General features: G+C 40.1%; 5 protein-coding genes across 14 annotated transcripts; 2 read left to right on the forward strand and 3 right to left on the reverse strand.

The window, feature by feature from the left end:
• The first annotated feature begins 23,988 nt into the window (after positions 1 to 23,988).
• LTK (leukocyte receptor tyrosine kinase) lies at positions 23,989 to 114,015 on the forward strand. Its single transcript, XM_021533465.3, has 29 exons — positions 23,989 to 24,161; positions 62,786 to 62,899; positions 66,658 to 66,813; positions 67,422 to 67,644; positions 74,432 to 74,571; positions 76,326 to 76,463; positions 77,322 to 77,474; positions 78,333 to 78,433; positions 80,021 to 80,187; positions 85,133 to 85,227; positions 89,937 to 90,038; positions 91,609 to 91,786; positions 92,304 to 92,454; positions 94,611 to 94,742; positions 95,278 to 95,434; positions 96,289 to 96,471; positions 96,990 to 97,088; positions 97,587 to 97,739; positions 98,479 to 98,589; positions 99,240 to 99,426; positions 100,100 to 100,190; positions 101,429 to 101,493; positions 103,453 to 103,582; positions 104,791 to 104,888; positions 107,212 to 107,304; positions 107,916 to 108,017; positions 109,954 to 110,088; positions 110,437 to 110,527; positions 111,161 to 114,015. Exons 1-29 carry the CDS (start codon positions 24,119 to 24,121, stop codon positions 111,932 to 111,934), a joined length of 4,362 nt encoding a protein of 1,453 aa, XP_021389140.3. The 5' UTR covers positions 23,989 to 24,118; the 3' UTR covers positions 111,935 to 114,015.
• Positions 114,016 to 117,624: 3,609 nt separating this feature from the next.
• On the reverse strand, positions 117,625 to 157,027 carry ITPKA (inositol-trisphosphate 3-kinase A). 2 transcript variants are annotated; one of them, XM_021533470.2, is made up of 8 exons: positions 156,359 to 157,024; positions 155,985 to 156,035; positions 133,059 to 133,155; positions 130,733 to 130,946; positions 128,957 to 129,161; positions 123,820 to 123,921; positions 122,683 to 122,754; positions 117,625 to 121,805 (listed from the first exon to the last, which is right to left on the reverse strand). In XM_021533470.2, exons 1-8 carry the CDS (start codon positions 156,860 to 156,862, stop codon positions 121,602 to 121,604), a joined length of 1,449 nt encoding a protein of 482 aa, XP_021389145.1. In that variant the 5' UTR covers positions 156,863 to 157,024; the 3' UTR covers positions 117,625 to 121,601. The 2 variants fall into 2 exon arrangements, with proteins under 2 accessions (XP_021389145.1, XP_021389146.1); XM_021533471.2 differs by lacking the exon at positions 155,985 to 156,035 and having other exon boundaries at positions 156,359 to 157,027.
• Positions 157,028 to 172,400: 15,373 nt separating this feature from the next.
• Positions 172,401 to 184,357, reverse strand: LOC110472101 (carbohydrate sulfotransferase 9). Of its 8 annotated transcripts, none has more exons than XM_021533461.2 (5): positions 184,129 to 184,357; positions 183,969 to 184,013; positions 176,433 to 176,543; positions 174,084 to 174,231; positions 172,401 to 173,648 (listed from the first exon to the last, which is right to left on the reverse strand). In XM_021533461.2, the coding sequence occupies exons 4-5, from the start codon at positions 174,175 to 174,177 to the stop codon at positions 172,798 to 172,800; spliced, it is 945 nt and encodes a 314-aa protein (XP_021389136.1). In that variant the 5' UTR covers positions 174,178 to 174,231; positions 176,433 to 176,543; positions 183,969 to 184,013; positions 184,129 to 184,357; the 3' UTR covers positions 172,401 to 172,797. The 8 variants fall into 8 exon arrangements, 7 of the variants coding, with proteins under 7 accessions (XP_021389136.1, XP_021389135.1, XP_021389139.1 ...); XM_021533460.3 differs by lacking the exons at positions 183,969 to 184,013; positions 184,129 to 184,357 and adding exons at positions 174,393 to 174,515; positions 182,811 to 183,103; XM_021533464.2 differs by lacking the exon at positions 176,433 to 176,543.
• A 34,791-nt stretch (positions 184,358 to 219,148) lies between these two features.
• Positions 219,149 to 246,065, reverse strand: RTF1 (RTF1 homolog, Paf1/RNA polymerase II complex component). Its single transcript, XM_021533458.3, is given in 19 exon segments — positions 219,149 to 219,373; positions 220,953 to 221,064; positions 221,350 to 221,445; positions 222,515 to 222,592; positions 223,176 to 223,233; positions 223,604 to 223,725; positions 224,990 to 225,067; positions 225,612 to 225,719; positions 225,804 to 225,891; positions 226,230 to 226,312; positions 227,205 to 227,382; positions 227,925 to 228,060; positions 228,898 to 229,009; positions 230,598 to 230,712; positions 232,789 to 232,993; positions 234,473 to 234,620; positions 243,119 to 243,229; positions 245,861 to 245,968; positions 245,970 to 246,065. Coding segments are annotated over 19 exon segments (2,139 nt in total). The 3' UTR covers positions 219,149 to 219,266.
• A 73-nt stretch (positions 246,066 to 246,138) lies between these two features.
• On the forward strand, positions 246,139 to 253,569 carry NDUFAF1 (NADH:ubiquinone oxidoreductase complex assembly factor 1). 2 transcript variants are annotated; one of them, XM_021533456.3, is made up of 5 exons: positions 246,139 to 246,337; positions 247,613 to 248,228; positions 250,017 to 250,202; positions 251,417 to 251,491; positions 253,142 to 253,569. In XM_021533456.3, the coding sequence occupies exons 2-5, from the start codon at positions 247,725 to 247,727 to the stop codon at positions 253,280 to 253,282; spliced, it is 906 nt and encodes a 301-aa protein (XP_021389131.1). In that variant the 5' UTR covers positions 246,139 to 246,337; positions 247,613 to 247,724; the 3' UTR covers positions 253,283 to 253,569. The 2 variants fall into 2 exon arrangements, with proteins under 2 accessions (XP_021389131.1, XP_021389130.1); XM_021533455.3 differs by having other exon boundaries at positions 247,717 to 248,228.
• Positions 253,570 to 255,182: the final 1,613 nt, after the last annotated feature.

A 255,182-nucleotide genomic window follows, 5' to 3' on the forward strand; every position in this document is an offset into this window, starting at 1 on the left:
AATTATTAGAACATGAATAAAATACATTAAACACATATGTGTTTCTTTGGTGTGGGGTGGGAATGATGTGAACTAATAACTACATACATACAAAGCCCGAATTCTTGAACTTCCAGATCCCTTAAGCTTGAAGAAGCTAGGATAGATATAATTTTGGAGGAACATATAAGAGAGCATTCACCAAGGACAATTTGTACAAAAAATTCAAAGGAGACAGGTTGCTAGTTCCCCTTTGAGTAGGAGGGGGTGGGGATGGGGAGAAAAGTTGAGAGTAGAGAACCGCATGAGAATAAGGTGAAAGAGGGCAATTCAGCAGTCAGCACTTTCCCATCTCCGGAGGCTTGCATTTAAGCACATCCATCCAGTGCAGCTGCAGCTTCATTTTAGGAATCAGGAAATAAGCTGAGTGGCAAAGAAAGATAGGAATTGACAGCTCTCACTGTTCAGGCTCTCCCCTTCGCACTGGGAGAGCAAGCAGAGAAGAGCTTTTCTCCTGCGGAAGCGTGTACCATTCAGCAGCGGGATCATTGCTTAGTGGAGAAAATGGGATAGAGAGAGAAGGACTTGGGAAGTGTATGGTCCCAGCTGCCTGGGTGAATTAAGTCCGGTGCCTGTGTGAGTTTTGCTGACACTGTGCCTCCATGGGATCGGGATGGGGAGACATGGGATGGGAGAGCAAATGACAGGTGTGAATCTGCTGACATTTTGTTTCCAGTGGCTTTGCCATTAACAGCTAAGCTCATGCTCTCTGCTTTAACAAAACCCTTTTAGAGCCCCATTAGTGCTATCTTTGGTTCTTCTAGCCTGTTTCATATGTAATTTTATCTTGTTTATGGAAAATCCTGAGGTGAAGTGGAAGCAATTTCTCTCCATTCCAGGTGGCAGCAGAGTGGAAACCAAATCCTGCTGATGCCAAAGACCAGTGCATTCCTGAGCCTTAATGCTTCTTCCCCTTTTTTCCCCTCTCATTATATTTTTTGCCAGGACAAAAAAAACCCACCAGCTTGGTGGGCTGTTTTTCTTAGAATTACTGAAGATGGCCTACAGGCTCTTCCACACCATTTCAAATTTCACTGCCCTTTGTGGAGCCTGGGGTGAGAGGGGACACCTGTATGCAGGCAGATTGTGTCCTTCACTGTGCCACAGCAGGGTGCTTCCATCACATCTCTGCTCTTATGGTAGTACTTTTGGCAACTGTACATACCAATGACAGAGCATCTCTCCCAGCAGCTTCTGGTGATTGTCTGTCAGATGTTTTTAAAAAGAAAAGTATAATGAGGCTTCACAGTATAATGCTTCTCCTATCAGAAACCAAGACTGATTATGAATTATGTCCCCAGTGGGTAGCAAGTAGAAGTTAGCAGTCAGTGGTATCTGCTTCTTGGCAACTTAGAGTGTAGATGTGGTGGGTAGCACTAACTACCCATCCAGCTGTCAACTAGTCCATAAATAATATACATCTGTGGGGCACTGAATGAAACACTAAATATGCAAGCTGACTGAAGTGTAAACCCTGCTCTAAAAATGCTTGGTTACAGCAGTAGCAGAAGAAATACTCAATCTGCTTAGTTTGCTTAAAACATCTATTTTTTTCCTTGTGATACTTTTGGTCACTTGGTTGGCTTCTTTTTAGGGGTGCCTGCATAACTTGTGAGTTACAAGGATCACAAGAGGCCAAAGTAGTGCCGCCTGCTCATAATTTCTGTGGTGCTTTAACAATAAACCTATACGAACTTGTAGTTTCTAAGAAGGTGTGTATAGAAATTGGCCTATTGATTTACACTTTTTCCAAATCCTATGTCTCATTAAGCAAAACACAAGATTCAAGTGACTTTTATTTTCAGTTCTTCCTGTCCCCCCAAACTAGAACTAGAAATATTTTCATTTGCCTTCAGTTTAATGTTTCATTTAGAATGAAGTATTTTTATTTCCAGATGATTATAGTAAAAGCTAGTGGAAAGTAAACTTAATATGTCAAAGAGTTGCCTGATACCCAATTATTTAATTGGTATCTGAATTGCTCAGGTATTTACCCAGAATATGAGAAAAAGAGAGAAATTCAGTTTGCTCTTCTGGATCAAGACCTGGACTCTAAATTACATTCTCTCTCAATCATCACTGCTGTGTTTTGAAGTTTGCTTGAATTATTATTGCTGTATTTTGTTTGTCTCATCTTCATCCAAATGTGTTTTTTTCTGCGAAGAAGCTTGCTGAGCCCATCCTAGTGGCTGGTTAAAGCCACAGTACTCTACCCTGCTTTTGTGCTGCTGTTCTTTCTTATAGATTAGTTAATCAGGACCATTTTCCCTCATGACTTCAGTGAAGGTAAAATTAGAGGAATGGTAATGGAAAGTGATTGAGGAAGAATGATGGAATATGCCGCAGTTGTTAATCTACTTTAAAAAACATATAGTCCTTCCATACAGCCTCACTGCAGCTACACCAACATCTACTTGGCACCATTTCTCTGCAGTTCCTTTAGTCATGTTTGTTTCTTATTTTCTTAGACTTTAGGTGCTCCTAAAATCAAACAAAATACCCTGGAAGGTGCACCTTCTTTTCTTCGCATCATTTATCCACACCTTGCCACCTCCTGTTGATGCTTGACTTAGTCCCTTCCCAGTAGATCGGGGGGGCAGCTTACCCTGAAAGATGGCCTGATAGCAAATATCAGGTTGTTAAAACTACTTGAATGAGAAATCAGTAACCTTTCCTGCCTTTGAAGGAGAGTTCTGCGAGTGCTTCAAAGCATGGACAGAATAACAATTTCCAGAGAGAAACCATGTGTAGAGACTTAAATATTTAGACATATTATGTAGACTGCAATTCATAAAAAATTGTACATTGGATGCATAAACACATATGTAAGTATATGTAATTGCAGAGTATTTGAATGAGAAAAGAAATAACTTCCTTAGGCCTGGTGAAGTGCTGCTGTGTGGGCAAGAGATTCCCATGTTCCTCACCTGAGACAGTAGCAGAAGAAAGCTGTCATGTAATGATTTAAAATTTCTTTCTGTGGGAAAACTGTCTAAATTATTGATGTTTCACCTTGTCACCAGCAGCTTGTATTATGGAGATGTAATAACAGCTTCGGCTGTAGGTCACAGAGATCAAGTAACTTCATCCTCGAGAGATGACTTTACTGGTTCTTTCTTTTCCAGGTTATGTATAGATTGCTCAGTTAGTGTGGATGGCTGTTGTGTCCTTATGATTCTGTGTCTGATTTTTGAGGGCTATCTTTACCTTAATTTTTTTTGTTTCTTTTTTTTTTTTTTTTCTTTTTTTGTTGTTTGTTTGTTTCTTTTTGGGTTTTTTTAATGTTTCTTTTTTTTTTTTTTTTTGCAAGACATACAAGAATGTATGAATGAGAGTTGTGGCTTTGCAATTGTGGATTTTCCTGGGTAGGCTTTCCAGTGCATATATGTGCCTCTTTGTATAGCTTACAACTACACAGCTGTTTGGCTTGAAAATTTCTTTTACTGAGCTTTTCTTCAGTTTTACATTTTTCATGTAACTTCTGGAGTAGTCCTTTCCTTGACTGCTCATCCCACTTTGTATTCTTCTATGCTTATGTCTGCTTTGCACAGTCTCCCATCAGTTTAATCCCCCATCACAGATTCCCCTGCTCTTGAAAGATATAATTTCTGCTCACATGTTTGCTCTTGTCCACTGATTTTAACTTAAAGTTACTCTTCCCCCCTCTGCCAATAATTTTTGTCTTAATTTCTTGCTTTGTATTTTTTATTGCTTAACTTTGGATTTATGTTGTGCTTGCTTGGAGTGTTTATTTTCAGTCTGTAACTATATTCAAGGCAGAAAATATGTCTGCATTTAAACCCGATGTGTAAATCCATGGTGCGATGTATATCTGACCTTAAAAGTTACACAAAATAATCCATAGATTCAATAAAAGAAGGCAGCACAACCAGTGGGGTAAAGGTTGCAAAAGAAGTATTCTGCTTCCAAGGCATATGGGCCTAGGAAAGGGACAAAACTCAATACCTCTATGCTTCTCTCTAATTTTCATTTATGTTCCTTAAAAGTTTTTCAGATTCATGGTACAGCAGGGTAAGGGAAGGATTCAGATATTAATATTATTGGTAGAAAAGCAAAAGGTGGTTCTTGGAGACTTCTTTTGCTGTCTTCTTATCTTTACTAATTCATCATGTAGCATCCTGCAGAAACGGCAGCTAACACCCTACACATCTACCCTGTGCATTGGATAAACCTAGAGACAGATCTGTGCCTTGTCAGGGAGCAGAAATTTCTTCCTATCCAAGTTGAAGGGTACTGAGGACAGCATGTGCAAGGGACAAATCAGACACCATCACAGGACCAGACCACTTGGTCTCATTTGGTGATTGATACTCCTGTAATTGTAGTCCCTAGACTTGCTAAGAATCTCCTACAACTGGCAGTAAACAACTCATGACACAAATTTTCATAGCTGAAAGTCTGGCGTGTGAACTGGCTTATTTCAGATTTAGATTCTACTGTAGTTCCCATTTAAAGTGTCTTTTTTGTGTTGTGGCTTTTTGTACTTTGGGTAACTCATCAGCACTGTTTCCCCAAGGCCAGATAGAAAGGGCTTTCAATTGTCATTAACCTATCCTAGATGTCAACTCAAAATGAAAAGTGAAAGCCTGATAGCCTGTTAATTGTCCCCTGGGATGTCCATTTATTCCATGTGTCATTTTTTAGTCTTTAAACACTTGGAGTATCATAGAACAAGTCTTGAATGTGTCACTGGCACCACTCAGAGAGGACGCAGCAAGAGATGATTCTGACAAGCACTGTGGCATTTGCAGCCCTGCTATTGTGACCTAATCATGTGATTTTAATGGAGATGCCATCTGCAATTTGAGTCTTCATAATCCAGTCTGACCCATCATTACATCCACCAAATACAGCAACATAACTCAATGATGCTGTTCAATTTATACCAACAAAAAATGCAAGACATTAATCCCGCAGAATATACAGTTACAGCCAGAAGTGTTTAATTAAGACCTGGTATGAAAGACTTGAAAACTAACACACCTTGTTGAGATCAGCTTGGAATGAATTAAAACTTCTGTCCTTGCATGCACCTTTTCTGCTTTATATTCCTTATCACAAATAAATCTCTGGTTCTCTTAAATATGTGGTAAGGAATGTCAGGAAAATATTTTCATGGCACTAAAATAAAAAAGGAAGGCTTTTTCTAAAGCCTGTTTTCCTTTAGGGCAGGCATGCATAAAGTCTTAAAGTTACTTTATTATTACCATTAGCTGTTTTTTCTGTATGTTTAGCACAGGATAGCCTAAAAGTTGTCTATTCAAATGCAAAGCATGTGGCTTTTTGTTGAGGTACTTTGCCTATGCTAGTTTTTGTTAATAATGGAATTCATGTTTCTTCCCTTTATCTTGGAATAAAATTCCCTCATTAATTCCAACAGCCTAAAAGAGCATACCAGCATGGATGCTGTGGACTGGCACTCGTATTGGGTGAAACACATCTTTAGGCTGAGACGGAGCTGATGTAGGTCCCTCAGATGTTATTTTGGCCACTCTAACTTAATGTTAACTTGTATCCCAACTGTAAACAAAATGTTCTGTATCCTGAAGCAAAATCCTCTTCAGGATTCTAAAAACAGCTTGAAATTTAGAGACATTCTATTCTTTAAATCAGGTTATCCTTATTTTGTGTCCTCAACTTCACATTTAGATAAAGGCTTTGAATGCTAAAAATGAAGGAATATAAGAAAGTAGTCTCACACTGTTCTTACCAGTGAATGGGCCAATCATCCTGAAACATGGATATGAAAGATCTGTTTCTTAGAATGCAGAAGAGAGGGCTTTTAGCACTCACACATGTGCACACACAGGGAAGAAAGAATGATAAATAGAGTGGAAGCAGCAGAAATGTGAGACAGAAAGTGAGAAAGTCAAGCTGGCTGTTCTGTGTACTCCTTATGGCTCTTCTTGCCTGTGGATAGGCAAGTGAGAATGAAACAAGTGGTGCATCTGAAGTCTTGGGGGAATTGCCTGACCATTGCAACGTGCAGTGCTTTGTAGGATTTACCTCTCCTTGTTTGTGCATCCTTATCTGTCCATGCAGGACACTATTTTGAGCTGTGGAGTCCTTTGGAGTAGTAGTGTGTTGAAAATGTCCCAGTTGCTAAATGTCATCTCTAAAGCAGGGAAGATGGTTGATTTTACCCAAACTCCTTTACCTGTGTGTTACTTATTGGTGAATGTTTTCATGGAAATGTTAAGGATAAATAAGGACCTTGAAATATGCTATTGAATTTTTAGATGACCTCTCTTGATAAAAAGAGAGGCCCCTCTCTGTGGAGTAAGAGGATGAAAGGTCACAGAGTTTTCATCAGTCTTGGTTTCTTTCTGTGATAACAGGATAAAATTCTGATGCTAGTAAGGACAGAAACCTTTAACTGACAATGAGGTTTATATTTACTGATAGTCTTCCTCAGGTTCCTAAGGTATCTATCCTGAAGGCTAGATGCTTGGCATATCTATTCCTGAGTGCAGGAAAATATGCAGCCACGATTTCAGATTTCACTGGAAAATGACAGATCAGTTTTAGCACCATAAAATTAAGGAAGAGAAAAAAAAAAAGCTATCAATATTTTTAGTTGTACCACTATCATCGTCCAGAAGGTGGCAAAAAGGTAATTTGGTTCAGCCCCTGCAGGAGCTGGCATCTGTATTTAAGCATTTCTACACTTCTGTCTTTTGATACACAACTAGGCCTTGAGCTGCTTCTGTACAAACAGCATCATAAATTCAGCTCTAACAGTCTAATTCAGCTGGTGTAAACTAACAGACTGTGAGGCTGTGCCAACTATGGCTCAGGTATTGCCGGCATAGAAGTAGCTGTGTGGATTGGTAGAATTTCAGGCTGATGGGCAAACTGCACGCCTGAGCATTTCTGTACTTCCTAGACACAAGAAGACCATCCAGGTTATCAGAGTCCATCAATTCACAGGCTTTTTGGTCCTGCCTAGCCATATTTCTATTGTGGTGTGTTCAGGACATGCGTATTTTCTCCCCATAGGGTGCCATGTGGACAATTCTTTACAAAAAGTCCAGCAATAAATGGGGTCTAACTTCCATTGATGCTGATAACAAAAGCTGATCAGGCAAGATTAGAGTCACTATAATTATATGAGGTAGTGTGGGACCATCCACTTCAGTTTAGGCTGAGAAGCTGTCTTTCATTAAATTCAAAGGCAAACTTTCTCACAGATGTTTTCACTTGCATGGTAGAGAAAACAAGACAAAACAGGATGGTATTCTGCAAAAAAAAAACATCAGGAAGAGTAGGTCCCTATTATCTTTGCTAATTTATGTTCATCAACATCCAGTTTGGGCTAACTTTTGAAAGCAAGACAGTGAGAAATAGCAACAAGTGGAAGGCACAGATCTTCACCTCAACTGCTGGTTCCAGCTTCTCTGTCAGCTCTTGTTATAATTTGGGTTAGGTGCTAAAGGTTTACCTTCACAGCCTGTCTATTCTTTTTCATCCACTGAGACTCTTGCTCTTAAGAATGAGCAGCAAGTGATGCTTGTGGTGCTTGTGTGATTCAAGGCAGTAAAAGAGTTGCTCTTTACAAGACATGATTCCAACAACACAAGAACTACACAAGTAGTGGAAGTGAGAGTGGCAACCATTATCTCTTATATTTCCTGGATACATTAATCTCAGGTAAAGGAATCAAGAGAATAGCTGCATCTATATCTGTAGAGAAAATGGTCCACTGATTGCAGTGATGTGCTTTCAGCTGTCTGCTTCCTGCCTTGGACCTCTTGTGTCACTGGAGTGGTTGTGTTCTCTGCACTCCCTCTTCAGCTCACAGACAGAGAGGAATCTGCTTTTGCTGGCACTGAGGCCATATTTGGGTTGAGAAATTTGCACCTCCTATACCAGGAGCATGTTCTGCCTTGTCTAATGCACTGTTGCTTAAAATTTCTTGCCACTGGTTGTCATGCTTAACTTTGTAACTGGTAGCATTGGATGGATATTTGGAAAGCATTCCTGCCTTAATTACTTTGCGTGCAATTGGACAATTGCATCAAACACTAATCTTCTTAAACTTATATATATGCTAAAAGCTAAAGTCTGTAAAAGATACAAACATTGACTTTTAGCATAAACATCACTGTAATGTGATCATCAGAAATATTACATGGCAAAAAAGAGCTCTCACAAAGTTTCATAGAGGTCACATCAGTTTTAATTTTTGTTTAATTTGATTTTTTGAAGGTCTTTAGATGCCCTGATTTCCTTCTAATTCACTAAGGTCCACTGTGATTCTTTGTGTGATTTCAAGACTAATTTTAGCTTAATTGCTTCTAGCAAGGTGTCTATATGGACAGAAAGAGGGTCAATATGTAGTTGAGCTGAGCTTGCTTCAGTTTTTACATTTTCCATATTTCAGTTTCCTAATATTGTTCAGTTGCCAAGAAAACAAAGGAAAGTGGGTTGTACCTGAATGAAAAAAAAATTTAGTAATTGATGTGTAGTTTGGGCTCTAATTTAATGGGTTAAAGATCTCCATGAAGGATTTAATAATTGATACAGCCAGTATTAAATAAACCCTATGTTTGAAGAAAGCTCCATTACTTATAATGGAATAAAAGCAATGAGAAATGTCACTGCTCACTTCTATTTGTCATGAAGATGCCTCGAGGGATTTGGACAAATAGCAGAAATGTCTTCTAAAGGACGAAGTCATACACAGGCCAATGAGAATGTGCCTCTCTGAAGGCAATTTTAACTACAATATGTAGTAACTGGTTAATTTTAAACCTTGCTAAAGAGTAACTTTGAAATGAGTATATAAAAGAAATAATATTTTGATATTTGTTAGAGAGAGTTGACATTTCAAACCCACAAGAGGCATTCTTTTATGATTAAGAGCTAAAGTAACAGCACGCATAGCCTTTCAGGTAACAAGGTAATTGAGCACAGCATCAACTTAGATATACATTATTTTAGGGATAACCCTATTTCAAAGAGAACTATTTTAGGGAGTCTTTCATAATAGCTTTGTCTTTTTTTGTGTGTGCGGCTCCACTGTCAAACCATGCGTGATACTCAGTGTACAAGATAATGTACTGGCTTTAGCCTGTACTGCAGCAGAAACACACAGAGCTTACTGTTTTAGTCTCAAAATGGTAAACAAATCAGAGATAGAAAAATTCTCCTTCACTGAATATGGGGGTGGGAGAATTTTGCTTCCTGGAAGTGCATTTGAGATATGCACTCCTCATGGCAAATCTCTGCTATATATAACAAATATTTTTATCAGAGTTTTTTTTTGTTTTCCAAAGATCCACAAAACTACCCTGTGCTTAAACTGTGCAAAAGGTGCAATAGTCAGCATGACAAGAAGATTAGAAGTTTAAAAAGTAGCTGTCTGGAAAATCCATGCTTTAGATGAGCAGATGAGGATCCTGTGATTGATTGTAAGATTATGGACATCCAAGGGTAAATATCAACAGGTTAGACTGTGCAGCAGCTTAGAAAAGATGGAAGAGCTAATTTATTTGTGTTCTGGACACCAATTTTCCATGTGCCTTTGGGACAAATGTCAAACTGTGTTGCCTGAACGTGTCCATTGCTTAAGTCAAACTTCACTTTGTGCCGGCTAAAGCATTTCCAATTCAGAAACTGATATTACTGAGCACAGGGGAAATATCAGAGTTGAAGTGTAACTTCCTGCAGGCAGTTTTCCATTGCTGGAACACCCTTAAGAAGTTTGGGTTTTTTGAGGACTGGTTATTGTATTTGTTCAATTTGTGTGGTCTGCTTTATTTGATGTCTGCAAGCTATTGAGCTGTCTGGAGTTTCAGCCTCTTCTACACACACACCTGCTAGTGGAAAATAATTTAGTGGAACTGCCTCTTCTGTTGTATGTATTTTGAACTATGACTGGTTTCTGGGATTGGAATAGCAGCACTGTGCTCACCACCCTGTTGTGTATCAGAGAATTGTTTTTTCAAAACTGCTTTAACTATAGTTGGCACTGGAAGTTGGTAACTTGTGGAAATCCTTTGATTTTGTATATTATATATAGATGTTTCTTTGTTTATTTATTTTACTTGAGTGATAGGAGCTTTTGTTTTTGATGCATCTTTTTAAAAAGGTTGATACCGACATAATGTTCAAAATTAATTAGACCTGGTCACAAGTGTTTACTAAGAAAACAGAAACAATGCCACAATTTCAAAATTGGATGGCCTTTGCTGTTGTGTTATTGTTGTAAAGAAAGAAGGACAGTTTTTATCTCACTTTGATTAACTGTGGTTAACTGGATTTTTAAATGTTAGCAGTAAGGTTGTATTGATTTTTGAGCTCCACCAAGTGAACATGTTGGTCAGTATTAACAGTTGTCCTGAAGATAACAATGGATTTTAAATTAAAGAGATTTTTAAGTTGCAATTTCCTACAGTTGTTTCAATGAAAGCATGTGATTTCATTAGGACTCTTCTGTCAGCGGGGATTTACAACTGTGTCTAAGATACCTGTGGCTGAAAAATGTGTCCTCAGGTAGAAACATTGTTTTCAGCTCACAAACTTAGTTTGCAGCTTGGTTTGGTGTTGAACATATATAGTCTCTGAATCCTCTGAAAAACTGCATGTCTCTGGAGCACAAACTTTCTGCAAAGTTTTCCCCTGAGAGATTTGTTGTGCAAATGTGTTAATAACTTAAATGAATAATGGATGAAGTTTTTGGAACTACCACTTAATGCAGACTGATACTAGGGTGAAAAAGGAGAATTTATTTACTTGAGAAACCATGTCAGTATGTTGTTAAAGCTCCATTAAGTTTTTTTCAGAACAATGACATAACTTTGCAATTTTTACAGACTGAAAAAAAAAAAACAACCCTGTAAAAACTTGTAAAGTTTGATGATGAAAATCATTCTCTAATGTTTTGGATAATCTGGACATACCTTATATGAGGACATGTATTTTTGAGAGCTATGTTTTCATGTAATTGTCACAAAGTTAAGTAGGTGATTTCATTTGTCCCTTCTGAGCTCATAATTGCACATTTCACATGCAAATATTACCCTACAGCAGAAGTCACTGGAAAAGGTATGCATTAAAAGAAAAAGCTTAGAAGATTGTTTAGAATAATCTATTAATTTTTTTTTGTTAGCTCCTGTTTATTATGAATGATAATGCTTGTCCTATGCTTTTTATCCACAGGTGTCTTCACCTCTGTAAAGCCCATTTAAAGGGAAGAGATACCTAAAGTTGCAGGCACAATAAAGTCAAATATTCAAACCTGGACCCCAAAGGTTGATTCAAGTGCCTAAACTTTATAGTTCTCTTGTATACATGACCTTAAAATTGATTTTGTAGTCAGTGAGGACTCTGGTGGCTACTTCTCTCAAAATGGTGCTATTTTATCTTTTTTTTTTTTTTCTCCAAACCTGGCACTAGCTCTGCACATGCACTTGGCAGAGGGAGGTCTGTCTAGAGGTGAACGAGGTACCTGGTAACTCCACCTGTTCCCAGAGGCTTACATTGCCTCTTGTAAGGTCCATAGCAGTCTTACAGCCTTTTGACCCCAGCAGTTTTCCCTCCTGCCACCCCTAGAACTCTGCCACTTAGGGCTGCTGCAGCCCTGTTTGTCAGCACTGCCAGCAGTGCACACAGTACTCATGGCTGTGATTTCTGTCCCTCAGGGGTGATGAATGTAGTGCTGCCATCACCTCAATCTCCTTCCTTGGGTGGCTGATTTCAGCCATGTTCACGTGCAGCCTGCACTGCTCTGCTGGGTTTCATGACAGGCTGCTGGGGAGCCTGGGCTTTCAGTGGCCACAAGTCCATTCCATCTTTCTCAGTTTCTCAGGCAAATCAACAAGGTCTGACTTGGGAAACATTACAGCTTCCAGCACATGTGACCCATGAATATTTGCATGCTGTTGGTTTCTGGGCCTCTTCCCATGAATTAGGGATCTTCCTTTTTGGACATGGTTATGTGAGCCCAAACACAACGTTTTTGGGAATTCTGTTCTAACTGCAGGTCCGAGGGCCATAACTGAGGTCTTGGCTTCAAATGTGGTTTGAAATGAAGAAAGATAATTAGAAAACAGCTATAGGGTTGATAATGTTTTTCACATCTATAATATGATACATTTTAAGTCCACAAAGATGGAAAACTGTTTTATGTTTCTAGTATATTTTTCAGTGCCTATTGGTGCTAAAGTGATTTGTGAAATCCTTTATCACCTGTACTAACCACAGCCCCTTTTTCAGATTTGTCTTTGAGATTGTTATAGGTAATTTCAGGGTAGTGTTAGATGGTTCTAGTGGCTCACCTCATGTTTGCTACAGAACTTCATCAAAATAAATGGTCCTAAACATGATTTTATGTTTTGGGGATTGCACTGTGGGTGTCAGGAAAAGCTACATGTTCCTGTGCCTGTGTATCATGGCGTTAAATCTGTTAGTGTAGCTCTCTTTGCAAACAGGTGTGGTTTTTTAAATTGGCTATGGTTAATTTTCTCTCTTTTCATTAGCTAGAGTGATTTTATTTTCAGCAAGTATTTTGTTCAACTGGGAATAGATCTTATATTTCCATAAATAGCAGTTTAGCTCCCTAATTATCTTTAGTCTATAAAGAGAGATTAAAAAACAAAGGTTGGACCAGTCACAAAAAATTAAGTCAGGCAGTCTGGAGGAAGAAATAGGTGCTAGAAGTGGTAGTATTGCCTCACCCATTTGGGACATTGGAGACCCAAGTCCAAAACCTGTATTTGCCTTTGAAAGTAGGACTTTGTTTCCCACAGGGTTGTTTTGACAAACACAGACTAAAAAATATTTGGCTTTGTTTCTCTCATTGTTTCTCTGATACTGCTGGTATCTAGAGGAGGGCAGAAGCTGTTTCCTCCTCAGAGACTCTGTGGCTATTATGGAAGATAACACAAAGTACACACAGACTTAAGAGAGACCTAAAATCAGAGCAAAATGGTTTTGGAGCTATTTGTAAAAAATGTTTTACTCTTCATAAAACAAAAATGCTTAAATTCACTGCTCTCCAGTACTGATGTTTTCTTTGATGGTGAGAAGTGGGGGGGATATTCTTTCAAACAAAGGTTATTCAATATGGCCCACTCTTAGAAACCATTTTGGATACCATCCCATATATTTCTATATTACTGCAGCCCACTAACTTCTAGAACCATGGTAGTGCTCTGGTTTGTCCCTCAGTGATATCTGGAGAAGCTTGGCATTAGACTAGAACCTCAGAGCTGCAGTCCTTCCCTCTGGATGATTAGCCCTAGGCACCAAACCCAGATATTTCTGCTGTCTGGGAAAATGCAGATAGCTGCATCTGAATGCTGTAGCAATGAAAAGAGCACTGGTATGCCAGAAGGGTGCATTTGTGGACTTGTTACACCTGAGGATCCAGTTACAAGAGACACAATATTTGCCAAGAAAGTTGTCTCACATGGTACTGGCCTGCTCCTACCCAGTGGTATTGGAAGCAAATCTGTCACAGGTGAACCTCTTTGATGTGAAGTCAACAGACCTGATCCTAAGACCAGGTTTGCCAGGAAACTAGCCACTACTTGATGCAGGAAAAGTCACAAGTCAAACATTTCTGACAGAATTTTGGCATTTTTCTATTCTTAATGCTAAAGTATGTAGAAATAAAATTAGCTTATTTGTGGAGATTAATGGAATTCATCAAAATTGCTACAAAAGGTTTATCTAGGATTTGAGCAAATAAACAGCCTAAGTTCCTACTACTGCTAAGCATTCCTTAAACAGTGAGCTTAATGATTTGGGCAAGTTATTATAGTCTTCTTGTTCAACAATGAGAAATTAAGAGAAAGCTGGGGACAATGGAGAAGAAAAAGCCCCACCAGTATTATTTTCTTAGTCATTGGATAATACTTAGATGGGTCCAGCAAAAGTAGAACCTTCTGTCAAATGTTAAACATTCAGAACATGAGTTTGTAATTTTGAGCATTAAGTAGAAAAGGACCAAGAAATAAATGACCAGATCACCTTTCGCACCTAAAAACTATGCTTATAAACTTTGCATTCCTAATATAAATCTCAACCCCCAAAATATTTTCTTAAGCAAGAATTTTACTCCCTATTAGAAAATTATGACAGACTGAAAATATGACAGGAGTTCTCCCATCTTCCCTGTTATCGCTGGTTTTCCATGGGGTCCCTGTCAGTAATAATGGGCTGAAGCCCTCTGCCTAAACCAAATTAGAGATAGATTTAAGAAGTCTGTATTCCTTATTCTCTTCACAGTCCTTTTGTCACCTGTTATTTAAGCTGGGAAAAGCTTCTTAAAATCTCTGTGTGGGTTTGTTTCTGCCTATATAAGTGTGTTAAAACTGTGTATCCACCTACTTTTTCTAATAGTGCAAAGCTTCCGTGAAATGTGAAGTTTAATAATTTCTGTGCATTGTAATTGCATGAGTCATTTGGTGTACTCCTGGAAGAGAACTTTTCCCCTTCTACCTCTCCTATGTCAAAGACAACTCACAGTTGCTTTCCTTTACTTGCCACAAAGCCCACTCACAAGAGGAAGAAGAAAGCAGCTCTGATACAGCTCTGGTGGGAGTTTTTTTTCCGCTGCAAAGAAATTGAAGCAGAAAGAAATCTGGTCTTAGGAAACTCAGGAGCATGATGAGTAAAAGCTATCATATAAGTTTGTATAAACTTGTGGTATAACCTTTTTTTGCCTTCTCTTATATATTTACTTGCAGAGGGAGACACATGAAACATTGACCATCAGTCTGCAACTAAAGTGGGTATCAGGATTTCAAAGTTCTGGAGCTTCATTCTGAGTGGTAAGTGAGATTTGAATGTGTTACTGAAAGGGCCGTTGCAAAAGATGTGAAAAAAGAAAAGCTACAGATGTAGAAACTGTAGGAATTGGGTTGAAAACATGGGCAGCTGTTGAAGTAAAATTTTTAGGACCATGCAATAATTAGGTTTATAGAGACAGAAGCCTTACACCAACTTTAGTTGCTATTCAGTTTAAGAATAGAGGTCTTTGATATGAATAAATGTATGCAGTAAGAGTAGTCCATAAAAATGTAGATGCAATTCAGCCAAACCATGCATTTAAACACCTTGCTAAAATGAACTGTTTGTCTTCAACAACAAGGAAACTTGGGTTTTGCATGATGAATCAGATAATTAACTTTTGCAGCTCTGTTACCCACTGTGGTATCCTTCCATAACAAATTTTAAGGGATTGCAGAAATATCTGTTGTCTTACATAGTGAAGCATTAAACCTACAGAGAGGCTGATGAGAAGGTTCACTCTTGGTTCAGTTAGTCCTGGATTAGGTAACACCAGAAAAGTTCAGCTCAGCTATCTCATTTCAAGCAGCTGTTAGCAAAGGATACTTTGCTGTATCAAGACCCTGGGAGTTTCTGCACTATTTTCTGATCTTCAGGCCTTTGTTACCTGACCAAGCAAATATCATTGTAGAATGTTCCTGCAGCTTTCTTCCTCAGAGATGCCTTGGGAAATATTCTTCAATGGCTTATGTCCACAAGAAGTAACTGATGTGACCCCTCAGTCTGTTGTAGCTTTAACTTGAATCTGGGCATACAAGAGACCATTTGACATTGCTTGAGAGGTGTGGATTTGCTACTTACTCGAGTGCCATGGCCAGAGATGTCTCTTCTGTACAAAACACTTTTTCCATTGCTGTCTCTCTTCCTTGTCTGCTGCATTCAATGTGCAGCAGTGTCTTCTGGGCAAACTAAAGCTTAGGGGGGTTTGGCCTTCATAACATTTCCTAAATGGGGTTGAATTATTTTCTCAAGTAGCCTGAAATATGGTGCACTCTACTTTGGTACCTACATGGTATCCAAACCACTGCCATCTGCACATGACAAGGTCATCAAGAAGTTACAGGGTTTGAGTGCATAGTCTTTTGGATTGAAATAGTGAAGAAAATACCATCACAAGTGTTTAAGGGAACACTTTACCCAGGGTATTATAGCACTCAGGGCAAATATAATTTAAGCAGATAGAGTTTGTGAAGACATTTTGCAACCACAACTGCTTTTCCTAGCATTTGAGGATGTAGAAGACAGTACTGTACTTGCTTATTAATGCACACCTGGTTACCTACATCAGATAATTATTTGAGGTACAGTTATTGTTTGTGGTTCCTCTGCATGAATTGATGGTTTGTTGCTTCCTGCTAATCAGATGGTCGCCTTAACAACTATTATCAGTGTGCACCTAAATTCAGTGTAACCACACTTGTAATATCCAAACCCTGTAATGGCTGTGAGTATGCAGAAACTTGCCTTTAAAAAATTGGAGTTGGAGCAGACTTTGCCTTCTGAGAGAATTCCAAGGAGGCAGTGGTGTGGTGGTATACAGTCCTCAAAAGAGAACACACAGTAACCCTACTATAAAATCAGGGTTATGCAAATTTGAAAAATAATTTTTGTTTGCTATAGCCAGAAACTGTGCCAAAGCATTTCTTATGCAAGGCATCTTGCTCTTTGAGGAGAAAGACCTGTTGAGTATTTGACGCTTGGCCAAATGATTTCTTGCTTTATATTCACAGCTTTTGGGAAAGACTCTGGCTGATTATTCTGTGTAAAGTACAAACCAGTCTTAGCACTCATTTTCTACAATGTATCTGAAAATGAAGAAAATCATGAAAAAACAGACGTTATAACAGAAGTTGGCCTTATGGCCAGCTACATTTTCTTTTTGACACTTAAGTCTTTTCCTGGTGTGATAGAAAATTCTGGAATTTATTTAATGAGCTTGAGAATCTCATTTTGGTAAAATAAGCATGTAGAATACAAATGTATGTCATTATGTTCACCAAGCTTCTGAAATCTAGGAGTAATTACTGGTGTCTATTGTAATTCAGGAGGGATGACAGGTTGCTGTAATGGCTTACCTTAAGAATATGTTACAATAATCTACACTAATAGCTGATTTTCCATGCATTGCCTGATTTCTCCTCAGGTTTAGGAGAGCTATACAGACAATGTCATTACAATGTTTCTGAAAACTGGAGGCCTACAATGGAGGACAACACAGTCAGTGTTTGCAGCCCACTTAGAGGATGGTGGTAATTAGCTTTTGACAACCTGGAGACTTGCTGCAGAACAGAGTAATCATGGAGAAGAGATTAGGTCCCTGACACTTCCCACTGTATGATTTGTGACAGATACATCAGCTGTCAGTTGTTTATATTGCATTTCAATATCTATTTTTGTTTTCAAGAACCTCTATATTGTGCTATGCACACTTGAACTCAAGAATTGGAATCCACAGGGAATGTATGCTCACATAAGGTCGTTTCTTCCGATCACAATAATAGGGCCATGAGGAGATCTCTAACAGAGCATGAAGCTTTGGGAGAGCTTTGGCAGTGCTGAAGTAAGGATCAACTGAGAAAAGATGTAGAACTTCAGTTTTGAAATAGAATATCTTGCTCTTTCTTGACAGCATGGATTCATGTGATACAGTCCGTAGTTTACCAGCTGTGTATCCATAGAGTACTGCTATAAAGTTGTTCCTCATCAAAGGAAAAAAATAGTGTTCTCAGTAGCTATGAAAACATCTATTGTACATCAGACTGAATTTCTGCATGGTTCAGTGTAACATTAATAAACTCTGTAACAACAAAACAGCAGAAATGTGGTGCCATAAATGACAAACTCTGGTGTATCCTTCAGGCCTTTGTTTATGTAGTCTAGACTTTTTTTGCCCCTTTCTTCCCTATCCCTCCACCTGTAATGCATAATTTGGTGGGCTTTTCAGTAGAAGCTGAATCTTGTATGTGTTGTTAGACTTAAAGGAATATATTGACATTAAATCCATGGGCTTTAATAAGACATCAAAGTGGCCTGGACGGCTGCACATTGAATACTGTGCTCAGTTTTGGTCCCTGCCATGCAAAAAAGATGTGGACAGGCTGGAGAGGGTCCAGAGAATGTCCAGAAAGATTATCAGAGGGCTGAGAAGCCTGCTGTGTGAGGAAAAGCTAAGAAAGATGTGTTTGTTCAACCTTGAAAAAAGAAGGCTTAAGGGAGACCTTATTACCATATTCTGGTATATAAAGGGTGGCTAAAAGAAGGCTCTCTCTTTTCAAGATAGACTCTCTTTTACAAGTCAGCACACAGAGAAGATGAGGGGTAATTGGTACAAGATACTCCAAGGATGAGTCTTATTAGACACTAAAAGGAAAATTTTTCTAAAGGGTAATCAATCATTGGAATAATCTCCCTAGGAAAGTGGTGTATTCCCCAACATTGGACAATTTTAGATTTGTCTGGACAGGGTATTGGTCCATCTGGTCTACAGTGCATTTGCCAATAAAGTTTGGGCCAGGTGATCCTTAGGGTCCCTTCCATTTGGTATTCCATGATTCACTTACCTGCATAAGTAGTAACATATGGAATCAACTCAAGAGTATCCAAAACTGAAACAATAGAAAAGCATGCTGGAATGTCAGAAATATGCATGAAACATTAATAAATTATTAATTTAGGAGGGTGATGGCACAACATCATCTGAAACTCTCAAAAATGCATTACTTGAACAGTAATATGGCTGATTATAGAAATGACTGACTCTGTATTTGAATAAAATTTTGTGGCTATATTATAGAAAATGCAACACACATTCTCTTTGAACTCATTTAACCTGCCTAATCCACACTATCAATCAACAAGACCACTTGAATAATGTTTCTATTAAAATGCCAGTGTTGTTTATAGTCACTATCTTCTTATTTAAAAGTTTGTTACAGCACGTCTTGACAGTTTCTTTAAAATAACCTAAGGCAGGTAGTGAAAACATCAGGTGAAGTGGTCTCTTGGTTTAAGAAAAGGTTGCATATTGATTCCCATGCCACTCTTTGAATCCCATTACAAATCAGTGAAGAGTTGCTCTTTGGCTGGGCTGTAGTACTTTACTGAGAGCCAGCTATCCCTCATATCGGGTTTCTGTACTAGACAACATCAGGCCTTTATAGGAAACACTTAGTGCCTTCTGGGATGTTGCTGTAAGATCAGCCATTGCTGATCAGCTATTTGTGAGGATGGCTTGTGATATAAACTCAGGATCGCAGTAAGAAATTGTGAGTCATCCAGGCATCTATGGGCTTAATGTGCCAGTGAAAGAAGAATGCTTTTGCATCCATAGGTTCTTAGGAAGTTCTGGCCATATATGTTGCCATATGGCATCAGTAATTCTAAATGTATGTAGAAGGCTCTTCAGAAAACGCAATTTCCTCAGAATGTTACACAGCAACTAGTTCACAGGGTGGCCTTCCTTGTGTGATACACTCCTGTGACTTTTGAACTGTCTTGGCATCCATTCTGTTGTTCTGCCTTCACAGGTGTGAATTTTCTGTTGGGCAAATGGTATGAGCTCTAGTTACTTTAAGTCATTTTTTGGATTGCTGTTTTTCCTCATCTGTCTCCTTAGATAGCTACAAATCCCCAAGGGCTCTTGACACCCATTCCTATTAGCACAGGCACTCTTGTTTTCAATTTTCCATTGAATGAAATGTCAGCAAATGATAAGACATGCTTTGCAGGTGCCATGCTCTGATTTAACAGGGCTGAATATGGCCTCCATAATCTTTGATTAGTAGGTGCTTTATTATTTTGACACTGTTTTCTACTGACCTGTTGTGATGGGAATAATGGGCACTTATAGAGACATACCTCATATGTACTTCACTGCAAACTGCTAAATCTTATATTCATTAAAGGTGTCTTGTTGTCAGACAATACTAGCACAGGTACTGTAAAATGCAGCAAGGGTTGTACTGTCATGGACAAATGATTTCTTAGCTTTTCTTCTACATAGGAATGAATTTGATAGTCTAGGACACAAATAACTTTGTTTTCTCCCTTCAGCAGCAAAAAAAATCTATGCTGCCTTTGCTCTAGAGCATCAGGATATTTTCCCCTTCTATAACCTACATCTTTACTTTTCTGTAAGTACAACAGACTCTTTCTGTCCAGTGCAACAAACAAAACAACCATTTCCTCAAATTTGCTGTTCATCTGAGGCTGGTGTAAAATATCATTGGTCCTATTTTTAGATTTTTAAATCTTTAAATGGTTCTGTGCATGTTCTTTTTAAAAGTTTTTTTTTTTTTGTCTGATGTCTGAGGATTTAATTTACATTGAAACAAAGTCACACTTAACAGTTAAATTTAATCCTTCTTAACCTATTATAATTTTAAGGGGTAAAGCCTGAGTTTTAGCTGTTTTGCACCACTTGGACCAACATGGTGTTATCTGTGGCACTGTCCACAATCACTTTTTGTAGGAGTATGCCCCCAGCAATGTCTGTAGCAATCAAAGTTCACATTTTGTCTAACCACAGAGAGATATTTTTCCTTAAGAGTTTGTGTGTGCAACAGATAGAAAATCTGGTTCTGGATATATTTTCTTCATAGTTCCTTTGTAAAATACTCCAGAGATCATGTGTTTAACCATCATCAGATCTTGCTTACTTTTTATGGAACATTGAAATCATATATTTGAAACCAAAATACTTTTGTAGCTTTTTTGCTTGTGGGAAAGGTTAGGCTGAGAATCTCCAGGTCCCTCAGGCTGTAAAGAATTTTACGATCAGTTTCAGTTCACAAAGTTCTTCTATGCATGAAGATGTGAAGCTTTAATGGCTATGGAGTAAAGCCAAATCTTCTTTCTTTATTTGTAGTTCTTTACACTAACACCAAGTTTATTTTATGGATAAGTGACTGGTCTCAAAGTCTGACTATACAACTTAAAAAAATTATTAATATTCTCAGTAGAAGAATACAAGGACAAGTTAGTTTTGTGCTTAAATACTATTTCTGTCACTGAGACATCTTTGGTTGATATCTTCAGTTTTCCAGATGTTTTTGTAGTGGTCAAATCCCATGTCTGTTAAAGAGTTTTGTGGACCAGTACTCAGGATGCTAAGGCAGGCTGACTGAGCACAAATTTCTTTATGTACTTTGTGTTTGTTTAGAACAATTCTATACTCCTTGATCTTAGTGTACCCAGTCTGTACCATCTTACACCATTCACCTTGCTCTGCCGGATATGATTTCCATCATAAGGAATATTTTTTAGCTTTTGCCCTGCAGCTTGTTTCTCATACAAGGTTTATGAAATCTGACTGCATTTTTTCTCATATTTTTTTTTAGATGAAAATATCATGATACAGACTTTTGTACTGGATATGCTATCAAAAATGTGCTGTATATTTCTATGCACCATGGAGCCCAAGAGGGAACAGTATCTCTTATAGACAGTGTTGGAGCTACATGAACATTTGCCTTACTTGGTGTCCCATATAGAAATGCATTTTGGAGCAATCACCAATGTTTTTTTTCTTTTATGTGGGAAATACTTCCCATTGTTTTTAATTTTTGTCCCCTGAGTGTACATGTAAGTGAAAATTCCTCTTTTATGGCCCTGACCAGACCTTTATTGCTGAAGTTCTTCTTGTTTAGCAGCTAAGTGCCTCATCTCCCTTCAGTTCTGAGGCATTCTCTCAGTAGCATGGTGGGAACTTGCCTTGCAACCCTGCTCCAAATATTCTTGAGATGGGTTAGATTTCTGTGTTGTGTTTGCAATAGTGGATGCCCTCAGATAAAAGTAAGAATAGCATAAGCACATCTTCTTCCCTCTCCTGGGCTCCAGTAGGTTGTTCCTGTGTTGCTGAGCCAAAGATGGTATCATTATTTAAGATCAGTGGGTTTTTCAGTTGCTAGTGTCCAAAATCTGGCAGTGCTCTAGTGCATAAGTGCCCAATTTAAAAGCTTGTAATTGTCCCAGTTGCTTCCAGATTGGCAGTTCATCCCTCTGATGATGCAGCATTGTCCACTGCTCCTAATTCCTTCTACAGAGGTTTCCTGTGCATTAGTGGTGTTGCTGCCATTCTTTTGTTGCTGTTGTTGAGCTTTTCCCTTTTCTATGCATGCTCTTTTATCACTTGCACACTGTTGGTGAGTTGTAGTTGCTTTTAGTTCCTATCCCACTTCCAAATTCTGGGCATTGTTCTGACTCCTATTGTTTTCATACTCTGTATATCTTGTTGTGCTTTTCATTATGAAACATCTCTTTTTCTGTGTCCTGTCCTTTATCTTTAAAATCTTTGGTTCCCTAAAATAACAGTTTTTGTCTGGTCTGGGTGAATCCTTTGCTTGACAGATATGGGTTATCTTGTTGAGGATTAATTATGGACCTTCCAGTAGAACAAGGTCTACTTTGCTTAGCCAGGACTCAACCTCTCAAAAGTGTCTAATGAGGCAGTTGATCAGAGATAGTCACCTTATCTTCTACCTTTGCCCTCTGCTTAAAAGCATCATGTGCATCTATCTATTTTTTTATAGAATATCTCACATTTCTGTAATGAGCCTCAGAATTTGTTTGTCTTTGCCAAACTAAATGAAAACCAGCTCTATAACCATGGAAAATACAAATTTCCTTAAAACAGTATTAACAGAAACAGTGTCTGCTGCTGCTACAGTTCCTTGAAGATACAGATTGTTTACATTCCTATTCATGGGAGGGTTTAGGTAAGTATGGAAATTTCCTGAGGTGCCTCTACTTTTTACCAATTGAGAGTAAAAAATTACCTGCTTTGTAATCACAGAGCATTAGCCAAGATATTTATTTATGAAGAGATGGAAAGCTGGCAGCTTTTTTTCTCTCTCTATTTTTTTTTTAATGTTCTTTTTATTTCTGGTCTTGGTCTATTACTTTGCTTAGGAGACAGTTTATATAAATTTAACTAGTAAGCAACTAATACAACTAATAATGTCTGTCCTTCTTGCTGACATACTTTTGTAATTGATATGGCCATAGAGGAAAGCCTCAGAATGATGTTTGCTTCCAAATCATCCAGGTTGTAGATAAAAAATACGCTTCTGTAAATCTGCTGAAAGTAACAATATGTTGCTGAACAAAAATCAGATAAATTATTAAGATACAAAAATAAAATCTACCCTTGAGTGCTGCATAGGTATCAGTAGGAAGACTCAGACATGGTTAAGTAAATTAATTAAATTTTAAATTTATTCTAAGAACCACAATTAAACATGGAATGCAGGCTTCTGCCTTGAAAATGCCAGGCCCACCAGACATATAAGGGCTTTAATTCAGGTCAGCTCCAAATCTCTCCAGTTCATACATTTTGAATAGTATTTTACTCAAGACTCAAGTACTACCTGTTAAATTCACAACAACCACAAAAAATTATGCTAATTTAGACTAAAGCACCCCTAATTCAGAGTAAGAGTATCACCTAGAGAATTTGTCATAAAGAATGCATTCTGATTATAAAGAAACAATAAATTTTAGAATAAACTCCCCATGAAGGAAAGACACACCTGCAAAGAGATTGAAGGTGGAGTGAACTAGTGCAATTGAAATGCCAGTGGTCCAGAAGAAAACGGAGTTTGAAGTGAAGTGTTTAAAGAGCAAATGCCCAAGCTCACAGAGGGAGAACCCACACTTTGCTGCGCTGCAGGTCCTCACTGTGTCTCCAACAGAGGCTGCCTTGCTTGGGTGCTAGGTGGTGATAAGTGACACTAAGGGAAGAAAGGTGGGAATCTAACTTGTGTACATAGGTCCAGTTTCTCTTTCAAGGCAGTCGGTAAACACACTTCCAGGCCACAGGAATCCTCTCTATCATCTCAAATATGAGCTGAGCTTAGTCCAGGGGGTGCATGAGTCTTGTGTGTGTTATTGGGCCAGCTGCAAAGGAAGACTGAGAGAGGGGAACGATCCAGTTACATTATTAATTCATCTTGTCCTGGTGAATACTAATGCCTGAGAATTTATAGATGAATGTGTTCGTGTCTGAAGCAACTGCTTTCTGAATTTGCTGATCGTGCAGGAGCGGTATGCAAAACGAGAGGAGGAGGAGGCAAGGAAAGGAGGGTGGCTCTAGGACCCATGCGAGCCTTTCCGAGCAGGAGGTGGGAATTTTCCTCCAAGGCAGCAGGAGCCCGAGTCCGGTCTCAGAGCTCCGGCGGAGCCCGCAGGAAGAGCCTGGCACGTCCCCTCCGTAGCCGCGCACCCGGGCGGGACCAGCCCACACCCCGCTCCCCGCAGAGCCATGAACCGGCTACCACAGCTGCTGCTGTGGGTCACCACAGTGGGTAAGGAACTTATTTTTCTTCCCTCTCATCTCTCCTTATTTTGCAAAGTCCCTCTTCTACCCAGAGGCTCAGACTTATTTAATTGCCCTTTCTCTTTTATCTTTAAAACTAGAAAAGCATTATTTTCAGAGCAGTAGGGGACAAGGGGAGATGGGGATTGAAGGTACTGGCATAAAGCATATGTAAAGTAGGTGACATGCAGGAAAATGAATCTTGATTGTAAGTAAATTCTGTTCACTGAAATGAATAGGAGATCTGTAGTTTTAGAAAAACTGCTGCTGCCGAGGCTCTGAAGCTGGAAGCAGGCAGTCGCTGTACAGGGGTTTGGCATGAAACTAACAGCTATACCCTAGGACCATTTTGCTTCTCTGGCTGCTAGATTGTTTTCTTTGGGGCTGTTTTGGAGAGGGTGATAAGAGTAATGCTCCAGGAGTAGTGGAGGTTGCTTACAGGGAAAGGTGTAGTTCGGAAAGGATGCTCTGTCTAAGCAGAGAGTTGAGAGACACGGATAAAAAGAGGAGTAAGTACTGGGACTAAGAAAGATGGACTTAAGAGCTCCCACCTAGAGAGGGTTCTCAGGCTAAGTTTTGAAAGGAATCTCTGTACTGCTCTGTTTGTCACTGTTAGCTTTGGTTCTGAAGTACAGCAAAAGAAAGGAAGTGACAGTAGGAGAGACGAAGAGAGATATTAGGAGGGAAGCTGCAGGAATAGGAGAGAAGTTGGGAGTTGGCAGCATGCATGCAACCAATGATGGAGAAAAAGGTAGGAGTGGGACAAATTTATTACATGTGCACAGTGGCAAGCAAATTAGTTATGAATATTAGGAAAGAAAAGCATCTATCAGGACATGTTGAACTTTTCAGAGAGAAACAAATACAATAGTAACAGTGTAGATACAGTGACTACAACCCGGCTCTTAGACAGGATCAGGAGACACTTTGTATTTCTCAGTGTAACAGATCGTGTTCCTTTCCAGGCAGGAAAGGAGAAAAGGCAAACAGGTTGCTGGGTGCTGCAGCTAGCTCTTGCTAGAGCACTGCACTCCCTCTCTCTGGCTAAATGATGAACTTGTATATATTTACTTTTATATGCAAACACACTGGGATGTCAGTTTCTAAGCAGGTTTTATAATTTAATTCTATTTATAATTGTATGCCAAGGCATAGTACAGAGTTTTTTATTTCAGGCCTTTTCTGGCCTCCTATTTCTATTGGGAGGCAGGAGGCTGTTTTACTATTGAAGGGTCCCAGGACAAGTGTACCTCATGCAAGCAGAGCTGGATGTTCCTAAAGCCTCAGCTTTCATGGCATGTGGTCTCATCAAGAACTGCTAAGTATCTTTCCAGTGTTTTTGGCGGAGGGGTTTTCAACATGCAAGTAATGTTAATGTAAGGAATAATAATTCTATTTACTGTATATCCAAGTCTGTGATATGAAGCATTAGGAAAGAAATTTTTAAAAGGGTGTGTTACAGAGAGAATAAGTAAAGAGCTAAATGAAAATAAATGTACATTTTACAATTTCTGTCCAATCTTCTGCCAAAAATAATCTCAATCACTGGAGGAGACTTCAATGCACAAGCATTTAACTATGTAGCTGCTGTCATAATCTTCACATGGGGGTTGCTTGCCTCACTATGGGGTCTATTGTGGTCAGCTCACAGAGTGTATAGTCAATTAGTTTAAAAACTACTTGTATTACCACTGTACAATTTTTACTGGAGCATATTCTTGGAGTGAATTTACATTTCCTTCTTTATTTGGAAACCCCAAGATCTAAGTGATGAAGGGATTTGCAGGTCTTCTTCTCACTCTCTTATTTTCCTGGCCAGCATACATTTTCTAATGTGCTATATAATAAAATAATTATTTCAAGAGTTCCCATCCACTGACAGCTTTTGGCACACAGAAACACTGGAGGATGTTGCAAGTCCTCTTGGTGCAAAAATTAAGACACTATGAGAAAATTCAGAAAGTTGTAGAGAACAATAGCAGGAAAAAACCCTCAGAAAAGAGAACCACCAAACTGAAGGTAACAAAAACAGGAAAGGACTTAGTCCACAGGTATACATTGTTCAGTATCAAAGCAACTTCACAGTCTTTTAGAGGCTGAGGTTGTACACTAGCCTCAGGTCTCAGGAGGTGGTTAGGAAGAAAGTGAAAAAAGCCACTAGACAAATGTCTGGGAAAATTTTCTTTTTATTTTAAGCACCAATATTACTTTGAGCCTTCAAATGGGATTATTTTCTTTTGATTACTTGAGCTTGGTAAGGGGTGGTTAGGTCAGTCCTTTTCTGTTCTGTGAGAAACTAGGCTGTGCTTGGCTAGATGTCGTACTCTGGCCTTTGAATGTGGAGAGCCAACTATCTGCAAAATTACAGCACAGCATACATCCTGAGCAAAGCTCAAACACCTTTCCAAATGTGTCATGTTTATGTCATTGCTCAGAGTTTAGCTACTGAGCATAACCACAGTCCATGAGATAATATTAGTAGAGGCACTTTGTCAGTATTTCTTTACAGTCCCTTCCAACACTTGCAGTGCAGCCATCACAGAATAGGATAACTTAGGTTTAATTTCAGCCTGGTGAATTGTTATGGTTTTGGGTTTTGTTCAATCCTTTCTTAAGGCAGAGAAGCATAGGAAGGTTGATGGCAGGTTTAGGAGTAAGATAGCCAGCTTTTTGTTTGTTTGTGGAATGGTATATCAGCACGACAATGATGAATGCCCCATTCCTGGGTGCTTGCATTTGTCTAACTAACAGTTTTCAGAAGCCCCAAATTTTTCTCTCCCTGGATTTATATACCTCTCAGGACTACGTTGGCCTGTTTTGTAGGAGTATAAACTGGCTTAAGTTTAGTCAGTCCAAATGTGCAGGAAGATACAGGAATACCTTATTTTGTTGTAAGCCAATTTAAAATAAATGAGTACATCTCTTTCACTTAGACAAATGTTTAGTGTTTCGCATATCCCTGAAGAAGCATGCCAAGTGTGGAAGGGATGGGACCCTGTGTTCTCTTTTATCCTTAATTGAAAAAATTTTATCTTATTTTCTTCTTCTTGTGCCTATCACTGCTCAGTTAAAGTAGCACATAGGTACAGTACTGATTTCACTTAAATGGTTCCAACTAGAAGAACATTAAATGATCCTTGACATTCGTCATAAGAGTTGTATCCACAGCCCTTTATTGTGCACATGACAGCATGTCTCCATATACAGTGTCTAGTCTGTATATCCAATTCAAGGCACTATGGCTGTCACTGAAAGTCAAATATGGGGTGGATGCCTTGAAAGGAAAACAAGACAGTTCTTTTTAAGCTATAGACATTACAAAGTAGAGGACTTTTTGAAACACAATGGAAAAGAATATGATAAATTTATGGGAATCCCACAGTAAGGGAGCACATGCAGAGAAACATCAGGGATTTCTAAACTGCCTCAGGAGGAAGGACTAAGTTGGAGGAGATTGACTTCAGCTCTAAAGTAACAGAAGTGGCTCACTACCTGATTTCTATGTCTTATGAGCAGCCATAGAAGAAATACATCTTTCTATCCATGCTACATACTGCACGGTTTCTAATTAGTCCATAAGATCAAAGTTGGAGTAAAGGATGCCTTACTCCAATGAAGTTTCAAAAGCATTCCTCTCCTACTCCCTGGAGTCCCAATTGGATCCACAGGATTGTCTCTGTCTTCAGTCTGCCTGTATATGTGAAGGAGATCATGCTGGCTCTGCTGGTGTGTAGAAGTGCATCTGTGATGTCTGTGACAAGAGTGGAGAGAAATTTTTATCTTTAATTAATTTTAGTGAAAATTGCTGATGTGTGAGACTAAGATGCTTCATAAAGCGGTCTAGGCTTTGAGCTGTTACATTTGTTCCTTTGTTTTGTGTGTACACCTGTTAGTACATACTGACACATTCAAATAAATCTACATGTTTGTTTTTTAGGTTTATTTTTTTCACACTTTGGGTCAGAAAAGCCTTGCACTCAGAAATCTGAAATATTTATTTTAAAAGCATAAAACATGACTTCATGTTAAAACTAAACATCTGATATTAACTGTTCTAGTCCAGCACACCCTGAAACATGTTTGTCTTTGCAATTTTATAGAACTTTTGATCCTGAAGATTTTTAGGTTGATCTGTGACAGTTTTTTTGTTTGGTTTGGTTTTTTAAAATTTCTTTGGGCATGCCAATGAATTAAAAATCCTGTATTAAAACTTCACAGTTGTTTTATAATACCACATTCCAGTTTGTACTTAGATTTGTGCATGCAGATAGTTGTCCTTAGGCTGAAGCTCATTACTCTACATGCAGACAGTGACTGGTACAGTTTGTATCTTGATATTGGATCAAATTCCTCAGAAATAAAAGAAACAAAAATAACTTTTTGCAAACCTTTAGTAAAAGCAGAAACACAAAGCAGGTACTGAGAGGAGAGGCAGGTGAGCTCCTCCCAGAAATAAATGGAGAGGAAGGAGCCCACAGGGTTCATAGATAACTTAAATGATGGATGTCTATGGGAATACAGTTACAGCCATGCAACATCTTGTCTTCTGTATCTGGAGACTTTTATCTGAGACTCCTAAGAGTAAGCATGATTCCTGTATTGAATCCTTAAATCAGAAGAGGAAAATTATGACATTAATTATGTTAATTAATTGGATCAGGCTTATAGTCTTTTCCTGCCTCTCAGCATCAGTCCTTCCTCTTACAATTCCTCTTCCTTCCATTCCATTATAATTGCTCTTCTGCTTCTCTCCTCTACCGGCATGTAACAAACCCAGTGCTTTCATGTAGCCTGCTAACAGCATGCACAAAGATGAAACCCATGGCAGGTAGGAGAGCAGGCCAGCTTGGAAAAGGGGTGAATTGTAGTGTAGGTGAGAGGTGACTTGTAGCTGACAGGTGTGCTCTGAGGGCGTAGGCAGAGCAGCTCCCTTACGAGAGTGCTGACCGATCACGCTGCTGGGCTGTGTGTTGCAGGAGGAACACACAGAGTTTTGTTTCAGATTGTGACTCGTTCAGCACCACTAGGTTATGGAGGGCCTGGCCTGGGGAATGTCAGGGTCCTGTCTTTTTGTGCTGCATGCACAAGAGGGAAGTCAAGGTGTAGAACCTTTACAATTCAGCAAATGCCATGTGAAGTCCTCTCCGGACCTCTGCAGTGCTTAAAGGATTACAGCTCCCAGAGAAGTGGCAGGGTGTCACTGAAGCACTCTGCTTCCCTCAGATGTGCTGTTCCTAAGAGATTTCCTCAAGGTGCTGGACCTCCATACTGTGCCTTCTCCAGTTGTGTCATACCAACACAATGGACCCATGGGGAGAAGTGGAAACAGAGGGACATGACATGAAAGGGAACAGAGCTGACATTCCAGTCTTCCTCACTTAGAAAAGGCAACCCTACCATATGTACTGAGTAAATAGAGAGCTCAGAATTTCAGTGAGATGTTCAGACGCAAGTCAAATGTTACCTTTTTAGAAGTTCAGGTTGGTTTTCTATATGTTCTCCTTAACACAAAGCTGTCTGTAAAAACATGGAACTATACACAATTTTCCACTTGTTGGTGAAAAACTTCTTAAGATTTCCAGCTGGATTTATATTTACTTTAAGCATTTTGACTGTATGATTGTTGTAGATCTCTGCCAACTGATCTATTCTATTCTCTGTGAAGGTATAAATGTTCCTGACATCAGCACTGATTGAATTTAAAAACCTATTGTACAGCAGCCTGATCAGACTTAGTGAAGATGAGAGTGAAATATAGAATTATAGAATTAAATGCTGAAGCCTTTTCAAAAAGCACAGATTTATCCTTGCAATTCAGATGAACTTTTGCCCTGTCTAATGGGAGAACCGTGTCTTTTAATAAGGCATTACAGATTTTCAGCTAATTGGTATCTGTAATCCCATAAGCTTTGGCTTATCAGCCAAGAATGATGCATTTATTCATGTATTTCAGTTGCTCAGTTAGGGTTTTTTTTTCCCCAGTTTGTAGCACAGCATGTGTTTGAGGGCATAAACAGCCAAACTTTCTGGAGTTAGAGCATCCACACCTCTCCTCTGTGTCTATGTTTGTGGTGATACATATCTATATATTAAAAATATAGGAGGGATAAAGTAACTGAGCGTGACAGTAATAAATGACATGGAAGGATGTGATGGTGTTCTGTTGTACAGAATTCAGTACAGGAGGTGAGAAGTATCAATTCCTATATTGCTCCTGTGAAGAGTTTTGTGCTATTCAGAAGCCAGTAGAAAACCCAAACTAAAAGTTTTTCCCTGCCTTGAAGCAGAACTGACCATCACATTGGAACTTCAATGAGAATGGGACCAGACAGGTTACTGGTTCTGAGTCACAGTTTTCTGGAATCACAATTTTCACATCAGAGGTGCTGTGGAAGCACCTGCTTCCCTGCAGTGATGCGGGGCTGTTTTGAGTGGCTCTGCAGCTGTGACCAAGACCTTTATCTATATTCTGAGGGTGAAGTCTGCTCATGTGCTTTCCCTTGTAGCTCTGCCTTACAATATCTGCTCTGCTCTCCTGGCCTTAGGAAGGCAGGAGGAAACTGTGGGGACCCACAGAGAGGACAGGAGGTGGCCAAGGCTGGATGGTAAAGCAGGATGGAGGAATTCTGTTCCAATGGAGAAAAGGAGTGCATCCAGTGTGGTTTTGGATTACCAAAGGAAGGTTTAGCAGCTGTCAGCCTGAACTCGAGCAACCTCAGGCAAAGCTGAATTCAATCTGGAACAGAACTGAAAAATGGCTTTTCTTCTGTGGATAATTAATTTGGTGGTTTTGCAGACCCATGTGCCTTGACTAATATTTTAGACAATGTAAGGAGCATGGATGATTATGCTTAGACGCTAATAATACCTTGGATATCTTGATTTTTTTTTAATTTTCTGTTGTTATATTTAACTACAGTTTAAATTTTCCAAGTATTTTCTGTTTATATTTTTTTCCTACCAAGCTCTGAGTGATTAAAGACCTATTTATTACTTTGACTTCAGCAAACAGACTCACAGAAAAGCATGACTGCTTAAAATTTCCATGGTTTTTAGCATGTTTTTAGAGTTTTCTCTGTGACATTTTGATGTGTACTGTGCCGAGTTCAGATCTCTTTACACGAGTAACACTTTTAAAGTATGTAGTTCACAACAGGAGTATTTTCCATGTTTATAGTCACTGCAGGAACCCAAATAGTATTTAAAACCTCAGAAGGAAGCTTTCTTTAACCCCATGCAGGCAAACAGTTCAGCCTAGAGCTTAGTGAGACACTTGACTTTATGAATATTTTAAACCCTGATAGCACAGTCATTGCTATCACTAATTTTTTCACCTTTCCTGAAGTCCCACATACCTCCTGGGCCTCCAAGATCTATCAGGCTCTTAGAAGAGTGTAAACTTTCCCAGAGTTTGATATTGTGTTTGTCAGTCTGTTGCAGACCTAGAGACAGAAGTCAGTAAAATTTGCAAAAATAAACTTTTGAATTAATTATAAGAAAAACAAGGTGAGTAAACTAAGCTGGGTTTTATTTAGCTGTGTTAAAATGCCTCGTGTTCCAGCTATTCAGAGGGACAGAAAACTGGGAGATGTATGCAGATCTAGCTCTTTTCACTTCCTTTAGTGCTGTGCTAGGTTAGTCTGATGAGATTCAAGAATTTAGCTTCCCTTGCAAAAGCTATTTTCACTTTTTTATTTGCTAAATTTTGGACAGGGCATAGGTTTTTTATTTCTTACCTTCATATTTTGATTCCCACACAATATTTTCTCCTCTCTTGTGTGCCTTCCTGCATAAATATATATGTGTGTGTGTGTGTGTATGTGTTAAAATTAATGAAAGGAAAAATATATGGAAAACACCTTTGCTTTAAACATGTTGTCTTCCCTCAGTGGATGCAGTTATCCAAAACTGTACACTGCTCAGGGGTTGCTTGCGATTTTGTGTGTTCATATTTTAATTACCGATTTTTTATGGAGATTACCATTTTTCAGGGATTTGTGCTGCATATGAATACATGGGTTATCAGCTTTGGTAAATCTAGCCAATAGTTATTTTTCCATTAAGTTTCAGAAGAAATTTAATCACTTTTGTACTAAGGTATATGTAGAGTAAGCTGGAGAAGTTATTTTATTACTGGTAGGAATTGTTTTGTGGCTGCAAAAAGAAAAAGGATTATGAGAAGCAACATCCCAATTAATACTGTTATTGATATTTTTCCACTGAGAAAGTGAGGGGTAACTTATATAAAGTTGTTGTTGTTTAATTCCACCCAGCAAAAAGCTCCATGCAGCCATTCACTCACTCTCACACCAGTCAGAGTGAGGGAACAATCAGAAGGGTGAAAGTCAGAAAACTCATGGGTTGGAATAAAGACAGATTGACAAGAAAAGCAAAAAGCCGTGCACACAAAACAGAAGAAGGAATTTGTGCACTGCTTCCGATAGGCAGACAGGTGCTCACCTATCTCCAGGAGAGCAGGGCCCCATCACATATAAGGCTTACTTGGGAAGACAAATATCATCACTCCAAACATCTCCCACTTTTTCTTCCTCCCACTTTATATGCTGATCATGATGCCATATGGTCTGGAATATCCCTTTGGTCCTTTGGGATCACCTGTACTGTGTCTCCTCTCAATTTCCCATGCACCTCCAGTTCCCTCACCATAGTGGCAGCATGGAAAGCAGAAAAGGCCTCTATTCTGTAAGGCCTGCTCAGCAAAAATCAAAATCATCTGTATATTATCAACCCTATGTTCAGTGCTGATCCAAAATGCCTGTACCAGCCCTGTACCAGCTGCTGTAACTCTGCCCCAGCCAAAACCAGCATACAAGTCAATGCAGAATTTCAGAGATAGAAGCGCTGAATCTTCTGCTTGTTTCTTAGGGCTCTTGAGACTGAGTGAACATGGAAGTCAGCATCTGTGTGATGCTGAACTCTGTTCAGTTTGTCTCCAGCTTGCATGCCCCTCTCAAACTCTCTAGGCAACCATCAAGTGCCACGGTCTCATCTCAGCTATGTCAGCCATACTGCAGGGATGCTTTGGAATGATCTAGAATAAAAGCTAGCTTTCTTGGTTTGTACATAATTTTAATGTTTCAGTTATAGTGTGACCCTTTACAGATTGTGTTGGGTACAGCTGAGGGATGTGGTGATTGCTGCACATGGACAAGAAGGGATCAGTCTCAGAGTGGGGTCAAAAGAAAGGCCAACTGGGGCAGAAGGAATTGTTCTGGGAAACTCTTAGTCTGCTGGGTTTTTTTCTAAATCTCTCCCAACAGTCACTGAAAAAATTATCTTGTGAAACCAGCCTGTAGGATTAGACACCTGAATTCAGACTATGTGAATACACTCTGATCTAGCTTAGGGATGCCTGCTTTCCAATCTCTGCAAGGGAGCAAGGGCTCAATGCCAGGCTTGTCAGCTCAGTGTCAGTGAGCTGGCAACTGCCTTACGAATTTGTACTACTGTGAAAACACCTACAATCCCATTGTACTAACTAAAAAATATTTGGTGTTGCTGTCATTTAGTACTGGTTTTGCCAGTTTCTTATTTTTGGAACGTGTTAGTGTTTTTGCATATAGTTAACAGAACTTATAACAGTTTATGAGGACAAATTTGGGCTGATAGTCTGAATCCTATCATTGATGCTACAGTGCTGAGGAATGAGAGATACATCATGATGTTTTGTGGTGTTCATGTCTCCCCTTTAGCCCTTTAGACAAAATAGTCTGTTTTCAACTTTGACCTGTACCATTTACAGAGTGTTGTTAAGAGAAGGTGCTCTTAAACATTTATGGGATAGGACTGAATCTGTTCTGAAGGTGGAGAGTGGGGTTTACATTTAACATCTTAAAGGAAGACAGTAAAAAAATTTTGAACACAGGCTTAAGTTTTATGCACAAAATGTTTCATACTCTCTAGTATACATGGAAGTGCTCCCATGAGCTTTTAAAGAAACATCAGCTACATATAAGAATGTTCTTGAGCATGTCTTTTCATTCTTTGTGACACAAATACACAAAGGGGCAAGAAATAGAGCTGGCCAAAGTACCTTTGCATAGTGTTTCTGAGATTTTAAAAGGAAAAAGTATAGCAAGCACTGTTTTCCTGGTTTTTAAATTCTCCAAGCTCAGGTTTCACAGATAGGGTTAAAAATCATCAAATTAAACATATTTATGAGCCATCTGGTTTCTGAGTCTTTCCAGTTTGTGTTTGCTATCCTGGGTAACTATTAAGTCATTTTTGTTGCTGTAATTTTCATGTCATTACATGGCTCCAGAAACTGCATGTTTAAGAAAAACACTGTAGAGAACTGAATTCAGAGTAGAAGTATAAGCACTGGCAGCACTGGAGACATTTGTCATTCTTTCAGTCAACCTAACATACTACAAAAAGTAAATGTGCAAAATAAATAAATTTTTTCTTTTAACATGTATCTAAGTTAGGCAATGCAATCTTTCAGCTCTCTTTGCCTACCTTTTTACAATATGGTAAGGACAGTCATAGTTTTTGGGCCACTTTTCAGCCATAAATTTTCCCTATGATTTGAGGAAGATTCCTGAGCCTTGGTGCTGTAACCCTGTCCTAACTTACCTATTTTATCTCCCTTATTCAGATGTGGTGAGATATAAAGCAGTATATGTTCTAGTTCTTTCAATTAGATCTAGTGCACAGAACTACAGATTTTTTTTCCTTTTTATAGTAAAATATAATTAAGGAGAATCTATAACTCCATTTTGGTGGAAATTTGAAAAATAATTACTTTTTCTTGGAAAAAAATTACTCTTTCACATTGAATGTTGGGTTACTGATTAAGTTTTCTAACAGCATTGACTTTTCCATTGGTAAAGGGCACAGAAGTGTTTTCCTTAAAGATGTAAATTGGTATTACTCTTCCATAAAGTATCCTTATTTGCTGCTGAGAAGGCACAGCACTGATGCATAGATGCAAAATGCCCTTTTTTTCCTCTGGTGACTTGATTGATATTCTTCATGCCAACTTGGTCATTTGTGACACTGAGTCAATTGTTAGAGTGTAGTTTCACCTCAAGAATAAAGAAAAGAGAGGAGATGCCTGTAATTGCTGGTGTTTGTTTTCTAGGAGCAACACAGAAATGCTTGTGCTATTTGAAGGAAATTTTGTAAATGCTACTAAAATACACTAACCAGTTTCTTTTTCTCACTCTGCCTTATCATTTTGACAGAGCTGTGTTCTGTTATCAGTTTTCCAAAGTCAAATTAAGTTTTATGGGTTTTGGAACATTTTTGGCTATTTTGTGTGCTGTGCAAAGCCATTCCCAATTCCCTGTACTTTGCTATCTCTGCTGCCCATCTTGCTCTTTTGCATGTGTCTTGGTAACTCTTGCACACAGTGGATAGCAGTACCTGGCATGCTGAGTTCAGTGAAGGGTGCACTGGCATCTTTAGGTCTTGTAAGAAGTACACAGCTTATTTATCTCCTTTTCTTACTTGCACCTGGCATGAGCTTTAAAAAAATGCAAAACAATCCTTTCATGACTCTATGCTTTTACTTTCAAAGCCCAGATTCCCAGATGCATAAAGAGAAAGGATTAAGTGTATGCAAAAAATAAAGCACACATTAATCTGGCTATGCGTGCTTTGGAGCCGGGAGTTAGTTACAGGAGTAGAACATGCCACGATGAAGGGAAGACATTTGAAATCTTGGCTGACAAACTGTTTAATACACTGCTTAAACTTGTGCTCAGTTTCACATTCCACCTTCTTAGCCTCCTCTGGTGTTTGTTTGACTGCTTTCCTCTTCTGGAGTCCAGCTGGCGTTGAAAGGCTCAGGTGTTAGGAAGCACATTTGGGAGTCTCAGCTGGCACTGGCAGACTCCACATGCTGCTGGAGTACTTGCTGGCAAAGCTGTGGTCCCTGCCTTGGAAGCTGGCAACAATTTCTAGCCGAATAATTGTTAAGTCAGTTAATGATTAAGTGCTGCTAAACCTTTGTGCATCCTTATCTTCCATGCTTATATCCTTTGATTCTGATTTGATTTTCCTTTTTTTGTTTAAATCATTTGGTAAATAACACAGTGAAACTTGGAACTGAACTGTTAAAAGTTATGAATTCATATAAAAACTTGCTTTTTGCCAAAACATTTAATTCTGATTCTTTAAACAGCACAAAACACTTATTTACAACAGAAGACAATGCAAATAGATTAATAGAATTATTTAGGTTTGAAAATACCTTTGAATCCAGTTGTTAATCTGACACTGCTAATTACACCAGTAAACGATGTCCATGAGTGCCAAATCAACACATCTTTTGAACACTTTCTGGAATGGTGATTCCACCATTTCCTGGGCAGTCTGTCCAGTTCTTGACCACCCTTTCAGTGAAGAAACTTTTCCTAATGTCCAATTTAAACTTCTCCTGGCACAACTTGAGGGCATTTTTTCTTGTCCTGTCACTTCTTATCTGTCAGAAGAGGTCAACCCCCAACTGACTAGAATATCTTTTCAGGTAGTTGTAGACAGAGATAAGGTCTCCCCTCCTCCAGGCTAAAACCCCAGCTCCCTCAGTCTCTCCTTGTAAGACTTTTGCTTCAGAGCCTTCACCAGCTCCACTACTCTTCTCTGGACATGCTCCAGCACCTCAATGTCTTTCTTGTAGTGAGATGCTTCAACATGTGCTTCCAAAAGAATATATTATCTACTACTGATTCTGCAGTTCCCTCTGAGTGCATATGTTGTGCTCTGTCACACCTTCTCATTACTGTAAATAAAGTGAGTTTCATACTCTGCAAAGAAGCAGTAGCTTTTATTGCAATACTAGGTTGTTGTGGTAGTAGGGAAGTTCTTGGGACACTTCTGGTATTTACATTGCCATTTCCCGACACAGAGACATTGAGGAGACCCAGAGATGTTTTTCAGGAGAAGCTGGTACAGAAAGGATGTTTTTATATGTGTGGTTCTGTGAAAAATCTGGAAGAATTTCTGTTGACCACTCTCTCCTCTGTTGGGATGATATCTAGTTGAGTACCAAGTAGGCAATGAGAACACCTGACAAACACATACAGAAAAAAAACAGTACTACTCAAATATGTATTTGGTCTTTTCCTACGGATGATAATCTGCCAATTACAGCTACAATTTCAGGTTGTTTAGAACAGAAAAGGTAAAATTATATGCTGGATGAGTAGTCCACACATGGTTTACATGTACAGAAAGTGACAGATGTGCTGCATGTGGTGGCATGACAAGTCAAGAAACCCATCCTTGGTCTGGTAGTGCCTTTCTGGATATCAGAAGAGTGTGCAGTGCAAATGTAGGAATTGTGTGGAATTAAAGAGCCTTTGAGGCATTGTCTGTGTTAACTGTCATAAACTACGTGCTGCTGTGAGTAAAGGACTTAGGTGTTTAATTAAGGACTTCATTGGAGGCAGAGAAGCTTTAGGACTTGTGATTCAGGCTTTTAATGAGGATGAACAGAGAAGAAAACTGCACAAACTCTTGACCTCATGTTGCTTGTTTTCCTCGTGCTGGCTGGTGTCCTGGAAGCAAAGAATGAAGGCTGTCTGCTGTTCTTATGTTGTTCATTTGAGGTCTGAAGAATAGAAATCTCATTTTTCTCCTTTGCGTGGTCAGGTCTGGACTGACCATTTGGCAGTGAAGAAACTATAGCCCCAGGCCAGCAGAAGTCAGACATTGATCTTGAGGGACACTCTACTGGAATATGTAATATCCTTCATAATTCTCTGATAAAAGCCTGGATAAAACAGAAGGGAGCTGATTATCTCCTACCATTTCCTCTCCCATCACCTCCAGAGACTGAGTGCTCTTCTTGTGATTCCAAAAGAATTTAGTACATCACAAGATAAATGGTGGTGAAAGAGGTCTGGCCTCCAGCAGCCACAGTGTTTCATGGATTCACTCTAATAGAATATAGTTTTATTTTCTCTTGCACAAACCTAAGAGCTTAATATGAGATATCCAAAGAATTGAATATTTATGTGTTCTGTTTGTATCTAGTGTGTATTTTATGTACATAAAATACATATATATTTCCATATATACATAATATATATATATGTATGTATATAATATGTATATATATAATATACATATATATTTCCAGATATATCCAGAAATGCATCCAATTATGTTTCCTTACTGCCTGTAAATTAAATAGCTCAGGACTGTCCCAGATCAGTTTCTTTCAGGCACTACTTTTTTTCATTAGTGTTTAATCAAATTACCTGTGGTCTGAAAGGAAGTTAGAAATTTTTCCAATAATCTTCATTTCTTTGCAGACACCCATTCTGGTTTCTCTTGTTTTGCTCTTCCTGCACTGATTGCTCACTGGGGTGGTGGGGTTTTTTTGTGACATTCTCATCTCCATCATGAAGCTTGAGATAGACTGAAACTTCTTTGAAAAGAATGAATGACAGAGACCCCTTTGTCTTAAAACAGATCAGATCGGTGCTGGTGTAGATTATGACCTATCAGCCATTTGGATTTTCTACTCATTCCCTTCCATGAAGCCATCTGAGTGTAAGAACTGGAGGATATTTTCAAAGCAGTTCATGGGTGTTAAAAGTATCAGAATAGCCACAATATTGTTGGCTGTACCACCCTATTGAGTAATTAATAAAGTTGTCAAACCCTTAAACTCACCCTTGTAGTAATGAGGGACAGTAATCTGAGGCCCTCTTTGTCCGCAGGATATTAATTCCCAACTTCACTGTTTCTGTTTTGGGACTGATTCTGAAGGGGTCATTTAAAGGAAAGGAGGAACTCATTATATTTAAGGACTTTGTGTCAGAATTAACATAAAAGCTTTTATAGGAAATATCCCCACTTAGCTGCATTCCAGCCAGAAGTGTGATATTGTAGCCCAAATATTTCATCTCTAAATCACCCTTCACTCTCTAAACCACACCTCTTGGAGGCCTAAAATAAAATTAATGTAAAGATAAGGATCCTTTAAGTCCTTGTCATTCTTTAGAAAACAACTGTCTGTCTTCTGTTTTATATGCTCTGAGAGCAATGGAAACATCTGACTTATCATGGCCACTGCCTTCTACATTTCCTTACTAGGGGAAAACAAATTATAAAACTGAAATACAGGTGATTGCTTTTCTGTTTGCAAAGTCTGTTTTCTACCAAAAAACAGAGTGGTGCAATCCATGCATCTTGGCTATTTTGTTTTAGGCCACAAGAAAAAGCTGTCTTATTTTTTCAACACGAGGGTGATTTTTTTGGATCAAAAAATAAAGTTCAGGTCTTGGCACAAATTACAGAAGTGTGTTTAAAAGTAAGGAAACAGTTTGCCAAAAAACAATAAGGTACTAATCTCTGACTTTTAGTCCTTAGACTTTTAGACCAGGTCTGTCCCACCCACTTGAATTCTGTTACACAAAGTTCATTGCTCACAGCAGTTATTACAATTTCAGTTTGAAAAAAGATTCTGCACCTCTTTCGTTGTACTGGCTGTGAGTGAAGATAGTCATACTGGAGAATCATCTTTCTGATGATAAGTGCTTTGAATGGTGTGAATGAGCTTAGTCCTAATATTTTCCATAAGAGAACTGTACAGATCTTAGGAGGCTGCCCAGACTCACCTTCCTCAGGCTTGGCTCCCATGCTACTCTGAAGCAGTGGACAATGAAACCATCACTCTTTTTTATGTTCAGTATGCCATCAGGACTCCATGCTTATTAAACTGTCTCACTATTAAGAAGACTGTTTATATTGGTGCTGAGACTCATGTTAACACCCCAGCCCTGTCTGCACAGATTGATTTTCTGATGACTACTCCAAATCCTACCTTTTTTTCTCCAGGTCTCTGGTAGTTCAGTTTTTATTTCCAACAGAGGTTTCACCAACCTCATATATACTACACCCTAAAAAGTGGCTTTCTAGCCATGCCACTGTGGCCTGCCAGGCCTCCCATTGACAAAGGACATCTAATCCATTTCTTTACTTCTTGTCCTGTTGCTGTTGAGGAGGGCCTTCTTGGTCTCAGATGTCCTTCTTGACATATCCATCCTTCCTTTTCTTTACCTTTTTAGCTTTTTGACCTCCTTGGACTGGAACTGGTGTCTTCCTGCCCCAGCATGTCATTGTCCTCTGCTTTTCCTGCACTGCTGAGTCCGAGGTTACGTGTAACTTGGTGTTCCTGTAGTTGCTGCCCTTTGCCTTTTGCTGATTTCTGTAGTTGTGCATGAGCCTTCTCCTCTGCATTCAGTGCACTTGTTTCCAAGGCCACAGCAGTGTGACCTCAGGCAGCTTGTGTACCCTGGCACTTCCTTTGTTACACTTTGCTCACTTATCTTTTTCCCCTCTGTAGCACACCATGACCATGTGTAGCTGTCTAAATACTTTGGGTGCACCCATTTCTGCTCTCTACTTCTGGAAGCGTATATTATGATGATACAAAACCGCCAGCGAGTATTTAATCCTCAGATCTATTTTTGCCTTACAGTCATTGCTTTCTGGTGTTTTTAGTTATTTGTTGCCTTTCAAGTATCTTTTTCTAGTTCTCCTTTGCAGTTAAATCTGTGGCACTTAAGACTAATGTGACATGGTCTATAATTTATCTATGGCACTTTTTTAATTAGTTAAACTAGACTGTGCAAAATATTCCTCAAATTTCTTAATTATAATTCATGCAAACATGTCCACTTCTAGAGAATGACTGAACTAGCGGGCTATGGTGCTAAGATAATTTCTGTCATTAAAAGTAAAAAATATCCATTTTTACTTTGCCAAGCACTGGGTTTGGATGTAAAAAATTGTGAACTGTTCCCTTGTTTGACAGGTATATTATTTACATGTCTTACATAGTTTCATTTGCACCTCTAAATAAATATAAGACTTTATGTACAAATAAAATTGGAAAATTAATGATTCTTATTGAACTACTCCTCTCACTTGAGGAAACATCTCCTCTCACTCTTATTTCATCATATCTTTAAACCCTTCTTCTGAATTCACATATTCTGGTTTAGTCATAGTCTACCCTGCAGTGTTCCTTCAGAAATCAATAGATGTCTGATGCATGGAATCTTTATTCTGATTTTCAGCTTATGCACATGTGCTTAACATTTGCTTCTTTATGTCTTTGTTATTGTCATAACTGGGTCTCATGATACAAGTTTGTCTCCTCCTTTGCATGATTTCTGTCCATTCATCTCCATTCAATAAGCAGGAATGTCCTCAGCATTAGGTGGTTAAAGGTCAGTGCAGATTAAGTGGAAACACTTTTCACTGCAGTTACCCTAGTCACAGTTGAGTGGACATTATGAGAGCTCTTTTTCTTCCACATTTGCTAATTCCTTTGCTGGGGACTGTGCCAGTGCTGATAAAAAACTGCATTTCCCTGGACTGCATGTAGAAATCTTTTTTTAACTTCAAATTACTCCCTAGAGATCCATTTCTTTGTAAACCATTCATTTTACACTATGTGACTGCTGGACATGGTCTGTATCTTTTATCTTCAGGATTATTCTTCAAAGTTACTAGTTGATGCCAAAGATCTTCACAGTATAATATAAACATCCTCTCCCTTTTCAATGTCCTGACTTTTTGTGGGCGAGGAGAATGCAAGGAGTAAAAGAATAGGATGTGACCCTGAAGAATTTAAATGAGACATCAAAGTATGAGCAGGATTAAAAGTTCTTTTGCCCTCTTCTTACAGATGGTAGTCTGGGCACTAACATAAAAAACCCAGGTAACAATGAGTGTTGGGGAATTTAATCTGGGGTCTTGATCATGAAGAACGCAAGGGATATTGACAGAAGATTCAGCTTTTAGCCTTGTACTTTCCTTCAACCTAGTTTAGCCACTGAGAGGCTGTTTCAGGCATCAGTCTTTTTACTGTCATGTGAGAGGTTCTTAACATATGTTAAGAGGTACGCAGTGAATGCGTGACAAATCCATTCACTGCATGGCACTGACAGTAGAGGTCCTTTGGGCCAACTTGAGCCATTCAGAAGTGAATAGTTTAAGCTAGTCTTCTCTGTGAGCTAGCTTAGTGTTAACAGCCAAGTACTAGATGCCTGAAGTTATAAATCCCACTCTCATATATTAGCTAGACAATTTATGGTAAGACTTAGTTTAATCTCTTACCAGTATTCTTGTGCATCCTACTTCTTAACAACTTATGCCCATGAAAACTAAGTTTTGGCATGGAGCAGTTGGAGCCTCTCCTTCTGGAAAGGAATTTGGCAGATACTGAGAGGAGGCTTGTGGCAGTGCTTCCATATTTTCCTGGCAGTATTGCAGAGAAATTACAGAGGATGGAATCTTCCGTGCTGCTCCACATAGCTGCTGCCAGGGTGCTGGTGGTAGGCATACTGGTAGATGAAGTTTAGCAAAAAGATCCTGTATTCATAGTTTCATATAAAAATATAATTTGAGAAATATGGTACTTTCTGATGAAGGAAAACCACAAGACTACAAGCTCTTATACAGCTGCATAAATCAGATATGTTAACTGCTAAGTTAAGCTGAAAGTTGAAATACTTGTGTTGTAAGGGAAAAGTAGAATGAAGCAAGTTCCTGGGGAAAATATATTGGGCACCGGTAGGAAATCAGTTGTTTGTAAGGTTATATGAGCAGCATTTCCCTGGTATTAGAATCAATTGCACACCTTTTAGGAACCTGTGTCTGGCACAGGTGGTAAACACTAGTACATAAATGTCAGTGATCAGATTTAATTGTTTCTAATATGATGACAAAGAATTCCCTTATAAAAATAGGAAACAGAAAATGCAAAATCTGTATGCTTCTGAAACCCACTGTCCACGAACAGAGCTTGAAGATCCCTATCAAAGGACATCAGTTTATTTGTTTCTATTACATGAAAAGCTTCTGAATATCATTGTGAAAGACAGAAGCTTGCTACCTTAACACTTCCTGGTCTATTCCTTGGAGACCTTACAGTGGATCATAAAGAATACAATACCAACAAGTGAACTAATAAATGCTGTTAAAAAGAAAAATAACGAAGTAATCAAGTATGTGTTTTCATATAGGTTTAGCAAAAAAAAAAATCTCAGAAGTAATTTCTTCACCTTATTTTGAAAAGCTGGTAGAGTATGTCCCTAAAATCACCAACTGCATGTGTAGTTTTAAATTGGTGGGTTTGTTACAAACTTAGAGAATAGGAAGACCACAAAGAGTTTAGGATCTGTAGGAAGTGTTCATGTGGACAACACCATTTTTGTCTCCAAAGATTAATGTGGGTTTAAAACAAATTTTTATTCCATTAAACATTGTGGTTTTATATGTATTTCTATTGTTAATCAGTCAAACACAATACAGTATTCCAATTATTTTCTTCAAGTTTGTGATCAGGGTCTGGCATATCATTTGGCTCCCCTTTTACCCTTTTTTAAATGTCAAGCAAATGTTCCCTTTCTTTGCATATTGAGATACTTTCAGGATTTTGAGACTTTTTAAAATGAGTGTTATGGCAGAAGCACCACCAGCCAGTTAAGAACTTCTGAGTTCAAGCTCTGGATTTTTAAGCTGTTTATGCCTAAGGAAGTAGTGCTCTTACATTCTTATATGGAATTTATGCACTGTGAGTTTTTTTATCCCCTTGTAAATACAGAATCTCCTGTTAATAGAACAATTTGCCTTTTCAGTATGATTATTGAAAATTTTATGATTTCTGTATGGTAAATATTCATGCCTTTACTTCCTCTTGTGCTCTGTGCTACCAATACTAAGCCAAGTGCATTCAAATCTCCCAGATCTGAGGTACCAGTGATGTTACATAGCATGCCACTGATTCATCTTTTCTCTAATATAACCTTTCATTCCTATGCAGGTTTATAATCTCACAGCAGCTTCCCTAATATTTCAAGGGTTCTGGAAAGATGTGTACCCAGGAGCTAATTACAGAGACAGATACACCAGTTGCTGGTTCACTGGATATCTCTTAATAATTTGATACTTCTAACCTTGTTGAATGACCTCATATTCTCTTTCTCCTCTGCATTAGAGAACATGTATTCACTTCTTTTATTTCTGTACTGTGGTTATTTTATTGCTCATCTATATCCTTGTGGTTATCTGATATATATCACTGTCATATGAGCATAAAAGCATCAACCATGACTTCTTAAAATCAGTCAAGGAAGTTTTGTGCATGCATCAGCAAAGAAAAGGGAATAGAAAAAAATGTTAGTAGATTTGTCAGATAGTACTTACAGCTGTTATATATGTGTTCACACAGATATTGAAGTTGTGTTAGTCACTAAGGTGCATAAAACATCAGGTCTCTGATCACTACAAACTGTGCAACACAGAAATGAATGTTAATTTTTGACTGGGAAGAATGATAGGAAATGGATGAATGTTGACTTCTGTGCTGCAACATGCCACCAAAAAAGCTTGAAAGTGACCAGAAATGGTTAGACAGCATCTGCTAGACTTTGTGGCAGAAATGTTGCAAAAATACACAGTTTACGTGGAAGTAGGTGAATCAGCAGTAACACCTTAAATGGAAAAGACAACAATACAGAACATGTTAACATCTAAGCATATTCATTTTTAGGTTACCATAATCAAAATTATATAAAAAGAAGTGCTGGTAGTGCAATAAGGCTTTGATGTGCCTGATGAAAGAATAAAGTAAGCAAGGTTTTAAATTATTTTTCACAAAACCAGTGGAATTGGGGTAATTTTGTAATTAATGGAAAGCACGGAGTGGAGCATAGAGTGCTAACTGCTGATTTCATGAGGATAGATTCATTTACATTGAGGATAGCAAAATAGAATTGTGACCAGACTGAGAAAAGAAAAGCTTAGAGACTAAGTGATATGTGTTTGTTTATGGGTAGAAATCACTGAATACTTAAAGCCTGTGTTACAGATACTGTAACAGCATCTATGTTTCAGGAAACAAACATAATGTTGCAAAAATACTTGCTGAGAATAGAGATCACAGGCTGTCTTAGAAGCGTGCTTGGAAACAGACAAGCTGTTACATAATGCAAGGGTTAACATGAATTTAAAGTTTGAGTTTGATTAGGCTGATGTCTAGTTCCAGGAACATCAGGTAATGAGGAGTGCCCCATCCTGTCCTTCTCAACCCTTAGGCCTGCCTCTCCCTCCCAAAATAAATCTGTGTCTGAATGATGGGAACAAGTTTAAATAGAAGACTTGGAAAGAAGACTATTTCCAGCAGTACTAATTTCTGGAGAAAATGGCAGCATTAGGAAAAGCAAATGATCTAATATATACATTTAAAAGAGTATTTTATGCAACTGGCCATATTTCCAAGCATAAAAATGTACAGTATAAATTTGCTGAATATTTAATGACAGTATACAAATGATTATATGAAAACATAATATAGCATACAATCAAAGATTTAATATCTTAGCTTCAGCATGCAAGTTATGCAAGTTACTACTGAGAAAAAGACAGAAACTTCTAAATTTCATCAGTGTCAGTTCTGTTGATGTTACAAGTAAGTATCAAGGTTAAGAAATATGTAGCCAATTCAGGAAGCTACATTAAATTCCTAGCAGTGTTAATCCATGGTTTGTGTTAGTCTACTCAAAAGAAACAGGAAAGGTTTCCTTTTATTAGCTGTTACTCTAGTTTATTTGCAACTGAGTTGGAATAATTCGTATCCAAATGCATATGGATAAACTTTAATTTACATAAATTAAATGACATACTTAAAAAGTTGAGAACAAAATTTATTCTCTCTTAATCCAGATGAGGCTATCTCTACTTCCTAATTTTCTCAGGTGCAGTAATAGGGTGGTGGTGAAGAGGTGTGTGAACATGCATATGAGATTTTGGGAAGGTTGTTCTATTTATTTTCAGAGCTGTTAGTAGGCTGTATGAATTTGGGTGAGGAATGAAAAGCAATGGTTCAGCTGTGAGTTATAGCTATGAACATTCTGGTATCCTTTTAAATCAAGTTCATGCTGTCTGTACTGTCCAACTGTTACTCCAAAGAAAGAAGAAAAGGACCATCCTTTACATTGTTTTCTGTTCACCCCAGCTGAATAACGCTTTTGTCACATTCATGGCACTGTGGGCTCTTTTGACAGTGTCATTGGGGTTCTCTAGGGAGAGACAGGCCAAGATTTGACAGGCAAGTGCCAAGGCACCATGGGTTTTTTTGTTTTCGATGGGTTTTAAAACTGGCTAATGTAGCCAAAAGCAGTCACCTTACAAGAGAATTAGATGACATCAGCTATTTCTAGCACGCAGCAGTCACTTAGCTGTCCCTGGATTTGATATAACAAGGTCCCTAAAAACGTTAGCAAGTGGAAGCCCATCCCAGTACTGATAATTTTTATTTATTTTTATTCTTCAAAGAAAACTATGCTTATTGGGGAGAGCGGCTCTTTCTCATGATTCAGAACTTGAATCAGCAGAAAAATATCTCCAGTTCACTTTTGGCTGGGAAGTTAAGACGCTTGTCCTTGGCTATATCAGTGAAACATTTCAGTCCTGAAATGCTGAGATTCATCCCACCTAGCTTGTCCAGAGAGGATTCAATTGTGTCACTAACCCACAGCTGGCAGACATGCAATGAACGGCTTTTTACAGGGACTGTTCCCTGCCTAATGTGTGTACAGGAAGCCTCTAGACAAACCAGGGGATTTGGACATTTCTCTGTCTACAGAAAAGAAATCCCATTTTGCTTCTATTTTTTTTTTTTTTTTCATCACAAGCTGCCATACGGTTTGGTACCAGTAACTGCATCAAAGCTTTCTAGATGGCAAAGAAAAACCCTTCAAACCTATGTTTCATTCTCCCTTTCTTTAACCTTGAAGGATAGAAACTTCCTTGTTCCTTACCCTAGAGAAGTAATGTGGAGAGAGTCAGGATGCTTGAAGTGGTGGGAAACAATGCTGTTAATAGTTCCCTGCATGTAAATGAGAACTAGATAGGACTTTTGGAAACCCATGAGGAGGTGAAAAACTGAGAACTAAGGCCTGTCTCAATAATGACTTCCATCAAATGTTCAGGGTTTTGTATGCAACAGCAGAAATAAGACTAGAGGAGTAAGAGTCTGTGTAACAACAATGTGATATAAGAAAGAAGCTTGCTGCTCTCTCTTAAAAATTGTTTAACAGTTTAAATACATCCTGGAATGTTGTGTTCCACAGCAGCTGCACCATGACCACTATGCTAGAACACAACCAAGGTACAGCTTCAGATCAAAGGAAAACAGCCATCGCTTTCAATCTCCTGGTGGAGGATTGATGAAAAGCAATTCTGTGTGTGTTAACTTTGTGATTTGATTTGATTTGTTGATGCATTCATTCGGTGATTTCATAATTGGATTATCTAAGACCACCATTAACCTATGTGATTTATTGATCCATATTCTTTGTGACCTGGCTATAGTTAGATTTTAATTTAGAAAATTTAAATTAGTTTTGGCCTAGTAATATCTTGGTTTGTTCTTAATATTTCCTTACTAATTTTTAGAGAGAAAAATCTCTGCAGAGTGCATAGATCTATGTTTTGTGTATTATTTGTTCTTTAAAACCCAGAAGCCTTCAGGGAAAAAATGTAATTTAGTTCTGGTGTTTGAAAGATATGGCTCTCTTTAAATTAAATCCTTTGTTCCCAGATACTGCACAATATTTCAAGCAGCAGGGAAGTAATACCCTGTAAGTTGCAGTTTGCTCATTATAAAATCCAAAATTAACTAATAGCAGGTCATTATCCACAATTAATATTCACAACTGTCAGTCACTCATTTCAGTAAATCTCTTAAATACATCAGCTCATATGCATAAACCCCCATCCTTACTGTACTGTGAACTGAGTTAGCAGAAATATAATTAGCTAAAGAAAATAGCATCTAAAATCCCAGCATTTAGTTCCACTGAAATATCATAATGATGCTCAAAATGAATCATCAAATTCACTTATTTGGAGACCTGGTTGGAGGTCAAAAGTTTTTGTATTTAACAGGCTTCTTCAGTGACAGTCAATTAATCCTGAGATGGTTGTGAGTGAATGCAGTGTGCAAAGGAGCCAGAACAGAGAAAGAAAGCTACAAAAATGTCATCCGTGGGTGGGAATTGAGACTGGATTTCAGTGGAGAGGTGAAAGACTCCCACAGATGAGGGCTGGCTCTGTAGGAAGTGGTAATATGTTCTATGTCTAGGAGGGCACCTTGACTGTCTATTGCTTGAGAATATGCAGAACGTCGCAAAGTGTTGCTGTGTCACTAATGCTGAGGCGACCTTACAGCCTGCCTTCTTCATAGCTTTGTCTGGCTTGGTGTTCACACCAGACTACATGGACTTATGTAATGGTGGTGTAGCCTGCCAAGGCAAGGAGTCCTCAAGTGTGTGACTTTCTGCCAGCAGATTTACTTGAGCAGCCAAGCCTGCTGCAAAAAAAAAAAAGCCCAGAGGACTACAGGACCCACTGAGTCCCTTGGGTTACGGAGTACAAAGTGCCACAGATCCAGGCAGCCCTGTCATGAGAATTTAAATAAGAAAGGACTACAAAACATTCAACCTATGCCAGGAGTGCTGGAAATACAAAAAAAAAAGGGCAAAGCTGGCTGAGACGCTAAACTCTCAAATCTGAGGCAATGGAGCGAAGATGTCTGATGGGTTTTCTGACTCAGGCCAAGTGTCAGAGATTTTAATTTTCATGTGCCAATTGCAGCCTTCCACCTGGAAAAGATAGTTGTTTCATTAAATAGTGATTTGAATTGTGTCACAAAGACCGCTGCAGTATTGCAGCAGTGTCAAATTGGGTAACAGGACATGCTCTGATTGTGGGAGTAACAAAATGTAATTATAATAGTATGAGTTCCTTTCACTAGCTTGATTTTTCTAGGCATCTGAAAACAATTCTGGACAGCTTAAGTGAGAGTATCCCACAAGCTAAGATTCTTCCTGTTAAATGGAATATGCTGAAAGGCAATTACTTTAATTTCTAAAATGCTGGTTTAAAACTTCTCCAAAAAATTGATCTATATACCAGTTCTACCAGGAAGGAAACAAAGTACTAACTGTGCAGCATGCCTGCTGCCCTGGTTTTTAAGATAATAAAGAAATTAGAGTCATACTTCTTTGTTCCTCTGTAACTCAGTTATTAGACTGATGTCTAAAAAAAGAGCAGGCTTAAGATCTAATACCAATACTTTCCATGAATGTCTCTGCTAATGGCATAATACAATGAAAAATATGTGCTTTTTTTGCTGATCCTTATCTTATGAGCTGCAAGTTCAATTGGATGTTCACTGATCCGCCTCTTTCCTTCCCAGTGTCAAATAGCCATATTACAGGAAATGGCAGAAGCAGCATGGGCAGAAGAACCTTTATTCAGTCTTGGTTTATGTGTTGAATGCAAAAACCATCAAGAAAGGTTAGAGAAAATTGATCACACGAATAAAATTAACCTCTGCCTAACAACATATTTCCATTATTTTCTCTTCTGCAAAAAGCAAAAGTGATAGGATCTCTGTCACTAGTAAATGCAGACACACACAGGCATATTTACATGTGTGCTCAATGATACCTCTAGGTGAAGGCTAGGTAATTTGTGAACTGCAAGTAACCATACATATTCAGATACTGCCTTATTGTGTGGAAGCCCATCATTATTACAGTGTGTTGTATTTTTCCCTTATCAGTAGGTTTAATAAAGAGTGGTGGGTGGAGCTTCTGAGCAAAAGAATTCTGAGGAAGTCAGTACAACAAAAGGCAGATGCTGCTGTTCTGAAAAAGCAGAGGTCTTGGACTCCTTTATGTGGTTCCCAAGGTCTAGCAGCTACAGCCTTTGGCTGCCTGAAAATGAGAACCTGATGAGTGGCTGCTTGTGAATGAGAATGCAGCCTTGCTACCATATAGCAATCAGTTTTATTAAGTACTCGTTGCCACTAACACTCCTGGTACATTCTGTAATTTCCAGCAGGTACCATATCTTCTTCTCAGTAAAATAGGGTGGCACAGCTTCTGACAGCTGGAGACTATTCACTTAGTTCACTATTCACTCCAGTGATGTATTATTAAAACAATGGGCATTACCTGAGGCACATTTCTCCAGGTTCTCAAAATCAAAACAAAACAACCCCAAACAAACACAACCCACAAAAATACCAAGAAACCAAAAAACCCCAAAAAGAAACCAAAAAAACCCAAAAAAACCAAAAAACCAAAGCAAAACCAACCCAACCCCCCACCAAAAACCAAATGACAAACAGAATTTTTTTACATTTGAATGCAATTTAGTTGCGTATGCCTCTTTTCTAATATGAGTTTATTCTTCTCTCCATGCAACTTTATTTGCAGTGCTATTTCTTTATTCTTACTTTTCTGAGAATATGAGTTGTGAGCTGGGAGGTTGTGAGCTTCCTCTACATTAGACAGAACCTGATTCTAATTATCTGTCTCATCTCTGTGGAATGTATTATTGATCAGAGCTTCTACCTATGCCTAGACTGTTAATAATCCATGGAAGAGCTGCGAATGGGACCCAGTTCTTCGGGTCTTAAGGGTTTGTCTTCCCCTCCTGAATTTCATAACAGATGTTTCCTACAGCTCTAAGAAACCACAGTCTCATATAGCTTAAAAAGAAGTGGCCAGCAGCCAACTTTCAAATAAACAACCTCTGCTCTTTCATTAAAGAAAACATTATCATAATATTAAATTACATGTCAAATGGTGAAGGTATCTTTCCTTGTGTACAAGATATTATCCTTTGAAGTCACAGAGCCCAGAGTGATTTTCACATGAGGGTGACCAAATAGCAAAGAGGGAAAAAGTAAATAAAACAGTAACACTGATTGCTTTTCACATTCCTCCCCTGGTTATAGAAACACACGTGTTTGGATAACAAGGTTCTTGTTACCCACATCTTCCTCTTCCCCTGAACTTCAGTGCCCTATATTCTTTATTTGTTAACTAGTATTTGTTACCTTTCTGGTATGCTTCTCCATATTGACAAAAAAGGTTAACATTGCAGCTGTACCTTGGTGAAATATTTTGAAGTCAGGTATTCTGTCCAAACTCTAGTAGATGCTGTTGTGGGAACAAGTAGGAAACTTGCCAATGAATCTAGCTGAGATAAAGGAGAAATTCTGTGAAAGAGTTGATGAAAGGCCAATCTTTATCCTGGTGCTAGGTAGAAAGCTTTTAGATGAAAGAGATGACTAGCAACTAATCCTACTGACTATTGATATTTTCCTTTATTACCAAACAATGTAAACAAAACTTCTCACTCATAACACACCAGTACTTTACAGAATACAGCAAAGTCAGAAAAGTGACCTGGCAAAGCAATGTCAGAGTTTGCTACATTCTCCATATGCACCAATAACTTATTTGAACTTTGGTTTCACACAGTTTCTTGTCCCCTGACCCTTTCCAGCACTGTTGGGGGTTATTTCTGGGGCTGACAAGTGTTTTTGTTGGCAGCTACTGATTGACAGTCTGGATCACCAAGTATTACAATGTATTTAGCATTCTAGATGCTACAAGAAAAATTAATCTGGTTGTCCTTGAGTTTATTTTGTCTTTTTTGGTGCCAAACAATCTCTTAGAAATTCTGAACTAATTCTTTTAATCTGAATTGTACAGTTGCTACGCTTTATAGTTTGCTATTGACTGTGTCTTGAGAATTCTGATATTCACTGCTAACTGGGGAACTAAGTGACATTCTTAGTGAAGTCTTGCTATTATGGTTTCCCAGCATGTTAATATTTTAACTACCTCCCAGTTCATTTTTCTTCAGGGGTAAAGACATGAAGTACAGGCAGTAACAACTGCATTCTCCTTTCTTTTGTGACTCTCAATTGGCAAGTCATGAATGATACATTGCAGTAACCATCATGTCAAAATACTTGTTATTTGTTCAACTAACCTCGGTACATTTGAAATTCTTGTTCAAATTAATTAACCAAAATGAGACTGTACATATAACTGTAGAAATCAAAATGCAGTTTACAGTGTTTTGCTCTCTTAATAATGTGAAAGTTCACTACTAAAAAAAAATTAATAGGACTAGCTCAGTAATAATAGGTACCATTTCTAAACAGATCTCTAGTTGAATCAGACCAAAGACAACCAATAATGTCATGGTTCTAGCATGTCTCTCATTCTACATCCCATGTAGTCTGTACCTACTGCTGATTCCTCCTGTGGATGTTTTTTTAATCAAGAGTATTTGTGCCATGTTATGATAAGTGTTTTGAACCTCATTCTTACACTTTCATGCTCAGATCAGTACTTCAAGTCAAGCATCGTGCTTCTGATATCAGACTGTATTTCAGTACTGTCAGGAGGATTGTAGCTGGAAGCTTTTCCTGTTGCAGGGTTTTCTACCTCCTTTACAGAAGTTCTTCATGTACCAGCACAACATCAGGTGTAATTATATAAGTGGCCTTATAAAATTGATAGTTTAACAGCATTTTGCACAGTCTCCTAGGGAAAAAAAAATCAAATATCTGGTACCTCTGTATCTCCTCCCTATTTATTAACCATTCTGTTCAAGTTGTATGTGGGTGGGTGGGTTGTTGGCTTCTTTTTGTTTTGAAGATGCTTTTGGGGAGGGAGGGAGTGTCTTGGGTTTGATTAATTAATTTATTTAATGATGAATTGCAATACCTATGAGTTATTCTTTTGCTAGGTTTATTTAGATCCTTCCTAATCACTTGCCCCTCCTTGGATTCAGATGAACATCAACTCTGGGGCAGCCTCTGGAGTGATTAAATAAAGAAGAGTAGAAGCAACTAATTAGCAGGCTCATTCAATCTTTGGTCTTTCTGTAGGGGTGGTATAACTCCTCTTCTTCCCTCTTTGTTTCTCATTAAAAGAAGCTGAGAGGAGGGACATTTTAAAAATAATAGGTAAAGGCAATGATAACCTAGTCTTCTTAATAAAGCAGTCAATCATTAGTAAGGATGCTGAAAGAAAAGATCTAGAGAAAGTTAAGTGTTATATGATTACTACTGATTCCATAAGGAGGATTTTGTCATTTAAAAGAGAAAATACAGTATGCCAAATAGCTGGAAAGTACCAAACAATATTCTGAAAGATTGCTATGGTCAAATAAAATGCATACTTAGTATTTACAAATGGCATAATATGTATTAATCTGACTTCTTTTGTTTTTGCTTAAAAATGCCTTTTTTCAGCTTAAAACATGTTATTTGATACTTTCCCAAAGGGGCTGCATTTGTCACTACCACATTTTGGAAACAACTGTGTATGTTGAGCTTGTTGGTTTATGTATCCTGTATTTAATTTAATATCTCAGTGTATTCTCACTGTTAAACAGAGTTGTAGTGAATAATTTTTCTTGTTTCACTGCTGGGCAGACTTATCCAAATGAATTTGTGCATATGAATATTACATTTGTGTGTGAAGGCAGAGTGCACATCTGTGCATGACTTCTTCAAGGTAAAACAATAGAGAAACACTTGGCATGCAGTTTCTGCATGGGGCCTTGAGCATTAACATGGGAACCAGCCAGGAGCATGCATGTTCTTAGGCATCCCTATTCTGTTACCAGTACCCTCTCAGTATTTTCAGAATTCACTGGTAGCCATGTGCTCTTCAGCAGTGAGTGGATTTTATTAAGTTTTAATGAAACTAGGAGATGATGTTGTTTCTGATATAAAATGGATGGAGTTATCCATTATGTACAAATTAGTTTCTGATCCTTCAATAATCTCCAAACAGATTCATCAGAAATTGAATGTTGGAGAAAAGCTTGTAGGTTTTATTGACCAAAATACCTGGAGAAGGAAATTAGTGTTGGCTTGTGCTAGTTCTTCCTTGTCTGGGTGAACCAGGAGAACTGATAATACAACAGTGACCAAGTCTTTGCATCACCCTTTTCCTTTGTTTTCCTAAAAGCACCTTCCCCAAGAGCTTGATCCCATCATCTGTATTATTTCACACAGTGGCTCAGAACATTAATAACAGGATGGGAATGGGGACCCTTCTCTTGAGTAGTGTCTGATCGACAGTGCTGCACCTTGAGAGCCTCTGTTCCTCTCTGGGAAGAGTTACCAGACAAATGAGTGTATTAAAAAAATCTGCTTTTAATGACATATGGGCATCCTTGTAGCTGTCCTGCACTGCTGTGTAAGGGTTAAGTACTCAAAGGGGAATCCTTAGATGATGAAGAGCTGTTGACAGTCATCCTGGTGTCAAAAGTAGATCAAAGAAAACGAAGTGTAGGAAATGTGGCTTTGTGCTTGGATAGCTACTTTGTGAGCAAAACCGCCCCTGAGGGATTCTTAAAGCAGTGCATACATTTCAAGCATTCCTAAGGTTCTTGCTAGTAAAACAAAGATAGAAAGGGACATTAAGTAACTTTGAAGATCAATGGAGCTCAAGGACAGATTAAAGTCACTTTTGTCTTCTCCACTTATGTTATGTGAAATCAAGTAATTGAAAAATAATTTTATTTTTTCTAAACTTAATTCTGCAGGATCAATTTAATATTCATTGTAATAATTTAATCAGGACCTGGATCTGCAAATTGCATTTCTTTCACTTACTTGCTAGCACACAATTCCTCTTTTTCTGTGAAATGTTGCAGTGTTGTTACATGGAAGTTGAAGTGTGGGGAAACAGATCTCCTGCCACAGGCTATTAAGTGCAGAGGCATCCTGAAGCTGACAGCTGAGCATCTCCTGAAGGATAGATGTCTACCAATTAGGTATCCCATTTCTCCCTCACCTAATTTTGTTGATCTGGGCAACTTGTAGAGATATATATATATATATATATATATATTTTTTTTTTTTTTGCATCTTAGCATACAAGGTAGTTAAAAAGTAGATATTCTCTTTCACAGGAAACTGATTTTAGAATTAGTTTTTAATTTCTAATGATGATGAAGACTAAAATAATCTTAACATTTTTCACAAAACAAATTGTTCCAAATCGATGCTTTGACTTTATCAAAAGTAGTAATTCAGTATGGCAAACACTCTGTTTTGAGAACATTATTTTCCTTTAGCTAGGTATTACATAATTTCACTCTATTAGTGTTAGCTCTAAACTCAGAGCAGATTACAGAGTGAAGATGACAAGTTTCAACCTTAACAAAATTATGTAATATTTTCCACTTGATTATTTGGAAAATAGTAGTATTTCCTATTAAGTAATGGAACTGGCATTTCCATACAAAAACATACCATGAGAAAATGGTCACAGCATTTTACTGTCATCAGCAGGGAGTGAGGCTTCAGGTAACCTTTTGAGGGATCACATCGCTTCTACTTTTGTCTCTGCATCCACAGGCTTCATATATCTTCCTTCACGTTCCCTTGTGACTATGCCTGTCACCCCTGCATGTGTGAATTCACATACTTCCATTTAAGCTGCAATTTAAAAACCCTAAAAGTGCTGTTCTAGAGGAATAAACCAATTCTATTTTTCCCTCTACATTTATGTGCAAGAGCACATCAGTTTAGGAGTGCTGTTCCCTTGGAAGGCGAAATGTATTTGAATCATGAATTCTTGGCTCTTTGTAGCTGCTTGAAATGCTTCATTAAGAACTAGGCACATTCCCCTAAATTTTATTAATTTCTGAGTAATACATCTAATGTAAGTCAGTCATCTAAGTTGCATTCCCTCTGGGAGGATGGGTCTTTGGCAATTTGCTGTAGAACAGGTGTCTTAGGGTGCAATTTCTTATCTCTTTTCTCAAATGACAAAGCCAGATTGAAAGGCTTGAGTCCTTCCTCTCTCCCCATCTTGTCATCCTTCTGATTTTGGCAACAGCCAGTGTGGCCTGATGTGAGCAAGACTGAAAACATTGAAAGTTAATCTAAAACATTTAACCAATGAGAAAGGAAAATTTTCCTTAAGAATGGGTAGTATTTTTATTGCAGAAAAATGAAAAAGTATTTTGACGTCTGAAAAGGAAAGTTCTTGAAGAATCAAAGAATTTCACTTTTTTTGTTTCATTTAACACTTCTGATTTTTTTTCTTTTTACTTTTCTTCTTTTTCCCACTTCTGTTTTTGGTCAGTTTTCAAGAACCCAAGATAATCCATATTCCTTGCAGGGAAAACACTGTTATGCATCTCTTAATTTAATTTTTTTCCTCTATTAATGTGAATGGAGAGAGAAGGGAGGGAAAGGTACCAGATTAAGAGTTCAGGATGTGGAATTCTGCTGTCTCTGACACAGGTGTACCTTTTACATGATGTCATCCCAGCAATGTCCAATTCAGGTGCAAGTCTGTAATCAGGCCAATGGAATCCTACCAAGAAGAACAAGGGCTGATTGCCAATGAAACTGTAGGTCATATAGACAAATCCCTCTTTTTCATAACTGACATTGATACAACCTGTGATAGCTGTCAGGATCAAGTCTGTACACAGGTAACAGGAGGGCAGTAGGTGCCTCTTCTACCACTCACCCAAGCCTGAACAGAGGACAGGAAATAATGAGTGGAGCAGAATGGAGTTCTTCCAAACACTGCATGTCAAATGTTCTTGGAAAGCCTTTGTGCTGTTGTGCAGCATATGATTGTGTAGCCTAAAAAGAGGTGAGACAGTGCAAAATCCAGCCCTCATTACCTGTGAATAATGAACAGTTAGTGTTATAAAAATAGCCATATGAATATTGAGCAGCTTAGCTATAAAAAGAGAAGTCTTTCCAAGTTAATGTGGCAATATGTGCACACCTAAGTATATGCATGTGTACAACACACAACTGGCAGGATGAAGTAGATGCCGTATTTTTGGATTTCAAGAATTGGTTTCGGCATCCTATTTCTCAATAAAAATTAAAACAGTAATTCAGATCTATTTCAGTAGGTGTACAGTGAAAACTGAGTAAGAAATCATAAGTATCAAGTTCCTATTCAAAGGCAATATACCAAGATAGGGAAGTAGTATAAAGAGGAGGACCCAGAAATGTCACCTTGTGTCCTATTCAATAGACGAGGTTTGTGAGAAAAATACAGATGGCATGGACAAAATCTTTTCTGGGTGAGTTCTGTCTAGTAGCTGTAGCACAGGGGTGGAAAACTGCAATGTATGGTGCTTAGTGCCAGAGCTTCTCAAGTCTGCTATTGAAGGGAGATGCAGTGATTTTGTTAGAAACAAGTGTTTGATGCATGAAGGGATGAGGATGCACTCTACAAAGCATTGGGGAGAATAAAGAGTGGTTGCACAAAATGATTCAGGAAGCACCACTATCCAGGGAAGGAACTGGCCACTGAGTGACCGAATAAAGAAAGCGAGGAAATGTGAGACAAAGCACCATTTTGTATTTCTAGGGGCAGCCAGGAAGCAGCTTGCTGTGAGCAGCAGGAGAGGGGACTGTAGGAATTTTGTACAACTGTAAATGTCTAGTCATTCAGTAAGTCATGGAAACTGCAGATGATCTTTGGCAATCCAAGTGAAAATTATAACAGGGACTTACTGTTTGTGAAAATCCCTTTGGATTTATACACTTGCCACCCCTCAAGGAAGATTCTTGTCAGCGGGTGTGCAAGGAGGTGGCATTCTGTCTCTTGGGATTGCAACATCTGAGAAGGTTCTCAGAAGTAAATATCTACCAAGACAGCTTCCAAGTATAGTCCATAGCATAAATTACTGGGTTTAGTTTTGCAGAATATAACCAACTTTTAGAAATGTTGTAATGGTGCCAAAGAAGGATGAGCAAGGTATGTTCTTGGATACCATTCATGTTCTGCATATAAAGCAGGAAAGAAGTTTAAACCCAAACAAACAAATAAAAGTTTTTAAGTATTCTTCTGTCAGATAAGTTGAATAAGACTCAGGTCAATGAAATGCATGTCTGTATTCTCCAGTGAGAAGAGACTGCAGTTTGACTGGCCTCCAGCTCACTGGAGAGGAAGCAAACTTCCAGACTTGTTAGGACAGACTTTTTCACATGGTGTTAAATTAGCAGCCAAGGGAAATGATAGAAAAGCAAGAAATAAAAACACTCGCTTAGCAGAGAGGCAAGATATTGAGAATAAAATTAAACAAGACCCCAAGGGCTAAAAGAGGAGTTCTCCAACTGCTTGTGACTGCTTGATGAGGCTGGCTAGTAAGCAAGTGGCAGTGAAATGCAATTGATAACTTCTAAACATATAGTGCTGATAAACTGGAATTTCTCAGACTAGGAGGAAGAATTCCTGTTATTCAAAGAACAGAAGTAACTTCGGAACAGCATTGTATGGCTAAAATGACATTGCTTCTTTCCCCAGCCATTGAACAAAATGATCTTGAATGTCAAATAATGTGTAAAATAATTATCAGTGGGATTGATGATGATTGCTATACACTGTCAAACCCAACTAAAGATCTGGATGATATAATGACGGTTGTGTGTAAGGGGAGGGAAAAAAGGCTTTTTTTTTTTTCCTTGTGTGTGTATGTGTATGTGAAGCTGTCAGCAAAAGTGGCATATTGGTGGTTTCATTCTGCTAGCATGGGAGCAGATGTGCAGATCTTCAATAGATGACAGTATCAGAATAAAAATTCCCCTGTCACTTGTTAGGATAATATCTTGCATCCATTCTCAGCAGATAAAGAATTGAGATAAGAATTGAGTTCAGAACTAAACTCAGATGTTCAACAAGTGGAAGTGGTTGTGGCTTGAGTACACCTTTCTTGGAAATAGAATAAAAAATTTAAGTGGTCTGATATGTACTTCAGCTGAGATTTTAAAATAAATGGGCTTTTGTGCCTAAATAACATCTGAAAGTGGTATATTTTGGTAGTTCCAGAAGAGGTAAATATCTCAGAATTTAAAACAGTGCCAAAGGAGCTTGGTTGAAAGAAAGTTCATGGACAGAAAGATTCAGATAATAATTGAGTTGCTTGTTTAAACAGCTAGAAAACTACAAGCCTATGGCTGACAGGGAAGGCTATGCTGTTATAAAAAATAAGGAAGATACTACATTGATTTCACTAAAAGGAAGTTGAAAAGTTGAAAATTTAGCTATAGATGAAAAAAAAAGAAATTAAGAAGAAATCAGCAGTAAGTCTAAGGAAAATTTCCAAGTGCATTAGTAACAAAAATATTTTAGCAATGATATGAATCTGTCATAAATGTGTGTGGTGGGTTTGTCAATAATAAAGACAAAAAGAAAAATTATTCAGTAAATATTAGTATTCTAGGAAAAAATAAAATAATTGATTTTTCACTGTCATATAAATTATGCAATGAAAGAATTGTGAAAAAACTGTTATTAAAATGCCTACTTTGAAAAATAACTAGCTGAGACAGCTTGTGTTCAAGAATGAAATTAGTTAAGGAACTTTGAAACACATCCATGTGTTGATATTTTCAGTAAATGTGTCAGGATACTGATGAAATTCTGCAGAACTGGAAGAAAGTTAATGCTGCATTAGTATTTTAAAAGTGGAGATGGAGTAAGCTGGGTGACAATACTTAATTACATCTGCTCTAGTCCTGCAAAGTAGGACTGCTTGGTAATATGAAGATTGCTGCCTTAACATCAGTCTGAGTAAAAATACTAGAATATTTTGTATACGATAATATTATGTAAAGAGCTAGAAAGGGTTTATAATTACTTGTCAATCTAAAGGGTTTGTTTGAAAAAACATCTTGTTGCAGTGTCAGTTTGTCAAATGAGTTTACCAGTGTGACAAAAGTCCTGTAGGACATTCTGCCTTCAGTCACGTTCTTAAATTGGTAACTCCACATGTGTACTTAAGTGAGTGCCTGGAGCAAATTGCTGTGTCATGTTTTGGTTTAAAACACAAGTACAAACCAGAATCATTGTCAATTAATTCCACCAATAAGTTTTCTGTAAATGCAAGCTCTGGGTTATGTTCTATTTAGAAGTTTAGGAGTAAGTCAGAAGACAACATTAAAACTGATGATTTGCCAATAATTTACAGATTAAGGTAGGGAAAAAAAGACAGAATTCAACTCACCAGTGGAATTAAGTATCTTAAAGAGAACTAATACAGTGGAGGGTGGGAATACATGTCCCGGAAGGAAATATGTCACAGAGACACTTAATGTCATGGTAGACAATTGAATAAAATAATTTATTTTGGCCAAAATGTGTGATGAGATAGGTTCATGGATTAACAAGGAGATCTCAGGAGAGAGAGAACAGCTATTCTGTATAGCATAACATTAGTGTACACTGATGTCTGCCTTTCTGCCTTTATCCCTGAGAAACTGGAGCGGGCTCTAGAAGACCCTGAACTAGCATCTTGTAAGCCTTGGAAAAACTGTATTTTATTGTGTTGTTCCCTTTTGACCATTACCTGCAATCTGTCTAGACAGAGTGCAACAAGAGTGATGAAGTAAGCAAGGGACTTGGGGCTGAACCAACTAGTGAGCAAAGAATAAGAGAGTTTAATAGCAAGTAGCAGGAGATCTCAGTGACATTTCGAAGAGCAAGGTTAATAACTTAAGGTTGTAAATACTCGTGAACAAGAGAGACTGTTTATTATGGGTGGAAGCTTTAGGATCATTGAAAAATACTTGAATAGATAGCAAATAAAGAGTCTTTCAGGCTTGGAGTGACTTCCTAACAGCTATTAGTCTGCATATTAGTTTATCTTCTCAGAGAAATAGTGAGAAATAGAGTTGCTATTTTGATATTAGATGGAGAATACAACTAGAAAGTGCTCTAAAGGAAATTCCTGTTTTATCAGAAAGATGTCTTGCTGATCTAGAATTGATTTCCCATCAGGACTTCTGTAAGTATTTTCTGTAATTTTCTTCTCTTCTGCAAGGTAACAGCAAGATGCAAGAGAAAAATCACCCCTGCAGGGATCTTATTGGTTTTTTTTTTCTCAGTGGTGGAGGTTTCGTATTTCACTGAAAAAGAGATGGATTTGTGCTGTGCTGTTAAAAGATCCCATCTTTTGCCTGTGACAGTTCAATATCACACTGTTTCTTCCTGATCACTTTATGTTCCTTGATTAGAGACTTAACTTAAAATCACAAATCTCCTTCCTCTCCATCTTATATTTCTTTTCACTTAAACAATTTACTTTTGCTGATCAAGATAGAGAAATCATGGACGTGAAAAGTAATTGTCATTATTTTTTTTCCTGCTGAAATTTATGTCATACAAAAATTACATGCAAATATGTGTGAGAGGACACAATGTGGGATTATCAGAAGCATCTTAGTGACTATGTATGCTAGATTTTTCAATTTAATTGAAGAAGTTGAAAAAATTAATTGCTTGCTAATGAAAAACAAGAGGAACATCCCAAAGGTGTTTGTAGGGGAGGGGGGTGGGGTGTGACTGCGCCAAATATTTTGTTTTAGTTGTATCAGGAAAAATGTCTCTAGCAGAACTTCTGCTATGACTGTACTATGTTTGTAGGTCCCATGATACTCAGGCTATTTCCAAAAAATACAAGCAGCTTGGAGTGTGTGAGGAGATGAGTGGGTGGAACAGACTTTACAGAAAACCCTAAGGGAAGTAAATACTGAAGCTACAGCAGTGCTGAGCGAAGATCGGGAGATAGAGAACTGAGCAATATCTCAAAAGACACAACATAAATTGGGAGGAGCAGACTTCAGTTGTCAAAATCCCTTTACATAGCAGAATTTCTTTTAATATGCAATGTATGATTGTTTATTAGCATGGATTTTTCATAAGACAACACTTTCATATGGCTGGCTAAACTCTGGTGACATAATTCCCATTTTCATCCTGTTGTTGAAGATACCTTGCTTATCAGGGCAGTACCTGTGTCTTATATGCAGTGCAAAATCAACTTTTTCAATATTAATGTCCCTAAATATTTGGAAACAGAGGCAGGAAAAAAATATAGTGTTTGACAATTGATCTCTGGAGACACCAAATCTGTCATCAGTACAGCATGTGTCTCCTGCAGCATAATGCTCTTCTGCTCTAAAATTACTCTTTCTTGGAACTCCTTAAATTGCTGTCTTTAGTAACATAGTAAAAGATGGAAGGATGCAGAATTTTCATGCTATGGAACATTTCACAGCATTTTAATTACTGTGTGGTGCATTGTCATATACACTAACATTAAAATTGTTACAGCAATTCAAAATCAGACCAGGTATTGCTGAAAAATTATATGCAATCGTGAGTATACATGAAGATATGTTCAAGTTTTAGGATTTTTCTTTTTATAGATAGTGATGCAAGTTTTCATAGTATTATTGTTCAAATAACCTCTGCTGAAAATACCTTAGAAGTTTTCAATGGCATGTCTGTACATCCTTCTCTCAATTGCAATTCATGTTAATAAGATTCCTGTCCCCTCTGACACAATTTGATATTTTTATATTGCTGAACCCATAACCCAAATGGCTGAGGTTTGAAAGCAATTAATTTTGCATCTTGCTGCCTGTGAAAACCTTTTGACAACAAATATGTTTGGTTTTGCCAACTTGTTTATGACTTCTAGAAAAGACCAGGTATAATATTAGATACAAAGTACTGCTTAGTTCAGGACTTGTGTATTTTCACATGCACAGGTTAAATAAATAAAATATCTGTTGTTGGTATGAATTGTGCTGGAGACATCAGGATGGTACTGCACCAAATCATTGCAACAAAGGTAAGAGTGATGCAGGAGGGCTTTGTTATATATATGCGCATGCTTTATGATATGGGAGCAGAGTTTTGTAAAGCAACATCAAGCACATGCCTTCCTCTTTTTATTTTGTTATAGCTGTTGTCTTCTGCTCTGGATTGCATGAAGAAAACTCTTCTTCACCAAATCCAACTCAGAAGATCTCCCTGATAAAAAATAGGATGGTTTCATTGCATCAGCCTTCTACACCAGGTACCACAAGTCCTCTTCCTTACATCCTCCTAATTTCTCCTTCAGAATCTAGGTGTGAGAGGTGCTGGCAGTTACAAGCACTTCTTACCAGAAAGTTATGGCACTGTATTTCTAACTGCAAGTAGAGCAATGACTTAGAAAGGCCAGTGTAAACTGAGGGGAATTCCTTATTTCTGTATTAAACAAAATTTTAAAAAAATCCCAAACCCAAAACATAGCAAGCAAACCAAACCACAAATAACCCCAAGCAACCCTTCACAGAAGAAACTTACTGCCTCCATGCTCAATAAACCAAAAAAAAAAAAAAAAAAAAATCCTCAACATGGAAGAGGGAAAAGAAAGAAAAAGGAAGGAAAAATAAAATAATTTCCATCAGCACACTGAAATCCACAAGATTTGGGATTGGGAGTTCTTGAAATAAAAGTTAATTAACGAAGATGCTTTCACACTACTATAGAACAAACAATCTATTTGGATACCGAATGAAGCTTTTTTCCAAATGGACTTTTATTTTTAAGGCATTGTGAAAACCAAATGAGCTATGAGGTTTACTAACTTGTGTTCCCTGCCTCTTGTCCTGTCAGTGGACACTACTGAGAATGCCTAGCTTCCACTTCGTTCCCTGCCATCAAAGTGTTCATACACATTGGTGAAATCCCCCTGACTATACTCAGACTGAACAACCCCAGCTGTGCCAACTTCTCCTCTTATGCAAGATGCTCCAGCCCCTCAGTCAGGACCTGTGCTGGATTGTTCTTGTAGGTCAGTATGTCTCTTGCATTAAGGAGACCAGAGCTGAGCACAGCACTCTAGCTGTGGTCTCACCTCTCTTGATCTACTGGCAATGCTCTTCCTAATGCTGCCCAGAAGCCTGTTGGCTGCCTTTGTTGCAAGGGTGCATTGCTTGCTCACAAAGAGCTTGTTGTTCACCACACTCCCAAAGCCCCTCTCTTTGGTTGCTTTTCAGCCAGTCAGCCCCCAGCACGTGCTGGTACATGGGGTTATACCCCCGAGGTGCAGGACTTGGCTTTTTCTTCAAGGGGTTCCTATCTCCCTCCAGCCTGTTGAGACTGCTCTGTGTGGTGACCCAGCCCTGTGGTGTGTCACCTGCTTCTCTCTTTTGTAACCTCTGTGAACTTGCTGAGGGTGCACTGTATCTCCTTGTCCAGGTTATTAATGAAGATGCTAAACAACAGCAAAAGGCCTCTAGGTGTTAGAAAAGCCACACATTCCTCCCAGGGGGTGGCAAGGTGACCTAGCCTTGACAGAGGAGTGTTCCTTACAGTAACATCTTCCAGAGGGTATCTAATTCACTAAAGTCCTTTCTGATGTACCCTGGACTGTCCATGGAGCATTTTTGTAATATCTTAAAATATGTTCTTTGCTGATTGTAGTAATACAGATGTATTTCTCTATTGTACATTTTTCTTTTGTCATGTTCTTTCTTTTTGCTGACTTGTACTTGAGATTTTCCAAGTTCATAAGCAAAGCTGGATATGAAACACCTGTAAGGTGGTACATAGTGGTGTTAGAGGTCTCAGTTTTCATTGTTCTCTTTCACTGTAACCACAAGTGCACCCAGTTCTCTTATTCTGTGATTTATTGTTGACCCAGCACAATGCAATGCATATAATCTCTTCCCAGAGAAAACCGTTTTTTCTACTGGATGTCAGAAACTTTCCTGATCAGTTTCAGACTCTTGCAGGTATTCAGATTTCTTTGGCCTCAGGTTGTGGCAGACAGGCATTATAAAGCTCAGAGAGTTGGGAATTAGGTGCTTTTCAAGGGAAAAGTTGTGTTCACCTATATCAGCTGTGAACCACCTTGCCACGTGAGACACACTCAAAGGACTAAGTCTGCATTGGTACAGTCCTTGCCACTGCAAGCTGAAGTATTGCTAAGGTTTGATGAAATGATTTTGTCATGAACAATAGCTTCAAGTAACTTTCTACTTGAAAAAGGAAAATTTTCTTTCCTGAGTTTTCACTTTGGTCTCTTTCACTGTTATGCTCTTGTGAGAGAAATTGCTTTCTGGGTTTTACTACAAACTGAAAAAAATTATCTGATAAAAATATTATTTCTACTAACAATAAGTGTGTAGGTGCTAAGTTAACCTGTCAAACCTCAATCAATTTGAAACAGCACAGCAGGTTTGTGTCAGGACTCTGCTTTGTCTCACACATCTATGGAATTTCTGAGCTATTGAGATCCCTAACTTTTTTTATTGGATCATCAAACCATAGCCCGGAGCTGTGCATAGACATTTTCCCCTAGATCCAAAAGAGCCAGGAGAGTGGCTGGAGTCCTCATTCCTGTGTGCTGCTGGTATCTGGCCTAGCATACACACACATATACACAATTTGCCAGTTCATCTACTTGTGGCTTCCATGTAAAAATGATGGGCTGAACACTGCCCAGGCCTTTCCTAAGCTGTATGCATTTGGGATGGTTGGCCCAGGTGTCAGTTTGAGCGAGGCAGCAAACCCAATATGAGCAGGCCAGAAAGAGTTGGGGAGTGTCCAAAGCAAGGGAGGAGAAGTGTTTGGGTGGGAGACCACAGTCTATGCCAACCCAAAGTTATGTGCAGCTCTGTAACATCTGTGTTTATTTTTCCCCTGCTCACTGGATGTTGCTTTATAAAAATGAAGTTAGAATTAACTTCAATAATTAGGAGAAAGTTAGTCTGCTTTTGCTGTCACATTCAAAAGATGCTTCCTTTTCTCCTTTGTCTGAAAGTTTAGTTGAAATATAGGCAATCTTCTGGAGGCTCTTATGTTTTTATTTTTGCCATACCTGTGCAGCCACACTTCCTTGTTATATCCCTGACCTTAATTCTGTCCTTCCCACCTGCCTGTTCTCCTCCACAGGAATAGGACTACAAAAGGGCTAACTTTGTGTCATTCATGTTCACAAGGTTTGAATACCCTCTGAACATCAGGATCCTAAATACGAATGTTTAGTCTCTTAATATTTCTTACTTGGCCTGGGGACACTCCAGTTATTACTGTAATATTATTATTACTACTGAAAATAAAATATCATGCAAATTAATATCAGCTCTATTCAGCTCCACTCTATGTGGGAGAGCTTTGTGCAGCTAACATCCCTTCAGGGAGTTTATATTAGATTGATGAGAGAACAGTGAATTACTTCTTGTCTGGTTTATAATATGCTGATTATGAAAAATTCTGGCCAAGATGATCTAGTATTTTTAGTACTGCGAGCAAACTGGAGTTTGTTAAGAAGGAATTCTTATCTATCCTGCTAGAGGAAAGTAAAACTGTTACAAAAGATAAAAATAAAAAATTTTGTAAAGCTTGCATTGTTCATTTATTTTGCTTGAGACCCTGTCAAGCTCTTTCTCTTGTTAGGAGAGAGTTGCCCTTAAAGTATCAGTTCTTTCTTTCTGCCAAAATGCTAAATCCATATAGCTTCAATATCCTTGTTGATATTATTGGTATTATTCTCACTTGGGACTTTGAGTACTTGTGGTCTAGACCTTCCAATATAAATTCATTGTTGATACCAGTGGGAGGATACATTCTGCCAAGAATTTGTGGGTTATTTTTTAATTCTTCCATGTTCCTTGCCCTGCTCCGGGAGAGATTCTGTTGCTATAGTCCAGACAAAATGTCCTTTTTCCTCTTCAATCCTTCTATTTCTTGGGAGATATAGCCCCCATACACTGTACATTTGGTCACTCATGTGCCCCTTGAGCTGGGATTGGCCTCACTGAAATCTTTGGTTTCTCACAACAGAAATCTCTTGTAACATTGGCTCAAGCTGTTCATGGGTGACGTCCACAGACAGTTTTGGAAAACCAGACTGGGTGTTATCTTCCATTGGTGTCCTGGAATCCCAGGAGAGGCAGCAGATGCTTCTGGAAAACAGCTCCTCCAATGGAGATGTTGAAGGTAGGCAGAGCTACATTTCCCCTTGAATAGACGCCTGCTTTCACCCAGCTCTGGCTGCAGCTGGCTGAGGCCTCAGGCCCATGTCACTGTAAGTGCCACCATGTGCTGGTTCTGGTGCAGGCTCCCAAAGGCACAGTCAAGTGCTCAAGAGTCAATAAGAAATGACCATGTAATGCATGTGTGCTGCCTTGGTTGTGTATGGATGTACCCTCTAAACAGCCAGCCCCTTTATATACTCATTTTCTATCTCCCCATTTTGGGATAAGCTGCCTTTACTTGCAGGCACTGCATCTTTCTTTGGAAATTCAATCCTATACAAGCCAGAGTTGGCTCCACCTGTCTTTTGTCTGACTGGCAAAGTCTTTGGCTTCTGTTCTGTTGGACATGTCTTCATGCTTTTTTTGGTTTTGGTTTCTTCTCATTTCTTCTATAGTTTCTTTATTTAAACCCTTAATTTTTACTTTATCCTTGCTCTTTTTTTTTTTTTTTTTTGGTGCATAGTTCTTTCTCTGTTCTCATGGCTCTTTTCTTCATACTCCTTCATTTTCCTCTTATTATCTCTCTTCCATCCATGCTGCATGTCTGTTGTTTTTTTTTTCTCTTCACAGGGTACATTTTCCTCCTGAACACCAGTAGACTCCCAGATAGATGTGAGTTCAGCCTGCAAAGCCCTATCCTGCCTGGGAGCTTGGATTCTTGCATGCTGGAGCTGGCCATATGTTCACAGGACACTGTTCCTCTTCTCCAGAGATTCACAGTTGAAATCAGATATGTGGAGACAAACAAAAATACAGTAACTTCTCTGAGAGCTGGCCGGGAAGAGAATACTGGGTAAGACAATCAATTTTCAACTGTTGAGCCTTTGAATTGCAAGGTAGAGTGGAGTTCCTTCAGGCTGCTGTTTATCGCTGTCTTTTGTTTTCTTGAGATCATTGCTGATATTACAGCAGAAAATAAAGGTATGACATTCAGGACTGAAGCACATAGCCTCCTGACAGGATGCCTGTAATAGACACAGGTTTTGTGTGTCCCCTTTGCAAAGAACACACTAGCTTAGATCTTACTCTTCTTCCCTCACACTTAGAAGGGTGAAGAATGATTAATTTTTCCACTGATTCTAGGACTGCAGCTGTAAAATGCATCCAGTCCAAAAACTGCCTTGGTAACATGACTGATATCTCTATGGATTCAGTGGGTCCTATCAATCCTACAAGGGTCCCAGTTCTCATTTTGAGGTGGGGTTAATTTTACTTCTTTAATAATTTCTTCCCTTCTAGTAGTTTCAGGAGTATCCACTTCTGCTCCATTTGTAGAGTTCAGGGAGGGAAAAATCTGAGGTAAGAAGAGGTGAAGGAAAACAAAAGAAGGTATAACAACCCCAGATCTTGTCCTGTATTCCCTTTGATCCTGCCAACGTTTTACTTCTTTATTCCTGTGTGTAGCAGAATGCAGTAAGGAAGAGAAATGGGTAAAGGGAACAAATCACAACAGGAAAAGAAAGAGAGAAGTCCACGTGTCGTCTAATTTTTCCATTTTCCATGTGCTTGTTTTTCCTTTGCTGCAGTCCAACTTGTAAGAACCTGGGTCAGACACATAACAGAGTTTTTTATTTCCATCACCTGACTGACTCCCAGGGAGAACTTAAGCAATAGATCCCAGTTCTTGTTTTCTTTGAATTCTTTGGCACTCCTCAGGCTGCCATGGAGATCTGTAGTGGAGAGTCTCCGTCAGCCAAAGATAGCAGAGTTTGACTAAAAACCTTTTTTTTTTTTTTTTTCAGATCTCTCTCTCTCTTTCTCTTTCTCTCTTATTTTCAGCTGTTGCTCAGCTCCTTCCTGGCTGTTCCTTCCCTATCTTCTTGCCAATTTCACTGGGAGTCTGTTGCATTTTCTAGGATTAATTTCTAATATCTGTTTTTTACCTACCCAGAGCTGCCCTTGCTGCTTTTTGAATACTTGACAGGCCTCTGCAGCTCCAGCTCCATTCCACAATATAAACTCCTAAAATACCCTTTTACTACACCTTACTGGTCAGACCAGGCTTTGCTGGTAATCACTGCATCATCTTTGGAACAAATCATAGATGTTGTTTAGCAGCTTATTTGAGCACTGCAAAATAATATGTGAAGTCAAGATTATCATCTCTCTAAAAGTGATGGCATTTAGATTTATTAGAATGAAGTTAGCTTTATTGGAAGTTGGCACAGACACCAGTGTTACTTTTTCTTACTGAATGAAATGAAGCACTGGTAAGCTCAGAGAATTTACTCTCAAGATTTTAAACAGGAGGAGACCAAGTCCTGTTTGAAATCAAGATAGAAAGGAGGATAGAAAAGAGATAAAAAAAAGTTAGGAAGTATCAAATAGCTTTCCTTTCCTCCCTTATTACAGGGGAACTTTAAAATCTTGATACAATTTAAAAAACCTGACCATGCAGGCAGGACAGAATTTATTTCTAACACAGTGATTGACTTGCTTCTTGTTAGGCAGGTAGCCTGAAATGAGCATTCTCTCCATGATTAAGATTTTTAACAACATGGGTTGTTAAGGGCAGACTACCCTGAAGTGTTCCCACTTTACAGGGACTTTCCATAAGTAGTAGGAGTTCTACAAGTTTTTCTGTCTTAACTAAACATTGCTGCATGATTTAGAGCAGACCACAGGGGACAAGGAGCAGATGACCATGACATAGATGCCTATGTGTAGTACTTAGTGTAACCACTGAAAATTACTACCAAGGGATTGTATTCAGATCAAAGTAAAAACCTGGACATAGAAAAAAGGCTAGGTGGCACTTTTTTCAGATAATCAGGCAGTCCAGGAAATCCTGCTTGGGTCCCTTTGTCACCTTTCAATTCCATGACCAAGCTATACTTCATCATAAACTCCAGCTGCACCAGACTGCTTCACTGAACTCTCCTCTTTCTGGACCTAGAAATATTCTCCTGATGGTGTTTTCTCCCTCAGGATCCATCAGCTGCACAATTCTGAAAAGTTTAGATATATGTCACATGGAGAAAGTTTCTCTCCTGCTCACCTCACCAACTAGTAGGACTTATCATTAAACTGGTAGTATTGAAGCTGCCACTACTTTTTCATATAAAATCCTTAATGAAAGAAAAAGAAACAGATGGACTTTTGGTACCATGTCCTCTGGACAAGTAGGTCAAAGTCACAAAGTCACGATATTTATTTTTAAATACCATACCTATAGATCATGGGTGTTCTGAGATTTTACCATTAGAAGGAGAACTGCTGAGGGAGTGAGGTGTTTGAGATTCTATGTATTTACAAAACATATATAAAATTTCATTTCTCTTTATGTCTGTAAAGCTCAAACATCAGGAGCCTGTACAAGGCCAAAGCCTTCTTTATCTGGCACTTAACTCAGAAAACCATTTTCATATCCTCAGAATTATGGTTATGGTGTTTATTCAGGTCACATCTAATATATATTTTTAATTTTTGTTTTAAAAACATTTTTTCTACTATTTTGCTTATCCCATCTTTTCATCTTTACCACACAGATGCAGAATCTGCCATATTTGAAAATTCTTGAGTCCTGTGTGGTTTTGAGTGTTTTCACATGCTTGTGTTTGTTGTGGACCACAATTATTTCTGTGTTCCTAGCCAAAACTGTTTCAGTAAGAAGCTAGTTTCTTTCAACTCTGAGTACTCACACTTCATTGAAAATAAAAAAGCACCATTTGGGGCAATGTGGGATAATATTTTCACTTTCTGTAGTAAATAAGCCTAGTTGATTTTGTTCTGTTTTCATTCTGGAAAGGACATGGTACTCTCAGTATATCAGAAAACAAAAAGTTCATAGTCACATGCACATATGGGTTCTCAGATAGCCAGCCTCACAAAACTGGTTATTGCTTAGGATTTTGTGTCTTCCCCCTTTTCTTTGGAGGGGTGATGGTGATATAATGCTCCACCATCTTCTGAGACACTTGAAAAACTTACTGTCTTTGACACTTCTACTAATGCAGCTGTTTTCATCCTCAAAAGTTATTTAACTTCTACTGTACAAGGGAGTAGCCTGGTAAGTGTTCTCAGATAATGTCTAAATGCATGCTGACAACAATGAGCAGAGCCATTTTGATTAAAAAAATGTATTTAGAAAGGGTGAGGCTGTCCAGCTGCTATATAAGACTATGAATTTTGAACACTAAGCTGAGAGTATGTTTCATTTAGTACCTCTTGTACCTCTCTTGAACTTGCATCCAAAATTATACTATGTCAAAGAAAAACCCGCTAAGAGTTTGGTGAAGGCTGGAGTGGTAGACGTGTTTTGTGTTCTCTATTTCCTTTTAAGTCCAGTGGTTAGCACTGGATGCATGTGAGGACTTGCAGACAACATCTTCCTGTGTGTATAAAAGTAAAGTAAAACTTCTAATCTTTATGTTCACTGATTGAGTCTAGAAGCATCTAGCATATACAGCTTTGTGCAAAAACCCATGCAGTGGGATCCCTTAATTTAGAAAATATTTCAGCTTCCATGTTCTGCTTTATTGCATTTTTCAATCCTAATGAAGAAATAGTTATTCTTTACATAAAATATTTCCTAAAATTAATCATCAGTTACCTTTGTTGGATATGAAAATCACATCATAGAAAGGATTGGTAAGAAGAGGGTGGAAAGCATCTGTTCAGCAGAGAAGATTGAACAAAGTGAACCCTACAAAAGAAGATTTGGAATTAAAAGTTTTCAGGGTGAATCTTGAATTTTCTTGCCTTAAGCATTAGATAGCTTGCAGCACCAAACTTTCTATCCATGCACATTTCTCAAAATTATTTCAGACCCTGATAATTCTTCCATGCAGATGAATTTTAACATCTCTTTTTAGAAGAGTAATATTGCCTCAATACTTAAGATCTGGTTTGACATAAAATCAATAGTAAAGTTATTGCCAAGCTTGGTTTATCTGGAAGCCTGCTGCAGTGATCCATCTTCTGCTGGATCAACACTGTGCTTCATTCCTGATTCCATTAAGAAAATTACATTGGCTCTGACTAGCTTCCGTTTCAATGGTGGGACCAAGCAAAGGAGGTGTAATTATTTACAGCATTAGAATTCTTCCTGCAGTTGGCTCGAGGGGGTGATGCTTTCTCTGAAGGGAAATACCTTGATGATGAAGAGACTTCATACACAAAAGCACTCTATGTGATGCAAAGCCATTTGTCATTTTTGCAGCCTTTGGATGTTAGACAGCTTTTTCTGCCATGTTATAAATGGAGAAAATTTCAGTAGCCAAGATATTTCAGTACAGAACTGGGATGTTTTGTGGGACCTTAGTGCTCTGGCTCAGAAGAGCTACCAATTCACAGAAGTAGGGGCTTAAGATGATGGTCTTGTTCTTCCACCAGATATCACAGCTCTCCCAGCAGACATGGCAGAATAGACAGTCTTGTCTTCCTAAGTCATGGCATTTCAGAGCTTGGTTTATTGACTTAGATGACTAGTAGTTTTATTTTGATGTACCAGTCTATAAACAGCAAGTTCCAAAGTGTCTGGCTCATAAAGCATATAGGATTAAGGTGCAGCAGCTGAACTAGTCATTGTTTTCAGCTGTGGGGCTCTTCAGTTGCTACTGCTAAATGTACCAGCTGTGAATCAAAGGCTGTGTGCCCCAGGTTCCTGCACTCAGTGTTGTGTTAACACTGGTAATACTGTGATGTCTCAGCTGGAGTGTGGGTTGTAACTTGGTGGTGGTACTAGAACTATGCCTAATAGCTAAATTAGAAACATTTAAAGATTGCTCTTGCCCTTATTGGCTCATTGAACCAACTTGACTATGGCTCATTCATTCTTGTGGTCAACAGGATGCAATGGAGTGATGAACAAAGCTGTGTCATGTAGCAGAAGTGACTCAGTTATGGGTCAGTGCTGGATGATCTTGGATGTTGTCCCACAGTGTGGTGAGGGGATATATTTATAAGAATATCTATGAGATATATTTATAGGTGCTGGATTGCACTGCAATACAAATTGAAAGCAAGGCAATCAAAGTTGGGAAGTAGAGATGGTGCTGCTGTTCAGGGCTGTACCTTTCTGAAGATGAATTAAATTATAATGAACTATTGAATATATTATGATGGGACAGGAAATAGAGGAAATAGGGTCATCTTTGTAAGAAGACCTCTGTTTCATATGAGTTCAGGATATCTGTGGGTATTTCTGTGTATGTAGAATTGTGAAAGGGAAAGGTGTGTGGATGCCATAGAAGGGATAGTAAAAAAATTATACAAAGTTATATAATTGGTTTGTGGAGGGAAGAATGCAAGAGAGGGTGATAAAAAAAATTACAGTTGCTTTGGATTTTTTGCAAGTTGTAAATACAATTCTGTGATTTTTATACTGAGTCCAGAAGAGATGTGTTTGTAATCTGGGTGTTGCCTTCTAAGGTGTTTCTGGTGTAGAACAAAGGCTACATGACTACTTCATTGCAGCTGAAGGCATTTCCTAAATAAAAAAGTAATACTAGGAGCAGAGCTGATCAACATGTCTTAACATTGTGGCCTGGCCTTCTTATTACTCCATTGGCAGCCACTTAGGTCACTTGTCCAGAGTGGCCCCAATAATGTCAGCAGTGTGTAGAATGTGGGCAAAGTTAACTCTGTCTGATACTGTTTTCAGAAAAGAGCTTAGAGCAAGGATTCGTTTCTCACTAGACTTGCTCCAATCCATTTACAAAATAATAGCACATATTTAACTGTATTTTGCTGTCTTGTTAACTTAAGATATAAGAACAGTTTTTGGAAACAAAAATAAAGTAAAAATATTTTAAGGACTTTTGCTGTAGTTTTCAAATGATACCTGGATACCTTGACTTCCATTAGACTTAATTTGAGTGAGGTACTTCAAAAATCCCTTTTGGTATCTTTCTCTAGCTTTTGATGTCTGACAACCATCTTTAAAATTAGGGTGCAGGGGACCATTTGTCTTTCTCCAACTGCCACAAGTGCTGCACAATTGAGAAACCTTTGCAGTCTAGACTTGTAGGTTATGGCATTTGCTCTGTAGTGAAATGTAAATTGCACAAGTAATCTGCATTTCCTGGAACAGCACTTCTCTTCTATCCATTGCTTTGTGGGTGTACTGTGGTTTGCTAAGATGGAAAATCAGATAGCACACAGATAAAGGTTTTTATTCTTGACACAACCAAGAAACATTCAGAGTCAGATGTTTACTTCCAGAACAGACAATGTCAGTGTTGGCTTGAGGAGATCCAGAGTCTCATGCAGCTGCTTGGTTGATCTGTACTTTCAATAGCAAACAGAACACAATTATGTATGTGGAAAGCACATATTGGGGTAGTGTGTCCAAAACTGGTGATAATTAAGACCCATTTAAGAATCATTGGGAATAGCTGGATCTCTTTGTCATTAGCAATACGCTCTGCAGCAAAGATAACCTTAAATGAGTTTGCTAGGCTGAGCATCACTTGTTTTATATTAACACCCATTTGTTATCTTGCTATTTGCATTCATTGATCCATTTCCCACACTAATACTATTACTTCTCTTTGGTACAGTGCAGAATCTTTATGCTAGAGATTCCATGGAATCCAATGTGCTGTGTGTATGTCTGATAACATTCTGTTGTCCTCTAGGATGAAATGGAAACACCTGGTGGCCCAGATTGGACGAATAGAAAGACCTTTCAAAATCACCCTGGTGTATTCAAACTGTGGAGCACAGGAGGTTGGAGTACTGGCAGTGGGCTCCTTGCAACTCAGGAACTGCTTTCATGGTATGCTGCAAACACAGACAGGTTTGGAATAACCAAATGCATCCTCACCAAAATGGATGAGGGTGATGAGAGATAGGATAGGACTTAGAAGAAAGATGAGTAATTCAGAATTATAGAACTAATTCTAGTGATCCTCTCTACTTTTGAGGTTTACTTTGTTTGATCTTTATATGGGAAAAAAAACCAAAAACAAAAACCAACTGGACTTATGCTGAATCCAACAAGGATGGAAAAAGTCTTTACCTAGATTATTTTAGCATTTAGTATTTTTCTCAAATAATCAAGAACAACAGTCTACCCAAAGCCTTTTCCATACCTGGACTTCATCTAACAAATCTATGAAGAAAAGAAACATTTATCTGCCCCTGATGGGGTCTGTTTGCTACTGCTAGGCTGAAAATTTCTATCTAAAATGAAAATAATCACAATGTAATTATTTTCTCTAAAGTACTGAGTGGTTAGCTGAGACCTCAGTTTTACCTGGAGTGTACAGTTTTGTTCTGAATGTCATGCAAATGATCCTCAGAGGCAGTGCAGAACCATGATAATATCATCTAGGCTTCTTGGAATTGCAGAAGTCTGTCAGCACAGGCAGTCTTCAGGTTGGGGACATAATCATCTTTAGTTCCTGAATTTCATGACTTAATATAATGTTATTGCTTCCATTTTGCAGACTCTGTAGAAATAGCCTAGAATGTAATGTAAAAAGAAAACACTATTTGTGAGCATGCTTTTGATCATATTAGAGATTTAATTCTAGTCATTATTCTTCTAATTTAATATGCTATATTTTTAATGTAATTTTTTTTGACAGCCCTAGAATTTTGAGGGGATGCATACAGCCTGAAACACTATGCTGTCAGTCTCTAAAACCTGTTGTATGTATCTGGCACAAAACAGCATCATGAAAAAATATTATTTTAGAGTGTGTACCTAGATTGCTGCCAAGGTGTACTTTTCTCTTTTTCCTGTAATTGGTTCCCTAACTTTTGCATTTTTTTCAGAGTAGTAGTGGCCCAATGTAACTTCTGTGCAGAGCTCTGCTAAAGGGCAGCAGGTCCACAATAGGCCTGGGCACATAAGCATCCACAGGACAGACTGAGTGCATTGAGAGCTATGCTTTTGAGAAATACCAGACTTAAAAATCATGTTCAGTCTGGCTGATGGGTACCTGTGAAGTCAGTCAAATACTCCCAGACTAGAGCTGACTAGACTAGTTAGGGTGCATGAATAAAATTTGTATATAGAAAGCCAGCTTGCTGTGGAAGCAGCTACCTCATGGGCTGGATGCCACAGCTGGAAGCTGGCACAGAAATGAGTCAGCAGCCCAAGTGCTGGTTAAACTTGAGCCTCAATAGGGCATAGCAATGTGTCTGTCAGGGCTGGAGATAAGTGGGTGTTCCTGCCTCCAGCAGCAGGGTGCCATGCAGCATGTCACAGCTGCTTGGCAGGTGCACAGTCATGTCTGCAGAAATGAGGAACACATCACAGTAGGAAACTGCAAGGCCCTTCATTAAAAGAAAAATCAAAAATTATCTAAAGATAGAACAAACACAGCAAAAGCAGTACATCAGAAAGAGAAGGGCAAGAAATTTGGTCCAAGAATCTCATGCTGGATAGAAATCTACATGAAAAAAGCAGAAATTTATCATACAAAGGACAAGGTTGTACATGTGAAAATTGATACACATGAAGGGTCATACACATTCTGTAAACTCATCTCTGGATTTAGTTATCTTTTTTTTTCCCGTTAGATAAAGAAAATCAAGACCTTTTTGTATATGACAAAGGCTCAACATTCCCCTGCTTCCATGGAGGCTGTGTCAGCCACCTACAAATCTGTGAGTTCAGCAGTGATTGCCCTATCAAAGAAGAGGAAGGAGTGAGGTGTGGTGAGTATGTGGCATGTGGCATGACACTTCATGGGAACCTTCATTCTATTAGAAGAAATAATTTAGAATACAAAGTAAGTTAAATTTATTCCATCTTTAGATTAATTCAGTATTTCACCTCCTGAATTAATTTGTTATGTTTACATTAATAGGATGCCAAGATTCTCTTTGAAAATTCAGCCTGTGTAGAATAAAATGGATTTTTTAAAATTGTTTTGGTTTCCTAAGTATTGAAGTAAGAAGCTAAATGACCTTCCCTTCACAGTTATTGCTACTTCAGAGAAAGGCAAAATCTTATTTACATGTGTGCAGCTGGGTGACAATTTCCTGTTGGACCCAAGATCTAAACCTTCCCTTCAGGGAAAGGTATTAATCATCACGAGTCCTTCCAAGATCCCAGTTCAGGAGTTCTTGCACATCAGGACAGAAAATCCCAAAACAGTATATGTGGTGCTGAGAAGCAATTTTAGCTTTGTTCCAAGTACAGTGGTGATTTAAAATAATCTATTGATTTACCTTCCTTAAGTGGACATGAAACTTTGTGATGCCTGCAATTTCATATGCAGCCAGATATTTGCAAATATGTGGCAGTGATTTGCCATGCCTGAGATTATGGGGGATGCAGTTTTGCCCAGTATTTAGAGTAGGACAGCACAAAAAAAGTCTCAAATGTTTCCAGAAGCAAAGTGTTGGCTTTCTAATGGTGACTCTGGAAATAAACAAATGAGACCTATTTTGATAGTGTAGCATAGTCTGGATAACTTGGACAACCAAAATGGATTTTCACTTGTTATTGTTCGTGCTCTTCCATAATAAAGTTGCTCCTATTTTCCTACTTTTTCATGTTCTGGATTGTAGACAGTCTCCCAGAGGGTTCACACTGCTCCTTTGAAGAAGGTCTGTGTGGCTGGACACTGAATGAAACTGCACCATCTTCTTGGTCTATTCGGGGCTTTTCTGAAATGATTCAAGAGGACTCATTTGTAGGGTCTACTTTGCAAGCCACTGGTGGTAGGTTCTTCATTGTTCTCTCTCCCACTCTCTGTGCATGCATGTACACAATAGCCTTGAACTTAAGTTTATTTAAATTGATTTAAAAATTTTGTCATCATTGCCAAATGAACTTCAGCATCAGTATCACCCATAATAATTTCAAATGTAACAACTTCAAATTAACTTTTGAACATGACTCAAAACTTTATATTAAACAAGTTCTGCAGAAAAGTTAACACAAAACTCTCAGATACAAGGATTCTCCTTCACCTTTAAAAAATTGTGTAATGAATACTGTACAGTTGCAGAGTACTTCAGCAGCAACATGATAACTGCTGCATCACAAGGTAAAAATTGCCTAACAGAACTGCAGAACTGTTAACTTGCTAAATAAGAAAGGGGAGGCAAGACCCTCACCTGTTCAGGCTGAAAGTCAAAAGTGTTAGCACACATGAGTCTTGCCTCACAGCTCTCTGCCAAAATGAAGGGTTTCTATACAAGAGTCCTGTTTGTCTCCTGAGAGCTTGTGTAAGCTCTCCCTGGAAACAAAGACTGCAAATAAATTCTTCCAGCCCAATGTTTTACTCAGCAAGAGTCATTGATGCTAATGGTGTAGGAATTAGGAGTGTAGATGGGTGTGCACCTCTCTGTAGGAAGATACGGAGTGGTATCTGAGATTTATCCACTCACATTCCAATAAGGGATGTTGGCTTTTGTGTTGCTGAAATCTACCAGTGTTTATTATAACCTTACCAACAGACTTGCTCTCAAGCCCTGCTTACATACCTGCACTAACATTAATGATGTTAAATTGTTTCAAGTGATTACACAAAACAGCAAGAGATTATTTTGTCTTTTTCACTTTTGTGTTCACAGGACACTTCCTCTACATGCGAGCAGACAGCACTCAGACAAGTGGAATGGCTAGGGCTTACAGTACCATCTTGCCAGCCAGTCTTGCCACTGAGGACTACCAGGTGTGCCACTGTGTCTTAGCACTTTGTGGAGTAAATCATCAGGCTGTAGGTACAATTTGCACAATTAGCCTGTTCTCCTGTCTCTCTGCACACTCTACACAACACTGGAAAGCAGAAGAGCTGGCTATAGTGCCTAGCTGGCCACTTGTTCAGAACTGGAAAGGAGATGTGAGGTTCATTCCTAGTAAGTGCAAGCAGAGCCCCAAATCAGTTACTCATTGCAGAAAACTCCCCAGCCTAACTGTACTAGTTAGGAAGAGTTACTGAGAGGTAACTGAGAGGTGCCAACAGCTAAATTGTATGGAGCAGCCAGTGTTTGTAGAAAAGAGAGCTGGCTGGCTGGGCCATTGAGTCTTTTAGTATATCTGCTGCTGAGATTTTTCTTCATAAATTCTGCAGTACTTGGGCAGGAGTTAATAAACTTGATAGTTTCACTGAGAACAGGACTGTGAAGTTAGAATGCATCAGATTTTCCAGAAATAGATGACTATAATAAACTTCTGATGACATCCTTCAGGAATTTCATAAGGTTAATGCAACCTGGCCTTGATAAAATCACACAACTTGCCTTGCAGCTCTGAGATGCTGGAATTAAAAATATTAAATAATATTATAGTCATAACACTTAGGAAGATTAAGCTGAAAGTTTGAGCTGGAGTCCAGTCTTGCTAGGGGAAGAAGAGAAAGCTTTGATGCCTCCTAATTAGAGCTGGAAAAATAAATACAGTGCAGATGCCGGAAATGTAACTTTGGTATTTATATTTATTTATAAATCCAGGTAAAATATGCTGGGTAAACATAACAAAATAAAATGTGGTCAGAGATAGGTTTACAAAACCAGGAGAGGAGAAGCAGTAACTGTTGGTTATTGTGTAGAGGCCACAGGAGATCTGGATCCATTCTCGCCTCCCCTGGCAAGGATTTGAGGCCACATGGCAGGACCAAGAAACTTCTGCTGTTGCTCTTTGCAGAACACGTGTGCTCCCTTTCCTGCCAGTACTGGAGCTCTCCGTAACATTAAAGACAGCTGAGTATTTGCAGCAGTGGCAGAAATGACAACTTTCTCTTGCTCTGTAGCAAACTGGAAGTGGTTGCTGCAAAGAAAGAGGAGCAAGTCCTGCTTCAAGGCATTATTTGGCCTGTTGATTTTGTTGTTCACTTGTCTTAGGGGTGCTACAATTTAGGTGGTGCCTAGGAGTTGGAGCAGGTAGATGGACTGAGGTTTCTTGTCTCTAGACCTAGTCCTTGTTTCAAAAGTATTCGGGGCAGGATAACTCTCTCTTCAGAAAAGGCAATAACAAGAAAACCAGTCCTCTCACCCAGATGGTGTCAGAAGCTGTGGAATTGTCATCAGTGGTTGAAGAACAGCTGCCCAACAGGAGTGCCAGTTCAGGTCTTCCCTGAGAAAATTCTGTGCTAGTAATGGTGCTGAGTCAAATACAATCAGTGAGTGGGGCTTAGTGATTTCTGTCATTAAAGAGTTTGACCCTGACTTGGAGGTTTGGTGTCCCAAATTCCCAGGGAGGGTAGAAGCAACTACCTTTCCCTTTTGTCACATATCACCATTCTTTTCCTCTTCTGTTACAGATTCAATTTTCGGTGCATGTTTATGGTAGCTACAATGGTACAGTCTCCTTCTCTCTCAGGGAAGAGATAAATGGAGCTCAAATCACCTTGCCAATGTGGGAAAGGGCAGGGAGCTGGGGTGACCACTGGTTTCTCATCACCTTACCAATGCCAGTGCTTCAGAACCGGTAAGAGCTCCACTGTCAGCAGTGGGTTATCCCTATAGATTTAGTAAATTGTTACTATCTTTATTGTGAAGTGTCACTTTCATTCCTGCCTTTTTTCAAGGCTGTTTTTAAGTGACTCTGCTTGCTCAGGAAGTATTCTGCCATAAGTGCATATCTTTGTGCCCATGCACAGCTCAGCTCAACACAAGCCCACACCATGTGACTGCACTTCTGTGCAGCCTCAAACAGTACTTATGTTTTGGGAACAGCAAGCATCTGTACTAAAATCCTTTTAGCAATCTGAGCAAGCCAGTGTACTCACAGGAGTAAAGTGCTCCCAGCAGGGAAACAGCTGCATTAGCATAGTGGCACTTCGTACTCCCACAGTAAAAAACACTCATGTAAATCAAAGGGATGGTAATCCCACAGTTTAGCCAATAGAGCTGTCCAGTTTAGGATCTGTATCAGTGCAGCCTGGGCAGCTGGAGGTCCTTCATTCCCACATTACTGCCACAATGATTTCAGAAAAAGACTGTTGCCCAAATCAGCTTTACACAAAAGTTTTCATGGGTTTAGATGTAGAAATACAGTGCAATATTGGTTTTCAAATTAAGTGAAATATTGATGATTTAAAAAATTTTAATGCAATCAAATTTTATTCAGGCATTTTTTTGCATATTCCTGAGGAAGACCTGTTTCACATGAAGTTTAAGGAAGAAACCCCCCCCCCCCCCCAAGTATATACAGTGAATATTATAATTATTGCTCTACTCTCTTTCTAGTTTTATTTCCTGATTACATTTGGTGTCAGTATTATCATGTGTTCACCATACACACCTTTGCCATGAATGATTCCTTTAGGGTATTATTGGCCTGCCTGCTAGCACTGTGTTTAATAATTTTGTCTGACACCATCTGAAGCCCTATGGATTAGTATATGTTTAGTTATGAATATGTAAAATTTGGCCAGTGAATTAGTGCTCTTTCTCTGGGCACTCTACTGTGGCCCTGTCTGCAGCAGAGACCAAGGTGTTCTTCAGACATATTTAAGACTTTCTGCCTCCTCTGATATACAGTCCCTTATGCTTGTTCCCTGAAGCCTCTAATTTCTGTATTGGCCCTTAATTCTGAAGCAAAATGGATCTTACATGGCAGAAGGGAATGGACAGCAAGATACTTTTTTTTGAACACTAGCCAGAATGGCATCAAAAACCAATTGATATTCAAATGTTCAAATACTGTAATGTTGGAAAAAGTTGAGCACTTAGGCAAAATGAAAGATGTAGTTAGGTCATGCATGCATTAATTATTACAGTCTGTTTCAGGTAGTTTTATGTTGTTTTACTTCATGTAACCTTTCTGTATGACATTTTCAAATTTAAAACTGAGTGGCACTACAGTGATGATCACTGTGAGTAAGGATGGAACTGTTCAGTCTAGAAGGCAAATCTGTACCACCTGTGACAGCCAGGTGACTGACAGAAGTAATAAGTTGTCATTTGGTACACTGATCTATAGCAGACACAGAATAAGCACGCACACTGCTAGAAGGTGCTGAAGCTATTTCCCCAAGGGAGGAAACCCTAGTCTTTGTGCTCCCAGGACACAAGCTCCATCTCAGTCTTCTTGTTTCCATGTTCTACTCCTTCTGTCCTGTCTTATCTACTACTGTGGGCACTCGGTGCCTTTCTTCCTTGTTTTCATTTACTTGGTCTTTCTTTTGCTTCAGCCTCCTATTTGGGAAACCATTTTATCTATCTCATACCTCTGACTGTAATTTCCTTTCTGAATTCCTCTTGCTTCTTGTTTCCATCTCTCTTCTAGCAGCTGTTGTCTCTGTGTGTTGTTTAGTTTTGTTTTTTTTATTATGAAGTCCGAATCCCTTCCTTGCACTTCCCTTCTCCTCCTAGCTATCTCTTGCATGCTTTCATTTCAGTGACCCCAGACCTACTGTAAAGGTTTATTCCCAGTACTCCTGTTTGACTGCCTATTTAATTCTCTCTGTAGATCTTGGGCCCAAATCCCCTGCACACCAAGTCCAAGCCCCTCTGCTGTAAAATTCCCAATGACCTCCCAGCCTCTCTCCAGGATAACACTTTGTTAACTCTGGATTCAGTTCAGGCACCTTTTTTTTTTTTTTTTTTTTTTTTCTCTCCTATTTGGCCAGAATCAGCAACAGAAAGAAAGGCTGGGGAAGAAAATGTTTATCCATTGCTTTGGAAGGATAATTCACACCTCATGCAGCTGAAGCAGGACCTGACATGGTTCATAATAACACTGCTTGGAAAGTACCGTTTTGCCTAAGACTTTCAAATATTCAGGGAAGAGGAAACTACAGGATTTAAAAAAATACCAGGCATGGAAATGTCAGGGATTTAAAAATCTCAAATATGTTTTCTTAGAATTTTAATCGGTTTTCATTCACGTGAAAAAAAACCACCTCATGTCTGCCATGTGACTCTCTTCCTCCCAGATTTCAGATCCCACTTCCAATACCTAATAGCACAGAGTGCTTAAAAAGTTACCAGCAATTTTGACCATGGTCAGAATCATGAATTCCTGCATTGCCTCATCCTCAGCACTCACAAAATGTTTTGACTACTAGAAAAGCCATACCAAATCACCCAAAATAGAAAAGTTCAGCCTAAATAATTTTAATGTTAGTGCTAAATTGAAAGCAATTGTAAACAGAGGTGTGTGACATTGCTGGACAATTTTACTGCTGTTTGGTATAAAACTTCCTGAATGACTATTCTGTGTATTTATGGGTGTTGTTAGCTTTCCTTGGTAAGCTCTAGCAATGCTAGGTTAATTTTTAGTGCAGATTTTGAGCTGGCATGCTGTTTTTCTGTATCCCAAATCTTCAGGATACTCCTGTCTTTCTCTTGCTACAGGAAAGTGCTGTACTTTCCCCTTGTTCCTTAATGGGATGGTAGACAGTAGACCAGACAGGGAGAAGAGTAGACATGAATTTAAACATAACAAGTTGCAGGCCATGAACTGCTTTATGGGACCAGAAGTAGAGAAACCTTAGCAAAAGGAACAAGGAGGACATGAAGGTTCTATTGAGGTAGTTTTTAGCAACCCCTTCATCCAATGAATTTATTTCTTAGGAGAGAAGGAAGACACAATTTGCTTATCAGCCTCCCAGCTGGGCATCTAGCTACTTTGAAAAACTGCCTCTGGTGAATGGCTGGCAAGTTCACTTACTTGGTTCACACACACAAGGAAAATGAATGATATCAGGAGAAAACCAAATAAGCAGAAGACCAGGCAACAGAGAGCTGGAGAACATAATTTGCTGGAGTCAGCAAAATGAGATCAAGGAACAGGAACACTGGAAACCCCTCTGGCTAAGACAGCACTGAGTTCAAAAGACAAATTCCTCCCCTTTTTCTGAAGCTAAGAGGAAGGGGAGGCATACAGAGCCTAGAGGTTATGAAATGTCATTTCTCACACACTGGGAATGGGGGGTGTCATTCCTCAAGGAATTCCTCAAGGTCCTCCCTTGTACTCCTGGAGCAGAAACCTTCCTTGCAGTGCAGGGCCAGGGACCCTTGTCTGCTCTGTGTCCATGGACCAGACACAGCAGATTGACCTGACCACAGGTATAATGCCATGTGAGTGCCTTAAGTGAGGGGTAGGATGTGGTGCTGTGCCTATGCCTGTGGGTCCTATAGTGCCCTGGTTCTGGGCTCAGGGTGCTCTGACTCTCTTCCATCAGATAGATGGGGTAATTATTGTCTTTTGTCAGTGGACTCATATACGAGGTTTGCAGATGCTCTCGCTAAGCCTGCTATTGGAGAGGAGGGTTTCTGTAGGAAGAGGATCAAGGAAAAATTCCCCCACTAACACCACAGCTAAGAGATCATTCAAGGGACCCCTGATTTTGCATTTGCTTCACGCACTTCCAGAGTGCTCAGATCCTGAAAGTGTGAATGCTTTCATTTAAGTACAAGGGGTCATTCTTGAGTTGGAGTAAAATAAGTTTATCCCTAAAGATTTTTAGGTAGCCATGCAACTGACTGTGGATCTCAACCAACATTTGGTTGGTGGGTGGAATGCACGCACATATTTTATTGCCGCTAATTTGGGACAAGTGTGTTTCTAGGCTGAATGATTAATGTGTTAGGCAGACCAGTGCTTGATCTCTCATAAATCATCATTGAGCTTTACCAGAGACAGCAATAGAGGTCCTGCCCATATGCATTTAATAAGCTCTAAATGGACTGGACATTAGACATCTGTTTATTTCTGAAATGTAATGAAGAAAATTCAGTCCTATCCATTAGAAGGAGATCCTTCAGCTTATTTTCTTTCTTCCTTGTGAATTCAGAAGGTAACACTACACATGGATGTGACAGAGCTCCTAGATAAGGAACATCTGCTCATGGTGGAAAAAGATGAGACAGCCCAGGGAGCTAACTCTTCAAGGAATTATGACTGAGACTGATGATGTCCTACCCTTCTGAAATAAACTCATGTCACCTTCTGAGTTACACTGGCTGAGGATCAGGCCCAAGACATTTGGATATTCTGCTCAGTTTTTACTCTATCTCTTTGGGGGTGAAAAGAAGGAGATTTTTTTCTCCCAGTCTAATTCCCTGAGTGTTCTGGTAATTGAATATGGATGGTTGCTTGTGTATAAAAATTAGTGGGGGACAGTTGCTTGTGTGTATGTGCAGATAGCAGGGGAAGGGGGCTCTCATTCTTGTTCCCCATGAAATGTGAAATTGTATGAATGTTGTGGCACTTACTAGGGATTGATATGTGTCTAAGACTTAGAGCAAGCCCTTTTGGCTGCTCAGCTGGACTTGTCTGGAGGAAAAATTCTAAATAGTGATGATGTTTTTTCCATGATAAGGGAACATTGTATTTTTAGGGAGGTTGTTTGTTTGTTTGTTTTGTTTTTCCTTCTCCTCAGTCCTTTGTCAGTCTGCTCTAAAACATCTGTTTTATTGCAAAGGTTTCAACTGGAACTCCTGGCAACCTGGGGCTGGAATTCCCAAGCTGACATTGCTATCGACAACATCACATTTGGCCTGGACTGCTTCACAGACGGTGAGCCACAAATACTGCAGAATCCCCTAAAAATTTAGGTAGTGTAATCAATATCTCAGCGGCCCAGGACACACAATCTGTTCTCCCCATAGAGTATGCATGGGTAATTTATGTCAACTTTTTCAAAACAATGCCATTTTATCTCAGACCTACTGAAGATTGCAAATGATGCAATTTTACTCTGTCAGAGTTTCCTAGTGTTCTTTTTTTATTCCTCTAAGCTGGGATATTCTATATCACATAGTTTAGACCTGTCTGTGTGTCTTGGCAAGAAACACTAAACTTATTCCTTAACCCTAAATGGAAAGATTACATCACACTATTTTTCCACAGTCCCTGCTGATCTATGCACCCTGGTAATTGATACCTGAAATAAATTTGTTGAAGTCAAAGGCAAAAGTCGCCATATTTTTGTGGAGAAAATGAAGGAGTAAATTAACTCTCTGACAATAAAATTTAGATTACTCCAACAAGTGTTTTAGAATGTAAGGAGGTACATTAGTTATCACTGCCAGATATATAACAGCTCTCCTTTGTTTCATTACTGTGAATGTGACTGACAGCTATTCCAGAGAAAAATGGAGCCAGTGCTACCCTTTGAAACATGTTAGCAGGAGTCGTAGTGGATATTCCCAGCAGACAAGGGGAAAGAATTTAGGTACTTGAACTACTCGCAAATATTAGAAACTGCCTTCTATTGTCCCTGGGAAAAAAAAAAAAAAAAAAGCTCAGTTGCAAAGGAACTGGAAGATATGCAACACTTGAATGGTAAATTCTGTTGCAGACAAAATGTGGGTTGGTGATACTGTGCCACTCTATGTGTCAGCACACTCAACATGTCAGCATTTTAGGGTCCCTGCAGTGGCTAGCTGTAGCCTAACATGACATATGGGAAGGCTTATGTCAAAATAGATGTGGTAAAAGCTCATCAATAGAAGCCACTATTCCTTCGCATCCTTTTCTGGTTCAGTGTCCTGTTCACTGTCCCTTTGTTCTGTGGGCACTGAAACCACTCTTCTATAAAATGCTGAATACACACAGTTTCACTTGAAATTAAGAGGAAAAGCTGATCCTTTACAGTGATTTCATTTTTTCACTCTATCTCCTTTACAGTCCTCTCTCCCAGCCTCCATGCTAGCAGTTTGTTTTGGAATTTTGAGGAAGCTGAAGGGAGTGATTCCAGATGCACTTGGGCCAGGTGATGTGCATCCAGTTGCTGAAGTTTACTGCTCTCAGATAGATCCTCCAGTTTACCCACAGACATTTTGCTGGGAGTGGTGTAGGTACACATCCTTTGGCAAACAGGTGGGGTGTAAATGACCCTGGAGCAATGTTATCAGAGCTTGTCCATTAGACCACCCAGGCTACTCCTTATTTTCAATTGGGATGAATTGCACTGATGCTCAGGAGCAACTGGACTTACCCCATATGAAGGCACGACCCAGAGATGTGTGAGTCATGCAGAAGAAACATATCACAAAGGAAACATTTCTCGGAAGCCTTGCACTTGCCACTGTTCTTTGAATCTTCTTTGCAAATTGGCGATTTCTCGCCTCTGAGAGCAGCCCGCTTGTATTTGTCTTCTCATGACTTTAATTCAGTTAGGTTACAGAGAAGCCCAGCAGCTCTGCTGTGTTTTTAGTAATGAAATTACTTATCCCTGGCAAGAACAGGTTTCAGATGTCAGAGACAGCCAATTAAAATCCAAGCACTGAATTCTTTTCATGAGGGCAGCAGGAAGGATGTATGGCAGGAAGAAAAGATTTGCTGCTTTCTAGGATGTAAATATTATTTTCTCTATCTATTTCAATCTTCTAGTTCAACTCTCTACAAAATGCAGTGCTGAATGAAAACACTGTTTTTGTATGCAAGATGGGAAAGAAGGTGAGGTTTTCCACAGACCTTAGAATTGAGAAGAAGGTTCAGTAAGATTTAAGTGATCAACTGAGTAGTGAGGGCAGCTCAAGAGACATCAATAAGGACAAAACCCAAACAAACCATTCTTTGGATGGCAGCTCCTGGGCATTGACAGATGTTCTTCCCTGTGAAAAGGGTGAGGTGAAACCACATTTTGGCTTATACAATCAACTTGTGTAAGACAGTGTCACAGACTGAATGGCATGTCTGGTTCATTGTGTGAACTTCAGGCAGACAGGCATAAAGGTACTTCATAGTTTCAGTGAAATAGTGTTTATATAGGAAGAGGTCTGAATTTTGAGTGTTTTAACCTGAAAATCTGGATTAGCACAGTAAATAGAATGCTGATACTTGAGTTGCCCTTCTCACTGCCTTTACTATTATTTTTTGGTGCTCTAAGCATTGTATTGTTCCAGTTAAGATCACAGTTCTGTGGTCTATCAAACTCTACTGCCCTGGCCTAGAAATTTCAGTCTGTGCATAATTTTCAATTTCCCAGAAGATTGCTTTATAAATGGCAAGACTGTCCAAAGAGACCTTTTGCATAGATTACCTCCACTTCTTGATTTTAGAGTCCCTGACCCAGCAAAGTCTGATTTTTCAGGAGTACCGGAATCAGCATTAGTGAGGTGTGATCTCTGAGGACACCATTCACACCTTGAGGATCTTCCGAAGCATCTTACTCTGATTAATCTCAGCCACCAGATCTCTATCTCCATTTTCACTACAGTCACAGAGATATTGAAGCAGTGAATGAGCTCTCTGCTTGCAGAAGATGCCACCTCTTTCTCCTTTACGCTTCCCTCTGTCTCATTTCAGTGGGGGAATCAGTGTTAGCTAAAACATGGAGAAAGGAAATCTGCTCTTTGCATTTTTTTTTAATATAGATACACCTTAATACAAATTAATTCTTGTTCCCTTCCATTCACTCTACAGTCAACATGTTGGCTGTTAGAAGAGGAAGTGGAAATTAAAACGGACTGAAGGACCAGCCCCTGGGTCCCAGGGCTACACTAGGTTTGTAGAAAATGCCCCCTTACAAGTTTGTGTCTGACAGTGCATAAAACATTAAAGTGTTAACAGCTTATGTGGACAGGGTGATGCTCAGCCTGTGGTGCAGCTGATCTGCTTCTTAGTACAGAGGAGACAGAAAGTTTCTTCTGGAGAGCAAGGGTTTGAGACTGTTTGGAGAAGGAGGAAAGACTGTTTGTTTGGAAAAGAGGCATTGCCTTAGGATACTCATTGGGATGCCACAAAAAAATTCATGCAGACACAAAGATCAGCTCTCTGTTTCAGAGAGTGATTTACATTCCTTTGCTTTGGCAAACATATCCAGACTTCTGGTGCATCCCTAAGTATCTGAAACTTTTGTGACCTTTGGAATTTGTAATTCAGTGCAGGCCTTGGGGAGCATATTTTCTGGCCATGCATTGTGTTTTTCATTCTGTTTTCCTCCTTGCATTTAATTAACTGCATTTGTTTTGAGTTAATTTCATTTTTCACCATCTTGACAACTTCATCCGTTGAAGTTCTCCATCTCAGGATGAGCAGAGTGTGTCAGTACAAAGCTTTCTTTTATTTGCATGCATCAATGAGTTTTCAGCCAGACCTGGAGGGAATATTCTCAGGAGTAAAAGCTCAGCAAGGTCTCCATGCTTCAGTTAGTTATTTGGCCTTTCTGACACAGCTAACAAGGGTGTTAATTATTGCTATTTAGAGCAGTGGCTTTGTGGCAGAGATAATTGTCCATCTGGAACTAAGTGAGTCTCTTTTCAGTAGAGCATCAGACAGCTGTTATATTCTCACAACTGGAACAAATTGAAATATTTGTAATGTTTTTCCACTGATGAAAAATGCTCAGGATTAAATTAACTGCAGTCTCACAAAATGGAAAGAAGCATGTCCTTTTTCTTAGAGATTTTCTAATCAAAAATCTGCATGAAAATGAGTAATTTAAATGTTGAAACAGGATGCTTGCATATTATGAGGCAAGGGTTCATTATTACTTTTTCCTGTTGTAAGGCAGCATTGGTGTTGTAGTGTTCTCAATGCATTCAGACAATTTGGATCAACAATTGATTTGAAATTCCTCCTCTCTGAGAAAGGGCTTGTTTTCAAAGGTCTATCTCAGCAGTCAGAAATGTATGGTTTTGCTCTGTGATTTTCAAAAAAGTTTGTCCAAAGATTTACAGCTTATGTCAAGGGTATGTTTCTGTTACTTAACTGTGTTAGTGAGGCATGTAATTTTATTTAGTTATTTATTCTCTAAGTGAGCTCTCAGGTACTAAAAGTTGGTTGCTGAGGTGGAAGTGATCTGTTAAGCTGCCTTACTTGACATGACACTACTCAGAACCAAAGGCAATGATTTTTATCACCATTCTCCTTTACACCTCCAGTCATTTGTCCAGAATTGTTACCTGCCTGTTTGACCAGCAGAACATCAATACCTGGTATCTGTTCTCCCACACTACATTTTTCCTAAAATCTCCTGTAATCACAGCTAGAGGAAGTTGCAGACCAAGGAGCTTATCCTGTATGGGATAACACGGAGGGTTTGTGCTCCTGTGAAGACCCACTGCCTTCAGCACAGATACAAGTAGTTTACCTAAGACACAGGCTCAAAAGAGTAATACAAAATTATGATTGTTCAATACACATTTTCTACTCAAGGTAATATTTACTTATCTTAACCATATGGTTGTATTTAATTAATTGATGTTATCTTTAAATTTTCCATCACTCTTTTTCTACCGTCTTCCGACCTCTTTCCTGTATTCTACAAATTATTACAGGAAGACAACGGAATCATTTTGGTGGGAAACACCACTACCCACGTGAGATTAGTATCCTGGATGAACATCTTCTGAACCCCCTGGAAGAGCCCTCCCTCCCAGGTACATGATTCAGTAGTGAAAACCTGGCTCTTGGCTATAAAAGGTGGCTCCCCTCATGTCTCCTGTGTATCTGCCTGCCTACAGCAGTGAAGCAACTATAGATAACCCAAAAATGTGGAGACTGTGTCAGGTAGTCTCTCCAGGTTTGGCAAGTAGTTTGCTGGAGCCCAGCTCACCAGCCCTGAGATGGCAGGTGCTCTTTAAAGAAAAACAGAATCTCTTCAAGTGAAAACAGAAGCTGCATGACTGAGATTCAGAGTTCATGGAAAGGCAGCTTAGGAACAAAAGGTAGAGACTGGTACAGAAAGTTAGGAATAGAAAGAATGCTGAACGATGAAGCTGAATAAAATGAGTGTAGAATAGTGGTGTAAAAATGAAAATCCAGGGAGAAGTAAGTAAGGATGAGGAGCTCCACTGAAGGGAAAAATTGGATGAAAAAGTAAGAGAACAAGGGAACATTGGGGACTAATTTACTGGTAGTGGTAGAGATTGCCACTCTGGAGGACAGATAAGAATTGTGTGGGTAAGAAGAGCTGTCTAAAGGAGAAGGTGAGGAGGAGAGGTTTTCTTGAGGCCGTTTTGTAGCCAACAAATACCAGTGTGTGTGACTATCCCAGCTCCTGAAGGCTGTGACACCTGGAATGTGACAATCTGTAGTGTCATCTGTTCCCATTAGCTATGGGGAATGCTGTAATGCAGCTGAAACTCATACTGCATTGATTCATCTGCATGTTCACAGGATGATGTCTGTTGGGGATAGTTTTGCTTGCCTTTTCCTTTAAGCAAGATTGGAATTTTTCTTTTAAAAGTCTGTAATTTTTACCTCTATTTTAATCATTCAGCTCTTAAACAGTTCTACTTTTGACCCTGGCTTTTGTGCACAAACTGCATCACACAATTTTTAGATACATTATGGAAAAAATTTATTCTTAGGCCTTATCTAATTCAGTGGAGAAGATGGATTTGTTTGGGTCTTAGAAAATGGTTGTGAAATAGAAAGCATCCTTATATGCTGAACTGTTGTAGAAACAAAAGATAATACTGAATAAGAACCAGGAAAAAAATTTCTTGGGGAAGAAGAGTCCCTACAGATGGTAGCAAGAGGCTGTTCCCTGGCAGTTTCTGCTGCCACAGACTTGTGCAAGCCTGAGACAAGTCCCTTCAAACTTTCACTGTGTTTCATAAATGGTCACTAGCTGTAATGACAGATGTTTTCAACCCTTGTCTCTGTGTACATTGTTTAGTTCTCATTTGAAAAGTTGAACATCATCTTGCTCCAGACTGGCACTGAGAAGAGGAATTTGATCATATTTGTGAGACACTTGGATAAACCCCTTAGAAGTTCAGTCCCTCTTCCCTTTTCCTTTCCCCTCTCACACCCAATTGATAAACTTTATATTCAGACCATGATTTATCAAATAGTGTGCAAGAAATAAGGGGAGAAAGGAGAAAAGCAAACAGTGACCATAACAAAGTAGTAGTTGTGCTATGACTAGCAGAAAGTGGGTATGAGTACTGAGAAATGCAGGGAAGCTGACATCTGACTCAACTCTTGCTGTTTTGGTCCCAGGGGACACAACTGTAGTTCTGTGGTGGTTCTCAACGTGTGGTGCCAGTGGTCCCCATGGGCCAACTCAAGCTCAGTGTGACAGTGCCTACAAGAACAGCAATGTGTCAGTGACTGTGGAGAAAGAGGGCAGGCTCCGGGGAGTGCAAGTCTGGAGAGTGCCAGCCACAAACAGATACAGGTGAGGATCAGTGTGTGCTGGGGGGCAGCCACCTCTAACTGCTTTTTGTTTGTGGGGATTCAACAAGCACAAGTGTGAGAGCACTTGTACTGAGTGGGTAGAGGAGACAGTGAAGAACTAGGAGCAGTAGTTATTAGGATACATATCTGAGCTACTGTGAAGCATGGAAGAGTGAGCAGAGATGTATAAGGGATCAGAAGAGGAGTGAGAGTGAGCATGCAGTCAAGGAGTGCTGCCATCATCTCAGTCCTGTAGTTTTAGACTTCTGAAGTGGCTATACCAGCTCATGCTATTTGCTCCTGCAGTTTCTGTTTCCAGTACTTGGGTGAGGGTTGGTTTTGTGCAACCTACCTATATGGGTGTCAGACAAAGAATAGTCACAAGCTGCTACAGCAGGGGAGCCTGCTCTGGAGAAATGTCTGTTTGGAAGTGAAGGCTGGGAGTCCTTGCAGATGGATTTACTTTGGGGATGAGAAATGTGAAAGCTGTTTCTTCATTTATTTGCTTTGTCTTGCAGGATTTCTGCCTATGGAGCAGCTGGGGGGAAGGGAGCCAAAAACCACAATAAGAGGTCCCATGGGGTCTTCATCTCAGCCACCTTCCACCTGGAGAAAGATGAGCTGCTGTACATCTTAGTGGGGCAGCAGGGGGAGGACGCATGCCCTGGGGTGAGGGCCATGAAGCACATGTGGGCCGAGACCTTGCAGATACTATTCAGTGGGTGGCTTGGGCTTTGGTGACAAAATATAGAAATCCCAGAATCCAGACAGGAGACAGGAAAGACTCAATAAAAGAAGTTAGAAAAAATCTCAAAACAGATAAAAAGAACACTGAAAAGAAAAATAATCCCAAAATGCACAAACAAATATGAAGCCCACAGAAACTTTGCTTTAAGCTCCTGGTGTTTGAAGTAAGTTCTTCATCAGCTCTCTTGTGCTTATTTTAAGCAGGAAGCCCATAAGCAATTGATGTGCTCCCTCTCTTGTTTTTCCACAGTCCAGAGATTTTGCTGTCTGCCAGGATTTCAGAAAATTTACTATTATTTGTGGAAGCATCCAGCAGTTTTGTGGCTGCACGGTATTACATACTCTCTAGGCTTAGAGAGTGAAGTCTGAATCCAAAGCCTACCAAAACCAGTGAGAATCTTCCCACTAACTCCAATGGCCCCTGGACTAGCTTTTCGTGATGACAAAAAAATAACCTCAATAGAAATGGAAATTGGTGACATGATTGCTTATGTGTGTATCCTCTAAATACTATACCAAATTACCTGAAATTCCTTTTGTCATTTAAGCTCAAAAACTACCTCTTTTCAGCATCAGTTTTTGATACTGCTTTGATCCAGAGATGCTGTTAACCTCTGGTCAGGAACAAAGCTGTTTTTCCCTCACAGACTGGTGGGTTTGAGGATGCATAAACTATTCCTGTAGGCATTTGAAGTTACGGATGATGATGAAGTTACAGGAGATGATGTCTTACCCAGATGCTGTAATTGCTAAACCCACCTTTTCTTCACTTGATATAGTACAAGAATTGTATCTATTTAAATGAAAGATACATTTGTGTATCTGCAGTTCCCTTTTCAGTGCACTCTCTAGTCTTAGGTCATAATCTGAAAAGTTGTCCATTAATCCCTTGCATTTCATCATTTGTCCTCCAAATTGCAAATTACAACCCAGCACTGTCTCCCTTTGACAGGTGCTACTGGAAAAAGTTGTAGTTAATATTTCCCACTTCCAAAGCCCAACTTGCTTTGGCTTTGAAAATCATGATGAATCTGTATGTTGGGTGTGTGTGCTATGTTTGTTTTTCTTTCTCTGGAGAGGTTCTGCAGCTCCAAACCTTGACTAGCTTTCCTCAGATTTACCACAGTTGTTTTTCCCTGGTCTTCATCTATCTTGCCATCTTTTGTTCTCCTGTTTAAATTAACCAGACAATTAATTGCTCCACCAACTAAGAAAGGCCATGCACCATCACTAACAGAATTGAGAAAGAGCTCTCCCTCTGTCAATTTTCAATCAATCTCAGTCTCAGTCTTGGGATGAGATGCAATGGGCAGAAAATGGAACATGTTCCACCTGAATGTGATTAAGAACTTCTTTGCTGTGAGGGTGACTGAGAACTGGAACAGATTTCCCAGAGGGATTGTAGAGTCTCCTTCTCTGGAGATAGTAAAAAACAATCTCGGCACAATCCTGAATTACGTGCCCCAGAGAAGTCTGCTTGAGTAGAGAGGTTGGACTGACTAGATAACCTCCAGTGGTCACTTCCAGCCTTCCCCATTCTGTGATTCTTCATGAATGAGAGGACACAGGCAGTAAGACTGGTGTGGGAATAGGAAATTGGGTCTCCAAATTACTATTCTAAGATGTATCAATAGACTATTCTCAATTATGTGTGGATCACCTTTCCTTTATACACTTATCTCCTTGAGAAATAAACAGTAAATGTGTCAGTGAGAAAGTTCTCAGAATTAATCCATAATCCAAAATACTTAAATGTTTTTGGTTATAAGAAGTTCTAAATGTGAAAAATATTAATTATGTGAAATTAACAATGAGTTACTACATTTTTTCCTGTATGCATCTCTATTTTCATTTGCATGTGTAATGTGAGTTTGCAAATCAGAAGTTACAGACAGATCTATCCCTCAGCTGTCAGTCCTAGTAGAAAAGGTCACTTTCTACGAATATAGTCTATATACTGATTTATAAATGTCTATTATGCATGACAAGCATTCTCATATTATTATACTAAAATACACAGACAAGTCTCAAGAGTTGGACTTTGCTGATATCTGACACCATTTCTTGTCTCCTTTCAGGGAAATCCTGAAACCCAGAAGATCTGCTTAGGGGAGTCATCTCTCATTGAAGAAGATTACAAAAAAAAAAGGGACCTGAAGGAATGGGCTGGAGGAGGTGGGGGTGGAGGAGGAGCAACCTACATCTTTAGAGTAAGTATTTCCTCTTTGCATCCGGCCTGAGCAGTGTCCAGCAGAGCAATTAGTACTCACTGTCAGTCATGGCAAATGATAAACAGTTATTTTTAAAAAGATTATGGAAAATTAATCTTCCTCTTCTGCCTCTTTCTCCCTCTCCTCTTTCTATATCCCTGGTTTTTGTCTTTTTAGTTGTTTATTTCTCTTTATAGCCTTATTTGTATTTATCACCATCATTAGGCTAGCTGAACTGGTTCTTCAGTCCTTAACAGCTCAGATGTGGGAATTACACCAGGATCTCACTTTAACACTGGCAGCATTCCTTAAAAAATGAATCACAAAACCTTGATGTTCAGTTAAACAGTTACTTTTGTACTCAGGAATATGATGTGAAATATTTTTGTAATGATTCTTTGAGACAAGCAGTAGCATTGCCCTAGCCTTAGGCCATTCTTCTTTGGAATACTTTCATCATCTTTGATAAGTTTGTGTGAGTTGGCATCTCCAAGGGATGTGAAGTTTTTCTGATGTTTGATGGGGGGTTTTCCAGCAGAAAGATGGGATTTTCGAACCTTTGCTCATCGCAGCAGGAGGAGGAGGAAAAGCCTACCTGAAGGCTCAGGACAACTCTCTGGATGATGTACCCCTGGAGCAATTTGAGAACAGCACTGCAGTACCTGGAGTCAGTGGGAGGACTGGGGCAGCAGGTGAGGCACTAAAAGCACACAAGGTCTGAGTCAGGTGGCTGAATGCACTCATTGTCCTGTAGGCATGAAGTCAAGGGCTTCTTTTTCAGTCTTTTGGAATTTTTCTTGGCAGTAATTTTAAGAAATACACTGGTAGTATGTAAGGGGTATCTTCTTATACATTGTGTCACCAGGTAAAAAGAGAATGCACAGAACAGGTGATGAGTGCTCCAGCAGAGGCAATTCCATAGCATGACTCCTCTCTTCTATGAGCTGAACCAGGGAAAATGATGTTTGGTGGATGGAGCCTGCTCCTTCACACTGTAACAATGGCCTATGAAGAGAAGACATTTTCCCCTTACTCCCCTAAAACCCTAACAACAACATTCTATTATGGGAATTATACCAGAAATGGAAGCTTATTTATAATCTTGTGATGGCTATGCCAAGAATCCATTCCTAAGAGATAAAAAAAAATCCTGGTGGTCGTCCATCTCCTGCTATAGAAGACTTACAGAGAGGCCACTAAAGTGAGATGTAGAAATCCTATTTATTTTCATTTCCCTGAGGAACTCAGCATATTACATGGCTGACGGCCCTATCCAGTTATCCTGAAGGGGAGGGATAGGCCCCTTATTTTCTTAACACCCCAAGAAATTAGTGCTGAGTTGTTGGTTATGCTGGACATTAGATTTTCTGTTTATTATTGCCCATGGCAGCAAGGAGCTTGTCTGTATATTCTTTTAAAATTAAAGAAAGGTTTACCTTGAACTAGGAACTTAAAGAAATTAATAAGGACTCATCTCTGTCTCTCTACAAAGCATCTCTGCCTCTGCTTTTCTCACTTGTTTTCTTTTCTCACTCTCTGACTGAAGGTGGAGGTGGTGGCTGGCAAGATGACAGTCTGCTTCCTCAGGCTGGGAAGTCCCTTCTGGAAGGTGGAGAAGGAGGTCAAGCTTGTCCCCAAGCACTAGCCAAGCTCCAGTGGACCACCTCTGGTGGTTTTGGTGGAGGAGGAGGAGCTTGTACTTCTGGGGGAGGAGGTGGAGGGTACAGAGGTAAGCCTGCTGGGGCAATAGTCATGGTGACTAATTTTGTGCCCTTCAGAGCACCTGCAGGTCAGGGAGATTGCTCTTAGTGCAGAGGTGCATGACTGCAGGAGTGCGGCACAGATACTTCAAGCTGAACAATATGAGACCCACCCTGCTCTTCACCATCTCTCTATAACTGGGGAAATCAAGGTTATAAAAGTGTTCCTATGTGATTTAATATTTGGAAGGCGATGTAATATTTGAACTTCACCCATCCCCAAGTTAACAATGGAAAATATTCCATTTATTTTTTCTGCTTGAAACAAATACATTTTTACTTTGCTGAACTGAGAAACCTGCATTTGATAAAGTCACTTCGCTAACCTTGGTACTGGCTGGGTCAAGTGAGGGTTTGACATTATACTATCCAGTGTCACTGGAAGGTTGCAGTGTCACCCCAGGTTATAATGGGAATGAATGCAACCCGTCAGAGACATCATATTTTTTGCAGTACTGATCAGCTAGCCATACTCTTCTTTCTGCAGGAGGACATGCCTCTGATAGTGATGATATCACAGCTGGTGGGCAGGATGGCATCTCTTTTGTGAACCCCATAGGAGAGATCTTCTTGCATCCCTTGGCAGGTACAATATGGTTCTTACTCTCATTTCTTTTCTTCCTCCTTTTTCCTTCTTCCTCTCTATTTCCTCTTTCCTCATCCCTCTTCTCCTGTCTTGTTTTCTATTCTTTTCATTAAAGCTTAATTCATGCTGCAGGTCAGATCTTTAGCTGTGGTCATTTCTTCAACTATTTCCGTAGTGCTCTGGGACCTTTTTTCTCTGAATTTTAAACCAGGAGAGACACCAGTCATCAGGTTCCACTGCACATCCTCAGTCCCTGACTTTTCCAGGTCAATTCACTTCAAGGCCTCACTCTTTGCTTAAGGAACCAAATACCTTCTTCCCTACTGATCCCCATCAGGCTTCTGACATGTCCACACTGTGTTGGACTATCTGCTCTCCTGCAGAGAAGGAGAGAAGTTGTAGGTACCTGCTGGGTTTTGTTCTGTTGGCTTTTTTACCTTACTGGAACAAGATAGGAAAAACTGAACTAAGCCCAACTGTTGTCTATTCCTTGTTCAGCCATGGAGAGTCATGGTGAGGTGGAGGTTCAGATCTATCTTAACTGCAGCCACTGCCACTCAGACAACTGCAAGCGGGACCCTGACACCAACCTGCCAGTGTGCCAGTGTGAGATGGGGGCTGTGCTGGCCAACGACAATGTCACCTGCACTGGTAAGTTAAGAAGCTTTAGCCTCATTGGATAGCATCTCTATTCTTTATATCATATCTCCTTCTGGCTTTTCTGATGTTCAATTCCCATGTTACAGCTAGTGGATCCAGTGGACAAGGTGTTGTGAGAAATGTCAAACATAGGATTGAAAATTCCTGCTGACCTTTGCTTACATGTTGAGCTGCATCTCTGCCACTATCTCAAACAGTCACATTTGGATTAGGAAGGAGGTAAAAGATCTGTAAAGAGATGTGGTGTGAATTTCCTGAATGGGCTCAGTGTATCAGATATTTAAGCATAAATACCTCTCCAGGATAACGTACCACCTACTGCTGACTTATTTAAGCCACAAATTGCTTCCTTCCACAGCAGTTTCCCACTGTGCTGTCAGCTGATGCCTTGTTTCACAATTACTTCCTTTCACAGTCTTGGAGCTCCAAAACATCAAGATTGTAGACATTTTCAACTTATGAGTAGTGATGTTACCCATGTATAGAAAACTGAAGAATAAATAAGAAATCTGTGTTTTATCAGTTTGTATTCTATCTTCATAATGATTTTAAAATTATTTAGGTACCTTTTCAACTTTCAGGACTATAGAGGTATTTGCTGTAATTTTTATAAGATGCTCTGACCATGATCTCCGTACTGTTTTCTGGAATATAAGCAACAGTCAGAGGGATGCTTTACAATAGCTCTTGTTCTTTTCTGATTAATGCAGCTCTGTTTTTATTCTTCCAGTGCCCCAGGGTCCTATACCAGAGGGACAGCTGCCTCTCCCTCTCCTCTTAGCTGTGGTGTCTGTGATTGTGGTGCTTGGAATGATCCTCACCTGTGGCAGCCTATCCATCAGTAAGATACACTTACTTCTTATCACGCTTTGACCTGGCTTTTTCCAGCTAAATTAGACAAAAAGGAGACCACCTGGCCATGTGCCACTGCTTTCAATATTTGAAGATGAAGTGTTGTGGTCTCCCAAGTGGATTGGAGGAACAGGGAAAAAGAAGTGATAGGAAATATCACCACCCACAGTTAGGCACAAGCAAAGGGCAAGGACTGCTCTTCCCCAGTATTTGCCACAGAACATAAGAGCTAGGGAAGCCTTCTTAGCAGGTGTTTCTGTAGCAGCCACTGCAATTCCAGATGAAATCATAATCTGTAATTAAATGTAATTAAATTCATTCAGGGAGATTATTTGCTTTTGGGGCTAGACGTCAGCAAGATACCTCATGGAGCACTCTTCCTCAGCCAATGCACAAAGCAGCATAGGAAACCTAAGTTGTTCCCAGGTGATTAGGTGCCTGGAGGAATAAGACTGTTTGCATATCCAGTACTGAATCACTGAAGACTGTGAAGAAGAGCACAGTGCGGCAATCCAGAGATGTTTCTGGGCCATTTATAATTATGGAATTGGTGTCATTCTGTTCTGTGTGGCCAGAATGATCTGTTCTGTCCAGTTGTGGATCTGGTTTTTGCATTTTTATCCATCTCTCCACCTGCAGTTTATCACCTGAAGAAGCAGCAGCTGGAAGGATCCAGAGCACGACTGCAGAGCCCAGAATATAAACTGAGCAAAATCCGCACATCTGTCATCATGACCGATTACAACCCCAACTACTGCTTTGCTGGGAAGGCCGCCACTCTGAGTGAGCTGAAGGAGATCCCACGGAAGAACATCTCCCTGCTGCGGTGAGAAAACAAGCTCCACCTCTCTGGCTAACTGCAAAGCACCCAGTCCAAGTCAGCCAATATACAACAAATGTGATACTTGTTATGTTCTCTAAGATAATTTGATTCCATAAAGTTCTCAAGCAGAAGTGTAAGATCATGAGTCTCCTGTTCCATCTTCCCACACTAGGTATTTCACTTCTACTGTGATTGTGTTTTTATTGCACTTGCCTCCTGGCAGTACCTCCCTTCAAAATCTATAGCAGTATGTCTATTTCAGCATTTCCTACCACAAGGAAATTTCCTGTCATTAAGAGATACCTGCTAAGCTGCTCTTCATCATCCAGATTATACTGATCAAACTTTAGATCTTTAGAAGGAACAATTTCATCATTCTTATGTCGTATACAATCTCCTGAAGACATCAGTCTGCAGACACCTTATTCCATTGTTCCCTATTTTTCATGTCTTTCTTTTGCTGTACTTGGTGATAGAACCCTAGGATTGAGCAGGCCTATTTTTTGTTCAGAACCATCAAGAATCCAACCTCCCTTTTGTAGTGATAGTGACAGAAAATACTGATAAGTTATTTTCAGAAATTTTGAGTTGAAATCAAAACTCTGATTTGTAAGAGCTTGGCCAGCTCTGGATCCAAGGGCATATAGCATCTGTTCCCCCTCTTCTCTTCTTGCAGGGCACTAGGACATGGTGCATTTGGTGAGGTTTATGAGGGAACTGTGGTAGGCATTGCAGGGGACCCCAACCCTCTACAAGTGGCTATCAAGGTCAGTACCCACAAATTTCCTCTATAGCAATAATTACCCATAAGAGTCATGTTATTTTATCCCTATTCCAGCTGGAAATGCATGTGTATCACATGCATATACATATATGTGATGCAGGCTTGGACACATTGCTGCATCCAGGCATTATCAGCTTTGATTTGAGTGCTTTCTCACAAGTTTTTCCACATGATGTATTTAAAAATGTGTTGTTTCTCAGTTACTTCCCTTTATACTGAGAGTAGTGCTTTTCTACTGTATGTGAAATTTTCAGGTAGTCTTTTGATATTGCACAGTGTAAAGGATGCTGTTGTGAATATATATTGCAATTTCACACTAATTTCTCTATCATTAGTGGCAAGAGACAATAGGCTGATTTTCTCTGAAATTATTGCTGTTGCATCAGGATTTGTCAATTACCCAGCCCTGAAGTTAAGGATGCTCATAAACTGCTTCTGGTTTTTTATAAGCTTGTGACTCAGAGAACCAAATCTACTTCTATGAGTTCAGCTCAAGAATATAGTCTTCATTAATTAAAAAAAAATTCTACTGTTATTCATCCTGTCTTTCATGTCATGAACATTGTGCCACTGTACAAATGTGGGCGAAAACCCAGGACACTAATAAGCAGTTGGAACTGTCCAACTCAGTTTCATTATCCAGACTGGAAGAAGCACCAGAGCACAGTGGCAAACAGAAGGATATCAGCATGTCATTCATTTCTGGTAACCCAGTTCATCTGTATCAGCAGAAAATGTTGTCCAAATCTGCTGGTGGGAAAGGAAGCTACAGGGCCATGTGACACTACTATTTAAATCAAGTGGCTGTGTGTGTCATATGACATGCAAGCATGTGCTGCAGTGTAGACACAAAGAAAGGGGAGAATAAATAACTGTCATCTTAAAAACCTTCCTAGGTCTGTAAGTCCCCATCAAATATTTTCTTGATGTGTACCTGAAGATATTTTTGTTCCAGAATTGTGCATAGAGTTCAATTCACACAAGAAAAAAACCTTCAAGTACATCCTGTATCCTATCCTGACTTTAACTAACAAATGGGTCACATGCAGTGCAATAAACTGGGCACTGAAAGGATGAGCCCCTGCTCTTGGGTTCCTGAGGTGATTTACATGTTATGTGCTCATTCATTTATTTTCTTTTTTTTTCCTTTATCTCTGGTGGTCACACAAATATTCTCAATTCTTTGGTGTGATGGCCCTCACTGCCTTTACCTCTCAACAGACCCTGCCAGAAGTCTGCTCTGAGCAGGATGAGATGGATTTCCTGATGGAAGCATTGATTATCAGGTATAGTTAAAGGGCTTTTTTACTGATAGTGGTCGGGGGGGAAAGAGTAATGCAGGTAATGATAGAATCCTTTATTCCCTTGCTGGTGCTCAGAAAATAAGTTCAGTCTTATTTTTCACCAGATGGCATTTTAGTAGCATATAAGGTACTACTTTTTTATCTCAAACATGATAAAGGTTCTCTTCTTTTGCTGTCTCTGGTGCTTTAACGCCAGTAGGCAACTTGGCTGCACACATCAGAGGGATGGAGAAGAGAATCAGAAGGACAAGAAGGCTCTCAAGTGGTTGAGATAAAAGCAGTTTAATAGGTAAAGCAAAAGCTGTGTGAGCAAGCCAAGCAGCGTTGAAGAATTCATTCCCTACTTCCTGTGAGCAGGCATGTGTTCAGCCATTCCAGAAAAGCAGGACTCCATCATGCACAGCAGCTACTTAGGAAGACAGATGCCAAACTCTGATTGACCCTTTCCCCTCCTCCTCCTTTCCCTAGCTTTTATAGCTGAGCATGACACCATACAGAATGGGATATCCCTTTGGTCAGTTGGAGCCAGCTGTCTGGGCTGTGTCCTCTCACAACCTCTTGTCCTCACAGCCTTCTTGCTGCGGGGGAGGTGTGCGTGTGTGAAAAACCTTAATGCTGGGTAAGCACTGCTCAGCAGTAGCTAAAATATCAATCTGTTATCAGCACTGTTTTGATCACAAATACAAAATATAGCACCATATGAACTACTGTGAGGAAAATTAACTCTATTCCACCCAAAAATCATTACAATTTAACAAAAAATTTAGTTGATTGGTTCTACTAATCCTGTTCAAATGAGTAAGAAGGTACAACATTTTGTACAAACATGTTGTGCATTTGATTTGATATCTTTGCAAGCTTGGCAGAACTTTTATAATGTCCTATGTGTATGGCCCTCTGACAATGAATTATAAAATCTATAAAATCTTCTTGGAAAAGATAACAGACAGCCACTCCTATTACCACCTGTACTTTAGGTATTCCAGCCTTAGAATTTACTTTGTTAACAGAAATCCATAATCTGAAAACAATAGTAGGATCAAGGATGACTTTAAAATAGTAGCATAGTCAAGGTTAATTGTAAGTATTTGGAATTTATATCTTTTGAATTTGTGCAATGTGAAATTTTTCTTCTCATTGTCTGGCCCAGCTCGTACTTAGATGCTGATTCTCTGCTATTAAAGCATGAATCTCATGACATAGTGCCACTCCCTACAGTCTGCAAGAAATTTGATAACTGAACAGGAGGTAACTGATGCATGAAAGAGCAATTTTAATCAATTAAGGAGTACCTTGATTCACTTAGTAGCACGACTCTTTCTCTTCCCCAACTTCCTTTCTATTTTTAGTTCCTTTATTATCCAGGTAATCATTATCTGGATGCTGCTGTCTAATGACTGAGTCTTACTGTGCTTCGTGACAACTTCAGCTTCCTTTTATAAAAAGCAGAATCGCATAAACAGCTGCTGCTGTAGGTATTAGCTGAGTCCCTCTGGCAGACTAAACACTGAACTGAGTCCCCCAAACTAGACAGCACTATGTCTAAAATAACCAATGCTGAATTAAAATTCCTACCATCCAGGACTTTGTATCACAAATTCCAATGAAATTTTCAGGCTTAACTTTCTTATTCCTCTCATGTCACTCTCATCTTTCAGTCAGTGTGCCCATTAAATTCTGTCTTCACAGATAGAAGACTCTGCTTTGCTTTCAGCTTTTCATATCTTATGTTGAAGGCTTTTGATGGGCAAAGTCAGGCACAACCCTGTTCTTGGGGATTTCATAACCAGAGAAGCATTTTGATATGGCTGAATACTTTTTGGTAACTGCATCAAGATTTGCTTCAGTCCAGATTGTCAAATCTCAAGGCACAATGATAATGGATGGATGTTGGCCAGGTACTAATGCTGTGTTTCTCTTCCATGTGCTGTGGCCTTTCAGTAAGTTCAATCACCAAAATATCGTGCAGTGCATCGGTGTCAGCCTACAGACACTGCCTCGCTTCATTCTGCTGGAGCTCATGGCTGGAGGAGACATGAAGAGCTTCCTTCGGCAGAACCGACCCAGGATGGTGAGAGAACTTCCCTGCAAGGCTTGTGGTTGATTTTTGTATGACTGCTTTTATGTTTTTGTCAACTGGATAAAGGCACTGCTAAGGCCAAGCTAGGCTTGGCTTGGTGTCTCCCAGCTCCCACAGACTTCTGGATACCCATGTCTGTTTGCTTGAAGTAAGCAGGTGTCAGTGAGACAAAATAAAAGCAGGGCAAGAAACTCTAGTAACTGAGGAGGTAAAATCCTGTCCTGCTATTGTAGACTTCTGTCAGTTAGGCTATAAATAATTGGTCTTTCTTTTTTCAATACCTACTTTGTTTTCTGTGTACTGTGATGGCACATGAGGAGCTAAAATTATAATCAAATTCATAGCACTAAGTCCTCTGCAGGTGTGCATTGGCACCATATGGAGAAATACAAATTTATGCCAGTTGAAGATCTGAGCCTAATTTGTTTGATATATCTCAGACTTTGATTAGCAGGGTTGTAATTTCTCTTCACCCTTCCTGAAAGCAATAAGGGAGTTCCTAGAGAAAAACTGACAAAAATTTCCCTATGGAGAACTGTATAAAGGGGGTGAAAATAAACAGGGCTCCTGGAAAAAGTTTTCTTTATTGTTCTTAGGGAAGTGCAGATGGTGAAGGGTTAGTACCAGTCCTGGAGTCTGTAGTAAAGCATCCCTTTTTTGCGTACTGCTCCTGAGGGTAATCACTGTTCTAGCAGGACAGATAAACTGATGAATGCTGATGTTGGTGTAAATGTGCACTTGTGCATTTTTACTCTCTCTCTTTCTCTTGTTCATACACTAATTTCTGTTGATAATTTATTGACTCACTCTTTAAAAGTGAGTGCTTTTTTATTCTCTTCTATCTCACCTTTTAAACCTATTTGTCTTTTGATTTCATACAACACAGTGGAGAATAGCTCTCTCCCACCCCCTTTAACAGGCTATTCACACCAGGCCATAAATCTCTTGCCAGATTGCACTCATGTACAGTGCTCAAGAGAGGTGAAATCTCCTGAAAGTTTTTGGGATTAAACACGAGTTTAGTAATTTTCTAATTCTTTGCTTTGATCTACTTTATGTTCCTCTTTGCTCCTGACTCATGTAACCCTTCCACCATCCTGTATGTAGGTCTCTCCCTTTCCTTTCTTCTGTCCTTCTCTGCCTGAATTATATAATTCTACTTCACTATCCTTCCCTTACTATTTAATGTCCTTTTTCAGAATCAACCATCCACACTAACAATGCAGGACCTGCTGAATATAGCTAGGGATATTGCCTGCGGCTGTAAATATCTGGAAGAGAATCATTTCATCCACAGGTGAGGAGAAACAGTCTCTTCTGATGTGTCTCAGGGTGCATGAGGCTCATTCACTTTCTATTTGCAGAGGATTAGACAGGACTAATCTCCACAGAGGAGACAGATTATTTCCTCTACCAATGCAGGCTTGTGCTTAGATGACCAAGTGGATCTCCCTGTTTTTTTTTAGGAGTTAGGTTCTGCACTGTTCTTTGCAGTCCTGGAGGAGCAATGTTCTGTTCCAAGTGACAGAGCTTAAGTACTAATTTTCGGGTGCCTGCAATGTAAAGACAGTTGAGATTAGCCCTGTAGTCCACTAGATGGTAGTGTCACTCTGTGTTGGCTGGTAAGACAGCAAGGTATTTATTTCCTTTTTTAACTCCGCATCTTGACTTAAGTGCTTTCCCTATCCCACCAGCACAGGACAATCCATAATATTTCAGCCAAAGAGTAGAGAAGGGTAGAGCAAGTACGACAGGAAATAAAAACACATCTCAGGCTTCCTTCCCAGCTCAGTGTCTGACCTGCTTACACAGTCTTAGGAAGCCCATATTTGTTTCTTCAAATTCATTTTTGCTCATTTGTTGAGCAAAAAATGTTGCTATAGCATGCTTCAAATAAGACCAAATGATTATAGAAGGGATAAAGGTTGTAGTTATCCTTTTAAAAATTTTGGTTAGGTATTGAAATTCTTCATTTTTGATTTAGAATTGCTTCAGCTCATAAAGTTCATAGGCATAGTGGGCATCTGGATTCCTTATTGTGAAATGCATGCTGTGTCCAGTGCTTGTGTGTAAAGGAGAGGAGAGCCCTTGCACACCAGAGGGTCACACAGGCTCTAACCAAACCAAGCTGCAGCCTGGAGATGTGCAGGCAGGCAATTGACTCACCCACACGTGCAGCACGTGTACCTACGTATGGGGCTGCACAGCACAGAGATGGGAAACAACGCCCAGGGACTGGAGAAATCCAGGGAAACAAAGGCAAGCAGCCGTTGGAGAAAAAAGCCAGGAAGTTAAGATATGGGAATATATTATATGGCTTTATGATTAGAACATCTGAAACAGATTTCTACTGCTTATATTGCAACAATAAGGAAGTTCTGGTGGAAAAGGGTTAGAAATTTCTGTCATTAAAAAAGAGCAGTAAGGACGTGCAACAGGTTGTGGCTCTTGGATCTCTTAATAACTATGTGAGAGGATCAGTATTCTAACTGGAAACTTCTGAGTTAATCACTACAGCATTGTATTTTAGAATCCTCACTGTAATAGTAACAGAAGCATATGACTTGGAAAAAACCGTCTGGGTCAATCTTTGCACTGTTAGATCTCTAATATAAGCAACCTGTGAATGGATTCATTTTGTCTTAGCCAACAATTCAATAAATCTGAACACAAGGAATTTCCCTCAGGTTTTGTATTAGTATTTGTTAGTAACGTCAGCATTGCTTAGAGTGGGTTGGGAAAAGAAGAAGGCTTTCATTGTGGATAATAGGAATCCTAGGGGTAAAAGGTAATGTAGTGGGGTTGTAGAGATGCTTCTACAGGGCAGGAATTGTCATCTAGGAGTCACAGGTGATAACAGAAGAGAAAGTTGAACCTGACTTCCAAATTCTCAGCGACTTTTCAAGGTTAGCAGTGGAAAGAAACATACAAGTTTTTCAAGGAGCTTATTTGTTTTGGCAGTCAACAGGACCCCCACAGTGCTGTGATTTTAATGACTTTCTTTTCAGAATGCATATTTTAAATGAACAGCAATATTTTAGCCTTGGCCATGAAGGCACACTTCCATTTCTCACAAGCTAAACTTGCACCCAGCTAACAGCTGCTTCCATATGGAGCTTTGACTGATTCCATGGGAGATATCCAGAAGTAACAAAGCAACACATTACCAAACCGTGTTGTACATAACTTTTCAAGCAGTTTTCTAAGACTTTCCAACAGCATCACATCTGTAACAGATGAGGACACTGCTGAGATGTCCCTATTAAAAAAAAAAATAGAATAAGAAAGAAATCTGTCATCATGTGGTTGAAGCAAAAGAGGTTGGGTCTGTTCCTCTTCTGATACAGATGCTGTTTTCTGCCCTAGTGAAAAAAGGTGTGAATTGGGAAAGCTTGGCAGATGCTGGGTAGAAGATATAATTCAAATACACTTTAAGAATTGTAGTTAACAAAAATGATAATGTAACTGGAATTCTTTCTAATTTTAACAGGGCTCTTCACATTTGTTTAAAGATTATTCAAGTAAGATTTGCAGGACTGGGTCTAATACTTTTTCTTTATTCCTTTAACTACTTAAGAGTTTAGAATTAGAATTAGAATTAATTTTAATTTTTTTTTAAGAGACATAGCTGCAAGGAATTGCCTTTTGACCTGTACTGGAGCAGGACGAATAGCCAAAATTGGTGACTTTGGAATGGCCAGGGATATTTACAGGTAGGTGAAGGGCAATTTCAGTTCTGTAAGTAACTCAGTAATCTGTATAAGTTTGACAGGTTTGAACTGTTTCATGATATGTGAAGCAGTGGATTAATCCATCAGGGGTCTGAATTTGAGGAGCAGTCAACTAACTTGTGGTAACAGACTGTAAATTGACAGATCTATGCTTACGAACGAATCCACTTCAACTGTGCTCCCAGGAAACTACAAACACTTGTGGACACTAAATCAAGCATAAGCAAATTTATTAGCTATTTTGTTATAAATAATCTTAAATTGAAATTAAAATTAAAAACCCCCAGGAACCATAATTATCACTTCACAATGTGAAGAAGAAGACTTTCTGCATCAACACCCTGTGCAAAGCATTGGCAAGTTTGATATCTTTAGCTGTGCACAAGAACATCCTTGGTTTCCATCTCAGTTGCAAAGAGGATATAAAATCCTGCTTCAATGCACTATTTGTGTTGATAACTTTTCCTTTTTCTTACTTGGCCCCCCACTGTTACTTGCAATTCCCAGCTGCTCTTACTGTGGTGATAAGATCTTTTCTGTATTGAAGCCCTTTCAGGCTGTGTGACGTTCTTTGTGTATTTCATCTTTCCCAGAGCAAGTTACTACCGCAAGGGAGGAAGAGCCATGCTTCCTGTCAAGTGGATGCCACCAGAAGCTTTTCTAGAGGGCATTTTCACCTCCAAGACTGATACCTGGTAATAAATGTCTTTTAATTAATTCTGCTCCTCACTGAAAAGCATCAAGAAATGTACTGCTCAAAAAAAAAAGAAAAAAAAAGTATGTTCAGCAGTAACCTAAAAAAAAGTCAGAATTTCCCAGAAAAACATGAGAAGTCTTCCCACTGCATTGAGTAGAAGTATGGCTAAAGAATCCAGAATAACAGTTTAAATGTCAAATGTAAATAGAGGTAATAAAAATTTGCTATTCATAAAAGCAGAGTATCACAAAAAGCCAATCAAGAAGTAAAAGGCAAAAGCAGATTAGATTCTCAGGAAATCTCAGTTTAAAATCCAGACAACTATCATCAAATACTTCCCTCAGCCTTCAGAAACTTTGTTTCCATCAGTGACAGGGCTACTTATATCCCTTGTAAATTACTCCCTCTGTACGACCCAGGATTACTCTTTTGTATATTTTTTCTTGTTGCATATAAAATGACAGCAGATTTAATCAGAAGTCCTTGCTGGTTGCTGAGGAAACAATATTTATATACTGATTTCTCATACAACTTGAGCTTTCTTTAAAATAAGCACCCCCTCAACAGTAGCACATTCATGCACAGGTGCTGGGGTATGGAAGCTTTCCAATTGCTTAAGAACACTTCTTTCTCTGTACAGCAGATCCTTCAATATGCTGTACTGAGGCATTCCCTCAAATGCCACACTGACCCAGTTTCCTGAAGTTGCTAGCGATGCCGGAAGACAAGGATTACTTATCAGTGCCTAACTGTGAGCAGCCAGCACTAAATATTTTGAAGGAAAGTGCCACAGTTCCTGTGATAGGCTATTATAAGTAACATGCATATACTAGAAATTACTTTGACCTTTGCAGGCAAAAAGTGACTGAAAATTCTGACCCTGCTGACGTCCTGGCAGAATTCTCTTGACTTCTTTGTTTCTAAATCATACATAATTCCTAGTGGCATTGACTATCTGACCTGCAGATGTAAAAAAAGTACAACCATATGAGAAATGCTGCTGGCTTTCAGTTTCACTGGATGTCTCTTCCTTGATTTTATACTTGAACATCTTGTTCTGAAACACTGATTCAAATATTAAGGAAACATTTGAAGGTCCCTGTCTGACCATCTAGGAGCCACTGCTAGAAGTCACACCTGCCCCACTTGAGCTGGGTAGAAGCCCCTTCACAACTACACCCCTCACACTCACAGTCAGACTAGGTTTCCTCACCAACTTGGCCCCAGGTTTCCCATAGCAGGACCTCAGAGGTCTGGATACTTAAAATAAGTTAACCAAGATCCAATAAAAAATAACAACTTGAGTTCCTTCCTCTGAAGTGGGGCCCCAAACAAAGGAAGCCCTGGGCTTATATACCCTCACAGTCTAAATGTGCCAAAGTCTGGAGTCATTGGCTCCTGCTGTGTCTCTGATTGTCCGGTCACCTGGCAATGCCACAGGTCCTCATTGCTTGTTTTGCAGAGGGTTGGTGCCAGGTCACAGCCTCTTGTCTTGGGCTTCTGCCACCCAGAGCTCAACCTGCAGCCAAATTACCAGCACCTAATGTATTCCTCAACACAAACATCTTAAGTTTTCCCAACTAAGGCAAAAAAAATTCCATGCCAGATCTAACAGTTTTTTTTAGTTGGACCATACACAGCCAAGGGTGTTTCAGCATTTCTTGCTCTACTAATAATGAATGCAACCACCTTCAGAGGTACTAAATATTTTGAAACCTCTGCAAAACTTGTTTTGGAGCTTGAGCAAAGGTTTTGATTGATTGGGGTGTCTTCTTATGTAAACATTGACTCATAATCACAACTAATTGCATATTACTGTCATTGGACTGCAGCTTTGAAAGGTCATTGCTGTGGTATTGCCTACACCGCTACAAGGTAGGTTTGCGGAGCACAAATGAAACCTGATTGGTATTGTTGGCTGGTTTCTGACACAGGTCCTTTGGAGTGCTGCTTTGGGAGATTTTCTCTCTAGGCTACATGCCCTACCCTTGCAAAACCAATCAGGAAGTGCTGGAATTTGTCACCAGTGGAGGAAGAATGGATCCACCAAAAAACTGTCCGGGGCCAGTGTAAGTATTTCTTTACTCTCACAGGCCAAGGTGCAGTATGTGTCAAAGATGTGGACAAAGACACTTCTACTCAGGGAATGGTGATTGCCCTCTGTGTTAGGTGGGTATTGCTAAATATGTCTTGAGCTACTGCCTCTTGTATACAGCTTAGGGCACTACAGGATTTGCTTTAAATAGCAGCTCCACAATCAGACAGGATCCAGGGATATAGGAAAGATAGATCCACTTTTGCATTCCTCCTTTGAGCCATGTACCAAGTGTGGTCCCTTTGACCCCTGATCACTTCATACTGAAACACTTTCTTACAAAATAATCTTGATCAATTTTTTTTGTTTTTTTAACTTTAAGGTACCGGATCATGACACAATGCTGGCAGCACAGTCCAGAGTATCGGCCAAACTTCTCTACCATTCTGGAAAGGATCAAGTATTGCACCCAGGTACTGGTCTTTGGTATCCAGGTGGATGATAATCCATTAAATGGATTATTAACTATCCAAAGACATTAGGTTTAGTCCCTAAAGCAAGTGAAGGATCCTGGCAGACTGATATAATTAGTTACTATTGTGGTGGTGCTGTTGGCTCTTTTACAGTGTCCATCCTCACTCTCCCATCTTTCACCAGCCATAATGAGCATACACTGTGCAAATGGATGCTTTTAGCTCTTAGCTTGTTCAACTTCAAAATGTCCTTCATTTTGTGATGGAAAGGTATTTAGAGCTCTCTCAAGGTCCGTATTCTGACCTTGTCTAATGTTGCTCAAAAGCCACAGCTGAATAGTTATGGAGTGGAGAGGGGGAATGAAATGGCACAGTGAGTTCACCATCCAGTAGCATTTAACAGCTACAAGTCTGGATCCAACCTCTCAAAAGAGAAATTTTTTACTACAGACCCCCAGCTTAGTCACTGATTTCAATGAAGCAGTCTCTTCTCAAAGGAAGAATGTAAGTCTCAACAGCATGTGATGTCCACATGGAATGCAGCACCTTGTGTTATATGCAGGAGTAGGAGTATTGCCCAAACCTGTGACAGTCACCCTGAAGGTGTAATAGATCCTTGTCTCTCTTTTTTAGGATCCTGATGTGATCAACACTGAGCTGCCCGTGGAGTGTAGCCCTGCTCCAGAGGATGAAGGGAGTATGGTCATGCGCCCAAACATTTCCAGTGGGATAGTGCCGCTGCTGGTAAGCCCTTCTCTCACCCCTCAGACAACACCTAAGACACTAGAATCCCACCATGCTGGGCACAAACTTGTACAATGTCCACAAGAGCTACTGGTGGAGAACCTGAGCAACCGGACTGCCCGAGGACCCAGCCTGCCATGCCTCAGTGATTTCAACAGTGGGTCATGGTTCCAGCAGACCCCAAACCAGAAGCTGGAGCTCAGCAACCCATCCACCCACAGACTTAAAAACAAAACAAAAAATCTTTGGAACCCAACATATGGATCGTGGGTGCTAGAGAATATCTGTCACTTTAGCCCCAGCTCCAAGCTCAAAGCAAATCCAGAGCAGGAAGATTCAGGCTTTGATGGGAATTGCAGTTCTCCCAGCTCTCGGGCATCTCCAGCATCTCCAAGTCAAAGTAACTGCCCTCACCTGGATATCAGTGGGATTGAACTGGTGAAACTCCAGACGTTCCCCTGTGGCAATGTAAATTATGCTTATGATGACCTGTGCTACAGTGCTGAGCACCAGCCACCAGCCTTGGCAGAGGTCAGAGCAGCTGTGCTAAGGAGCTCCAGTCTGCACAGAGATGAAAAGCCTTTTTGTAAAAAAGAGAAAACATCAAGAGAGAGAGACTCTGGTCTGTCTTTGTCAGATGACCTGAGTGTTACTCCAGTATAGTAGAAATGGTTCTTCCAAAGATCAGGGAATGTGTGTGTCTGGAAGGACTGCTTCCTGTTTCACTAACTTCCTCCACTTTAGTTCCATCAGATGGGTGAAGTTTCAACATCAGCAATGTTCTGCTTCCTCTGTCTACCTGCTAGATCCCAGATTGTTAAAGACACTTGCATTTCTATCTCTGTCCTTCAAATGTGTTCCATTGAACCAGTTTAGAAGTGGGGAACAACGGCATTGTTTGTCTGGTTCAGAATGCAGTTCCTAAGGAAAGAACTCCTTTTCAATCTGCTCAGGTGAAAATAAGTGGTCCTACCATCCAGCTGCAGTATTTGGATGGAAATAATGACCAACACAGGTTGGGTTTCTTTCTGAACCAAGAATCCAAAAATGTATGCTGTGCCAGCAGCAACCAACTTGCAAAGGCTGCTACATTCCTGAGAGCTTTTTACAGCCCTGGTAAATTACTAATGCTTATACACTATAAGGGAAGTAAAAAAATAGCAGCCACATTTGCATCTGTTTTATTAGTAGACCTTGTGGAAGCTATTGCTCAAATTGGAAGCAGTAGGAAGAATGAAAAAAAAAAATCAGGCTCCTCTGAGCATGTGCTTTGTAAACAAGCAATGAAGAGGAAAGCATTTACCATTAAAAAAGTAGTAGCTGGTGGAGCTGATAATATTCCTTTGAGTAGTGAAGGAAATGTGCTACTTGCCTCATGGTGCTGCTTTCCTCACAGCTCCTGGCAGGTGTTTTTTCAAGGAAGGGTGAGCTGTATGATGAGATATGGACTGTCTCTCTTTAAATGGATTTTACTTAAAAGGAACTTCATTTTTGTAAGTACTTTGATATTCAGCGTTAATTCTCTGTGCTGTGTTGGTAAGAACTTAGCTGAGGTTTCTGGGTAACAATCTAGCATTTGGTACGCTGGAGTTCTTGGTTTTAATATTCTGAGTTAGAAAGTAATGCAAAGGAGAGGAATAGTGAAGGGAAATCTAATGCAAACCCCACTTAGGGCGTTCTTTTTACAGGAAAGTAGAATAGCTCAACCATTTGAGAAAGCTAAAGCCATGACTCGGCTTCACACAGCTGAGCAGGTAGTAATTGTTCCTTGCCTTGCAAGTGCAGACTTGCTTACAAAGGTAGTCATTTGTTTCCAAGACAGCTCATTTCTAAGGCTTTCTTCAGTTGTTTAGGATCTAAATTCATGTTTACAGATTAAAACTGCAAAATAAGGAGACTGAAAAGGCAAATAATCTGGATTAAGTCTGAACAGTGTTGGAAGCACTCTGTTCTGTTCTTGTACCACTCCTGAATGTCACACCTACAGTGTGACCTACAGGGGCGAATTACATGCTGTCGTGTGTATTCAAGTTGTGTAGTGATATGCCAGTTGTAGACTTCTCCAGTTCCTTTTGAGGCAAGAGGTTCACTGGTATATGCTTTATGCTTAGTGATCAGCTGCATGTACAGTCTGAAGGTGTGGTCTAGCAGGTGAGGGCTTGCTTTGACCACACAGACTTATTGTCCTTTACATCAGTCAGGGTGGACACTACTGAGCTGTGGCAAAGAAAATCACAGCATGAAGAGTCTGAATCCATCCTCAGTGAAAGGCATCTTCAGCACAGGTTTACGCTTTATTGGTCTTTTTATCTGTTCCACACTTTGTATAGTTTTAGGCCTTTAACTTTAGAATGGACAGTTTTACAATGCCAATTCAGAGCAGACGTCAAGAGGATCGGAGCAGACTCATTTCAGTGGTACCCAGCAACAGGACAAGGGACAACAGGCACAAACTGAAACATAGGACATTCTACCTGAGTATGAGAAAAAAAACTTGTTTACTTTGAGGGTGATAGAGCACTGAAACAGGTAGCCCAGAGAGGCTGTGTAGTCTCCTGCTCCAGAGACACTCAAAACCCACCCAGACACGATCCTGTGCAACCTGCTGTAGGTAAACCTACTTGAGCAGGGAGGTTGGACTAGATAATCTTTGGAGGTCCCTTTCACACCAATCCTTCTATGATTTCCAGACGTAAAGGGTGATGATGATCACCTATCAGCAAAGACCCATATGGTGTGGAAATGATTCTAACTCTATGGTGTATGAGAAAAAAAACTTGTTTACTTTGAGGGTGATAGAGCACTGAAACAGGTAGCCCAGAGAGGCTGTGTAGTCTCCTGCTCCAGAGACACTCAAAACCCACCCAGACATGATCCTGTGCAACCTGCTGTAGGTAAACCTACTTGAGCAGGGAGGTTGGACTAGATAATCTTTGGAGGTCCCTTTCACACCAATCCTTCTATGATTTCCAGACGTAAAGGGTGATGATGGTCACCTATCAGCAAAGACCCATATGGTGTGGAAATGATTCTAACTCTATGGTGTTGTAAAATGACAGATGGTCAGAAGAGAGGGGTCACTCTGTGTGGGCCAAATTTCAGTAGAAGTGTGGGGACTGATGGGCTTAGTGACCAAGGGAGATGAATAACCTTGCCTCATGCCCTTCCCATTTCATCTTTGCTTTAGCTCTCTAGCTTCCCTCACATTTAGCTCATTGCCTGTCCTGTGTTATATCCAGGAGTTGCTACAGCCCAGTTAAATGAGGCAGAAGAGCCCATTTAGTAGGAAATTTTTGCATTCTTTCCTCTTGCAAAGGCTAACATTTTTGGTCATATTTCAGACTGGCCACCTCTCGACCATGCTAGTCAAAAATAAATGCATTTACTTTTAACTAATTGGAATTTCATCAGTTTGTCCTTACCTTTCAGACTGTATTACTTTTATGGTTCATACATTAGTAGATTTTTTAACCCCAGAAGATGACCTCTCAAACTTTCCAGCAGCTGTGACTTCATGCCAGCAACTTGGTCCCTTCCTCCCTGAATATGACAAGGCCACAGCAGAGTGCAGTGATCCTGGTCCAGCTGCAGTGATGTGATGCCAGCTCACTCTTCAGCCCTTGCCTGTCCTGAGCAGAGCACTGATGGTCAAGGCCATGCTTTTGCAGGCCCATTATCACGCTGCTTTCAGTTCTCCTTAGCCATTAGCAGGGGCTGGAAACTGGTGGAAATAGGAATGAAATACTGGCTTGTTCAGAAGGCATGGGAAGTTAACTATACTACCTTCTCTTCCCAGAGATTTTAATGAAGTGGCAGACAGACAGTTCTTCATTTTTTAAATTATTATAAATACCCCAAGACTGCAATGAGAAGCAGGCATGATCTCTACTGTCCACATAGTTACCCAGCCTGAGCTACCACTGCTTCCCCCTGAAGCACTTGCCTCAACATAACTCACAAATTTAGAAAGGCCAGTAGTGCTAAAACCAGGGAAGCTATTGAAAAGTGAAGTGAGAGGAGAGCACAGGTCTATTACCAGTGCCATGGGCAGTCTTGGCTACAGCTATGCCTTCACTTTAGAAATAGTGCATGTCCAGCAGATTGGACAAATACCGTTTTTATTGAAAAGCTGCATCAAGGTACTCATTTACAGGAATTACATAGACAAAGCTGCACTGAGACTGAGCAGACTTCTATCCTGACCAGGATCTTATCCCTAAGAGTGATCAAGAGTGGGGTGTTGAACAGCCACTGTAAGATTATGTCAGAGGGATGTCCTGGACTCCAACAAGATTTGAGTTAAGCATATATTGATTATTTATTTCCAAGACAGACTCTGATGGCTTACAACATTATTTATCTCAGGGCTGCACTGAGCCAGATGCAGTCTCTTCTAAAAAGACAGGACATAGAGATGCAGGTACCAAATGGGCACTAAAGAAAGAGGTAGGTATTTTTAAATAATCTGCATTAGCAACCTCAATCGTCTTAACTCTCCCAAATGGAATGATCTTCTGTTAGCATATTGCCGTGAATCTCTTACTTGTAACAATGTTTTTTTAGATGCTCTTTAAAAACCCTCACAGATAATGAATTTTTAATTAGTATCTTGGAGGAAATAATGCTAATATTGGTCCTGTTGTGAAGTTGAATGTTACATACTGTAGAAACCATTTTATCTCAAAAGAAAAAATAACAATTGCAGTGATACACACTACAATCTTCAGTCCTTCAACTCTGAGACTGAAACTTATTGTTTGAACAATCAGAGATTTCATAGTGCTCAACTGCTAGCATTGCAAAACATAATTTGCGTGAAACTACTTTGTATTAAGAAGACATTTTTAGTGCAGCACAAATGAGTTAAACCCATAGTGTCAAAATTAGATTAATTTGGAAACTGGAAGCCAAAACCCAATTTTGTTTCCTAGAGGAATGACATGAGTTGGAGATCTGGGATTAATTCAGTTCCATAATCCATGAGAAGTCTTCCACTCACTACTTCCCTACTGCAGAATCAGCCATTTATAAGGTTGTTATAAATTGTTCTTCCTGATAGTTGTCTGTCTTTTAACATTACCAAATTGGTTTTGTAATTGTATGTATATAGTTGGTTTTGACTGTGTTTAGCATTAATACTTTATGTTGCTTCACACAAACTCATAGTTACATTTTAAAGAAGGGACTGATTAACAGAAGATGAAACAATAATGGAAATTTCAATTTGTCTTTCTCTGCTTTTTCACATTTGTCGATAGTCCTGCCTCTCATTTCTTTGTAATCCTTGCTCTCCTCAATATAAATGCTTTGCACCTTCATTTTTTAAACAAACACATTTTTTAATTGCACAGATTTAAGGTGACGCCCCTCATATCAAGCCTTTTCCTGAGCTAAGTTATCAGTTAATTTGCCTATGGGCTGGTGTGCACCAAGAAACCTTTCCAAGGGTAATAAAATAGTTACAGGCTTTTGCAAATTTAACTTCACCTTCAAAACTCTCTCCCTACTTTCCTGAAAAAGAAGAAAACGCTGCTGCTAGGAATACGTTTTCCCCCACTGTATTTGCATCTCCACAGCTGTGTCAGAAAGGGACCAGATTTCCTTAGAGCCTTGAGCTATGTGAGACAGTTTCTCCTGTAGGCATGGCTGCGCTCTCTCCTCCTGGCTGTCCACCCTTCTCAATCCCATGCAGAGACCTTAGTGATACCATGCCTAACATCTTCCCATCACGGCACACAAATGCAAAATCACGTGAAAAGGTTGTGATTTGTCATTACTCCTGACCAAGGCAGTACTTCTTCCAACTTACCTTTCTGGTGACTACTGTACATAAGTAGATAGAACACCTGCTTCTATGCAATTTAAAGCTAGTCAAGTGCATATTTCTATATTTGCAACACAAAATAAAGAGACGCTAATGGTGGATATTTGTTTTCCTCTTTTATAAGTACTCTTTGCACTCTCTCTGTGGTAAGAGTACACTCTCTCCTGCTGAGAAGTGCTGCCAGTCCTAGAGAGTTGAGTGCTTCTTCTCCATGTCCACAAAAAACTGCCCAGGGGAACAGTTTAGTGCTCTGAGTCTGACAAGTGCCTCGTGCACTTTTTTTAAAATACGCTGTAAGCTATTCACTGAGATTTCTGAGACAGAGCTTACCTTGAAGGAAGCTGACAAGCTTTGTGTGAATCAGGTTCTAAAGGTAGCAATAGGTTTTAGAACCAAGCTCCACCAGTAGGCTTCTGGTTTTGCTTTAGCAAGTAGCAGATGGTAAAGGCTAAAAGCAGTGAAACATACCATTTTTCTCGCTTCCCTAAGGAAATTCTTGAAGAAAATATATTATTCTCACATGACCAAATCACAGTAGATGTTTTTTTCCTTCAATCTGATTTATTTAGTAGCATACACACTTCAGAGTAACAAACACTCATCCAATACAGTCAATGTCAGCATTGCATTGTAGTGTTCAGAACGGATGCATGTGGATGATACATGCCATTTGATCTCAGTACCTTAAGAATAACAAATAATAACAACAGCAATAAAAAAAGTAGCAAAAGCCCTCTGAGATACATTGAAATCTTTCCCTTCAACAGGAACTGGACCAGACATTAAGTTAATACCTCCCTGTACAAAGTTTAGAGGGATTTAAGTTTTACCAGTTTGATTAAATTTCAGCCAAATTTACATCTCTGTGGGGCCTCAACATCCATAATTTTTAAACTTATCCAATCTATCTCTGTGAATTTTTTCTATATTGCACCTTCCTCCAAAGAATCTCACAGCAGCTTGCAGGCAATAATAAAGGACACCCTCGCACCATTCCCACGAGGTAAGTAGGTCTATTCCCATCTGCAAACTAGAACAAAACAATGCCTAGGCGATGCCTTTTCCAAGGCTAAAAAAAAACCAAGTCAATGATGAAGCTGAGGGAGAGAAGTCCTAGTCCTACCTCTTGATTCACACAGGAATGCAGCAGCTACAGCACTGCTGCATCTAACTAACGAGTTTAAGGATCTTGGAGCCTAAGTCAGAGGTCATCTGTTCAGCACCAAAGTGCATCTAGGCCAGCATCTCTGACCCTGCTGTGGAATCACACATTCCCAGTGTCTCCAGAGTGAGGCACTATCTCAGCAGAGGCATAAATGAACAACATTCTGGACTTGCATGTGAACAAATCCCTTGGTTACCATGCATCAGCTCCCCCTGTGTTACATGCCTGTGCATGTGCACCATGTTGACCCTCTGGTAAATATAAGCTTATTCAACACAACTTACCCCATAAGTGAAAGAAGGCCATGCTGCTTCCTCACACTAGAAAGTGTGTGTCCATAGATAGGTGTTCTGGGCCACCTGATGGAAAACAAGGAATCTAAAACCTACCCTGGGGTAGTTTGCTCCTGAGCTCACAGCCTCAGCTCCTTAGAGCTCCAGTGCTCAGCTAAAGTCCTACACTTGCAGTTTGCTATGAAAAGCTGCCTCCTTCTCTCCTTCCCCATAACAGAAACAGATGATTGTGATTTCTTTCTTTCTAATCTCTTAGCAAGACAAAGAGCCATTTCAAAACTAAATTCCTAGAATTTATACCATCTAGAATGAGTTTCCAGATCAGTGTCTGCTGTAGCAGAGATTTTACTTTTTCCCTGACATTTCCAGCTACTTCAGTGGAATGAACCTTCTCCATGTTTTCTCCCAGGACCATGTACTGCACAGCCAGCCAGGTGCTACCAGGAGTTGCTTTCTTTGAAGCTATGGATAACACATTGTTCCAGTTCTCCTTTAGAAATGGACAGTCATTCTAAAAGTTTGTCTTAAACTTTCAACTGACTGTTGAGGACCAGTCTCCACTGTTTAGATCTTCCCTCCAGGAAATAGGTTACATTGGTGCAAAAGATCCACATATGTTGTAACAGAAGAAAGAAATTTACCTCTGAAGATTAATTAGGCAAACCAATGATTGAATTCTGTCTTTATCTTATTTCCAACTTTTATAATTCTTTTTAGTTATGGTAGGACAGCTTGCAATTGCAGTCTCATAAAACAGGCAATGTCATTGAAGTCCTGCCTGTGAGACCTATTTACATGGCATTGTCCTTAGGCATTGCTATTCACCTTAGGCACTGCTATCCATGGCTTACCTGCTGGCTGCAGAAAACTAGAAATACTTTTTTTTTTAACTATGGAATTCACTACAGATTCATTTGTCATCTCACAGCAGTTCAAAAGTTAGAAGGCATCTGTAATGATATAATCTGTGCAGTCACTTCAAAAAAACCTAATGTAAACACTCTGAAACTTCTAAGTGAAAATTCACTAACATGCTACCATAAATATAAAACAGAGAAACTCTGGAAGGCCACAGAAGTTGTCTGAATTTGCAGTGACCTGCAGAAATAATTACCAGTTTCAGACAACTTCTGGTTTAAGAGTAAATATTTCCACATGTCATTACTTCCTACAGAATACCTACTCTACATCATCTAACTTTTACATCACAACCAAGCTTCAATTTCAATACTCCTGTTTTCTTTAGAGTTTATGAAAAAGTAATTAAATCAGACTGATCTTATAGTACGCAAGACACTTTAGTGTGTTACCCAAAGTAACTCCTTTTAGAAATAACTTAAGCTAATTACAAATATTGCAGATTTCATTCCAGATCTGGACTCTAAAACTCTAGGTTTTTTTTTTTTTTTTTGGCTTATGACAGCAACTGTTATTGAAACAGCCATTTCCCAAAAGTGGAGTCACCTTCATATATCCAAAGTTCTCAGACTCTTTACTGAGAACAGGACACCAGCAAAAGACGGGAATTTCTGATCAATGTGCATTACTACCTCTAGATATGAAAAGGGCTTTAACCATCAACTGGTAATGTAACTCTTACCTGCATTGTGAAAACAACATCTCCACATGATTGACATTAAAACCTGGCAGGTGAGTCAACATGTGACTAATGATAATATTTATACTGCCAGTATGTAAAAAATTGTTCCAGTGACTACAGACAACCAGTGGAGAAGGTATGTGAAGCCATTGCAAGAAAACAATTCAATCTTTCTTGACTTTAACCTAGAAACCGAATTTGCTGTGGCTGTGCCTGGGTTACAGCAAAACAATGAAGCACTGATCATCCTGTGATTCCAGATGGGGACTATAGGATGCAATATATTGGCATTCCTTCACCCAAACTGCCTGGAGTTAACAGTTGATACCTTGGAGGAATGATGCCTGGGAATTATCTCATCATTGTGTAATGCCGTGAATGCATAAACACAACCTCCCTGATTGCTGTGCCACTTTATATGTGTAAGTGGCAGCATCCTATTTGAGAACAGGGACATGGCCAAGAAGTCAAGTGCATTTACAGACAGTCAAATCATGATCTTAAGAGATCACACTGGCTGCTGACTACTAGTGTGAGCATGTAGATAGGGATTTTATCTTCAAAAATAAACAAGCCTTGGAAAAAAAAAACTTAGTTCCCTGACTAGTTTGTGAAAGATCATTAGTGATTTTCAGAGCTGCAGTTCAGTTGCAAGAAGCCTAACTCTCCAACTTAGTAACATATCCAACAGCTCACTCAGTTGGAAAGTCAATGTTTTTGGAGATAATAGGCTGCTATTCTCTCCCTAGCCACTAATCTCCTGAGTGGCTACAGAAAAAGCCAAGGCCTTTCTTGAGATAGAGGCAAGGCTAGGGTCAGGCAAGGGAGAAATGGCTAACAGCAGTTAGCCACATCAAGCCACTACAAACTGCTGTCTCTCTTTGCTCCCAGTTTCTCATGATTATCACCCATTTACACCTTGCTCACTCTGTAACATAATGCAGCAGAAGTTGTTGGTCCTACCTATAGTGTACACAGGAGCAAGAGCACTTGGAATTAGAGAGGAAAAAAACACAATCTGGTTTCAAAACTATGCAGTTCCCTGAAAAATCATTTTTCCTGCCCTGAGTTCCCAAGTATTTGCCCTGTTTCTCTAAGAAGTAATCAGGAGTCCCATTTTGCCAGAAATCATAATCATTCTGGCTTACCACACAGACCTCTTGACTCATGCTGATGTGATTCCCGAGTATGGAGATCTTCATTCTCTGAGGATCAGTCTCAAGTTAATCTGGTGCAATACAAACCAATCTGGAGTGATTCATTTAGGTTCATAGAGGGCAGATGCAAAGTAACTTTGATCACTGACTGCTGGGTTCTGGATGCAGCTCCCTCTGCACTGACAACCTCAGGAGTTTGGAGTTAAAGGTTTCCTTCTAACTGAGTTTCCTTCTACTTCAGTAAAGCAGAAAGTTACAGAGAAGCCCTGCAAGTTTTGTGCCTTTCTCAACTCATCTTTCAGTGATGCTTTCCAAGATGCCAATCAAATTGTCCAATCCCAACAAGTACCCATCCTCCCTGTTGCCTTCTTGCCAGGGGATCCTGTGATCCAGTGTCTGCCCATCAGGAAGAAGGGTGGTCTTTCCAAAATCGATCAGCCACACATTGGCATTCCCACTGCCATCATGTACAAAAAGTAGTGAACTTCCTACGACCTGGAAGACAAATCGAGAAAATGTAGTTAAAAATACATCTTCAGCCTTCTCCCACCAATTAACACTTCCTGCTAAGAAGATAATGTCCTCATCTCGTCTGTGACCCAATAGACTTTTGGGCTGAACTTAGAAATTGATGACTTAGATGCTCCATTTGCATAACTGTATCAATCAGTAAGGTACAAATGGGAGGGTAGATAAGAAATGGGACTCAGTAGAAAAAAGGAAGAAAATCAATTCATCTTACTTAGCATCAGGTCTCAATTTGAGCAATTCAGCAAAGGCCAATAACTCTTTTCAAAGACAGATCATGACTCATGATTAACAAAAATATCTCTACTGATAAGAGAGCATCAACAAGGTAAAATAAAACATCTAATCTCAAAATCTTGAGCAGTTTAATAAGCACACACAACAATGCTAATTATGCCTTTTGCAAAGCAAAGCACACAGAGAACAGAAAACAGAAAAGCAGACAGCAGAATTAAATGGTATTTCAACATCAACCCATTATAAGTAATACAGCCTTCATTGTCAAACTGCAATTGAATGCTCCTGTACCAAATGCAAACTTCCATGATGCCATTCCCCTGTAAATTCCCACTGGAGCACATCCAAGTTAGAGAAACCATATGAAACTGGTACTAACAAACTATTTCATGCAGTGGCCCAGAGCTGTAAGTGCTGGGATGTCATAAAGACAAGAGGATTTATTATTCCTCAACTAGTTTAATCTCCTGTATCATCATGGTGGAGGCTTTGTGGTATCTGTGTTGTCAACATGTATTAGCTTTCTTCTACAAAACCCCATCTACTCATACAGCAGGCTGTTCTGAATTACACCTGAATGAAGAATCAATGCACCTCCACAGCTCACCTCATGCCGCTTGAAGAAGTCTGAGGATTCCAGAATGACATTAATTTCCTGTAGACGTTTGAGGTATTTTTTCTGGAGGGAGAAAAAAAACCCAAAACAACCCATAAACATTTCATTGAAAACTGAATAATCTGTTTACAAGAGTCAATATAATTAAGAGATCATATTCATTTTAGGCTAGAGGTCCTTCAAAACAACAGGTTCATAATTTAAAGTCAATCTGTAAATACATTTCAAGCTTTCATAGTGAATTAACAGACCGGAGTTCATCTGCTGCATGCATTATACCAAGCATATTTATCTGTCTTGATTTGGATGTCATAAGGTTTTCTGCAACTGTTTTTTTTCTCTATTTAATAAAGAGAAAAAGTTTTCAATTAATTAAAAATCTTCCACTTCCCCAAAGTGAAAAGAAAGAAATTGTGTTAGTGAAACAAGGAGCTTCAACCATGGTGGGGGCAGAGGGGGGATAAAAAGAATCAAGGCCTAATGTACAAAGCTCTAGAGCAGATTTTGAAGGCTGCCCTGAGCTACCAACCACGCTTCTCCTGAAGGGCTAATCTGCCTTCATAATGGCTTCCACACTGCAGCAAAACATTACAGCATCCTTTGATGTTCCAAAGACAAGAGACATGTTATGCCATCTACCACATGCCTGTTGTGCTACCCATGAATTAGCACACAGGAATTCCTCTTTGAGATGAGTTTCACACATGGGAACACAGCTAGTCACCAATCTCACTTCCTGCCTCCACACTCTGGTTTTATCTTCTCCAGACTGAATTCCCAAATCACAAGTTTTCCTGCCAACACAATCCATACTTAGATATCACCTATCTAATGCATCTAACACCCATGACTGAAGCTGATGGCAAGCCATAAGTTAGATAGTTTGAATGACATTTTGATAGCATGAGGCGTTTGGGGTCAACTCATGGCAAGAGCTGATAAAACTGGTCTCAGTCAACTTCTCACCCCACCAAATCCCCATGTCCACCCCATCTCCTGAGAGCTACTGGAAGTCAAAACCACTCACCCCCTTGGTATTCTAATTCCTATTTCCTGTACCAAAGAAAGCATGGCCCTGAAGCAAGAGCATTGGTCCAAGATCAGTGCACCTGAAGAGTTCAGACTCACCAGAATAGTTGTGTTGCCCTCAATGAATTCTGCAAAAACCTGTAGAACTTGCTCCTGTGTCTTTGTTGTTTTGAAGTTTGTGTTACATGTTCCATCCGCCTTCTGCACAGAACCGCACACAGAGAGAGATTATTTATATTGCACTCATATCATTCCCCTCATCACTCAGTCCTCTTGAACCAGCAACAGCTCAGCCCTTGCTAACCAGATGAAAGTAAGTAGCTGAACAGGAAGAGAAACCAAGCAAGAAGAGAAGAGACACAAAAGCTGATTGGATAGCTTTAAATGGCACTGGCAGTTCATTTCCTGTTGCGTACAAGGAAAAAAAAAAAACAAAGAAAAAAAAACAAACCAAAAAAACCAATTCATGATACTACCAGCTTGCAGGAGGGTTTTCTCACATCAGTGCTAGCAGTGCAAAGTTCAGTGGGGCAAACCACAGAGACCTCTTTGGGTGTACTCTTGTCTGGCTCATGAAACCCTGGCTGAGGGTGTGAGGGAACATTTTCAAAACCAATTTTACTAGTCCTTTTAGTTTGGGGGTTTCTTTTGGGTTTTGGTGTGGATTTTTTGTTGTTATTTGGGTTTTCTGTTGTTGGTGGTAGTGGTTTTTGTTGTTGTTTCTGTTTTTCAATGGGAAATCAAAGAATCACAGTTAGGATTCAGTTCCAAATATACCTTTGAACATAAAATATGACCCAGAAGCCACAGAACAGAAATCTGTTGCAGACAGGAACAACTTGGGATTTGCAATGCTAGCAGTGACAAAGCAGGTGAGTGAATTTTGGCAAAGGACAGTGCAGGCATGCTTGTTCCAAGTGTGTCCTGGAGAAATACAGAGTATTTTTGTGCCAGAAATAAGATTCAGTACAGAAGCATTGTGCTACTGAAAGAAACCAAGTATTTTTATATTCTTCTGGAGCTACAAGCAAATAAGAGCAGTGCATTAATTGGAGGTATTTGTAAACACAGAATATATGAATATGCATGTCTCCAAGAGCATCCCTGTTGCTTCAAGAGACACAAATAGGAGATTTTAGGATTTGCGTGTAAAATACAGCAATTATTACAACTGGTAACAAAAATCCACTAAAAGCCTGCAAATTGTTTTCCTCTCCATTGTTTAAGTCCTATCCTTCATTTTCATTGTGAGTAAATCAGCAGGTCAATAGAATGCAGGTCAATAAAATATGTAATCTCCTACATGTTAAGTCACTGTACCAAAATGACAAATTCAAGTCCAGTCTCAGCAGGTGAAACACTATTTATTCCACAGCTGAACTTGGTTTCTAATGTATACATGAAAAAAAATTCAATAATGCTAAAACTCGAGATCTCGCATGCAAGAGAATTTTATTTCAAGGCTGTTGGACAGATACAAGTGCCGCATGTCAGCCTGCCTCTGAGATGTGCAAGTTATGCCAGAGCAGTTCAGCAGGTAGGCAGTGAAAGTTAGAAGCCATCTGATCTGATGTGTGATAATACTCAACAGTACACAGGAATTTGAAACTTCATTTCATACCTCTTCACTGGAGCAAGGTTGTTATAAAAATAATTTCTCCCTATGCTGCAGATTGTAGAGCAATGTCTAGAATAGCTGCTTGGTGTTTGTTTCCTTTCTAACTTTTCATGTTGGGACAAACTAATTACTTGCTTCCCTTTTTAACACTTTTATGATTCTTCTCTTTTCCAGTGGTTGGCAGGAAACACAGTTACTGTCTGTCTTTACTTGCTGTAAACAATATCCAGAGTTTGAATAGCACCACCCCAGTATTATGTACTGATCCTCGAGAGGCACTTGCCTGACTCACTCCTTGACGTCTTACCTTTGCTAAGGACTCCACATACAGTTCTGCACAGCAGAGTAGTCTGTCACACAGTGCAGCTCGTGAGCCAGTTGCAACACTTCTTTTTAGATGTGACAGTGACGTGACTCACCAGGGTGGGTGTCACAGCTCCATAAAATAGTGCTATCCATCTTAAACCATTGGGTCTTGCTCAGAGCCCTCTGCAGACTTCCCATAAAGGGCTCTGGGTTAACTTAATGGATTCACAAAGACTTATGAAGCAAATCTGATATCCTCCTGGGAAATGGCTATTCCTGATCTACAGCTAAAGGAATGGTACCAAAGGAAAAGGTAACTTTTCAAACTGCACAGATATTCGCTGACAGAATGGGAAGACAGAAATCCCAACTCTCAGCCCCAGGCATTAGCTTCGTATTATAGAGAAAATGTTTGCAATGCCTGGCCTTCAGGCATCCTCTGCCAGAGAGGAAATGTGCATTTGGAATCAGGAAGGCACAAGCTACTGAGCAACAGGTTCCAACTGTAGGGAAACCAAATGGTTCAGAATATTTTTGATAGGAGGAAATGTGACAAATCCCATAAATAAAATTTACTTGATTTCAGAGATCCAGAAGTAGGGCAAGGATAAGAAATGCATCAACCTAAAGATAAAAGATACCCTACTACTGCAGGAGTGCATATGGTGAATCAGATCTCATTTATCAGCAGCCAGTTCACAGAAGGGCTTATGATTTCATTTTCTTTGCTTTCAATTCTTATTCAGGCAGCCAGGGGGTAGGAATGACTAAACCCAACATACCTCATCAACTAACTCCAGGAGTTATCAGTTCAGTCAGGGAGAACCTCCCCTTGTTCCCATCAACCACTAGCTGGTACCACTGACTCTTGCAGGCTTTCTTACCAAAATTGGGATCCCTGCAGAATGGCTTTGCTTTTCTGCAAAAATATAGAACTGGATGTACAGTTCAGCTTCAGTGGAACAGTGTAGGGAATACTGACTACCTGTATTGCCTGAACAATTCAGTTGCTGCCACATTTTCTCCATCGAAAAAAAAAATCTTAAAATGATACCTACATTCCTTATAACAGCACAGGGAGATAGAGAGAAAGGGAATGTGCTCCAAAGTACTTCCTGTACTTAGTCAAGGATTAAGTATTCATTCTGTGCAGTTACAGATGTGTCTCCACAGAGGGAAACTCTACACAGCCTGTGTATCATACTGCTCCTACCTCTGACATCCAACAAACCCACAAAGAATAAGTCAGAAGGTTTTTCTGAAGCTCCCATGTTCTCCCTTATCTCAGTCACTCTCTGAGACTGGACATCTTCATTCACCAACTGTCTTTCCAAGAACACCATGAAAGGCCTCAAGATCATATGGGTTTCCGATTCCATTACACAGAGGAACATAAAAAGATATAAGTTGTACAGGAATAAAACAGGTATCTTGATAACATCATTAGCTGGCTAAAGGGCAAGACAGGATCCTGTGTTTTGGCTGGACTGGAGCCAGATCATCTACTCATCTAGCACTCAGACAGCTCCTGCATGAGGATGCCTGTGTCTAACAGCCAGGAGTGGGTGGCACAGCACACAAGGGGCCAGGACCACATGAGCTTGGAGCCCCAGTTCCAATATCACAGCAGGAGAATCTGTGAATAAGGAAGGGAGAAGACACAAAGTGAAGGAGATAAGAAAGAAGTGTTTAAAGAGCCTCTGTTCATCAGCACCACAATCTTTTATACCTTATTTCTATGTGCTTGAATTGTGATATGGAAAGAAAACTAATCCAGGTTCTGGAGTGGTGCAGTTGACACACATGAAGGATGGGATGCCATCCAGAGGCACACAGGCAGGCTCAAAGGTGGGCCCATGGGAACCCCATGCAGTTCAAGCACAAGGTGCTGCACTTGGGTCAGGGCAGCCCCCAGTATCTATCCAAGCTGGGGGATGAGCAGATCAAGAGCAGCCCTGCTGTGAATAGGAGGCTGGATGTGACCCAGCAATGTGTGCCCACAGCCCAGAGAGCCAGCTGTGTCCTGGGCTGTACCCAGAGCAGCATGGCCAGCAGGGCAAGGGAGGGGATTCTACCCATCTCTTCCTCTCTCATGGGACCCCACCAGCAGTGCTGCATTCAGCTCTGGGGTCCCCAGCTCAGGGCAGACATGGAGCAAGTCCACAAGCAAGGACCTGTTGCATCAAGTCCAGAAGAGGCCACGAAATTGATTAAATGGATGGGAAACCTCTTCTATGAGGAAAGACTGAGCAAACTGGTTTTTTTTCAGCCTGGAAAAGCCTTTGAGGTGATCTAACTGTGGTTTTCCAGTACCTGAAGTGAGCCTACAAGAAAAAGGGAGAGGGTTTTTTTTACAAGAACAGGCAGTAACAGGACAAAGGATCCTTTAAAAGTGGGAGTAGGTTTAAAAAAGGTATTAGAAAAAGATTCTTCACTGCAAGTGGGGTGAGGCACTGGAACAGGTTGCCCACAGAAGTCATGGAAGCCCCATCCCTGGAATTGTTCAAGACCAAGTTGGGTGGAGCTCTGAGCAACCTGGTCTAGGTGGAAGGTGTCCCTACCCAAAGCATGGGGGTTGAAACTACATGATCTTTAAGGTACATTCCAACCCAGGCCATTCTATGATTCTATAAAAGATAAGTAAGTAACAGGTAGGAAAGAAAATTGCCAAGGTTCTACTGTGGCTATAAGGTAGTATCCTAGGAATGATACAAGGACACAAACTTATCCATCAAGAACAGCATATAGACTTGGCTGATGGAGAAATTTCATTTTGGATTGTTCTGGCTTTATTCCAGCTCCATCTATATTGGATCGCAATGTATTTAAAAGGAACAGTGGTTTCCTTGATCCCAAGAGTATCTAAGCAAATGCTTTTAACATGCCTTGCCAATAAACATAACTGTAACAAAACCACTTTACTGTGATTCACTTGGAATAAATATGTATAGTTCCTGGGTAAAAAAAGTAATTGCATGCAGAGAGGGAGTTAATACTTCTGTTCTGAATTCCTCCTTACAACAGTCTTATTTTCATTCTATCTGCACTGCGTACCTCCTTGAGTCCTTCCTGTAAGGTCTCTGTAGTTGACTCAAATATGGCTGATGTGTATTTGAAGCTTAAATTCATTGACACTCTCTGTTACAGTTAGATTGAATGCATTAGAACTGCAATAGAGTGAACTCTGTGGTTTCAATTAGTGCATTTTCACATAATCCTTTGGAAAAGCTGCCTACTGATGTGCACAAGCTTTTTGATTAATCAACACATCAAAGTTCATTCAGCAGGAGAAGGCAGAGGTGAAACAATTACCTTAATTCCTTCAATCCTGAAGCCCAGGTTGGCACTAGAGCTGATGGTTTCTCTCCACTGCATGTACCGGGGTTTGGTGACAGCATGCTGGGCATTCTCTTCAGCCGTGGGAGCAAGAGGATCCACTTCAATCATTTTCTTGTACATGTCCTTACGCAGCTTTGGTTTCTCTCGTGCCTTAGTCAACTCTTCCTCCAGGTACGTCCTGAAAATATCACATTCCCACACACATCCTTAAGGACTTCCTTAACATTTCTTTTTACAGCTCACAAACTGTCCTTAAGAAACAACAACCAGGAAAATAAGCCTTATCATTGCCCCAGTTTTGCATACAGGGAAACCAAAGTACACAGAGCAATGACTGTGCAGGCATATTTAGTGAAACAGCCCCAGGAATCACAAATTCTAATTCACTTCTTGTTCTAACTATACGTTTACTTACAAGTTATGATTATTTCCTGGTTACAGAATAGGAGGAAGCTGAATTCCCACTGTGCCATAAAATAGAACTGCATTTTCAAAGGACAGGTAAAGAGATCACTTATAATGAAATAAAAAAACAAATAGGGCTATTGAAGACTTACTACATTCTCTCTCCTCAAAAAACTTTAGAACAGTCATGAACAATTTTTTTAGGCCTCTGAAAGATTAAGTTTTACTTAATGCATCTCAGTGAAAGACAGAATAACTCTTCATATAGAAAAAATTAGAGTAAAGCAGATTATCGGAGTAGTTCCAAACCATAGGAGGTAACTAAGAACAGGAGGGTGAAGGGACACAAAACTTCCACATTTTGCTCTTATCACTCAATCTGTTAATCCAGTAGCCATTAGAAAGGCACTATTCATGTTTTCTACATTCCACTGGGTTCCTGAAGCTTGCACTTTGTCAAGTGCTTGAAGTTTACTTTCTTCATCACAGAGTAACAAACCAGGATGGCACTTAGGAGATGATGTCACTCACTGCCAGAATGACACCTACTTTCAACAAAATGTGTACCGTTGCAAATCCTTCTCCTCTTTCTTCTGAACATACTAGTGCTATATCTTTCTAATGAATTTAAAATTTTGCATCTATTTGAAAAGGCGTATCTGTACTCCTGTAAGTAGAGTAACTAATTTATGACAATAACTCTTGAGCAGCTGAGCTGACACCTGAAAGATTACTATGACAGCTCATACTTCTCTGTACTGTTACCTTACTCCAGGATCTCAACGAATCTCTATCTCTTTGTTATGCTTAGATAGTATTTTTGATGTTTTCGTCTTAATCACAGACAACGAATGGAAAAGAAAGTTGAGAACCTGGAGAACAAGAGATGGCAACACCTCAAGATGTCAGAGTAGGGAAAAACACAGGCCAGTCCTGTGCAAATGGTTGACTCTTTAAAGAAAATAGCAATACCAGCAAAGACTCATTCAATAATTGGAAATGGGCTTTCACACAGTTATTCAGTCATTTGCATTAGGAAATGGAAACTTTACTTTGTGAGGCTTTCTGAATCACTGTGTATGCAAGGATTCAATGAAATGGCAGTGAATAAATCCTGTCATTTTTTCCCATGATTTATCAGGCCACTGCAGAGAAACTTTGTCTTAAATCACCCCTGAACATTTCTTGATGTGGATGGTTTTTGAGGCTATAGATCAGTTAGTTTTCAGAATCCATGTACAAAGTGGCAATAATGGGGCCATATTGTACAAGGTGACTGTGAGCATGACCACACCTCCCCCTTCCTTCAAATGCAACAAAAGCACATTCTTTCATTCATCCCACCTGATCCCCATCTTGCAGTCCATCACACTTGGCCCTTCAAAATCAGTAAGCAAGTCATCCAGCTGGATGTAGCTCTCGCCATCTCTCTCCACCACACCATGGAAGCAAGGGACGCAGGAGCGTAGTGGATCTTTCATCAGTCGCTCAAAACACTCCTTTTCATTCTCTGAGAAGCGTTTGAGAATCTTCCCACTATCAGCTGCCTTGAAATTCCCTAAAAAAAGAAAATCAAACACTTGCTGACAAGATTGACAAGCAAAAAAGAAAAACCCCTTCCCCCACCATTCCAGTTTCATCTATCAGTCTCATGGCAGCAGTTAAAAGATTTCCCCTGAACAGATAAGATGCTTTCCATAAAAAATAAAACACATAGGACAAACAGTTGTTAGCAGTGAAAGTCCGTTTGGATACATTCCCATGTCAGAATTTATGGCTTTAAGGAGTGCAGTTACTTCAGGCCATTGGGCTGTTTGGATTTTTTTCCATGCTAGTCTTTTAAACAGTACTATACTCACTAAAATGCACAGGAAGAAGCCATGTGCCAGAATTCATTAATCCTCTGACAGTCTATTTTAAAGCTGCATAACACTGCCAGCACTGGCTTTGTCCTTAATCCTCACACAGGGTATACACACCTGCTGAGCACGGCCCCACAGAGGCAGCACAGTCAATAAGTGATAGTTAAACAGTCAGAAACAGCCAGAAGCCAAGCACTGCCCTTTTTACACAAACACACACACACACAGTGACTGCGCCTTTGTCTGCCTGCAGGTATTGCCTCTCCTCTGGAAACCTGCTTATCTGCTAATGCCCTGCAGGTACAGTCTGGAGGGTGACAGTGCTTTTTACAGCCCTGTGTCTGAATGGTATCCAGGACAAATGACATCTGCAGAGGCCACAATTAGCAGTAACCAGCCTCCACCTGTCCGGAGTTTCCACTCTCCTATCCTTGCAACCTGCCAACAGCATCTGGGGAAAGAGGCACCCTTTAATTTAGACAAAACAAATTTGTCACCAAATTAGGAGCTTCATTAACCCTGGGGATAACATTCAACCTTTACCACAGCAGGATCCTTCAGCCATTGCAAACCAGTTCTTCTCTGACAAATCCTAGAACAGGCACTGCCTCGGCAAAAGGGCAAGGCTGGTAACAGCCCAGGTTCTAGTTCGGAAAAAAACCTCATATCAGAGAAGAACAGCTGCAGAAAGGATGGAGTAAACCCAACCACAGAACACTGCTAAAAGGAAACTGGAACAGTATCTCTCCTGATCAGCTTCTATTAAACTCTTAACTCTTCTCTTCCACCCTACTATATCAGTCTCCAGAAGGGTTATGATTACATGACCAGTGCCTCACTCCACACAGATGAAGCCAACTCCACACATCTGTGACAAAAACTGCATTAAGACTGGGTCATCTTGGCACTTTGTGTGATACAAATCAGACCCAACAACAACACTGTGCAAAATGCAGCTACTCAATTTCTGGGGCTCAGTAAATTTCCCAGCACAGCTTTGAAGTGCACCATATTAGGGCATCAGCATACACAGAGGTGGTTCACGTACTGCATTACAGCACGATGCAGCGTGGGTGCCTGCCCACATGTGTACTAATAAACCCCCACTAGCACTGCGCAGGAATTATATGAAGCATCAGAGACACAAACCTGATGACTTCTCTTTGTTGTTTTTTTGCCTTACAAATGAAACTAAGCCTACATCAGGAGCACACCTACCAATTTCTACAGACACAAAACTAGAACCAACCGAGCTGCTCCTTGCACTCATAGAGTGAACAATGGCAGACTCACAATGCAAACACATGGGCAGCAAGGCAATTTTCCTATTTGTTTTTCATCCAAGGACCTACATTCAGATGAGGGGTTTGGAGTGTATTAGAACTATTGTCCTTTCCAGGGCTGAAGAACATACAGGCATGAACAGTAATCCTTCCCTCTAAGGAACTAACTACTGGCTACTCAGTCAGGAAAAATGATCCCATACTGCAACCAACAGCACCAGACAGATTAGGGCTTTAGCTCCTCAGCCTCTTGTTTCCCTCTAACAAGTATTTTACACAGATCACCTAACAAGCCTGGCCCTTCTCCAGAGTATGACCATTGCTTCCCTGCTTATCTCAATATTCAGGTATATCACTCCCACTTCCCTACCACACCACAACTGAAATATGTTTTAGGTCACAGATTTGTGTGATATTGCCTGCTTCATTTTTACCTGAAGTAAGGAAGGAAACAGAGAAAGACTGTTCTCTATGTTGAAGTCATCCTCACTCCAGAGACAAACACTCTGAAGATACCCCTCTCACCTGTATGCCCAGCCAGCTGCACCCATGAGTAGCGTTTCTTGAAGGGGCTGATTACTGGTAAGTTAACCATGGTTTTAATTGTATGCCATGCCTTTTTCTGGAAAAGAAAAGAAATCTTAAGTTGGGCAAAAGCTGAAATCCTGACATGCCACAAATGTATTACACAGCTTCATGCACATGGAATGGTTCCTCACTAATGTGTAAGTGCTCAAAGGTGGAACCACAAAACAAACACTATCGTCATTGTTGGAAAAATATGCACACAAACCCAAGAATGGACAAATAAAGATAACGCCCTGCCTGTAAGGAGGAAAAAAAAAAAGTCATACTGCACGTCACAGGCCTGTTCTTAGCCACACCTCGCCCTCTGTGTGTGAGTCACACAGTATGTGGACAGCAGATGCTGAATGAACACACACATGCACACATACGCACATTGAAGTTTCCATGAGACATGCACATAAGCTGCTTGTCGCTGTCAGCAACACTTCCTTTCCCAGAGAACTTCAGCATCACCTCATGATTAGCAGCTTTCCCCGAGTCAGCAGGTAAATCCTACTGTGACACCTGCATAGAAAGTGCATCTCTAGTTGGACACGGAGCTCACACAGGTCCCTCAGCACCCACTGACAGCATTCTGTAGAACCTACTCCAGGTCATGAATTTTCCTACTCCCTCCTCTCTTTCCCAATCCTGTTACTTTTTAACAAAGCTGGGCATTGCTCTGGCAACCTTTGGCTGCAGCTGTCTGGGTACCACTGCAGGCAGACAGGGAAACAGAACAGCTGTTCACAAAGAGCAGCTGAGTGCTCTGTCACAAAGGCAGGGGGAAAAAAAGTAGAAAGTGAAAAAGTCTCATGCTCTGGAACTGAAACCCAGATGGGAGAGAACTACAGCCCACCAACGTTCATGTTACACTTGGAGGGATCCCAAAGTGCTTTGCAAACAAGGAGAGCAGGCTCAGTTCTTCTATCACTAGAACACAACATCCTGCTAGAGAAGAAAAATGGAGCCGCTTTATACTTATGGCATGATAATTTAGTACTGAGAGGGTTTTTTTGAGATCAGGTGTAGCTGGGGATTAGGCTGCATTTACAGAAGTGTTTATCAATGGCCCAACTGGAAATCACCAAAATTAATGGGAGGTATTAATGTCACTGAAAACAAGTGTAAATCTTGCTCATCAACTGGAAAATACACGTTCAAAACAACTGTGTCTTCTCTAGCATGGATATTGGATTTGAAGATTTAGGTGCTTAGGATACCTAATTTTTATTGTCCTCTATGCTCTAAGTGAAAAACAGAAAGTGTGACATTTCAAGCAATGATACACAGGCAAAATGTTGCTCTCCAGATCACTCTCTGACCTGGCCACACTTCCCCAAACTTACTAATTTACACAACATTTGTTATAAAGTACCCTCCAACAACACTGGTCACTATGCGAGGGCAAAAACCTGCAGCTATCTTAGAATGTATCAAGAATGTACATGAACCCACAGACACAAGTGATTTTTTTTAAGGATTTGCCTTCACAAGAAAGTTTTAAGTAATGATTCGCATTAAACTGACATAACAACAAAATTGCTATATGAGCATACTTACTCTGAAATGAGGTTGCTTCTACCTATTAAATTTGAATTTTAATGGATTTGAGTTGAAATTAAGTCACTCTTAGTCAGATATGTGCCCCATGCAGCAATGATACTTTCAAAAACATACTAAGCTAGCGAGAAGAAGCATCCAGAGAAAATCCTGGATGTTTGAGAATTATGAAGACTCAGTTGCACTTACTAGAACTCCACAGAGGTTTAGCTCTAGCTAAACTCCAACTTCATAACTAACTTCTGCAGGTTTATATGCTATGTTATTTGGATTTCATATTTCTTAAGATTTGCCTTAAGTTGCTCCAAACTGCAGCCTTGCAGTGTTGAACGGTGACTTGTGTCTATTGCAGGCACAGCTGCTGATCTGTAAGGATGAAAGAGATGCTTGTACACCACTTAAACATGTCCATAGCTTCCTTCAGGAAGAAAGTGCAATGTAAATACTGTTTTTCAAGTAGCAAAGAAATTATTTTTGTGAGATTTCACTGATAGCAGAAGCTCTTCAGTCTACTGTGTTCTTTCTACTTCAGAAGGACAGAGCTCCAAGTTATTTAAACAATAGTTGAAAAAAAACCCACATTGTTATGAAGTAAAATGACCTCTTTGAATGTAGCTCCTGCCAAAGATTTAGCTTTTTAAGATTTCATACCAGTTTTCAGGGCAACACTGGTTTTTCCCCATCCCTTAATCAGAAGTCAACATTGCTCTATAACTCTGCCATAAAGACCCCATACACATCACAATGTTCCACTCCTAACAAATTGCATCCTGTCTCCCAGTGACTTGTCATACTGCTACACGCATCAGTAACGAGAAGCACAAATTTTCAACGAATGCACATCAACTGTCAATGCAACATCACACTCCAGTGGCTCTCCTGCCTCCTCCCTCCCACCAAATGCTAAGAAGCTGAAGCTTTTATTTGTACTGTGGGTGTGAAGGAGAGACAATGGGCCAAATTCAGCCCTAGCTCAAGTGGACTTTGGCTGCTTAGGTTACGGCTGCCTTGGATGAGGATGTTTAAGCTACTCATCCAATAAATAAACACTGACAATTTTTATTTACCTTTTTTAATTTTAAATAATCTCTTCACAAACCTCTCCTCCACCTCAAGTTAGGGAAAGCAGAAGGCTCAAGCTAGGAGGGAAAGGATTGCCTTCAGACCCATCCTGTGGGGAGTGTTGCCATCAGTAGGGGTTCAGTAGTTTCACTTTCCTCAACCTCAATTTCTAGTCTCACTCAACCCAGGGTACAAATTGCCAGGATGCAAGCAGGGCTGCATGCTGGTAGAGCAGTGGTGTGAGTGGGAAGATGAAAACTTCGTGTGCTTGCTGTAGGAGGAATCATTCTCACTTCTATTTCTAAAGCAAGATCTCTTCTTTGTTAGCAATGGCATTATGTGCTTTTCAAATCACTGCTTTATGCTGCAATGGCAAAGAGGGCTTCTACCACTGCCCACTACCACTGTCTCTATTTGCAGCCTTATGGCCCTCTGTCCCTGTTTCTTCTAGATTCCTGCTCAGTCTTCCTTGACTTTTTGCTCTGCCTGGGTTTCTCCAAGACCTTACTTCTTCTATATTCCCAGGAGAAACTCAGGTATCTCTGTATTGTATCTGCATTCAGAATTGTCTGAATTGACATCACTGATGCTGCTTTATATGCCTCAATATGCTCAAGAGTTTTCTAACAGTAAGAAGAAAGGCATTCCAAAAGAGTCAAGAAGCAAATCTGAAAAATATTAACATTCTTAGACTCGCCATGTAAGTTACTCAATGTGAACTTTAACTGACACATGATATAAACCCCCTTGAGCAATAAAAGATGCGGGGCACTAAAGAGGGAAGAGCAAGTTTTCTGCCAATGGGACAGACCATGTGACAGTCTGTGCCATGGCAAGTGTGCCCCTGGCAGTAAATGGACAAAATTTCAGGGAAGAGAATGGGAGAAGCAATTCATGCAATGCAGCCACAGTGCATGCAAAGGAACTGTGGTTTGGTATCCGATCTACTCCCTGGATTACTCTCTTGACTCACTTTCCTAAATTTGAAGCACAGCTCTGAAGAGAAGCACACATCCATGCAGCAGATGTGGAGACCTGCTCAGTGCATGATTCTGGCAGACAAGAAGATGCTGGCTAGGTGAGGTATTCCCAACCTAATCTACCCTGGATAAAGCTGGCTGCTGCCATGGTGTCTATCCATTAAGGAAGAGCAAAGAGCAGCAGTAAGCGAGCAGCACTGGTTTGTGTGAGCACACCTTTCTGCAAGCCTTTTCTCAGGATAAGCAGGCAACTTTGCACATGACCAGTGTGCAGAGGCACAGCCATGATGAGCCTGCACAAGTACACCAGAGGACTTGCCTGATGAAGATCCACTGAACTCTCTGGGAGGTATTTCATCCATTTGAAGGCATTTGATCCTCAGTCCCCAAGAATAAATCTCCAGGAGCTACCAGGCTTTCCTGAAACCCTCCCATCAGTGCTGGGCAAGAGCTGTAACATCCTAACAAGCAAGCTCACTGAAGAGATTAGTGTAAACTCCCTGAATTGGATGGGGCTTTTTTAGTTGCAATTGTTGTTTTACAGGCAGTGCAGAACAACTAGCATCTCTCTGAGCATATGCTGAATTCCTCAGGAACAGGAAGAGCCACTCTACTTCCTAAAGACAACAGTGGATAGGGACTTGAATGCTCCTCTGCTGTTCTATGGAAAAATAAATAAAATCTCTCACTTATTTAAGGGTAAAAAAAAAATAATAATATCTCAGTTCTGTTAATGTCTGAAACACATGTAACTACCCTCAGGCAAAAAATGACAAACAGGTTACATACATAAGAATTTGTTTCACTTAGGACTTTTCAGCAATTACAATAACTAAAAACATCAGTCACATCTAAATTAGGAAGCGTTGGGGGAATAAGAAAAACCTTTTCTTCAGAAAAATGAAGTCATTCAGCTTTCATAATTCTTGCATATTACTTGAAACTGCAACGAGTTAAAGAACAAAAGAACACTAAAATTCAATAGAAATCAACAGGGTCTTTAAAAATATCCATGATTCCATCAGCAGCATAGTGGAGGTACAGTTTTGCCTGAGCTGGTAAATCATCATGGAAATTCTGCTAGGCTATTGTAAACAATGACCATTGAATCATTTTACCAGGTAAATTTCAGCCATTTCTTTACCCAAAATCCTGTAGTCTTTTTTTTTTCTTTTTGTTTTTGTGCACTAGTACAAAGCCTAGGTAAGAAAGCTATTATGACAGCAAGAAACAAAAAGATAATGAGAATTTTTTTTGGTAATCCTTTTTTTTTTCTAGAAGGCTTTAAGAAAGAGTACTTAATTGTCAGTCATCATTACCTGCTGTTCTCTTAAAGTCTTTACATCATTTAGGCTAAATTCTGCCACTCTGGGACATGGGGGCTGAAATCTAATCTGTACTGCTGGTTGCCACTGCCTACTCAGTGTCTCACCAACTCCTAGAAGGAACAAAGTTCCTCCACAGGGACTTGTAAGGAGCACAGAAAACTATAATTATCAAGAAGTTATTATGTGCTTTTCAGAACAATCCTGTAAGAGCCATGTGCCCAAAATGCAGGAGCACTGAGCAACCCCTTGCCCAGGGATCTTGGCCAACACAGTGAGCAGCAGGCACATGAGGAAGTGATGAGTGTTGGCCTCTTGGGGCACAGTAACCTCAGCAATAGTGTCTGGAAAAGTAAAAAGCGTCTGGGAAACTCATCAGACCAGTCAATGGCTGGAACTGTCTTATATGAGCAGGCCCAAAAATAACACTTAAGAATTACTAAACTAGGTATCAGTTATGACTTATCTTGGCACAGTATTAGTCATTCTCCAGTAGCTCACCTTTCTGCTGAGATGGCTTTTTCGCCCTATATTACTCTTCCTTCCTGGTCACACACTAGCATCCATATTACTCTAAGTGACACAACAAATCCTCAGGAGGTCCCCACTATTACTCACACAGGTGTCTTAAGTATCAGCGTAAGCAGCTGATCACTTTCTGTTCATAACCATTTCTTTAAAACTCTGTATCTTTTACAGTTTTATTATTGCTTCACAGAATGGGTCAGGTTGAAAGGGACCATCCTGGGCTATTTGGTCCAACCTCTCTGCTCAAGCAGGGTCATTCTGGAGTATGTGGCACAGGATTGCATCCAGATGGTTCTGGACTATCTCCAGGGAAGGAGACTTCACAACCTTTCTGAGCAACCTGTTCCAGTGCCTGATCACCTGCAAAAGTTCTACTTCCTATTCAGGTGGAACTTCCTGTGCTTCAGTTTCTGCTCACTGCATCTTGTCCTACTGCTTGGCACCACTGAGGAGAGCCTGGCTCCATCCTCTGACACCCTCCCTTCAGATAATGATAGACATTGATAAGGTCCCCTCGCATGTTTCCCTTTTTGAGGCTGAATAGGCCCAGCTTCCTCAGCCTTTCCTCATAAGAGTTGCTTCAGTTTCCTAATCCTCTTCAAAGCCCTTCTCTGGACCTGCTCTAGGACCTCCATGTCTCCCTTGTACTGAGGAGCACAGATGCAGCCTCACAAGGGCTAAGTAGAAGGGTGGAATCACTTCCCTAGACCTGCTGGCAATGCTCTTCCTAATGCATTCCAGGATACCACTGGCCTTCCTGGCCTCTAGTTTTACTTTTTATAGTATATACACTTACTTAAAATGTTTTCTAAAACCTCTGAGTTAATTTTATTTACAAAACCCTTGACCGCTTTATTTACCATAGTTTATTAAAACTGAAATCAGTTTGAAATCTAATTTGTTTTCCTAATTATTGATGCTATTTTATTCAATTATTTAAATAATTTATAAAATTAAAATAATCTATTTGTTTGTTCTCTGCTTTCACTGATTGCCACTTTATTTTAACTGGCTTTGATCTGATATATTGGACCTACACAGGTAAAGAACTTAAATGTAGGTCTAAAGCTATTAACCATATTATTTTAATGGACTACACCTAGCCGAAACAAAACTTTATTTTCATCTGTTTCAACACAGTCAATACCTGCCACTACTATAAAAAACTTCCATGAGAAATAACGTTGGGCAAATCGCAACCAAGAAAATTACTGTCCTAATTGAATTACTCTTTAATTAGATCTGCTTCTTTCTCTGTGTGAATGTAGTCAATAACAGTGCTATAATTACAATCTACTAAAAAAATAACCACTTAATAAATAACACTTAAGCAAAGTATCTACTGCTTTGTCAAAATCACAATACTCTACCAAGAAAAGTTGTTATTGGCACAATTTCCCCCAAACCAAAGACTGTTCCATGTTTGCAGCTTCCCAGCAGCCAGCTTCAATGGTTATTAGGGATTTCATTTTCTCAAGGAGTACAGCTCTGGGACAGTTCACCATATGGTTTCATGTCATGGAGAGAACTGAGGATCTGAGTGATGTTATATAAGAAAAAAAAATTAAAAAGATAGTGAGAGTTGCTGAGCAACACAGTATCTTTCCGGTTACAGTCACAAAATTTGCCTATCAAGGGATTCTGGTTTTGAGTTCTTTCAGTTTGAGGCTTAGTGTAGTTGTCTTTGCAGATATGAAACAGGCAGGCAGTCATCTTGCTCAGATCCAGATCCTGAACTAGCTGACATTTTTATGCCAAATGTAAGCAAAACATAATTATCCTTGGTGTTTCTTCTAGTGATATAAGCATACACATTCATACATGCTTTTAAAATACCTAAAGCAGATAGTAAAAGCCTTTGATTGCAGATGATCAAAATTCCATTACTTTTTTTTATAATTATCCAAACTATAACAAGTCCAAGGCTTGGGATCCTCTGATATTTGAAGAAACTTAGAACACCTTACAAGACATGGAGTAAATGAGGTATACATGACATTTTTACCATATTTGCTGGAAGAAATATAGCTGAAATACCCACAAAGGTTCTGCGTAGGGAAGCAAGGTGCAAGATTTTCCCGTAGCTAAAACAAAAATGCCCTAAACAACAATGACAGCAAATCCCTGAATTTATCATAAGAAGGCACTTTATACTTTCAGCAGCCAGTTTCTGTGCTCTTGCCCCTTATCAAAGGATCCTGGAATCCTCAAGCTCAGGAGATTCTTCCAAGTCTACTACCCACTTGGCTGAATCAGACATGAATCACAAATCGAGACAAAGATCTCAATGGGTGGGAGGTGAAAGAGCAAGTTAAGAAGGCGAACGTGTGTGAGTGAACCCTCACACAAACCTTTATCACTGCGCTTCTGAGTGCAACACTTACTTCAGCTCCCATGGTAGGGTAAGGCTCCTACAGCAACTCAGCCCCTTTATTACCACATTTCACCTTCTCTCGGTCCTGGCAGGAAACAGGTTCCTGAACCACCAAACACTAATCCACAGAGGAGTCAGTGTGTTTGTCAGAGATTAGACAAAAAGCTGTTTGGGGCCAGAATGTTGCATTACAATAACTGATGTCTGGACAGCCTGGTCCAGAGTCTGGAGCTGCGAGCATCGGCTTTAGAAAGTCTGTGCCCTGACAAGCAACAGCATCATTCTTCACACTGAGATCTATGCCAATCAATGCCAACTGATAATTTGGCCAAATCACAGCAAATGGCCTTCTGCCAGGGAAGCTGTGTTACTTTAAATGCTGTCAGCTGTTGCTCAAGGAATACGGCGTAACCACATTCCTGGTCAAGGAGACCCCCGAGCCGTCTCCACCTACTGGATGCCTTGGCAGCCCTGACCATCCCTGCATCTAAGTTCCCAAGGGAATTTAACACTCCCTGCTTTGTCACACAGTTGATCTTCCCGTGATGTAGGAGTGCCAGCTGGAGCTGTAAGACTGATAATCAACAGCAAGGGAGAACATGCACTCCTAAAGAGCAGCAGTTTGCATGCTACACAAGCAGCCTCCTGATCAGCACCTCTCATCAGACTGCCAGGCAAACTGTGAACACACCTTCAACTCTCCCTCCCTCTCTTTCACCCTCCAGCCTCCAACCTTAGAGAAGAAACACTGCTTAGCCTGTTCTTAGGCCTTGATGCTTCTGGGCTTTGCACCCAGCCATGGGTGAGGGCCACAGCTGCTCAACCAGCATTTGGCAGGTGGATCCTCTGACTGCAGGGTTTCCATTTCCTGTTTGTGCTGCACTCAGAATGGGCTGGGCTAAATCTTCGGAGTCATGAGAAACACTTAATGCAATAAGCAGAAACAACACTGCAAGTCAGAAGCCCCAGGTTCCTGTGTTTTCTCCCCTGTGGTGCCTCACCATGCAGAGAGATGCACACATAATTTGGTTTGGTACTCTTTAGGATACGTGGTAAGCCTGCTGGGTGCTCATTATGTCTGGACTAAAGGAAGAAATGACAGTAAAAGAAATAGATGGTCAGTATCAGACTCAATTACTAGGAGCACAAAATCCCATGTCCCACTCCATAGCTGGAATCTACTTGTACAGACCAGGAGCAGTTCCCCTCTAAATCAGAGGAAAATGAACTACCAAGAAGCAAAAGCCTTGCTTGCCCTCCTGCAAAAAGCACCAAGAGCCACAATCTGCTGACAATTCTTCAGGAATCTATGCCAGCATTTTGTTTCTGGTTATGACCAGTTGAAATATCTGCAACCTCTACATTATTCCTAGGCCAAAATGCAAAATAATAAAGTTAGATGGCTTCAAAGGTGCATTGTCACAAGGGTTTCCTTTATTTATCTCACAGATATGTTGCAAAAGCTCATACTGGTGATTTAATTCAAGAAGAATCAATGTTTTCTGTTCTAAGGGATACTATACTATCTGCCTTTCATAGCAGGCATAAAATATGGCCATTATCCCTACTCTCACAGCTTGTGGTCTGCTCTGAAAGACATTGGTTCTCTAACAGGATGGAGCTCTGCCACTTGTCTCTACTGAGCACAGGAAAGCTGAATCAACAACATGTTGCCCCTACCAGGGTTCTGCCAGAACATCAGTCTTGCTGGAAACTGAAATGTTACTATCCAAAAAGTAAATGGAAAGTTCCTCACTATAGGAAAGTTAACTCAGAGCCCAAACATTCATGATTTATTCAGGCTGTCCATCACCCAGAAAAGATATGTGGTAAATCAAACATCACTTTAGCAGATGGCGTGGCAGAAGGAAAGAAATCATTCTTAACCTCCAAAACAACTGCAGTTTAAATATTCAGAAACAGTCTAGCAATTTGACAGTTCTCTGCCTGTCTTCCACATCTTATGGGTCATTAACTGACATCTCCAGACATGAGAAAGGGATATCTAGTAAGACAACACTTTTTACATGATAAAATAAGCCCAACACCCTATCAGGTAGGACACAGAATTATCAAACAGGATGACTATTTGGAAATACTTAAAATCCAAACAGATCCACATTTCTCTGTGCATAGACCAATAAATAGGTTTAGCCTAAAACACAGTCACAACTTGTTAAGGTGCAAACTTGTCATTTGTGAACTGTGACAACCTGAAACCCAAATGTACTACAAGTGCCAATTGGTTTAAATCAGGTGCAGTTTCTGTGTAACATCAAGGGAGACTGTGTTCTGGCAAGAAGCCAGGAAATAACTTCAATAAGCTAATCTCCCCTGAGTGAACTTGGGAAGGAAGCTGAGCATGTGCTGCATCTCATTTGCAATGGCAGCGCAGTCTGTTACCTGGAGACACAGCTCTATCCTGCCTGCCCAGCAGCTCAGGGCTAGGCACACCACCACTTTCACATCCCAGGAACTCAGAGGCCACAGCAGAATCTCCAGTCTGAACACACAAAGAAATAAAGAACATTTTAATGCTTATCCTTTCTTACAGTTTCCTATTTGCCAGAAACCACTACCATCCAACAGGAATTGCAAAACTGTTTTCTACTAGCTGGTCAAAGATCCCTCTACTCCTACCCCCAGTAGTTTGGGTTAGTGAACACATGTTGAAAGCTGACCCTGCATTCAGCACATCCTCATGTAACAGCCCCAGAAACTGCATCCCACACAATTTTGAGATTCTGCCTGAAAGAAATGTAACAGTGGAAGACTACTGTACTGTAATTAATTTTTTTTCTACAGGAAAGGATAGGAAGCACAAGGACAGAACTAGGGTTCCTGCATGTCTACCTACATACATATAAAAAGGTTACTGACAGATATTGATTTTTAAAACATTTTTACTTAACTTTTCTTTCCTACCAAGATAATTCCTAAACTGTCAGACACTCACTTGCAAAAGATCTGAGCAAATGTCACTGCTTCAGTATGGAATCTAGGTGCCCTTTCTCTGCTCCAGCTCCCACAGCTGCAGCTTATAACAACTCTACTTAAGAATACTGTTGAAAAATTTAAGTAATTAGTGCTTGTAAACTAAATTAGAGGCACTCAAATAAGACAGTCAAGTACTCAAATAAGCAGTAATTCAATGTTAAGTGAAAACTATTATGAGAATGTAAAAATATGTCATGTAAAAAACAGGCCACACGTACACTAGTAGCAGTTTGCCAACTACTCTTCCACCTATCACCAGACAAATCCAGTAGTCCACCTCTCCTGCTTTGTCTCCTCTGAACTGCCTCTTCCATTATCCTCTAAGGAAGCATAAGGAGTTACTGCTTCACCTGTGGTGCACTGCACTGTTCAAACAGGGCCCACCCCTGGCAATGGAATGCAAGTGTCAACATGCAACGGGCACTGCTACTGAGCAGGGTGTGGTGTTTACCTAGGGGAAAACCACATCCGTCAACCACTTTAATAACTCCAGGCTTCAACACAGAGTAACTCTGAGATTATTCCAAACCACTCAGTTGAAAGGATTTTGAAACAAACAACAACAACAAAAAAGAACAACCTCAACCAAACAAAAACCCACACTCCTATTAATAGAATGGGGCAATGATTAAGAAACCTGTAGTTCTTTGGAAATGAGGACTCTTCACCTTATCCCATGGGAGCGAGAGGCTTACAAGATAGTTGTTTGTTTTTTGACGCAAACCTAAGATTAGAGAAACTCTTCCTTCCCCAAGTCAGCCCTAAGAACTATGTAAGGGATACAGAGAAAAGATGATTTCTCCCTTGAGCAAAACTACAGGATCAAAATATAATTTCTGTTAACAGAACAATGTAAGAGAAGCGAGTTGAATTCCTCTTCTGTATCAGTAGCAGCTAGCCCCAGAGACAAGAGGTTATTTAAGATTTTAATTTCCATAATGTAGCCTTAAGGAAGAGAATCAAATTCAATCCTTATATAAGCACGAGTGACTCAACTAAAGACTGAAACTGAAACAAGGCATCTGTCTTCCTGAAGAGTTGTGGGTGTTTGAACAATAGCAAATGTGTTTTACAGAGCATGCTTCCTCTGCCCGGAAGGTAAACGTGTGTTCACCATCAGGATGATGGAGAACCCACCTTTGTAGAAGCATAAACATCAATTGCCAATTATTAAGATGCAAACTCACCTAAAAATAAAGTAAAATAACCAGAGTGTAGTTTATAAGGACAATTTATCTACCAAAATCATTATCTCACGGTAAAAGAGATTTAAAAACCCCCATAAAACTTCAAAGAACTTCATACTGTTGGTTCCTAGCAACAGAACTGCAAGCCACACTCCCGTATCTTGCACAACCACCTACACCAGCCTCCTGATATATGGAGCAAGCAGCAGCTTCTGTGCCACATTGGACATGAGTAGCAAAACCCAAGAGTGACCAATATCAATTTACCAGGGCTCAACAAAGAGAAGACAGACATTTGAAATGTCATCTGCAGATGGGTGATGACCTACACTGGACGCAGGGGAACAGGCCACGCAGAGAAGTAGCTTCACAAGCCAAGACTGATTTTGCTGCCCATGTACTCTTTTTCTTGAAGAATGCAATGTAAAAAGAGTATTGGTGATTTGACTACATTCATCCTATAGTCCCAGACAGGACTGTTTCCTGTAAAATCAGAGGTCTGAAAAGGCAGACGAGGATCAAGACACAGAACTACAGCAATGGAAGAGGACATACTTCTAGAGATGGTGCAGAAAATCCCAATGGATAAACAGGGACAGAAGACAGACGATTAATTATCTGTCACTCCACATTTAATACTGGAATGAGAAATCATAATCAGGACATCAGCCAGTCCTATTACTGGAAAAAGACTTGGAGACTGTTGGCATAGTGATTAACTATCACTGGACTGTTACAGAGCTCAGGACTTGCTGCCCTTCTTGGTGTCTTTGCTGAAAGCAAGTAATTTTCTGTGGTCTTGCTATGAATTTTGGGAAAATAACTAATGAAATTCTTATAGGGGCTTGATTAGTGCCCAAACCCAAGCACCTGAAAGTCAGGAGTCGCCAGTTTAAAATCCTTTTATAATTCTTTCCACAGAATTGCAGGATCTGTCCTGAAATGAGATGAGTACCTTAGGATTTAATTGCTTACTCCTTCTGGGTTGGTATAAACAAGGCAAAAAAGTTCCTTACTTAAATGCCACAGAGCAAGACAATACAAACTGTATCAAAATTATCTGCTCAAAATTCTGATACTCAGCATTTTGCACTATGAAAAGCAAAGGCTAAAGCGTAGGAAGGTTTCTTAGTTTCTTCAGATCATATTTTCTTCTGAACAAAGCTGACCCTTTGTGGGGTCAGCGATGCCATCCCTACAGAACATATATGGATGTCAAAGGAGGGAGCCCACACCAAGCAGAGCTTATTATTATTAGAATATTCAGGTCAAGTGCACTTAGCCAACAACCCACTCAAACCCTGAGATAACAGCTGATATGCATGAAAAAGGACTGTTCTCACAGATTTTTATCCTTTCTGCTGCATCACATAAGCATACAACAATGGAGAAGAGTACAAAGGTCATATAGACTTCTCTAGCTCTGCCTCTTTCAGGGTCCCAAACCCCAGATTTCCTGCACAACCAGCAAAGCACTAATGCACAAGAATTCTTTGTATGTGTTTCATTCTCTGCTGATTTACCCTAAGTTAACCACCTCAAAAAAGAGCTAAAACTCTTTAGTTTGCATCAGATTGAACAACTCTACCAAAAACTTGAGCTGTTTCCAAGGCTAGAAAGATTCATATTGACCCCCTACAAAATTAAAAAAAAAAAAAAGCTGAAAAGTGAAAAGGTTTTTAACCTTGAATATTGAGGAAGGAAGCTGAAATCTAGGAAGAGGAGTGTTTTCAAAGAAGGAGTAAGCAATGTGAGGAGCAGAAGTCAACCTGACAAAGCCTGGAAAATGGTAAGAACCTCAAATTAATTTGCAGTAGACTCTCATTAGTATTTAATTACCTTCTGTGGAGACTGCTCGACATAGCACACACAAGGGATCAGTGTAGCTCAGCTGTAAGGGATGTGTTCAGCCATACACAGGAGGAGAGTTTGAGGAGGCTCAGCTGTGCACCAGGCAGCTGTGAACTAGGTTTTCCCCACACCAGAGGGCCCCTGTGATGATGCCTGAAGAGCCTCTCCAAGCACAGCCCTGCTGTGAGTGCCCTCTAGCACGGGCACCTCACCTGGGCCAGGCAGAGCCGCCTCGCTCCACAGCCTGTGCTTTGGGAATGGAGGGAGGATGAAACATCACTGCCAGCTGTCAGCACCTTCTGCTCCTGGAAAACACTCAGATCCAGAATTACATTTGAGCTGGAACTTTAATAATACCTTAACTGCAAAACTGAGAACTCAGAAGTGATTTTCAGAGTTGAAGTTTATGGTACAAACCTAAAAGACAAATGTTAAGCAGCAGTACACTGTTTTCCAAATGTTAGTGAATTTGTTTTCACAACCTGTTAAATGAAGGGTTTTATTCATATCTTATAGGTAAATCACTGAATGAAATATAGGTTAATGTGAAAAGTGCACACTAATTTTGCAAGCTTAAACTGAGGTGTCAAATTTTGCTTTTTCTAATACCCAGCGTTATACAACACTGTAGAATACTGTTGTAGAACAGCTCTCATTAACTTTGGCTGCATGTACAAATGTTCACTGTTTCTGCTAGTAAGGCTCACTCTCAAGTTAGTCAAAAGGAGAATGAAAAAAAAACAGTCATTGGCCATGATGAAAGTCTCCATAAATAACTTCCCTAGTCTCTTCCCAAGCAAAGAGGGACTGTAAAACTGTGAAAGGCAGCAGCTCTCCACATCAGCATTCAGCAGCATTAAATTGGGAAGTCAGCCTTTCCCTTCCTGTGATCTGCTGCAGAGCTATCTGTGAATAAACAGAGGTTCTGCAATACATGTCATCAGTCACTGTGGAACTGTAACTTATCCTTTGAGTTGACTGCAAATATAGAACTGTTGAAAGTCATGAATTCTGTGCATCAAGTGCTATGCCTACTTGTAATGAAAGACAGTAGAACATTAACATATCCACACTGCAGGCACGTGAGCTCTTTCATTACATATACTTTCAGTGTTTGACTGATGATTTCTTAATATAGTTGTCACATGTTATCTTGCTTTTTTTTGAGAATTTTGTTTTGTTTTCCTTGAATTTTAAAGCAATAATCTGCTTGCCTATTAAGCTTTGCTCTTTCCCTAACATTTCCAGTAGCCTTCCCAATCCCTGTCAGTCGCTCCCCTTCTGTCTGATGGTACATAGCCTGAAACTATTACAACCCTCTTACCTCCCTCATCTCCAAAGTTTGGCTCTTGAGGAGCCTGTATTAGAACCTTGCAGCTACCCTTTGCAATATGTGTACCCATAAGACTGGTAATTTGAAAGCACATGACAGTACCACTACCTGTGCCACATGCCCAGAGGATCTTTGAAGACTTTCAGCAGAGGTGGTGATTTCAGAGCACTTAAAGAGGTTCCAGTAGTGGAAGGCAACAATGCTCCCTCCATTTCCAAAGTATGTGCTGCAGAGTGAGCCAGTGCTGGCTGGTATTGGTGGGAGATGACTTCTTGTATGGGAAAACCAATCCACAGCTGCCTGGTGCACAGCTGAGCCTCCTCAATCTCACCTTCTGCACCTGGAGTGGGATGGCTGAACACATTCCTCACAGCTGAGCTCTATCCATCTCTTGTGTGCCCACAATGTGCAGACTTTGACTAGCACCAGCACCTCAAAGGTGAGAAGTAGAAGCCTGCATTTGATTCAGCGCTCCACCACAGGAAGCAAAGTAGAGCACAGAAATTAGAGCTGCCTTGAGTGAACATCACTAGAAAGAACTGCTGCAGTGTTCTCAGCTATATGGAGCTGCTTGAAAAGAGCTGAGACACAAAGAAAGCTGTGTTCTCTGTAGCAGCTCAGAGTAGTGAATGCAGCTGTAACTAAGATTGGATCACTTTATGTTGGGATGTGGCAGAGATCAAGAGACAAAATCAGTTATATTGATAATGAATGATGATTGTCTACCATCACTGAAAACAAAAACCTTCTCTCTCTGTGCAATTTATCAAGAGACATTATTCTTGTCACATGAAAGTTGTATGAAGTACACATGAAGATGTATGAGGCAGTTTCTGCTGATATATCCCAAGTGAACTGTGCCATTCCCACTAACTAACTCATACAGTTCTGCAACGTCCCAGCTTCCTGTTAATCCTCTGGGTGAATCAGACACATTTCAGTACCAATGACACCCAGACTAAACATGTTTCTATACATATTCTTTATCACCTGTAACCACACCTCTGTGAGAATGTGGCTCACATACAGATGAGGTCAGAAGGCTGAGTAAGAACAGCAGACTGAAGTTGAATGTGAGTAAAATAAATGTGGTAATAGTGGGCTGAGGTAAACAGTTTAAAGGGCGTGCATCACCTTACTTGGATATTTCAGCCTGTAAATATGGAGGGCTCCTGGATTCTGGGTTAATGCCAAGCTCCCACAAAGCAGTGTCTATGTTATGCTTGCTATAGTCACCAACTGGCTTGGAGAGTCTGTCCCAGGCTCTAAATCTGGATCATGTCAAGTCTATGATCACTGCTTCAAATGAGCTGTTGATTTGTCTTTGGCTGACTTCTTCCCAAGCTTGCCAAGGAATAGAAGATTTGCTAACAAGCAACAATAGTAGCCAGGCCTGATGGGTTCAGGGTAAGTTTCTATAGCATCAGTCTCACACCTACTTGTTTTGGAATGTAGAAGATTTCATCCCTTGTGAGAAGCTCATCATTCATCAGTACAAAAATCCACTCAAATGCTGCTGGTTATGTGTTATCCCAGAAAACATTCTCCATTACTGACAGGAATGAATTAGTTAATGAATGAATTGGAAAAAATACACCAATAAACCACCACTGGAAACACACCACACTAGCTATTTGCTAGCCTGACACTGCATGAACAGGTAGCCTCTCCCTATGCTTTTATTCAGAAGGAGTTGATGGAGACTAACACCTGCTCCCACTCCCCACCTTTTTTTATTATATTTTTCCCCAGGTGTGCTATGCTTTGGACAGACAACGCCATCTTACCTAATTTGTGAGCTTTTGAGATGAAGCTCTGTTGGTAGAGAAGAGCACTTAAAAATTCCATTTAAACCTACACTATACAAGATCCAAATTAACATGGACTGACAAGCCAATTTTCTCTGCCTCAGCCCCCTTTCATTGCAAGAACTACCCTGACTGTGAAGAAGAAAGATAGACTTGACTGCTGCTGTACATAAGATCATCTTTTCCTTCCAAGATGTTGAAGATTAACATTACTTTTTCTACCACATTTTACAGATAATCACTACAAAATGCCATACGATGATCCATAGTTTTTCTCTGCCACTGCTAAACAAAGCAGCTATTTATCACATAAGAGTGCACATTCTCAGCTTCCAACATTAAATTGCATCACATTGTGAGCATTTAATCAAACCAATCCACTTTTAACACATTCCATTTATTAAAAAATTTAGATATGAGTTGAGGTCATTTTTGAATATGTTAACTACCACACTAATTACATGTGGTAATCAAATTAACCAGTTAAAAAATTCACTCTAATCAAACCAGTCTAACGGGGTAATAGTGTCAGAACCCAAAAATATACAGACTACAGACAAGCAAACTATTGCTCCAACCACTACCCTTATTCCTTTTAAGACTGGCATGGGTTTTTACCAATAAATCTGCTGAGTCAATGATAGCTTGAGAAAAATACACTTAGGTATGACCTCTTTAAATATGCATCACACAGTGATGAGGAGTTCTGTTACTTTTTTCTCACTTTTCCAGATGAAACAAGCATTATAAGGAGGTTTAACTGCAAAAGTGGACATACAGAGAAACTTCTACAACATACCAAACACAGCAGGTCCATAAGGAAAAAGTTATCACAGAGTTCTTTCAACTTTAGACTGTGTGCCCAAATGACATGTCCTTTAACATATGAAAAATGAAAACTATCAGAGCAAAATTGATTCAGAAGAGAAGAATCTTGTAACATCTAAGTCACCATTTCAGGTATTTCCAGGATTAGAAACTCTGATAAGGCAATTTAATTGCCTCTCTCTCACCTGATTTGGGAACAGCTAAGTCATCTCCTTACAGACAAGAATCCACACTACTAATAAAAAGTCACTGTTAGACCTGATACTGCTGATGGTTTGATATACTCCACCACTGCAATGTACAGGGGTGAAGAATTCATCCTCAAACTGAGAGATGGCTCTCAGTTCAGAGTTTTGTTCCAAGTACTGTGCAAACATGGAACATTACTGCTGTTCGCCTCAAATTTGTTCAGTATACAATAGGAAGATTTGGGACTGTCACTCTAAATAAGCATGTTTTTAGCAGCATTAAATGTATTCCATCAAAAGCAGCTGTTTTGTGAGCTGAACACTAGAGAAGCCTAGTTTCTACTTGACTGGTATCTACAGTCCTGCACCCTTATCACAGTATCTACAGCTTGTCACCGGCCTCTATAAACTTGTTCCAAAAGCCCTCCAACCTCCCTAACATTTCCACACATCCTCAAAACTTCTTCCCTTTCACCCCTGTGCCTCAACAAGCACCTTCCACATTCCCTAACCTCATCAGCCCACAGCAGTGTATGATCCCTCCCACATCTTCTCCTGATTAGCTCAGGAGAGGAGACACTACCTGCGGCAGCTGGATCCAGCATGGAAGCACCTATGGACTAGCCAGTATGCACATGGCAATTTGCCAGCCAACAAGCACAACAGAAGACAGCTGTTTATCTCCTCTAGCACCTTCCCCGCAGAGAAGAAAAAGTATCACTTATTTTGGTTTCCTCTCTTCCACCCAGTCTGACCTTTGTGAAACTTTAAAGAGCTGTTGAAGAAACTTTGAGATGTCTATGTCACTGCCAAATTTGGCTGAAACCTACTAAAGCAGTTGAAATTGAATTGATAGAGTGATTACACAAGCTTTCTTTCCTTTGGAGAGTAGGCTAAAATCCCATTAACAGTCTTACTTATGTCATCCCGTCATTCCTATTCTTCATTTAAAAATAACAATTATATTCTACTGCATTAGCTTATGTAACCCACCCCTGAGCCAAAGTAGTTAAAACTTTCATCCTGTATTTATTAATTTATTTAGCTATTAAGCGTGTGTGCGTTTCTATACACATGTCCATTTTAAGGTACTTGATGTTATGAAAAATAAAATTAAGATCAGTGAAACCAAACCAAATGTACTTCACTAATAAATATCCCCCAAAGTTTCTGGACTGGTATCATTGCAGGCAAGAACTGAACTGCTTTTTCTCTAGCAAACTGTCAGCTGTTCTCATGGTTACAGTTCTAGGAATTTGGAATGACAGGTCACAGCTATGAAAATGAGTAGATTTATTTGGCATGTTTCTATCTAGTAAATAACATTCTCCTATAAAGAGGACAAGAGGCTGCTGTATATTATCATGGTGTTTATTCTCCGTGAAAACCACTCTTTAAAGGCTCTGTCCCAACAAAGAAGGTGCTAACCAGACTTTATGCTTCTTAAAACTGCTCATTCACAGAATGAAGACAAAAATACGTAACTCTTGTATCCTCTCCATTACTATAAAGGCACCACTGGTGTTTTCACTGCAAGATTCAGCTGTATATACACACCTCCCAATGGCATGAAGCAAAGCTACAAAAGTATATTTCCCATTTAAATGCAGAAATGTTAGCTTTTGCCATAGGGCAAAATCTATTCTGTCAATTGGCTATTTAAAAAATAACCAATATTTCTTCTTTTAAGTTACTGCCAAGAGTTACAAAGCTCCAAATATGCCATTATGCAGTTTCCATTAGCACAGGTTTGCACAATTAGTTTTCACTGAACCCCAAGTTGAACAAAGAGGACAGCAGCAGAATAGGCTTCTCTCACACTTCCATCCCTTCACTGTTGGAAGGGTCTTCTTCCAGGAAAGCCAGGACAGCCCAGTTTCAAAGCCTCTGCTAATTACTGCAAAATGGCAACAATAATTTATTCAGAGAAACTGGAACACCACCCACGGAGCTGTTCTCAGAGGTGGGCCTGCCCAGATGAGAACTGTCCCAGCGGAGCCAGGCTGGGACTGCACTGTCACCGTCAGCCATCGGCCCCAAGGTATTCACTGCCCCCTCACGGGCCCGAACACTCCAGGGACATGCCCACGCACTGTGCTCAAGAAGAAACAAAAATTTAATATCATCATGATGTGTCAATCCATCCAACCTCAAATGCTCTCTTGAAATACTTAACTGAATCACTCATCCTCTTGGAAAGCTGTTTGCCAATTTAACTACTGAGAAGAACTTTCCTCCAAGGAATACAGTCAGTGACAGCACTCCCAGGCATACCATCCTGGGATTTAAGGCCTGAAAACTCCAGGGCAGCAAGCCCTGGACAGAGAGGCTGCCGAGCTTCCCATCTCACACACAGTCCTGCACAGGTAGCTTCAGAGCCCACCGTATTTCAGACTCAGCTGGGTCTTGATCTCCAGATCAACGGTACAGAGGCCTGGGAGGGCCTTCTTCAGCTTAGGTCTCAAGTTCCTGGGTCTCCAGATGGAAGCCTTGAAGCTTTGATAACAGGAACATTATCAGAACTTCTACTCCCACAGTTGAAGACCTGGGCAAGTTTCCAAGGTCCCTGGTAGGCACTGGGTAGCCTGGTAGGTTGACAACCCAGTAGTTCTCTGGGCACTGGTCTCAGCTTAATCATAAGGTGCCAGGCTCCAAATTAACTTCTAACATTTCCAGAAAAATGTCTCAGGGAATTTCCTAAAACAAGAGAAATTTCAAAATATCAAAATTTTCCATTAATTAGGAAACAGTAACTTTGGCCCAACTCTGATTGCAGTTTCCTTCAGAAAAGTCTCTATGCTTTGCATTCCACTCTTAGAACAAGCCTTCACCTATTAAAATACACTGCAAACAATAAATATAAACAAAATGTTCCAAACTGCCTCTAAATAAAATCTTCAAAATATGAAACCATTCCATAGGTTATCCTAAAATTTGTGGTTATTTTCACTTGCATGTGTGTGCCTTGAACTCAAAGCCTTCCATTCTAAAACAAGTATTCATCCTGCCTCAAGATTTATGAGTCGAAAGGACACATCCTGTAAAGTTGAACCCACAGAAGTTAAAAGCATAGACTCCAACTTGGCACAGTATGAGGTCACTGCTTTGCTGAAAAAACAACTGGACAGCATTGTCCAGACATCAATCACAAGAACTGTCCTGGATGCCTCCAGGTATTGGTGAGCAAACAGTGTGCAACCTCAGGAGAAACAGCAGACCCCTGGGATTTGAGCACTTGGTGGGTAATGCAACAAGGAAGGGAGAAATGAACCATGTAAGCAGTCACTGAGCAGGTGAGCCCATTTAATTTATTAGGTAATGCCATGAAGTTCTGCAGGTTAAGAGTCCTAGGTACCAGTCCCTGCCCTGGTTTGATGACTTGCCACAGAAGGGATAAAGAGATCAAGAAAATCAGCTAAAATGCAAGCTCCTGGGCACAGTTTGCCCCATCTTCCCCTACACTGCAAGCATGGAAACATAATTCAGCCTTTTAAAACAGCAAGTAATTCACTTGAGTTGAAGAAATACTTACTTTACCAAGGAGGAATTAAAGAGTCCTGCAGCTGCACTAAACTTTGGAAAACTGCAAAAACTTTTTCAAAAACTGAATTATTATAATACTATCAAAGTTCTCATTTTCCCACACACCTAAATGAACAGGATGGTCTCTCAGAGTTTAAAACATTTATAATCTGGATATTTTTAGTTTGTCTATAAATCAACATTAGAGATCTTCTTTGTTTAATATTTTATTTTCTTGTAATTAAAAGATGACTATAAAGACTTCCTAAGAGAAAGTAGTACCACCCACATGATACATGCCTGTCAGACTACAGGGAAGGATAGAGCCCAAATCATCTAGGTCTCATTACTGCATTCAGTACCAATGACTTCAGAGATGCAGAAGCATAAGCTTTGAGGCAGCACAGCTTCTCTTCTGAAGAATCAGTTTTGTTTCAGTCTATATTCACAGAGAGTTTAACCAGCTACCACAATGCCATCTAAGAGTTCTCTTACTGCTGAAGCATCATGACTAAATTCTTGCTGCACACATACTGCCATAACAGGGATATTGAGTCAAATGATCCTATGGCCTTTCATTATCTTTAATTTCTGTTCTCCTGCTACTTTCACAAAATCGCATAGCATGTCTTTTAGAAAAGACAGCAAAACAACAGTACTTTTTCTCACGCATACCAGATTCTATCTCAGAATCAAAAGTACAAACTAAGTATTATTATTACAGGTCTCTTTATACTCAAAATGACAAAGTACAAAGCCCTTTTTTTCCTCTTCCAAAATCAGGCCACAGGTTGATGCAAACAAAACCAATATTGTGCACAGTATTTTAGTTCCTGTACTATGTATCCTCTAAAGTAATAAACCCACAATTACCATGAGAAAAGTCCAGCTGGAGGTATCACCTATAAATTGCATTACTTCTTCTTTATACCTTTTTTATCAAAGCATATGTTCTGCTTGAAAACAATTCAGCACCAATGAGTTGGCAGTAGAACAATTTGAGCAGCAGTGTCAATGAAGGTGGGAGGAGGAATTCACTAAAGCTACATTTTTCAGGTACAAAAGCCTGAGAAAAACGCTATATGGAGTCAGGCAAATATACATCAAAGACCATGAAAAAGCAACTAACTATATGCCTTTAAAAGTGCACTTCATGGATGAAAGCTGCCAAATTACAGAGGGGATTTACTGAGAAGAATGTGTTGCTGCCAGAATGGACAAAAGCATGCATTCTATCCATTCCAAGCTCCTCCCCATCTCCTGTCATGCTCACAGCAAGAAGTGGCTCAAAAATTGACAACCACAGACTCCAGGACTGAAAGAGACAAAAAAAAATACCTGCTGGGAAATGCCTGGGAATTTTTTATTTTGAGCATCTGACACAGGAGACTGGAAAAAAAGAAAAAAACAACCCACTTATGATCAAAAAATATCTCCCCATATTCTTGGAACATAAAGTACAACTCCACAGCAGAAAGAAAACAGCGCACACCTGGCCGGGTTTTTGAGGAGCCCACGTGCAGAAGCGCTTTCCCAACAGGCGCAGCAGCCTGTGCAGCGCAGCGCACTGCTGCCGGCCCAGGACAGGAGCTTCCCAGAGCTTTCCTGGAGTTGGTCACGGACACCTCACTACAAGCGGGAGCATCTGTTGGCCCCCGAGGAGCCCGGGAGGCGCCCAGCTGCCCGGCGAACCGCTCACCCCGCGCCCCTACCTGGCTGGTGTCCTCGCCGTGCTCCAAGTGCACGATGCCCTGGCTCCTACACTCCGTGTCGCTCAGCACGTCGTCCTCCGAGTCCTCCAGGAGGGACGAGGAGCCGGTGGAGGAGACCGAGGAGTTGGACAGCCTGCGGGACTGCAGGTGCAGCGAGCTGCCCGTCCTCAGCCCGCCGCCCTCCGGCCGCGGCGGCCGCGCCTGGGGGCTGCCCTGCGCCTCCTCGCTCTCCTCGGCGGTGACGGTGAGGCGGGGGATGACGGGCGGCAGAACCCCGTTCGGGGGCCGGCAGCCCCTCTTCGGCCGGTCGGGCAGCTGACGAGCGGCGGCGGCGGCGACGGCGGCGCAGCGAGCCTCGAAGAGGGAGCAGAGCTCCCCCACGGTCAGGCGCTTGGCCCGGCTGAGCTCCGGGCTGCTATGCAGCCCCGCGCGGGGCTCCATGGCGGGCTCGGCGCCGGGCGCTTGCCGAGCAGCGCTCCAGGACCGGCGGCCGGAGGCGTGCATGGGGAAGCGCCGCGCCGCCGCCGAAACTTCTTTGTGGCTCAGTCAGTCTCCCGCGTCTGCCCGGAGCCCGGCGGAGAGGCGCATCTCCAGCCCACCCTGCCCGGGCAGCTGTGAGTCCCCCGCGGCGACAGCCGGAGGCTGCTACCGCGCCCGCTGACCCGGCGCCGGGGCCATGGGGGCGCGCTGAGCCCGCCCGACCGCCCGCCCGCCGCCACCGCCCCGCTCCGCCTCGGCGCTGAGGGGAGGAGCGAATCCAATCGCGACGAGCCGAGGCGAGCCGCGCCGCGGGAACCCCTGCCCGCCCCTTCCCGCCGCCTCCACCATCACCATCAGCACCCTTTTGGTTTCGCTTTCCCTGCGGCGGCCCCGGGGAGCGGCCGGGGGTGTCCCGCTGCCCGCCCGGGTGTGGCGCCCCGCTTGCGCCTTACCTTACCCTGGGCGGCCGCGGCTCCCCGGGCCCGGCGGGGACGCGGGGGAGGCGGCCTGTGACCCGCCCGGGGTCCGCGTGTGACCATCCCCTCGGTGCGCGCTGACACCGGGGGCCACCTCCGGGCCTGTCGTGGCCGGACCGCGGCACGCTGGGGTGGCCGGGCGCACCCCGCGGGGGCGGGGATGTGGCTGGGCTGTCACCAGCCCGCGGGGACCGGGTGGCGGTGCGTGAGTGACCGCGCGGTGCCAGTGGCTGAGCGCGCTCCCCCGGCCGCGCTGCGCGTCCCCACGCCTCGCTGTAGCATCCCCGGCGGGCTGCGAGCGGCGTGGGACAGGGGCTCCCGGGAAGCTCGAATTGTGTCAGTCAGCGCGTTACTGCCGAGCAGTGCTCAATCAGCTTCCCTTCAGCTGCCGGTTGCTGCGATACACAAGCCCCCTTGAAGGAATTTCAGCGTTTGACAGCCCCTGCCTTGGTACTTCTTGCCTGCTGAACTCCCACTCTTAACCTAAAATGTAACCCGTGCTGGGTTGCGGCATGTGTTGTAATTGTAGCTATTAAGACCTTTGGAACAGGAAAGGCGTTCTACCGTAGGGTTCCATCAGCTGAAACGATTACTAAAATTAATAATTTTGGAATCAAATGCTAAAGTCTTCAGCTGAATTTTTGCTCATTTATCTCATTGTTTCCTTGTACTCTCCCATCTGTCCCTCGCCATCTGCTCTCTCTAGCCTGGTGCTTGGGCTGGGAGATCCTAGCAGAAGGGACCGTGGGGCTCCACCACACCCAGTGCAGTCCCAGCCCGGGCCACGGCTGGGACTCCTTCCTCCGGTGATGCTATAAATGATTTGTTAACCTGTCTTGTGATTTGTTCAGATTATTTGGCCACGGTTGATTATTTTACATCCTGATATTTCAGATTACCTTTGAAAAAGTCTGTTCCAAAAAGCACTACACAGCATGCCCTCTCCTGAGGTGGCTGCTCTGCTTCTCACAGGGCCCACACCTTGTGAATGCTCAGGACCACGCAGAAAGGCAGCTGGGAAACATTTAAAAAGAAAATAGGTCATTTTTGAACACTTTTCTTTAACAGGTGGTGCCTAGACAGGAATTTGGGAAGTCTGGATTTTCAGCTTAAATGGCCAAGCTTTGTGGTAGATTTCGTTTTGTGTAAAAGCCGTGGTGGGAATTCTCCCAAGGTGCGTGTGATGGGGGAGGCAGGGCTGACAGCTGCCGCCAGGTTATGTGAAAACACAACCGGTAAAGTGCACAGTAAAATGGTTGGCAGTACAACAGGCAGTGAGAACACCAAAGCACCTCTAGGAGGGTATTCCTTGGGTATTCCTTCATGGTAGACTGTAATGGATTTACGTTCTTTCTGAAAAAAGATAGTAATTGCTTTTATTATTAATTTTGCAATCAGTTTCAAATTTCATGTAGCAGAAAGACAGTCTCAAAACATAAAAATTTATTAGACCTAATACATACCTAAAGTCATAACAGTTTAATCAAATCATGATTTTATAATTGAAGTTTTTGTAAGAATACTCACAGTAATAAATTTATAGATAGAGCAGAAAGTGCAGAGGGCAGTTTTAAATGGGTATTCAAGATTATACACACACACACACGTTGGACCCATGTAACTCCTTTATGTCGCTGTGCCAGCTTCTGTCTGTAGATAAGCAAGCTGGAAAAATATATTTATTCACAGGAGAGAGGTTACGTGTGAGCTTTCACAGGGCAAACAGGAACCCTTCAGGAGAGCCCTGCTGCATTTGTGGAAGGACATTTCAGTTTCCAGTCTCTTTTAGCTGTTGCTCTGTTTGCTGATTCTGCAATTACAAGATTATGTGTGGTCTATGATTAGGAAACCTTATTTAGGAAACCTTAACCTTGGCAACGGTTCTGGGACTACCAAGTCAGTTCAGTTATAAAATATCATTTAAGAGATTTTGCTTTCAACTAATGAAGATGGAAACAAAAACACACAATACATTATCATTTTAATAAATACATGGATAAAATTGTCCTTTCATAATATTGATTAGTGAGGATTGTTTGGATAAGGTTAGATGGGTTTAATTGACTTCATTTATAGCATATCTGCTCTAGAGAGCTAGTGGTCTCTGAAGTTTGTGTAAGGTTTAACTCAAAATCTTTCAAAGCTACTCAGAGAATAAAGAGATTTTTCAGTCAGTATCACCCCATTTCCTCATAAATGTACAGTTGTTTTAACAAATGGAATGGTACTCTGTGTCCTGACAAAGTGCTGGTGACTTGTACTTTTCACTTGTGAAATCCTGCATTCCTGACAGGACAGGGCTGCCCGCATCCACTGGTGATGCTTGCCAAGAGTTGGCTCTGATGCGATACAGATAAATATGTCCCTGTTGTACGGATGGGTGAACTGATAGACAGTACATGAGTTGACTACAGATATATAGTCAGTCAGAGGCAGGAACAGGGAGCTTCAAATTTGCTCTGTGCTACTGTAACCACCAGATCACATTCCCACCTCCAGGGGTGAAGCATTTTGCTTATCACAGTCGTTCTGGCTCACATCGGTACTGCTGCACACTGCCAGGGTTTCACATTTCACACATGCCTGCTACAAAAACAGCTTTCTGCCTTTATTTATACTGGCAAAAATAAAAGCCTATTTCATTCCCATGAAATCCATTTCTAAACATTGTTATCATTAACATATTGCTTATTTCTATTTCCTTTCACTTTGTGTTGCCATAGCGTGCCTATGACGATATAGAGGCAAAGATGCGACAGACGTTTCTAAATAGATTAGAAAGATTTTATGAAGACAACAGATTAATATGATCTAGAAGGGAGTCTTGGGTTTAACTTGTCCTATGTAGTGCATACATAATGTTCACTGCCCACATGAGATTTCTCAGAGACCTTAGAGCATGACAGCTGAGAAACACCACCTTCTTCAAATCCGTGCTGAGCATGACCTCAGAATGCCTGAGAAGCACTTGAGTGCTTCACAAGTCTCTCTTGGATGCAACAAACACAAGCATTTATTAGTAGTTACCATATCTCTTTTGAGATATAGCTGGGGAGAAAAGGAGTTGGGTGTGTTTTGATACAGAAAGGCCCTTTTTCCAGAACTAGAAGAAAGGCACATGACCCAAGTGCTGGCCGTGCCTAAGGGAAAATCCCAACTCCCCACAGCCATTCATGCCTGGGGCAGAATTTCCCCTCTAAGGTTGAGATGAAGAGCACATCTTTTCCTGGGAAGCCAAGGGGGAAAGTGGTGGGTGGGTTGCCTGCCTCTCAGGTGTGGTATCAGGAGCAGCTGTGCCAGGGGACAATGCTTCTCTGCACAGAGGAGGTGGGAGCAGAGCAGGTGATGGCATGACCAGCCCGGTGGAGCTGGCAGAGGAGCAGCAGCAGGGACAGCAGGCAGCCTCAGCGGCTCATCACCAGCTCCAAGCTCATCACCAGCTCTAAAACACCTGGCCACATGTTTTAGTTGCTCTGTCTTTGCTGCTCATTAGAAAAAGTGAGCAAGTTAGTGCACGTTACCACATCCTTTTTTTGTCATTCTCCTCTTGCTGCATGCAAGAGGAGAATGAGACTCCAAATACAGGTCAAAGGACATGAAAACAATTGCTGCACTAAGTGGGAGCTCTTTATTTTTAGGATTATTTTTTGTAGGCTATTTGCCAAATTTCCCTATGCAAGACATTAATATTTTTTTTAATATAAACTCTGGACACCCAATAAATGAAAGCCATATTAAAAAGAAGAAAGGGGGAATGTCTTTTTACCTAAGAAGAAGCAAAACTGTAACTGATCTAAGTGTATGATCAGACGAACCTTCAGGACAAAGACAATAAACTATGAAGGTCCCCTCGTGGCTGGAACTAAAATTACATTTCCAATCACGTCTGCACAAAGTATCTCCCCTCACAAACTGGAGAGAGGGAGACAACATATCTCAGGAACAGTCAGATTCCATAGTTCCCTTGGAAAAATGGGTGCAAGTGTTTGAGATCATGAGGTGATTGCTATGGCAGTGAGAAAGGACACAAAGGATAAGGCCACAGGGGAGGAAGGAGTGAGTGTGCACAGCACCCTTGCTAACAAAGAGTCTGCTGGTGTATAGAGCATAGGGTTACGCTATAAGAAAGGGGAGGGAAATACTCTGGAAAGAAAGAGCTACACAGGAGATTAATATCACCACAGAGATGGAAAAACTTGGGAGAAAAAACATTTTTCTCCCACATCTGCACCATCTCATGCTGCAGGCAGTTGCTGTTCTTCATGATGAAAGAGGAAAAGAAATGCCTTTTCTTGTCACTTCCCTCTCACTATTTTTATCCCTCACATTCTTACTGCTGGCCTGGGAGCCAATATATCCAGGGAATAATATAAAATGGGGGAGAAGAAAGGGCCCCAGGTATAGTATTCCATGACAGGAAACGTGTACTGAAAGGAGCAACCAGGTAGCAGCATCACTGGCTGCAGGCTGTTGCTTTGGCATGTGAATTGTGCACTCCCTCCTTAAAGTTCCCGTAGCTCCACAGAAGACCATCTGAGATACTCTCATGGTTTCTGCTTATGTTTTCCCTGGTTTTGCCTTAAATAAAGGATTTATCTTCCACAACTGGCATTTTAGCAGAAAATCCCCACAAAAATTTTGTAAGTAATCATAGTTGTTATTTTTGACTAGCTATTTGTAACTCCTCAGAACACTGGGACATATTTTCCTGTATTTATGGTGACACTTGCATCAAATTTTGTGGACTTACTCCTGGTTTATGATAGTGTAAGGAAGAGGAGGATATGTCTCCTTGTGAATACAGACAGACAGTTTCAAGAAATTTAATTTCACCTGTTCATCCTGCAATCTATGGGTGTGCTTAAAGAACAATTCATGGTTCTTCCCTAGCATTAAAAGACATCTTCAGCAAAAATCTATTCAACTTCTGAGACATTTAAAGGAATCAGCTGTTGTGGTAGTTTGGCCCTGGCTGGATGCCAGGTGCCCAGCAAAGCCACTCCATCACCCTCCTCCTCAACTATACAAGGAAGAGAAGATATAATGAAAAGTCCATGGTCTGAGGTAAGGCCTGGGAGAGACAACTCCCTGGTTACCATCACAATCAAAACAAACTCATCTCGGAGAAGTTAATTTAATTTATTTCAATATTGGACTAAGACAATGAGAAGTAACCCAAAACTTAAAAATCATCTTTCCCCATCCCTTCTTTCTGGGCTTTATTGTGTTCTCAATTTTCTACCTCCTCCCCCTCAGAGATGCAGGGAGACAGGATGGGGATTATGGTCAGTTCATCACATGGTTCCTGGTGCTGTTTCCTCCTTAGGTGAAAGGCTCCTTCCCCCACTCCAGTGTGAGGTCTCACCCACAGGAGACAGTCCTCCATAAACTGCTTCAACATGAGTCCTTCCCCCAAACCACAGTCCTTCACAAACTGCTCCAACTTTCCATGAGTTGCACTCCTTCAAGAACTGTCCAACCTGGATCTGCCACAGGGTCACAGGTCCAAGCAGCAAACCTGCTCCAGCATGGGCTCCTCACTCCATGGGTCTGCCAGGATCCTGTCTCAGCCTGGGCTTCAGCAGGTCACAGCCTCCTTTGGGCATCCACCTGCTCCAGCCTGGGGTTCTCTGGGGCTGCAGGAGGATCTCTGCCCCCCTGTTGACCTCCATGGGCTGCAGGGACACAGCTGCCCCACCATGGGCTGCACCATGGGCTGCAGGGGAATCTGAGCTTCGGTTCCTGGAGCACCTCCTGCCCCTCCTCTGCACTGACCCTGGTGTCTGTGCACTTGTTTCTCTCTCATATTCTCACCTCTCTCCTGTGTCTGAAAGTACTTTTGCACAATAACATTTTTTTTCCTTCTCAAATGTGTTATCCCAGAAGCACTTCTACTGTCACTGCCTGGCCCAGCCTCAGACAACAGCAAATCTGTCTTGGATCTGGGTGGCATTGGCTCTATCAGACACACAGGGAAAGCTTCTGGCAGCTTCTCAAAGAGGCCACCCCTGTAACCCCCATATATGCAAACCAAATACAACTATAGAAACCTCAGTAGGTTATGGGAAAAAAAAAAAAAAAAACCCCAAAAAAACCCTGAAACTCTGAAATAACTAGATTTTAATGAAGATTTAAGCTAAATATTATATTTTCCACAGAAACCATCACTACTATTATTTTTTACAATAATCTGGCATTGTAGCTTAATAGAAATAGTCTTTTTAATGGTGTTACTACCCAAATGTGGTCAAAAGTTTATATCTCAACAGTCACAAGCTTTTATTTCCCTTTGCAAGAGGAAGATCTCTGGAAAACTCATAAAGCTTCTTACTGAACAATTGACTACCTGGATGCTGGAGGCAGGGGAGCTTAGTACACTAATATTTCTTTGTCTTCACAATTTGCTTTGCCAGATAATTTGACAGTGCTGCATTAAGAATCAAACACATCCTGAAAAGTCACAGACACACCCTAGTGAGATTAATGATGCCACATGAATGTATATTTAAGAAAAAATATCTAAACAGGAGTAACTACTAAGCAAAAGCAAACAGTTTTGTTTTAATGTAAGTTCTGGATTGTGCTTGTGCAAAATGACTCCAAATGGTTCATAGAGGATTTTTTAAGATATAAAAGATTCTCTTTGGCATGACCTATCTTCAAATTGGTTCCAATATGTCTCTTACAAAGATCACTTTTTCTTCTGTATTCCCAGCACCTGTTGGCACACACATTTGGCCAGCTTTGTGGACTGGACCACAGTATGACACAGAACGTGGCAGAGATTTTTATTCACGAGACTTGACTATTTGCCTCTGGAATCAAGTCAAATATAGAATAAAAATAGTAATGCAAGAGAGATTAAAAAATAAAATAATTTGAAAAAAATTACCCAGGAAACTTTTTCTCTGGGGTTTTTGACATTTCTGTTTCAGAAAATCAAATATTGCATGCTTTATGTTTCTTTGCCTAGGAGAAGAACTTTCTTTAACTGAAGTCATAGGAATCCATTTTGCACTAATATAAGTATGTCCATGTTGTCACTGTCTTCAAGGAGTTTTCCCTACGGGCATTGGAAATTTTTCAGACAGAGTTGCAAAGGAGTTGCATTCCATAATGACTTCCTCCAGTCGATCACAAACGTGTCAGGGAAGAGTGGCCCGCGAATCCCACCAAAAGCAGAAGCAGAGGCGGGTGCGGGGGCGCATGGCCGTGCGGGCCCGTTCAGCACCGCGGACAGCTCCGGGCCCGCCTCGGTCCTGCCAGACGCTCTAGCTGCGACATTGCTACCACAGCAGAGTTCACAACCAGCACAAAACTACAGACCCGAGTTTGTACTCAGTTACGTTTGTAGGTCTGTCTTCAAAACAAGGGAACCCATGTTTTGTCATAATTTTGAAATCCCCAACACTGCCGTCACTAGTAACGCCTTTACACAATGTCTGATAAGGTTCTTAAACAGTGTCCTGGTTTGGGCTGCAGTAGAGTTCGTTTTCTTCCTAGTAACTGGTGCAGTGCTGAGTTTTGCATTCAGTATGAGAATGATGTTGACAGCACGCTGTTGTTTTGGCTGTTGCTGAGTAGTGCTTACCCTAAGTAAGTTCCTCAGTTTCCCAGGTTCTCCCAGTGAGGAGGTGCACAAACAGCCGGGCAGGGGGGAAACAAAGTCAGGACAGCTGACCTGAATGGGCCAAAGGGATATTCCACCCCATAGAACATCATACCCGTATGTAAACTGGGGAGCTGGCCAGGAGGTGTCTTTGTCTCTGCTGCTTCCACCATGGCTAAGAGCACACAAAGTTCTCTTCAGTAGCTAAACTGGGATTGTAGAGCATTAGATTGGGTGTCCATCTGTTTCTCTTTCCATGTGAGCAGATTGCTAGAAAAAAGACACTGACAACCAGATAAATAAACCAACCATTCTCCCTTGTAAGGAGCTGCATAACCATGAGTCAGGGGTAGCCAATCTTTCACCAAATTATTATAATTCCTCTGACAGTGTAAGTAGCACAGCAACCAAGCATTCCTCCAGCCTCCCGAACTCTAGGTGTTTTCCACTGTTTTTCTTTTCCATGGGACTAGTAGCACAATTTGTCAACAGTGATAAACAAAGTAGCCCTGAAAAAGTACTAGGGAAAAATATTCCATGCTTTTACTGGCATAAAAGATATTAACATAGCATTTAACATGAAGGCAAAAAATACAGCAAAGTGAAGAAAAATTGTCAGAGGTGCTTTATTCATGCATCCAATGCATCATTGTCTCAGGTAAGTACAATTTTGCAAGGCTGCCTGATAAGTAGACACGAAGCAAAGAGGAACACACATCCTCTTTGAAAATGCAAGCAGAAGATTTCTGCTTTCCTAATGGGGTTGTTATCAAGCTGAAGAAACAATTTTTAGGTTTTGTTTTACAAAGCAGATAAGTGTAGCTATTAGTTACGATATTTACTAACTGGAAGCTAATATTTTTGTAGGGTGATTTTTTTCCCCGAATATCAGTTGGAGTAACAATGAATCCTCTTTCTCTTATAATGTTATCAAGGATTTTGCCAAAGAGCTTGAGAAATTGCCTCTGAGAGCATAAGAACCTTCAGAAATGAAAAGACTGGGCTGAGATGATATAGGGACACTGATTGCAGTTTGTTTGCTGGATTTCACTTGCATTCTAGAAATTGCATTTCTCTCATAGGCAGTTTTCTATAATTGTCATGAAAATATTTTCGTTTTGATGCATATGCATATGGATTCCTGGAAAATCCTGAAAATTTCATCATGTTCAGCAGAACTTTGGCTGAAATAAATAATGGAGGAATTGAGTTGCACTCAGAAAATCCCTAATGACAGATTAGATATTCATATATAACTATATGCCATATGCCATACCTGTTTTTCAGATTGTCAAATGAGGATAAAATTAATATAGAAATATTCAGAGAGACTGAATGGATAAATATCTTCCTGAAAAAATGACAGAGTTGAATCACAGCACACAAAAGAAAATGCCTTTCCAAATATTAAGTTAATATTAACTGTTTTCATATATAATTTTATATTAAATTGAACCATAACATTCAGTTAGAGCTTAATTATAGATCAAATCCATAATGCCATATTTTCCTGACCAGTTGCAAGCCAGAAAATTTTTTTACAAAGGTAGGCTTTCACCATGGAAGAAGCTAAGTGCAGTACAGAAACAAGAATTTCTTGCTGGGACAGCACAGTGTAACTTCCAGTGCCAGCAGCTGGTCAGTCCTCACCACCGAGCAAGTTGGGTAAGAAAGCTTGTGGAGAACCTGTAAAAAAACTACTGGGACAAGAAAGCCACTAGTGGTCAAGTTGAAACTGAATCCTTGTCCAAGGAAAGAGGAAGACAATCAGAGAAGGGGAGAGAAAAAGAGGGAGAGGAAGAACACGCATGAGAGTCTTGAGATACAAGGCTTCAGGATAAAAAATGTAGAATTGAAACATAACACTCATCAAGGACCTCTGCCCGGGCGAGCCTCCCTTGCCGAGCCCCTTCCGCCAGCAGATGGCCCCACGCGGACGCGGATGGTAATTGGATACTGGCTCCAAAGATTTCGGGTGTTTCAGTGCCTATTTTCCGAGAATCCTAACTTGTCAACAGGGAAATGAAACGAAACAGAAAGAAACCCAGACCTCCAAAAGCCTGGCCTTACGAGGCTGGAGAGTTTGAGCAGTTCAAAAGCTTGGATTAGAATACACTTCTCAAGTCCTGGGATGCTTTTCATGGAGTATCATTGTTCAGTTTTTAAGTTACAATAAGTGATTTGTTCCAGGGTTGGCATTGAATTAACACTGAACTGAGAGTACAAACGGGAGCTTAATAATATGTGACATACCTGAGTTCATACTTTCAATCTATGTGGCATTTGTAAAGTCCCAGGTTTGTATCTAGCTTTGGGTGCTCCAGGAGAGCTGGAAAACATGTGGAACTGTAGAGAATTAAGAGGAGGGCAGCACAGATTAACAGAAATGAAATATTGTCAGCGTGCAAAGCCTGAAAAATTAGCTTGCTAAACTGTTTGACAAAGAGCTTTGTTGGCCAGTTGCAGGCAGCAGTTGGCATTGTGGGCAGGTTCCTGAGTTAAAGTTCCTAGCCAGAAGTTATTGTCAGGATAATAATCTGCTTATATTAATTTGTTTGCTTTTCCCCTGTGTTTGTTTCTTACCTGTGCTGTCTTTCTGAGATAGGATGGACATAAAATCAATTGTTTAATGTCAGGTGTCTGGTGGATTCTCTTTTAAATTTGTTATTCTACTTTTCCATGCTTATTTCAAGCTAAAAATTTTAAAGGGCTCTTTTGCCATGCAGGCACCCTAAGGACCAATCTTAACAGATCTATGAGGGTAAACAAAACTTAACCCTGCAGAGAATGATGGCCCATCGTGAGAGAGGGTTTCCTGGACCTTTTGGTTTATAATTAACAGAGGCTCCTGAAACCTGATGTAAATCCCCAAAAGAGCTTTCTTCCTTAACGACTAAACCTATCTGAGAAGATGGGCTTATTTTTAAGGGGGTGGAATGCCTTGAAAACATCCTTCACTTTATATTTACTTCACAGCTTGTAGTAGGCAATATCTCACTGGTGGAACAGGCGCTTGAAGAACATTCTCACGCAAAAAGCATTGTGAAAATAGTTGCAATACATCCAGCAACATTCACCTGACAACAACTCTGCCTGAGTAAGTCAGCATCTGTAGCACCTAGTTGGAGGCCCCCAGCTGTGGGAACTCAGCAGGAGTCCGTACATGCAGCTCAGGTGAATACTGAAGAAGGGATCTGGGAAAAAATGGAGGACAACACAATCAAGTGAGGTAAGAGTTAGGATATTAGTCATAGATTTGTACATAAAGATCTTTCCCCCTAGTTCTGCTACAGAATTAGAAATGTAAACTGGAGTATGCCTACCTGGATTTGGGTACTCATGCTAAGTTCTGCTCTGAGCCCCATTTGTGGCTGGATTTGTTGCTGGTTGTTGACCTTTGGTGGGACTCCACAAATGCTGCATAATCTTGTAACAGGGTTATGGGGAATGGGACTTTTTGAGGAAACCTTTTCATCTTGTGAAGCTTTGGTACATCTCCAAAAGAAGCCATAATCAGGGTCCTGAAGATGTAAAGGAAGTGCTTTTGTAGTGGTGAGCAAAGGTGAAGTGTACATGGGTAGTGCTGAAACAGTGTGGAGCCATTTCCTTTTTACAGACTTGATCCTGTTATGCATCATTCATTTTTTCTCTGCTAATTCATTTGGAATTTCAACCTCAGTATACTGGTTGAGAGCTATGATCACTTGAGCTTTTTCTATAAAAAGACTTCTTACTAGAAGCAGCATTGTAACTGCCCCCAAATGTACATTTGATACCTGTTCAGAACTTGCAAAAGAAGGTTCCTGAAATTTCAGACTTTTCTATCAGGTAAATTCTCTGCCTGTTTTGATTTTATTTGGTTTACATTGATTTATATATGTCACCCAATCCAATAAGTTTTTGTTTTATACTAAAGCATGTCCTAAATAATAATTCTGGAAGGAAGGGAGGTAAGAACTGCTGTGAGAGAGAGAAATCATATCAGGCCAAAGGCAGGATTGTGGAGTGTTAGTGCCTTTTTCTTTTCCTGTTTAATTTTCTTTTTCTACTTCTATGACAGACAAGCCAAAAAAATAGGCTATCATTGAGCTAAAAGCTTTTCACTTATTAACACTCTAAATACAGAAATGGAATCACCTTGTAGCTGTGATCAGTGAGTACTGCAGTTTGTCTGATGTGCAATGTCTTGCATGGGTGGTGCTTCCTCTTCTTCCCGTTAGTCAGAGACACTTCTGTGGTTCTGTGGAACAGCAAACATTTGAAGTTTCATTGCTCACACCTTTTATTCTGTTCACAGCTGTACTGCTCTTTGAAGTTCTCTGAGCAAGAAACCACTAATCACAGGTTTACCTGTTAAGATTCAAGTACAAAACTATGTGAAAAATTAGGACTGCTTGCAGGCAGAATAATTGTTTTTAAAGTAAAGGAGACATCTTCAAGGAACAACTGGTGACATGATCTCCATTGCTGACAGAGATGGATCATCACTTAGATCTGTTATACTTCCATGAAGAAAGTGTGATGTCAGGTTTGTGGATGCCTATCCTGAAAGCATGTGTGAGGCTTTCCATGAGAGTGGAAAAAGTCTCCTATTTTCTCCCTGCTGATAGATAGATTTGTGGAAAGAAGCAAGCTTGGCTTTGCAAGATTTTTTTTTCTTTCTCTTCCTTTTTTTCCTCTTATTTGCATTTTTTCTCCAAACTGGAACATGCATTAGTATTTGCTAATTCTTTCAATTCTTTAAAATTTCTGTAAGGCAGGTGTATTGATGTAGCAAAGCAGAGGCAAGCAGCTTTGGCTTGATTGTTGCCAAGTAGCAGGCAGCCTTTGTTTTGATTTGAACAAACAACTTTGAGGTAGGTTTGATTTTCAAACAGATTGAAAAGGATGAACAAATAGATTAATGTGTTAACTCTCTACAGTTTATTAAGGAAATCAGAAATTAACATTGCAATGATTATATTGCAGGCATATAACAATAAATCAGAAGATTAATTATGACACTCCCTCCCCATTCAAATCCTCCCCAGGGCCTGAGCCTCACCACACTGCCTCCACCCTTGCTCCCAACTGCAAGAATCCATTTTCCTCCCAGGAACACATCACCAAGAGTTAGCATCCAAAAGAAAAGAAGCTCCACTGAGGGTTATTCTCTAGGCAAAAGTCAGGAGGGAGCCCAGCTCAGCTTAGAGCCTTGTCCTGGACAGTCCACTTGTAGGAAAGACAGTACACCTGTTGTTTTGTGGGGCACACATGCACACATATGTCCTCTGCAGCTTTTTTTCCAGACTCACATGAGCAAAACAGAACTACAGCAGCCAGTGATCTGAGGCAATGTGTATAGGGAACTTACAGTTCCTTATAGGCAAAGAGCAAAACTCAAAGTCTGCTGTGATTAGAGATATTTTTCTGCTTTAATAGATAGCCTTCTGCTACTGATTAGGGCTTGTGATGAATGAATTAGCCATCATTTTTCTGCAACCACTGTAGGAACAATATGTGAACCTGTGAAAGAGGAAATAAGAATATAAAGCCACTCACATCTAACAGCAAGAAACTGGAGGGGGGGTGTTAACACTGACACCAGCAAAGATGTGTAAAAAACTCTGTCAGTATAATTTCTTCAGAGCTTTCCTAGGCTGGATGAGGGTGCCAGAGTACTCATGTATTTTTAGATATCCTTACAGCTTCAGATATAGTTCTGGAGGGATCTCTCATGTAGAAGTGAGTTATGAAGCAAATCTTATTCCCCTCTACCTCTGCATGATCTGTCAAAGAATGTAGGAGAAGCATGTAGCTCTGATTCAGGAAAGAGAGCGAAGAGAGAGACTGCATCCTTCTGCATAGCCTTAACTTTGATGGGAGCAATTTCCTGCTTCCTCTGACTAAAGAAAAATAGCAAGTAAAGAAAAACAAAAACTTACATGAACTGCAGAGTTGCCAGGGCAGCGTGAACAGTCCAGTATTGGGGGATATTAGGGTTATGGAGACACCAATATGGTGGTGGTGAGGGAAAGATCCAGAAATACAAATCATTCTGCATAAAATCATAACCTTTCCCCTACTCCTCCCTCCCAACGCCCCCCCCCCCCCCCCCCCCCCAAAATTGTTTTGCTGTTCTTGCTTGGTCTTCTCACTTGGAATCTCTCTTTGTGCCAAAGCTGCCCCATTTATGAAATAGTCAGCCAGGCAAGACCTGCCAGATGTACTGAAAGCTAGTCCTGGCTTGTGTACAATCTGCTATCAAGGGGGATAGAAAGCATTTCTTTCTGGGCCTTCTGTCACTGTGGCCTGATCACTGTCTCCAGCTGATGTTGTATATCACTCCACCTTCCCACTGGAGCAGTTAATTCCTGCAACCCACTTCCTGCACTGCAAGAGCTCCACCAAACCCTCATAACTTAAACCCCATTGTGTCAATTTTTCAGAGTCTCCTTTTCTCTCTTCCTTGCCCATGCTGCTGGCAGGAAAGGCTGTACAGATTGGTGACTACTCTGGGATTAATTTATTTTGTATCTGTCCTTTTCTGTGTGATGAGAAGCTGGGATCCAATTTTGGGTCCAAGACTAGTCTGACAGCCATTATGCATTTGCAGATTTAGCTGAGAGGAATTAGGTGCTTTTGAGAGATTTTCAAGTTAGCTGCTCAGAGACAGACATCCCCTAGAGGTGGTGCCAATAGTCACAATTAGTTGCTAAAACTTGTTACAATTAATATGGTCACAAATTAATATTTGAATTTTACTAGACAACAGATTTTTTTTAAAGGGGGACAAATCTCATGCTTAATATAATAGCAGTTATAGACCCCCTCAGTGGTCTAAAACCAAAGCCACCTAGGAATATAAGAAGGGGGTACTGGTTTGAGTTCCTTCTTCCACATGTTTCCCTGTTCCCCTCACCATAACTTCACAATGCATTTGCACTCATTCTCCTGTAGTATGAGAAAACAAGTAGAACAAATGTATTATCTAAGGTTACCCAGCTCCTCCTAAGTGCTATGCTCAGTAAAGTCCCAGGGGCTCATGGATTCCAGCAGCACAAATGGGAAAGCCCAAACATTGCCCCCACTGCATTGTCTGGCCTGTCCATTGACTGGGTGTTAAGTGCTTTTGGAGAATAAATAAGAATCACCTTTTAGATCTTGCACCACCCAGCTGAACAGTTTAGAAGGTACCTCTAACTACTTCTCTAAAAAAACTCAATGCATTTTTCAGACTTTCTGCTAAAATGTTTACAAACTGGTGAAAAGCATTTGTAAGGTCACCATGAATGCCAAATCTGCTCATCAGAAGATTTTTAAGAGCTATAATGCTGACAACTGTGCTGCTTGGGGGATGAGGCTGATGGGCTTTGATCAGAGCACTGCTAGACAGGAAGATATCCTGGCATTAGGTTCTCTGTAATGCAGCTTCAAGCATCTGAAGTTATTTGCTCCTTTCCTACAGCATTTATGATCAAGGCTCTTGCAGACAGAGTGGTTTAACTCGCAAGGAGATTATTTATTGCATCTTATGTAATTTTCTAATTAAAAAATGAAAATTGTGTTCTAAAATATTCATTGTGAAATACAACATTCTTCATCCTCCCCGTGTCTCTTACCAATGGACCAAAATCTATCATTTATGAACAGTTTTCATGAAACAAACATATGCTGTTAAAGATCAATAGGAAGACAATAACTTTAATAGGTAAAGGTCTGCATGGTACAGGAGATCATGACAGGGATTTTTTATAAGGGTCCTTAGAATGATAAACTGTATCTACAAATTCCAGGATAACCTCAGCAGCAGTCACCAGCCCAGTTATCAAGCACCTGTGAGGACAAGTTCCATCCGTTTTGTACAAAGGAAACTGTTCTTTGCTTAACCCACATTAGTCATTCAGGGTAAAGTAATTCCCATATTTCATAGTATAGTTGAACAAAAAGAAATCCATTTCGTACAATTTTTTAATCTTCTCAATTTGTTCTGAGGTCAGTTGTCTGAGGTACTCTAAGGTAATATCACCATCAGTTCGTTTCTCTGAGCCGTATCTTTTCAAGCTGGGGTATTGCAGGCTCTCTGGTGCACCAATGACCTTCAGAACATGCTCAGAGTCCAACCCAAGAGTTTCATACTTACCCACAATATCATAGTGAATGTTGCAAGGATCGCAAAGCAGAAACATTGGTTTCCAGTGAATGTCAAGAGTATGTGGTGGCTTTGCTAGAATGAAGTTGACAAACTCCTGGAAACTCACTTTTTCAGGAGAATTTTTATTTTTCCTGAACATTGCCCTAATCTCATTAGCAATAGTGGTACTGTAGAATGGTTCAGAGTGCAGGAGTTTGTCTCTGTAAGCTGAAACCAGCCGTTCCAAGGGATGTCTGGTGAACATCACTTTTGTGTAATTGCTTAGGAATTCCTTTTGTAAGGCAGGAGGGTAAGACACCAGCCTTTTGATTAGTGAGGTATGGTGGATGTTGTCATGCTCAATTTCAGAAGCTTCTGCATTCAGGTCTGATTGAAGAAGAAAAATAGTTCTCTTCCAGTTGGAGCAGCCTACCTTAGGCACCTCACAGTAGATAAATTTATGCTTGTGCTCCACAAAGAGCTGGTTTGCAACATGAGAATCCAATTTGTTTCTTGGTTTATTAAGGTTATTCTTCAGGCAGACAGAAGCCAGTGTGGTTTTCCGACCATTTTGAATTGCCAGCCAATTTTCAGTAGGATTGGGAAAAGCATCTGTAACCAAGGAAGAAATTTAAACCATTTCAGTGAAATAGGCTTGTATAAATCTGTTTATCTGTGACAATCATAGCACTCAATCTATCATCCTGCATACAAAACCTAATGAAGGTACTAAAATATTTTTTTTGCTGTAACCAAGACTAGACTATGGCAAACATGCAATAAACTACCCTCCCTAGTAAAACATTTATTAAAATGAAAACTTTCAATATGTTAGCAGTATTAGTCTAAGCAAGTTTGGTGGTCCAGCATCATGTTTTTGTAGTGCTCTCCTCTCATATATTGCTGAGATAACTACCACAGTGACAAGTGACTAGGCCTTGGATATTTTCACAGTATTGTTTATATCTTGGGCTCCATAGTTACTTTCTAACATACTTGGAAAAGGTGTCTCTCTTTTTATAAAACATTAAATCTTGTTGTACTCACCTGTTAGGTTTTTTTGTCTCCTACAGAAAAACCCAAAAAGAAATATCCCAAATACAAAATTTGGAAGAAGAAAAACTAACACCTTCTGATTCATGTTATTCTCACAGGAAGGAAAGTGACGTAGTCTCTAAAGTGGAAATCTGTATTTCTGTCAACAAGGAAAGATAATTCAGGTTAGATTTTGTATGACTGATATAACAAAGATAACATGTGTATCTCCTGCAGATTTTAGGACAGCAAAAAGACTTTCCAAGCCCTGTAAAATAGGTTTTGCTAATAAGTAAAAATTCTCTTATGGAAAAGACTCACCACAATTATACTGTTAAACCAAACAGATAAATAATATGTCCATTTTGAAGTCTTCCAAAATTCCTCCTTTTTTCAGAACAATGAACTGCTTATGAGCACATACTCTTCCCTTGTCTTTTAAAGCTGTTGGGGAACAATAACTTCATTTAGGATTACAAAGTTGTATTTTTTTATAATATTTAGAATCTAAGAATACAAAGGTCTCTATAACCTGTAACAGGTGTATCCACAAAGACCAGGATATATTCAGGATTAATTTATTTCCATTTATTGCCCTGAAGCTTTGCACTTTGGACAAATAAATCATTGCAGGAGAAACTCTTCCCTATTTTTGCAGAGAATCCATACCACTAACTTGAATTCTCCCATTGTCCCTCTCCAAAGACCCTGCATGGTATATGTGTTTGCTGCCATTGCTGCTGCAGAAGACCCCCACATTGGTTCAGTACGATGGGAAATGTAGAAAGTGGTAAGCAACAGAAAAGGAGTTGTTCCATGTTTTCAGACAGAAGGAAAGAAGGCAGTCCAGCACAACATACCTTCTCTCTTGTGCTCACTCATTGTCTCCTTGCATATCATGAAGAGGGACCTATCTAAATTCTCTGTGCAATCTTACTCTGTTTCCCCCAGTAGAGAGCTCTTCATCAGCATGCTGTTATTGGAATTTGCAACATTAAGTGCAAAACAATAACTACTGGCAAATGAGGCATTCCGTTTCTGTTCTATAAAGTCCACACAATCAAAAAAGTCAAACAGCACTGTCTTCCTTTCCCACTTCTCAAGTTTGCATCCTGAACCTACTGGCAATAAACACATCATTGCCTGGATTACTTTTTTCCAATATTTTTTCAATTTTTTTCATTTTTTCTTATTTTGTTTTGTTTTTACAAGATACAATAGGACCACTTCTGGTTTCTGGTGTGTTCTGAGACAGCAGTGGAAGCAGTACCAGTTACATTGCTGAAACTGTACTTGAGAACAAGGGTTCCTCCTTTCAGGGCTGGCATGTGATGTTGATATCACACACTTTTACTGGAATATCTGCAGACTCAGAATTAACAGCATTGCTGACAATTAAATCTCTCTTAGCATAGGTATGACCTGGGGAATGGAGAGGGGCACTGTTCACTATTTCTGTATTAAAGATTTACTTGTATTTACAATAAAATGTTACAATACTCATTCAAATTAATGCAGCCTTCTCAGATACAATGGCATTTAGCATATAATATTTTCATTTTCTTAGCTGTATAAAATCATTGTAAAGGCTACAGGAAAGGTTATGGGAAGATCTGCCTTTAACCTTTCCTTCAGTGTACATCAATTCTCATTTTATTATGTGATCCTTGAGTCCTAATGCATCAAAGGCCATTTTCAAGGCCAGCTAAAGTCAGTCAGGTTGTTCATTGATCTCATGAGGGCCAAGATTGAGTGTTCCCTTTTTATTCTTTTTCAGAAGCAGTTTGAAAACACAACTTTACACTGCGTAGCAATTAAAATCTATATGACTCTAAATAATTCTGTACAAGGACCCCGTGTTAGAGTATGCCTAGGAGAAATATGCTGGGCTTCATTCACTTTAAATGCTGTCACTTCAGAGAAGTAATGTTATCATACCTGTCTCAGGAATCAGAAAATGAATTGGATTAATTTTACCCTGTTTAGATACTTGTATCATGCGTATTTAATAATTACACTACCAGTAGAGAATATAAGGTCTGCTATAAGACATATTTCACATGGAAACATGTCAATGAGTTCAATTTTCACAGGGAAATAGAAGAGACTTCCTTGGGGGAAAGAAGCTGTTTAGGAGCTAGTGAAACACAGGAGACAACTCCTAAGACTTATGCATATTTGTGGAAGCAAAATAATCTTTAATTAAATTCAGGAGAACAATCAGACCATAAGAAGGGATAGAACAAGCTCCAAGATGACACGTGGACTCTTTCTGGACTCCTTAGAAAACTCCACAGAACAGACTGGCAGGAAGAATTAACACTGCCTTCAACAAGTGGGGTCAACATGACATGAAGCTACCTTAAAGTGAAGCCCAAAGCCTTCTTCAGAAGATGTTTTCAGATGCACGACCCCAGTATGGAGTTCTGTGTAATGCAAAGTTTCCACTGATGAAAATCACCTAAGAGAAACCTGAGGAAGAGGAAGAGGAAGAAAGACAATTCTGAGAGCCATTTTGTCAAAGAGGGACAAGTTGAATGGAAAATATTCAAAATTAAAAGCACTTTTGTCAGAAGGTGTCAGTGTCAGTAAATCAGATGAACTTTTCCTTATATTTATTATGGCTTTTTACCATGTACTTGTAATTGTGTTTCCTATTTAAGATGTAATGAGTTAATAATTCTCTTTGCATTTTCCCTCATCCTACCTTGAATTAAGTGTGATTTTAGGTAACTACAAGGCATTCCTCAGTAAAGGAGTGGTGAGTCTATTAATAAAACAAGTTCATACTAAATAGACTATTTCTGCTGTAACCAAAGGGCGGCAGTATGGGGTCTCCCAGGCAGGATGGAAAGACAGCATCATAAAACTCATGAAACAAAAAAAGCAGAAACTTCTTCTACTGAAAAGTAACAAAACAAGAAACAGGGAGGCAGGGATCTAAATATCTCTTTGGAGCTTACATATTCCCAGAATACAAGATCCTAAAAATTAAACATAAGGCATTCATCTGCACTGTTCACATTGTATATGGTGGGGGAAGCAGAGGGGGAGGAGGAGATGGATTTTTGTTTTTTTAATTTTTAATGAAGCATAAAATTTTCCAGGTAACAGCCTGATACACTGCACTGTTGGTTTTTCCTTGTTCTTCAGATCACGTCATTATAAATCAACTATACCTAGCGATGGCTTGATATTTTAATATCTGTATATCTTAGTAGATTCTGAAAATTACATCCAAAATCATTTTCTGATTATTTTTTGGTCATTACTAAAAAGTAAGCCAGGCAGCAAGAATTATCCTCATTGAATCCTTTCTTGCAAGAGTCTTTCAGAATTATTGCTATCAGAAGATTTTTTGAGGCCTGTCTGTTAATTAGTGTTTGATTTCTTCAGTGTGTGTCCAGCTGTTTTGATGTCTTTCTAGCTCCTAAGCTAAAACATGCTGTCATGTCAAATGCTTTGTAGAGTTCTAAATCCACTACATCAATGCTATTGCCTTAATCAACCAAAGCCAAGCAAAAATAGTCAGTCAATCTGGTGACATGTTTCCTATAACATAATCCAAAATTTCTATATGAGAACAACCAGAACAATTGTTCAAGCCAAGAATGGTAACAAATGGGGAATAGATTACTGGAGAAAGCAATGCAAATCATCTCATGTGCATGCAAAATGGCAAAAAGGCCTGAAGCCATCATAAAATTAAAAATATTTACTGAATTCAAGCCTTCTTTGCACTGCTTAATTCCACCAAGGCCCTTTACAGTTCCATTTCAAAAATTCTTTTCTTTCTGCAAGTAACAAAGCTATCGTCTTGTTCATATTTTTGTTGCCAAATTTTCTGACCATAAAATGTTCTTCCCATCCTTCTGTTTACTTCAAGACATTTCTGACGACTGGCTGCTTTTAATTACTTCCAACATCTCCCTTTTCTACATGGTACACTGGGTATGGAGGAGGCTGGCAACCTACTTGCAGAAACCCTGTATGGCAGATGAGTCTGTTTGACCCAGAAGAGCGCTCTCTGTATTGTACTTTTCCAGAGGCATCAAAAATTGTCATATGCTGCAGTTATTGGATATTTTTTCTGTTAAATTTCTCTTTCTTAGTTAGTTTGTCTCATGCTTGCTTTATGTTTTGTGATACTAGACCCTCTGCAACCTTCTTCTAGGTCTGTTAGTGGTCTGTACTCTAACTGAGCATGTGTAGCTACACCACAACCACTCACACTTATCCATCCACCAGCTTTGGGTTTTAAATGGATCACTTTCCCCCTGACCAAAACAAGGTCTGATAGAAAGTCTCTAGTACTCTTTCAATTAGGAAATACTCAAAGATGTTTTAATAATAGTCACATGAGTACACGACATAACACATCCACACTCAGACTGGAGTTCTTCCTCCTGCCATGCGGATTTATTTCCAGAACAGGCACCAAAGGAATAGATTGCATTGCCTTGCATAGGTATCACTTGTACACTGTCCTTGAACTGCTGAAACAATGATTCATAACATAGCATTCTCTAATCCTTCTTCTGGAGCTTCTGAACCATTGCAATTGCAAAATCTTCAGTATTTAAAGGAATTTAGCAAAAAACCATCCGACTTTAAAATATTTTTATGCTTTCATAAACAATAAGAGGTACTATAGCTGGAAATGTCAAATAATGTTTTTTTTTGTGCGGCACCTATAACCCAAGTACAGAAACACATGTACACACACGTATGTACATATATATATGTACATATGAGCAGTTCCAAAACACATTAATATCAGTTGCACTGGCATATTATTTGCTCCAAGTAAACTAACTAAGTAGGCTGATAATGATTTAAAGTCTTCTGATAATAAACTTACAAAGGTGTGTCTCAAGCTAGTTTTTCACAGACAGACCTTGGTCAGACCTGAGCATGTGGGGTGATCCTCTGTACCCACTAGATATGTGGAACTTTCCACACTAAAAGAATAAAATTATAACAATACTTATTTGTGTTCCTGATACATTTGAAGCCAGAAGTAAAACAAAGTACCAGAATAGCAGCTCAGTGGAAGGTAGGGAAAAATCTGTGAAAACAGATAACATTCTCAGTTGCTGAACCCCATTCTGTACTTAAGCCCTGTTAATTCCTTCAAAAAGACAACTGCAAATACATACATACTGATATGTGCCTGAGTACATAGAAGTTGAGGAGGGAATGTTGGATAGAAAGCCCCCAAAAATAGCCTGGACAAGAAAACCAAGCTCTGGGTGCAGTTCTGCATATGCTGTTTTATCAGAGTGAATTGCAAGAGCAATACCCTTGTTTGACTAAATCTGCAGCACTCTTGCTTCTGTAGTTTGCAATGGGTAGACAGGAGGGAAAAAGACCCCAGAAATTGGAACCTTAGCAGCCAGGCTGGCCTGTCCATAAAGTGGAAAATCAGTAATGGGTTAGGAAACTCACGCATGTTACAGACAGCTGAGGGCTAGAAAAAGTGTCTGATCAGGGTCATTTTGTCAATAAGAGACAACATTTGACATAATCTCATTTGCATTCTTTCTGGTCTCAGAAACTGTAGTGATATCTTCCTTGCTGCCATCATTAATCTGCTTATTATTCTCATTACTCCATTTCTTATGCCTGCCTTTTAGCTTTTCGTTCTCTACTTAATCCCATGTCATCTCCTTGTCTTATCTTCCAAAGTTTTTTGTTATCTATCATTTCTAATGCAGTATTAAAAGCTCAGCTTTACTTTTTGATACATCATATTGGTAGCCCCTGTTATCATTAGCCCTTGATAACAAAGAAACAGTTCCTGCTTTCTCCTCTGCTGTCCCTGCTTTTGGATTAAGTTTATGAAGCACCTACAGAGCAATTATATTTTTCACCTAAAATCACTCCTAAAAGTTTTCCCTTTCAGGGATGCCAACACCAGCTATGATGCCAGTGTGCTAAAACTGTTACTAACCAGTCCACAAAAGAGCAAGCGAAAGGAAGAGCCAATTTGGGGATGAAAAGGACCAAAGTGAAGAGAAAAAAAAGAGTTCCTTGGGAAAGGCAGCAGCAAGTCTGACAGAAAAGCTCCCAGAGAGAGGCAGGAAGCAAAAACCCAAGGAAAAGTGGTAGAGCTGGGGGCCAAGGGAAATAGAAAGGTTCTGTAGCCTGCTCTAAGGCAGTTTTGGTAAACAGAGGCTTGAGAACTGGACTGAAAAAGACACAAAGTACAATTCAGTGAAGATGAAGAAGAACAAATTCAAAGAAATGAGTATAGAAAACAATATGCTAAGTATCCAATAAAATACCACAGATGTTTAAAAATTAATGAGACTATATGCACTGTAGTCACTCTTGCGCTGAAACCCAGCCCTTAGTATGTGATCAAAATTTTATTTCTTTTCCTTCCTGGAACTGCAGCCAGAAAGGCCATGCACTTTTGATTTTCTATGAAGAGGTAGGTTCAGTGAGAAGACCTGGCTTGTGGCTGGGCCCAGCTTGGCCAGAACCTGGAAAGGTGGATACCAGTTCTGCTGCAGCATCACTGGGGCAGGGACTGATGGCCTCAGGAGGCTGACATGGGATCCTGAGCTCTGGGCAGTGGGGGGCAGACCCAGGGGACTGGGCAGTGCCCTGTTACTGCTTTTGGTGCCTGACATCTGATAATGGGCTGTGGGGCCTTTTTATCTAAACACTTAATTCAAAATTCCATGCACTTGTCAACTGCCATTTAAATCCTGCAAAACCAAACACCAGAGAACAAACTTCACTACTTTCTTTTATGGAATCTAGATAAGCCGAAAAAACTTGGAAAGAAGAAAAAAAGGAGGAAAAAGGAAGCACAGAAGAAAAGTTTAGAACAATGCACCCTGGCCAGGGTGGTAATGAATGATCTCCTCCCAAAGTTGTTTCACAGGAGATGGGCCTCGCAAAATCCTTCTGCTTTGTCACATGTATAACTAACTCTCTGCCTTTGCATATGTCTTCGTGTGGTCTCCCATGTTTCTGTTCTCAGTTAATGTCAGTAATAGCAATATTTTCCTTGCCATTCAGGTCTACCTGTGTGTGTCTCAGATCTAGATCCTCTTTGACCCTTCCTGCTTTTTACCTCCTGGGGCAAGCATGATTCATATATTCCTGCCACTGCACGCCAAATAGCACAGTCAAAACTGTTTATAGAAGTCCCAGTTGCTTAGCACACCACTCCCAGGCAAACTCCTGTTTGCTGTTCACCTTGTTACACCCCTGTGTCCCCATCCCTAGTACCTCTTAGCCATAATTTATGACAGCTATGACCTCTCTTTCCCTCTTTACACTCCAGTGAATACAAAGCGTTTCTGCTTAAATGGTTTTCCTTTTTGCTCCTATCTCCTCCAGCTTCTCCTGTCATTCTAGTCTAGATTTTGAACCTTATTTTCAGGATCCAAAAATTTTGTCTGAAACCATACCTCTACTCTCATTACCCCCACTCTCTTTTTTATACTCCTTCAAAGACTCCCTTACAGGAGTCATGTACAATCCTATCACCAGTGATTTGGTGTCTGCCCTTTTACAGAAATAACCTCTTTGCTTGAAACATCCTGACACAAACTGTGTGTATACCTTTTTCTCTCTTCCTACATGAATCTAGGCTTACTCTTTCTTTCCCTTCTGCTCTCTTCTGTGTTGCAGGGCAAGCTGTTCAGCAGAAATGTTATGTTTAAGGTATGTTTCTATGAAACATGTTTTTATAGCATACTATGACACTTGCAGTATCAAAAATTAAGAAGTTTGGAGACAGTAGGATTAAAGTGATAATTTAAATCATAGAGAGCATAAAATGAAGTGTCTGCTGGCTTTTGGCAGAACAGTCTTGAAACTAAAGACTTGACATTTCAGAGCATTTGACATAACAGTACACTCTAAGTTCAAAATAGTCTTGTGGATTCAGTCACAGATAAAAATGCTTGAAAAATGTGCAAATCTGCTTTCCAGAGTTGGCTCATGTATCCAGAAAATGGAGAATGGTCAGTCAATGAGTGTCTGAAAAGGTGGGTTCCCCACACTACATGGGATTATCATAGTAGACAAAGAACATAAATTCTCCTTAAAAATTCTTGCCTGGTTTACTACATGCCTTCCTTCATCTGCCATAGATAGTAGGGATCTTATTGGACAGCCCTTGAATGTATCAAGAACATGTTCATCCTGTGAACCAAACATGTCAAATTGTGTGGAGTATTTTGTTTCTTTAAAAACCAGGTGTTGAAAAGGTACTCAAAAAAAGTATTCATGAAGTATCACAACAACATACACAAAAATCATTGTCAGGGTTGAATCAGCTTCCTTAACCAGTCTTATTATGCTCACTCTAATGGAATAACCAACAGTGACAGCAGATTGCTGTCTTGTGAACAAACCCAGCATCAACAGTGACAAGCCCCAAACTCACCAGTCTTACCTGCTGGCAGCAACAAAACAGTGAGGCTTGGCCATGTGGGATGCCATTCCTGGCACTGAAGGGAAATTGTCCATAGCACAGCTTGTCCCTACTCCCCCTGCCCCAGCATTAGCATGCTCTGCCCAGACTCTTCCTCTCCTGGTACCCCCACTCTTTGCACTCCACTGTCCAGCAGCACTCCAACACTCCTGCTCAACACATATTTGCATGGGTACCAGAGCTTTTCCCTTAGCCCTCATCCCAGGTGTGACCCCATTTTTCCCAGTCCCTTTTTCTACTCCTCAGGCAAAACTTTAACCCAATCTCCAGCAAATTCTCACCTCCAAAAGCCTTCCTTATATCGTCCCCAGGCAGCTCACCCAGCAAATCCTGTTTTCCAGCTTCCCAAACAGCCATCAGATCTCACCCTGATTCTGCTGTTCAGCCTTCCTCATGCACAAGCCAGCTCTTTGCTGGCTCCCTCTGCCAGACTCCTCCCTTTGTCTCCTCAGTCAGCCTCACAGCCCCCCCTTGTACACCACACTTCCGAGCCCAGCTCATCAGAACTGTCTCTCCTTCTACTTCCAAGATTCCCACACAGCCCCACTGCTTCTCACTCTCAGTTCTGTTCTCAGCTAGTTCCAGGCTCTACATTTCAGCTTCTATAGTTATTTTAGTATCTCCCAAGCTAAACAGACACATTTTCCTTTTCATTCCCTCCCACATCAATTTTCACACTAGTCATCAAGGCACATTTTCCTGCTGATTTTGTTCCTTGAATCTATTTTGCCAGCAATCCCCAATTACTTCTCCCTAGAAATCTTGCTCATTCTTGCTCTTTAAAGCAGATTATTTACTCTCCTGTGCAGAAGAGGTTCCACTGATAATGTACAAGAGGAAACTCTTAACCTCATTTTTGAAATGCTTATTTCAAAATCTGCAATGTACCTGAACTTCTTAGAGAAAAGGTCACTGGAATCATTTGAGAGAAGAAAAAAGAGCACAGATTTCCTGTACAAAAATCAATAAATTATTTTTGCCCAAAGTGATTAAAAAATATCCTGGAACAGATATCTAGCCTGAAAAATTTCTGCTGAAATGCTTGAAATTTGACAGAATCCTATGTAGATGCAAACTGGATTGAAATTAGAAGAGTCAAGATGCATACCACCCTTAATAAAGTCAGAAAGTGAATGAAAGCCATTGTCATTTCATTTCTGGCACCAGAATCCCTGTAAAATCAACTTCTTAACTGGGGAAAGCCATAGCAATGAATAATAGGCTGCCAAAAAAATCCTCTGTAGATTCCTTACAGTGTGATTTCAAAAGCTAAACAATGTCTCAGTTTATGCCTTTAAATATTTTATGTCAATTTCTAAATATATAAACAAATCAAAACCCAACCAACTCTGAAAAAGAAATTTCTCTTTGCAGAGATTTGCCTACACTTACAAAATCATGGTGATATGAAAAGCTACTAACAATCCAATTTTACTCACCAATCAGACAGCCCCAGTGGAGATTTCCCATGCCTCTGAGTGATGCTAAACAAACAACAAAGATTCAGACAAAGAAATGTCAGTCTAGAGAGACATGTCATTTTAATTTTATGCCTAGGGATGGAAAGGAAATAGGGGAAAGATTTTGTGTTCTCCTTACCTGATCTTTAAGTCTGGGCAAAGTGCTTCTGTATCCACACAGATTCTTTCATGGGAGAGCATTTGAAACACTTTGTACACGTTGTATTTGTCTATGCCCCACTAAAAGTTGCCAGCGTTTCCCTGAGAATGTTTAGGTGAGCACCTCCAGTTGCACATTACAAAGCACTGTGCTGTGTCTGTCTGTAGGTATAACGAGCAGCATTTAACCACTCCCCGTGCAGGGTCTACAGCAGCTGTTAGAGACTGCCAAGTGCTTCAAGAGCAGCCTGCCAAGAGGCTGCCTGCTAAGCAACCCAGAAAGGGGATAGTTGGGAATATGAGGGCAAAGGTAATTTGGTTGAGAGCAATTGTGCTGTGATAATATGCATTATTTTTAGATTGAGAAAAAGAGGCAAGATCAATTCAAATGAACTCTATACAAGAAGACTCCAATCAGCTCTGGGAAATGGAAGGTAAGTTCTCATGGGAAGCATGGCTAAAGAAGAAGGAATTCAGTAGAGTTGGCACATCCTTAAAGAAATTATGTTTAGGGTACAAACACAAACAATCCTACACAGCGGGAGGATAGGAAGTATAGTCAGAGACCAACTTGACTACTTGGCTAAGCAGCACAGTCTTCAGTGACCTGAAACGCAAGAAGGAAATGTACAGAAAGTGGAAACCAGGTCAAACTCCTAAGGACAAGTATGAAAAAATAGTAGTAGATGCTGAAACCAAGTCATAAAGGATAAAGCACAAAGTTAACTGCAAAAAGCAATGTATAAAAGAGATAGCAAGAAAACAAATCTGGAAGGAAAAGAAAAACCTAGTGATAGTTCACTTGCGGAAGGCTGATGTACATTTTCCATTATTCTTCATAAAAGGGTGAACTGTAATTATATGACTAATAACTAAACTCAGTAAGAAAGAATCTATCTAAAATAGGAAAAGAACAGGACCAAAAATAATTTTAATATACTGCAGTTCACATCATCCTCAAGTATACCACTACTGCATGTCTCCAGGAGAGCTCTCTAATTATTTTTGATACACTAAGTGTCCCTGGACTGATAAAGGGACCTACACCCCTGCACAGATACAGGAGGCTCCTTCATAACCTGCTAAAGAGGTGAAGTGAGTCCTATACAGGCATCTAAGCCTTTGGAAGTGCATATTAAGATACTTGGCAACTGAGAGAAGCAAGGTCAGACCTGTTTGCTTTGTCTAGAAACTCTCTGAAGTTGTATGAGAAATGTGTGGAGTGGTGAATCAGTGCTCATCTCTATAAAGTCAAGAAATAAAAAAGAGATCAATTCTGGAAAAAAATATTAGAAAAAAATGAAAATATAGATTATTCATAAAAGGTTGGAGATACTCAAGCTACATTGCTTTGTATTTTTTGGCATATTGGCTATTCATTTCTGTAATATGGCAAGAAGTCTTACAAATAGAAAAGCAGTAGGTCACACAATATGTTTTCATTTTAATAATGCTATTGACATTATAGCATTGACTCATAACATTTTCAAAAGTATATTAAAGTGAAACTATTTCTGGAAGAGTGAAAAACTACCTGGGTGAAGGGAACAAACAAGGAAAAAAAAGAAACAAACCAAAAAAACCAACAGCAAAACCACAGGCTAAAATGAGCTTTTCATCATTCACTATTAAACTCAAAAAATAATCAGTAAGATTCTAGCTGGCTAAGTAATGGTGCAGGTCATTAATGATTTGGATAAAGGAACAATCCTTCTGCCTCACAGATAACAATAAGTCCATGTGAGCAGTAAGGTCATTGCATGATACATTAAACTTAGAATGCTTTCAACAAGATAAATTATCTGTAGGAGAAAACACACGACAATGAGTTGTGTTTACAGGCATCAGGTTCTGAGGGGGAATAATAGTTCATAAAAATGTGGCAGACATCCTGCCAAAAAAGGAATAAGAGGGGTACCAGTCAGTCACAAGTTATTAATGAAAAAGTAGTGTTTCATCCTATCAAGAATGCCAACTACATATTAGGAAGAGAAACTGCTTTGATTGTATATTTGGTTGATACATTAAGGAATACCTCCTATTATATTTCTGTCTAGCACAGCAACCAGTAGCACTGTGTCCTGTTCAAGCAAAACTGTTCCAATAGAAGGCAGACCAATTGGAAAGGGTCCAGAGAAAAGCAGAGAAAATGGTCAGTTGTCTTGGGAAAAAAGAAAAGCCACAAGAAAGAGAGATTGAAGTTTAATTTAGTTTAATTCAGTTTAAAGAACAGAAGGACAACTAAACACATGAAAATTATAATCTACACAAGTTACCGATAGGGAGGTAAGGAGGAATTTTTTTGTTTCATCTGTAGTGGATAAAGTGATGGGTTCAAACTATGACACTGAAGGTTAATGCTAGGTATTAAGAACGTCTTATTAACAGTAAAGACAATTAGATCCTTTTTCATGTATGAGGCACTATTGATTCTCTTTTGGAGCTTCAAAATCCACAAGATGAAGTCTTGAGGTCTTGTCCAGTCTCCTTTTCTTTAAGTCTGTGGTTCATCCTGTTGTATAATTTAGATGGCCATCTTACCTCTCTACAAAAACTACATTTATCAAAGTTTTCATGCTAAACTATACAAACCCAGACTGTTATTTCAATATAGTGACTCTGAACCAATAAAGCCACTATGGGGCTTAACACAGCCCACACTGGCATGATGTCACTTTTTTTTTCTACTGCAAGTCCCATCAGCTCTCATAAGAAATGTGAAGAGTTTTGGCAAAAGGACTGATGTCTTCCAGAAAATAGTATATCTGGTACACTGGTTGTACACTGCTAATTCAACTGCCATAAATTTGTTCTTTCCTCAGGGTTCTAATGGAGTCTGCTAGAGAAGTCTTCTTATCTGCTGAAGCCTGCCTTTTTGTAAACTACTCCACCAACTGCTAACAAGACACAGAGCTCATTTGCCTCAAGGGCCACTGATTATGATCAGAGATGAAAGACACAGAACTGAGTGAGATGAGATGTGGGCAGAAAATATGGAGACACACCTTGTTAGGGGGCTGCAGAATCAGGTTGCTTCATCTAATGATTTTTCATGTGCTCATTCTTCGTATTAATCAAAATTCCAGATCACATGAGTTTAATAAAATATCCTCACTTGGCAGAAAATATTAAATTCCTTTTTCCTGTCTTCCACCAAAGATCCAATTCTATCAAAGTACAGACATTCTTGGCCAAAGAACTGTATCGTATAGATGACCAGCTGTCCTGGTTTAGGGCAAATCTGGGAGGAAACTCAAAGAAAATCTCATAGAGGGATGTTGGTTGCACTAGTGCATTACAGAAGTTCCAAGGACATGAGACTCCATTGCCAACAAATACCAGTGTTGTTCATTACCTGTATTGCCTCTGCAATTTGCTTATAGACACAAGTTCAGGTGATTTTGTACAGAAAAAATTCTCTTTGAAGCAGTTTTAATCTTGCAGAAAAAAAAACTATTTCTCAAATTTTATAAACTATTGGAACCAGGAAAAATCAATTTGATACTCCTTACTCTTTCTTGGCTTTCTGAATTTCTGTTGAACTCTGCATTTGTCTAAAATATACAAGTAATCTGTTTCTGTGAAACATACTTTTCAAATTCAGAGTAATATCCAGCATAGCATGAAATTCATGCTTACTCTATAATAACATACTGGAGGAGTCATACAACAAGTTTTTTTCCATAAATTCATTTGCCTACAATTTTTCTCTGGGTAAACCTTTCAGATTTTGCTGAAGTAAATTTTTGGTGAGGGTTAGGTATTTCACCTCAAATAAGGCTGAGAAGAAAATAAACTAAACCCTTCATTTATACTATCAGAGTTTAAAAGCTTTATAAATCAGGGAAAAACTTTACATCAAAAATAATGTCTCTCCCTCTGTTTAAGCAACTATGACCACATCCATCTAAATCCATGAGGCAACATTAGTGACTAAGTCCCAAAGGATCTGCCAATAACTGCACTTCTGAGCCCACATTCCACTGAAATTAAGATGTAATAAAAAGTTTAATAAACTTAATAAACAAAGTCCTCAGGGCCAAGTTCCAGTAGATGAACCTATGGTAATCCTGAGGGAAAAATCTTGTTTCCTCAAAGATAAAAGATGTCAATGACATTTTTGGATATGAGATAGATTTTTTTGACAGTGTGGACTTGTTTTATAATATCAGTTTTCTTATAAGGCTTCAAAGATGAGAGATGGTAAACTAAGTTAATTAGCAGGAATGCTATTTAAAATTAAGTAGTAAGTCAGATAAATTTCAGTTTTCTCACAACTTCTACTCTTCCAGAAAGAAAAGTAGAACTAGCAGCATCCAGATTTCAGATAAATAATGCAGCCTTGGAAAAGCAGTTCTGCATGAAACCTTGCAATGAAACTGTCTGGAAAGATCATAAACTTTTAAATTATTTACTCTTCACTGCATTTTTTCCCCTTCAGATGCTACTTTGAACTGAATGTAGTAATACAAATAAAACGTGGCTTTTAACGGCCCTTTTAACAGTTATTTAAGAAACAGGACATGGTACCATATTGTGTCACCATAGCATGGGCTGTACAAATGTGGCTAACCATGCCTTTGGCCACCTGTGAGCCAGGGCTCAGTCACCATGGGAGAGCAGAATGAGGAATATCTACAGGAATGATGAAGGAAGATGGCAGAAGTCCTTTGTGTATCACAATTCGGTAGCACTTTTAGAGCTATCTCTTGCTTTGTCCACACAGGCATGACTAAACATATAAAGCATGTCTCTGTTACACATTTACATGCTTACTCAGAAAATCTGCCAGTACTGTGCACTAGAATTTCTAATTAGTGAAGCACTCCTATTCTATGTGAAGCCCAAAGGGGAAAAAAAACCCACAAAGTGATGCTTCATTTCAGTTTTATTTGCTTCAAATTTAGAACTATTTGTACCTTTCAAAAAGCCATACTTAAAAAAAAAAAAGAGTGAAGCAGAATGGGGAATAGAAGAAATAGAAGAATCTATTAATTTGTACTGTCAGTTCGCAACCCCCATTCAAATGCTACAAGAGTTGAAAAAAAGCACAATTTACTACTTCCAAAATAATGTAGTAGAACCCATCCTACAGGTAAAAGTGCTTAGGAGTTTAGGATTTTTATTGTGGAAAGATTTATCAAGCAGCTTCAGATTTTGTCATGTAAGAATCCAAAAGGAAAGAGAATATAACACACTGGAGCCTAGCGGGCTGGATGTGTGCTGTCTTGTCATATGAAGGTTTGTAGCTGGCATTAATCATTACAGTCTTTTATCCTTTATCTTCTAAAACAGTGACCTGCAACACAGTACATTTGATCTTGCTTTGAAAATACAAAATAAACTTAGTTTTAATTGGAAAAAAGCAACAAGTGAAAATCAAATGAACACTTTCTATCCAAACAACAAAATTTGGGAAATATTATCAGAATAAAATTCTTAAAACACTAAAAAGTTGTACAAGTTTAAAGTAGGAGTAGCTGTATACCCTTTACCTCCATACATGGATAAACATTAACATACTTACATGGTTGTTCAGAAGCATAATAATATCAGTTACCACTGCAAATCACTGTATTATTTGTCCCAAGTAAACTGATGAAAATGGGTGATACATATTTAAATCTCCTGGAGATAAATTTCTAAGTGCAGGTGTGTCTCAAACAAACATTTGGCGGGGAAAAATCTTGGTCACAGTCAAACAGGGTGATCTTCAGCACTTATCTAGGGATAAGATTTCCCATGTAGAAAATAAAATTACAATAATACCCATATATGTTACTGATATGTTTCAGTGTTGAGACAAATAATTGAAGTGACAGGGTTTCCTAATAAAAGACCAGCAAGACCTCTGGAACCAGATAGCAGGAATAGTGGTTGGGCTGCATACCATGCATAAGTTCTCTTAATCACTGGATGGTTGATATGCCAGCTGGCTTTTCCATAATTCAAAATTATTTATATTTGAGTATTTAAATAACCAATACAAAATAAGGTTTGCTCTCAGTATTTATAATCAAATTCCTTCAAAAGTCCTGAAAAGAACCCAAACTAACCAAAGAAGCCAAACATATACACACACATGACCCCAAAACAAAATTGTTGATGCTGTGATCTGTATTTGGAAAAGAAACATTTTCTCTCCTGATGGGAGAAAGAAAGGAAAGTAACGTACACTTGCTATGCATAAAAAAGCAATATTCAATAAGGAACATGAAAAGGAAAGGAGAATATGCAGAGAAACCTCCATGGTCCCTCAGTTAATATGGCTCAGGAAAATAAAACTCATAATTAGACTGTTGTCCTTCAGACACCAGTTACTCACAGCGCTCTTCTCTCTTAATAACTGCAGTCTTACCTTGCTGTAATCACTATATTCAGAAGTCTGACATATTACATCCACTGTCTTTGTCTCCTTTCAATCCTTCATTTTGATCACACCACACATCAATTGCTTGTCTGGGTTCTGAAGACCCCATATGTCTTTGTTGTGGTCATCAGAAGTGGTCTCTCATCTGCAAGACTTCCAACGGGTACTGTATTACTGGTTCTTCTGGAGTTGAAGAAAATGATATCAATTGCATTCCTCTCAACTAGGCAATAACTTTTATCAAAGGTATTGGATCAGTACAGGATGATCTATCTTTTGAATAATTTATGTTCCATTTTATTTTTCTGCTTTAATTCCTTCCTTTAAAATCTTGAAAAAGAAATGTAAAAGCTGAAGTTGTTAGGCTTAAAGAAGACTGATACGAAACATAACAGTCTTCAAATAAAAGAAACCTTTGCAAAGAAAAGGAAATAATCCCTTGTGTTTGGAAGAAATGAGAAATAATGTGTGTGTACTACAGTGAGAAACTTCAGTTAGATATTAGAAGTAAACATTTTGTGATAATTTTGTTAAACTCCAGCAAGAGGCTGTCTAAGTAGGCTGTGGTTTCTCTGCCAGCTGGGGTTTTCTGGCTGATCTGAATGTGTCCCTTCTCTACTTCTCTGTCGTACTTATGATGTGGTTTTCTTCATTCTCAATGCTTTCCCTCCTGAAAGACCCAGCCCTCTGTGTGAGAGGGTCAACTCTGTTTTTCACTTTTGTGAGGGAGAAAGAGAGTTTTTTTGCTATTCTCAGCCCCAGCCTATGCAGCCGCACAATAAGCAGCCACAGAGGTGCCTCTGGAGCACCATCATTCTCTTCTCTCCTCTCACAAAGAAGATTTGTTCTGCCCTGGTAACCTAAGACAGGGACCAAAATCCTGTTCTGTTGTGGAAAGTCTATGCACACCCCCACACACATGCTGGGGTTGCTGCCTTTTCATGCTTGACGGTGAGTACCACACAATGAGCACATCAGTGGTCACGGACAGACAAGAACAATGACTTTCTTTCTTGATGGAAACAACTGCTAGAAGAGTGCTTCTAAAAGCCCAAAGCATAGACATTAGGGTCCCAGAAAAAGAAAAAAAGAAAGGTTTCATTTTTCCTGGCTTTATGAGCATTTCTCAGTCGAGTCAGGGTCATGATTTTGTCAAAGGTCACCTGTTTGCATTATAAGATGATTATCCTGTCACAACCTCTACAGATGCAGATATACCTCCAGGGGTGCATTATGCACCAGATGAGAAAATGCATTTTCCACTAGGCAGAAAAATTGGGATGTGCAGGTTATGAATGCCAAGGGAAAAAAGGACAGATATTTTTTAATTGCCTTCAGACTCCACAGAAGGCTTAAGTCTGAGCCCACTGCAGCGAGATTATAATATGGAATAATGTGCTTTCTCTTGTTCTAAGAGATCAGACTGGCCTGAGATTTTCTAGCCACCAGAGCAAAGGGTGAGTTGTTATAGAAAGGTATGGATGCAGTTCAATTCTTAAAATTCAGTCATCTGTGACTCAACTGCAATAATTAAAATAGTGCTGGCACAAATCAGTGCAATAATTTTAGAAAGCTTCTGACAGTGGTCCTCTAGTTGTAACAGAAATGTAGTAATCAAGAATGGGGCTGTCAGAAGTTAGTGCAACCTTTTGTTCCTTCATTTTACTTATTGGCTACCGATACAGTATAGGCGACCAGTCCTTGGATCCCAGCCTTCAGACCACAATTCTTTATCTACCCACAAATTGGTTCATTCTTTTAAAAACTAGTCTCCTCACTGCCTCAACTCCTTCTATATTTTTCCCCTAAACAGAGACAAAAGTTTTCTGATAGCCTGTATGCTTTGTTTGGAATATCACATTCTCTACTCAAATGCTGCCATTGTGCTGATAAGTAATAGTCAAAGACTACTTAATTTAAAAAATGTCAGAAGAGCCCTCTGAAAGTCACCTAGTCCAACCCCCCCAGATCGAAGTGGGACAATCACCAATACCAAAACACATCACCCACAGACTTACCAAGACTTGAAAAACTGAAGCGTAAGAAGGTAGAAGGTGCTGTAAGAGGGTACTACTACAGCTTGCACAAAGTTGATGTTCATTCACAAAGAATGTTTCTCTGAGATGTAGCAATGGTAAGGAGACAAAAGCCTTTGGACACTATTCTGAACACACACATTTCTATGCTCTAGCCCTTGTAATACAACATAAGGGTATTTGAAGACAGCTGAGGTAAATAACATCTTTGTTTACCTTTTACAATACAGAATGAATTACAGTTTCCATTACTTGTATGTTCATGATTGCTTTGACAAAATCCCAGAGCAACATGGATCATTTAACACAAATCTGGCATGAACAGCAAGATGTATTAAGTTAAGCAACACTAAAAAATAGCTGTCTTTTTCTCTGCTCCACAGTAAAGTTTTCACCCAAACAATTGCTCCAAATAAAGAGCTAAGGCCTCATGAAGAGTCACAGCTGATTTTTCACTGGTAGTAGAAGTGTTAGCTGTGAAAATAGGATAGTGGAGTTGGGAATGAAATCAAAGATACTGCTGTCACCTAGAACATCTAGAAACTGCTATCAGGAGGTTTTCCCTGACACTCAGAATAAGTTGTCCCACTAGAAGGGATCAGTGCATACTCACTAAATCCAGGCAAGTTCGGGAAGGAATTGGGCCTAATGAATCATAAAATGGTTTGGGTTGGAAGGGATCTTTAAAAGTCATCAGGTCCAGCCCTCATGCCATGAGCAAGGACATGTTAAACTAGACCAGACTGGTCAGAATCTGATCAAATGAAGTCTTTCCAGTAACACAAGGAAAGTAGTGCTCCATACCATCTCTGATAACAGTTGCATAGGCCTTGGCTCCTGACCACCTCCACCTGAGAGGACAGGGTTTTTTCTAGAGACACCTCCTCAGAAGGTCCCTGCAATCAGCATGGTCATTGTGCCTATTGCAGAGGAAGGAAAATATCTGCATGTGTGACACTCCTGGGACCCTTTCCATAACCTCTTGCTGTACAGCTGAGAACAAAATGATGGGTTAAATAAAATTGTATTTACATTGTGCAATGCCAGCACTTACAGCCAGATATGCTGACTGGCTTTCATAGAGTGTGACTTGATAAGTTTACTACCAGTTTTCTGATGGTATCTCAGTACAATGACATGCAATATAGCCATTGTGCAACCTATTCTCCAATTCCACTATACATTTACAGATTTTTACATTTACAGATTTTTACATTTACTCAGATTTTTGATAACTTGGAAAGAAATTTGGATCAAAACGCTCATCTTAACTACATCGTGCCAAGACTGATATGATTTTATAACTTTAAGCAGTGCTTAAACAGCACTGAAAATGTACATTTTCTGAGGAGAAGTGGAAGAGCTCTGGGAAGGCCAATTGTAAGGGAAAGACAGATTAATATATTTTGATCTATCATCTCAAAACTGCCCTAGAAGCCAGAATATTTTAGGGATAAGGGACTGCAAGAATCCCTTCAAAGGAGTGCAGAGAATTCTTCCTCTTTCTATAATCAAAAGTTTCATGAAAGTAGTATTTTTTCTCAGCCACACAAAAGACTCCAGCCTTCGCAGAAAACTGGAAAAGGTGTGTAAGCACTGTGTAGTCTAGTACATAAGCAACAGGTAACTGGGGAAGAAGAAATTATTTTTTTTATTATTATGTTTAAAGGTTATCTTCCAACACCAATTATTGAGTATCTCATAATAAAATAGAATAGCCTGGTCTTTTGCCAACAACTTGCAAGAAAGCATTAGAGACTCGTCTTCAAGAACTGCTGGTTCTTTCTTCCTGTATCCTATTTTTGCTTACATTCTTGTAAAAGTAACAGTAAAGGTAAATCAGGCTAGGCATTACTGATTTTAATTCCTGTCCTCTCCTAAAGACACCTAAAAATTTTCCAATCAGAAAAAATTACAGGAAGTCTGATTAAGATTTCAGGCTCTCTTTGCAGGGATTTGTCTGAATATTGATTTGGGAAGGCAGATGAAAAATACAGAAACAATGAGACACTGCACGAAACATAGGCCCTCCACCCTCCAGGGAAAATTGTAAAGTGGTAAAACACTCTAAGTGCCTACTGAAAAATATTAGCTGTGGAAAGTTACCTGAGAGTCTTCCTGTACTCAGGAATGCAAGTTCTGTCTTCACTCACAGAACTAGGCAATCTTCATATCTAGATCTTCTGCCAGTTTTTCTTCCTCCTACATGACTCTTAACTCTGGTATCTGCCTGGAGATAAAAAGTGAGAATTTCAGGCATCTTGCTCTTCTGAATGTGATACATGTTCAGAAACTGCAGGTTTTTGCTTTCTCCTGGTCTAGCTATTCCATAAAATCCCCTATTATGTGTAATAAAGAAAACAGATACATAATTTAAATGGTTTTGTACTGTAAATAAAATATTTGAACTGGTGGGCAAAGATGGATAATAAATTACTAGTGGATGGTGACTGTTGTGTGTTTTTCTGATCATGCAGACCTCAGCACTGTATTTTCAGGAGAGCAAATCAGAAAAGCAGTTGTTACACTCCAAATGGACCTTTGTATTGCTGATCACTGTTATCAGACAGTCACTTCACCATGGTTTTCTAGAAATCACCTGAGCTGGATCTTCTGGTATAAGATTGACAAATGATTTAGACTTTTTTGTAGACACTAAAACGTTAGATTTAAAGCTTCCTTGATTAATCTAGAGGATATTGGCTACTTTTTGAGGGAGAAAACAAGAAATTTCTTGTTAACAGAAGGAATAGAAGAATTTCAGGTAAATCAATATATCTGCAGTGTCTTAGGAACCACCAGTAACCCATCAGTTAAAGAAGCAGGAAAACAAAATCTACATCTTTAAAATACATAAAATATGTACTCATTTTACTGATCAAGGCTTTTTATGTAGCCTGGGCCAAAAGAGAGCTAAGGGAAGGGTGGGAGTTCAGAGACAGCCACACTACCAGCACAGGCTTGAGCTCTGCTCTGCACTGGTGCAGCTTTGGCTGCCACAATATATTAAATACATCAAGCTATTAGAGAGCATCCAAAGGAGGGCCTTGAGGGGAAGCCCTATATGAGAAGTGGCTGAGGTCACTTGGTCTGTTCAGCCTGGAGAAGAGAAGCCTGAGAGGAGACCTCACTGCAGCCTACAGCTCTCTTGTGAGGGGAAGAGGAGGAGCAGATATTGATCTCTTCTCTGTGATGATCAGTGACAGGACCAAGGGAATGGCCTGAATTTGTGTCAGAAAGTTTAGACTGGTTATTAGGAAAAGAGGGTGAGTGGGTACTGGAGCAGGCTCCCCAGGGAAGTGGTCACAGCACAAGCCTGACAGAGTTCAAGAGTATTGTTTGGACAACACACTTGGGCATAGAGTGTGACTCGTGTGGATGACCCTGTTCAGGGCCAGGAGCCAGACTCAATGATCCTTGTAGATCCAACTTGGCATATTCTGTGATTTTACCTTCCACAGGCAGAACTGAGAGCACAAGGGAGCTGGAGGTTCAAGTGCCACAAAAACAATCATAAGGCAAAGGTGTGACCTAGCTGGCATAGAAACAGACATATTAAATGCACTACTCACCTTCTTGTATGTTGGTCACAGCACAGCTTTGCACTAGTGACTAGAGACTAAAGCTGCAGCCCTTCCTCAGGGCAGCAGTCCTGGAATGAAGACTGAGTGCAAGGAGAAGCTCCTGCATCCAAGATGGAGAGCAGGATGGCCGCTGCTCCTGCAGCACTGGGCCCAAGGAAATCCCTGGGATGGCAGGGTCTGTCCCCCTGATAGACACAACAGCTGGGTCCCACTGAAAGGACCAGACTCATGGTCCAGGGCCAGGGCTGGATAAAAAGCCAGCCCACAGGACTGGGCTCAGCTCCATCACGGCCATGGGGACAGCCATGCCAGGGCATCAGCCCAAACACAGGTGGAGGCTGAGAGCCAAGGGGCTCCACAGGCAGGGCTGAGTTGGGGCCAGCACCCCCCCGGGCAGGCAGGGGCTGAGTGCCCCAGGCAGGTGGCCATGGCATCTCTGGCCATGGCAGCTCTGGCTGTGGCAGCTCTGGCTGTCCCAGCTCTGGCTGTCCCAGCTCTGGCTGTGTCAGCTCTGGCTGTGTCAGCTCTGGCTGTCCCACCTCTGGCTGTCCCAGCTCTGGCTGTCCCAGCTCTGGCTGTGCCAGCTCTGGCTGTGTCAGCTCTGGCTGTCCCAGCTCTGGCTGTGCCAGCTCTGGCTGTGCCAGCTCTGGCTGTCTCAGCTCTGGCTGTGTCAGTTCTGGCTGTGCCAGCTCTGGCTGTCCCAGCTCTGGCTGTGTCAGCTCTGGCTGTGCCAGCTCTGGCTGTCTCAGCTCTGGCTGTGTCAGCTCTGGCTGTGCCAGCTCTGGCTGTCCCAGCTCTGGCTGTGTCAGCTCTGGCTGTGCCAGCTCTGGCTGTGTCAGCTCTGGCTGTGTCAGCTCTGGCTGTGCCAGCTCTGGCTGTCCCAGCTCTGGCTGTGTCAGCTCTGGCTGTGTCAGCTCTGGCTGTGCCAGCTCTGGCTGTCCCAGCTCTGGCTGTGTCAGCTCTGGCTGTCCCAGCTCTGGCTGTCCCAGCTCTGGCTGTGTCAGCTCTGGCTGTGCCAGCTCTGGCTGTGTCAGCTCTGGCTGTCCCAGCTCTGGCTGTGCCAGCTCTGGCTGTCCCAGCTCTGGCTGTGTCAGCTCTGGCTGTGTCAGCTCTGGCTGTCCCAGCTCTGGCTGTGTCAGCTCTGGCTGTCCCAGCTCTGGCTGTGTCAGCTCTGGCTGTCCCAGCTCTGGCTGTCCCAGCTCTGGCTGTCCCAGCTCTGGCTGTGTCAGCTCTGGCTGTCCCAGCTCTGGCTGTGCCAGCTCTGGCTGTCCCAGCTCTGGCTGTCCCAGCTCTGGCTGTCCCAGCTCTGGCTGTGTCAGCTCTGGCTATGGCAGCTCTGGCTGTGTCAGCTCTGGCTGTGTCAGCTCTGGCTGTGCCAGCTCTGGCTGTCCCAGCTCTGGCTGTGTCAGCTCTGGCTGTCCCAGCTCTGGCTGTGTCAGCTCTGGCTGTCCCAGCTCTGGCTGTCCCAGCTCTGGCTGTCCCACCTCTGGCTGTGCCAGCTCTGGCTGTGTCAGCTCTGGCCGTGCCAGCTCTGGCTGTGTCAGCTCTGGCTGTCCCAGCTCTGGCTATGGCAGCTCTGGCTGTGTCAGCTCTGGCTGTGTCAGCTCTGGCTGTCCCACCTCTGGCTGTGTCAGCTCTGGCTGTGTCAGTTCTGGCTGTGCCAGCTCTGGCCGAGGCAGCTCTGGCTGTGTCAGCTCTGGCTGTGTCAGCTCTGGCTGTCCCACCTCTGGCTGTGTCAGCTCTGGCTGTCCCAGCTCTGGCTGTCCCAGCTCTGGCTGAGGCAGCTCTGGCTGTGTCAGCTCTGGCTGTCCCACCTCTGGCTGTGCCAGCTCTGGCTGTCTCAGCTCTGGCTGTGTCAGCTCTGGCTGTGCCAGCTCTGGCTGTCCCAGCTCTGGCTGTCCCAGCTCTGGCTGAGGCAGCTCTGGCTGTGTCAGCTCTGGCTGTCCCACCTCTGGCTGTGTCAGCTCTGGCTGTGCCAGCTCTGGCTGTCCCAGCTCTGGCTGTCCCAGCTCTGGCTGAGGCAGCTCTGGCTGTGTCAGCTCTGGCTGTCCCACCTCTGGCTGTGTCAGCTCTGGCTGTGCCAGCTCTGGCCGAGGCAGCTCTGGCTGTGTCAGCTCTGGCTGTGTCAGCTCTGGCTGTCCCACCTCTGGCTGTGTCAGCTCTGGCTGTGTCAGTTCTGGCTGTGCCAGCTCTGGCTGTCCCACCTCTGGCTGTGTCAGCTCTGGCTGTCCCAGCTCTGGCTGTGCCAGCTCTGGCTGTCCCACCTCTGGCTGTGTCAGCTCTGGCTGTCCCAGCTCTGGCTGTCCCAGCTCTGGCTGTGTCAGCTCTGGCTGTGCCAGCTCTGGCTGTCCCAGCTCTGGCTGTCCCAGCTCTGGCTGTCCCAGCTCTGGCTGAGGCAGGTCCGGCCGGGCGGTGCCCTCAGAGCTGGCACTGCTGCCCTGGAGTGCCCTAGAGGTGACATGGGAGCTTACAGAGAGCTGTGCGCCTGGGCCCCCTGACCGCCTGACAAAATATCAGTGCTAAGGTTCTTCTATTTCTACTTTTTGTACTCTGATAGTTCTTCTTCTGCAATCCTTTTTTGCATTATTTTCACTGGTTTGCTGCACTTTGTGAAAAACACTTTTTAGTCGATTTCCTTAAACTCATTCCTTTGATTGAGCTGATTGTTCCTTAGGAGGATTTAGTTCACCTGTGGGAGCTGCAGCTTCCCTGAATCTATGTCTGAAGGGAATCCTTGGGCTATTTTCTCACTAGGTCTCCACTCTCGTGTTGGAGACAAGCCACTGGTCCCCTCTAAGCCCTGGTGAACACCGGCTCCCCGGGGCTGCCACAGCCTCCACAATGCTCTCCATGCCAGTTCCCCCTGTCCTTGCAGTGCTGCAGCCACGATTGCATGGATGAGGCTTACAGGGATTTCGTTTGCCATGGAATGCCCATGAGACCTTGTTCTCTTGTGTGCATGTAGTTAATAATTTTTGAAAAGCAACCTTCCCACAAAATTTCCTATCTGCTGTTGGAGCTTTAATCTCATTTGCTGGAGAAAGTAAGATAAATAGTGAATGGAAATAATCAAACTGCTGTACCATAACTGCATATTTTCTTTACATTCAGCTTCTTACAGACCCTCAGCTCTCTGAAACGTTCAGTTCGCAATTCAGGTTTAAAATCTTTATTTTTTGTTCCTCATCTTGTTTGCTCAGTGCCTCACTCCCACTGTTCTGCTGAAAAATGGGCAAGGGTGAGTAATTAAGCCAGAAATAACACATACACCAAGCTGCTACAATTAATCCACCAGATAGACTAATGTAGTCCAATTATAAACTCTAGTTTTCCTGATTTTTCTGCATAAAACACAGTACTTCTTAATATACCACACCAAAAGTTCTGCTTTGAATCAAAAAACTTATAAGAAGGGTATATTTTTAACAGAGTTAAAAGACTGTAGGGGGTAAACATGAAGCTTAAGACTGAATGAATAAGTGACAGAAATCTGGTACATCTTGCACTTCCACAGATCAACAGCTGATCTGGGTTGATTGTGCCATTTTCAGAAAGGAACAATTATCTTTACAACCCTCTCTTCCACAAGAAAAAGGCATTTTCAAATGTCATTTGATGATTTCCAAAACAGCTCCTACTGTTTGCTCTCTACAGTGATTGGCTCACTCCTGTTCCTCAAAGATGTCAAAATTTAACAGCCTGTTCAGTATTTTAACTTAAAAACTCCTACTTCTTTTCCCACCCCTTCCCCTTTTTATGCAATAATTTGATTTTCACTGTTGCTTTTATATACTGGATATAATTAAATAATAATTTTGCACCTACCTGATGAAAATTTAGAAATATCTCTAGTCTTTTCTCCTTGTTTGCCACTGTCTCAAGTCTTCTTTATTCTAGAACATTTTCAGTCTAATTTTTTGCTTGTGTAAGTGGCAGATCACAGTATTTACATTTTGAATATTGCCAATAATATTGTAAGGAAGTTCAGTTCTCAAATTTTTATTGAAAACTATCTGAATTCAAATATTTTTAGCTATGCAAATTAATAGTTTGGGCTTAACTTGCTAGCTTTAAAATACCTGTACTTTTTCTTCCATGGGAATATTGGACGGTGGATATTCTACGCTCAGTAGAAAATGGCTACAGTTGTATCATTTTTCAAAACACTTGACCTTATGGTAATCACATATACTTCACTATTTCAAAGTAGTTATCACATTTAGCATGACATTACATACATACCAGATATTACTTATAGCTTTTTTTAAAATTACATTTAATATTTAGTACTGTGAACTGAGAAAATAATCCAAACTGGAAGAGAATTTCAAGCACATGCAAGGAAATCAAGACCATTTTTCAACTACAGATCTGAAGTTTCTGTAGTTATCTTTGCAAATTTTTCTTGGGTATTTCTGAATTTTTTCACTTTTCCCATTCATTGACATATTCCTAAATCTTCATCCCCTTGAGCCTAACAGTATTCAATTTTAGCCATTTTTAGTTTGCATTAGTCACTGGAGCTAAACATAAAAAAAATTTACACTCTCATTTTCCATAATTATTACAGAATTAAGCCATTTGGTAGACTTCTCTTTGCTGTTCTATTTATCAAATTCATCTCCACATTTCTGCTGGAGCAGAACATTTGTAGGTGTGCTTTAGGTTTTTGGCAATACTGCTACATCTTGTATTACAGCAATTTCCTTCTAACACATTTTAAAACATTTCTACATTGATCATCCTGTCTCTGAATATATATCTACCTAATGTACACCTTCTCCTAACAAGACATTGCACATTTATAAGTATGGAATAAATATTTTCTGTTTTAAAACAATGAAAGCTATGCATTTCCAAGATTTTATCTTTACACCTAAATTATTTATTCCTGGGAAGTTATTTCTGTACAATATATTCTGAGTCATGTTTAACAAGAATACATTTTTCCCATTTTTCTGAATGCACATGAATACATCACTGCCTGATAAATATGTATTAAGATTTCAGCCTACAGGTATATGTTCCAGTCTCTGGACATAGCTCTTCCTTTAATGTTTTCAAAATAATTATTGTGTTGCACAAAATCCATCTACTAAGTTTCTTGGTTAGCACTTCCAGTCCTTGCATTTGGGCTTTGTGAAATAGTTTTGCTATGACAGTTGTACTGTCACTTTAGAAATGCTGGGAGTCACTTTAACCTCTGTTGCTTTCTTGTGCTACTCCCTGTCAGTGCTCCCTTGCTTCCTGGTGGATTTGATTGTTGTTTACTAAGTATAAATTGGGCAATTCTAACTATATTTTCCTCAATTGTGGATACTGATATCTTATTGCAAGAGAGCCTTGGACCAGATAGCCTTTTCCCAACATCTTTTTACTCATTTTTATTGTAAGGACTTTATTTCTTTCTGGAAATTCTGTGTTCTTTGGTACACAAATGACTTTTCTTAACTTGCCTTCTATTTTTGACAGGTATCTAGCCTCTTGGTTAAGCAACCTTTTTTAACAGCTGCTTTACTTCCCTTCCTCATGGTGCTCAGGGTTAAACACCACTTGCACACGTGCCCCTCTAATTTGCCTGCCACACTTCTGCAGTGTTGCAGGCACCCAGGGGGTTTGGTTTCTTCATCTCATATACACAAGCTCTTACGCAGTTTCTTGACACACTCTTTTTCCTACCCTGCTCCTGGCATAACTCCCTGTGTTTGGCTCCTAGTGAAGATGATGGTCCTGCTTCCAAGAAGAACTCTTCCACAGTAGCTAGAATGAAGTCAGTTGGTGACTTAGACTCCAGAGGAGACCTTAATAAAACACCATCACCTTCCCCAGCTGGGCACACCCGTGCCTCTTCCTCTTTTCCCAAGGCTTCCTCTTGGCAGGACAGACAGAAGGGCCTGGCAGCAGTGCAATGCTGGCAGGGTGATGAATTAACTGTGTGAGCACGGAATGTGCTCCCTGAATAGACAAAGCATTTTCCTCTACAGGGTTTCAAGATGAGCACCTTTCACCAGCACCATGTTTGTCCTAAACAAAGGCTAATGTATTGCAGATCAAAACATTAACAAATCAGGTTTTCATAGCATTCTAATACTGAGATTTCAGCTCCTCTTGAGTGAAATTTAAATCTTTCTGTAGTATCCTTTTCCTTCATTTTGCACCAAACACACCAGCTTACTTCTATTATCATGAGTCTGCACAATTGACTTCTTTTAATCCAAAAGGATGAGTTTCTGTGGAGGACAGTCATAGTTTTCTTCATTCCTCAGTTTTATGTGAAAGTCACATCCTGTGTGTCAGAAATATTCAATCCTAATGCTGATGCACTTAATATCCTCATTTAGGCCATAAAGTAAAGCTGAAAGCATGTTCAGGCTTGGAGAGAGAGAGAGGGAAAGATATGATGAAACAGCAATTGTGGTATACCCATTGTTTGACCATTTGAGAACTGTGTGACCTTTGAGTTTACTGAGAAATATGAATAAACATGTGAACATAGTGAGTAATTTCTCTTCTCTGAAAGCTTATTGTGTGTTCAGGTTTTTGGAAGAGACTTTTATAACATTTGTTTTTGTCAAAAATAAAGGACAATTCCTCCTAGCTACCTTTACTCAGCTCCAGTGCACACATTGTGAATTTTTTTCTGTAGAGTATGAAAATAAACAGAAACTCCAGTGAGCATAAATATTTGAGGACAGATTAGAATTTTCTGTCCCAATCATACATTCTTAAAATAAGCCTGACTTGGTTTTGTTCATGTTTTTCCAGGAGGCACAAGCAATTCTGCAGAACTGATCTAGACAGAACAGAAAGTTAGGTGCATTATGGTGGGGAAAGAAGAGTGTTACCATCAGTCCTGTGAGGACATGATGGGCACCATTACAAGCAAAGGCCCCAGGTTAGTGTGTATGAAAGGGAATACAAAATCAGCAAAATAGGGTTCAGTAAGATCACCTTAATTGCTTACAAGCAACTGCTCTTCTATGCAGAAATAAGGAATGTCTATAGGGCACTGTGATGAGAAAACACAGCAGGACACCAGTGTGCCCCTCAGCAGTGCCTGCACACATGCATGCAGCATTGGGAATAACCATGAGGAGCTAGAGATCTGCCTGCCATCACAGGCCATGATATTTTTGGGATCACAGAGACATGATGGAATGGCTGTCATGGCTGGAGTGCTCCAACAGAGGGATGCAAGCTCTTAGGAAGGACAGGCTTGGAAGACAAGGAGAAGAATTTGCCCTTTGTGACACAACAGCTTGTGTGCATGGAGCTGTGCCTGGGGATGGATGATGAGCCAGCTGAGAGCCTAGGATGTACTCCATATCCTAGGTAGGGAATCAGGAAATAAGTATCATTAAATGTTTTACTGAGCACTGGAAGAAGTTGTCAAAGAGAGGTTGTTTTGATACGGAGAGAGGAATCTCCGTACCAAAAAATAATATATTAAAAAGCCACCTAAACGTGGTCTTGGGCAACACTCCTTGAGCATGGGGATTGGACATTTCTTGTAGCTGCAACCATTCTGTGATTTTGTGATCATACAAAGACCGAAGACAAGTGTTGTCTGGCTAATCCAAAAGGAGTCTTGGCTTTGGCTTAATAAAACAGTCAAAAATAGGTAAACTACAAATTCTGCTGGTATGAGTCCATTCAAACCACCACTCTATGAAGTCTGGAGATGCAATCAGCAATGAACCCATTCTTCATTACAAGAGCAATCTCTGAGTTCTAATCATAACAACTTCATGATGACTTAACTCTTTCATAATGAAAAATAGCACCTGGAGGTTGAATGGACTGCTCTGTCTTCCAAGGCCACAGAATGAAACAGTTACTGCATTGGACAATGTCCTCTGGAAGTGGGCACAAACACCAAAGAAGAAACATTTTGAGACAGAAGTTTTCATTCAAGTCCTATGATTAATGCAAGGAAGTACTGGAATTAACACTTTTAGTAAGAGCAAACAACTGATACTTTGGAGTCACATAAAATACATTCACACAAGGCATTTGCTTTGTTGATTCAGATGATAAATACCTCAGTAAAAATTCTGGAATGTTGAAGAGAATAAAGCGATGAAGTCATTGTGCCCTTTCTCTGATACTGATCTGACACTTTTTACAAGAGTTCCTCTGTGGGTTTGGTGGTACTGGTAAAATGTTAACAACACTGGAAATATTTGTTTGCTTCAAACTAGATTGTCAGTAACAGACAAGAGATCAGGATCTGTTGGAGGCACCGACAAGGATCTTTGAAATTAACCTGTGCGTTCATTACCTATTGGAGTGGTATTTAAAAAATGAAGTCACCTGGTTTACCAGTTCTTCATCATAAGATCTAGAGATTATACTTCCTCATATTCCCTTTAAAAACATCCTGAGATTTGGAGAAAAAAAAAATCATCACTATACTTATTTACTCCTAAGAGGGAAAGAGAATGTGTGATGCACATAATTTTGAAGTGGAAAAATGCATTATATGGAGAGAGGACAAGATTATTTAAAAATTATCTGAGAACACAAAAAAAAAAAAAAAAGGAAAATATTTATTAATCCCATTTTTTCACCAAAAAATTAATTTTTCAAACATCCTTACAAAAATCTCAGGTTTTAAGAAAGGAAGGAGAAAATATGTGGAATGTAGTACAATTACTATCTTTATGGTAGATGAGAAAATAAACATTCTGAAAACCCAGTGTATGGATATAAACTTTTAATCTGGAATACTTAAGTAGCATTAAGACTTACTGTTTAGTTTCCTTTTCAAACACATTAAGAGAATAGTAAAACTAAAAAATAGCCCTTCTGAACTTTTGGGGAGGCCATGACCTGAGTGAGGGGATCATGTGTCCTCTCAGTCACTCTGCAGGCAGTACCAAGTTGTGTGGGAATGCTGATCTGCTGGAGGGTAGGAAGGCTCTGCAGAGGGATCTGGACAGGCTGGATTGGTGGCCTGAGGCCAGGTGTATGAACTTCAACAAGGCAAAGTATCAGGTCCTGGACTACAGGCTGGGGGAAGGGAGGTTGGAAAGCTGCTCAGTGGAAAAGGACCTGGGGGTGCTGGTCAGCAGCAGCTGAACATGATCCAGGTGTGTCCAGGTAGCCAAGAAGCCCAATGGCACCCTAGACTGGATCAGCAACAGTGTGGCCAGCAGGGTCAGGGCAGTGATCGACCCCCTGTACTTGGCACTGCTGAGGCCACACCTTGAGTGCTGTATCCAGCTTGGGCCCCTCACTACAAGAAGGACATTGAGGTGTGAGAGTGCATCCAGAGAAGGGCAATGGAGCTGGAGAAGGGTCTAGAGAGTAGGTCCTATGAAGAGTGGCTGAGCAAGCTAGGACTGTTTAGCCTAGAGTAAAGGAGGATCAGGAGAGGCCTTATCACTCTGCAACTTCCTAAAATGAGGTAAAATGATGGAACAGTGGAAATGACCTCAAGTTGTGCAAAGGGAGATCAGGCTAGTAGCAGAAGTTTCTTCATAGAAAGGGTGGTCAGCATTGGAACAGCATACCTAGGGAAGTGGTGAAATCCCATCCCTGGAAGCATTCAAAAAACATGGGGATGTGGCATTTAGAGACATGGTTTAGTGGTGAACTTGTCAGTGCTAGGTTAAGAGTTGGACTCTGTCTTAGAGGTCTTTTCCAAACTAAGTGATTCAGTGATTTTCTTACCCTGCCTCATTTACACAGAATTTAGCTGCTGTAAGTTGTCAGTCATGGGTAACAGTAATTCCATATTCTCTCCTTTGAGATGCACCCATTAAACTTCACAGAGAATGCCTAAGGCCTGTTTGACATCTTGTTCCAAGGCTCTCTGATGTCGTAGTGGATGTTACAGTGATCACATAAGGGGAACATGAGCTTCTAGCAAATAGTTGAACTCTTGAGATGGTAAAACTGCTTTCTTTCAGCTTTCAGCCCTTTGCATATAGTTGTGATGGTGGCTCCATAGGTTCCAAAGGATCACAAAATAGTGATAGGTTAGAAGAAATTTCTTCTCTGCTTTACTCACCATGGGTTGTCATAGAGGATTGAATTTTTTTCTTTTCCTCCCATATCTGCTCCTTAAAACAGGTCTGTGCTTTATTCACTCTGAGCAACATTCACCTAGAAAATTCACAAAATTCACCTCGCAAAATCTCTTCTTCTGACCATACATTAAAATAGAAAACTAAAGCAAAGGAAAGGAAAGACACACCAGATATTAACAAATAGAAGTGGCAGTTCAGCAGCAGTGCTCTGCCAACTGGCAGAATGAAAAACCAAATGGCAGTGAGTCTGTAGCCTGGCTTCAGCCTGGAACATGATTTCCATTTTAACTGCCTGTTGGAAAATTCTGTCAGTGACTTGCAGTCCAAAATAAGACTGCAGGAGCTGCTGCTGCACTGGCACCTGCCACTAAATGTGAGGTTTAAGACTCAGTGGGGGGCAAATGCTGCTTTCTCCTGCTGGATGGCTGTAGTGTGCTACCCAGGGAAGATCTGGGGGAGAAGGCTGAGCCTGACAGGCTGGGAAGCAAACACAAAAGGAAGGTAGTGTGGCTGGAGGTGCCAGGGTGGGGAACTGGGGCCCTGTAGAGAAAACAGAAGGATGAAACTATACCCTTGAGAGTATTTACATAAAGTGCCTCAAAACTGGACAAGCAGTATGGTAAGGAAGCATGAAGGAACTTTTCTGAAAGATACTTAAATCAGCCATAGAGATCAAAGTCAGGAGTCAGTGCGTCATTAACAATGAAAGAGAATTAGTAGGGTGGGGATAAATAGCAGAGACCCTCAAAAATGAAGGCATATAGCCAATGTCTGATGTAACTAGAAAAGTATATCCCAGAAATGGGATATAAAGAGAAAGCAAGAGTGGATTGTCAACCAAATAAGACCTTCGGACAAGTTCCAAGCAGAGTGATCTTGTAATCAAATTAAGAATGATGGCAAAGTCATGTGGAAAGCAAGTGACAGACACTATAGCAATTTGTCCTAGTCCTTTCTCAGGGCAGCACAGCTCAGACAGCTGAATTCTCACAGCAGAGGAGATTGTGAACACATGTACTTGCTAGAAGAATGATGCTTGTTGCCCCAAACCAGCAAAACTCTTGTATTGGTTCTGCTTACACATCAGCAAGGAGCACATGCTAGCAAGCCAGCTAGCTAAAAAGCATGATGGTTGGGCAGGAACTCTGCTCCTCACACTGCTCATGCTGCAGTTTGTTGTCTTGATCCAATAAAAAGCAGAGGCTTTGAAAAATGTCACTGACACTTGCTCACCACCATACTGTTCCTCCAGTACCACACTTCCTTTTAGCTCTTCTTTACCTATTCATTGCTTGAAATAAGAAAAAGCTCAAGATCTTTAGCAACAAGGCTGTTGTTAAAGATTGACTTTTAAAGTCTACAATCACACACACAGCTCCTCTGCAAATTTTAGATCCATCAAAGACCATCATAATTTCTCCTTGACCAGAGATCTCTTGGCCAGTGAATTCCCGAGACTCCTCTTCATGTTTCTTAGCTTCTACTGGCTGTAAAAAATGTTGTTTTCTGCCACTTTAGTCTTCTTGTGCTTCCAAAAGAGATTGTGAACAAACAGAAAGAGGCTAGGTCTGCTGATGGTTACTGAAGGATGGCCCAGTGCAGGGCCAGGAGTCAGACTCAATGGCTCTCTTGGGTCCCTTCCAACTTGGTATGGAATTCTGGGATTCTGTTTCTGCTTTCATTTTTTAAAATGAATCCCAAATCAAATTCAAGACCACAAAGAGACTAGTAAAGATCCGCAAAACCCTTGTCTCTCCAGCCTGATTACCAGCTTCAGAAGCATTTGTTTAATTCTTGGAAACTGAATGTAGTGTTCACATCTGATGCAAGTTAGTTCTGTAGCCTCATGTCTGCTATTGTCTGGAACAAGAAATTTCACCTTAAGTATTCTATCAGGACAAGCAAGTGCTCCTTCTCTTTTTTCTTTCTAATGCAAGTACCACTTTTTGAGCAAGTTGCATTTTGTCTTAGCTTTGTTAACGTTTGAAGATAAAGTCTGGGATAAATGAGACAAAAAAGAGCATGTAAACATTTTGACAGGTGTAAACTGGAGCACCATCTCAGCCTGTTCAGCCAGTGAGCCACTAATTCCTTCCACAACCATGCAAGCAAAAAACCAATTTAATTCACATCCAAAGACTACAGTCTTAGTCCTCTCACAATGAGATAAACTCCTCAGGAAACTCACCTTTTGCTGTGCTTGTTCAATGCTAGAGCTAAAAAGGCACCTAGAATTGTAACAATAGCCTGGCTTCTAACCAGGGTTTCACCCTAAAAGGGTCAAATGTTGTCACTCACTTCACTAAAAGTATAATTTCTGAATGTGGTTGCCCAGTGGATTGTTACCATAACCTCCTGCCATGGCTGAATGGTGCTTTGCCTCCCTGAACTTGACAAATCAGTTCTTTTTAATACTGAATGACTTTCTACAATACCAAGTTGGTTTTTCCATAGGATTAATTTCAGGCTCAGTAATAAGTTAAGAATAGAAGTATGCATAAATATGTATGTTGTTTTATAAAGAAAACAAAGGCATAGTAAACTTCAGACATGCTTTTTCCAGAACCTAATCAGGTACAGCTGTGTTACTACAAGCTTGTGACAAAAAGCCAGTGCAGGCATTTAGAGAAGGACGCTTAGGAGATGCTGCTGAGCTGCGGCAGTTGTTCGGCATGCTTGGGAGCAACCTGACCTCCCTGCTCCCCTGAGCTCAGGGAACTGGAAAGACAAGCCAAGAGACCACAAATGGAGCCAGGCCCTGCTTTAGAAGCACAGTTCTTAGGTTTGAATGGGCTTGCCTTTGAGGCACTGCCTTTCATTCTCTTTGCTGCCCAGGCACTGTGGCTCTGGCATCACAACTTTGGTGTTTGAGAAAGGCCATACTGAAAGACCAAGTGTTAGAAATACCTTTCTGCAGCCTGGACCACTTGCTCCATGACAGCACACTCTGCCAGTCCCTCTTCTCAAGGCTAGGGTTCAGATCCCATTTGTTGTATTTTTGCCAAACTCCCATTTCAATTCAGCCCTACTTTAACATCTGAAAAAACATCTGTTGTTCTGCTGCTGCCATCTGCTTCCATCCCCAAGAAGCCAGGCCAAAAATACCCAGGGACTTTGAAGAACAGTGTTAGCTGAGACATATTTATGTTAAGACTGACCAGCAAATAGTTTGTCTTAAAACTTATAGGAATTAATGGAACTTAGTTTCTACCTCCAAGGGTAAGTTAGCATCATTATTCCCTTTGAAAAGGGACTGCAGCAAATGGAACTAATATGCCATATAAATACACAAGGTGTGATAAAATAACGAATTTACTCTCTGTTCATGAGCAGGAACAGAGAAAAACAGGGGCAATAATCCTTCAGAATTTAAATACTTTCTAACTTTATAGTAATAACTAATTATTACTACTTTTAATACAAGGCATCAACAAACTTGTCATGAGTGATGAGTCACTTTATGGTAGATTACAGTGGATCTCTTTATGCATCACTTTTTGAAGAAAGCTAGACCTGAGGAACGACCCAGGCTGTCTCTGCCCAGAAGTCAAAACTTTACTGTGTGGCAGTGCACAATGAACTCTCCCTTCACTTTTAGTAAATGACACAAAATAACTACCACAGGAACAGTCCTGCCCTGTGACTTTGCAATTCGAGTCACCCATGAGTGAAAATATTCCTCAGGAGGACTCTATCCTGCTCCCACTGCCTCCCAAAGAGTCTTCCTTTTCATTGTAACACTGGCTAAATAGACCATTATAAAATATTTGGGATTGTATGCCTTCAGGCTTCTGGGCATTCAACCCAAAAGTGTTTGAAGATACAACTTGTCTTTCCCCCTCTGTATTCTTATCTGCCTCTGGAAGATCACTATCTGCTGTGAACAGTTTGTGCTAGCTGAAACAGGCAACACAGTGACAGGAAACCCAAGAGTACACTCTGTAATATTAATGCTCTAAAATTAAAAACTCCTCATTGTTAAGCACTAAAGGGATGTTAGCCTCAAGCAAAAGTGTTTAATGTTAAAGACCATTTACCCCATGCCGTTGCAAAAGTCCATTCCACTTCCAGACTTTGGTTGCTAAGCTAAATTGTAGAACTCCTCATACCAAATCCTTTGCCAGGATTAGAGCTAGAACAGGAGTTTACAAAACGCTAAAATGGTACTCAGCTTATATTTCACCTCAAGTTTGGTCATCATACATTGCTATTTTCAACTTCCTATCTTAAATAATTTGAGAAAATATTGCGGAAGTTTTCAATGGAAATAAAAATCAATAATCAATTTAATAATTAACTAACCCTGATTCAAAATTGAAAGTAACTGCTTTGTGTTTGGAATTCATATAGTCTTTCTCAGATAAAAATAGCATTTATTCAAACATTTAAGTTTACTTCAATAATGAAAAACCAGTTTGCCTCCATAGTCCATTACAATATTTCCAGGGGGAGAACTTTATTACAGTAAAAATAGCTACTCTCAGCTTTTGACAACTGGGAAGTCTTCAAGAGCAAAGCATGGAACAAAAGTTTGTTTTTGTCCTTTTATGTATATATGCTGTATATAATCTGCTTTTTCTAGTCACAGATCAGTTTGTTCCCTCAAGAAAGGAAGACTACATTAAACTGACTGTTGAGCAAGTGCTTGTGCTAACTGCAGCCAGAAAAAACATTGCATTAGCAATGTTACCACTCTTGGGAGAAGCTGTAATTTGTCATAGTAACCTTCTAAAGCACACGTGGAATATGAGCCATAATTTTGCCCTAATTTCCATAGAATTGTTCAGTGCAAAAAGTCAGTTGGGCAGCAGCAGCTTCGCTAGAACTGCCCTATCTGAAAAGAGCCACACGACAGCTGCCAAGTCACTGGTGTTCAAATTGCTTCTGCTTCCAGCACATGGCCTAAAAACTGATTGCCATGTGGCTACATTTTACACAGCAATTTCACTTTGAAAAATAATGGAAGCAAGTTACCTGTTGGCAGAAATACCACTCGGAAGGAATGACAAAGGGAAGTAGGCACCACTTGCACTGTTGCACTCCAGGCAAATATTCTTGTGTGCCAGGCGGGGTATCTGACAATTGCATGTGTGTCTTAAAGGAGAGCCAACAAATTATTCAAGAACGGTCTTGTAATAAAGCCTGAATCATCTCAAGTCTCACATATAATTTAATCTGTTTGACTTAAGGGCACATTTCACAGCTGTTGAAACATCCCCCTTCCTGCCCTAAAGGGAAGACATTTTGAATTTCTTTCCTGAAGCAGGCACATTGAAACAAGGTATTGTGATCTTGTTTATGCCATTTACAAAGGCAGATCACTCCAAGCCTCTAATGTTCCACTTTACTGCCCCTTCCTTCAACCCACTGAATCATAAATTCAATCTCCCCAAAGACTTGATGTCTTTTGGTCATCCTCTGTATATACTCATGCCAGAAAATTATCTGTATTCTTTGCTTCCGTTCCAATGCTCACTAAACATTAAGCCATATTTACAAATCTTGTCTGACATGGTCTTTAACAATTTGACAATTACTCATCTGCAGTGTAATTTATTACCCTATCCACCCTTGTATTTTCTGCAGAACAAGCTGACAGAGTTTAATAATAATATATAAAAAAAAAAAAAACTGCCTCAGGAAGACTGAGGAAATATAAAATTTTTAATTGAATGTTAATGTGAGATTTAGGATATGAACCTGAGACTTCCACCAAGTTTTTTTGCCCATAGCTTTCTTCCCATTCTCACTTTTTGTGGTCATGGGCTTCTGTACTGACCTGCTCTAATTTCTTGAGAATAGTACTCAAAAACCATAGCTCTCATATAGCAAAATTGTATACATTTACTAAATAAACTTGTTATTTACTAAATAAACTTGTGCAGAATTATTGCAGAAGACAACTTATGCACATTCAATTAAGCCAGGGATGTTGCTTTCAAGCATTTGTATGAGTAACCACTAATTACCCAACTGACCAATTTCAAAACTTCATTGTTTCTTAAAAATAATTTTAGAAAATTACTTCTTGCATGATGGTTTTCTGTAACATGAGTGAAAACAATGTGCTCCACTCAAACCTGGTTCCATGTTTGGCAGAAGTGGAAGGTGAGCCATCAGAAGGCAACATATTGTCTTTCAGTTTGCACAGTATTCCTTCTCATGGACCAGAGGTGCCTAGTGTTTTCAGGCTATGTCCGCTCTTTTCCCACCCTCCTTATGACTCAGTGCTTCTTCTGTTGCAACAGAACAGGGGATTACAAATGTGCTGAAAGATAGAAGCTCAAAATGGCATCTAAAGCGTTTTTTAGTGGAACAGAGAGTCTGTAGCTAGCTTCCAGGAATTAGACATCAGCTGTTGGTACAATCAAACACACAAGAAATTAAACCAAATCTTTTTCTAAAGCTTGGTATGAAGAAAATAAAAAAATCTCACAAAGAACACCTCTCCATAACTATCACTCTTAATACACTCCCTTGCTTCATACTGCTTAAGAGCATTGAGTCTCTTAAAATATCCAGCTCACACTTTGACACCCAGTGCCAGGACTTAAGGAAACAATTCTTTTGCATTTCAAATAATTACTCTTGCGTCCCAGTACTGAAGACAGAGTGCTAAGTTAATGACACAGAGTACATTCTACCCAAAATATGTTCTATGCAATTAATCACACTTAGGTAAATTATTTGCACTACCAAAAATACACTTAACAATCCACAGACTACTGGAATGCAGCACACACAATTTAGGAAGACAGTTGTTAAATTCCAGGATTTTCCCAATGAGAAAGTTGCTGCCCACACCAGCAGTGGGCTACAGTAACAGAATTGAGCTTTACATTTTGCATTCAATTAAAAGACAAAATGTAAGAAACGTATGTGCACTGTATATCTGGAGAAGGCAGACCTTCAAGAAATCACTCACTGGCAAACAGCCAAGTCCTGTTTGGCAAGCTCGGTAACTCCTATCGGTTTTCTTAAAGCAGTTTCACTATGGAACAGACAAGCTGCAGCAAAGTAAACTCAGGTTTCACTTAGAATCTACTGTAAATAGAGCCATAGAATAAATTAGATTGAAAGGGACCTCAGGAGCTCCCCAAGATTAGCCTCCTAGACCCAGCAGGATCAGAATCCAAGGCCACGTTGCTCCAGCTTTATCCAATTGAATACCGCCAAAGATAAGCTCTTTGGGCAGCCTGTTCACTGTCCTCATAACGAAGTTCCACCACCTTTAATCACAACCTCTCGTTTCAAATTATATTATTGTCTCTAATCCTCCCAGAACTCACAACAGTAAAAAGCAGACCACTTTCCTGACCACCTCTCCACACTCACTGGAAGGCTATTAGCTCCTCCTAAGTTGCATCTTCTGTTACACTGAAGATTGTGTTTATGGGTAAAGAGGAAGCATAACATATATACAAGTAAAGCTAAGAATTTATTGTTAGCATATGAAAATCTTAACCCAATTAGTCTATTAATCTAGATGTAATTACTATAGGAAAAGAGCAATCATGCAGGTTGCGTACTTTTACACAGAAAATGCAGTAATAAACTTGTAAGACACATTTCTCCATTTCCCTCCTATTCAGGGGTTATTTTTACCCTTCTACTGTTAATTCTGCATCTCAAAATCAACATCTCCAGAATGCTGGAAAAGATAACTTGAAGCTATCAGCATCTGAAGTCCTTTGTTGGGAGGAATACACTGCTGCTTTCTTCTTCCTCCCTCTAGGATCTACTTGGGGTGGTTTTTATGTTTGCTAACATGCTTTCACATCTTTATTTTTCCTTATTGGCCTTCAGATACAAATATATATGAGCCCTTCACATATGTTAGATGTGATTTCTTTTTGCTGTTGCTTCCTAAACACAATTTTGTCCAGTTCTTGATCTGCCTTAAACAACTAAACCAAGCCAAACAATAAACCCACCAACCAATCAACCACAATATCAGAAAAACCTACTAAAACACAAACAAAAAAAACCCACAGCCCAAACAAGGAACCAAACCCCTGTCCCCCATATTTGACTGCTGGTGAGTAACCACTCACCAATACAGGACTATGGGGTTTCCAGTTCCACACATGTGCCCCATCATTAATCTGTACTCTTCTATTCTACATCCTTTGTTTCCAATTCTAAAGGCCTGCTATTATATATCATGCCCACATTCATCTCCACATAATTATTTTGGTCATAAATGTCTTATTGCACATAAAATACCTGCTTAATACTCCTAGATATATAAAGCTGCTATTATATATCATGCCCACATTTCTCTCCCCATCATCATTTTGGTCATAAATGTCTTATTGCACATAAAATACCTGCTTAATACTCTTACATATATAAAACTGTGGTTGCACCACCTAAACAGAAGTAAAAGAAATTAACCACAGACCCCAAGCCAGTTATAGAAATGGTTATAGCAAGACTAAGTAAAACAAAGATACAGGCAGGCCAAAGGAAGTTCATCAGGGGAAGCATTATATTCCTCCTCAGAGCCAATGCCTTGCAGACTCGGTACTAAGCTTATGGCCTGTTACTAACAGCCATAATACACTATTGTAATTGTGTATTATGTATTAATTGCTTGCCATGACCTCTTGGAAGAAACTGAAAAAGCCCTAATCCATGACCATCTTGGTGGCCTTTCATTAAATTTGTTTCAGGTGGCTGAAATCTTCCTTGAACTGGGGAACCCAAAAATCAGACACAGTCTACGTGCAGTCTCCTATAAAATACCAGATACATCATCCAAAGTAGTATCAATACTCATTCTGCCTTCTGTTACTGATAGGTAATTGCAATATATTAGCTATTTCTGAGAAGTTCCTACTTTAATTTACCTTCTTTATCTGCCCATTCTCATAGCTGAATACTGCTTCTTCCCAGTAGGAAAAAGTATGCTAAATAAAAAGAGTCAAGTCTCCAAATGCTGGAGTTATGTGGATAATGCTTACCTGTTATGGCCTGGCAGTTGGGCCACAGGACCCTTTAACATCTTGACAGATGTCAAGGCATAAAGACTGCCCAGGTGAGTACTGAATGGCTGGCTTTCCAAAGTGCTGTAGAAGTTTAAGATACTACCACTACAACTCTCCATGGTTACTAGTCCCACAGTCCAACTAACCAAGCAGAAACCTACGTTGGTGGTTGGGTTTTGTTTGGGATTTTTTTACCCAGGTAGTTCCACACACAGTAGACTTAAGATATTGCTCATTTGAGATTCCTTCAGCTACTGTGTGCGAGAGGTGATCTAAAATCTGAAGCAATTGATGATGGTGGTAAGGTAAAACCAGTGAGTTCCAGATTAAAAAACAAAAAACCAAAAAAACCCCTATTTGTTTGGCTACTTAAGTATTCCCCTCTAAAAGATTAAGCTACTCTACTGAAAGTAAGACTGCATATGTATCAGTAGCTTAAGTATCTAATTTACAACTCACAAGTACAGCAAACTAACACTTTGCTAAGCAAATCTGTTACAGCTCTTGACTCAAACTTCCAGCCTGCTCAGTGGTTAATCTCTAGGGTCAATTTTGTTTCACAGACAGCCCTAGCAAGAATCCTATAGGTGTCCACAACCAGGGAGTCTCAGAATGGATGTGTATTGGGAAATCCTGCACTGCTCATCCTATGCCACCATGTCTGTAAGACAAATTCTGGGTGCTGAATTACTCTGCATGTTGTGAAAGGGGGATGGGGAGGAGGCAGTACTTGCAGAGAAGACAGACAAAACTGGAGAAAATATAAAATTACTTATAGACTCATACATTAACTCAGATCAGAAAAGAGCTCAGGGTGATCCCCAATCCACGCTCCTTCTCAAAGCTGGGTAAGATACAAGATTGGATTGTGTTATTCATGCCTTAATTTAGCATTATCTTGAAAACCTCGAAAAGAGACAGAAACATCTCTCATGCAACCTAGTGCACTGTTTAACTGTCCTAAGGACAATTTTTTTTAATATTACATCTTGACAGAACTTAGCCTGTTTCAAATTTTGCCTGTTGTGTCTCATCCTCACACTGAGAACCCCTGAGAAACCTTGCTTCACCTTACTCAGTAGCTTCTTTAAGTTCAGCTATATGCTTTAGCATTTTTGATTACAAAAGTAGACTGGATTTCTACCAGACCAACAAAGCCTGTGTTTTAAGTGAGATGGAATAGAGGTGCAAGCAATCTAACCTTCCAAGAAGCTCCATTTGAGTCTAGTGATAAGGACCAACTCCAGATGTTAGAGAGTGATCCAGGAGTCAACAGCTGTTCTTGCAAAGAAAGAGGACTTACTTTTCATTAATTATTTCACAATATGAATATTCAATATAATAGTCCAGACTGATAAATGAAGTGTCAGTTTTTGAAAAAACAAGATCCAGATAGGAAACCCTTAGCACCTCAGATCAAGGGATAAACAATCAACCTTATTAAACCAACAAACCAAGTTTATTTATATAAGTCTGTACAATTGTGATGAACTATGCTAGGACACCAATGAAACAAAGTAAACAAATCTCTCCCTCTCTAACAAGTGGGAGGTGTAGTCACTCACCTTTACATGCACTTAAAGGAAAAAAAGATTACAGCTTTCATACAATTATGTAACTATTCAAGAGTACTTTCTTCATGTATTATTCTCAATATAAGAGGTTTGCATAATTTACTGATGGTTGCCTTCTCTGAAAAACAGAATTTTAGCAAAACCCAGAGACTTTGAGAAGGTTAGTGGCAGGTTCATAATTGCAGATAACTAGAACATAGTCCATCATTCAGAGTGGCATTCTAAACTCACTGCATCTCCCATGTTTTGTTTCAGTTTTGCCTTCTAAAGTTACTTGCAACACTGTATGGGTCTCAGCCACATCTTGGTGTTTTACAGATAGTCTTGCATTACCAAATGTAGAAATTAACTAAAATTAATACATCAAGGCCAAGCATATTAAAAATACTGTATTTGGGTTAAGTTTACCTTTAGAGACCACTTGTCAGTGCATCTCAGAGCTCTGAGGCATTTCTGTGGGAAAAATCAGTTACTGAACTGTTTGATTTGGCAATTATTTCTGCAAACCGTTAGAGTGATTATTTTTAAAACTGTCTATTGCAAAGTAAATTTTCTACTTTTTTTATCACAAATCACTTTAGCTGTTGAAAAAAATCAAATATCAAATGCTTATCTACACAGTGAATCACAATGTTTCCTATGAAGTTATGATGGTACATCCCATAAATCAAATCTTAAAAAGTTATAAGTATGTATATGTGACAGCCTACTGTAACTCCAGAGAAGCTGCTAAAATAGGCCATCAAATAAAGTAGTCTATGATTACATATTTACAGAATAATCCACATGTTCTAGAACTATGGACTATTCAGTAAATAAGTACTGAAATATTTCTATTTATTTGTTTACATGGTAGGCTTCATATGTTGATTTTCTTTTTATACACAGTTCATAGAATCAATCTGCACACATTACATGATGTTTCTTTAAAGCTACTGTTAAAAAAAAGGAAGAGAAAGTTAAATAAGAACTAGATTAAATTTCCATTAAGAATCCAACAAGAAAGTTTCAAACACAGGTTTTAAGATAACCAGTGTATGATTTCAGAAAAACAGCAGTGCTCTGACACAGAAAGAGCACTGCATTTTCCCTCTTTAGAGTCCCTCAGAAACATTCCTATCCAGTTCAGTGCTTAAGATGTTATATACGTACTGGCCTGAGTAGGAACACACACGTGCTTACACGCTTACCTGAAAGAGGGCCTCTACCCTTTTAGACTTCTCTTTTAATTTAGTTCTTAGTTTCATATAATCAGTTGTATCTTGCTCAGAAAAGTTCTTTATAAATGTCACTTATATTTACATTTGATTTTTTTTCTTTTTTACACCTGAGTGATAATTTAGCTGTCAATTTGTGCCTAGTCAAATATTCCATAAAGCCATATAATTCTTGTGCTTGTGTTGCACTTCACTTGTACCAGTTTATATATGAAAAATGTCCATCACCTACCTCTCATATTACCCACTGATCTTTCTATTATGTCCTTCCCCTTCCATAGAATGTGATTTTAAAAAAAAATATTGTTTATTGATAGAAGCCCCATTTAAATGGTTCAGAAAGCAAGAAACAAAGTAAGCTGGAGTCCATGAAGACACGATAACTTAACAAATATGTAATATTGAAGGCTTGGAGAAGAAACTAAAGCCCAACCAAATGAGCTCCCCAGGATCACCCCATATAAAGCTACTTCACCCAGTTATAGCTGTAGAGTCTGGATGTACTATAGATGACAAGTCCCACATTAAGAGCTGTGTACCTCTTTCTCATAGGTTAAGTGTAATTAAAAAAGAGAACATAAAGTTAAATAGCTATATCAGCCAAGCCATTTTAGTAAGAAGAATCACATTTAATGAGTTTCTTTCTTGCAATTTCAGATGCTCAAATACAGCTGGTAGAAATTCAAACAGCCGTAAAGAACTGTGACAGACGGATACAAATAGTACTGCAGCTTAAAAATGATAAAAAACACCTGAAAAAAATTCACACAACCCTCCCAAAAAAATTTACACTTTGAACCTAGGCCAGTTTTTGAAGATTCCCTTCTCCAAAGCTAGGATGAAGGAGGAAGAAGAAGAGGGAGAAAGTGCAGATGACCTTCCGGCCACAAAGGTCTTGCGCCAATGTTTATTCACTGTGCCTGGTGGTGGTATGTAAGGGGAGATCACCAAGTGCTGATTCTGTGACTGCCAAGAGATTCCTATGGAAATCCAGACCTCAGGCTAATACTGAACACAGAGTGGACCAACGAGCTGCATCAACAAAATAAAAACAAAACTCAAACTAAAAGAAATGGGAAAACCCCAAATAGCACAGATCCACATTTGTGAGGGGAGCAGAGGGAAGGGCAAGAAGGGAGGTCTATACAGTAAATAGTTGAATGGTTTATGTTACAGATGACTGGCAGTTTTAAAGAGTCTCTTCCCAGCTCCATTGCTGCTCCAACCCAGGAGGGAAAACTGAAAAAGGGAGGAAGAAAAAGTAGGACATCATCATGGAGCATGCAGGATCAGAAGCAGCAGAGTGGGCATGCTCAAATAAGCCCCCGTCTCTTTTTGTAGTCCTCCAAGTTCAATGATCGCCGAGGGGCACCATCTTTTGCTGGAGGAGCCTTGGAGGTGATGGCCAGTGCCTTAGATTCTGTTGGGGACAAGACAAGAGTAAGGACAAAAACTACAGGCAAACTATACATTTTTACTTATTGTTTTTGCTGACAACTTCACCCATGTTTGGCTTCTCTAGTACACATCAGCTTAGACCTTCAGTTAATAATACAGATAGTATCAGGGAGGTTATATTCATAGATGCAAGTACATACAATTTTGATTCTGTATGTTAATCCAGCTGTTAATCCAGAGACAGATAGTAAGAAGAAAAAGTCACACACACATTTTTATCAGTCTCCAGATTCTTCTGTTCAGCAGGGAGACTGCTTAAGGACTGTCTAAGGAAAACTGCATTCCTCATGCTTCTCTCTTCAGTGTCCTTCAGTGCCTAACCCTCATCCGTTTGCTAAATCTCAAGTTTGTAACTCATTAGCTGTTACACAAAGTCTTGTTCTTGAACTTCTGCCTCATTCTCTAGTCTTACATCCAGAGTTTCTATCTTGATCTCTTGATGTATTTTGGAAAAACTTCTCCTGCTCTTGCTTCTTGAGAAGGTTTGTCTTTGTGCATTCTTACAGTACTTACTAAATTACTGTCCTCCAAGAAACTGCCTTCAACTAATGAAAGAAACACCAAAACTTGTGTTTACTGGTATACTCCTCCCACTGGAAAACAAGTTTATAGGACACAAGAAAATAGCCTCAAATTGCACTAGGGAGGTTTAGACTGGATATTAGGAGAAATTTCTTCACCAAGAGGATTGTCAAGTATCAGAACAGGATGAAGTGGTTAAGTCACCATCCCTGGAGGCATTTAAAAGACATGTAGCTGTGGCACATGGGACCTGTTATAGTGGTGGATTTGTGAATGTTGAGTTAATGGTTGGACTCGATAATCTTGAGGGTCTTTTTCAATCAAAATGATCCTATGATACACAACTGTTCTTGTCACACATCTCCTGCTGTCAAAGCCAAGATAACAGGAGGAAGAGCCTGCAAGTTTGTGTCTATTATCTTCACTCACTGGTCAGTGTTTTCGTTCCCCTAAAATTTACCTTCAATACCATCTGCAATGTCTAAGTTAGGGAACAGCAACTTGGTAAAGCAGCATGTTCAAAATCAAGTAATAATACCTTATCCCCACAGTATGAGCACAGAGGACAGAACAGAACACACAGACACACAGAACAGCTTATCTGTTGTTGAAAATTATTAGACAAATTAACAAAGAATGTATCAAGGTAGCTGCCAACACTTATTAAAAATAACACACATCTTTCCCCCAAAGATTATGCAAGTCATAGATAATACAGACTGGAAAAGCATATTAAAGCCCACTCATTATCTCCTTCTCTTCCTAGGCTTCAAATCAACGATAAGGAGACATGCAGGCTTTTAGTCTAACACAATCCAGCTGTTCTTGTTTTCTCAATGGATGTCACTATCACATAGCCCCTCCTCCTCAGCTCAAGATACATGCCAAGATGGTAAACAGAGTCCTTACTCCCATTTTCAAAAGCCCACCAAAATTTTTGAAGAATTATTCTGGAAGAAATAAGTTCTATCAAAATGGGTTGGACAACCACATCCTCAAACTCAGATGGGAACACCTACCTGAACTGGGAACTTGAAGATCAATCTTTACATCAAAGTCATGCACTTTGAAAAGATCTTCTGAGAGGTCACTAGCTGATTTAGAGTTCACATCTTTATCTTTTCCTTGACCCTGAAGTGAAAATTACAAGTAAGTCTCCAAACCTTATCTGGCCATACAAACAGAGATAAAAATGTTTTTTCCCCCTCTTCTGTCATAAACATATTTAATGTAGCTTTCATACTGCTAGAGCAACTTAAATTTCTTTTTCAAATAACCAAAAATCTATTGCTTTTTTGTGATAAAGCTCTACAGGATACACTGTTCTAGAACTGAAGCATGCACACCTGCTATTACTCACAAGCTTCATAGAGCAAAACTGTGAGGAACATAACAGAGACCAAAATGGAAACTTACCTTATTTATGTCCTTTGGAGCATCTGGTAACACACCAGATCCATATTTTGCATTTAGCTGGGCAAGGATGGCAGCTTGGACAGCAGGATCTCTGGACTGCAAAGGTGAAATATTAGGCAAAAGTAAAAAATTACTGCATTTAAATTCGTAAAAGCTTGAACTACATTTTGTTAAAACAGTGTTCATATCCATGAATCTAAAACCTTAAGAGACTGTATATTTGTTCACCCAACTTTCAGAATCTCAGAAAGCTACTGAAATCCTCCTGACATTATCTGACAATAACAAACTAAAAATCATCTTCTGAAAGAAAACAGAAATACATTTCCTGATTATACAGTCTGTGACTACTCTTAATGCCACTGTAATATGTATTTGCTTTCAGCTTACAGTTTTGGCTGAAACACAGGTAAGAAATCTATAAAAGAAATCTATAAAAGACTATTTTCTTTACCTAATAGTTTTATAGCATAATAAAGCTATTATTACAATTCTTTTCTACTAAAGAAGTATTTCAGAAATATTTAATTCAAGCCCTGCAATATAATTTCCTTTTTATTTCCTTGCTGGTTTGTGGAGACTGATGAAAGCCAACCTGAGCAGTTATTTCTTTAGGTACCTACACCACAACCACATACTATTCCAGAACAGACCTTAACAAGGCCAGATTACTTAGAAGGAGGAGGTGATCACCTTGTTACTCATTACTTATATATGGAGGGACTCCAGTAGAAGGTTTTGCCACAGTATCACGTGGGACGTTTGTGCTGAACTACTTCATCCATCACAGGCCCAAAATGCTTGTTCTCCTCTCACCTTTAACTGATCTTTCAGGAAACTTTCAGCTAATTAAAAGTGAAACTCACACCTAAAGCAAACTGTCTTCCCAGAGCTAACTAAATCTGAATAATTCGACACAGATGAACTCACGACAGGAGTCTCAATCATGGTTGCTTTTGCAGTACATACCCACATCACTTATGTCCTTCACACTTTGCATTAAAAAAGAAGAGGGACCAGGATCTCACTCAGCTGTATCTCACACTGGCATTCAGGGCGTTAATAGCATATGGCACAGTTGGGGATTTTTGTTCCTACATTCTGCATTACACTGGTTTCTGTTTTTCAACAAATTGCCTCAGCTGAACTTAAGTCTTACACTCACATTAGACACTATTGTGGGCTTGCACTGCCGCCTAGTAAAGGGGTCCATTTGTTGATTTTTCATGCTGTGACTTTCAGCCTGGAGAAGAAATAACACATGGTTTTACAGGGTTTGCAACTTGCACTCTTTTAAATCCTCCCACAGCCCCCCATCCATGCAATTACTCATCTGCTATATACAATACCGAGATAAGAGAAAAATCAGAAACAATATTAGAGATTAGAGAGATTTTAATGCACCCATCATCCTCTGCATCACAGGACAAAACTGTCCTTATTGCATGCAACAGCGGAAAACAGGCACACAACTCTCAGAACGGTTAATGCTTATGCATTTGTTAACAAGCTTAACTCTTCCTTAATAAAAATGTAACTACAAAGAACCCAATATCTCCTTCACTGTTTTATTATCTGAAGTCTCCTTTATGAGGAGACTTATTTTCTTTCCCATATAAAAAGCATTAAGTCACTCTTATAGTGACTAATCTGCTGATAACTGAATTGAGCAAAAGGATAAAGCAATGTGCTTTCAAATCATGTCATTTGCCTATACAAAAGATTTTACAGATAATTTTAAAAAATTAGTGACTTTGCCATGCAATCATCCCTCTTTGCATCATTTTGTCTCTACTTTAGAAAAGTATTAATTCAGCACTATTTACCACAAGAGCCTTCTCAGACTCAACGATATTCCACTCTCTATTTCTCTGGTTGATGTAACTGCAAAATGGAAAAAAAGGAGGGTGTGGGAAAGAAAAAGAAAGTGACTGTCATTTATCAGTCCCCACACAGCAAAACAGCTGAAAGCATTCTTGCAGCTTCATCCTGACCACAAATTACTCTTATTGCAATACAACTGCCCCCTGGGGTATACAGAAGAGAGTTTACATTTTTGACAGTTTTAACTGCATGACAGATACAAGAAAGTGAAGACAGACAGGCACTAACAGAGCCATTACAATATACATTAACACACTGTACAGGAAAAAAGAAACAAAATCCTGCAGTTAATTCATTAATGCATTAGTTTATTTTTTAAATATTGTTTTATACTATTTAAGAAAGAAAATTCACAATATCTGCTTCTTACCTGATTGCAGAAATGTTTTTTGTTCGTTGACGATCCAGGGCCTCTGCTCTCTCTTCAAGTTCATTAAGCTGATCTTGAATCTGCTTGGCCTTATCTTGGTCCCCCAAATCCTCAGCCATAGCCTTCAACCAAAAAGTAACTCATTAGGCACTACTCTCTACCCAGAATTACTCAGAGAGACAATGGCTATATCCATGAATCAGTCAGCCAACCCTTCTCCAGTCGTGAATGTTCTTCCCTGCATGGTAAGAGTACAACAAAGAGCTACATTTTCTTTAGAGCTCAAGGCAAAACTCGATTTTTTATTCTGAAGAACTCTGAAAATCCTTACACTAAGGAGGATGTAGGAACACTATTCCCAGCATGACGAGGACAGGTCAGTTAGATTATTTAAATTACAAGTTTTATTAAAATTTAACATCCCCATTTAGCACATCAGGAGAGGAATTATTTCCACAGCTGCCAGTTGCCATTTACCTCAGGGAGTGGAGAGTCCCGAGGCACGACAACAGCTTATTGTGCCACCTGGTGACAACAAAAAGCAACTGCACTCCCTGTGACGGGATAATAATAACACCTAATAATTTACATGTTCGTGTATAGTGAAATAGTGACCACAAAAATACAGTTAAACCAAGGAACAAGAAATGTATATTAATACATACTCTTGGGTTTTACTGTATATGAAGATTCAACGTCTCGATAAAGACAAACAAATTTTGGTTCTATTTGTGCAGCCCTATCTTCAGAGATCCTTAAGACTTTGTTTTCTTCACTTCTTGGCTTTGGCTTTTATGCACTGTTAGGTCTACTTCTTCCAGGAAGAATACAGGTAAAAACAGTTCGTGGCAAGTAAACCTTTCAGTCACTTCTTTTTCTTCAATAGAAACTACCAGGCATAAAGTGACAATTCAGTTACCTCTGAGTAAACAATATAACACCATTTCTGGTTTTCCTATCTTAAAATAAGAAAATGACATCAACTTCCAAATATTACTGTGAAATACTCTAAAGCAAAACCAACCAAAACCAAAACAAACAAACAAACAAAAAACAACAACAGAATGGACCCCAAAAAATCCAAAAAAAGAAAAACAAGAAAAAAGGGAAAGTTTCTGAGGCAAACCAGTCTAAGACCTTGTTTAATGGACACAAGAAGAGCTAGGGGCAATTGCCAACAATTTAAACTAAGAAAAAAGAGTGCAATAGCTGACTGGATTCTGAGTGTTCTGATCCCAGCAATGAACCTTGAGAACCACCTTCCAGCTGCACAGTAGGCTCACAGTTGAGCCCACTGCTGACCTCTGCCAATCCAGATGAGCTCCAGTTCTTTGAAATCAAAGACTGCATTAAGTGATGACTTGCAGGCATCATCTCATCTCTCACCTTCTCCTTTAATAGCTGAGTTTTCTTCATGGCATAATTTGGAGGTGCTTTTCTAAACCTTTCCTTCTCTTTCACAATCTGTAAGATGCAGAGGAAACAATATGAATATGCAAATATGAAATCTCTATTTCAGTACTTGAACATTAGAAGCAACAGAAGAGTATCACCTAAGAAATTTATTTATTGCCACTGAATCTGACATATGCTCTGATGGTTCTGTTTTCTAGTTTGTGCCTTTGGTAATGAGTTAAAGCTCCATTCTCCTCACTACCTACAAAATCCTGTGGTTAATCACCTTTGGTCAGTACCAAGCAAGTACAAGACTGCAAAACCTGTGATAAATGCAACTACGATGATGCTGTCAAGATTTTCAGAACCTGAGAACTAAGTTGCCATACTCAGGAGTTCAGAGATAAGCAATACAAGTTCAAGAGGAGATAACAGGGCACAACACAACAGCAGGATCACCAAGCTACTTTATCCAATTATGAAACTTCCTTTTGAGCCTTTTACTTCCTTCTTGGAAAGCAAATAACATGATCATTTTGCTTTGTAACTGCTACTACATGAAATCCTGTCACTTTTAAGTACTGACACAGCTTCACTATAATGCATCATTTACCTCTTCAATGTCCTGATCATTAAACTTGTAGTTGAGGGCTTCTTTGATGGACACTTCCTTCTTGTTTATTTCATCTAGTGTGGGTAGCTGCATCCCAGCAGAGAACATCTAAACACAAGACAGAGTTACTTTTCACTTAAAGTATGCTTGGCAGAAGGCTGCTAAGAAGAAGCTGAAGTCTGGCAAACTTACTGCTTCCTTCCACTTCATAAATTCACTTTCAGTAAATTCCTGATTTGAGACAAACTCCAAGCGAAACACACGTGAATCACTGCCATGCCTGCAACAATACAATGTAAAACATACCCTTGTGATGGTGTAAAGTGGTGACATTGGATCTATATATGTAATCTGATTAAAGAAGTACAAAAATAAACAACCATATGTCAACATAATCATAACTCCCTGCATGAATTTTTTGGGGTATTTTATAATTTCCATTACGCACAAGGAGGTAAAAAAAACCCAAATAAACCCAACCCAAACACTGCAGCACTAAGTAGTATGACAAAGCTCAGTCTACTTTTCAGTTCTCTCCTCCAAATCCCACACAGACCATTATTTGCTATGAAAAGGACACTGATTTATGAACTAAAGAGGATCCCTTTAGTATCTTACCGCAACTGTAGTCCTTTGTTTGTTCTTGTGCCACCAAGCTGGTAAACCTTTGCAGTCTCTACCACACCAGTTATTTCAGCAACCTGTACCACAGAGTAAAATATATGAGAAGAAGGACACAAGAGTTTTTTGGTTTTTTTTTCATATTCCTGGAATGTATCTGGAATATTCAAGCCTTTTCACTAGAAATAAAAAACCTTAATCTAGCTAACAATTCTAACCAGATCAAGGAAAAGCGAGACTCTTCAGTATACATTATCAGGTATGAGTTGGTCCATACATAATTTTTTAGTGAATAAATGACACCATCTGATGCCTGATGCAGTTTTTATATCTTCTCAGCTCCGCCTTCCTGACCAAATAGTGTATACTCTCCTACCTTTCCTATTTCCTTCTCAAATAACATTGGTTTGGGACAACATATGTTTCAAATTAAATACACTATTGCTGCTCACATACTAAACACAACCCTTCTGGGGGCCTTCTTAAGGCAATTTTAGAGACTATTATTGTATCCTATGATTACAACAATGAAACAGAAAAACAAAACTGTTCTCAATGACAGTCTCTTCTGGAGGCACAGGGGTGTACTAAAAACTTTGTAAAAAAAGAGTCAAGACCACACAATAACTTGAGAACAGTCCAAGAAATAAGGAATGAATCTTAACTCATCCTTACTTGGTCGAAGCAGAGTCTAGAACTCTAGTTTGCAATACAACATGAAGCAAAACTGGAAGATCAGGCTTTGTTAGTGCTCCCTCTCTCTCACTAAATTTATCTCCTCCTCTAAGTGGTCGCATAGATTTATTTATTCTTAAACCAGTCTCCTCCACCTCTTCAGCAGCAATTACATTTTCTGGTTATAAGCAATCTTTTTTATCAGTCAAACAGTTACCGGTACCTGACACCTAATAAGCTGCAAATATTTTATTACAGCACACAAAAAAGAACTAAATCCCTCAGAGCTACACTCACCCGATAAACCGGTTTGCTGTTGTGATTGCCGATGCCAATGCGGACGAAGCAGCCAGTGACTGTCTTGGCGAAGAAGGGCATGTGACACCAGCGTTCCAGCTTGTGCCGCGACAACCGTACTCGGTTCAGTTCTTCAGGCAAGGACACTGGCTGGGACTTGGGAGGAATTTCTTCTTTCCTGATTTGGGAAAGGTGAGAGGGAATAAAGAAAAAAGTAGGTGGGGTCCTGAGTAAGGTGCAGCATGAGCACTATTTAAATTACCAGTAAAAGGAATAATTCATCATGCACTAGTAGACTGTAGATGTGTGAATTTACCACTCATGAAAAGGCTTAATGTGAAGTCCTAGACTTATTAAACGCTGCCCCCGCTACCAGAAAGCAGAAGGACACACACCAAGGCAGTTTTATAGACTAATACTTTAAGATAATTTGCTGAATTGTAGGACTAAACAGATCAGTAAACAACAGTGCAATTTGGGCTAAACCTGACAGCTGGGAAATGAAGTTGCAAACCCACCCAAGGTAAAAAGTCCCCTGAACCATGATATAGTGCCAAGGACTCAAATCTGAGCAATGCAATTGTGCCCAGAGGCAAAAACACTTCAGAGACACTGAACTGCTCCAAACAAATCTCCAAACCAGCATGTGACTACCCCAAGTAGATCACTATTTTTGAAGTAATACTTACAAGTAATCATAGCCCAGTGTTTATTACTTACTCTTCCTCTTCATCAGAGGATGATGATCTGGATGAGCGATCACTTTTCTCACTAGACTTATCATCCTCCTCCTCCTCTTCATCATCAGAGTATACTTCACTAGTTTTTAATGGCTGTTTTTTTGCAAGCAATTCAGCTGGGGGAAGGACCAAGAACAAGGAAAAGCAAGCTATAAATATTTTATTAAATGCTTCCCTATAAGAGCTGAACCTTAATTGCTTTAAAACAAATCCAAGAGGCAGACAGGTATTAATTTTACACTAGATACAGGTGGCACATGTTCAAATCCACTAGTAAGCTGTGCACTTCATTGACTTCTCTCTTTGCATATACATGAAGTATTTTAAATCATCCTAAACCTCAGTTGTACTTATTTTCAGTCTCCCAGCTTGACTGCACATAGTAACTCAAGATAAGTGTAACAACTGGATATACAAGAAAAAAGCCATTATGATCAGAAAGCCCATGGTTATTTTTCGAGGAAAAAGATAAAAACCTCATGTTTGGAGAGGATTACAATAAAACCCAGTAGAGTAAAAAAAATGGTTGCATCAAAAGTCCGTGGCAAGATGGACAAGATGATGTGCCACTGAAGAAACAAGCAAATGTAGACAGGGTATCACAAGTACAATAAGTAGAAATTTGAATGATTCAGAGATTAAAAACCTGAATCTAAGTGACCAATTCAGAACATTAAATAAACCTCACTAAAAGCCATTCAGTGGAATGCAATGAAAATTCTGGTTTTAGACCACTCTAGGGAGGGGTAGGGGTGAGGAATATTCCATCAGTGGTAAGTTGCCAAGCACCACCCTAGCAGGTAATGTTGGGCAAAGACCAAGGAAAACACAGACATGGAATTAATTCACTCCAAGGTGTAGGATTGTTGCATTAATTTGAAACAGGAAGTAGTGCTATCAGAAAGCTGCAATAATGCCTCAAAAACTGTAGCAAGAGCAACATCCTTTCATACCTGTTCTGTTTTTCCTTTTCTCTCTTTCTGCTTTTAGCTCCTCCATTGCCTGAGATTTCTTGTCTAGTTTTTCATCCCGCTTTGATCTCCGCTCTTTGTTATGTGACATGACCTAAAAACATATACAGAAAACCCCTCAACACCATCAATCCATAAGATGAAAAGCATCAAAACAAAGATTTGCTTTGCATACTTTGAAAATTTTTCAAATAGAAATTACTAACATACTCCTTTTTGAAATTCCTTTTCTCCAGTTCATTTTTATGGAAGCTAGAGAGAGAAATCAATCTGGAGCATATCTCTTTATTCTGCTTCATAACAAAAACAATGAACATATTTATAGTTCACTATTTCTGCTACTAAGTCTTAGTCTCAAAATTCCTCCTTTAAGTTAAAAAAGGACTAGAGAAATAAAGCAGAAATAATTTGGCAACTAACATGTAATGAGGAAAAAGTGGATGAATAGTTTTCTCATTTGCTGCTTCTGCAAGGCCAAATCAAAGCGCTAGTTTTCATTTAGTAGCAAAGAAAAAAGTTATGTTAAAAAATACTTAAAGCAGAAATAAAGTTGCTTGTAAAATCTGCAAGATGTATTAAAATCTTAAATGTTTAAAGTCTTCTGTTTTCCATTTCTAACAGATCTATCTTTATAGAGAAAGCAACCTCTATAATAAGTATAAAAGAAAGTAATTTCAGCTAAGTTGAAGTAATTTCTTCAAGGCACTGTAAAAGAACTCTAAATAAGATCCTTTTACAGATGCATGTATGTATTTGCAAGTACATTTGGCGTATTACAAATAGCTATTAAAGTATACACACACATATATCTATGGAGTTGAGGGAGTAGGGAAATGTGATTCATTCCACTCAACTTGTGCCTAAGGGAAAACTCATTTCACCCAATTCGATTTCAGGTGTTAAAAATCGGTTTCACTAGAAAATAACACAGTGAATTGTCAGCTGAAGACCCCCTATTCCACAAAACAGGCAACAGAAAGTGTAAACAATGAACTGGTTCGTAGATGGCTGAAATTAGGCAAGATGAATGCCAACCCACTCTGGGAGCCTACCTGCCCTGACTCAATTATATTAATGGCAGGATCTTCACTATTTGAAACCACAGTTCAGTTACATAGGCCTGGCCCCAAAAACTAGTGTTGTCCTCTTTTCACTGGAGGTGGAAAACCTATAGAACCTATAGAACTACTTCTGCTCTTCCTGGCATTCAAGCTTTTCCTTAACATCCCTGAAAGAAAAGCATCTTTGCCACTGTATGTATGCACATGCAAAATAATTAATACGACAGTTGAGCATTTTTTGTTCTGCTCTCTCAAACTTTTCAAGAAGAGCAGGTATGGAATGTTTCAGACTGAAGGACAGGAGTTTGGCTAAAGGAACTGTAAAAGGTTGCTTTCCTTTTCTGATATGGGAGGGGTATCACAGCAACTGCAGACATAGCTACAACTTCCCATTTTTAATTTAAATAGTATTAGTGCCCCCCTCAATAGGCCAAAGATGTTAACTTCCTTAAATGAACTGGAAAAACTGAAGATAGCTTAAGCATATAAATTAATTAAATTCTGATCTGCTTACTACACTGTTTGACATTAAGGGAAAACATTAAGGGTAGAGAGGCCATATCCTATCTCCTTTCGCCAAGGGAAAAAGGGTTTATTACCACAAACAATTTCATTTCCTACCTGGGATTCCTGGATCTGTGTGAGTTTTTTCTTCTCCTGCTCCTCCTCTTGCTTTTTCTTTTTCTCTTTCTTTTCTTTCTTTTTTGCTGTTTTTAGTTTTTTCTTGATTTCAAATCTAGTAGAAGTTATTGGAACAAAAAGAATGTATGAAAGAATGCTCTTCTGAGAGAGCAAAGAATTGTTCAGATGTTACCACAATTGCTATTAGGCTGCAAGAAACACTTCAACTGCTTGTTCCTTTTATCCTGTCCCCTATTCCCATCCCCTCTCTTCCCCAAGAAAATAAAGTGAAGAAAAGCTGAGCACACTAAGTGCAACCCTACAGAGACCTAAAAAGGGTTGATGAGACCATGTAGAAATTACTATTCCACAGAAATATGCCCTTACTCCATCTTTCTCTTTGCCAGTGCAGCAATCATTGCATGCGGCCTCCAACTCTAAAATCATGTGGCTATTTCACATAATTTGAACTTAAACAGCTAAAGATTTTTTTTCTTTAAAGCCACTATCATGCTAACATTTTCATGCTTAAACTTCACTTTTTTACTGGCTCTGGTCTGTAAAAGAACGACTGCAATGTTTCGAGTCCTCCTTCAGCACCTGAATTCTCATCAAACTCAGTTTCTCGAGAAGAATTTAGGCACTTCCACATCTACCTTCATGAAATATATCACCCTGATATCTTATTTTCAGTCACTGAATTCAGAAGAGTAGTAATTTCAATGGAACAGACCCATGATGAGATTTCACTGCATCCTGGACTGGTCATTGCTTTAGTGAAGTGTGCATAGGGACGTACACAAGAAAAATAGCTTCCAATAACTCAAATTCAAAATGTGTTATCCACATGCACATTACACAGTCCATTCTTCTTCAGTCCTTTACACCTGGATTTTGTAGACAACAAACTGAAGTGTCAGATGAGCTCATTGCCCTTTATGCCTTTAACATGAAGCATGACATACAAAACACAGGCATTATAACAGATGCAATGTCTGCTGTAATCCAAATGAATGCACAGCATAATGTGCATACAAAGAGCTTTTGAAAGATTCAACTTATCATAAATTACTACCCCACCACCCTTTTAGTTCTAACTGCAAAGACTTTACACAGAACAGCACAAATGATTAAGATTTAATCAGTAACTCAAGCTTTAACTGTTTAGCTTGTTTGTATCAAATATTCTCCAGTATTTACACTAAAACAGAGACATTCAGTTACCATGAAATAGAGAGTAAAATTTGAAAGATATTATGTCCTTCTTCATGATCTAAATCCAAACTTACAATCATTGTGATCCCTTTGAGGAGAGCAGCAGATCACACAAGATTCTGAATGTGGTGTTAAAATCAAGGCAATTAGGCAGTGCTCTAGCTATGGCTTGGACAAACACAGTTTGGCAGTCTCTTGTATTGACATGATTTACTCAACAGATGTCAGTCCTCTAGGGAAATTTCTCAGCAAGTGAGAAAAGAGAAGGCACTAAAGAAGAAAGAAACTCCAGAAACCTTGTCCTAAACACGCCAAATCATTTCTATTAAGACACATGGGAATTAAAATACCTTTACTATAAAGAAGCTGCCTTACTGGACAGTGTAACAGCTACAGGCAAACAATAAATCAACAGTACATAAGGTAGAAATCCACAAAAGATTCCCTGAAAAGGACATATCCAACACCACTCTTCATTATTTCAGTATCTCTACCTTCTTATTAGGGCCCAAACCAGTTTCACACCCATATACAGGCAGCCCTAACACTGCTCTGTGCTTCACCATGGTTTTCTGAAAAATTCCAGAAACTCATGTACACCTTATGCTTTGTTTGCCTTTTTCCAAAGCATCAGCACATGACAGTTAATACAAAAAAGATGAAGAAAAAGCAGGCCTTCTGACTGTCTGGCTTCTAAGCTATAGAGCAATAACATAACTACAAGGGTAGCTGATAGAACCGTGCATATTCAAGAGCTGAGAAATTTTAGACACTGTCTTCTACAAGAATATGCAGAACTCCCACTGTGTGCTTCTTAACTACTACAGGGACAGTTTAGTTACAAAAAATATACAGTCAAGATTAACTCACTTAACAGTGCTGAATGCCCAGACCTTAAATTAGAGAGCACAGTCAGCATACTCTCTATGCAGCCTTTAAGAATTTGCTACCAAATACCAACAGATATAAAATTCACCTTCTCTTTAGCACTTCTCTCTTCTCTATCCGGTTAAACAGCTCCTGCTCTCTCTCCTTTTCAGTCATTTGTTCCAGTCGAGCTCGGTCCTCTTCATCTCCCATCAGGTCTTCTCCATAGCCATCATGGAATTCCTCATCTTCAGATGAAGAATCTGAATCTGAGCTAGATGAGGAGCTGTTGCTTTCTGAGTCAGAGACTTCTCCTAAATCAAAAATGTAAGGTAGTGAGATTCAGCCTGGGCAAAGCCCAACCACTTCATTATAGCATATTAGCAAGGGATAACATGAATTAATTCTACACTTGTCTTCCACTACACTAAAAACATACATACAATGAAAATTAAGGCCAGGTTGAAATTACCATAATATATGTATGCTAAAAAAATTTATAAAATGAGTGGTACTACACTTGAATACAAACTGGGTTATGATTAAAAATTCTTAGTAGAACAAACAAATTTAAAAAGCCTTTTAGTAATATGTCCTAAAGTTACACTTCTATGCCTATATGCTTATACCCTTCACAATTTGCTTAAACAGCCATGAATTTGTGTGCACACACCTCAAACACCATGATCAACCACCAGAGAATTGCACATTAACCACCTCATTATAGCAACATGAAGGACCAAAATTAGACATGTGAAGACTTCAATACTATGAACTGCTACATAAAAAATAAAGTTGAAACCAACACCCTCAGGGCTGGCAATGCCCTGACACTGTAACACGCCCTGTTACTGTAAGCAGCCCTCTCAGCTACACAGGGGTTTAGGGAACAGCTGACTCCCCAATAGCATTGGGCAACACCACCTTTAAACTTGATCCAAGTCCAAGAGCTTTGATTATCCCATCTAATTGACTAAATTACATTGAATTATGAAAGCAGGCCATTAGGATTCCTTCTTTCACTTCCATTCTGGTATTAGTATTACTGGAAACTTCCAGCTTTGCAAGCTTACACTGTGAAACATTTGATTTGTAAGCACTGATACATACAGCTGAAGGCACTCCACGCCTTTGTCTGTATCTGCTGTGCTTGATACACTTAAAACTGTAATCTCCTTCATATACTTTCTTAACTTCCTTTTAAGTATCAATGGAAATTGCAAGTGAGCACCAGCAAACCTTCACGGGCATGATGAAAACAGAAGACAGGAAGTTTGCCCAGCAATAAAATGTATTCAATATTCATGTAAAAAATTCTGACAAAGTTATATAATGATTTTTCTTCTTCTGTGTCAGTATAAATGCACAAGAATTCCAATTCAGAGCAAATGCATGCAAGACAAGTTCCTATTTGCATCACAAACACTATGTACCTTTCCCTTTGTTATCACAAGAAGTTCGAGATGGGAAAATGTGTCAATGAGAATCAAAAATGCTACCCACAAGGGTAGACAGGACATGCTAGAAGGAAGCAAGGCATTTTCCAGGAGAAAGTCATTCATTCTTCAGCTGAAACAGCATTTAGCTTGCAGTTGTAATGGAGTGCTCACAGCAATGCTACACTGAATTACTTTAAGCCACAGTAAATTTAAAAGTTACCCTGACTGTACATTACACTACGAAAAGTCTTTGAAGATGGTCTTCAACATCACCATGCAACATTTATCTTCAGGGTGCACAACAGACAAGTTCACTTGGAATCACGCTAAATAAATGGACATGTGTTATCTTACCCTCTTCAGGTGCCGAGCTCTCAGCCGAGCTGTCTTTATCTGAGCTGCCGGAAGAGGCAGCTTTGCTCATCTGTCTCTTCATGGCTCCTTTCTTCTCTGCCTTACCCGCTTTTCCCTTTTTTTTGTTTTTAGAACCTCCAACAGTCCACTGCAAGGAAAGAACCAAGAAGATCGTGAGACACAAACATTACTCTCTTCTCCTCTCTCCAAAACACTGGAGTAAAACCACCTGAGAAATAGCCCAATACCTGACAGCAAAAAAATCATACAAGTGTAAAGAAGAGGAAAAAAAAAAAGATAAATCAATAGGAAATTTATCAGATAAATGAGAGCCTTTTACAAGGTTTTTGGGAGTAGAGTGTTGTGTGGTTGGTTGAAGTTTGTTCTTTGAAAAAAAAAAAGAGACCAGTTTTAACAGTTGGTAGGTCACTGCTTTTAAAAGATAATGAAGACTTCAAAGTTGGCAATATCTGCCAAGCGAGGAGGCATTGAAAATATTTTCCTAAGAAAATAATTTTTAAAAATGTGTCCAATGTATTTGTAAAGATTAGCTTCAGTTTACTCTTAAACAGAAGCAACTGATGTTTTTCCAGGACTAGTTTAACCAGGAACAGATTTTACATTTTATGAAGGACACCAATTACACATGACAGCCTTTTCAAAATCTCAGTTTTACCAAAAGTACACAGTGTCTGTATTTCTATGCAACAAGGCAACAGTGAACTCAAGAGATGCAGGTGGTGGCACTACCCCCTATGTACACAAAGTAGAATCAAATCAGAATCACAGAAGCCAGGAAAAAAAAAAAAAGAAAAAAATACAGTATCAAGCCCTAATTTTAATTTTCTTTTAATGTCATATCTTCAGTTAACTTAGACCACAGTCTCCAAGTACGGGACTTACACAATCATATATACACAGATAGCAATTTTAAATTCCAAAGTCCCAGAAGAACTAGTATTTACCTTACAGTGTGGTTTCTTAATAGAATTTTTACATTGTTCCAACTACCTGGGTAAAGCCAGAAGGGAAGTAATAAAGATTGCCCATATATTACTTAAAAACTTTACAGTATTTTGTAATTCACCACCTCTTCCTAGAAATTCTCCAGGCATGAGACCCTGAGGAATATAACAGGCTTTATATACAGATAGATATAGATAAATAAGCAGGTATACACACACAAATCATCTAAATACCTGTATACTATTCTCATCTTTCATGCACATCACCATCTGGTTGAGCATGCAGTCTTAAAAAACCAGTCCTAATGCAAGTGAGCAAATACAACTGTGCATAACTGAGATGCTGCACGCAAAACCTACCTTAGATTTGACCTCAAACATATACAAACTTCAGGCTTCTTACCCAACCACTCTATCCTGGGGGATGAATCAAGTCTATCTCTGCAGACAGTCATCATTCCATCAAATGTGATAAATTGTTCTGCCTGATAAGACACCATCCTCAGAGAACCCTAGTGTTCAATTACTCTAGGTGAAACTCAAGCAAGTAGTTATAAGCTAATGCCTAAGCTAACAATATCTGAACAAATACCTTTGGAATTTTCCAGGTTTTGATTACTCTCACACCCAACCTTGTACTTTCCATATTACCAAATGCTTCATCATATCCTTTAGGCACTATCAGAATATTCAAAAGTCTCTGTCAAGGCAAAAGCTGGTTCTGCTTTCTTTTCCTGAGGTAAAAGTACAGTGGTGAGCCTTGCAATTCATACCCTATGCAGGTACCCCAGTCTGTTACGGTCCATTGGACAGGTGAGAAACTGCACAGAAAGCTTCTGACTTTATACCAGCCTCAGCTTGTACTGACTGAAGTTTTTACTGGCTTCAGCATTAAAGTTTTACTTGTTCAGTGTTACAATATTGCTGTCTAATATTATTTCTGGTTACTATGCTCATATAAATCAGTTAAGAACAAGCCTGCACTCTGTCTAAATCTATTCAAATGTCAGCACTAAGGAATCATCTCCCAGGTGAAAAGTGCATTTTTGCTATTTGCTCAAACACTCACCTACCACCAGCATACCAGAGAAGACACAACAGCAAAAAAAGTGAAACTCAGTGCTTAGCAGTGATGCAGAGGTGCCTCCCTCTCTGCCACTTATTTTCCGTGTTCTAATTCTGAATTTTACCTCATGTCAGCGTGCTGCACAGCAAGGAAGCAGTACACAGAAAGCACAGTAGACAGCACAGTTATATCAAGACCTTGAGAGGTCATGCTGAGATGAAAGAAGCTAAGATCAGATAAAAAACAGCAGGACTTCAGTGAATAAAATGTTTAATAGCTGTACATATGTGTTACATATCACTGTTTCCAGCTTTTAACTCACTAGTAGAATTGTGGAGAAGACTTGTGACCAAGAAGATAGGACTGGAAGGAAACTATGTGACAAACACTTGGAACAACAACAACAACAAAAAACCCAAAAAAAAAAAAAAAAACCAACCAAAAAAACCCCAAAAATCAAACCAAACCAAAACCCCAAACAAACACACCCCACCCAAACAACAAATATCCCAAACCCACACAAACAACAACAACAAAAAAATCAAAAAACCCAAAACAAAACCAAAACCCACCACAAACAAACAAAAAAAAAACCCACACCACTAAAACCAAACACCACCCAACAAACGAACACAGGACAACATAATTAAAAAATCTGCTCTCTAATCTAGGAAAGCATGTTTTGGTTTCTATTTCACCCTGGAAATAACACTTCATCTCACTTTTGTTTATGCAAGTAACCTCTATGTCCATCTTGCAATATTAATGCTGTCACAAAGCCAAATTCTTACCCAAGTCAGTTGCTTCTAGGCTTATTCAGTTACCTCAATCTCTCATGAATGCCCAGTTATTCCCAGAACAACTACAGGACAAGACAAGAGTTAGGGCAAATCTTGGACCACTCAAAACCGGGACACAAGACTCTTAGGCTTACAAAGTGCTCTGCATTTGGACTGCTCAGAGAGTGGCCAATGTGAATTTCTTCTTGCAACAGAGGAGGACAAAACAGATGAGCTGGTCTAGGAGAGAGAGGGAAGGTAATTGTGGAAAGCCAAAGTCTTGAGTCCCTTCCTCATGCTCCAACACACCAGCAGAAATCAAAAATGCAACATATTCAAATGCGACATCAAGTAAAAATGCACACAGTTATAGTCAGAAACATTTTTTTCCTCTTTTTCCCTTAACTCCAAACAACAATCAATTTCCAAAATCTGTCCTCTACGGCAGTTTCTCCAGGTCCCCTCTTCTAAGCTGCAGTCAGGCAGCCCCAGTCAATGCCTCTCACATGCTTCCCATGACTGCACCCTGGGAACAGCCCCTCTATTCACCACTGCCTCCTGGGCCGCCATCTGGAACCCTCCATGGTTCCAGACCCAGCAAGTTCATAAACCCGTGCACAAGGGTACTGCAACGTGGCTTTCTGCTTATTGTTCAATACTACCAAACAACAGAGCTTTATGGCTCTCTCACAAGAAGCAGCCAGAAGAGCCTTTTGAATTTTCCTCTTGCTGCCAAGGTTCACAGTGCTAATATCTTGCATATTTCCTCCAAGAAACAGATGGACATGATGATCCCAAAGGTCCTTGTCAACCTGAATAATTCTTTGATTCTAAGAAGTCCAAATTAAGCCACAGTAACCAGAATGGACTTAGGAAAAAAAAAAAAAAACCACAACCCTCCACATTAGGAATTACCTAGATTTATAAGTCAGCTTCTGAAAAAAATGACTACATGAAGTTGTGTAAGAAACAACTTCTTCTTATTTAAGAAAATAATTTGTAGCTCAACAAACCTGGAACATATTTCCAGTAGGGAGATGAAATGAGACAAAAAAAAAAAAAAAAGGAAAAAAAAGGAAAAAAGAATAAAAGAAAGAAAAAAAATAAATAAATAAAGGAAAAAAGAAAAACAAAATGAAAAAATAAAAAAAAGTTAAAAGATAAAATGAAAGGAAAAAAGGGAAAAAAGGAAAAAAAAAACAAAGAAAGAAAAAAGAAAGAAAAAGAAAAAAGAAAAAAAAAACCTATACCTGAAGGATCTTAGAGTGCAGAATTGTTTTGCTGCTCAGGTAGTTGCTGTTTCCTTCTATTCACACAGTACCTAAATGCATTACACAGTGAGATTTTAATTTGCAAATAGGTGTTCTCCCAGCTTCTTTTTAACCCCTTTTTAGCCAGGGATGCAAAAGTAAGGCTGCCAGCCTGTCTTGCCATATCCTTCCCTCCTGACACATCCAATGGCTTTATAAGCAAAATGCAAATTACAAGCCACAATATCAAAGCAAAATAGGCCCCTTAACAATGTGTTCCTTTCCAAGGCAAGATAAACATCAGTTGTCCTGTCATCGTTGCATTTAAGTGCACCAATGTAGGTAACATCAGCTCAGCTTACAAACTTTCATGCATTCATACAGGAAAAAAATAAGGCATTCCACCCGGCAAGCCATGAAACTACATTTTCAGCCTGTCTGAACTCAACAGCAGGAAGCACAGATATGAAAATAAGGCAGTATTTACTGTCTTCAGGCTTTCTCAAAGCTTGGAAAACTCTACAGATAGCACTCCAAGAGTTCAAGGAGGAAAATGTTCTCTACCAATACTTTTAAAACGAAATAGGAAATAAAAAGCCCCTGTTATTCATTCTGCCTTTCAGGATCTACACCTGTTATTTGAACACCTCAAACACTTTCATGATGACAACAGCCCAGCAATCAGACAGTCCAGCAATTTTAGACACAGAGAGGAAACTCTAGGTATGAACACCAAAATGGAAAGGAAATAAGCAAATAAAGAAAACACCTTCGGAAGCCACAGAAGAGGCTTTGCCAGGAACTAGCTGAAGAAGGCTTCATGGGCCAGAGTATCACCAGACACCTGATCTACCCTTTTCATTCAAGTACAGCTCCAGGAAGCTCACAGAAAAACCCCAAGAAGTTATCCCCATGCTAGTCTGTAATTTAAAGAAGTTAGTTACAGATTAAATTTTAAACCAATTTTGTTGACAGCTTATTCACATTACTCCTTTGGACATGCCAGCCTTCATACAAATAGCTTGTGCTACTCAGATTTGCATTTGCACTTTATTTGGAGCAGAGGAAATAACACCACCTCTCCTCCTTGAGAAAAGCTTTACTATTGCACCCATTAACAGCTGAAAGAAACTGTCTCCAGGAAAAGTCAAAGTTACAAAGCACTTTGTAACTTTGTAACAGTCTATAAACTGTAAATCTATGAGAAGATTAAAGCATGGCCTGCTTCAAATTTCCTAAGCTTCAAAAAAAATGTATGGCAAAGGCCTCACAGGACTGGAGAACCCACTCATTCTTGAAGGTTTAATTAAGCAGTATTATAAAATACAAGTAAACCGGAAAAGACAACATTCAGTACTGTAATTTCTACAAACCCACAAAAAGACATCCCCAAAACAGAAAGAACACATGCAGTATTCTGCTCATCTGTGCTTTGCTGGAGTGCTCTAACTTGAAGTGCAGTAAGGAGATACAAAGAGGCATAAAACCCTCTAGGCTGTTACTTGAGCCCAATCTCCTCACTAGCTGCATGATTACTGCTCACCTACTCCTCTGTCCCACAGCTCTTGACAAGATCTTCAGCTATACAGTTCCCTAAAAAATTAACACATTTGTTAAAAAATGTATAAAAAATAAATATATATTTTTTATAAAAGGTATAAAAAACATATAATCCTCACTAAACTCCAGAATACTACTAAGTACTCATTATATAAGTTTTCTAGTTCTGGAAGGATATTCTGTCCTTACCCTGTAGGTGTTAAAAGGCAGAACTGAACCCTTCCTGACATCAGAATTAGTGTCCTTTTGAAGAGAAACAAACAGGAGCTCCTGTAGCATTATGGCTTTCTGTCTAATCAATACTAATATCAGTGAAGTTGTTGCAGAAGTCATCCACTCTTCTCACACAATAGAATGAATTATTTTACTGTAAGCCGAGATGCCAGAATAAAAGGAAAAGCAAGAGCCCAGAATTAATCTACTGCAACTGAGGAACATCATCCACGTAATGCCTTCAATCAGTAACAAGAACACCTTGTGGACACACAAACCTCTGGCATGGTAGCCCCAGCAGTAACCTGGCTAGCACCAAACTGGTTACATGCAGAAAGCTACCAGTTTGACATGGTGAGTTCTTGAGCAGACATGGTCATACACAAGATGAAGGAACCATCTGTGTCGAGATTAGTACATCTCTTTGCAAAGGTAGCTCTCCTCATTGCAAAGCCCTGCAGTCATTGCAATTTATCAGCTCTCTGAACAAAAGACTATAGTAATTCAGTCAAGAATGCTCCTCAGCCCCACCAGAAGACACTTCAGAGCATCCCTCCCACTTCATTGCCTGCAACTCCCTTTCAGTCTGGTGGCTAGGAAATTTGATTCAGACCACAGAAGTCCTTTAAGTGTTACAGAACCCAGCATTTGGGCAAGAAGCATATTCTCATTGATACACATAAATATAACATTAAAGATGTAGTGACATCCCTTGGGCACTATTGTATAGATGCAGCATGATTTGTACCTGCTGTTATTCAGTAATTCCAAAATGTTTTTCTCTCCCCTACGCACCACACACTTTCCTCCCTCTAAAAGAAAGCAGCATGCTGCATATGCTCTGCAATAGAGTTAGGCTTCTTTCCTGTACGTGCAACATAGTGCCAATCTTGGAACATGTAGTGCTTTCCAGGAATTACAAAGGACATGCACACTCAAAAGCCTCTGTGGAAATACATGGGTACGATTAGGCACATTTGTCCAGGGCAACAATTTCCATGCTTTTGCCTCATGGTCTTCACCTTGCAGGAAGTCCAATAATACAAATTCAACTTTTAGACCCCCCCTATCCTAAACCCCAAGGCTGAACAAACTTCAAACCAACCACAAGAATACTTATTAAAACCTGAGTTATTCAGCAGGATTAGTGTAGTCAAGCCCAGGGACGCACAGAGCGGAATGACTGGCAGAAGCAGAACTGTTGCAAGCCAGCCGCTCATCCTGCTGTGATAAGCAGCAGTTCAGAATGCATATTTCAGGCACAGGAATAGAAGCAAGTGTCCTAATTACCTCTTCTCTAAATCTTTTTCTCTTGCTGCATGGAGGTCAGAAAGAACATAGTATCAATTTGAAATGATACACAGATAGAAAGCCTATCAAACACACTGGGTGCAACAGTAGCACTGCTGATGTGCAAGGTCTGTGCAAATTTGCAAAGAGGTATTGTCACATTCTACACATAGTAGAAAGGTAGACCTCACTTATTACACAAGTTAAAATTCTGACAGCTTTCAGAGATAAACACAGAACAGAAGGCTTTATCATCCACATGCTCTCCACACCCAAGTCTACTTTCTCCAGACAAGCTGGCCTCCACATAACTTAGAATAAATAAACTGTAAGCTAACAGATCTGAACACACACTGTGACAGACTGAGTAGTTCCCCAATAAGAAACCTAATATATCTAGGTTGTTCACAATTTTGTCTGTCTCTATGCCTTAAGTGTATATTAGATATACAAGAAGCAATTTTTTTTAAGAAAATTATTGATTCGGAACAGAGTTCCAAGCACATTTATTTTAAAAATGCCTCAGAAAGAAAATTAAACTGCACACTTATTCTTCACACTTATTGGAAGAACTCTGCTACACTAACAAAAGCTTTATAGTTTATCATTGCCCTACCCTGTGAGTCTGCAAGTTGCCACAATGGATAATGCATACTTACTTTAGAAGAAAAAAATACAAAAACCTACACAAAACATCTCCCTGTCAAATTTTTAAGAATAGATTGAATAAATGACCTGACTATGATTTGCAGAAAGTGTGAGAAAATATTTGGAAGCTTTCCAGAAATTGCTTTTACTCAAATACCTGTATAACATTTATCAGTGCCTGTTTTAATAGGATTTTTTTAGATTTTTCTTTTCTAGATGCACAGGCTTTTAACCAGCTCTAGACTGTAGTACCAGAAACAAATACTAAAACCAGAACCAGCAGATAAGCACTGTTTTATAAGAAATTGAGAAACTTTATAACAAAGTAATGCTGAACTCTTCCTTGCCTCTTTCTTCAAAGATGTTGATCAAAACACACCCTGTTGCATATTCAAATGGCCAGACAGCTAATTCACAGCACAGTTCTTGAAGAATCAAAGTAGCTAAACAGAACAGTTTTGCTACCTGTAAAATAGTACTACCTGCCTTAACTCTTAGGAAGGAACCTTCACTCAAAAGGTGAAAACCTCACTCCCGGAATTCAGAGTCCAGCTTTAGCAGCTTCACTGCTACTTCAACAGCAGTCACAACACAGGAAAAACACTAGTTTAAAGCAGGCAGCTCACCACACCATATGAACCTGAGATTAAACTGGCAGTCACCTTTTCTATAGACAGACTATTTTGTATACAATTAGAATTCAAAACATTTATTTTTAAAAAAAATTCTCTGGCCTTAATGAGTCTCCATCATTTATAGCCAGTCCCACCTTATGAAGTCAGCAGCCTAAATATACTGTATGATAAATACACTTTCACTGCTTAGGTATGATCAAACAACCCATAGCAATCTCACTGAAAACATGATAAAGTCACCTCATCATCACTGTCTGATGTCTCAGAGTCTGAAGATGCTGTAGGTTTGCTCACAGGTGGTTCCTTTTCTTCAGAGTCACTGCGTTTCCGTTTGGCCAATGACAGGAGCTCCTGGTGCAAAAACACACAGATTTATTTCAAAGTGTCGCAATTAGTTTTAACAATCCAGGTCAGTGCACATGCAGGTTCTCCACAATATCTGAGCACATCTCAGTAGCAAGATTATTGCCACCAACTAAGGAACAAGTCTACTTATATTTCATAAATATACATGTGCACACACAATTTTAATACTGGATGCTACAAAAGGATTTAAAAGATAACAAGCTATAAAAAAATAACTATTAGTACCATTACTTTCTTGGCATAAACAACATAAGACAAATTGCTTTCAGAGTCATGTCCAGATTTGTCTTACTTGGATTGGGTAATAATTCAAAATCACCCTAACTACACCATCAAGCACCAGCCCTAAAAAGCCAAATACCAGCAGATAGCAGCTTCTTCTCCTAAACAACAGAGATGGCTGCAATTATACACTTTAAAGGGGAAATGCTTTAGGCATCACTTTTACATCATGGTTGGTAATATTTAGTCAGCCTGTTCAATTCCTCTTCACTGCTGGTACACACCTCAGAAAGCACTTAAAACTTTCAGACACAGAGCAGGGATCAAGCTCCAAGTCTGTGAAACTTTTTGAGAGTTGTTCTGCTCAAAAGCACTTTCACAGGCAACACGCACCCACACAAAGAACTACATGGCTCAAATACTCTCATCATCTGCTGTTCATCACTTGTTCAGGTGACACAAGCAGTAGTATAAAACAAACATTTTTGAAGCTGTGTTACTGTCTTTGCAGTCCAGGACACAGAATCTATTCTTAGAAACATTACTCTGGGGCTGATGAGTATTAGCTGTGTGTAGAAATACAGCCACACCAAGTTCTGCAGTCTTGGGAAGTTGATGCTGGATTGGTTTCCATTAGTTTCACAACTGAAAGATCATCTCAACAAACTGATTAAAATTTACTATCTCAAATGAGAACATAAACACTGCAGAAACTGACTACCTAGTAGGTCCAGATCTAGTATGTCAAAATCCTAGACCTAGTAGGTGTGCCTACTTACCAACAAAGACACTTTTCATTAGTTCATTAGTAATGGCATTTTACCAACAAGCCTCTAAAGAAGCCCTGCAACATCAATATAGCATATTTGTACAATCAAGAGATCTCTGGAAGCTCCTGAAGCTTCAGCAGTGCTTCTCTTTGGGAAGCTCTTGAAGAGGAGCACCACTTTAAAGCCATATTCCATTTTCTTTCTTTCTTTCTATACTTACTTTCTGTTTTCCAAGATACTATATTTAGGAGGCTGCTAGTCCTTCGATTCAACAAGCCTAGACTGCCATGGGAAGCTGTCAAACATATAATCTACTTAACATTTAACATTTAAGTCAGCATTTTCTCATCTCAAAAACTTCCCTCTACCTGATCTTCATCTTTGCACACACACCTCCCTGCTGTCACAGTTTCTACCAACAGCCCAGTGGAGCAGGAAGCACCAACTACTCAGGTACCGCTGCAGATGCCTGCTGCCAGTGAGGGATGGAACAGATGCAGAACCACGTGGTTACTCCTGCCACCATCACTCCAATTGTCTGACTGATGCTAGAGCTAGTCCAACTCCTATTTTCAAGTCCTAAAACTATCAAACTGATGCACTAGCAATGAGATGTTGGCAGCACTAAGGACTCTAAAGGTATGCAAGATCAACCACATCAGCTCCTGTGTATTTGTTTTAATGGAGTATCAGATCTGATATTTCTGAAGCCCCAATCTGCAAAAGTATTTTTGTGCGTTTGGGAAGGCTTTTTTTTGCAATATAGCAACAGCTTCTATATCAAAAACTCTGAGGGTCCAACACATAAATTACATCAGACATGTCGGCTTCAGCATATTCGACCCACCAAACTTCTCCCCGGAGCAAACACTGCCATACAAGCTGTAACACACTTCACCTATAATGTCTTTATTTACCACTGGAATAATACTATCAATATCTGCTACATTAAAAAGTGAATTTTGAAAGCAGCCCGCTCCAAAGAAGGAGACACCCCCTTTGCAACCCTGACACGCTTGAATTCACACCAGACATCGCACTTACAATCCCGGGAGATGCTGTGATGACAAATAAATACTACCCCTGCTTACATCTACAGGCTGGTTTCCCATCAACAGAACTCCCCAGCGCAGTCACCAAGATTGAGAGGGTCGCATTAAACACGCATTTAACACTCCGGGAGCCTGCCTGCCCCGAGGAGAGGCAGGGACCTGACACGCTGTTCTCCCGGCGTACCAAAGTAGCATGGAAAAGTTGCCCAGCCCTTTGGGCCTCTTTCCCCACTACTGGAGGTGAGAAGACCGCCGGCAGCCGGGCCTCGCTAACCCCTCCTCAGGGCCAGACCGCCCGGAGCATCGCCCCGGGGCATCCACGGCCCCGCCGTCCCGCCGGCGCCGAGCACCGGGCCCGCTGCAAGGAGCCCCCGCGGCGCGGGCCTCCTGCCAGGGGCGGGCCGGGACCCGCCGGAGGGGCGCGGGCTCTCCTCCGGGCGCCGCGGGCCCCATCGGGCTGCGGAGGGCGAGAGCGACGCGGGACCACCGGGCGGGAGCGACGGAGGGATGGCGGCGCCGAGCCCCGCGCGGGCGGGCGAGCCCAGGCCCCGCGTTCGGGCCTGCCCGCGCACCTGGTCCAGGTTCTCCTCGCTGCCGCTGTCCTCGGTGTCGGAGTCGATAAGGACGCGGCCTTTCCGCTTCTTCACCATGGCGGAGCCGGCGGTGCCCCCTCCCCGCCCCGGCGGCGGCGGCGGCGGCGGCGCTCGCACGGCCCGGCCCGGCCCGGCCTGACCCGCGCCGCCCGCCCGCCCGCCCGACACAAAGGGCACCGCGCATGCGCGGCGCGCGGGGCGGGGCGAGGCGAGGGCGGAGCCGCGCGCTGTCCCCGCGGCCGCTGCTGCGGCGCCCGCGGATCCGCGCGGGGCACGGCGCGGCCGCGCCGGCACAACCGGAGCGGCGCAACCGGAGCGGCACAACCGGAGCGGCACAACCGGAGCGGCACACCCGGAGCGGCACAACCGGAGCGGCGCAACCGGAGCGGCACAACCGGAGCGGCGCGCAGCTCGTTCCTTGGCCGGCCCGGGCGCGGCGGACCCGGCGGCGGGAAGGTGAGGCGGTGCGGGTGCCGGGGTCTGTCGGTCGCGGAGCAGGAGCGGCGGGGCGGCCGCTGTGCAGGGAGGGGGCTCGGCCGCCGCCCCGGCCTGGCCTCGCCTCCGCCCGCCGGGCCCGTGCGCAGGCCGCGGCGCGAGCGGGGCCGCGCGGGAGCCGAGCGAGCCGCCGGCGCTGCCGGGCCGCCACCGGCGTACACTGCCAAGGCCTTCCGAGGGACAAAGGCCGGGCTAGCGCAGAACGTGTTCGGGTTCTCCGTTCTCTTGTTGTGCTCGGCGAAGCAGTGAGGAGACAGGGCTTCTTAAGTGCGAGCTTGCTTCCGATCGCGTGAAGTGCACGACGGAGAATAAAGTGAATGCTAAGCTACTAAAGTGGGAATTCTAAAAGCTACTTCAGTGTCGCTTTAGGCAAAACTCAATTATTAGAGTGTGAGGTAACAGTAGTAAATTTTACAGTGAGTAAAGGAAGGTGAGTGACACACAGAGGATACAAGTGGGGTGCCTGACTCCATTCTTAAAAGCTCACATAAGTTGAATGCATGTGACATCATTTTTGGTTTTGTTCTGTGGCATGAAAAAAAAACAACAAAAAAACCCCCATCTAATTTTACAAGTAGGAGAAAATAGCCTCTGTACAGAGCATTGAGCAAAGTTTTCCTGAAGTCTTATTAAAAAAGAAAACATATTGAATTGTAGTCTTTCATGTTAAACTTTTTGGTCTTTGCAAATCTCTCTATAATCCTAACACAGGTATATTGAGGATGACTTGGAAGAAGAATGTGGTATGGCTGCTGCAGGACTTACTATTTGAAAAGTCATCTGTTTAAGATGAGGTTGTTGTGTTTGTCTGTGTGGCAGCAGCGTCTGCCTTTTGTGAATTTGTGATTTTCATGCAGGAATAAAACTTTTTAGTTATATAGATGTCATCTTTTAGAAACCTTCACGGGTTGTTTTTGGTGTTATCTGTAACACCTAAACCTACTGGTGGAAAGGATGAGGATAAATTGATTTTCTTTTCTATTTTTAGTTTTATTTAAATTAGTTTACTTGGGTTTTCTTACTTGCATGGGGCTTTCACACCGTGAGGACAGGGGAGAGCGTAGGGTGGAAGTCAGTAAGTAAACTCAAGCTCTGAGGAAGTGTCATTCCTGATGGTTTTTTTCATTCTGTTTTCCAATGACTTGGGTTTCTAGCTAGTATTGATTATAAAAGTTAAATAATTTCACAAGCATCCTGTATGTAATTTTTTATAGCCTTTTCTCTTCTTCATTAAAGGTGAAGATCAACAGTAACTACAATAAGATAGCTCTGAATACTAGTTTTGTTGTTAAATTAACTTTCAATCCATTAATTGCCTTACTGGATGTGAATTCTTTAAGTTACCAGTATGGCTCTGGCTGTGATGCTGCTGAATGGTGCTTCCTTCCACGGTGGATGCTGCAGACCCAAAGTTTTGCTCTCTTCACTTGGACCTCTCCTCAGCAATTCAAAATTGTACAGCAGCTACAGGAGGCCAGGGGCAGAGCCTGAGAAAAAACTGTCTTGGCAGAATGCTGATTTCAGCTTTAAGAAGGCCATTGATCACCTAAAGACTCAGCTAAGCTTGCTGAAGAAGGAAACCCAAGACTACTTAAAAGGACCTGGAGGCCATGCTTTAAGTCAGCACTTGTTGGAACAAACAAGGGTGTTGTGGCAGTTTAGGAGCCAAGAAGATTTAAATAAATGGGTTATTTCCTCTGATGTGGAGATTGGAGGGAAAAGTAAAGTTTACATCAAATTGGGCAGGAATAACCAGGCTGCTCTGCTGTATGGAACCCTCAATACAGAAGTGCCTCGTGATGGGGAGACACAATACAGTGGATATTGCAGTATGAGATCCAGACCGGCAGTGGTGAGTACAGCTCTGTTTGCACAGCTTTTGATGCTGAATCTGAGGGTGTCTGTGGAATCCCAGTGACAGCAAGTGGCCTGCTCTTTACTGCTGATCACTTTCAGGAGTACTGCATTTTCTCTCAGACATGTAATTGCTACTGTGCCCGCTTTGACCTGGAAGGAACTTAAATTTTTTCTTGGATTTTGTTTTCCTTTCTTAGATTAGGAATAATGCATATTTGATCATTTACTTATGTACAATAGACAGTCTTGTTTGCAGCATCCTTACAAATGAGGGATCTGGAATGAATCTTTATATCCAAAATTGGTATGATTAAAATAGACATGTTTCTAAATTTGAAGTTGGTTGAATGTATCATAAGGAAGAATTTTCTGGGCTTTAATTTGGTCTATTCATCAGACTTGGTTAGGGTGAATTAACTCATTTTCTCACAGGAGCAGAAAACAATGCTTTGAAATGTACTTTTTAAAGGTCTGCCTCCTGCTGTACATCAGAAAAAGCAAGACACAAATCTTTGATAGCTCAGAATTGAGCAAATTAGGGCCAGAAATGGGTGTGCTTATTATGGATACTGCTTGTTTCATCCCTTATTTCTAAGCACCTTTAAAAGCATTTTCACACACTGGATAAAATCCTTAAATATTTCATGTGTTGTTTGTATCTTGGAACAAGTACTTAGGTAGAATAATTTCTGGGCCAGAATCTTCGGGAGCAGAGAATATGAGTAAGCAAAATCAATGGGTAAATGAGAGACATGAACACTGATTAAAATGGTGACACTAGATCAGATGTCTGGAACAACAAGTGGAGTCAAGTTAAATTCTCAGGACTGCTATTGACTTGTGCAAATGTGACTCAAACTTTCACTTCCTAATTCTGAAGTAGTGGAATATATTAGTCCATCTTTATTTAAGTAGAAAGGCTCAAAACTGTTAAAACCATAAAATCAACTAGCTACTGGCCTTATATATTCATAATCTACTTATTCTGTTACCTGCAAGATGAGTTGGTAGAACGATAGCTGATAGGTAATCATAGTAGTCCTGTAAAATAAAGGGAAAGCATCTGAATTTTTTGCCTTAATTTTGACTTCTTGGCAAGTTTGGTCAAAAGTAACCCTGCCCTCTGCCCCTCATTGCTCCAAGTGACTTCAGTGTAGCTCTCTGAAGACTCTTGGATATGCCATCATGCAAATGACAACATCAGGATTTTTCAGATCTTTGGGAAAATGCAATAAAGAATTAGACATGCTTGCAATCTTATCATTTTACACAGCTAATGAAAAAAAAAAAAGTTGGAAAACATAAAATGCTACCAGTGCTCATTAGTCTTCCATTGGGAAGTTATCAAAGGGGATAAATTATTTCACTACTTCAATTTCCTGCTATCATTTCTGAATTATCTAGAATTGACCACAGAATATATTAAACTTTGTGAACTGTGTAAGTGCTGATCTGTCACTGCAGGATTTGTGTAATTGCCTGGTAGGGAATTCAGTCCCAGGAAGGAGGTCTGATTTCTGATAGTTACAAGATTGTGGTTTATAATGAAATTGTGAGTCCTCAGGCGGCAATATTGCAATTTGTGGTCTCTAATATAGTGCTGGAGGAAATTCAGTGAGCTCAGCAGCCAGGGTGATGACAGAGTAGCTGTGTTTACTGTGTTACAGTAAATGCTATCTGACATAATAACAAGGGCAGTGATCAAAGCAACAATGCTCTGTTCCTCATAATGAAAGTGTCCCTCTATGAAGGAGGAATAATTCTACTTTTCAATAATTTGTAGGGATCTTTTAACAGGAAGAAGTATTATGACTGGTCAAACTTCAACAGTCTGTATTTACGTGTCCGTGGTGATGGCAGACCTTGGATGGTAAATATTTATACAGACCCCTACTTCTCTCATCAAAAGGATGACCTCTACACCTACTTCATGTTTACCCGAGGGGGCCCATACTGGGAGGAAATACAGGTGAGCTAATCTTTCAAACTAATGAGACCATCTTGAGGTCCTGGCCAAAACACAGGGAGTGGAATTCTTTCAGCATTCACAGTTACTTTCTATTCCTGTCCACTCAATGTTTTCATTACACAATATGCATGTTCCTTTGGTTTGGGAGTTCCCAAAACTGGACTAGGGGAGGACACTGTGTCAGTTGTACTAAAGAATTGATCCACCATGTTTCTCTGAATGCTTACTGAATGCATACTGAATTACCTGAATGCTTACTGTTGCCTCTTATTGGAGTAATAGGATACATACAGCAATTGAAATTTAGCAGGTATTGCCTGGAATATTCTCTGTGGTAACCATTTTATCTGTAATACAAATGGATGTAGGCTGTTGTAGGATTTGTTCCATGCAACAGGATTTGCTTGACTTGCAGCCTCTCTGGAGTTAGTCAGACTCAAGTGTTGGGATTTGTCATTTATGACCCTTGACTCTGTGACTTCTTAAAAATAATATTTTTAAGAAGTGTGAGTTGCAACTAGAAGACCTTCTGTAATTCCCTGACAACTATAGGGAGGTTTGCATATCTTTATGAATTGGTGTTGAGTGCTCTATGACACCATTGTCCAATCATGTGAAAATAGCCTGCTGTTCTACAGACTAAGAGCCAGGAGGATGAAAGTTGGAGTGTCATTGCTGTCTTGGATGTTTTTCTCTCACTCTCACCAGCCACCAGCCAGCCCTGCTTTCTTGCTTCCACTACTTTCAAAGAAATTTTTATGTTACCCTGAAGTGCTTTGCTAGAGACACTGATGTCTGAGTACAAAGTTTGCACTGTGAAATCCACAGCCTGGGTACAGATGAGCTGTCAGTATGTACCCATGGTAGACTTTGCAGTAATTTCTGGTTTATATTTTCATGTTACTGGAAGGAGATATTCTGATGTAAAGACCACCTTCTGTGCTGCAGCCATTCATTGTGTCCTGACAGGGTAACGCTCCTGTGTGACAGCTGCAGCCACCACAGGACAAGGTGGGCCTGGAGCTGGCTGCAAGTGGCCAGTTGAAAGGGTTAATGTGCCCCATTTCTTTGTGCCACTTTTATGTACCCAGCTAATGCTAATACCAGATACAACAGAGTGTTACTTTATTAACACATTATTTTCTTTTCCCTAAGTTTCTATTTTATACACTGGTGACACTAAAGTGTGATTTTGTTTGTTTTGTTCATGTCAGATTCCGTTCTCCAAATTCTTTCTCTCCAGTCGGGGAAGAGTCCAGGATAACCAGCATCCTGTCTGGTTAGACAAGGCAAGTGTTCTGTAGGCTTTATTTGACGTTTCTTTTGAAAGGGCAGTATAAGGAACGCACAACTGCTCTGTAAGAAATTCAGCATTTCCTTCAAGATGGCCTGATAAAGATAACTTACAAATTCTGTAATGTTTGTGAATTTGAAATAAAAGGGCCTCTTCATGTTATAAGTTACTTATTATCATGTGTGGTAAACGAAAACATAAAGTTGTATATGAGCTATTTAAAAATATTTACTAGGAGTTAAAGGGACAAATCAGTACTTGATCTAAGTATCCTCAGCTGAAGTTTTGTTGATGGTTATTTTATGTGTAGCATTTGACAGTAAAAATTATGCACTTGCATTGTAATTTTACATATTTTATAGAAACCCCAAAATCAGGAAAGCAGTGTGAAGATAGTTTAAGAAATCTTAATAAAATGTCTTGGTCACACACAGAATATTTGGAGTTGGAAGGGGCCCACAGAGCCCATCAAGTCCAACTCTTAAATTCATGGTCCTCATGGTACTAATGTGTGTCTTCCTAGGAACCTGGAAAGGCAGAAAATAATTGTTAAATAGGAATAAAAAAAGGCAGGAAGCAGTGTAACTAGGGCTTGCAAAGGAATTGATTCTTCAGAGCAGAGAGTTTAGGTGACTCCCATACATTATCTGTAACAATGTGATTTGGAAAAAAGGAGCTTTAAAAACTCTCTGGACTCTAAAAGCCATGGGGCTGTTTGTAGGCTTGCTGCTGGGGAAGGAGCAGCATTGAAAGCATTTAGAATGATCTGGAGGAGTGTTAGCGCATTTACCTAGCTTTGTTTGTTATTTATTTAGCATATATTTGCAATAAAGACTTAGATTCTGACCACATTTATTCATCTGATACATCCTAGACATTATTTTCCCAAACTTACAGCAGTCCTTAAAATCATGGGCACTGCTCAGACCTACCCTTTCAGCAGAGCTTTGGGGCAGCTGAGTTTATGAGGTGTTCTGCACTGGTGCCTGGACTGAGCTGTTAGCGATGGAGGTGTTCTGTAACACACAAGAGGTGAGGGAGCATTTGGGCAAGCCACAGTCTAATAGAAAGCACACATGAGCCACACAGATTTGTTCTTATATTTAAGAACATTAATTGGAAAGCAGTGGCTAAGAACCTCGTTTTACTATTAAGCTCAGTGATTGTTTCATCCCAGCTTAAAATTAAGTCCTAAAATGTCTGGTTTGGTGTTTTTGCAGAGTAGATAGTGTATCTCTATCTAGAATGATCCCTCTTCCATCCTTACTTACATTTTTGTTTTTCCTATTAATGAAAGAATACTGATTTTATGAAAATATGTTTAGAAATCCAGTTGTTATGAAATTGGCTGTATACAAAGCATGAAGGATAAAAGTAACTGTTGCTTTAGGCTTGGGCCATTTTAAATCAAGGTTTTATTAACACAGTGGTAGGAAGACAAATGTGGAGTCATTTCCCACTGGAGTCTGTCTTCAAAATGGGGTAGTGAAGTGTTCAAGCCTTAAGAAATGCTGCTGCATTTTGAACAAATACCAGTTTAGAGAAGATGGCTGTGATTGGTGTGTAAAATATAGAATTGGGAGATACAACTGAGTTTGATTGTAATATTATAAATACTGTTCTACCCTCTGTGTCTTTTAATTAGATTAGAACCCTTGGATTCACCATTGGAGATAAAGTAGATGGTCCATTCCAGCTGGAAATCGATTTTATTGGTCTGCTAAATGACAGAGCTCATAAAGAAAAGTTTGCCTATGAAGCATATGACAAGAACACTCCAGTCTAAGTTGGACTGGTGTCCTTTGAACATTCTTCAGATATATGGTTTATTTTTATAAAATACTTAACATGTGGCTTTTAACAACTTGAAGAGCCTGTGTAACATTAAAGAGATAACTACATGAAGTGTGATACCACTGACATCTTTAAGCTCCCAAATACAGAATCCTGGAGAGACTGTACGGAGATGGATGGACTGCAACGTAGCCTGAGAGCAGTTGTGATGTTCCTACAAAGTAGTAACTCCTCTTGGCTTCTGTCCTGACCTTTACTGAAATAAAAGTATTTAATAAGTTTGTTGGGTTTTTTTGTCCAACACTTTCATTTTCTATATTATGTGGTTTGTTGACAGTTGTAAAACACTTGCATCTGCTAGTTTTAAACTGAAAAAGCTATGAGAATTAATATTCTGAGGACTGGTGCTTAAGTGTGACTCAGCTACAGAGCTTTACAAAGAGCAGGACCCGAAGTGGAAAAAGCAGAAGTATTTCAACCTTTAACTTTGGCTCCTCTAGATAGCTAAAAAAAGAAAAAGCTGCCCTGCCAAGATGGAAACAAGAGCTGTGCAGCCTGTGTGACTTTTCCTTCAGAGCTGTTGAAGGTAATCCTACAACGTTACAGAGCCAAGGTTGTTAGAAAGAAGTAATGCTCCAAAGGAGGGGTGGGAGGAAAGCTGCAGCTCTGTCTCCTCCCTGAGCAGGCAGAGCTTGGCTTACTTAGCACCATTACAGGGCACAGCAGCTCCCACTTCTGCTGTGTGCAGTTAGCCTAACTCAGCTGTGGTGTAAGAATTCACAGCCTCAACTGGTGGCACAGAATCTTAATACCTCTCTGTTTCAGATAAATTAAGTTTTCAGTAATTCAAGATAACCACTCAGCACTGGCTTTGTAAAGTTTATGTTTCAGCTGTCAAATTTAAGTAATTAAAGCACTGACCTCCTCCACAGTGACTTTAAGTATACTTTAGAAGTATTAAATGTACCTGTATTTTATATGGAAGAGACCACAATGAAGCAAGCTGAAACAGGATCTTGTACTATCATTTTCCTTTTGCACTGAATTCAGCTGCTTATTTGTAGAAGAAGGATGATACCAGGAAGATAGCAGAGCAAACATCTTTCATGGAGTGGGAGGCAGGTGAGTTGGTGAGGAACAATTGGCACAGAAAACAGCAGTAAATACAAACATTAACAAAAAGAGTGCCAGAGTAAGGAAGCAATTGCAGTTAGTACACTAAATTATAAAGCCAGTGATAAACAGGACATATTAAAAATATTTCCCCCTTAAATTTATTAAACAATTTTGCTTTTTCTTAACATTGCAACATATATTTGATGGGACACTAAATTCAGTGAAATGCTTATTTGCTCAACAGATGAGATTATAACTGCTAAATTACCTTTTTACTTCCCTAAAAAATCCAGACAACTTTTCTATGTATTTTTCAATGTAAAAATAACAGCTTATTTTAAAACCAAGGTATTGAGTGTATCTCAATTATAACCTCTTTTAAGCATCTTAGAGGTGAAAAGCAAGACAATTTTAACATCTGCTATTTACCATAGAAAGGAGCAAGACCTTAACTCTTCAAAACATTCAGTTGGTAATTTGTAAATTCAGTTGTGACTTTTTGAAAAACGTAGTTTACAGTTATGTTATACAGTTGTTTGCCAGGGAGCTTGCCTATTTTTTCTTTTTGAAATTCCCTACTATTTCATAGGCATTCAATTAGAAATGCTGAATAATTGCTGTAACTTAGAGAACAGGGCAAGCAGGTACTTCCAAATCTTGTCATTTTGAACACTGGAATATTTTGAAGCTGCTGCTATCTAAAGCCTGTATTCTAGCACACAACAAGTGCATTCTGATGCACAAGTCTATCTTAAGTTGCAAGGAGGCTTCTTTAG

This window comes from Lonchura striata, chromosome 6 (genome assembly GCF_046129695.1).
Source record: "Lonchura striata isolate bLonStr1 chromosome 6, bLonStr1.mat, whole genome shotgun sequence".
NCBI lineage: Eukaryota > Metazoa > Chordata > Aves > Passeriformes > Estrildidae > Lonchura > Lonchura striata.

Bases quoted from the DNA above. Each gene is read 5' to 3' on its own strand.
- LTK (XM_021533465.3), top strand. From the start codon at position 24,119: ATGAACCGGCTACCACAGCTGCTGCTGTGGGTCACCACAGTGG. The intron at 110,089-110,436 runs GTAAGTATTTCT...TTTAACTTTAAG, and splicing joins AAAAACTGTCCGGGGCCAGT to GTACCGGATCATGACACAAT. The intron at 110,528-111,160 runs GTACTGGTCTTT...TCTCTTTTTTAG, and splicing joins GGATCAAGTATTGCACCCAG to GATCCTGATGTGATCAACAC.
- ITPKA (XM_021533470.2), bottom strand. From the start codon at position 156,862: ATGCACGCCTCCGGCCGCCGGTCCTGGAGCGCTGCTCGGCAAGCGCCC. The intron at 129,162-130,732 runs GTGGGATGAATG...TGATATTTTCAG, and splicing joins GACTGCAAGATGGGGATCAG to GACGTACCTGGAGGAAGAGT. The intron at 121,806-122,682 runs GTGAGCTGTGGA...TTTGTCTTCCAG, and splicing joins ACTTCTTCAAGCGGCATGAG to GTCGTAGGAAGTTCACTACT.
- LOC110472101 (XM_021533464.2), bottom strand. From the start codon at position 174,177: ATGAATCAGAAGGTGTTAGTTTTTCTTCTTCCAAATTTTGTATTTGGG. The intron at 173,649-174,083 runs GTGAGTACAACA...CCTTGGTTACAG, and splicing joins GAGACAAAAAAACCTAACAG to ATGCTTTTCCCAATCCTACT.
- NDUFAF1 (XM_021533456.3), top strand. From the start codon at position 247,725: ATGGCTCTGGCTGTGATGCTGCTGAATGGTGCTTCCTTCCACGGTGGA. The intron at 250,203-251,416 runs GTGAGCTAATCT...TGTTCATGTCAG, and splicing joins CATACTGGGAGGAAATACAG to ATTCCGTTCTCCAAATTCTT. The intron at 251,492-253,141 runs GCAAGTGTTCTG...TCTTTTAATTAG, and splicing joins ATCCTGTCTGGTTAGACAAG to ATTAGAACCCTTGGATTCAC.